Here is a 282159-nt window from a genome sequence, read left to right on the forward strand (position 1 = left end):
ATGATCTTGGGGTCCTGGGATCTAGCCAGTGTCAGGCTCCCTGCTCAACGGAGAGTCTGCTTCTCCCTCTCTCACTGCTCCTCTCCCCCCTGCTGGTGCGTGTACGAGCTCTCTCAAGTAAGTAAATAAAATCTTTTAAAAAATTAAAAAAAAAAAAATCTTGGAACATACTTCAAAACTATATAAACAGCCTGTTTCTCATCGAAATTTTACTCATTAGTTTTAGTATCCATGAATGATTCTCACTGGAATCAATTATTACTGACTGGAGATGGATTTTCTGACTTTATTATTCCTCCTGCTGTAAGAGCTTTCCTTTCATATTTGTTTAGTTAATGTTAGTATGTACTTAACAGATGTTATTTTACCCAGTAAGTAATAATGTGTTACTGTGATTGTTTTGATGCTTAAATCGTCCCTGATTTGGCCAGGGTAAGTCCCTTCAAGCTGGCTCCTTTGTTTGACATTTTTGAGCGATCCTTTATTTTTTGGCACAAGTTGTTCCAGGCTCATCTTACATCTTCCCTTCTACAACCTTGTAACCAGCCATTTTCCTTGTGGGCCTGGTTCCTTTTAGCGGAGAATGAAATTTAGAACCGAAGACCAGGCTGCTGGCTGGGCTTGTTGCTACCATGGTGTCAGTGCTCAATAATTCAATTTCTAAAACTACTGATTCAACAATTTGATTCTTGTACGTGTGAACAAAGATGCATATTCAAGGACATTCTTTTTCTCGTCATCCTCATTACTTCCAAATAAGACCAGGCCACCATCTGATTTTGCCTATATTAGTTTAAAAGCCTCCCACCCTGTCTCCCTATTTACACATGACCCCTCTACAGTCTCTTTTCTGCACAGCATCCAGAATAATAAAAAAAAAGGGGCACAGTGGCTCAGTCAGTTAAGTGTCTGCCTTTGGCTCAGGTCATGATTTTCAGGTCCTGGGATTGAGACTCACATGGGGCTCCCTACTCACTGGGGAACCTGCTTCTCTCTCTACCTCTGCCTGTGCCCCCCACCACTTGTGTCCTCTCTCTAATAAATTAATAAAATCTTTTAAATAAAGATTTTATTTATTTGACAGAGAGAAAGAGATCACAAGTAGGCAGAGAGGCAGGCAGGGTGGGGGGTGGGGAAGCAGGCTCCCCACTGAGCAGAGAGCCCGATGTGGGGCTCAATCCCAGGACCCTGAGATCATGACCCAAGCCAAAGGCAGAGGCTTTAACCCACTAAGTCACCCAGGTACCCCAAATAAATAAAATCCTTTTAAAAAAAGAATAATTTTTAAAAGTCCAGGGGCGCCTGGGTGGCTCAGTGGGTTAAAGCCTCTGCCTACAGCTCAGGTCATGGTCTCGGGGTCCTGGGATGGGGCCCCACGTAGGGCTGATTGGCGGGGAGCCTGTTTCCCCCTCTCTCTCTGCCTGCCTCTCTGCCTGCTTGTGGTCTCTCTCTCTCTGCGTTAAAAAAACAAACAAACAAAAAAAAAATTAAAGAAGTCCAATCACATTCTTGCCTGCTTATAACACTCTGCCCACTAAGAATAAAATCCAAAATTCTCAACGTGGCTTCAAGATGCCACAGGATCTGGCTTCATCCCCAACCTCATTAATGGCCACTTTCTTGCTCACTTGCTCACTCACAGGACAAGGATGCTCCAGCCACGGGTTGTTGTACTTTTCTCCTCCAGGTATTCAAATGGCTTGTGAATGTCTTCAGTAGGTCTCAATCCAAGAATCACCTCTCCAGAGATGGCCTGGCTATCGTCTTGAAGACTGCATCCCATCACTTAATCACTATCTGACATTACATCCTATGTTCACCCATTTGGTTGCTGTCAGTCTGTTTCTCTGGGTTCCGCCTGAGGTCAGGGACTTGTCTGGCTCTCCCCTATAACCCCAGTCCCTAGCGTACTTACTGCCTGGCGTATTGTGGGTTCTTCAATGGCTGAAGGAATGAAAGTAACTGTCATTCCTTGGGGATTTTGTACCCACCATGTCCTCTGCCTAGCTTCTTCCTCACCCTTCTTTTTGCGGCTGGCTTTGTCAGATCCTTTAGACCTCAATTTAAATGTCACCTCCTCAGAAAGCCTCCCTCTTTACCCTGTTCTAAGTTCCACTGCTGCACTTGCCTTTCCCATCTCAGCCTCTCACTCCTGCTGTAGTACTTATAACAATTTGCCTTTATCTATTTGCCTGTTGTCCCATCCCCATCTCCCCCTAAAATGCGAGCTCCATAAGGGCAGGAACTTCCATGGTTGTCTCATTCACTACTGTATCCCCAGGGCCTAGAACAGTTCCTGGCAAATAGGCCCTCAAGAAATTTGTTGGATGGACTTTCAATAGCTAAAAACTGGAAAGAATCCACATGCTACAGAATGTTGGGTGGCTGCTGAAGAATGAGGTAGCTCCATGTACACAGGCATGGAATGATGTCCGAAATACACTTACAGTAAAATGGAACAGGTAAAACAGTGTAATTTCTTTTATATAATTAATATTATGTGCACAGAAAAAAAATAGGAAAAATAAAAGCTTAGACACTACTAATCATTTGGGGATAAGGATATTAAAAAGATTTTAACTTCCTATTTTATGTATTTCTGTATAGCAAGCTATATTTTTTATTTTTTTAAAGACTTATTTATGTATTTGAGAGAGAGCAGTGCACAAATGCAGGGAGGGCCAAGGGAAGGGAGAGAAGCAGACTCCCCGCTGAGCGTGGAGAGATCTCAGGACCACCCTCACCCCGAGACCGTGACCTGAGCTGAAATCAAGAGTAGGATCTCAACCAAATGTTGGGGTGCCTCAACGCAGGCACCCAACAATTTTTTAATTTTTTAAAGATTTATTTATTTATTTATTTGTCAGACAGAGATCACAAGTAGGCAGAGTCAGGCAGAGAGAAAGGAAGGGAAGCAGGCTCCCTGCTGAGCAGAGAGCCGGATGCGGGGGCTCAATCCCAGGACCCTGGGATCATGACCTGAGCTGAAGGCAGAGGCTTTAATCCACTGAGCCACCCAGGTGCCCCCCAACAATTTTTTTTTAAAACAAACACTAACATTTGATCATTTAGTACATGCTAGGCACCGTAGTAAACATTTTGTAGGCAGCATCTCATGGCATCTTCTCAGTAACCTCATGAGCTAAAGGAGGCCTGGGTGGCTCAGACTGTTAAGCGTGTGCCTGTGGCTCAGGTCATGAATCCAGGGTCCTGGGATCGAGTCCAACATCAGTCTCCTTGCTCAGAGAGGAGACTGCTTCTCCCTCTGCCACAGCTCCCCCTGCTTGTGCTCTCTGACAAATAAAGCTTTAAAAAAACAAACAAACAAAAAAACCTCATGAGATAGAGGTCCTAATACTATCACCCCATTTGCAATTCAAGGACATTAAGCAATTTACCTAAGGTCACATGGCAGACCCATTATACCACACCAACTCCCTGTGTTTTTATAATTAAAAAAAAAAAAAAAAAAGGAATATAAGATGAAACTAGGGGTGACTGATGAGGATCCAGGCTGTTCACAAAAGATGTTAAGCAAACTTGGCTCTGAGCTCCCTAGAAGCCAAGGCAAAAAGAAAAATATGAGTTATGAGATTCCTGGTATTTCCAAAATAAAAGTAAATCACTCATCAGGAGAAACAGTCTTCCCAAATGGTGAGGCTTAAGAACCCTTCCATGAGGTTCATAAATACAGCAGTATTCAGTTGAGTGGTGTACGGCTTCAATAACATCCCTGCATATTCAGGCAGCGGTTGGCTATCCAACAAATGGAAATTCAGTAAAAGCAATTCCACAAGGAGCCACATTTGTACAGCCTGGGCATCAGATTTGGAGTTCTGCCAGACCCAACCTTAAAACTGGATGAGTGGCCTAACCCTCCAGCAAACTCCTGGAATACTGCAAATTCAGCCTGTTAAAGACTGTTATTAAGAATTAGGAGACAAGGGACACATGGGTGGCTCAGTTGGTTAAGCAGCTGCCTTCAGCTCAGGTCATGATCCCAGGGTTCTGGGTTCAAGTCCCACATGAGGGTCCTTGCTGAGTGGGGAGCCTGCTTCTCTCTCTCTGTTTCTGCCTGCCACTCTGCCTGCTTGTGCACGTTCTCTCTCTCTCTCTCTGACAAATAAGTAAATAAAATCTTAAAAAAAAAAAAAAAAGAATTAGGAGACAAGAAGTGACATTCATCTTAAATTTCAAACCCCAGTGAATTTTCCGGGTAGAGTGAGTTGATTTTATGTTTCTTTTACAGATAAGAAACTGAGGCTCAGAAAGCCCAGTTACAAGACTAGAAAATGTCAGTGGCAGCCCTAAGTCTATGTCTTAGCCATTCCTTCCCTAGCCACGTCTACCACCAAGCTTCAACAAAAGAGCTTATGCCCTCAGAATCTCTCCCAGGGTGGTGGGCCAGGGCAAGTAATGGGCCGCAGGGCCTAGGAAGCCTATGGTCCTGCACTCTAGAGAAGAGCTGCCGAAGCAGGGAGCTCTTCCCGACCTGTAGGGAGGCACACGGGCTCGGGGAGTAAGCCTCACATTAGGGAAATGAGGAACACACCCACCCACCCCAAACAGAAAAGTGATCTCGCAGCATGCACTTAACTTCATTCATTTATTTACTTTTCACTACAACCTGCGGATAGGTGGGCCCTCAGCTTGGGCAGGAACTTGGGCAATTCGGGGAGCTGTGTCAGGCTGAGGAGGGGGAAAAGGGAAAGTGGAGGCCTGGCGCAGGGCAGGATTCTAAGACAGGGAGGAGGAGGTAGAGACGACACAAAGGGTCCACGCCCTTCTTCCATCCCACACCCAGGTTTCCCAAGTCCGGGTGGAAGGGAAGAGAAACAGGACATCCACCCCGAGATGTTCTTGATCTCTTCTCGCCCTTCCCCCGCTATCCAGCAATATCGTGAGAGAAATCAGGGAAGTGCAGCAGGTGGGCGGCGTGCAGGCTTGGTTTAAAAAAAAAAGAAGGAAAAAAAGGCAAAAAGCGGGGTGACAGGTGCACCCAGCGCCAGCGCACCGCGGAGGTGTCCCTCGCAGCGGACCGGGGGCGGCGGGCGCAGGGGAGGAGAGCCGCGCGCGTGCTCACCGGGCCGGCCGCCGGGCCCCGCGGCGTCTTCAGCTCCGGCCTTTCCTCTTCCTCCCGCGTCCACGCTCTGCCACTTCCGCGGCGGGGCTGCTGTCAGCGCTGTCGCTGCTGGCGGGCGGCCGCAGCACGCGCCTCTGCACACGGTACTCGGGCTCGGGGACGCGCGGCGTGGCCTGAAGCAGGAACTGGCCGCCGCGGTAGGTAACGCGCACGTCGGTGCGCGGGTACGTGCCGTACACGCGCCGGAGTTCCCGGCGCACCACATCCGGCAACTCTAGGCGCGGGCCCAGCGCGCGCTCCACGCGGCCCCAACGCAGTTCGGCCTGCAGGCTGCCGCCTTCGGGCCACCGCGCCCAGCGCTGAGCATCCGCCGTCTCCTCCCCCGCGGGCCCTTGTAGAGATGGCCCCAGGTAGCCGGGCGCCGGGAAAGGCGGGAGCAGGGCTGCGGCGTAGGCCTGCTGGAAGGCCCACGAGGGCAGCGCGGCCGCCAGGGGCGCGCCTGGGCCGTGGAAGCAGTGGTATTCCCGCGGAGCCGGCCACTCGCCTGCGCTCAGGCTTTGGGGCCGGCTGTAGAAGCTATGGGCGTGGATGGGGGGCAGCAGCAGAGGGCTGGGCAGGTAGGTGTAGGTGAGGGGCTGCAGCGGAGGCCAGACGCCCTCCTTGGATGCCAGGCAGCTGTACGAATACATGGTCTGAAGTTCACGCGGCGGGCATTTTTACTGCGGCCTTGTCCACACCTACAGTGGGGGTGTGTATGGATACTCTTTGTTTTGTCTCCACCACCCATCCCTGGGGCTTGGTAACCCAGGGCTCTGGTTCACAGCAGGAGCCCATGTGCAGCACCTGATGGTTTGGGGGAAACTCTTCCTAAGGCATTCAGCTTCCATCTCACCTCTTGTCCCAGGGTTGGGCCAGAACCCAGGCTCTCAGTAGGCGGTAGGACCCAAGGCCTTTTCAAGACTTCAGTCCTGAAGTGTTCTTCCCAGGTGGTTCCTCACTCGTTTCCTTCAGCCCAGGGGTAGCTGGTCCCAAATGCTGGTGCTCAGCATTTGGGGCAGCCGGAGAAGTCCAGAGCAGGCTCCACTACACCACTGTTTAGTGGCTCTGTTCCCCTCCATGCCCTCCCTCAGCCACACCTCCTGGTTTCCAGGCAAAGGGAAACACATTTTGCTGGCCAGAAGCCAGCCAGCCTGTATCTACACTGGGTCACTGCCTGACCCAGAAGGTGAGGCTTGTGCTCAGGGATGCCCCCACTCCTACATCACTGAGGCTATCTTGGTGCCCTTTCCAATCAGTTAGCCACCTGTTCCCCACACCCCATGCTCCCAGCCCTTCCAAATGGGTTGAATTATCCTAACATTTTTTTTTTTAATTTATTTATTTGACAGAGATCAGAAGTAGGCAGAGAGGCAGGCAGAGAGAGAGGAAGGGAAGCAGGCTCCCCGCTGAGCAGAAAGCCTGATGTGGGGCTCGATCCCAGGACCCTGAGATCATGACCTGAGCCGAAGGCAGAGGCTTTAACCCGCTGAGCCACCCAGGCGCCCCTTATCCTAACATTTGAGTGAAGCTCCTACACCAGGCACTGAATGATGTTGGTTTTTTTTTTTTTTTAAAGATTTATTTATTTATTTATTTAACAGACAGAGATCACAAGTAGGCAGAGAGGCAGGCAGAGAGAGAGAGAGGAGGAAGCAGGCTCCCTGCTGTGCAGAGAGCCCCGAAGCTCGATCCCAAGACCCTGAGATCATGACCTGAGCCGAAGGCAGAGGCTTAACCCACTGAATGATGTTGTTTATGAGCATCTAACTTTAGGTTTACATCAGCCCTAGGAAGGAGTTACTAATATTTCTCCCACTTAATGTAGGAGAAAGCTGCTTGCCTCAGATTTGGTACACAGTAAATGTATTATGTGACTAGGAAACACTCGCAGTGTTGTAGGTTATGTGGGTTAAGTATCTAGCCAAAACTCACACAGCTAGTTATGGTAAGAACAAAATTCAACCTTGTCTCAAGATTCGTGATTGGTAATTAACTTAATAGCCAATCCATGCTGGGACTTCTTTCACTCTGTGTCCAATTCTCCCCTCTAGAATGTTACATAAGGACTAATTATATTTAATTAATTAATTAAGCTATAAATTATTATACATAACTAATTAAATTATTTGACAGACAGCTAGAGAGGGAAACAGACAAGGGGGGGTGGGAGAGGGAGAAGCGGAGCAGGGAGCCCAATGCAGGGCTTGATCCCTGGACCCCAGGATCATGACCTGAGCGAAAGGCATACGCCTAACAGCTGAGCCACCCAGGTGCCCCAAGAACTGATTATTAAGAGCCATGTGATGAACATGGTGACATCATTTTCATCTAATTGATAAGGAACTAGAGGCTCAGAAAAGTCAGGCCACTTTCCCAGGTTTACACAGTCTAGGTAGCACAATGGGATTTGAACCCAGTCCAACTAAGGCCTAAGCCCACCCTACTTGGGTGAAGCCAGAAAGATTGCTTCATCCAGATGGTGTGAAGCCCTGTCTAAGCCCCAGCCCGCTCTGGCTGCAAGCCACAATCCTTCACCTCTCTCTTCCCTAGTGGAGTGGGTGGTAGTTGCTGGATACTTAAAACTGATACCGTTTCCCAGCTGCGGGGCTGCTGGACCATCATACTTTCCTTCTTCCTCTTATTTTGACTCAAGCAGCACCACCAGTAAGCCCTACAGGTTCTCCTCTAAGTTCTCAGTGCCCCTCAAAGGCCAGCTACCCTCTGGGAAGTTCTGCACTCACCTTGATGATGTCACACTTTTATATTCCTGGCTGAGCTGCTCTCCCAAGTCTTGGGCCATTGGCCTGGTGAAGATAGATACTGGAATTAGGTATCTACCTGACACTTCCTACCCCAGAGCTCCAAGAAGGGAGCCTCACCCTCTGTGCACTCTAGGAACTAGTCTCAGGACAAAGTGGTCTTTGTTGGGAGAGACCTCCACCCCCAAGGTGTCCACAACCTAATCCCTGCCAACCTGCGAATATGTTACCTTACATGGCAAGGGGGAATTGAGGTTGTAGATAGTATTAAGGTTGTGAATTAGCTGTCCAAAATGAGATTATCTTGGATTATCTGGATAGATCCAGTGTAATTACAGGTGTTCTTAAATGTGGAAGAGGGAGGCAGAAGAGTCAGAGTGATGTTATATGAGAGTGAACCAGCTGGCTCCGAAGATGAAAGGGGGTCATGAGCTAAGGAGTGCTGGCAGCCTTTGGAAGCTGAAAAATGCAAGGAAATGGATTCTTCCCTAGAACCTCCGGAAAGGAACGCAGTTCTGTCAGCACCCTGATTTTAGTTAATGAGGCAGACTTCTAACCTCCAAAACTGTAAGATAATTTGTCTTGTTTAAGTAACTAGGATTTTGGTAATTTGTTACAGTGCCAATAGAAAATTAATATACCTCCCCCTTCCTGTTTATATAACTTTGTCTTCTCCAAATCTCAGCACTTGAGGAATGTCCAAGACTGCCTATAGACTCACCTCACCCAGGCCTGGAGCTCAATCGTGGGTCCTGTGGAACTGGCCCCTTTCTCCTCCTCCTCCCACACGGGGATCTGGTCACAGATCCCTGGGTGAGAGGTGGGGAGCGTGTGACAGCAAGCTCAAGTTGGAGGCTGGGAGGGTGAGAAGCCTATGTTTTGGGTTTTTTTTTTAAAGATTTTATTTATTTATTTGTCAGAGAGAGAGAGAGTGAGCACAGGCAGAGTGGCAGGCAGAGGCAGAGGGAGAAGCAGGCTCCCTGCTGAGCAAGGAGCCCGACCTGGGACTCCATCCCAGGATGCTGGGATTATGACCTGAGCCGAAGGCAGCCACTTAACCAACTGAGCCACCCAGGCGACCCAAGAAGCCTGTATTTTAATAATCGGTCCCTATATGCTTGCTGAAGACCTCTGCTGATCAAGGGTTGGTTCAGGTAAAACCGGAAAAATGAGGACCAAACTGTGAGTTTCTCAACATTCATCCAGACTCTAGTAACAGCTTCTAGATTTGTGGGGGTCCCATACCTTATGTACTCGATGAAGCGGTTCTGGGGGAGTTGGCCATATTCTATCCTTAAAGTTATGGGTGATTTATGGCTAGATCAATTGCACTGCCATCCTCTGGCCATAAGGATTGGTTGGGAGTAGCCAGGTGACTCAACTGGTCAGTGGGAGCCAGGCCCAGGACTTTGTTTTCTTGGGATGGAGGGAAGTGCTCTCTTTCCCCTGGACAGAAGTCTGAAAGAATAACAGTCTAGATGGAGAGGTGAAGGCCTATTGGAGCATGGAGCCACCGAAGAAGTGGAACCAAGGGACAGAAAGAGAAATTAAGTCCCGATGACATTATTTAAATGTCCAGTTTTATTGAGATATAATTGACATACATGATTGTATAGGTCTAAGGTATACAGCACATGATTTTACTTAGGTATATGATGAAATGATTAACACATTAAGTTTTGTTAATATCCATTATCTTACAGGTAAAAAATTTTCCCATGTGATGAGAACTCTTAGGATCTACTTAACAACTTTCAGATATTCATAGTCATCATGTGCATTACATACCTAGTAGTTCTGGAACTTTACCTTCTGACTACCTTCCTCCAATGCTTCCTCCCCACTCCACCCCATAAATTCCTTTCTTCCTTAATCTGGTTTGAATGGAGTCTTCACACTAGTTGTGTTTACTTCATATAAATTTAACTACAGAAGACAATGAAATAGACTTTTGTTTTTAATTACAAAGCACCATCACCTACGTCCTCAGAAAATTAAAAAGTTTGGGTTATCACACTGTGGGGTGGAGTCTTCTGTTGTTTGCATCCCCACTACACCCTGAGTGTTTTCCCCAGCATTTCATGAAAAATTTCAAAATGCAGTAACCTGCGTAGTTTTTGATCCGTGAACCCCATGATCAGAGGCTCTCCTGTTGGCAAAGTAGAGGATAGATTGGTGAGAGAGACTGGAAGCTAGTCTTGGAGGAGGTTCTCACACGAGCCCAGGAAAACTGACAACCAAAGCAGGAACTGGGAATGGAAAAGAGATGGGAGCAGATTCACCTAGAATTGACCCCATATAACTGCCTGGGTGGAGAGGGTAGAATAGAGGAGGATGCACATGTTTTTGGCTTAGTTGCCTGGGTGGGTGGTCAAGGCAAGCCTGGAGAATAAACAAAACAAAACAAAACAAAAACCTCTTGCGGGTGATTGGAAGTTGAGGAAATGGTGCAGTCAGGGAGTTCATTTGGGGAGCAGGCGGTTTTATATTCAGGCTGGAGATGGGAGGTGGGGTAGTCATGAAGGGAAAAGTAGTAGTTGAAGGACTGAAACAGCTGCTACCTGACCTGACCCACACATGGTTGTCATGGCTGCCAATTTGTTGGGTTCCACTTAACACCTTTTAAAGGCAGCAGTCTTGTCTTGGAAGTCCCTTTTACCCCAGATAGCCTATGACCTGACAAGTTTGAGTGAATTAATGAGAAGAGTTTTGAAAATGGAAACTTGCGGGGGGTGGTACCTGGGTGGCTCAGTCGATAGCATCTGCCCTCAGCTCAGGTCATAATACTGGAGTCCCAGGATCAAGCCCCACATCCATCCATCCATCTGTTCATCCAGCTCCCTGCTCAGTGGGGAGTCTGCTTCTCCCTAACCCTCTGCTTCACCCCCAACTTTGCGCTTTCTCTTTCTCTCTCTCTCTCAAATAAAATATATTTTTAAAAAGATTTTATTTATTTATTTGACTGAGAGGGACACAGTGAGAGAGTGAACACAAGCAGGGGGAGTAGGAGAGGGAGAAGCAGGCCTCCCACCGAGCAGGGAGCCCAATGCTCCAATCACAGGACTCCGGGATCATGACACCGAAGGACTGAGCCACCCCTCAAATAAATAAAATATTAAAAAATGGAAACTTGGGGGACCTGCCCTCCGATTTTAGAAAGCCCCTGGGAAAAAACGTTCTCTGGGAACTGGGAGGAGTTGTTTGATAGGAGGAGAACATGATGGAACCTAGATCAGAGAGGTCAGAAGCCGAGGGAGGAGAGAATTTCGAGGAGAAAGACTGTTTATGTAACTATTTGTCCCACAATCTAGGGACTCTGATATGACTCAAGAAGTCAGGCAGATGATATGCCCCAGTTGCATCTTAGGTCCCTTCCCAGTTAGCTCTGTGGTTGGCAACCAGGAAGGAAGATTGGACATAATCACAAGGCCCAGTCCTGGTGCTGACACAAGCACCATTACATTGTTACATTGTCTATAAAACTAGAGGGATGAGGGGGTGCCTGGGTGGCTTAGTTGGTTGAGTGTTTGCCTTGGCCTCAGGTCATGATCCCAGGGTCCTTGGGATTGAGCCCCTCTTTGGACTCCTTGTTTGGAAGAGAGCTGCTTCTCTCTCTTCCTCTGCGGTTCCCATTTGTGCTCTCTCATGCTTTCTCTCTATCAAATAGATAGAAATAGATAAATAAAATCTTTAATTTTTTAAAATGTTTTTTTTTTTTTTAATTTATTTGATAGAAATCACAACCAGGCAGAGAGGCAGGCAGAGAGAGAGAGGAAGGGAAGCAGGCTCCCCGCTGAGCAGAAAGCCTGATGCGGAGCTGGATCCCAGGACCCTGAGCTCATGACCTGAGCCGAAGGCAGAGGCTTTAACCCACTGAGCCACCCAGGCGCCCCGATAAATAAAATCTTTAAAAAAGAAAAAATGAGGGGGGTTGAGGAGCCTCAGTGTAACCACGAGACGTTAAGTGCAACATAGGGGCCAGAGTTTTTCAATGGGTTACCTTCATTTCTGGCCCCTTCACAGCCCTTTCCATTCCCCTGTTTTCCCACTGGACTGGAGGCCTAAGTAAAGAGTCAGGGTTGTTTTGCAACAAAGGCACATGCTGGTCAGAAATGGAAAGGCAGGGGAACTCCTTTAATCAATTTATGGAGTGTACCAGACACCATGTTGAATGCTGGGTTTCCAGCCTTATATTCTCAGCCAGGAAAACATAGATGGGAACGAGGGGTTGGGATGGGGGAATAGTGGTCAACTTCCTTTTAGTCATGAGGGCTTTCTGGAGCAGGAGGGGTTCCAGAAATTGCTTGAAGTCCAGAAGAGAAATGATGTGGCTTCAGGGGGATTATAGGAGGTAAGAAGAGGAGGGTCTAAAGGGGTAGGGTCTGAATGTGGCTTCAGGGGGACATAGGAGGTAAGAAGGGGGTCTGAGGGGGCAGGATTGGGGAGAAATGAGATTGGTGAGTGGTGGATGCTGGGATCAAAGTTCACAGGACTGCTGGGGCACCACAGGAACTGGTTGGACAGACTCTAACCCCTGCATATGAGGGCTCTAGTGTTGGACCATTTGCTGTAGGTGGGCCCTTTGCCAGGTTGTCAGGCAGGAGGAAGAGGATTTTCCTGTTGACAACCATCAACAAAAGCATAACGACCAAAAGCTGGCAAAATTCTTAACACTCCCATTTCTTAACTAATGCCTACAAAATCCTTCTAAGGCATAAAACAGAGGCTCACAAAAGGAAGGTCCCTTAACAAAGAAGTGGAGCTAGGGGACCAGGCCCCAGGTCCCCCAGAAGCTAAAGCCCATGCTCATTGCCCCATAACCCAGGGGAAGAAAACAGGAGGTCTAAAGTCTGTGCTGTTTGGTTGCCTGGAAAACTAACCAGGCTCACATGCTATTGTGAAAAGACATGGGATATCCTCACCAGACTGGATTAAGCAAAACAAAACTTGACTTTGAGGCCCTTGGCAGGGGTAGGAAGAAGAAAGCCTCCTGTTCTGAGAGTCAGGAGAGCTTGGTTCCAGCTGGGCCTCTTGCTTGTAGGAAAGTCATTGAATCTCTCTGAACCTGTTCCCTCCTCTGTAAAATAGGGATAATAGCACCTGCAGGGATGATGTGAGGACTACAAGTTAATGGATGCAGAGTGCTTAACACAGTACAGGGCACATAGCGAGAGCTCGGTACTCCTTTTACTTTATTATTCTTATTTTTAACTTGAGGAGGTTGGGTTGCATGGTAGCTCTCTCCGGACCCCGCGCCTGTGGCCTGAGCCCCAGCACCCCACCTCCACATTAAGCTGGGGCTGTCCACTCTTGAGGGGCTCACATTCCAGCATCAGGGAGTCCCAGGTTGTGCCACTGTCATCCTTTCATCCGCCTAGCTGTGCATCTAGTCAGACCACATGGCTCTTAAGAAGGTGCTGTGCTGGGGTGCCTGGGGTGCCTCAGTGGGTTAAGGTCTCTACTTTCGGCTCAGGTCATGATCCCAGGGTGCTGGGATCAAGCCCCGCATCGGGCTCTCTGCTCAGCAGGGAGCCTGCTTCCACCCCTCTCTCTGCCTACTCTGTCAAATAAATAAAATCTTAAAAAAAAAAAAAAAGGTGCTGTGCTCTCTTCACTCTGCGAATTAATACTAAGGAAGGACCGGGAGAGAGAGGAGAGCACTCAGAAAAGCCTTATTGAGGGGCGCCTGGGTGGCTCAGTGGGTTAAAGCCTCTGCCTTCTGCCTAGGTCATGATCCCAGCGTCCTGGGATCAGGATCGAGCGCCGCATCGGGCTCTCTGCTCGGCAGGGAGCCTGCTTCCCTTTCTCTCTCTCTCTGCCTGCCTCTCTGCCTACTTGTGATCTCTGTCAAATAAAAAAATAAAATCTTGAAAAGAAAAGAAAAAAGCCTTATTGATTTCAACTGAAATGGACTTTAAGCAACTATAGAGCTGAAGGGGGGGTGGTGAACCGTCAGGAATCCAGGCCGTCTGCTCTCTCCTTGCCAGCATTTTCTTCTCGGTCCCCACGGTCATGCGCCCGTGGCAAATATGGCTGCGGCAGCCTTGGGCGCGGGCACCTGCCGGGGCGCGGTCCCGGGAGCCGCGCGGAGCCAATCGCTGGCTGGGGGCGGGGGGAGAGGCTGGGAAGCTGCCGGCCGGGCGCGCGCAGGCGCACTGACTCGCACCTGGCTCCAGGCAGCCGCAGGATTAGGCTTCGCCTGCCGCGATATTGGTGAGGGGCTGGTACGCCGCTCGGGCGCGGGGGCAGGAGCGGGCCGGACTGGGGGCCAGTCAGACGCAAAGGACGGACCCGAGGGGGACAGGAATGCTGTCTGCTCTGGCAGTCCGCCGAGGCACGGGAGGGGGGGTTGTCCCTGAGGTGATCAGGTTGTGGGTTGGGAGAGCCCTTGGGCTCGATTGGAGAAACTTGGGCTCAAGGGTGGAATCCTTGCAGAAGGGCTCTCCAGGGGTCTGAGGTCGCGGGATGCCTCGGGCCAGGATCCATTTCATGAACACAATGGCCCTTACCCCTGGTGGCCTAGTAGAACCACTTGGGGAGATTTAAAAGAACACTGACGCTGGGCCCCATCCCTGAAAATTCCGAGTAACTGGTCAGGGGTGAGGCCCGGGCCTTGGTATTGAGCAACTCCTCAGGTGATTTTAACGTACAGAGAGGCTGGAGAACCACATGTTTCAGCGCCAGTTGTTGCGTAAAGTGCCCCTCCCTGGGTTAGCCCCAGACTCCTTGGTGGCTTGGGAGGGGCTGGTGGTCCCAGGGTGAAGTCGCTGACCCTCCAGTGCCCTGGGAGAGGAGGAGGGTCCCACCCCCAGTAAGGTGAAATTTCATTTCCAGTGTGAAGATAGACCTATTATTATTTGGAATGGAGGGCGCCACCCCCACCCCGCACCCCCTCACCAGGGGAGGCCTTCCTGCCAGGACTGGACGCTGCTGTGGGGAGGGAGGCTGGGCAGGGGGACAGGCTAGGCGGGTGTGAAACAGGAGAGGCAGCAGACAATTCAGAGGTCAGCCGCTTGTTGAGAAAAGGACACACCTAATCTTTGTGCAGGGTGTTATACCTTTCAATTTCATTTGATACTCCTGAGGACAGGTAGAGAATGGAATTATTTTCTCCTGCCTCATAGATGTAGGAATAAACTCAGATGGCTAGTTAGTAGTGATGATGTTCAGACTTGACTCAGGGCTCGCAACTCCAAATTATGCTTATTAGTAGTTTCCCCCCTTTACACTATACTGCTTCACATACAGTCATTAGTCCTTTTGAAGGGAATCAACACTCACCCTCCTGGTGCCCCTCACTCTAGGGGCCCAGTCTGGCATTCTTGGTTTCCTCCACCAAATCCACCAGCTCCCAGCCACTATCGCTTGGTTCAGAAATCAGGGAGATGCTACTGTTCCCATCCTTTCTAGTTCTTTATCTTCAAGAACCTGATGGGTCAAGAGACAGCTTTTATGCCAGGGGATTCCTTCCAAACAGATCTGGTTCTGTCATCTCAGCAGCTGCCCAGTGCCCCCCCCCCCCCCATGCCATTGTCCTCAGGACAGAATCTTGTGTGTGATTTACAAAACCCTTTCTGATCTAGTGTCTCTCTACCTCCTTGCCCTGAGCTCTCTTTCCATACTGTATCTGCTTTCCTTAGCACATGGTACAAGGTTAATAAATGTGACTTTTTGTCATCACTCTTCCTTTTTGTGCACCTGTTGTCTCGCTGTATGTGTTGTATTCAGCAGGGCACATCAAGGTTCTCCTGGTTGCCTCTTTCTGACTCCCACAGCCAAGCAGAGCTGAGGGGCACAGTGGGATTTAGGGGTGGCAATCCTAGGGCTGCTGCTTTTCCCTAGTTCTGGGGATACCCATATTGGCCTTTTAGGGGCACATTGACTCAGCAGGCATTAGCTGAGCACCTACTGTTTGCTGAAGGAGCCTGGTGGAAGCAGGGAGTAGAAAACTGGGGTCTGACCTGGTGCTGCTCTTACAGAGCTTGGGTGCTGGAGGAGGGTAAGGGAGGCATTTGGATCCTGATCAAGGAACCAAGGGACCTGAAGTGGGAGAGAACACATGCCTGGGTGTACTCAGGAAGTCTTGTGCCACTGAAATGGGCCTTGAATCAGCAGGATTTGATAAGATGGTGGTGGGGTTGGGCATAGTGACTTGTGAAATGCTGAGATTTTTTAGTCAAAAACACCAGTTTTGAATCTTTGCCTCAGGCCCTAATAGCTCTGTGATTTATTTAACCTTTAGAGCCTTGGTTTCTTCGCTTATAAAATGAGATGGAAATAGTAACAAGAGTTGTAAGGATTCTTGATGATGGAGGTAAAAGCCAGGCATACCCAGATGCCTAAGAAATGATATGTAGTTACATCTAGGGTATTTTAGATGGAAGGAACAGCATGAACAAAGGTGTGGAGGTGGCATTTAAAAGAGAATATGAGGGATGGCAGGAGGTACCAGGCAGCGAGAGGCGTCCGTCCATGTTGGGTGCTGGAGAGACCACTTCAGTCGTGGATTTGACAGAGGGGGACACTGACTGAAACCCTTTAAAGATCATGAAACCAAACTCCAGAGACAGGAAAAAGAATAACAGTAGCTACTGCTTATCGAGGATCTCCTATGTGCCAGGCACTGTGCTGGGTGCTTTATGTACCTTTTGTGTTTCAGCCCCACAGCAATCCAAGAGGTTGGTATCACCCCCTCTTTATAGATGAGGAGACCAAGGGCCAGGGGAAAGGAAACGCTGGCTCAAAGCCACATAACTGGAACCATCCCAGCCCGAGGGCGGCGTGGGCTCTGGGGACCTCCAGCAGGCTCTTCTGCCAGGTGCCAAGGTGGGGGTGGAGTTGGCTGGCTTACAGGGTATTTCACCCAGGTTATGCAACTAAGTTGGTGTGGGTTTCAAGCTGTTCCTCCCCTGGAGAGGCAGGGTTGCTATTTTCTGCTGGGGCTTATTAAGGGTAGGAGGGTGGGTAGGGGAAGGCATTTCCTGAGGGAGGAGCAGAATGTAGAAGAGAAATGGCTGCAGTGACCCTGCACACTCCTCCCCCAGCTCCCTCTTCTGGGCAGAGGCTTACCTGGACAGGTCGCTCCCCCCCGCACCCAACCCCGCCTCTGGCTTGTTGTGGGGTCCTGTATCTAGTTCTCCTGAACTGTGCATGTGTTCTTGCTACTTGTAGACTCTCCTCTTTTTTTTTTGAATTTAATTAATTTATTTTTTTTTCAGCGTAACAGTATTCATTGTTTTTGCACAACACCCAGTGCTCCATGCAAAACGTGCCCTCCCTATTACCCACCACCTGTTCCCCCAACCTCCCACCCCTGACCTTTCAAAACCCTCAGGTTGTTTTTCAGAGTCCATAGTCTCTTATGGTTCGCCTCCCCTTCCAATTTTTTTTTTATAAACATATAATGTATTTTTATCCCCAGGGGTACAGGTCTGTGAATCGCCAGGTTTACACACTTCACAGCACTCACAATAGCACATACCTTCCCCAATGTCCATAACCCCCTCCCCCTCTCCCAACCCCATCTCCCCCCAGCAACCCCCAGTTTGTTTTGTGAGATTAAGAGTCATTTATGGTTTGTCTCCCTCCCAATCCCAGACTCTCCTCTTTTGATTTAGCCTTGTGTGCCCTGTCTTGTCTCTCAAATTCCCTTACCTTGGGAAGGGGCCGGATTAGCAGGCTATTCCCCTGCTCTTACTCCGATCTTTTATGAGTGAGCCCAAGAAAAAGCCAGTTTCTGAACATCTTCTGTGTAACAGTGCTCTGGGTTCTTGGGCATTAGTTTAGTCCTCCCTGCTTTCCTTTAAAGGATGGGCATTTTTATTTCCATTCTACAGGTGAGAAAACCAAGGCTCAGACAGGTTAAGTGACTTGCCTGAGATTACATTCTTATTAGGAAGTGCAGGTGAAATTTAAGCCCAGCCTCTCCTGATGGCAAAAGTAACACCCTTCCCACGTCACCACCTCTGAGGTTTTCTGCTGTTACCCCAGCATGGGTGCAGGGAGCCAGCTGGTGGAGGCTGAGGACTTGCCTCCAGGGCTCACTTTCTCCAGCCTCCAGGGTAGGACACTGGACATCCAGCTGGGGGCCTGGGAGGCTTTATTCCCTTTGGACAAAGGCTTTGGAGGTGAGGCAGGGGTGGGGGTCTGAAAGGCCCTGGGGAGTCTGAGAAAGTGAGCTACGTTAAGGATAACAACAGCCCCCCAAACACCTTTAGATTAATACTCACCCCACCCTTGTGTGGTGGGTTTGGAAGGTCTGAGAGGCTCCATAGCAGTAATCTCTGAAGTTTGAGTGTCCACTGCACTCATGTGCTAAGTGTTTGAGAGTACTTTCCTCTTGATTGTTAACAATAGTCCTAGAAAGGTTGGTGCCATATTGCAGATCAAGAAACAGACAGAGAGAGGTTAAGCAAATTCCTCCAGGTCACACAGGTAGTAAATGGTGCAGTCAGGACTTAGGAAGCCCCCAACTGTGTTTTCTTTCCACTACGTTCCTTAGAAAGTTCCAGGGAAACTTATAGGGTGATGGGTATGTTCATGGTCTCCACTGTTGCGATGATTTTCCAGGTACATATATGTGTTAAAACTGATCAGACGATACACTTTGCATATGTGCTGATCCTTGTGTGTCAGCTCTACCTCTATAAAGCTATGGGGGGAAAAGTACTTCCCACCAAATGTTCCTTCAGGGGCTCAAGGGTTCCAGGAAGAGGCATAGCTGGCCATCGTCCTGCTTTGGGGCAAGGTAGATCACTGTAGCTTGGGAGAGTCTCTCACAGACTTAGTGAGACTGGTTTCTGGTTTCAGGTTGCTCCAGCTGCTTCTCCTTCCCTCATTCCCCAGCACTAGCATAGACGGGCACTAGGTTGGATCTCTTGAGTGAATTGCCCTCATTTTCCTTTGAGCCTGAGAGACCCTGAGATTCCCTTCTTTTCCTCCCACTCAGGGCCTGTTTTTCTATCAGAGAGTGGTCGTATCCAGTCCACCCTCCCCGAAGGAGATGGAGGGCAGAGAGACAGGCTCTGACCTGAGAAACCCCACAGTCAGGTTGTTGTGGGGGCAGGCGGGAGAGTCTGTGGTACGGCGGCAGGAGGCATCTGTAAGGGGCTGGAGAGAGTCTGGACACAGTGCTGGCTCTTGAAGGGTGGGGAGATGGGAGGTGCTTCCAGCAGGGGCACTACCAAGGACAAAGGCCTGGCTAGAGGAGAGGGTGGCTTGAAGACCCAGGGAAGGCTGGGCTGGGCAGAGGCCCTGGAAGGGTGGGCACAGAGTGGGAGCCTTCGTGGGTCATGGGGCAAGGACAGGTCCTGGGAGTCACTGCTGTTAGACTGGGGCTGAAATTGGCTCTCCAGGGCCTGACCGTGATGGGAAGCAGAAGTTTCAGCTGTGTGTATCTGTGTGTGCGTGTGCATGCGTGCACACACTAACATGTAGATTGCACACATGGTCAGGCATGGTGTCACAAGGACTCAGAGAGGAACAGCCCCCATGGGTATGTGGGAGTTTCCTAGGGCTGCTGGAACAGATTACCGCAAACTGGGTGGCTTAAAACAACCAAAATATATTGTCTCATGGTCCGAAACAACTCTAGCTGGTCACGCTCCCTCTGGAGGCTCTAGGGAAGAATCCTTCCTTGCTTCCTCCTAGCTTCTGGTGGTTGCCTGCAGTCCTTGCATTCCTTGGCTTCTAGCTACATCATTCCACTTTCTGCCTCTGTCCTCACATAGCCACCTTCCTTCTGGATGTGTCTGTCTCTGTGTCTAAATTTCCATGTCCCTGTAAGGGCCTACCCGAATTCACTATGATCTCATCTTAACTTGGTTACATCTGCCCAGATCCTGGTTCCAAATAAACTCACACAGGTGCTAGGGGCTAGGGCTTGAGTATATCTCTTTTGGGGGACACGATTTAACTCACAATGGGGAACTGGAGAGAAGGAAATCCTCTTAGCTTCCCTCTGGGGGTCAGACACAGGGTTATTTTTCTGAAAAGAGGATGAAAGCTTTGAATCTAAAAAAAGAGACAGGCAGACTTAATGCCTCGCTGCCTAAACTGCGGTCATGGCCCTGTGGTCGCCACCTGGCACCCCTTTCGAAGTGCAGAAGCTGATTCCTCCCCAGACCTCCTGAGTTAAAATCTGCATTCTGATGAATTGCCCACATAACTTGAAAGCACTTTCCAGTTTAAGAAGGCCTGCTCTAATAAAGATCTGACTTATTTCCTTCCCTCTCATGCTCTGTTTGTCCGTCCAGCCTCTGTGTACAAGTCAGACCAGTTGGAAGCCAGGCACCTCCACTGTGCTTTGTTCACTCTTTTCCCATAACAGGTTCTTGAATTTCATCTATGTGTTGAGGTAGCCCATAGGCTTGCCTTCTCTGGGGAGCATTTGCCTTGCTGAGCCATTCCCTTTGTTGCATTCTTGGGCTGTGTCCAACTTTTTGCTATTTATTACCATTGCTGCCTTGAATGTCTTTGTACATGTTTCTTTGGGGTTCATTTCTTGAGGTGGGATTTCTAGAATCAAAGTGTGTGAGTGGTTGTGGGTTCTATCACTCTTATATACCTATGGAACCTGACATCACAGCAGCTCTCTCTGTTCTACCCAGCAGTGCATAGGAACTGATTTAGAAGGTCAAGTGGCAGAAAAGACTTTAAATGTTTTTTATTTTTTTAAGATTATTTATTTGACAGATGGAGATCACAAGTAGGCAGAGAAGCAGGCAGAGAGAGAGGAGGAAGCAGGCTCTCCACTGAGCAGAGAGCCCGATTCGGGTCTCGATCCCAGGACCCTGGGATCATGACCTGAGCCGAAGGCAGAGGCTTTAACCCACTGAGCCACCCAGGTGCCCCTGCAGAAAAGACTTTAGAACCAGACAAATCTCCTACTTTTTTGCTGTATGACATTGGGCAAATTACTTAACATCTCTGAGCTTGGCATTGCTCTCTTTTCACATGTAACAGTGCTATAAATTTTGTAGAGATTTTATACAGATAATCATGACACCACCACCATCCATTTATCGAGCACTTTCCCTGAGTTACCTCCCTCGATCTTTACATTCCTCTGCAGAGTAGGCATGATCATCCCTCTTTCCCTTTTACAGAAGAGGAAACTGAAGCCCAGGTTAAGTAGCTTGCCTGAGGTTATAGGGGCATTGTGTGCCCAGACTCACAGCTGTCGTGTCCATATTGTTAAGGTTTTTGTGATAAGATAGTGTAGATGAAAGAAAATACTGAGCACAGTGCCCTAGCCCATGACCTGGCTTCAAACTTGTTGGACGCCTGCCTTCTTTTCCCACGATTTTTTCTGTTTTCTTGGGTTAACTCGGATAGTGGTATCCAGCCCAGCACTGTTTCAGTTGTATGTTATTGATGAATCTCTTTGTTTTGTGTAAAAACTTTCTCACAGTGGAAATGAGGTTGTAGGCTTTTTTTTCTTCTTTAAGATTTATTACTTTATTTATTAGCATGAGCTGGGGCAGGGGCAGCAGTGGTGGTAGAAGGTAGGGGGAGGGAAAAACAGCAGACTTCCCACTGAACAGGGAGCTAAACGTGAGTCTCAATCCCAACACCCTGAGATCGTAACCCAAGCCGAAGGCAGATGCTCAACCGACTGAGCCACATGGCCACCCCCGGAAATGAGTTTTTAAATGATTCAGAGGTCTGGGGTTAGGAGCAGAGCTGGCTCTGATCCTTGCAGCTAACTGGCTCCTTTTTCCCCAGGGACAAGGATGGCCAGACTGCTCTTGGAGGATGTGAGCGCTCCTCAGTGTTGCTGGGGCTGACGCCAAGCTGGCAGCCATGGGGCTGGGCATGCTCCAGGCCTGGACGCTAGGCCTTCCTACGGCTGTGGTCTATGGCTCCCTGGCCCTCTTCATCTCTATCCTGCACAATGTGTTCCTGCTTTACTATGTGGACACCTTTGTCTCAGTGTACAAGATCAACAAAGCTGCCTTCTGGGTTGGAGAGGTAGGCCAGCACTGGGCGGGGGGAGTTGGCAGATCGCAGGGCTAGGTCCCACCCAGTCCAGAGCATGGGGCAGGCCAGGTTGCCCACCGCGATTCAGTAAGAAAAGCTGGAGCTGGAGGTGTTGACTGCTTCTCCTGGCCCCTGTCCTCTGAGCCTGGCATGGTTCTAAATATTCACATATATGATAAAATATATTCACATAGGTTAACTTGTCAGCTGGATAAATTTGCCCTGGATGGGTGAGAGTCTGATGGGGCAGTGGCTGGTGGAGTGGATTTTAGCAGAGGGACTGCCCTGAGTAAAGGTTTGCAGGCAGGAAAACTGGGCTCACCTTTGAGGGGTGGCGAACAGGCTGGGTAGGGAAAACTCTGGAGAAGAGGCTGCCTAGAGCCCACCTGCCCCGTCTCTCCTCTGCCCGCAGACGGTGTTTCTCCTCTGGAACAGCCTCAACGACCCCCTCTTCGGCTGGCTGAGTGACCGTCACTTCCTCAGCTCTCAGCCCCGGTTTGTGTCCTGGGGATGGCTCACAACGGGTCCTGTCCCACCCGACCCCTCCCCAAGGGTGCCTTTGTTTGGGGTGGGGAGAGAAAGGGAGAGCATTTTCAGCTTTGGGCCAACTCCCTCCCTTCCCAAGGTCAGGCAGGTAGGAGAAGTGGCCTTGACTGTTGCCTTGCTCACCTGGGGAGAGATTTGCCCCAGCTTGGCTTGTCAGGTCCTTAGAACTGGGAGCTGTATAGCAGATGCTCTCTGCTGCTTCTGGCAATTATCTTGACTCCATCCCTGCTTGGGCCAAACCCTGAGAAATAGGTATCCCACCACCCCTTGGCCTCAAAGACAGGCTCACAAGGGAGCAGATGAGAAAGTATACCTCCTTTGCTTCCTAAGTCAGAGGCTGAGGACGCGGGGCTCAGTGGGCTCACTCTGGTGTGAGTTTCATACTCTGGGCCTCTGTCCTTCCTTAGGGGCCTGGGCAGAGGGGGCACTGGGGCTAGCCAAATTGGTAAGAGCCACTCCCACCTTTCCTCCTCTCCTTGGCAGGTCGGGCACTGGGCTCTCCTCAAGGGCCGTGGTGCTGGCACGGGTGCGGGCCCTGGGCTGGCATGGGCCACTGCTGGCACTATCGTTCCTGGCATTCTGGGTGCCCTGGGCCCCAGCTGGCCTGCAGTTCTTGCTGTGCCTATGCCTCTATGATGGCTTCCTGACGCTCGTGGACCTGCACCATCATGCCTTGCTGGCTGACCTGGCCCTCTCTGCGCACGACCGTACCCACCTCAACTTCTACTGCTCCCTCTTCAGTGCGGCTGGCTCCCTCTCTGTCTTTGCCTCCTATGCCTTCTGGAACAAGGAAGACTTCTCTTCCTTCCGCGCCTTCTGTGTGGCACTGGCCACCGGCTCTGGGCTGGGCTTTGTGGGGGCCACACGGCTGCTTAGGCGGCAGGTTGAGGCAGCTGGCAGGCAGCCAGAGTACCCAGTCCTGGCTGCGGATGGCGGGTGAGTGGCCTGGCCCAGCGCCCTGGGTTCCCCTGGGGGATGGGCAGCTGCCTGGGGGTGGCGGATGGCTCTGGCCCAGCCCTAGGCCATGGGTGACTCCCCTGTGCCCCATAGCCTGTGCGGAGAGGAGCTGCTCACAGGCTGCCAGGATGCAGGCAGCATCAGTCTGGGCCAGTACCTCCAGCAGCTGGCACGTCACCGGAACTTCCTATGGTTCGTGGGCATGGACCTGGTGCAGGTATGGGAGCAGCAACCCCCCCAAGCCCCCACTGACAGCCAGGATATGCCTCACTCAGGGGAGCAGGCTCCTTAAAAGCTGGGCCTCATGTGAGCACTGCTGGGTGATTTGCTAGCTGGAACACAGGTCTGTTCATTGGGAGGCCTGGATTCTAGCACCATCAGAAGTCCTCACTCCCTGTGTGACCTTAGGCAGGTCTGTCTCTCCGGGCAGCTGCGTCTTCACCTGCCAAAGGAGGCTGTGAGAAAGAGGGGCCCCTGGGGAACTCTGTGACAATCTTTTTAAAACACTAAATGCCATGCCTGAAACACCTGTAGCATGTAAGCTAGCTAAATTCAGGAATAGATGGTGTTTATACCAACAACTTGTTTTATGAAAGTGTTATTGATTAAAGAGAAAAAAACTTAATCATTCAATCTGACAGTTTTAACCATTCCTTCTACCTTTTAGCAAAATTAGATGAGCAACAGGAATCTGGTGTTGGGTTTTATTCTGGCATGTTCCGTGGGGAGGGACATGGGGTTAAAGTCGGCTCTTGCTCTGGGCGCTCCCGGGTCGGCTTCCGGCCTGCTCCCAGCTCCCCAGCAGCCTCCTCACGGGCCCGGGGCCGTTGGGTTGCAGGTCTTTCACTGCCACTTCAACAGCAACTTCTTCCCCCTCTTCCTGGAGCATCTGTTGTCAGACCACATCTCCCTCTCCACGGGCTCCTTCCTGTTGGGTGAGTGGATGCCGCAGGCAGGCTGGAAGGACCGAAGCTTGCCGCCCAGCTGCAGGCGCGGGTGCAGGGGCGGGGGACGGGGTCCATGCTGCTGTGGGCGCCCGTGACCTGCCTCCCGCTCTGCTGTGGGAGAAGGGGGTGGGAGCCCGTTGCGGTGCGAGGCGGGTATGGCCGCTCTCTGGTGGTCTCCGTGATGGCGCCCCCTAGAGGGGAGGCAGCACGGCGGCCTCTCACAGCGCGGCTGACCCGCTTGGGGGCGCGTCTTGACTGCTTGTTTACTGTGCGTCCTTGGGTGCGTTTTCTTTAGTCTCTTTGGGCCTCCACTTACCATCTGTGAGGCAGGGGCAATCACAGGACTGAGCCTGAAGGGTGGAGAGGATTAAATAAGCGGACGTGAAGCTCGTGGCGCAGAGCCCAGCACGTCGGGAGGGTTCCGTCCGTGCCCGCTCTGATGCCGGCGGCGGGCATGTGCGCTGGCCGCGCCCCCTGACTAGGTGAGCCCTTCTGTCCAGGCATCTCCTACGTGGCCCCCCACCTCAACAACCTCTACTTCCTGCCCTTGTGCCGGCGCTGGGGCGTCTACGCCGTGGTGCGGGGGCTCTTCCTGCTCAAGCTGGGCCTGAGCCTGCTCATGCTGTTGGCCGGTCCCGACCGCCCCGGCCTCCTCTGCCTCTTCATTGCCAGGTATGCGCTGCCCTCCCTCACCCCCTCCACCTCCGTTCCACCCAGTCATCCTTGCCACCCCCCTTTCCTCGCTGGCAGCAACCGCGTCTTCACCGAGGGCACCTGTAAGCTGCTGACCCTGGTGGTCACTGACCTGGTGGACGAGGACCTGGTGCTGAACCGCCGCAAGCAGGCGGCCTCAGCTCTTCTCTTTGGCATGGTGGCCCTGGTGACCAAGCCGGGCCAGACCTTCGCCCCGCTGCTGGGCACCTGGCTGCTGTGCTTCTACACAGGTGAGGGCCCTGGGGCTGGCAAGGGGCTCTTAAGGTTCCAGGGCTTACTGGGCACAGCAGCTGACAAGCTGGGTCCAGTCAGGGGGAGAGAATGACCAACAAGCTGTGCCTGGTCCACACCTCCTCTGCCTCTGCCCAGTTGTGGAGAGAAACTGAGTGTCCGGTACTTCCCATCTTTCAATAGTTCATTCATTCATTCATTCATTCATTCATTTGACAAGCATGTATAGAATACTTTCTCTGCCAGGAGTGGCTCCAAGTCCCTTTAGGGCCGTAACAGTGGTCTTTGCCATCATGGAACTTACATTCTGGTTAGAAGGATGGGTGGGGTTGGCGATAAAGAGCCAAACAAGAAAAGAGCGATGGTATTGGGAAAAGTGATGGCAACATAGGCAGTGTGACTGAGAAGTACTTAGTGTGTGGTCCAGGAAGGCCTCTTTGCGGAGATGACACCCAGGATGTGGACCGTGTGGCAAGAATTGGGTCTAGAAAGATCTCAGTGAATCCCGGACAGGGATGGGGGCAAGTACTGAGGACCGAGGTATCAGGAGTGGCTGGAGACGAGGCTGGGCAGCAGGGGACTCTGTCCATCAACACAGGGTTTGGATTTGATTCTCAGTGTAAAGAGAAACGGTTGCCAGGACCGTAGTGACATGGTCTAGCAGGGCAGTGACATGGTCTGGTCTGTTTTTTAAAGTTCGCCCTGACTGCAGTTTAGAGAATGGGCTGTGGGGAGGCGGTGGCAGAGGCCATGGAAGCTTGGAGCTGGCAGTGCCAGGGGCACTGGAAGAAAGTGTCCGGGTGTGGGGTGTGTTTTGGAATTGGGGGGAGGGGAAGGACTGGCTCCTGGGGAGTGGTGAGGTTACCCGAAGAATCGAGGAAGGCTTTGTGCTTATGGGGTGGATGGTGGTGCCAGTCACCCAGAAGGGAAGCACAGGGTGAGGCAAGATTGGGGGAAGAAGTGAGTTGTGGTTTAGACATGCGTGTATGTCACTTGAGATGTGGCACTGGGGACCTTGGAGGAGACCAGGGCTGATCCTGTTCTTTCTGCATGCTCTCTCACCCTAGGTCATGATCTCTTCCAGCAGCCCCCACTGACCCCTGTGGGGAGTGCCCAGCCCTGGCCAGAGCCCCCGGCCCCGGCCCCAGCCCAGGCCCCGACACTCCGCCAGGGCTGCTTCTACCTGCTGGTGCTGGTGCCCATCACCTGTGCCCTCCTGCAGCTGTTCACTTGGTCCCAGTTCACACTGCACGGGAGACGCCTGCACATGGTCAAAGCCCAGCGCCAGAACCTATCACGGGCTCAGACCCTGGATGTTAAGATGGTGTGAGAGGCAGGCACAGGAAGGCCACCCTGCTGAGGATGCTGTCATAGCCCTGGGCAGGAGCCACTTTTGCCAGGCCCTCGTCCTGCTCCTCTGCCTCCCTGGGGCATAGCCTGGAGGACAGATGGCAGAATGGGAGCCTTTGAGGCTGAGCCAGGAGCATCACTGAGGTCTAAGTTCCGGCTTGGCTGTCTGGCCCAGCTTGGGCACGAGCTGGGCTGTAAGTGCTCAGGGACCTGCCTCCCTGCCGTGGGGCAGGAGGAAGAGGAGGACCAAGAAGGGAAGGGGCTGCCTGTGATCACATGGGGTTGCTGCAGGGCATGGAGGCCTGTCCAACCACCTGGCTGGGGCTGGTGCTGCATAGGCTCCGAAGCCACTTTCACCACTCAGGGGACGCTGTGAGTCCCACTGTCCCCTCCCTCCACCTTTCCAGTGGTTTCTCTGGCCTCTCCGCGTCAGTTGTGCCTGAAGTATTGTGCCCCAGCTGCTGCAGGGCTTCCCCACCCCTATCTAACCTCTCAAAGAGGTTCATGTCATCACAAACTGATTAAAGTCAGTTATTTCTGTTGCTGAGGTCTGTGCTATGTGCAGGAATGGTGGGTTGGTGGGGCTGGGAACAGAATTCCTCTTAATAGGAAAAGCACCCTGAAAACATTTTTCTGTAGATGAGTTGGTGGAGGGGGCACCCTTATCAGAGTCACTGAGGTAGCAGGGAGGGTGTGCAGACCAGTAGCTGCATGAGCATCTGGGGACAGAATGACTTGCAGGCCTTTGGTCATGCCCTGGTGCATTTCCCATACACCACTGTCAGACATGGGGAGTGCAGAAAAGCAGCTGCTTTCAAAACTGAGGTCTTCAACCCTGGAGTCACTGGGAGCTTTCAAAAATGCTGATGTCTTGGATTCTGTTCGCCAAGATTCTGATGTCATGGGTTCTGGGCTATGGCCTAGGCAAGGTTTTGGAAAGCTCCGTGGCTTTACTTTGCAGCTGAGATTGAAGAGCCTGTGCTCTAGGCCAGTGTTTCTCAAACTAGGGACATTCGGAGCCAGATAGTTCTTTGTTATGAATATTTGAAGGGGCATCCTTGGCCTCTGCCTGGATGCCAGTAGCGTTTCCTGACCAGTTGTGACAACCCAGTGTCTCCAGACATTGCCAGGCATGTCCCACTTGATTAGGACCTACTGCTCAAGGCCAGTGGTTTTTGAGAATCTGTATAGTGGCTAAAAATTTAGGCTCTAGGGCTATATCGCCTGGGTTCAAATCCTAGCTGATAAAGGGCAGAGCTTTGGGAAATTACATAATCTTTGTGGCTCTAATTCATCTGCAAAGTGGATAATAAAAATATCTACTTTGCAGGGTTGTTGGGAGGATCAGATAAGTTAATATTTGCAAAGGGCCTGGAAATCCCCCCCACCAAGTATACAGGTTTAAAATGGAGAGCTGAATAGTCAGAATATCTGAGTGTGGGCCCCAGAAACTACATTTTAAGCTCCTGAGCTTCTTATCCATCTGGAAGTTCTGACTTCAGGGATGTCAAAAGGTGCTCCCCTCATTTGAGGTAGTTTCAGTCATGGGTTTTAGTGTATGTGCGGGGCTGGGACCTTCAGTTCCTGAAGTGGGGCTTTGGCATGAACAACATCCTGTATCCATTTGACAGGCTGCGACCTGGGTGAAGGGCTGGCCAAGTCTGGCTGGTACAAGAGTGCCCTCTAGAGGACACACAAGGCTCAATCACCGCCTCAGATTCAGAGACCACAGCTCCTCTTCCCACCCAGCACCAGAGAAAGAGGCCCAGCTGATGCGTCTATTGGAACGACTTTATTTAAGTACATTGGGCCCCACCAGGCAACGTGGTCTGTGCAAGGGACAGGCTTGGGCTAGGAGAAGGGAGGTGAGCTGGTTGGTTAAGCACACTGCAGTCCGTGGGTCGCCACATCGCTTTCACACACACCTGCTGCTGCGGCCCATACCTGGCAGGGCCTTTGGTCGTTGGACGGCATGGGGGAGAAGGCTGTCTGGAGTCTGGGATTGGGGCAGGTCTTGGTGTCACAGGTGAGGGTGCCGGTGAAGATCTGCTGACCCCAGCTTTGCACCATCTGGGCTAAAGAGCCTTTGGACACTGCTAGGCCAGCCCAGTCCAGGGTAGGCACCTGGCCCCACTGGATCAGGGGAGATGAGCCTGTCAGCCCCTGGCACTCTGGTCTGGCCCCACCCTCCTTTAACACGTTAAGTCCGAAGTTAAGAATGGCACAAATCAGCCCAGTTGGGGCTTTGTCACCTCTATAACCTAGAGCCCCCTGTGCCCTCCCCGGGGAGGGGAGTGGGAAAAGGCAACCCGGTTAATGGTGGCTCTTTCTCCAGTCCTAAGGGGGCTAGATCCCCAATACCCCTCCTTTGCTAGAGGCCTCTGCCAAAGAGTGATTCTACCTCCTGTTTCAAAAAACTCCAACTGGCAACCAGCCTGTTGATCCCAGGGCAGTGAGCAAATGGAAGAGGAAGAAAGAGGCTGGTGGTAGTGACTTTGAATGTAGCCTCTGATCCTAAATAGGCCTGAGGCCTGGGGATACTGTCAGTTCACCGTTAGCAGGGAGTGGCGGGGCCCCAGACTATGCTAAACCGAGGTGCTGTAAACATGAGTGTGAACAGGGTGACTGGTGGGCAGGAGGCGGTGAGCTCCCTCTCCAGTCCCATACTGAACAAACACGTCAATAAATAAAACTGCTTAAAGATGGCATTGCCCAAGGATGGATGAGAAGCAAGTAACAGGGCCTGGGGCCAATAGGCTCCTGACACTCTCCGGAGACCCCCTGGACAGGGGCTAGGGGTTGGAGCATTCACTCTGCCACCCATCAGAAGTACAGTACTACTCCTGCCTCTTCAAATGCCCAGTGTGGTCCTGGTCCCCAGGTGAGGTGGAGGGCCCCCTGCCATCTCCTGACCCCAGAGTCTCAGTAATAGCTTTTGGAGTGCTTTCCCAGCCTTCCCCAACCCAAACTGCAACAAAACCAGACAGAACTCAACTTCAGCCCCAGTCCTCAGTCCATGAAAACTGGCATCGAGAGCAGAAGGACGAGCAAGGGAGGCAGAGCAAGGGAGGCAGCGGCTGCCTTGGGCCTCGGGGCACCCTGGGGGTAGGACGGGGTGGTGGGGCTAGCCCAGCCTAGGATGGGCAGCAGCAAGGTCTCCCGGGTTTTACCCTCTCTGTCTCCCTATGGTAGTAAACATAGTCCCACACAGCCAGACGAAGGCCCAGCTGACAAAGGAGTGGAGCCCTCTACCAGCACTCTTCCCTGTCGGGGGCCAGTTAGTGGTCAAGCCCAGGCCTCAGGCCGTTGCCATCATGGGTAGTTCATCGTCCTTTCTGGGCCCTGGGATCCCTGGGCCACATGGCTCTCGCATATGCACACACATTCGTACCCACACACCCACACACACACTCACACACACAGGCAGTTCCTTGCAAACACTCCCGACTCAAGAAAGCGAGTTTTAAAGTGGAGTTAACTTCAGAGAGAGGTGAAGATGATGTCCCAACATTAGAAGGTTTTCCTGTGGATAGATCGGGCACCGTCTTCCTCATATTCCTTCTTGGAGACCCACATCTTCTTAAAGGTGTCCAGGGAGGCGAGGATGGAGCCCCTGGAGTGGAGGGAATCCCAAGGAATGTTGTGAGAGGGAGAAAGTAGATATTTGCGGAGCTGGCCAGTCCCCATGGGGCCAAAGCAGACAAGGCTTTGCTTTAAAGGGATGGGGTGGTGAGGGGTAATGATGCCCTCGTTTCCTGTTCCGCTCTTATTCCCAGGAGAACTACTCACCCAATCCATGTGGAATACAGCCTCTCCTGAGGTGCGGATATCTGAAAGGGTAGGTGGAAAGAGGACTCTCAGACTTTCACCCTCCTTGTCCCTTTCCCATCCAAAGCTCATCTTTATGGCCAATTCTAATGCCTAAGGCAGTGGATGTATTTCACACAATGTCCCTGCTGGACCCCATGGCTTCTTTGTGGTGGAGGTACTGTGGCCAGCCTGACACTCATCTAGAGGAGATTTCCGCAGCCCTACGTATCTATAGCTGTCAGGGAAGCTGGGGCTGTCAGGGGACAAGACTCTGCTGGGGCCAATCGGAAGCAGACTCCATGGCAGGAATCACACCCCTTCAGTTAGCCTCCCTCAGGAGGCACTAAGATGGTGGGCTGGTCACGAGGGAGCACCAGGAGTCAATCTGTCAATGTTACGGTTTTTCTGAAAGCCTGTATGTGGGGCCCTCAAGCCTAGGGGCCTGCGCCATCAGGGTATCAGAGCTGCCCCCTTTTGTTGGGAGGGAGAAGGAAAATGGGTTCTCTCCTCTGACAGATGTCAAGTTCAGTGTGGAAGCTGGGAGCTGTCTAGCCTCAGAAGGGAGGCCCGGTTCCATGCAGCCCCAGCCCCCACTATGCTCCTACCCTGATCTTCACGTCTTTCGGAGCCAGTTTCTTCACTTCACTCAGTAGTCTGTCACCGAAACCTGAATGGGCAGGACAGGAGAATCTCAAGTAAATTCTCTGGGCATCTGGAAACTTCCTTGGCAATGGGCCCTGAGAGCAAAGACCAACCTTTGAACAGGGTGGAGCCTCCTGAGAGGACAATGTTCGAGAAAAGCGTGCGTCGCAGGTCCATGTCTGACTTCTGGATGGCAAACACCAGCACCTCGTGAATGCCCTCACTTTCCTCTCCGATCAGGTCTGGCCTGAATAGCAGCTCAGGTGCTCGGAATCGGGAAGGACCAATCTGCAGGGTGGGGGGCACACTCAGAGGCTGGGCCCAGGGCTGAGGTCCCTTTGGGAGTGAGAGTGGAAGAGGCCCCTCTGCCCATTTGTTAGTGACCAGGCGGCTAGAAAGGCCAGGCTCAGGGACGACCTGGTATGTCAAGAGCCTCACAACACCAAGACAAAACTCTGGGGAACAAACGGGAAACAAAAAGGGACAAGGAGAGGGTGCCTGGGTGGCTTAGTGGGTTAAAGCCTCTGCCTTCGGCTCAGGTCATGATCCCAGGGTTCTGGGATCGAGCCCCACATCGGGCTCTCTGCTCCGCGGGGAGCCTGCTTCCTCCTCTCTCTCTGCCTGCCTCTCTGCCTAGTTGTGATCTCTCTCTGTCAAAAAAAAAAAAAAAAAAAAAAAAAAAAAGGGACAAGGAGAGCTCTTGGGCTCTTGGGAAACCAGAGAGAGGAAGCTCTTATGTTTAATCCTAGCTCTGGGACTTTCCAGCCAAGAGACCTTATAATAAATTCATGGGTTTATTCATTCATGGAAATTTCTCCCTACTAATGCAGGTCCAGGAAGAGGCAGCTCACCCTATACTGTGCCAAAGTGATAAGTGATAAACAGCACTAACCACCTTCTTCCAAACCCCCTGACGCCTCGCTCTGCAGGAGACAGTGCCATCCAAGAGCTCCAGGGCTCCAGGCAGAGGGTGTAGAAGGGTTGGTGCATGTGAGTCCAGCCTCCCCCTGGGGAGTTCTGTTGGGGCCCTGAGCTTCTGCAGGCCTGCGGGGACTGAAGGGAGATCCAGACCTACCTCAATGGTGCTGCCGTCGGGCAGGTAGTACTGAGCTTTCTCCGTCTCTAGAGTCTCATCCTTCTGTGGGTTTATGGACAGGTAGCAGGCTCTCTGCAGGACCGAGCATGAGTCAGGCAGGTGGGAAACCTAGGCCTACCTGGTCAAAGTCCCAGTGTTGCTGCAGACATCTGCCAACCACGGTGATTGCCCTAAAGGGTCCCAGAGCTCCTGCCCTGGAGCATGGCAGGGTGGCCTCTGTCGGCCTTCACTGGGTGGCACTTAGGATTCAAGTTCCTACCTGCTCATCTTCCTCATGGGCATGTGTGGAAACTGGCTCTTTGGAGCTGGGTCTGAGACCACAACCTAATTTCAGTACAGACTTGGGCTTCTTTTTCCCTTCTACTACTCATGGTTCTGGGTCCCATCTACCCAGTTCAGGTTTCCATAGAGCCATGGGTGGCAGGAGAATCTAGTTTACTTAAAAGGAAACTACTACCCACTGCCTGGGTGGCTCAGTCAGTTAAGCGTCTGCCTTAGGCTCAGGTCATGATCCCAGGGTCCTGGTACCGAGCCCCACATCAGGCTCCTTGCTCAGTGGGGAGCCAGCTTCTCCCTCTACCTGCCACTCTCCCTGTTTGTACTCTCTCTTGCTTGTTCACTAGCAAATAAATAAATAAAATCTTAAAACAAAAACAAAAATGTTCATTTAAAAAAAAAACTGGGGGCTCCTGGGTGGCTCAGTGGGTTAAAGCCTCTGCCTTCGGCTCGGATCATGGTCCCAGGGTCCTGGGATCGAGCCCCGCATTCGGCTCTCCACTCAGCAGGGAGCCTCTGCTTCCTCCTCTCTCTGCCTGCCTCTCTGCCTACTTGTGATCTCTGTGTGTCAAATAAATAAATCTTTAAAAAAAAAAAAGGAAACTGTATTCTGACTTCTTTAAGGATATAAAAGAACATATGTTCTTTTACAAAAGAACATATAGTGCTCGCTTCGGCAGCACATATACAAAAGAACATATAACGTAAGTTATAAAAACATAATGAACACTGGTATACCCATCACCTAGCTTAAGAAATAACAGCATCTCTCTTTCCCCCACAAGATGGCAGCACTTGGGGACAGTGACAATCAGTGTGAACCCCCCTCACCCCCCCATCATAACGCAGTCAGGAGGCCTGGGTGGGGAGAACAGAGCTTGACCAGAGACACCCCCCCCCCCCCAGGACTGGAGCTTCACCGCTCTTTACTCCAGGTCACAGAGGTCCTGGCTGCCCCGTTCCCATTCCCCATCCCATCCCTGGGCATGTGGGGAAGCACTCACTTCTTTTATGGCCTTGACAATCTCAAACTCAGACGATGAGTGGAAATCATAGCCCTCCTTCCGCAGGTAGAGGCGAAGGAAGCGAGAGACATCTCGGCCAGCGATGTCGATGCGCATAATTGAGTGGGGCATGGCAAAGCCCTCATAAATGGGCACGGCATGCGTGACACCATCCCCAGAATCCAGCACCACGCCTGTGGTCCGGCCTGTGGCGTAACTGAAGCACAGGGGGCAAATCGTCACTAACCCCTGCTTCCTCATCTGGGGAAGAAACTCATTTTGTTTTAGAGTTCAAAGTCAGCTAAACTAAAGCGGAGGCCTGCCTTTCTCTAGGGACTTTAGACTGGACGCAGACTGAGCATAAGCAAGCCTGAAAAACCTGGAAAGGAGCTGAGCCTCCTTCAATCGCAGGGGATGGCTTGCCTTTGACTACTTCAGGAACCCAGCCTATGGAGCAGTTTCCACTTTCCAGACAAGAGGAAAAACCTCGAATGTCTATAGGGGCCATGAAGGAAAGGTAAATGAGTAAAGGAAAAAAAAGAATATTTTCACTTGCACAAAAAACTCGCTTTTTCCTTACATGGCCTCCTAGATCCTCAGGTGGTGGTGGTCAAGAGTATAGACATATTTCTGTGATACGACGGGGAGAAACCCGTGATGTTTGAGAAGCAGCAACGGACAGTCCCTCGTGTTGGGAAGACAACAGGGAATAGAGCCAGCTGCAGCAGTCAGGCGTGCAAACTCAACTGGAAGTGGCAGCGGCTACTTTGGTTCCAGCTGACTTTTGTCCTATAGGAATGCGCCAGCACTACTAGATCATCCCAGTTTTTTCAGAAAAGCCAAAAGTTTGGATTTTGATAGAAACCCCCCCCCTTTTTTTTAAAGTAGACTCTATGCCTCACGTGGGGCTTGAATTTACAATCCTGAGATCAAGGGTCACATGTTCTACCAACTGAGCCAGCCAGGTGCCCCAGAAATCTAGTTAAAATGCTGGCTCACAATTTTTTAATGGGATCAAACACATCCTGCCTGCGGGTCACCAGTGTACACCCTCGGCCCTACACCTAACCCTGGATGAGGCGGGCTGGGAGCATGACAGGAATGATAGGGGTGTGAGAACAGGGACCCTGTGGTGGTGTTTCCATCACAACTCTGTCAGCAGCTTAGCATAACGTCTATACGAGCAGGCACCGGATAAACATCTGGACACATTAGGGGGCCCTTGGGAAGAACTGTAGCAGTGTGTGGCCCTTCCTAGCAGGCAGAGTGGAGAGCCCTGGGCACCCAGCCGCCAAGACAAAGAACAAGAGAAGAAAGAATGGGACATGGTCTCAATATTCCCTTTTCCCACCTATAGGAGACGCATCTCCATTCTGCCCTCAAGAGGCCGGGCTAGCCAGCCAGGCAGCTACTCACAGGCTGAGCACAGCTTGCATGGAGATGAAAAGGGCTGGTACATTGAAGGTCTCGAAGAAAACTTCAGCCGCTCGTTCACGATTTTTCCGTGGGTTTAAAGGTGCCTCCGTCAGGAGCACAGGATGCTGGTGAAAGATGCCCAGAGGGCAATCAGGGCAAGTCAAGATTTCTACCCTTCATTAGCACTGGGGCAGAAGCCATCGTGTGCTGGGCTAGAAAGCTGAGGGGACCTTTGTGAGTTCTCCCACCAAAAAAAGGCAAGCTGGGCCCGCCAACTACCCCTGCACAAGCCAATGTGTCAACCTTCCAAATTCATGCCCTCTTTAAAGTCTCATTCTGTCCTCGCCTCTACCCCCTTTCTCCCCTCCTTGTCCCCAAGATTCTTACAGAGGCTCCTGTATCTACTGTATACACTAATTGTCCAGATTTTGCTAAAATCTAAATTTGGAATTCTTACGTTAAAAATAATTGTTTACGCTTTTTTTCAAAATTAAATTTAAATATTGAAGGTATTTTTGAAAACCAAACATATCCCTCCCCTGGAAATGCTGATATGTCTAGTATTCACCTTCCTTTGTTATTGTGCACTGAGAATTACTTCCTTAGAAGTTAGAGTATAAGCTCCGAAGTCTGAAAGACATGGATTTGAGTCCCAGCTTTCCCACTCTATGCCCTAGGTGATCTTGGAAAGACTCCTTGGCTTCCCTGAACTTCTCTTTCCTTGTTTGTAAAATGGAGATAATATTCTCCGTCTGTCATAGGACTGGTGTGTAGACCCGTCTGAGGAGCACAAGGCCTGGTGGCCCAGGAAGAGTCCAACACTCTGGCAGCGATCTCCCTGCTCCTCCTCTCTGGGGCAGTGGCTCTGCATAGCTCCGCACACCCCGCTCCCAGGACCCTCACCTCTTCAGAGAAAGTCTGCAGCTGGTCCTTGGAATAGACATACTGCCAGATGCGCTCCATGTCGTTCCAGTCCTTGACGATGCCATGTTCCATGGGGTAGCGGATGGACAGCAGCCCTCGGTGTTCCTGCGGGCAGAGAGCAAGACTTCCAGCGGCAGCCAGCTTCTCAGCCAGGTGGCCCAGGGGGCCCCCACTCCTCTAGGACGAGGAGTGGCCACTGCATGGTCCTCACCCAGGGCTAAAGTTAGGCTCCCGTTTGCCTCCTGTCTAAACTGTATGCTGCAAACTGTTCTCACTGCCCAATTAGCCAGCAGGGCTTCTGCATTTCCATGGCCCCTCAGTGCCCTTATGGCAAGTGACAGGAGGCACCCTCCTCATGGCCTGACCCCAGGATACAAATCTCCTGGCTCTCACCCCTGGGCCTCAGCACTTGCCCCCAAGGTTGGCAACAATGATTCTGTTGGTCTGCTTCTAGAAGCTGCCCAGGGTTCCTCCAAGCGGTGCTAATGAACTCATCCCCAGGGTATCCCAGCCAGGATCTCCCCCTGAATCCCTTTTGCCAAAAAATAATGAAGGTAGCCAATTTGGTCATTGGCAAGGTAGTGACAGAATACGGAAGAAAGCAAAACCCCTTTTTTCTAGACTGGTCTCTCTTTTCCCAAGTGGGGTTCCAGATATCTCCTCTCTAAAACCAGAGGCTTCTCCTGGGAGACATGAAGCAACTAGACCTAGGATGAGGGGACCAAAGGGGATATTTTAAGAGGAAACTGCTCCTTTTACTCATGGCTTTCCCACTGCCCTTTTGGGGAATAATGAAGGTCCTCTGCTGGCTTGAGGCTTCTTCAGTAGAACTGGGAGTTACCTCGGCTTTGGGGCCAATGAATATGTCACCTTCAAGGGCTCCGGCCATGACGCGAACGTGTTTGGGTCTGCCCACACTAAAAAATAGAGTAGGAGGACCATTACTTATCATTTCACGACAGAACACGGAGGGCTGTACAGATGTGCATGCTTAGACGGGAAGAAACAGACCCAGTTCTACTGTCATTATCTCTGAGGAGTGAGGTTAAAGTTGATTTTGATTTTCATCTACTTTTTTGCATTGTCCATGATTTCTACAATGAACATGTATTATTTTAAGTTATTTGTGTATTTCTGACCCAAATCAGAGATCCTTCTCTGTAAAAGGTGGAGAGCTAACCCCAAAACAAAGCTGACAAGCCTCCCCAGCTTCCTACTATGCTACAGAATTACTTACTAGTTTGGAAAGCAGTATTTGGGAATCTGATCACCAGCAAAACCAGCTTTAATCACACCAGATCCCTGAGGAGAGAGGGGAAAGAAAGAGAAGTCAGAAGTATGACAAAAACAAGAGATCTATATCATACCGTATGTATAATATGGTTTCACTTTTATTTAAAAGAGACCTTATATCTGGGTATAATATGTCCATTTGCATGAGCATCTGTAGAGGGTACGCGTGCCTCCAGGAGGGAAGTGGGACTGTGGATGGTGAGGGGAACTTTCACTGTATACTCAAAGTATTACTTGATTTTTTGGCATTCTTTGACCTTTCTTTTCTTTTCTTTATTTTTAAGATTTTATTTATTTATTTGACAGAGAGAGACACAGCGAGATTGGGAACACAAGTAGGGGGAGTGGGAGAGAGAGAAGCAGGCTTCCAGAATAGCAGGGAGACAGATGCAGGGCTCGATCCCAGGACACTGGGATCATGACCTGAGCTGAAGGTAGACGCTTAACTGAGGAGCCACCCAGGTGCCCCTTCTTTGACTTTTCTACATTGATCATGCTTTACTTCTGGAATCAAAAATAATATTAATAAAGAGAAGAAAAAGAGAAAACCTGAGGGGAGAGAAAAGTACTTAGAAGCACCAAAGCAGCCAAGTTCAGGAACATAACCATGGTGGGAAGAATGTGATTCTTTCTGTTAAACCACATGGGAGGGGTGCCTGGGTGGCTCAGTGGGTTAAAGCCTCTGCCTTCGGCTCAGGTCCTGATCTCAGGATCCTGGGATCGAGCCCCGCATCAGGCTCTCTGCTTGGCAGGGAGCCTGCTTCCTCCTCTCACTCTCTCTGCCTGCCTCTCTGCCTACTTGTGATCTCTCTCTGTCAAATAAAATAAATAAAATCTTAAAAAAAAAAAAAAAAACCACATGGGACACTGTTAACCTACTTTCCCAGCTCAGGCCTGAACTCTCTCTGCCCTCCAGGGTGTCTAGGACAGACACCACTGTGAACACCACCAGGCTTGAAGCTGATTCTGATGGAACATACATTGTCTGTTTCGTACTGCAGGGGCAAAGCTCTATGGTCTGTGGGAGGAGGGTTGTGGTGGTTTTATTTTTTATTTTATTTTATTTTTTTTACTGTGCTTTCTTTTGCTCACAGGTCTCCTGATGGTAAAGAGCAGGGAAGTTCTAAAGCATCACCCAACAAGAGACCCAACATTACAACCCTGATTGCTCCAATCCTTGGTAAACTGGGTGGATGTCAGAAGAGAATGTGACTTCTTTGTCAACATCACTGGTACCACCTAGGGCCCAACCGAAGTAAATGGTGTCTCTAGCCATGATGTCAAGGCTTGCTACTGCTTGTGGAGAGAGCCTTTCTCTTCTGAACTCTCCTACCACCACATCTGATAAGCTCACCCTTCCACCCTACATGGTTTGCGGCTGCACATATAATAGGGGCAAGCCTTTTCCTGCTGCCTATTGACCACTTCTCTTGGGGTGGAGAGTGATATTTCCAGTACCCACGCAGCAAGCGGTAAACACCTTAGGAGATGCTAAATAGACAAGGTTATCTTTGCACCAAAGGCTTCCCTGCAAACTCCCCTGGTTTCCTCTCTCTTATTCCTGCTCTTCTACAGGAGAAGTGTGCGTATGTGCGCTGGGGTGGGTGGGTGGGCAGGGGAGGTGCTTAGATAGGCCATCCTAGTGCCCGACTCTGGCAAGACAGAGGGAGGAAGAAGTAGCTAAAGGATAGGGAATGGCAGTTCTCTAAGATAGCAGGAATCTCTGCCAACAGAAAAGAGAGAAAACAGGAGACAATGTGCAAACTCATCGGCCTGGGCAGAACAGCAAGGAGCCTGGAAAAGGTGCAGCTGTAAACTGAGCTGAGGGCCTGGGCAGGAGGGAGGACCATCGCTGCAGCCCCAGGGCTCCGGGACAGGGGCATGAGGAGTGAGAACAGCACTGCACAGGAGAACTGCGGGAACTTGTTGGCTCAAGCTTCCAATAATTGCTCACAGCCTTCATCTGGGCGTGGTGATGCCAACAGACTAATTGGACCTCCTGGCAGAGGTTGAAAACAAGTAAAGATGAGACCTGCATTTCAGAGTCTAGATACTTTGAAAAGATGATTTTCCTGGATATTTAATTTTGAGTTTACTAGCAAAATCAGACTAGAGTCTGAGTGACAAGTCAAATTAAGATGTTAGGTTCATTTCTTCGTCTCTGTCCTTCCCGGTAAGAGTATAAAGACCCAGTTCTTTTTTTTTTTTTTTAAAGATTATTTATTTATTTACTTGAGAGAGAGATCACAAGCAGGGGGAAGGGCACAGGGAGAAGCAGACTCCCTGCTGGGCAGGGAGGCTGATGTGGCACCTGATCCCAGGACCCTGGGATCATGACCCGAGCCAAAGGCAGATGCTTAACCGACTGAGCCACCCAGGCGTCCTAAAGACCCAGTTCTAATATTATTGCCTTCCTCCGGAAGGATAATTCCCTGTTGGAATTAATTATCCCCTTCCTATTATTTCACAAAATCACTATTACCTGTACCTTCATTTCCTTCTGCTGTTTGAATTTATCGTTTTGATTTTTGTCCATTTTCAGCCCAAGTGCCTCAAACTCAGAGACTTTATTCATCAGCAGTATCTGGCATTTGAGGGTACTCAAATAGATGCTGGCTGCCTAAAATGAAAGCCAAGCTCAAATGATTGGTAGGTGAAGCCTCAAGTATGGAGCCTGAACAGGCGGCTGGAATGGCAGCAGCCTCGGGCAGAGGTGGTGCAAGAAAGGTGAAGGCAGAATCGGGAATGAGGCACGAGGTGGAACCAGACCCAGCTTGTCTTTGCAGTCTTACCCAGCCAGCAACTGGGTGAAGAGTGAGCGGGGATGGGGGAGGCTGCTGAGCTGCTTCTGTTCTGCTAAAACCTCGCCACCACAGATTATAGAAGGACCCTGTCCATTTCTTTAATAGTATTTGTAACTAGGAACTATGTACCTGGCAAATGAGCTTCCACTCTCTTTGTTATTCACTCTGGCAAAGCCAAGTAAGTGAGTGCCTTGTAGAGAGCCTTCTTGAAAAAGTAGTTCCGCAATAAATATTTGAGATCTGACGACTCAAGTCTGTTGCCAACCACCAATGGCCAACCATTCTCTTTCTAAAGTTTTTTTTTTTTTTTTTTTTAAGATAATTTATTTATTGGGGCGCCTGAGTGGCTCAGTGGGTTAAAGCCTCTGCCTTCGGCTCAGGTCATGATCCCAAGGTCCTGGGATCGAGCCCCGCATCCAGCTCTCTGCTCTGCAGGGAGCCTGCTTCCTCCTCCCTCTCTGCCTGCCTCTCTGCCTAGTTGTGATTTCTCTCTGTCAAATAAATTAAAAAAAAAAAAGATTATTTATTTATTTGACAGAGAGAGAGAGAGAGAGATCATAAGTAGGCAGAGAGGCAGGCAGACAGAGAGGGGGAAGCTCCCTGCTCAGCAGGGAGCCCCATGCAGGGCTCAATCCCAGGACCCTGAGACCATGACCAAAGGCAGAGGCTTAACCCACTGAGCCATCCAGCACCCCTCTGAAGCAGGCAAACAGCAAACCCCTCAGCCAGGCTCTCCCAGGACCTGCTGAGCATGTGGCTTGGGCAACCTTTCACCTAAGCACCACTGCTTATTCTTGATATGCTGGGAAGGAGCCTCCCCGTCTCCCATTTTACAAGTGGGAAAAGGATGCTGAGAGGTGGAGTCTCAGGTTCCAGGGCACTGATGGCCTATTTTGGCACCAAGACATATTTTGTTTGGCCCACGAACCACTTTTTAAAAAAGCTTTATTGAAATAAAATTCACTACCATATAATTTACCCACTTAAGGTGTATAACTCAGTGGTTCTTAGTATAGTCACAGTCATATAATCCTTACTGCAATGAAATGTCAGAACTTCTTCCTCGTCCCAGAAACTGTATCCTTTCACAGGCACTCTCCATCCTACCTGCCCTCTCCCACCAAGCAGTCCTAGACAACCATGAATCTATTTTCTGTCTCTGAAACTACAAACTACTTTTAAATTAACTTCCAATAATTAAAAATTAGACTGCAGGGGCCCCGGGGTGGCTCAGTCATCAAGCGTCTGCCTTTGGCTCGGGTTATGATCCCAGGGTCCTCGGATCGAGCCCCGTATCCGGCTCCCAGCTCGGTGGGAAGCCTGCTTCTCCCTCTTCCACACCCCTGCTTGTGTTTCCTCCCCGCCTTCCACTCCCCCTGCTTGTGTTTCCTCTCTTGCTGTGTCTTTCTCTGTCAAATAAATAAATAAATAAATAAAATCTTAAAAAAAATTTTTTTTTAAAAATTAGACTACATATACAATCTATCGATTTTCTGATTTCTCTCGAAACAGCAGAAAATCTGGCAACACTGGGTCTGTGTTCCTGCATGGGGGCAACTGGCTGGAAGTGAAAAGCAGTTGGCCTTTGGTCAGGCACACTCAAGGCACTTTCTAGAGTCCTCATGCCTTCTTTGAGGCTACCCTCCTCCTCCCCTTTTTTATTTTCCTCCTTGGCCTCTGCAAGTACTAGGTTCGAGACTCCTACTCAAGGCATTCCCAGCGACTAATTCATGATGTTTCTCCTTCCACATGGTACCTGTTTTTTTTTCTTACCCTCAGAGCACCTAGCCTGGTGTGAAGCACATCCGGGGCTCTCAAAATACACACAATTAAACAGGGAACTCTGTAAGTCCTCTCCCCTTCATCCTTTCCAGCAAGCTAGGGATGGATTCTTTTTTTTTTTTTTTTTTAATTTAATTTTATTTTTTTGACAGATAGAGATCACAAGTAGGGAGAGAGGTAGGCAGAGAGAGAGAGAGGAGGAAGCAGGCTCCCCGCCAAGCAGAGAGCCCGATGCGGGGCTCGATCCCAGGACCCTGGGATCATGACCTGAGCGAAAGGCAGAGGCTTTAACCCACTGAGCCACCCAGGTGCCCCTAGGGATGGATTCTTGCTGAAGTTAGACAACCAACAGGTTGAATATCACATGACAAGTGACAATTTAAAATAAATATACTGACTTCATTTCCTCAACTAATTCTAGTGTCTCTTAAAATTAAATGAATAAGGGACGCCTGGGTGGCTTAGTTGGTTGAGTGTCCAACTCTTGATTTCAACAGGTTCTAATCTCAGGGTCGTAAGACTGAGCCCCACTTCAGGCTCTGAGCTCAGCATGGAGTCTGCTTGAGATTCTCTCGCTCCTTCTGCTGCTTCTGCCCCTCCCCCTGCTAACACTAACGTGTGCTCTCTCTCTCTCAAAATTAATAAATAATAAAATATTTTTTTTAAAGATTTTATTTATTTATTTGACAGAAAGAGATCACAAGTAGGCAGAGAAGCAGGCAGAGAGAGAGAGGGGGAAGCAGGCTCCCCGATAAGCAGAAAGCCTGATGTGGGGCTCGATCCCAGGACCCTGAGACCACGACCCGAGCCGAAGGCAGAGGCTTTAACCCACTGAGCCACATTAAACAAATTAAACAAATAAAGTCTTAAAAAATAAACAAGACTTAAATGAATCAGCAAATCTCAAGAGCTGATGACAAATTATAAAAAAAATAATAATAATAAAATTAAGACCATTTGTGAAATTTGAACATTGACTGGGCATTTGATGACATTAAGGAATTATTCTTAATTTTTTTAGCTTTGATAATAGTATATTGATTATGTTTGTTTTTTTTTTAAGATTTTATTTATTTATTTGACAGACAGAGATCACAAGTAGACAGACAGGCAAGCAGAGAGAGAGGAGGAGGCAGGCTCCCTGCCGAGCAGAGAGCCCTATGTGGGGCTCGATCCCAGGACCCTGGGATCATGACCTGAGCCGAAGGTAGAGGCTTTAACCCACTGAGCCACCCGGGTGCCCCGGGTTTTTTTTTTTAAGATTTTATTTATTTATTTGAGAGAGAGAGCACGTGTCCAGAGAGAGAGCATTAGCTGGGGAAAGAGGCAGACGGAGAGGGAGAAGCAGATACCTTAAGCAGGGAGCCAGACATGGGGCTCCATCCCAGGACCCCAGGTTCATGACCTGAGCTGAAGACAGATGCTTAACCGACTGAGCCACCCAGGTACCTCTGATTATATTTTGAAAACAGTGTGGGAGAGGGTAAGTGGCTGGCTCTGTCAGTAGAGCATGTGACTCTTGATCTCAGAGTTGTGAGTTCAAGCCCCACATTGGGCAAAGAGCTTACTTAAAAAAAGAAATTAAAGGGGTGCCTGGGTGGGCCAGTCGGCTAAGTAACCCACTCTTGATTTCAGCTCAGGTCAGGATCTCAGGGTGGCGAGATTGAGCGCCATGTTGGGCTCCACGCTGAGGGTGGAGTCTGCTTGAGATTCTCTCTCTCCCTTTGCCCTTCCCCCTGCCTACATGTTCTCTCTTTCAAATAAATCTTTAAAAAAATAAATAAATTTTTAAAAAGTTAAAAAAAACCCACAGTGTGAGAGAGGGAAGTAGGTGGGAATACAGTTAAAAAAAGATTAGCCAGGAGTTGATAAATGTCACAACCAGGTGATGAGTATGTGGATGTTTGTTATATTCTTCCTCTCCTTTCGTTTATATTTGACATTTTCTATAATAAAAGGAAGAAGTTGGGGTGCTTGGGTGGGGCAGTTGGTTAAGCATCCGACTCTTGGTTTTGGCTCAGGTTGTGATCTCAGGGTCGTGAGATTGAGCCCTATGTCAGGCTCTGGGCTCAACACAGTCTGCTTGGGTTTCTCTCTTCCTCTCCTTCTTCCCCTCCACCTGTGCATGCTTGCTCTCTCTCAAATAAGTAAATCTTAAAAAAAAAAAAAAGAGTTGGCAAACAAGATGACAGCACTTAACTAAAAATTCAAAACGCAAATACTGTACATGCACACTATAAAATACCTATGTCTGCAAAATCATGGATGGAAAGGAGCACATCAATTTATGATGATAGTTTGCTTCTGAGGTTACTTCTGGGACGAAAAGGACAGGATCGTGGAGGGGTACACAAAGAGACTTCAATTATATCTGTAATGTTTATTTCCTAAAAAAAGATCCTGAAGCAGGGACGCCTGGGTGGTTCAGTCAGTTAAGCATCTGCCTTTGGCTCAGGTCATGATCCCAGGGTCCTGGGATCAAGCCCCGAATCAGGTACCTGCTCAGCTAGGAGCTGAGCTAGCCATCTTTCACTCTGAAACAAAACAAAATCTCTAAATGTCAAACAGCAAGAACTACCTGAGATCCCAGATCTAAACATGTGGCAGATGTTCAGTAAATCCTAATGGGAGAATTTCTCTCACTTCACCTTTTGGCATAATTATTGGGATGTAAAAGAAATGTTTTCCCAGGGGCACATGGGTGGCTTAGTTGGTTAAGTGACTGCCTTCAGCTCAGGTCATGATCTCTGGGTCCTGGGAATGAGCCCCACATCAGACTCCCTGTTCAGTGGGGAGTCTGCTTCTCCCTCTCCCTCTGCCCTTCCCCACTGCTCCTGCTCTCTCTCTCTCTCTCTCCCACTTCTTAAATTTTTTTTTTTTAAGATTTTATTTATTTATTTATTTGACAGAGAGAGAGATCACAAGTAGGCAGAGAGGCAGGCAGAGAGAGAGGAGGAAGCAGGCTCCCTGCGGAGCAGAGAGCCCGACGCCGGGCTCGATCTCAGGACCCTGAGATCATGACCTGAGCCGAAGGCAGTGGCTTAATCCACTGAGCCACCCAGGCGTCCCCTCTCTCCCACTTCTATTCTCTCATAAATAAAATCTTTAAGAAAATGTTTCTCAGAGAAAATAAACAAATCAATTCTTTAAATCTTAAAACTGAAAATAAACCTCAGCTTTGATGCATTTCAAATACACTATGGAGAAAGAGAAAGGAGAAACTACAAAGCATTAGCTTAAGTGACATTAAAGAAAATGGCTGGAGATGGAACTCCTGCCCCCACATTCCAAAATCAAAGGATCTAATGGGATGGACAGACAGCTCCTTCTGCCTTGCTGATGGAAACAGGAACTAGTTAATTTCTATTTTTTTCTTTTTAAAATTAAGAAAAACACAGATGAAGTACATACAAACCGGATGAAGTATTCTCTGAAAATCCAATCAAGAACAAGAAGCCCTAGTTAACCCTCTAGGGTTAACTAGGATCCCTCCCCACTTCAATCCTTTCCTTATTTAGGGATATCTTTGTTACTGTGATATTTGGTCACCCATCCACCCACCCATCAGTCCAATGAAAAAACAATTACTGAGCACATAGTGGTGCCAGGCCGTAGGTGCTATGTGTGTGATGGAAGGTGGGAAGGGGAGAGTAATAAAAAATGAAAGAATGCCATCTTTCCCCCCAAGCATTTAACAGTCCAGTGAGGGAGACCAAACAAACAAATAAACAAACAAAAACAACCAAACAACAAAACAAAACAAAAATCCTCCCTCACTGAGGTATCTCATTGAGCTCATCCTCCTGTTTTCAAGGCAGAAGCTATACCTCTGCAGAGAAGGAAAGCTAACAACAACAAAAAAGCACTTTTCCTTGGAAAAAATGAGAAACTTGGAACCCAATCTTAATTTGAGTCTTGGCTCCTCAACTTCTAAGACAGGTGACTTGCATACTGACTGTTACTTAACCTCTCTCGGGTTCACTTTCCTGCATAAACAGGGGACAGTGATTCCTATCCACCTACCAGAGCTGACGCTTAAACGAGATGATGCAAACGAAGGCACCTTGTAACATGCCCAAGGTCCCAAGGGCTGATCAACAACGAATCTGACAGCTTAGGACGGATAGAACTGACAGTTTTCCCTCAACAGTTTTCCCTCTGGTACCAACCAATCTCGGCAGGACGAGCCCTTTCAGTGGAAGACAGAAATGCAGCTGTTTTACAACAGTCACCGTCCGCCCAAAATAAGTGCAGTTATTTAGATTCTTTCCATTTATCACTATTGATGCATTTGCGTGGGCTACTTGCAAGAAGAATAGCGGATAAATCACTGGTTTTAGGTCACCTCTACTGTGTGACCTTGGGCTCACTTTACCTCTTAGTGCTTCGGGATTTTTTTTTGGTTTTGTTTTTTTTCCTTTGTGAAACGAGGATCAAATTTCCTGCCTTAACTATCCCCTCAGTTTTTGTGAGGACTCCATTCGAATGTACGTGAAACCCTCCAGCAAGCACTTGAGCGCCTGGCAAATATGTTTAGTAATTTTTTTCCCCAGCTGCTAGGCGTTCCAGAGATGGTACCTCCCTGCTTGCTTGGTCACTCTCTTTTCTTCTGGATCTTTATTAACGTTGTAATCTATAATCATAGAAATAACTGAAATCGTAGAGCCGTTTCTGGCACCAGCTTCCTAAGCCCCACCCATATACACCCCCAAGACCCCGCCCGGCTGGGGACCAAAGGAAACTTAGGCCCTCTCCGCCCGAGGGCGGGCCCGAGCCCGTCAGGCTGCTCCACTGTTAAGTTCCCGAAGCCAATCTCCACAGCTCTTGTGCACTCGCCCGCCCCTTACAGAGAGGAAACACTATGGCTGCCCGGAAGAATGGCGGGGGCGCAAGCCAATCACTGCGGAGGGCTGCTCTCATCCGGCAAGGCCCAGAGGCGGGTCATCGGTCAAGATGGACAGCCAAGAGAGCCAATAGAGTTATTGGAAACTGGGGAGGGGGCGGACGCCCGGCGCTCACAGAACGGTTAAGGCCCCTCGAGTCAAGGGCCCAAAGACCCGGCTCGGACTACACCCCTTCCCTTTATCCATCCCAAAGTTCTCTATCACATGGTTGCTGGCGAGTCGCCCCGTCTGCGGACTACGGGTGAGGGGAGGACAGAGGCGGCGGCTGCTGAACCCGCCTGACAGGCTGGGCCAGTGACAAAGAGCCGGTGGCCCAGGCCGAAACCCGGGAAGCGATCCCTTTGGGGAACAGAGAATAAATCCATTTAGAGATAGGAAAAACGCAACTCACGTTGTCGATCACGACAGGCTGATTGGCGATCACATCGTAGGACTCCATGGCAGAAGAGTCTCTCCTTCCAAGGAAGGAACTGCCAGCCGGGTCCGCTGCTAACGCCACTGACACGCATGCGCAGTCTAGACGCCGGTCCGGGGCGTTCAGGGAGCGGCCAGACCTAGCCTACAAAGAACTACAACCCCCAGCATGCCTTGCACCGGAGTCACCACGCTTGGCTGCTTCGGAGCCCCGCCTAATTTAAGAGCAGGGCATCACTTTCCACTCAGTACCCTGGGATTTGTAGTCTCCTTAGATGAGCCGACTGGGACGCAGATTGATGGCTGCATTGCGTGCCTGGATCTGGTTCCTTTGAAGGGATTCGCACTGCATGCTGAAGTATGTAGTCTTCTTGAGCACTTGTCTGTAGTTGGGTTTGGATTGGCCAGTATTGCGTGGATGTTTAGATTTTCCAGATGAGTCCTGCCACTACTTCTCCTGGGTAGTGTAAGGTTGCTATGTTTTTATTTGGGTCAGTAAGACATTAATAAACATTTATCAGCATCGAACTCTAATGAAGGAAAATTTAATGCCACCCCCACCACACGCACATGGGGAAGGAGGACGTACTCCCAGAACAAAAGAAAACAACTTAAATTTTATAAAATTTGCTTTTTGAGAAAAACCAGCACATTTTGGTTCTTTTCACATTTTTTCCTGGGTGGGTGTAAACTTTGCAACAGGCTAACATTGGTCTGAGGACTGACATTTGGAACTACAGGTACAGATGATCTTTTGGTCATTAAAAACATTGTTCATTTAATAGCTTCAGGAGCTGCCTTAGTATCTCTGATTTTCATGAAGAGTCAGAATTGATATTGATGAATAAGAAAATGGTAGTGAAGAGAAGTTACATGTCGCTATTTTCAAATGAGCATATTTTCAAATGAGTGCATTTTTCTCCAGATTATGCAATCCCAACCCCTTCAAGTTGCGGGGAATCTTTAGTCAATAGCATTGGTAATCAGGACTTCTTTTATTCCTTTCGCTTGGAATTCCTTATTGTACACAGGGAAATAATTCTCAGCCAGGTGCCTTGTGAATTAAAAATTCTCCCAGGGGCACCTGGCTGGCTCAATCAGTAGAGCATAGGACTCTTGATCTGGGGGTTGTAAATTTGAGCCCCACATTGGGTGTAAAGATTACTTACAATTAAAAATTCTCCCAGTTACAGAGAGTGAACGTTAATGGAAAAGAGCAGATCCATAGCAGATAATGAATATTGGTGTTCCTCAAGGCAATTTGCATATATCTGCCTAAAACAAAAATTAGAGATTGTCATAACTAAAAGCATTTATTAAAAAATTACCAAGTCTTGGGGCATCTGGGTGGCTCAGATGGTTAAGCATCCTCCTTTAGGGGTGCCTGGGTGGCTCAGTGGGTTAAAGCCTCTGCCTTCGGCTTGGGTCATGATCCCAGGGTCCTGAGATTGAGTCCCACATTGGGGCTCTCTGCTCGGCAGGGAGCCTGCTTCCTCCTTTCTCTCTGCCTGCCCGTCTGCCTACTTGTGATCTCTATCTGTCAAATAAATAAATAAATAAATAAATCTTTAAAAAAAAAAAAAAAAGGCGTCCTCCTTTGGCTCAGGTCAGGATCCCAGGGTCCTGGTATCCAGCCCCACATAGGGCTCCCTGCTCAGTGGGGAGCCTGCTTCTCCTTTGCCTTCTACTTCTCCCCCTGCTTGTGCTCTCTCACTCTTTCAGTCAAATAAATAAAATCTTAAAAAAAAAAAATACTAAGTCTTTGGGTGCCTGAGTGGCTCAGTAGGTTAAATGTCTGCCTTGGGCCCTGGTCATGATCACAGGGTCCTGGGATAGAGTAGCAGGGAGTCGGCTTCTCCCTCTCCCTCTGCCCCCACCCCACTCGTGCACGCTTTCTCTAAAATATACAAAACCTTTTAAAAAAATAGAAACAAAAAAATCACCAAGTCTTTTAAATTAGTCCTAGTTGACTTCACATTTGCTACTTTTTTAAAAAAATATTTATTTATTTGACAGACAGAGATCACAAGTAGGCAGAGAGGCAGACAGAGAGAGAGGAGGGGAAACAGGCTCCCCGCTGAGCAGAGAGCCCGATGCGGGGCTCAATCTCAGGACCCTGGGATCATGATCTGAGATGAAGGCAGAGGCTTTAACCCACTGAGCCACCCAGGCGCCCCACATTTGCTACTTTTTAACAGGACTCCAAAATAAGTATTTCAACCTACAACCCCTGAATTAGGCGGTGTTAGTGGCAGTAAATATGGTAAATGGACATTCAATGACAGTAAGAAACATTCAGATTTATAATTTTTAAAAAGATTTTATTTATTTATTTATTTTATTTATTTGACAGAGAGAAATCACAACTAGGCAGAGAGGCAGGCAGAGAGAGAGGGAGAAGCAGGCTCCCCGCCGAGCAGAGAGCCAGATGCGGGGCTGGATCCCAGGACTCGGGGACCATGACCTGAGCCAAAGGCAGAGGCTAAACCCTCTGAGCCACTCAGGCGCCTCCAGATTTATAATCTTTTTTTTTTTTTTTTTAAGATTTTATTTATTTACTTGACAGACAGAGATCACAAGCAAGCAGAGAAGCAGGCAGAGAGAGAGGAGGAAGCAGGCTCCCCGCTGAGCAGAGAGCCCGATGCGGGGCTCGATCCCAGGACCCTGAGATCATGACCTGAGCGGAAGGCAGACGCTTAACCCACTGAGCCACCCAGGTGCCCCCAGATTTATAATCTTTGGAAACGAAAATCACACTAATGGATGAATGAACCAATCCATTATTGTCAGATTTATGCTTTAATTCTTCTTACCAGCGCGTCAGCAGAACAGTGGCAAGCCCTTTGTCGAACTTCCCACTGCTTTCCTGGGACCCTAGCACCTTAGAAGTCTCAATATCTCTGTTTAAACCTGGGTTCCTCCTAACACTAGGGGGAGACCAAGAGCCTTGGGACATCCCCAACACCAGTAGAGGGAGGCGGGACCTATTGTCAAGTCACGCCTTCCCCACCTGTGACTGGCACTGATACTATCCAATGGATAACGGCATAGGGCGCGCCGACGCCCCGCCCCCTTGAGCGCCCCGCGGCCCCCGAGGCAGCCTCTGGCTGTCTCTGCGGCTGCGACGGCCTGGGTAGACGGTGCGCCGTGCGCAGGCGCGGAGCCTAGACCTCGCTGCAGCCCCCATCGCTTCGGGGAGTCGCATCCACCGAGTCCGCCTGCTGGCGCGTCAGTGCTTTCCCCCTCGTCCACCTTCCCCGGTCCCCCCAGCGCCCTACGCGCCCGGATGGCGGAGCTGCGGCCTAGCGGCGCCCCCGGCCCCGCCGCGCCCCCGGCCCCTGGCCCTAGTGCGCCCCCGGCCTTCGCCTCGCTCTTCCCCCCGGGACTGCACGCCATCTACGGAGAGTGCCGTCGCCTTTACCCTGACCAACCGAACCCGCTCCAGGTTACCGCTATCGTCAAGTACTGGTATGCCCTGGGCCGCGGGGAGACGGACAGGGGCGGGCTGGGAAGCGTTAGAACCCCGGGGGCGAAGTCATTTGCGGAGGAGGGGGAGGTGGAGAAGAATGGTTAAAGCACTGAGAAGGAGGGCGTCCTGCTGCGAGGGAAGGAGTTAAGGCTGAAGTTGGGAATGGGGACAAAGGGGTTAACGGAGCCTGTGGGTAGCGAAGGGTTAACAAGGGAGGGAAGAAGAAGGGTTAACTGGGATTAGGAGAATAGAGTGAATTGGGGGTGTGTGTAGGAGCGGGGGAGTGCGATAGGAGGGGGGAACTGTAAACGTGGTGAAAGGAGGGGGCGCCTGTAGGGGGTCATTAGTGGGCAAGGGGAAGCCGGGGGCGGGGGGCGGCTGAAGTGGGATGGGGGAGGCGAGGCGGGGCCTGGGGAGCATATGAGAGGGCTTTGGAGGAGTGCGGCTGGCGGAGCTCAGCGGGCTCGAGACTGCACAGGGTAGGGGTGGATTTGGGGATCCCCGCTTTCCCGTAGGTTAGGAGGGGAGCAAGTTACGAGAGTTGTGCCTGTGAAGAAAGGAGAAGGAAGTCTCCTTTTGATACCTTTCCCATGAGATCAGACGTCAGTCATATCGGTGCAGAGCTTTTGGTTTGAAGTTTCACGGAGCAACTTTTCTTGATAGATAAACTTTCTGCTTACTCGGCACAGTTCTCCTTCTCCAAGCAGAGTTTCCTCTGGCTTTGCAGCTGCTTTGCTTTAGGACATTGGCTACAACAGAGGCAGGGGCAGGGAGATCCATGTTTTGGCTAAGGACTGAAGGGGACCACAGTAAATAATGAAGACCTGGGACTTCGCTACGGAGTAAAGAAGTAAGACATGTTAAGAGGAGCTCCCTGACCACAAGCTTAGGATTTAGGCAACAGTCTCACAGGGACGCTGACAGTAACCCTCAAGCGGCTCTGTTAAGGATCAGAATCAGACCTGTTTACAGAAGGGCTGCCCTTGGGGTAGGAATGGTCCTTTTTTGTTTTTCATTCGTGTTTGCAGGGTGTCTCTCTCTATAGCCTCTGGGCAAAACAGGTGTTCGAGGGACTCTGACAAAGAGCCTGTCTTTCTGGATCAAATTGAGGAGTTGGTTGAATCTGTCCAGAATGGCATTTGTGTAGGCACTGTGTTAGATGATCCCCTTCACTGAGCTCTGAAAGACTGTTCAGGAAGCAGCATGGGATGTGGCCAAAGGGGCAGGTAGACCCAAAGAGGGAAGTTGATAGAGTGAATGTCTTTGCTGGTTACCTCTCCATTTAGGGCTGAATCTTCTCCAAGATAACCTCTTAACTTCATCCTGAGATGGCAGAAACTAGACTGTCTAGGGTTGAGGCTCGCTCCTTGGGTCATTGGGAGGATGTGAAGAGACTGACATCATGGAGGGCCTGGGGACCAGCCTCCTCCTATGGGAGGGCCATGTCTGATAGCCAGGAGGAGATGTGGCCAGCAGTATAGTTCTCTTCAGCAGGCAAACTGTTCTCTGGTTGAGAGGAGTATTTGAAGAGAGCTTCTGAGTGAAAAGCAACTCTTGATAACTTAATGACCCATTCTCATTGCACATCTGTATTTAAATATGTATTGTGATGAGCTGTGTTGGATTGTGTCATGAGAACAGAGGACCAGTTTCTGCGATGCCATTTGTTCAGGCCCCATGTGAGTGTGCGGAGAAATCACTACACAGACTTAGACAACAGTTTTTCTGTCACTCAACTGGCCATGAAGGATAGAGTTGTGTGTGGAGATGTTAAAGCACATGCAAAGGACTGAGACTGATTTGGGCATCTTTTTTTTTTTTCTTCCCTGCAGAACTTACCTTTAGAGATGGGCCAACATGTAATGACTAATAAAGAGCACTTTGTGAAATTAGAAATGCTGTCTAGATGCAGAAAAATATGAGAAGGAGCGGCTGAGCAGCTGGTTCTTTGTAAGATTTGGAAGGGTTTGCATAATTAAGATTCTGAAATCAGTTCATTGACAGAGCTCACATTTGGGTTCCCACAAGGCCTTGTTCAAAATTTGACTAAGGCTACCCAGGTCTGGCTGTGGCCCAGGGTCCCTTGAGATTCCTCTTCTTGTGACAGAAGATTGGCTCTTTGGCCAGTGGACCCTGGCCAGCAGGGACATCCTGGCTGAAAGCTGAGACTTTAGTGATCAGGGAGCAGAAACATGGAGGCAGAGCTTGCACCCTGGAGTTGCTGCACGCCTGCCTCTGGCTTGTGGAGTGAGGTTAGGTGTTCAAAGAAGTAGGTTCAAGGAAGAGCATCAAGGGGTGCTCTGGGTCCTTGGATAATATCTTTTCCAAGTGCAAAATGTGATTATTTTCTATATACTCATCTGTTTCCCCATCAGGTTTCTGAGTAAGTAGAACAACACTGTGCTTGGGGACAAGGCTAATTTTGCCTGACTCTTGGTTATTCCTTACAGTTGTAGTTTTAAGGTAAAGCAGCACTCCTTGGTGCAGTATATCCTGAGAGAGGGCTGCAGAGGGTATGGCAGATGGAGCATGGAACCGTGGATACAGTTTTGCTGCTTTTTGCTGGATGGACCTTGGTTGAAGGAAGGGCAAGATTGGGAATTTGGAGCAGGAAACCAGAGCAGATATGGAACCTGTAGTCACTCCCATGTATTATGGGGTTCTGCAGCTATCGTGTGGTTGTTCCAGGGATAGCTACCCTTTTGTTTCCTTCTTCCCCCAGCAAACTTTCTTATATTCAACTGGTTGTGGAAGTATTCAAATGATTTGGCCAAAGCAGAGTTAAGGAAAGACATGGGGATTTGTCCCTTTTCCTAATCCACTCAGTTGAGATTCTTAGCTATCTGTAGCAACTTTTTTAAAGTTCTATAAATAACTTAGCATTTCCTAGTAGAGAATAAGGATTTCTGTAAAGGCAAGTAATGCCCTGGCAAAAGAGGATGAAACCAGACCTACTGGTTTTAAATAGTACTTAAATTGCATGATACTGGCACTGTTGCTGGGATCACATGTAACATGTCTTTTATTTGGTTATTAGTGTTCCTTCAGCATATGATTCCAGTTGCAAAGTGCAGTCCGTCAATGTCCCAGGGGCAGGCAAAGTTTTTCCAGTCTGTGGGACAGTCAGATATCCGAGGCAGCTCAAATGCACAGTGTTTGTGAGCTAAAATGCAGACTTCCTTCCGCTGATGGTTTCCATTTAGGCTGTTTCTCAAGTGTACCAAGTTTCCCTATCTATTCTGAAGAAAAGCGGGAGCTTTTTTCTTCTTTTTCTTCTTCTTCTTCTTCTTTTTTTTTAAGAGCTCTAATTGCTTTACTAAAGGAAACCCTTAAGGAATTAAATCCTTAGAGTGAGCTAATGACTGACTCTCTTCCTCAGCTGCTTCTCAGTTGGAGTTATGGGGGATGTTTAATGTGGTCCTCGGAGGCCCCAAATCATTTAATATTCCAGCTCTACCTTTGCGGCGACAGTCTCCTGGGATCATCTTCTGGATGCAGGAACTCCCAAGGCTCATTCTGGCCTGCTGCAGTTCTCTGTGCAGGGCTGAGCTAGCCTAAGTGTGGCCTTTGTCACTTGCATGAGAAAAGACCAGTTTTGGTCTGTGGGGTGTAGGCCGGGGTCTGAAGGCATTGGATTTGTTTAGAGCAAACTGTAATTAACATAGGGCACAATATAGTCTTTCAGGAATTAGCTGTCTAAGAGGCAGGAGTGGAGCTGAGCCTCTGCTTCCAGGAACAATGCCCATTAGGGATGCCCAGGATGGTCTTTCAACCAAAGCCAGTTGATTGAGTAATGCACCTCTTGCCTTGAAGCTTGGCATGATTACAGGCTTCATGGAAGAGAGGTAATCCCTGTCAATCCTGTTTGGGATTGGTAATTTGAAATTGGAGGAAGTAAAAGGGGTAACCACCTAGTCTGTTTATTTCTAAAAGAGGTCCTGCATCTGGGCGATTGAAGGGAGCCTCTTCTGCTTCTGGAATTGGGCAACTTCTAGTTGATAAGACCATCCCTTGGTCTTATCCTGGAGGTGTGGCTTCCTTTTAGTCGTCCCACGTTCCTCTAGGATGGGGTCTTTAGATTGGTAAGGCATGACCTCTTAGCTTCACATTGTCTGCTTTCAGGCTCACACTGACTCCACTGTGTTTTGTCTTTTGCAGGTTGGGCGGCCCAGATCCCCTGGACTATGTTAGCATGTACAGGAACATGGGGAGCCCTTCTGCCAATATCCCTGAACACTGGCACTACATCAGCTTCGGCCTGAGTGATCTCTATGGTGACAGCAGAGTCCACGAGTGAGTATAGGGCACTTGCCCACCCTCCACCTGTCTCTTCCTTAGCCTTGAGCCTTATTTCTGGGTTTTCCCTGAGCAGAGGTGATAATGTCATAATTCTGTGTGGTTGGCACTGCTCAGGTTGAACCTTTGGGTTTCTGCCCTCTGCTTGTATCTGCTTGTGCCAGAGTGATCCAGGTCAGCACCTGAACTCTGCTCATCTGGTGTAGGACAGTGTTGATGATGAGCAAGTGTTCCAAAACCAACAGGTTTTTCCAAATTGCTCTGGTGTTTGAGCTCAGAGGACAGGCAGCCTAGCTATGATCCAGAATTTGAATTGATGCCTCTAAGTCTCCTTGTTTTTTTTTCCCTCCTCTAGCTTGTTGTGAAAAAATTTAAACATAAAGCATAGTTGAAAGAATTTTATAGCCAACACACAAATACCTACTACCTAGATTCTGCATTTAACATTTTACTCCTCTTGCTGTATCATGAATATATCCATCTCTTTCCCTCTGTTGATCTTACTTACTTCCTTGTAACCTGCAGTTGTCTGTGCTCAGCCTATACATAGTACATTTTTTATTCTAGTCTCTCTCCCGTTTTCTGCCCTGTATACTTCCAAATCCTGTCTCCCCTATGTACCCCCATAACCACTGAATTTAAATAAATTTTAATATTAAGTTAAACATCAACTTAGTATTAAGTCAGCTAAAACCATAACAGCAACACTAATAATAATGAAAGCTAACATTTATTATGTTATAGCATTGATTATGAACCAAGTGGTCTCCTAGTCACTTTGCATGTATAAACTAATTTTATTTTTACCACAACCATATAATACTGGTAGATACTCATATTTGTCCCATTTTACAGATGAGGAAACTGAGCTACAAAGAGAGTCTATAACTTGTTTAAGGTCACACAGCTTGGAGGTAGTGGAGCCAGGATTCTAATGCAGGCATTCTGGCTCTAGAGTTCATGTTCTTAATGACTGTGTTCTACTGTCTCTTAAACAATGATATCATGTCCTTGAGTAAGTTACTATCTATAATTTAAAAAAAACACAAATATTTTGTTCCATCTATACTCTTTCGTGAGAGGGGTTCTTTTCTTCAATTTATGTGTTGTCTTCCTTCCCTCTCATCAGCACAGTTAATCAAGAGCTGATTGTATTTCTGTTATCATATCCTCTCCTGCTTTTAGCTTTTGTCGTATCTTTTCTGCCTCTTACACTATCTTTTTGGTATCTTGGTGATGACTACTTAGCATGTATAGGTTGAAAGACTAAGGGGCTCGGGGCGCCTGGGTGGCTCAGTGGGTTAAAGCCTCTGCTTTTGGCTCAGGTCATGATCTCAGGGTCCTGGGATCGAGCCCCACATCAGGCTCTCTGCTCAGCAGGGACCCTGCTTCCTCCTCTCTCTCTGCCTGCCTCTCTGCCTACTTGTGATCTCTGTCAAATAAATAAATAAAATCTTGAAAAAAAAATAAATTAAAAAAAAAAAAAAAAGAAAGAAAGACTAAGGGGCTCTTCCTGTCCTGCATCAGCATAAGAGGTTGATTCTGGGATGATGAAAATCATCAGGGGGTGTGTGTGTGTGGTTTTTTGTTTGTTTGTTTTTATTTTTGTTTTTTTGCTTTGTTTTAGTTCTTAGTATCTTCCTTATGATCACATCAGATACTTTACAATCTTACCAGGTTCTTTTGTTATCTCTATTTTATAGATGAGAAAATCGAATCACTTGAGGGGTAAATGAATTGCCTAAAGGAAAAGAACTAGGATTCAGTTGAACTGTCTTGAGTCCAAAGTCTGAGTTTTTAACCACTAGAGTGTTCTACCTCTCTGATCACAGGTCCAACCTAACTTCCTCTTCTCTCTCATTAAGCTGGGGGCCCAGGCCTCATCTCCTTACTGATCACATGTCAAGAGCAATGCCTGGGCCTGCCTTTATAGCCTTCCAGACAGATCCATTGCAATGTCAGCAGAAGGCTTTGGGAACAGTGAATTAATCTTGCCTGAATGGGGACCCTGCATTACAGTATTAATAATGGAGATAGAATAGCAAACAGATGTGGGCAGTAAAGGCAGTATGCTGGACTTTAATGTATATTTTTAATAAGAACCTGCAGAGGGTGTGTAGTGCAGTTAGCCTGTACCTTTTTGTTGACAGATTTATTCCAGTCAGAAGAATACCATTTCCTATGTAGCTTAAAGATTCTTGCAGTATACCTGCTTATCAGTGATGGGTCCAGAGCCCAAAGTGACGTGAAGAACGTAATTGAGAAAGCCCAATATTTCAGAGGGGGCAACCTCTGAATTTTAAAGAGGGCCTTCCTGGGGCACCTGGGTGGCTCAGTGGATTAAGCCGCTGCCTTCGGCTCGGGTCATGATCTCAGGGTCCTGGGATCGAGCCCCGCGTCGGGCTCTCTGCTCCGCAGGGAGACTGCTTCCTCCTCTCTCTCTGCCTGCCTCTCTGCCTGCTTGTGATCTCTCTCTCTGTCAAATAAATAAATAAAATCTTTAAAAAAAAAAAATAAAGAGGGCCTTCCTTACTGTTTTTCCACGTTTGAAAGTACCCCATTATATGTGTGTCATTTCTGTATGATAAAGCACTGTGATATTCATATGTCATTTATGACAATAGTGAGACCTCAAGTTAGGCTGTACCTCACCACTGGAACCTAGTATTTTCTGGTATTATGTCCTGCCACAAGAAGGACATGGAAGGAGTGTTCTTGGAAGGAAAAGATAGTGTAAGAGACAAAAAAGATACGACAAGTTCTGGTCTATGTTGCAGAAGTCAAAAGTACGTTTGTAATTGGCCTTGTGCTGGTGTGACTGGTCTCTTCTCAATCTTGGTAAGTTTCTTGAAGAAAAGTTTGCTTTTCCAAACATTTCATGTGGCAAGGCCTCTTTGAAATGGATTTAAAGATTCTTATTTAATTAGTGCTTACTTGAAGCTGGGGTCAAAAAGGTGAGTGTTCTACCATCCAGTTTATTTATTTATTTTAAAAGATTTTATTTATTTGTCAGAGAGAGAGAGTGCGTGCAAGCAGGGGGTGTGGCAGGCAGAGGGAGAAACAGATTCCATGCTGAGCAAGGAGCCTCATGTGGGACTTGATTTCAGGACCCCGGGATCATGAACTGAGCCAAAGGCAGATGCTTATCCGACTGAACCACCTGAGCATCCCTACCATCCAGTGTGTTTATTTTTAAAAGATTTTACTTACTTATTTGACAGAGAGAGAGAGAGAGAGAGAGCGCGCGCACGCACAAGCAGGGGGACCAGCAGAGGGAGAGGGAGAAGCAGACTCTCCGCTGAGCAGGGAGCCTGACTCCGGGCTTGATCCCAGGACCCTGGGATCATGACCTGAGCCAAAGCCAGACACTCAATAACTGAGCCACCCAGGCATCCCTGTCACAAAAGATTCTAAATCTGAGGCCAGCTTTCTCTTTGTTCAACAGATTAGCAAGTATGAGAGAGGTGTTGAAAAGATGCACTAACACCAAATCAAATCTGACCCTAGACGTGTTTAGAACAATTGAAAACAAATTATAAAGGGAACTTTTTTTTTTTTTTTTAAAGTAAGATTCAAGGGCACTTGGGTGGCTCAGTTGACTAAGTGTCTGACTCTTGTTTTTGGCTTAGGTCATGATCTCAAGGTCATAGTTGGAGCCCTGCATCCCACTCCACTCTGGGCATGGAGCCTGCTTAGGATTCTCTCTGTCAGGGCACCTGGGTGGCACAGCACTGAAGTCTGACTCTTGGTTTTGGCTTAGGTCGTGATCTCAGGGTCATTGAGATGGAGCCTGGTGTCAGGCTTTGCGCTCAGTGGGGAGTCTGCTTGTATCCCTCCCCCATCCCCCACTCGTGCTCCAGTGCACACTCTCTCTCTCTCAAATAAATAAATAAGTAAAATAAAAATAAAAAGTATGATTCAGTACTGTTATTGTCACAGATAAATAGGAAACACTGATCTAGTTCATGTCCCTTAATTGTAAATGGAGGAAAGTAAAGAAGCCTGCTGAAGGCAGTGCAGCAAGCTGATGAGAGTGGCAGGGTGTCCCAGCGTCCCCACTGTCCTACCCTCGCTTTCATGACTGGGGAGAAATGACTGTATGGACGTTGTTTGTCTTTAGCATAATTATATAGGCAAACTTCTTTTTTATTTTTTACTGTATTCCAGGTTAGTGCTAAATTGTTTTCATAAAGGTATCCTTTTATGCTATCCCCATAGTAATTCTGTGACACAAGGAATTCTTACTATGTCTTGCTTATAGATACAGAAATGTAGGCTAACGAGCTTACTGCATAGCTGGTGAACCAGAGGCCAGGTCCAGTGATCCCACAGCCTGTATTCTGAACCACTGTGCTGTACTGCCTTTCCATTTTGATCAGTCACCAGCATTTATTAAATGCCTACTGTATGCCTCCTCCCTTTAAGATCTGTCCTTTTCACAGCTTGTTGAGGATAGGGACAAGCTGCAGTCCAGGGGTCCCCTAGCAGGCTTACTGTGGGAGTAGGCAGGAACCCCCCAGCCTGGAAGCCCTGAAGGAAGTGAAGAGCAGGCTGGTTGCCTGAGCCCCGGAATGGCCAGTTCCATCCAGGTTCTTTCCCTATTCACGGTCACCAAAGGAAACTGGACAAGAGAGCGCTTGTTTGGATTAAAAGGCTCTTAAGAGGCTCTTTCTGAAGTTGGAGAGATGGACCAAGTTCCAGCCCCAGGTAGCCACAGGGGAGAATGGAGTGCTTTTCTAGGAACCCTAAGGCTCCCCTCGCTGACTTCAGTGGCGGAGATTGTCCTGTTGCTCTTGCCCCGGACTTGGGACAAGTGAGACAGATGATCTTCAGCTGCCAAGCGCCTGTCGGAAGCCTCCGGCTCCAGCCGTTCCCTTTGTGGCCAGCAGCTGTGGCCTGGAATGTGGAGGTCTGCAGGGCTGTGGAAGGGTGGCTTCAGCCCTGCTCTCTGTGAGGATTTCTGGCTGGCCCTGGTCCTGCCAGCAGCTCTCCCAAACAGACTCCCAAACAGAGTGTGTTTGTAATCTCAGGCAGACTTCCCTGGTGGGATTCCACTGGGTAGGTCATCTTCTGGACACGTCGGCTCGTTCCAAAGACAGCCTTTGTGTGCCGTTGACCCACAGCCTGGCAGCTCCTCAGGGAAGAGCCTGTGCCTCACGTCTGCCGCCCATGGTCCATCGGGGCTCTGCCCCACAAGTGCTGGGCTTCTTGGTGGGTAGGTGTGTGGAATCTGGAGTTGTTCTTGCCCCCTTGGGGCTGGAACTGCCACTGACTGGCTTTCTGAGGCTGTCTCTGCTGGGTTGGTAGAGAACCTCCTTTTCCCTTCAGGTTCCTCTGAGTTGGGCTCTGTACCGAATGAGTTATTTATTAAAACACTGGATACAGATTAACTTTTCCACATGTTGTTTTGTGTGGCCTTCATCCCCTGCAGTTGGGAAATGATAATTTTCCCTTCTCAAAGCTGGGTTTGCAGGAACTTTTTAATATGTCGTTTCATCCTCTGTGGTTTCCAGTGGACATCCTGCCTTTGCCTTACCACACCTGTCCTGGGAACACGGTCCCTCCTCTGGTTGGGCCTTTGCTTTCTTCCCAGAGCTCTGGTGAAGCTGACAACCAGAATCCCTGTGTGAACCACCCACAGATGGCAGCCCAACTCTCCCCGTGGCTGGCACAGCAGGCTGAGGAAGTGCTCTGCAGGCTCCCGGCTGGGCAGGCCTCCCTGAAGCTCTGGTCCCTCAGCCGTTCATCTCCGAGGTGTTGAGTTTTGGGAAGACTGTGTGAAATGGTGGTGCTCTCTGCTCAGAGGAGGGTCCCTGGGCTACCTAGAAAGAGTGGGGTGGCCGTGGCCCTTGCCCAGGGAGTAATGGCCAGCAGCAGGGCTAGAGCTCTTCTTTTTAATTTTTTTTTAAATTTTATTTTTATTATTATTATTTTTAAATTTTTTTATAAACATATAATGTATTATTAGCCCCCGGTGTACAGGTCTGTGAATCGCCAGGTTTACACACTTTACAGCGCTCACCATATCACATTCCCTCCCTGATGTCCATAATCCCACCACCCTCTCCCTACCCCCCTCCCCCCCGCCACCCTCAGTTTGTTTTGTGACATTAAGAGTCTCTTATGGTTTGTCTCCCTCCCGATCCCATCTTGTTTCATTTATTCTTTTCCTACCCCCCAAGCCCCCCATGTTGCATCTCCACTTCCTCATATCAGGGAGATCATATGATAGTTGTCTTTCTCTGATTGACTTATTTCTCTAAGCATAATACCCTCTAGTTCCATCCACATCGTCGCAAATGGCAAGATTTCATTTCTTTTGATGGCTGCATAGTATTCCATTGTGTACACACACACACCACATCTTCTTTATCCATTCATCTGTTGGTGGACATCTAGGTTCTTTCCATAGTTTGGCTATTGTGGACATTGCTGCTATAAACATTTGGGTGCACGTGTGGGCTGGAGCTCTTCTTGAAGCCGAAAGCACCACTTTGGGCTGGATTTCAGGCCCCAGATCTCTGAGTTGTGAAATGTTGAGAATTCCATTTCTTTTGTAACCACAGGAAGACCTAAGGCACTGTGGGGCTCCCGGTAGATCTGTGTGGGTATGTGGCTTCATCCTTTGAAAAGCATTTCATTTGCAGCGTGGATTATCTCTTTCTTCATGGGGTAAGGAATCCAGATTTTCCAATTCAGAGAATCCCTCAGCAATAAGGAGACAGTTGGGAAGGGATTCCTTGAGATAACCCAGTCAAACTCACTTTATTATTATTATTTTTTAAGATTTTATTTATGTATTTGACAGAGAGAAAGCGTGCACACAAGCAGGGGGAGAGGGAGAGGGAGAATCAGGCTCTGCGCTGAGCAGCAAGCCCGATGCGGGACTCCATCCCAGGACCCTGAGATCATGACCTGAGCTGAAGGCAGAGGCTTAACCCACTGAGCCACCCAGGCCCCCCACCTCCCGCCCACTTTAAAAAGTTCAAGCAGTCTAATTATGGGGAGTGACTGACGATCACTGGGCTGGTCAGCTCTGGGAGATTTCATTCTTTTCCTACAGAGGCAAAGACTTGGAAGCCTTTATTGGTTTGACATGATTGGGTCTCTCAGTCCCAGGAATCTTCCCTGTTCAGACCGCCTTTCTAGGTTCCCATCTTCCACACCTGAAGGCTTTTTCCTTTTTGAATGCTGGTCTTCATGCCTGCCGTGTGTGGTTCTCAGTTTGCCAGCCTTTCCCTGGCCCAGATTTCTGACTCAGAGCTCCTGACTCGACTTTGGCCTCTGGCTCCTCAATTCATTCTTCCATCCTGCCTCTGAGGTATCCCACTGAGCCTTGTTTCCTGTTTCAGTAGTGTAGTTCTGATGTTGGGCCCTAGGGTGCATGTGCAGTGACCTTTCCTTCTCTGACCTGAGCCCCACAGGAATGGTCTCCTCACTCCAGCACGTGCCTTTGCAGAGATCTCTGCCCTCCCTGCCTGCGGAGCTCTCTGACACAGAGCCTGGGGCTGCAGAGCACGTCCCTCCAGCAAAGCTCTGTTGAGTGCCTGGTACAGAACATTTGGGAAGATGACGTGTTCAGGTGGAGGTGGGGGACCATGAGAAATTATATCTAACTTCTGTCCTTGAAACACCCAACATCTGCTTGGTAAAAGAGGCAGAGACCCTGGGAAAGAAGAATACAATGGGGTTTGGGGCTGGGAGGATGTTTTTGGCTTTGCCCAACTTCTGTGTCTTTGAGGCCGCCTCCCCTGACCCTGTGATCTACAGTATTTCGAGAAACTCAAAATAGGTAATAATTGTAAGCCCTTATAGCTTCCACTGTGTGCAAGGCACTGTTCTAAGTGCTTTAAATAAACTCATCTCATTCTCATAGCAGATTTGTGGGGTAAGTATCGATATCTTTTTTGTGAGGAAACTGAGGCACTAAGACATTAAGGAACTTACCCACCCGGCCAGTGAATGCCCGAGCTGGGTTGTAAATGCAGGCAGTCTGGCTCCAGAAGTGCCCAACCCTCCCTTCCTCTACCCACATAGAAGGGGGCCGGGGGCAGGGGGTGGGGGCGGGCTGGCCTGAGGCCTCTGTTACAAATCATGAACCCAAGTTCAAAAGTATCTTGGCTTAATGGAGTGTGAATAGCTAAGCAGGACGTGCTTGGTAGGAGAAATGTGGAGCTGGACATTGAAGCAACTTTGTAGAGAAGGAAGAGTCCTGCTGGGTAATGGCAGGAGGGTGGGTGACAGGATCCTGTTTCATCTCTGCAGTTAGGGCTTCTGCTGCCTTACTATAGTCATGTTTAGAAGTTGTCAGGAAATCCCGCAACTCTCAAAGACACAGAGGTGATGCTCCTGGCTTGGGTGTCACGGTCCCACGGTGGTGCTTCTTCAGCAGTCAGGGATGTGTCCGGCATGCCAGCAGCCCAGGGTACGCCCTGACCAGGATGTGTGGGACTTCTGTTCATTCTCTCGGCGGGGGGGGGGGGGGGGGAGGGGGGTGCGGAAATGAGGGTCATTTCCAAGGACCCACACCATCTAGCTGAGGTGTGTACAGTGCTAATCTGGGAGGGATATTTGTTTTGATAGAAGGTATCTTGTCCATGACATTTTTTTCTTCTGTCTTCATATTAATGTTCATTGTCATATCACTTTTTTTTAGGATTTTATTAGAGAGAGAGAGAGCGTGAGCACAAGCAGGGGAAATGGCATGCAGAGGGAGAGGGAGAAGCAGACCCCCTACTGAGCAGGAAGCCTGACGAGGTGGGGCTGGATCCCAGGACCCAGAGATCATGCCTGAGCCCAAGGCAGAGGCTTAATAGACTGAGCCACCCATGGCCTCTGTCATACCACTTTTTAAAAAAACATTTTAATTCCTGGGGTGCCTGGATGGCTCAGTCATCCCATCAGTGGGGAGTCTCCCACTCCCCCACTTGTGTTCCCTCTCTAGCTGTGTCTGTCTGTCAAATAAATAAATAAAATCTTAAAAATTAAAAAAAAAAATTGTAACACATAGTACAGAGTTCCCATATACACTTTTACTTTACTTTGTTATAGTTTCCCTTGTTACTAACATCTTGCATTAGTGTGCTGTATTTGTTACAATTGATGAACCAATGCTGATACATTATTTCTAATCTATGTCTACAGTTTTCTCTTTGTGTTATGTAGTTTTCTCTTTGTGTTATATAGTTTTATGAGTTTTGATAAATACATGTCCTAAAATACCATTACGGTATCATGCAGAGTACTTTCACTGCCCTAAAAATGTGCTGTTCTTCGCGTATTGATCCCTCCCTCCCCCCCCAAGCCTCTTGCACCCACTGATTGTCTTACTGTATTGCCTTTTCCAAAATGTCATGCAGTTGGAATCATACAATACATAGCCTTTTCAGACTGACTTCTTTCACTGAGCACTATGCATTTAAGGTTCCTCCATGTCTTTTTGTGGTTTGCTCAGTTCCTTTTATCACTGAGTAATACTCCATTGTGAGTATGTACTACTGTTTATTCATTTATTATTGAAGAACATCTTATTTCCAGTGTTCGGCAATTTTGGATAAAGCTTCCATAAACATTCATAGGCAGGTTTTGGTGTGGACTTAAGTTTCAACTCATTTGGGTAAAGTTGCTGGATCATATGGTAAGAGTATGTTTAATTTTGTAAGAAATAGCCAAACCTTTCCAAACTTTTCCAAAGTGACTGTACTATTTTGCATTCCCAGCAGTGAATAGGAGGTCCTCTTATTCTGTGTCCTCACCAGCATTTGGTATTGTCAGTTTTTGGATTTTAGCCATTCTAATAGGGATGGCGTGGTATCTCATTGTTTTATTAATTTGCAGTCCCCTGATGCCATATGATGTTGAACATCTTGTCATATGCTTCTTTCCACCTATATCTCTTCTTTGGTGACACATCTTGGTTTTTGTTCTAACCTCATCCCACTTCCCACTTCACCTCCAACCACACATACCCTTTTTCTCATTATGGGTTCAGACATAATTATGGGGCTGATTATGTTTTTGGCATGTTTGCCTTTTGGTCACTTCTCAGGCAATTAAGTGAGTCAGTTCCACTGATCCTTATTGGGTCCACATCTGAATTCCTTTGTTGGTTTTAACTGGGGCTGGCTCATGAGTTCTATATGTTTTCCCCAGTGATGTTGTTGTCTATAAAGTCTGTAGCTGGTACTGGGACGTGTAGTCTTTTTTTTTTTTTTTTTTTTTTTAAAGATTTTTTTATTTATTTATTTGACAGAGAGAGAGATCACAAGTAGGCAGAGAGGAAGGCAGAGAGAGAGAGAGGAGGAAGCAGGCTCCCCGCGGAGCAGAGAGCCCGATGCGGGGCTCGATCCCAGGACCCCGAGATCATGACCTGAGCCGAAGGCAGCAGCTTAATCCACTGAGCCACCCAGGCGCCCCGGGACCTGTAGTCTTAATCTCAAGGTTCAAGATTGATTGTGCTTTCCAGTACAGATGATAGAAGGACTTGTGTGCAAACTTGTCCTCTTCAGACCCTGGTGAGTTTCACATTGCTTTAGACAAAAAATGAGTACACCAGGTTCCTTGAGATCCCAGCTGGACCTCAAACTTTCTGTCTTAATTGAACCTGCTTTGAGAAGACTTTTCCAAAATCCAAAACTTTCCTGGCCTCTCCTTTTCTTGTTCCATCCATCCGTGCTGTTACTTTTTAGTTATAAATTTGCTTTTTTTTTTTTTTTTAAGATTTTATTTATTTATTTGACAGAGAGAGAGATCACAAGTAGGCAGAGAGAGAGGAGGAAGCAGGCTCCCTGCGGAGCAGAGAGCCCGATGCGGGGCTCGATCCCAGGACCCTGAGATCATGACCTGAGCCGAAGGCAGCGGCTTAATCCACTGAGCCACCCAGGTGCCCCATAAATTTGCTTTTTTAATTTATGAATACAGTTGAACCACTTTATGCAAATGTTGAAAATTAGAGAAGGGAGTAAAAAAATTCTTCCTAATCCTATCACCTTTTGTTTGTGATCTTATGTCCGTCTTCACGATGATTTCTGAGTGTTGTTGGCCTGGGTGTGTATTAGGCTTTTGTCTTGTGTGAGTCCCCTCACTTTGGGAAGTAACATCTTCTCCAAAGCTTTCTGCCTGGCTAGTGCTTTTCTCCTAAATTCAGTTGGCCCAGGGCTGGTAGGGCTTCCAAATTATGAAAACAGCACATTTGCTGGGGAAGATGGTTCCTACCCATTGCCAGGTTGCATTAATTACATCTTTTCTTTTAAGATTTTATTAATTTATTTGACAGAGAGCACAAGCAGGGGGAGCAGCAGGCAGAGAGAGAGGGAGAAGCAAGCTCCCTGCTGAGTAGAGAGCCCAACATGGGGCTCGATCCCAGGACCTTGGGATCATGTCCTGAGCCAAGGCAGTCGTTTAACCAACTGAGCCACTCAGGTGCCCCTACACATTTTTTTCCTTATAATTTTCTAAAAAGATTTATTTATCATATTATTTTTTTTTTAAAGATTTTATTTATGTATTTGACAGAGATCACAAGTAGGCAGAGAGGTAGGCAGAGAGGCAGGCAAAGAGAGAGTGAGAGGGAAGCAGGCTCCCTGCGGAGCAGAGAGCCCGACGCGGGACTCGATCCCAGGCCCCTGAGATCATGACCCGAGCCGAAGGCAACGGCCCAAACCACTGAGCCACCCAGGCGCCCCTATCATATTATTTATTCATTCATTTAGAGAGAGAGAGAATGTGAGTTAGGGGGCCAGAGGGAGAGAGAGAATCCTCTCTCTCACTCACTCACTGAAGCAAACTCACTGCTGAGTGCGGAGCCTGATGCAGGGCTCTATCCCAGGACCCTGAGATCATGACCTGAGCCAAAATCAAGTCAGCCACCTAACCAACTGAGACACCCACGTGCCCCAACTACATCTTTTTATTTATTTGTTTATTTATTTATTTATTTTTCCTTTGCTGCTTGACTTCTCATAGGAATGAAGAGCAGTTTAGGTAGTAAATGTCCTGTGCAGGGTGCTGGCCACCCATCTCTCAGTTAATACCTCAGGGTCTTACATACAAATCACCACGCATGGTGGTAGTCCTGAGGGGGTGTTGTTCCTGCTGTTGTTTTCCCATGTATATAAGTATGTATGTGTGTGTGTGTATGTGTGTATTTATAAAAATATTTATTCATTTGGGCAGGGAGGGGCAGAGGTAGAAGGAGAGAAAGTCTCTAAGCAGACTCCACGCTGAGTGCGGAGGCTGATGCGGGACTGGATCTAACGACCCTGGGTTTATGACCTGAGCCAAACCAAGAGTTGGACACTTACCCAACTATGCTGCCCATGCACCTCTGTTTTCCTGTTAGAAAGGTGATCAGTGGTTAGATTTGGTGGTCATTGTCACCTGGGAATAAACGCCACGAGCCTCCTTCTTTCTCCCTTTCTTTGCTGTGTGGTTACAGAAGACCGAGACTCGCCTTAAAGAGTGCCCTAGGCTTCTTGTACCCAGTGTACACAGAAGTTTCACAAGTATAAGCACGGGTGCCAAGGGATAGATGAGATCCTTTTCAGGTGATTTCCTGAAGTACGTAGGCTACCATTTGGGGCTTTTGAGGCTTTCTGCCATATATAGGAATCAAATAATTTAATAATAGCATTAGGTTTCCTGGGTGATGGGTGGGTACACTTGGTTCCCATCCAGCATTAATCACTGGCCTGTTTGGAGGCCGGCCATTCATTTACTACAGAGATAGTCATTGCTGGGGCAGTTCTGGGCATGAGGAGTATATTAATGAGCAGCGTACTCTTGGTGTGCTCTTCATGGAGCCTCCAGTCTTTTTGGCTGAAGAGTCCTTGAACTGGAAAACATTAGGGGGCAGACGGGCCGGATACAGCCTTGGAATCTTAAGTGATCACATGTAACCTCCTTGTCTTCTTTTCTACAGTCCATGCCTTGAGGCCTGGTGGATGGTTTTCTTTAAGTAGGAGTCCCGATGCTCAGAAACATGGCCAGGCCTATGCTTGGGGCTAGATTAGCTGCCCGTATGTTAGGGAAAATATGGGTTCATAGTAGCTTCTCAGAGGGACGTGTTCCACTAGACTCCAGGCCCTTTATGAGTGTGTTAGTAAAAGATAGTGGCTTTCAAAGATCCCTTTCCTTCCGGCTCCCTTCCATATTATTCAGGCTTCTTGAGTTCTAGTCATAGAACCGGCTTTGCCACAAGAAGACCAATCAAGGAAAATATTTTGTGTTTCCAGTGCTGACTTCCATGTGATACCTGCGGGCACTTGAAGCCCTGCCTCTGACCACCAGTCTCCCTTACTCTGGTCTCATGCCTTTCAACACGAGGGTAGGAGTTCAGGAGCCAGGCCTGAGGGGAGGGGTAACTACTAGAGAATGGGGCCTGGCCCAGGCTTTCCATCCCATCCCAGGGGGTCAAGCTGGCTGGCTGCACTTTCTGCTGATGATGGATTTTGACTCCTGAAGGCTTCTGAATCGCTTGGTTGGTTAGAGGAGAAAGGGTAGTGGCTATCTCCTCTTAGTGGTGACAGACGACGACACCGAGGCTTGCCCTAACCCCTTCTCCTTCCTGCTCCAGCTTTTCCAGTGTATCGAGTTGCAGACATGCTGGATTCCTGCCCTTCTGGAGCCAGTCTCGCAATTTTTCATTCCCATGGCCAGGGTTTTGTGCAGAGGAGAGGCCCAGGGTGAAGGCAGTGGCAGCACAGGGAGCCTTTGGGATTGGAGCTTTCTTTGCAGGAACACTGCTGACACGGATCCCTTGGTTCTGTGCTAGCTCTGTGGCCGGGGGCAGTCAACCACAGCATCTCACGCTTGTCCCCCCTCTGCTTAGCACCATCCAGTGGCTTCCCACTGATAGCCCTCACTTTGGGCTTTCTCTGGCAGGTGAGAAAGCATTCTCACACCAGTAGTGAAGAATTCTCTCAGCCCAGCACCAAGTCTGAGCATTTAGCTCTTTCAGGGGGAGTACTTCAGTCTGGACAGACCCTTACTCACCTAAGAGGGGAGATAATCCAAGTGCACTGCGTTTTCATAGGACTCAGAGCCTTCCTTTTGGGAGGTGGTGTGTGATTTTGGTAAAAGTGTCTGAACTTTGCTTTATCAGGGTGGTGGTGTACTTCTAGCACCTGGCACAGTGCTTGGTACATGATAACGCCTTAGTTGAGTTCCATAACTATTTAGTGCACGTTATCTAAATCTCTGGTGCTCTGCTACGTGCTGGGAGTACCATGGGAGCAAGAAGGCAAAGTTTTTGCTCTCATGGATCTTACATTTTTACAGGAGAAACATGGAAAAATATTTATAGTTTTAGATAGTGCAGGTGCTGTGTTGAAAATAAAGCAGGGGTGATGTGCTGGGGCATACCTGGGTAAGAGTAGGAGTCGAGGGGGCTGGAGAGAGTACATTTAGGAGGAACCAATGATGGTTTCCTTGAAGATGTAACATTTGAACTCAGTGACAAAGTGGCAGCCAGGGCTGTCACATTATACAGCTCCAGGGACACCACCCATGTTATTCTGTGCAGTTTGTGTTCCCTGGAGTTGTATGTAGAGTGCTCCGGCCACTCAGTCATGTGAAGATCGTAGGCAGTGAAAACAGCTAGAGCAAAGGCCCTGAGTCAGGAGGGACCTTGAGGTGTTCAAGGAACAGAAAGAAGGCCAGTGTGTGTGGCACTTAGAAGAGAGGAGGACAGTGGAGCAAGATGAGGCAGGAGAGTTTGAAGGCAGTATAAAGAATGTGACATTCAACAGATTATCTGTTGACTCATGAGGGAAGCCAAGGGATGATGTGATGGGGGGAGGCAAGAGTGTGGTTTTAGGAAACTTTTCCAGTGGTGTGGGACCTTAGCACCAGTATGAAGGCATGGGAACCAAGCTGAGTGATGTGTTTTGTTTCCCTAAAAAGGAAACAGCAGCAAAAGTGGCTCAAAGGAAATGCCATTAAGATATTTGAGTCTGACTTTGGTAGTGATGGAGAGGAAGGCTCATTGCTTTTTTAATGCTGTCTTATCTTGCTTGTTGTTGAATGTCTCAGCCTTATTATCTCTTTGGATGGCAGTGGGAATATGATTACCATTTAGCATTTGCTCAGCTGTGACATGATGTACCCATGTACAGAACACACAAAAAGTACAATCCTTGCCCTTGGGGAACTGAGATGCTAGAAAGATTTGTTTCTTCCCATTATCCTCTTTAAGATATCTTGATCTTCTGAGGCACCTGGCTTCCCAGTGCCCAGGAGGATAGTGGGTGAACAAAAGGCCCTTGGGCAGAATGCTCTGGCCCTTGGGTCTTTAAGAAGCCCCAAGCTGTACACCTGTATGCAGAGGGCACCTTGCTTCCCACATCAGACTGTGATCTTGCTGCTGTTGGCCTGCCTGTCTTTTCTTCTCCTTCTCTTCCTCCTTCTTTTTAAAAGATTTTATTTATTTATTCATGAGAGATAGGTAGAGAGAGAGAGACAGAGGGAGAAGCAGGCTCCCCATGGAGCAGGGAGCCTGATGCAGGACTCAATCCCAGGACCCAGGATCATGACCCGAGCCAAAGGCAGATGCTTAACTGACTGAGCCACCTAGGCTCCCACTTATTATTATTTTTAAAGTTTATTTATTTAAGCAATCTTTATACCCAATGTGGGGCTCAAACTGAGGACCTAGAAATTAAGAGCCACTTGCTCTACTGACTGAGCCAAACAGGTGCCCCTCTCTTTTCTTTTCTTTTTTTTTTTTTTAAGATTTTATTTATTTATTTGACAGAGAGAGATCACAAGTAGGCAGAGAGGCAGACAGAGAGAGAGAGAGGTGGAAGCAGGCTCCCTGCTGAGCAGAGAGCCCGATGTGGGGCTTGATCCCAGGACCCTGAGATCATGACCTGAGCTGAAGGCAGAGGCTTAAAACCCCCTGAGCCACCCAGGCACCCCTCTCTTTTCTTATTTTTAAAGAGATTTTGTATAGATATTATTTAAGTCAAAGCCAAGAGTGGGAGCTGTTGTAATGATGCCAAGAAACCCAAGCACCAGGGTCTTCTTTGGTCTAGAATTTTTATACAGTGCCAGGCTGCCTTGGAATCAGCCTGGGGGACTGACCTTTTGGTTCTTTGCTGTTGGTTGGGAGTAGAGGGGAGAAAGTGAACTGTGAGCTTTCACCAGACTGTAGAAAAAGGGTCTGCTGCTCTTGGCTTGGTGTTTTTCCTTTTTAAAATAATTATCATATTTTATTCAAAAAAATTTTTCAGTTTGTTTTTTTTTTTTAAGATTTTACTTATTTATTTGAGAGAGACAGAGAGAGAAAGAGAGAACACGAGTGAGGTGTGGGGGAAAGGGAGAAGCAGACTCCCTACTGAGAAGGGAGCCCAACGTGGGGCTTGATCCCAGAACTCCAGGATCATGACCTGAGCTGAGGACAGACACTTAACTGACTCTGCCACCCAGATGCCCTTTTTTTTTTTCCAGTTTTATGGAGATATAATTGACATATAAGAGCTGTATAAGTTCAACATGTACAGTATAATGACCACATATTTTGTGAAATGATTTTCACAGTAAATTTAGGTAACATCCATCATCTCATATGGATACAAAAAGTAGAAAAAAAAATGCGTGTATTTGTGTGTGTGTGTGTGTGTGTGTATGTGTGTGTGATGAGATCATTTAGGATTTACTCCTTTAGCAACTTTAAATCTGCTGGCTCAGTTTGTAGAACATGCAACTCTTGATCGTAGGGTTTTGAGTTCAAGCTCCATACTGGGTGTGGGACCTACTTATAAACACTTTTTTTTACTGTCCCATACAGCGGTGTTAACTAGAGTCACTGTGTTATACTTTACATCCCCCTGGACTGAGCTTATAACGGGACGCTTGTACCTTTTGACCACCTGGTCTTTTTCTTAGACTCAGTGTCTCAGGCTGGGGAAGCTCTTTGCTCACGGAAAACCTGGGGTAGAGTTAAATGCCCTAAATGTTGGGAGCCAGGTGAGTTCAGCTGGATCAGTCCTGGGAGCTACTGTTTTGAACCTTGAAGAATGCTTTGGGAATGTGATCCTTGGCTCCCAGCAAGAGATCTCAGGAAACATCTACTTGAGTGAGGCAGATGCAGTCTGTGAATCATATTGTATGCTGTAGAGTGGAAAGAGCATCTAGTACTCAGAGTTAAAACCCAGAGGGGGCTGCCCTGCGCTGTAGCCTCATCAGACTCCCAGCTCAGTGTGCGGATATAGTCCCAGTGGGTGTCATTTTCTCTTCCTTCCTTCCTACCTCTTCCCTCCCCCTCTTCCACCCTCCCTTTCTTTTCTTATGATTATACAAAATTAATATCATGTAGCTGAGTGTTTTTTAAAAATCCTAGCTATGACAAAATGTTACCATATATACATATTTCAAAAGAATTTTACAAAGTTTCTCTACTTAGTATAGTATTTGTGTAGTCACCAAATACCATTTCAGAACAGCTAATGAAGTATCTGTAAATGTGAACTGTTTAAAAATTAAAACATCACCTTTACAAGTGTTTATTTGTTTATTTTTGAGGATTTTTATTTATCCATTTGAGAGAGCACAAGTGGGGAGCAGGGCTGGTGGGAGAAGCAAACTCCCCACTGATCAGGGAGCCTGATGTGGGGCTCGATCCCAGGATTCTGGGATCACGGCCTGAGGTGAAGGCAGATGCTTAACCGACTGAGTCATCCAGGTGCCCCTCTGCAAATGTTTAGATCCAGGACTGGGAGTTGGGCAAAGCAGGAAGACATGGGCAGCTCTTGAAGGATGGGCTGATTAAACTTCAGAGTCCAGAGATTGGGAACCTAGAATCATCTGCTGATGTTTTTTTAAAAAGATTTATTTATGGGGCGCCTGGGTGGCTCAGTGGGTTAAGCCGCTGCCTTCGGCTCAGGTCATGGTCTCAGGGTCCTGGGATTGAGCCCCACATCGGGCTCTCTGCTCCACGGGGAGCCTGCTTCCCCCCTCTCTCTGCCTGCTGCTCTACTTGTGATCTCTCTCTCTACGTGTCAAATAAGTAAATAAAAATATTTAAAAAAAAAGATTGATTTATTTATTAGAAAGGGAGAGAGAAAGCACACATGCATGCAAGTGGAGGGAGGGGCAGAGGGAGAGAATCTTTTTTTTTTTTTTAATTAACATATAATGTATTATTAGCCCCAGGGGTACAGGTCTGTGAATCGTCAGGTTTACACACTTCACAGCACTCACCATATCACATACCTTCCCCGATGTCCATAATCCAACCACCCTCTCCCTACCCCCTCCCCTGGCAACCCTCAGTTTGTTTTGTGCTCAGCGGGGAGCCTGCTTGCTCCTTTCTCTCTGCCTGCCTCTCTGCCTACTTGTGATCTCTGCCTGTCAAATAAATAAATAAAATCTTTAAAAAAAATTATAATGCCATGTGAACATCTTCACGAAAACATCCTTTAAAAAAAAAAAGAGTCTCTTATGATTTGTCTCCCTCCTGATCCCATCTTGCTTCATTTATTCCTTTCCTACCCACCAAGTCCCCCACGTTGCCTCTCAACTTCCTCATATCAGGGAGATCATATGATAACTGTCTTTCTCTGACTGACTTATTTCGCTAAGCATAATACCCTCTAGTTCTATCCATGTCATCGTAAATGGCAAGATTTCATTTCTTTTGATGGCTGCATAGTATTCCATAGTATGTATGTATGTATGTATGTATGTGTGTGTGTGTATGTATGTATATATATATATATACATATATATATATATATATACCACATCTTCTTTATTCATTCATCTGTTGATGGACACCTAGGTTCTTTCCATAGTTTGGCTATTGTGGACATTGCTGCTATAAACCTTTGGGTGTGTGTGCCCCTTCAGATCACTACGTTTGTATCTTTAGGGTAAATACCCAGTAGTGTGATTGCTGGGTCATAGGGTAGCTAGGCTGTACTGTATTCCTATTAGAGACATAAATGGAGGTTGTAGGTGCCCTTGGAGGGAAGCCACCAAGGGAAAAGGTCCTCAAGTCTGTTCCCCAGGCACAGGACCAATAAGCTCCATTCTTCTGGGAGAGAATGTCCAACCCAATAAGGCCAGGAACTAAGCGTAATTTCCAAGAAGGGTGATTAGAGGGCAAGACCCACCAAGAAGTAGAGAAAGAGGAATGGGGAAGAAGAGACAACAGGCGCCTTTATAGGGAATGAAGTTACATCACTTCTGGTTCTGGAATTGGACTGGCCTGGCCTCCTCTGCCATATATTTCCTGAGGCAAATAGTGTACCCTTCCTTTTCTTTTGACAACAATATTGAGCTTGAGACTGAGCCACAATCCCTAGACCTGACTGTAGAGGTACCGCCCCCACAAGGTGGAGCCTTAACAGCCGCCTTAGTTGACCTAGCATTCCTTGCTTCAGATACCAATGGTAGTATCCAAGCCGCCCCTGGGGGGAAAGGGTGCTGACCACAGGCCTCTCCTGACATTCCCAGAGTGTCCAATATGTACCTTGAGCCAACAGATTCTTTGAGATGTCTGGTAGGTACAGTTGTGAATAAGACACAGGCCTGTCCTTGTGGGGGTTTACAGTCTAGACCAGAGATTATGAACAGTAGAGAATTTGGAAGATATAAAGAAGTTTGAAAAAGAAAAATTGTACTGCGGTAGCCACTATAATAATTTTATTGCATTTTCTTCCTGTCTTTTCCTCATATACATTTTTTTCAAGTATTTCTACATCGTGTTTATGCACAAATTTTTTTTTTTTTTTTTTTTTTTGGACAGAGAGAAATCACAACTAGGCAGAGAGGCAGGCAGAGAGAGAGGCAGAGAGAGAGGAGGAAGCAGGCTCCCTGCCGAGCAGAGGGCTTGGTCCCAGGACCCTGGGATCATGACCTGAGCCGAAGGTAGAGGCTTTAACCCACTGAGCCACCCAGGCGCCCCCACAAATTTTTTCTTTAAAGATTTTAACAGAGATCACAAGTAGGCAGAGAGGCAGGCAGAGAGAGAGAGGAGGAAGCAGGCTCCCTGCTGAGCAGAAAGCCTGATGCAGGGCCTGATCCCAGGACCCTGGGTTCATGACCTGAGCCGAAGGCAGGGGCTTTAATCCACTGAGCCACCCAGGCACCCCTATGCACAAATTTTTTTTAAAAAAATATTTTATTTATTTGACAGAAATCACAACTAGGCAGAGAGGCAGGCAGAGAGAGAGGAGGAAGCAGGCTCTCTGCCGAGCAGAGAGCCCGATGTGGGGCTCGATCCCAGGACCCTGGGATCATGACCTGAGCCGAAGGCAGAGGCTTTAACCCACTGAGCCACCCAGGCGCCCCTATGCACAAATTTTTAAAAAAGATTTTATTTATTTATTTTAGAAAGAAAGGAGCACAAGTGGTCGGGGCGTGATAGGCGAGGAGCAGAGGGAGAGGGACAAGCAGATTCCTCACTGAGTATGGAGCCAGATGTGGGGCTTGATCCTACAACCCTGAGATCATGACCTGAGCTGAAATCAGGAATCGGTCACTCAACTGATTGAGCCACCCAGGTGCCCCTGCACAGATATTTTGAATCACACTTTTTTTTTTTTTAAAGATTTTTATTTATTTATTTGACAGAGAGAGAGATCACAAGTAGGCAGAGAGGCAGGCAGAGAGAGAGGAGGAAGCAGGCTCCCTGCAGAGCAGAGAGCCTGATGCGGGGCTCGATCCCAGGACCCTGAGATCATGACCTGAGCCGAAGGCAGCGGCTTAATCCACTGAGCCACCCAGGCGCCCCTGAATCACACTTTGTATGAGATTTAGTTTCATGCTTTTTCATGACTGTTTGTAGTAAAATCTACATTTACCATTTAAACCATTTTTAGGTGTATAGTTCAGTGAAATTAAGTACATTCACATTGTTATGCAGCCGTCACCACCATCCATTTCCAGAACTTTTTCATCTTCCCAGCTGAAGCTCTGTACTCATTTTTTTTTTTTTTTTTTTAAGATTGTATGTATTGGGACACCTGGGTGATTCAGTGGGTTAAGCCTCTGCCTTTCAGGTCATGATTTCAGGGTTCTGGGATCGAGGCCCGCATCAGGCTCTCTGCACAGCGGGGAGCCTGCTTCCCCCTCTCTCTCTGCCTGCCTCTCTGCCTACTTGTGATCTCTGTCTGTCGAATAAATAAAGAAAAATCTTTAAAAAAAAAAGACTTTATGTATTAATTTGACAGAGAGAGACACAGCGAGAGAAGGAACACAAGCAGGGGGATGGGGAGAAGCAGGCTTCCCGCTGAGCAGGGAGCTTGATGTGGGACTCAATCCCAGGACCCTGGGATCATGACCTGAGCTGAAGGCAGCTACTTAATGGCTGAGCCACCCAGGCACTCCTGAAGCTCTGTATTCACTAAACAGTAACTCCCCATCCCCCTTTCCCCACTCCATTCTAGCTACTTATATCTGCATTTTTTTTATGGAGATCTGGCAACCACATTTTGTTTTCTGTGTCTATGAATTTGACTACTCTAGGGACCTCTTATGAGTGGAATCATACATTTGCCCTTTTGTGTCTGGGTTATATCACTTGGTGTAATGTTTTCAAGGTTCATCCATGTTGTAGCATGTGTCAGAGTTTCCTCCCTTTTGAAGGTAGAATAATATTCCATTGTGTGGACATACCACATTTTGTTTATCCATTCACCGATCAATAGACATGTGGGTTGTTTTCAGCTTTTGGCTACTGTAAACAATGCTGCTGTGAACATGGGTGTGCGAGTATCTGTCTGATCCCCTGTTTTCATTTCTGTTGGGTTATACCCAGAAATGAAGTTGTTGAATCATACGATAAAGCTATGTTTATTTATTTATTTATTTTTGAGGAACCACCATATTATTCTCTCACTGCGCTACTTTACGTTCCCACTAGCAATGCACAAGGCTTCCAATTTCATGAACACTTGAAGAAGAGCTATTTGTATTTTTATCCTGTAGTTGAGAACAGGTGAATAACAAGCAATAGAGGCTTCAGAGTGGGGTTCTGACGTCCCTGTCCCCTTTCTCTCACCGGTTAGATAGGGGTGCAGAGCACTTCACTTCTCAAAACTCAGAGATTAGTCCTCCTGTTTTCAGAACTCTCATTTTTAATGACTGTGATGTCCCACCACTCCATGCACCAGAACTCAGAATACCTCAGCTTGTGGAACATTTAGACTGCCTCCAAATTCTTTACTGTTATAAATACCATGGAATATATATGCAATGGACTTTTTCCAAATATAAGATTATGCTGTTAGGGTGAAATTCCAGAACTGGGAACAACTACAGATAATAGCGGACACTGAGACAGTACCTACTGTGTCCCAGGCTCTGCTCTGAGGTGTTCATATACATTAACTCATTTAAATAGTTCCATGTGATGGCTACTCATCTCTCTATTTTGAAAAACAGACTAGGGGCACCTGAGTGGCTCAAATGGTTAAACATCTGACTTTTGATCTTGGCTCAGGTCTTGACCTCAGGGTCATGAGTTCAGGCTGGTGTTGGGCTCCACAATGGGTGTGGAGACTACTTTAACAAACAAACAAAACAAATAAATAAAAATAGACTTTTAAATATTTTTTAAAATAGAGGTCTTATTTTTGCTTTATTTTTTATGGCAGTTTTAGGTTCACAGTGAAATTGAGGGGCTGTAGGGTTCCCATATATACCTCCCACCCCCCACACACACCGCCTCCCCCACTGTCAGCATCCAGGACCAGAATGGCATGTTTGTTACAATCATTGGACCTACATTAACATTTACCTTAGGGTTTGTTCTTCATATCTCCATTAAGATGAAGAAACTGAGGCCCTGAGGGGCACCTGGGTGGCTCAGTGGGTTAAAGCCTCTTCAGCTCAGGTCATGATCCCAGGGTCCTGGGATCGAGCCCTACATCGGGCTCTCTGCTCAGGGGGGGAGCCTGCTTCCCCCTCTCTCTCTGCCTACTTGTGATCTCTGTCTGTCAAATAAATAAATAAAATCTTTAAACAACAACAACAACAAAAAACTGAGGCCCTGAGAGGAAAGGTGATTTACCCCCCTGTCAGGAAGTAGCAGGACCAGACCTCAAGCAGAAGCAGCCTGGCTCCAGAGTCTTGGCTGACATTTTAGTGGCTCTTGATGTATATTTGATGCTTTTGGATTTGGTGGCATTTTGCTTTGTGTGGGTCAGGTAGTGACACTTCAGTGTTGGGTGATTGTTCCAATTTGCCTGAGAGTAACAGCTTTCCCGGGACGGAAGGCTTCCAATTCTAAAGCCAGGAAAGTCCGGCGAAAACAAGGACAATTTGGTCGCTCTATTCCAGCAACACCAGGCCCATGATGAAGTGTTTTTAGGAACTAGGTCAAGAGCTGGAGACTCCCCATATCATGGGAGGTTGGAGATGGCCAGAAGGATGAGGGGAAGGGCCAGATCCACTTCCTGTTTCCTGGCCTCTCCACATTTGTTTGTAGGCACACCGACCAGAGCTCCTGCTTGTAGTTCTGGAATTTAAACTGCCCAGATAGAGCAGTAGATCCAATTATGTGTTGACTTCCTGACTGATGGTTGATGGGTGTTTGCTGCTTCTTGGACAGGAGAGTCAAAGAGCCTTGGCTGCTTGGGCTGGCTCTCACCCACCCTTCCCCTGCAGCACACTTCTTCAACCCAGAGGCCAGTGGAGTGTAATTATACAATGCGAAGAGTGTTTGCCTTGCAGCTCAGGTATGTCGCAACATCCTGAGCTGTGGGCTTACAGTAGGCAAACACATAAATATTGGGTGGGTGGTCACATCTATGATGTGAGAGGGGCAAGGCTTGTTGCCAGCTGTACTGTAGGGTTGCCAGGGTTTCCATAGGGTATCAGAGGATCTGGAGACCAGCAGGGGCCACTTCCTCTGGGGCCAGGCTGGATCTTGATGGATATGTTGCTGCCTGAGCCTATTAGTTCATTCTTATCATCTTTATTGAGCACCTATTATACACCAGGATATATATTCAGAGAAATGAGCCCTACCTCTTGCCCTGCAGCCCTTTCCACCTCCTTCCTACCTACTGCCTGCAGGTAGCTAATCTTAGTAGTTTCTGATTTATTCTTCCTGTGTTGCTTTTTGCACAAATGAGCAGATGTATGTGTATTTTCCTCTCTCCCCGTCTTTCTTCCTTAACAGGTAGTATACTGTAGTATTTTTTCCTTGTACTCAACAGTATCCATATCAGTTTGTCAGCTCTCCCTCATAGCTGTATAATACTCTTTGAGCCACTCTTCTATGAATGGGCATTTATGTTGTCTTCAGTATTTTGCAGTTACATAATCTTAGAAGTGGGATTTCTGGACCAAAAGGTTTTTTAAAATATATGTAATTTTGTTAGGTATTGCTAATTTACCCTCCAAAATGGTTGTACTACTTGTATCCCCACCGGCAGTGTATGAAAATACTTCTTTCCGCACAGCTTCACCAATAGAATAATAGCCTACCTTTTAATTTTTGCCAGTCTGATAGGTGAGAATCATGTCTCTTGTTGCTTTATTTTTTTTTTTAAAGAGATGTTTAAAAAAATACTTTATTTATTTGTCAGAGAAAGAGAGAGAGCACATGCAGGGGGTGCGGCAGGCAGAGGGAGAAGCAGGTTCCTCGCTGAGCAGGGAGCCCGATGCAAGACTTGACTCCAAGACCCTGGGATCATGATCTGAGCCGAAGGCAGATGCTTAACCAACTAAGCAACCCAGGCGCCCCTCTTGTTGCTTTAATTTGTATTTAAGTTGCATTTCTTCTATCATGAGTGAGGTTGAACATTTCTTTGTATGTTTGTACCTATATCTATATTTCTATAGTTTGAATTTTTTTACTGTCATCTTTTATTTTTCCCCATTAACTTTTTTTTTTAAAGATTTTATTTATTTTTTGACAGAGAAAGAGATCACAACCAGGCAGGTTGTTGGGGGACAGCAGGCTCCCCGCTGAGCAGAGAGCCCGACATGGGGCTCGATCCCAGGACTCTGAGATCATGACCTGAGCTGAAGGCAGAGGCTCAACCCTCTGACCCACTCAGGCGCCCCTCCCCATTAACTTTTAAGAACAGCTTTATTGAGATATAATTCACATACTATATAGTTATATATATAATTTAGTGGTTTTAGTACATTCACAGAGTTATGTAACCATCATCATGATCTAATTTTATCTTTTTTTTTTAAAGATTTATTTATTTATTTGACAGACAGAGATCACAAGCAGGCAGAGAGGCAGGCAGAGAGAGAGGAGGAAGCAGGCCTCCTGCTGAACAGAGAGCCCGATGTGGGGCTCGATCCCAGGACCCTGGGATCATGACCTGAGCTGAAGGCAGAGGCTTTTTTTTTTTTTTTTAAAGATTTTATTTATTTATTTGACAGAGAGAGATCACAAGTAGACAGAGAGGTAGGCAGAGAGAGAGAGAGGGAAGCAGGCTCCCTGCTGAGCAGAGAGCCCGATGCGGGACCCGATCCCAGGACCCTGAAATCATGACCTGAGCCGAAGGCAGTGGCTTAACCCACTGAGCCACCCAGGCGCCCCTGAAGGCAGAGGCTTTAACCCACTGAGCCACCCAGGCGCCCCATGATCTAATTTTAAAACTTCTTCATCACCCTAAAAAGAATCCCCATACGCATTAGCAGTCACTCCACCTTTGTCCTCAGTCCCCCAGCCCTACATAGTCACCAGTCTGCTTTTTGTTTCTACAGATTTGCCTATTGTGGATATTTTATATAATATATACATAATTTGTATTATATATTACAAGTTATATGGGGCACCTGGGTGGCTCAGCCGGTTAAAGATCTGCCTTCTGCTCGGGTCATGATCCTTGGGGTCCTGGGATCGAGCCACTGTTGGGCTCCCTGCTCAGCGGGGAGTCTGCTTCTCCTTCTCCTTCGACCCCTCCCAGCCCCCACTCATGCTCTCTCTTTCTCAAATGGATAAATAAAATCTTTAAAAAAAAGTTATATTATTTATCATGTCATATCAGTGGAATCATACGATATATGGTCTTTTGTGACTGGCTCCTTTTACTTAGCATAAGTGATAGAATGCTTGTAGGGTTCCAGGCAGTTTCTAACATTTAATCCTCACAACTCTTAAATGGTTACCATTTTGTTATTTTCCCCTTTTTATGGATGAGGAAACTGAGGCACAGAGAGGTTAAAGGTTTTGCGTGAGGTCATATGGCAGTAAGAAGATGGCCTTCAGAGTCAGGCAGCCTTCAACTCCAAGCTCTATCTCTTGCTTGCTGTTTGACATAGGGAATATTACTTAAACTCTCTTTAGTGTCTTTTTTTCATGTAGTTAAATGAAGATAACTAAATGAGGAAAACTAAATCTGGCTAAATCTTGTTGGAGAATTAAATGTTGTGACATAGTGCTTAGTCCAAGGCCTAAAACTTAATAGAAATTTAGTTAATCATCACAGTTATTAGTAGGTAGAGTCAGGCAAAGATCTGGTTTATGTGGTGTGGTTGGCCTTGCCCCCCCAGCACTGAGGTGTACCTAAGATACCAGCTTTTTAAAAATATATATATAATTTGCATACCATGAAATTTACCTTTTTAAAGTATACAGTTCAGTGCTTTTCAGTATATTCACAAGGTTGTGCAACTATCATCACTAATTTAATTCTAGAACATTTCTATTACCCCAAAATAAATTGTGCCCATTAGCAGTCACTCCCCATTCTCTACTCCCCTAACCCCTGGCAACCACTAATCGATTTTCTGTCTCTGGATTTGTTTATTCCAGCCATGTTGTATAAATGTATTATGTGGCCTTTTGTATCTGGCTTTATTCACTGAGCACAATGTTTTCAGGGTTCATCCATGTTGTATGAGTGCACCATTCTTCTTTATTCTGTTGTATGAATGTACTACATTTTGTTTGTCCACTCATCCATTGATGACATTGGGTTGCTTCCACTTTGGGCTATTAAGAATAATGCTACTATGAATATTAATGTACAAGGTTTTTTGTTTGGTTTTTGGTGGATTTAAAAAATTTTTTTAAGATTTTATTGATTTATTTGACAGAGAGAGATCACAAGTAGGCAGAGAGGCAGGCAGAGAGAGATGGGGGGGGGGAAGCAGGCCCCCTGCTGAGCAGAGGGCCCAATGTGGGGCTTGATCCCAGGACCCTGAGATTGTGACCTGAGCTGAAAGCAGAGGCTTAACCCACTGAGCCACCCAGGCACCCTTGGTGGGTTTTTAAAAAGATTTTATTTCTTTATTTGAGAGAGAGAAAGAGAGAGAGCACGAGCAGGGGGAGGAGCAGAGGGACAAGCAGACTCCCCTGCTGAGCGTGGAGCCCGACTTGGGGCCTGATCCCAGGACCCTGAGATCATGACCTGAGCTGAAGTTAGATGCTTAACTGGCTGAGCCACCCAGATGCCCCAATGTGCAAGTTTTTGTGTAAACATAATATTTTTAGTCCTTTTGGGTGTACACCTAAGAGAGGAACTGTTGGGTCATGTGGTAACTTTGTTTAACTTTTTAAGGAACTGCAAAGGGTTTTACAAAGCAGCCCTGCCATTGACATTCAGCCCTGCCATTGACATTCCCACCTGCTGTGTGTGAGAGCGGCAAGTTCTCCATGTACTCCTCAACACTTGTTATTATTGTCTTCTATTTTAGCCATCCCAGAGGGGATGAAGTGGTTTGGATTTGAACTTCCGTATTAAGTAGTGGTGTAGAGCTCGAGATGCCAGCTTTTAGGTCAGCTCTTTTCTGCCTACTCCAGCTGTTGTGTTTCCTCCAGAAAGTCTCTCCTGGCTTCCCATTCATCTCAGCCTGGTCTTAGTGGGCATTTTGGCCTCTTGGGTGCTGATTGATACCTTCTTAGTCCAGGTGCTTGGGGCAGGCTTTGGGCAGGTTCCAGTGGTTGGGCAGCTATGTCTGGGATTAAAGCACACGTTCTTTCTGTGTGCAGGTTTGATATTACTCTGTATGCCGCCACATCCATCCCTAGGCTCGCCAAACGGCTGGGACAAAGCCAGCTTCTCTCCTGGGTACCTCAGTGAGCAGGATCAGAAGTTCTTGAGCTGGAAGCAGTCTCACCCATCCTCCTGCAACAAGTCAAGACAAGAACCCCTCCCTCACCCCGTCCGTGCCAGACTGGGGAGAACCTGTAAGGTGTTCCTTTAAAATCTCCATAGGAAGAAATTCCACTGGCCCCCTTTTACCACTGGCGAGTGTTTTAGCAGCCTTCTGTGTTAGAAGACTGCTTTGCTCTGACCCATGTCCCTCCTTCTGCAGCACGTGCCAATTTCCCCTCGTGCTTTTCTTCTCAGAGGGTGTGGGACACAGCTGCCCCAGGGAGGGCCTTCCTCCTCTGGTCCCACAAACCGTTGCGGCTGGAGAAGCCTCACGTGAGGAAGTGCAGACCAGGCCTCTCCAGGGGGCCAGAAAGACTGAAGGACCTTGTCACTTGGCTGTTGCCTGGGCAGTCTGCTTTGAAAAAGAGCCCTCCTGACGGGCTCCAGGTTGTGTGTTTATCCCGAGGCTGGCTATTCCAAATGCGTGTTTCAGAGCTTAGAGGGTGCGTCCAGCCCGCTTGGTGGGTGGTAATCGAGTGCAGGTGGACACCATCTGGCCGGGCCTGTGCCTCCCAGCCAGCCCAGTGAGGGCCAGCCTGCCCACCACAGAGCTGGCCCAGAAAGCACCCCGCATGGAGGCAGATGGTGGGCATGTGCGCGTGCGCGTGCTCTGACACGCGTGTGTGTGCGTGCGTGTGCAGTTTCCTCACAGTCGCGGGGCTGCTCGGACGCAGATGGTTTCTCCCCGCGTTTGACGGTTCTCCCCATCGTGCAGTCTGAGGAACATGTTCTTTTTGTCTGTTTCTCAAATGTTTGCGGTTAGAGATCCTGTATTTTTCTTGGCCCAAGATGAAAGCCCTGGAATAATGGTCTAATACGTTTCACAAAGCTGCTTCTAATTGGAGGCTGCTTTAAATCTTCCCTTTGGCCTAGTGACCCATCTCCCTCGATGGAGTTTTAAGTCTGAGTCAGTGTTGCATTACCTTGGATTTTCACACTCCTCTCCAGCCTGCAGCCCCAGGGAGGTGGCTCTTCTGGCCTCAGCTGGCTTAGCTATTCCCTGAGCCCCCCTGCACTGAATTGCTCCCAAATATGACAGTTCAGTAAAGGGAAGAAAATAGCTTACCCTGTGTCCTGCCAAACAACTTCTCATCTGGTCTGTGAAATCCTGGTCATGTACTCTCGGACTGGTTTCTGTCTCCCACTCTGCTGGATACCCAGAGGAAATGCAAACCATAGACACCTCCTTTAAATACAATTAGGCACCAGCATGACACCTTTAAGGACAGATTCCTTTTCAGTCCTTTGGAGAACTCAGCTTCTCAGAGGTTATCTTCCCGCTACAGCAAGTGTGGGAGGGCTGAGCTCTCTCAGGCACACAGGCAAGGTTAGGGCTGGTGTCTGAGATTCAAGCTCTGCTTTGGAGCCTTTGGAATCTGTTTCTGTCCAGTCTCCTGGCCTGGCCTCTTGAGGGTGCTGAGGAGCATGATAGAGGAAAGATGCATGTGGAATTCCAGGGTTGGGCATCGTCATCCTTTAGAAACTCTCGCCTCTGACTCCCTGTTCCAGTAGCTTGGCTAGCAAGGAGGTGTTGGTTGTCATCTTAGTTTATGGTTTGTATTTGTATGCTGAGGAGTTTACATGTGTATAATCATTGTGGCTCATGTTTGTACAAGATATAATTACTGAAAATTATATCATGAACATATTTTAATTTTTAACCCTTCTCTTGCTGGCAAACCTCCTGAGATGTCAAGAAGTCCTCCGTGAATGCTGCCCTCCCAAACGGGGGTGTGTCACCCCCCGCCCCCCCACCAGGACTTGCTTTCTCATCCACATCGTTTTCCTCTCTGGCAGAAGTCCATTTCAGGGACTTCCCCGAAGACTCCTGATTGATTGTTTCCTAGAGGTCAGAGGCGGGCGTTCCTCCCTCGCCTCATCTTCACCGTGATGAGTGTGGCCATAGAGAGAGTAACTGTCATCATTCTGGGGTGAGAAGGGGGCCCAAATCATACTTCCCCAGGTTCCAGTGATTGAAGAGTACACTCGGGACACCAGGTTTCAGGAAGAGCATGTGCTGATTGATGAGCATGTGTCGGGTGCTGGGTGTCAGGAAGAATACAGGCCCTCCCAGTATTTGGAATCTGCCTTGGGACCTGTCCACAAATGCCGAGTTTGGAGACCAGCCCGCCCAGCCCAGGGATTGTACCCTGGTGGGCAGGGTGAAGGTGGGAGTGGAGAAAGGGTCTTGTCCTCACAGAGCATACAACAGGACTTGTGTCCTTAGCAAACTAAGTAGGTGCTTATTAACAGCTTGAAGGAATAAAGAGTGTGAATAAGGAAGATTTTCGGTAATAGAGCCTTAATCACTCAAAGGAATGTTCCAGAGCCACAAAATGTGGAACTCATAATTTAGAGTGCCACCAGGGGAATTTGATTGCCTGGGCCGAGGTCATACCCATGTAACCATGGGTGGCAAGAGTGTGAGACTAGTATTGTGACTCCTTTTGGGCTACTGAGGGAGATTCCTCTGATTAAGGGGTTTGGATGCTGAGGCCACCAAAAAATAGGGGAGAACTTTAATTAGACTTTAAAACCAGTTTTCCTAAGGTAGTTGAACTAAAAACATTTGCTTTTTATTCCTTCCAGATTTACAGGAACAGATGGGCCTAGTGGTTTTGGCTTTGAATTGACATTTCGTCTGAAGAGAGAAACAGGGGAGTCTGCCCCCCCAACATGGCCAGCAGAGCTAATGCAGGGCTTGGCCAGATATGTGTTCCAGTCAGGTAAGAATGCCAAGAGCCGGCTGGTGTGGGGATCCTTTTGCCATGAGCCTGGTTGGCTTTGGGGACTCATAGACATTATTTTGATATCTGTAGAGTGACCTTTCCTGTGAGTACTGTACCCCATTTGTACCACAAAGGTGGCTTGTTCTGCCTGGTGTTTCCCGGGTGGGAAGCTACCTGAGGCGGGGAAGAGAAGGCTATGCCACTATGACCTCCAATAGCCACTGTTACGATACCCTGAGCCCGTGTTGCAGACTGCCAGCCATACCTCAGATTCCCAGTGAGCCAAATGCCAACTCAGCATGGAGCTGATCAGCATTCTTTGTCTATCCCATTTCCCATAATTAGTATGGTCCTTGCTCCCTGCTGCCAGTGGCCTAGCCATCTCTATTTTTGGGGTCCCGAGAGCATGTGTTAATCTTAGTTAAGCCTTGGGTTAACAAAAGAATTCTATGATCTAAAATTTAAAAAATAAATAAAACAGAAAAAAAAAAGAATTCTATGATCTAAAATTTAAAAAATAAATAAATAAAACAGAAAAAAAATTCTATGATCTAAAATTTAAAAAATAAATAAAACAGGGGGAAAAAAGCGTTGGGTTAACAGTAGAGGGTGTGGCAAAGAGAAAGAATTGCTGGGAGTTTGATCACTCACAGTGTGAGGGGGAAGCTGGAATCAGGTGGGAACTTGACAATCAGAAAAATTTGACTCACGTGATTCAAGTGGCCTCCAGGGGATGGTCCATGCTTCTGGTGCCCCTCTGGAGACTGCCAACATGGCACCCAAAGTGGAGACTTTATGTTGGGACCTTGGTCTCCTGCCCTTAGCTCATCCTGCCTGTAGTCCTCCAGTAGGATAAAATGCTAGAGCAAAATTTAATACCATTTGTGAAAGGTTTCATATCATCTGGGTGTTTCTTTGTGGCTAATTAATTACTCAAACATTCCCCACATAGTCTCAAGATTTTGGTTTGTTTTTTTTTGTTTTTGTTTTTTTTTGGTTTGGTAAGTAACCTTCAGATGAAGGCCAAGACAGTTTTATCCAACTCTTTTGCTCTCTGACTGCCATGGATGAGCAGCATCTAGGGCAGAGACCCTCAGAGTGTGGTCCTTGGGTCCCTTGCCTTAGAAGCACCTGGAGAGCTTGTTGTAACCACGTGTTCCTGGGCCCCACAGGAGACCTCTGGCTCAGAACCTCTTCGGAGTGTTGTTCCCAGATGCTTCTGGTAGAGACTAAATTTAGAGAGCCATAGATGTGACAGTGACCTTTTTTCCCAGCTTCATGTAGGTTGTAAATTGAGGGTGCAATAGATCCTCTAGGTTGAACTCATCTGCCCTCTGTCTGGACCCCTGGGGTCAGTTGTTGGCAGGGTGGCTATCACATTATGGGACTGATCTTTAACTACTATCTTCCCTTTTGTGTCCTATGGAATAGTCCCCTTTGGGGGACTACAGTGGGTCCTTTCTAAGCAAGGGTTCCCAAACCTGGCTGCTCATGAGATTCTCTGGCAAGTTTGTCCCCAACCCTCTGTGTGGCTGTGATTCAGTTGGTCAGAGGGGAGACCGAGGCATCTGTTTCTTACTCAGCTTCCCTGGGATTCTAAGGCAGTTGGTCTGGGGATGATGTTTGGGTTCTAAAGGATTGTTGACCAGGAAGAAGTCCTCTTTCACAGGGCCAGGGGAAGCAGGCCTGAAGCAGTGGCCCATGGGATTTGGTACTGTCCTAATGTCGTTGGCAGAAACTTTTAAAATTATACCAGGAGTCTCTTGATTGAACCCTTTTGTCTTCTGCCTTTTCCTTCTTTGGATGCCTGAAGCTGACTGATAAAGAACTGTCTTTGGAAAAACAGACTTTTCTTGATAGGAAATTTAATCTGCTGTAGGAAAGGGGGCTCTAAAGACTAGGCAACCTCTTGCTTGTATAGACAGGTAACTCCTTGCCCACTGCTTAAGCCAGTGCATTTATATGTTTGTTTCTACTTACTGTACTTGCTCAGGTGGATAGAAATCAGAGAAATGTAAAAACTGTCAGGAGGAGTCAAGCAGATGAACTTCTGAAATAGTTTTGATATTAAAGTTCTGAATTAATAGTGCAAGTAAGTAGAGAAATAAGATCTAACTTGTGGAAGTTCATTTCAGCCACACAATAAACATCATCAGGGACCGTTTGGCACCACTAGTGTGATCGTCGATTCAGACAGATGATGAGCAGATGCTAAAACCATTGGATAAAAGGATTCGGGGGACAAGATATTCACAGGGACTCAAACCCTCCACAGATTACTTATTTGTTACCGAGAAAACTACCTTTACAGTGACAGGATTGACCACATGATCAAACATAGCAACACCAGTAATGGACAGCTTATTACTGGGTATCACTTCTTATGAGTGGCAGAGCACAGTAGAAGACATCAGCTGGGTAGCACTGTTCCAAAAAAGGTTTCACCTGCATTGAATCATGAGCAAACAATCAGACAAATCTAGATGGTAGGACATTTTATAAGAAAACTTTATGGACTCTTCAAAAATGTCAATCCCATGAAAGATCTGCAAGGATAAGGCGCAGGGCTGTACTAGATTACAGAACACACGACGGTTTAAATGCACTTGTGATCCTTAATTGGATCCTGAATTGGGGGGGGGTCACTTTTAGGGCCACTGGAAAAAATATAGACTGTATATTAGATAATAGGACCCGACAACTGAAATTCCTTGGGTGCCATATGATGTAATGGTTATTTGGCTAATGTGCTTGTTCTTAGGAGATAAAAGCTGAAGTGCTTATGAACAAAACGATATGATTTCTGCAACTTAATTTTCAAATGAGTATACAAAAAGTAAAGTGTGTGTAGAGAGAGAAGGGAAAGCAAATGGGGCAAAATGTCAACAATTCTGGCGAATCTAGGTGAAGGGCATATGGGTATTTGCTGTACTGACTTTCTGACTTTCCTATGTAATTGAATTTTTTAAATAAAAAAGTCTTGGCTGTTTCTTGAATGTAGCCTGCCCAGTGTGTACCCCATGGTCCCTTCTGCATCAAGGCCCCTTTTCTGGTGTCTTTAGTGTGACTTCAGATCATGTCAGGCAATGCACAGCCTCGGCAGGATGGCTACCCTTCCGAAAGCATACCACTTGGTTTTCTGTTTTCCAGATTCTCTGTAATATGATCATACTACTTAAATAGTAGCTAAAACAAACCTACCTGAAATGCTTTTTGGAACATGGCAAGGAATAATAATAAATTATTTAAATAATGGAAAAATGATTTTTAAAAGTATGTGGTAAGTGATGCAAGGGAGGAGGCCATGGCTATGGGCCTAAGTGGTGAAGACAAAGGCTCACATTTAATAGTGTGTTCCGTGCACCAGCCACTGTTGCAAGGGCTCGTTTAATATGCAGTAAAACACTAGGAGTTAGAAACCGTCTTATCCTATGGAGAGTGTAGCAGGGAGCAAGACAGTATGGAAAGGTGAAGTATAACATGTCCAAGATCACACATAGAGGATATGCAAAGCAAGATTTGAACCAGGAAGTTGGTTCTTCATGCCGTTCTCCTAACTATGATGCTATGTTGCCTATCGCTTAACCGATGTCTGGGCTGTTGGATGTCTCAGGCTGGACAGTGGGATTGGAGAATCCTCCATATGGATGACTCCACTGGTTTGCATGGCCTGTGTGTGAGCTCCATCACATCTCACTCAGTCACTCTGGAACATCTGGAAAATAGAGAGGGCAGAAGCCATTCATTATATTACCCAAATCCTCTTAAATCCATCCTTCTGTCCTTTAGCTTTTTTTTTTTTTTGCAAGGGAGAGAGAGAGATAGCAAGAGCGTGCAGGTGAGTGAGAGTGCAAGAGCGAGGGAGGGAGAAGCAGCCAGAGGGGGAGGGGGAAGCAGACTCCCCATGGAGCCGGAAGCCCAATGCAGAGCTCAGTCCCAGGACCCTGGGATCATGACCTGAGCTGAAGCGGATGCTTAACTGACTGAGCCACCCAGGCATCCCTGGTCCTTTAACTTTCATAGTTATGAAAAAATATATATAAAAAGTACAGCTTGATAACTATTCACAAACTAAACACACCCATATTACTAGCATCCAAATCAAGAAAAAGGCTAGTTCTCAGGGCACCTGGGTGGCTCAGTGGATTAAACCTCTGCCTTCAGCTCAGGTCATGGTCTCAGGGTCCTGGGATTGAGCCCCGCATCGGACTCTCTGCTCAGCAGGGAGCCTGCTTCCCCCCCACCCTGCCTGCCTCTGCCTACTTGTGATCTTTCTCTCTCTCTGTCAAATAAATAAATTAAATCTTAAAAAAAAAAAAAGAGGGGTGCCTGGGTGGCTGGGGCGCCTGGGTGGCTCAGTGGGTTAAAGCCTCTGCCTTCGGCTCGGGTCATGATCCCAGGGTCCTGGGATCGAGCTCCGCATCGGGCTCTCTGCTCTGCAGGGAGCCTGCTTCCTCCTCTCTCTCTGCCTGCCTCTCTGCCTACTTGTGATCTCTCACTGTCAAATAAATAAAATCTTAAAAAAAAAAAAAAAAGAAACCACAGGCTAGTTCTATAGAAACTTCCCTTGTGCCCACTTGTAATCACCATCCCTTGTTCTTTCCTTTTCTTTCTTTTTTTTTTTTTTTTCTCACTTCACTGCATTGTACAGGTCCTGAGCACCATAAGCCTGAACTTGTTGGTACTAAGCTAAGTAGCCCCCATTTCTGCTCCTCTCCCCGTACTGTTCACCATCCTGTGCACAACTATCAGGTCCAGGGGGCAGCCTAGTATGACTGTGAAGAGCATGGCTCCTGGACCCAGACTGCCTTCACTCTTAGCCCTGCCTCCTGACTTTGGGCAGTGTAACTCATTTACTCATCTAGAAAACAGAGATAATAATGGTAACTACACATAAAGTTACTGAGAAGATGAAATGAGCTTATACTTCTAAACAGTGCCTGATGGGGTGCCTGGGTGGCCCAGTTGTTAAGCATGTACCTTTGGCTCAGGTCATGATCCCAGGGTCCTGGGATCAAGCCCCGTATCAGGCTTCCCGCTCTGTGGGAAGCCTGCTTCTCCCTGCTTCTCCCTCTCCCACTCCCTGTGCTAGTATTCTCTCTCTTGCTGTCTCTGTCAAGTAAAGAAAATCTTTAAAAAAAAAAAAAAGTGCTTGATATATAGGAAGAACTACATATTACCTGCAGTTATTATTATTATTATTCTTTAAAAACTTTAAATGGACAGAGAAGGTGGGTACCTTGGTCCTTTTTTGCAATGACAATAAAGATGTTATTTAACAGCAAGGCCCTGTTAGAAAGGAAATGCCTTGCTTGTCCCTGAATCAGATGCTTGTCTCAGCTGATATGATGCCTATTTGGTGCCATTATCTTTCTCTACACAGAAAATCAATAATAATAGTGATACAAATAAAATCACCTCGTCGTGTTTGTCGCATTATACAACCAGAAAAACAAATTCAGTTCAACTGTGGCTCTTCGATTTATGTAGCTGATAGTCCCTGCAAAATCTTACACAAATCATCTTATATTTGAAACACAATAGGGCCCATGCCGTTTATTGCGGGTTTTGTAGTCATTCCTTTTATTAGGTGAAGAACCTTTTTCAAGTGTGAATAATTGCCCCTATTGTAACTGTTTTTTAAGACGAAGTTTAGGCCTTTCAGGACTTCTCAGAGTGTGGCACACTTTGCTGATGCTGCAGAGAACCTCCCTTGTGACGTGTAGGCCTTGCTCTGGCCCGAGTGGCCATCCTCTGCAAGGGCTACACGTATGCTGTCCTGCAGAACACATACTTTACGTCTGATGTGCACACAGATGCACCTGCGCATGTTGCTAGCACTCTAACCTGTCTGATGGTCTTGCCTCACCTGTGCTAGCTCCTTACACTCGGTGACTGTGTGTGCAGCACCCCGCCTGTCTGCCTGTGTGCACATGCTGAGCAGTGCCATCCAGTACGTGGAATGCTGAAACCTGCTTTTCCAGGTCCAAGTAGCATCCACAGCCTTGGGAAGAGCATCAAGACAGTGGTAGGCAAGGGGAAGAGGGACAAGGCTCTGGGGAGGATGGCGGTGGGTGGCAGTGCACACACCCAATTGTGGGGCCGTGTGAGGCTGCCTCTGAAGCCTGCTCTGAAGAATGACTCAGAAGATTCCTGTAACTTAGCCAGATGACAGCTGGTTCATTTGCTCAGAGGTGGGAAGTTGAGCTGCAGAGAAAAGGAAGTAGAAATGAGAGAGGCCTGGGAAAGGAGGCTATCCAGAGAAGGTAAAGGATTCAAGATGTGGGGGTGGGGCAGGCTTGTGTTTATTTTAGTCAGGTTGCCTCTAGTTATAAGAAAGTGACAGAGACCCAAATCAAACTCCCTTAATGACTTTATGGCTCAGGTTAGTGGGTCATCCAAGGTTTCAGGCATGGCTTGATCTTTATGTTCAAACAGCATCCTCAGGGCTCTGATTCATGTGTTGGTCTCGTACTATAGACTGACTCTCCCTACACATCAGGAAAGATGAGCATCACCAGTCAGTTCCTGGTTCTCTCGGTTTGTAGTCCCAGCAGGCAGGAGGCTGTTTTCTTCCCACTTTCCTACATCAGTCTTGGGGAAGGACTCAGGTTTCTGCCTCGGTCATGTGACCACCCTGATTGATGGTGGTGATGGTTGAGATGGAACACCAGAATTTATGTTTAAAGTTTCTCCCCTCTCCTCGTTTCTAATCACATGGAGTGGGAAAGAGTCCTCTAAAGCAGGAAAGTCCTCTAAAGCAGGAAAAGATGAGGTATAGTTCTGGGTAGGCAAAATCTCTTATGAGACCACGGGGGCATCTGTCACCTAGTAATTCTGATGCACAGTTATGCTCAGAAGTCCGTTAGGGTCCGCAGATGGAGTGGGCACCTTTCGTTCTGCCTTGTTGTGTCTGTTGGGAGGTTTTGACTACAAATCGTAGTATATACATCCTGACTGAAACGGCTTAACAATAATGGCACTTGTCTTACATAGCAAGTCATCTGGAGGCAGGCAAGTTCTAGGGTTGGTTTTCTTCTGTTCAGTGAAGTTGTTTAGGACCTGAGTTCTTTCTGACTTCCTGCTCTGCCTTCCTCAGCACTTCGGCTCGCTTTTTAACACGGGTTCCCTTATAGTCCAAAGATGGCTGCCACGATCCCTAGCATCCTGGAATCACACTTGACAGAGTCTACAGGCAGTAAAAGAGATACTGCTGTCCTGTGTCTCTTTTAAAGACCAGTCAACACCTTCATGGAACTGCCCTCATTGATCTCCCCTGGCATCTCACTGGTCAGAGTTATGTCAGGAAGTTGGGACAATCGTGTTGGTTTACTGATCAGCTGGGACAGGCCCTGGTTCCCTGAGGAGCACAGGCAAGGAAAGGCAGAGGTAGGAAATTGAGATTGTGTTGGTGAGGAGGGGAATGGCTCCAGGTGGGCAAAATAGTGTCTGTGCTTCCACCCAAGAAGCCCTCGCCCTGCCTGGAATCAGAGGACCCTTGCATATTGACCCGGACACAGGGCCAGTGCAATAGTGTCAAGTGGGAAGAGAAGAGTCCAGTCCTGAGGACAGGGGAGCTGTCGTTTCACCTGCTACAGGAGATTGAGGATCAAATCCAGCCTCTGGTGTGAATCATTTGGGAAGTCCTGTAGTACAGACACCAGTAACTACCAACAGACACTTCAACTTCTTTCCTTCCCGCTCTGCAGCCAGTTTCTCTTACTTCCCATTCTCTTTTAATTTTGTGATCAGCTTATTCCTTCTTCTCAGATTGCCAGTGACTGCTCCCCTGCCCCCCACTCTCTGGGTTTCATTAAAAAGAAACCATTCCCCAACTCAGCAGGGCTTGATTTCCGAGCTGTGCTTTAGAATTCTGCTGGAGAGGCTGTCTGCTCCCCGTTCTGCCATTGGTAGGCCTTAACCACAAATTCCAAGGCAATTTCACTTGAGTTTGAGGAGAAACATGGCCCCCCAACCTTGTAACTGACACTGTGGAAATTCAAGTGCCTTGGCTGGCTGCTGTTTAATGGCAACCTCATGACATGTGCTGAGTCTGCTCAATTTGTGATTCAGGCCCAAGTAGGGAGACAGGGCAGCACCGTGGAGCTTCCTGAGCCATCAAAGCTTGCAGCTGACTGAACGCTGTGGTATTGACAGATGAAGGCCAACAGAGATTTTTTTTTTTACATTTTCTTTCCTTTTCCCACTTCTAAAAGAAATACTTGCTCATTATAAAAACCAAAACTTAGAAATTTATGGCCCAGAAAGTGAAAATCCTTCCTAAGGCATCCTCCCACTGAGAAAACGTTGGTGTTCCTATTTCCAGACTTTCTTTTCAATGCATAGATCTGTATAGAATAATCGTTACTTTATAAAAATGGGCCATGCCAGGGCGCCTGGGTGGCTCGGTGGGTTAAAGTCTCTGCCTTCGGCTCGGGTCATGATCTCGGGGTCCTGGATCGAGCCCCGCGTTGGGCTCTCTGCTCGGCAGGGGGCCTGCTTCCTCCTCTCTCTCTGCCTGCCTCTGTACCTACTTGTGATCTCCGTCAAATGAATAAATAAAATCTTTTAAAAAAAAAATTAAAAAAGAAATCTTTAAAAAAAAATGGACCATGCCTTTTCATACTGTTGTTCAACTTGCTTTTTTAACTTAATATCCTTTGGACATCTTCCCATGTTAGGATGTTCTTTCTAACTGGGCTTTTTTATTGTCTAGATATACTGTACTTTATTTAACTAGTCTCCCATTGTTGGGCGTTTGGATGATTTGCAATTTTTCCTTACCACAAACCTGAAGTGAGCATCCTTGTGTGTGTGTGTATCTTTGTACTCTTGCCTAAGAATTTCTGTGGGATGAATTCCTAGAAGTATAATTACTAGGTTAGGTGAAATGAACATTTTGCATGTCAATACCCCTGAGACAAATAGTTATATTATTAGAGTAATACTGTTGTGTGATCGGCCAGGAGATACTATCATTGTTTTCAACAAACAACAGAATGATTGTTATATAAAATTGTTTTTATAATGACAAAGTGCTCTTTTGAGTCCTTGCGAATTGGTCCCCTTTCTTAGGTTTTTGGCCTGAGAGACCTCTTTAATACATGTTAAATGGCATACATTTGGGGTTAGGAAGAAACCAGGCCCTTACACAGTGCCTCATGAAGTTTATAGTTAGCATAGGAACCCATCCATCATGCTTCCTGGCTCTGAAGTTGGAAGTGGTGAGGGACACAGCCTGCCAATTGAAGTTGGAGAGACTTACCAGATATCGACAGCAGGTCAAGTTTTATATAAGGAATGTCTTGTTTCTTTTCTTTCTTTCCTTTTTTTTTTTTTTTTTAAGAGAGGAGGAGGGGCAGAGGAAGACGGGGAGAGAGAATCTTAAGTGGGCTCAATGCCCAGCTGTGAAGCCTGGTGGGGGGCTTGATCTCACAACCCTGAGATTAGGACCTCCGCTGAAATCAAGAGTCAAACACTCAACTGATAGTTGAGCCACCCAGGCACCCCTATATAAGGAATGTCAAGGAATTGTGTCCTTTTCTTGAGTTTTGCCTCCTCCTACCTTTTCTTTTCTTTTTCTTTTTTTTTTTTAAGATTTTATTTATTTATTTGACACAGAGAGAAAGAGAGAGAGATCACAAGTAGGCGGTGGGGGTGAGGGAGCAGGCTCCCTGCTAAGCTGAGAGCCCGATGTGGGGCTCGATCCCAGGACTCTGAGATCATGACCTGAGCCGAAGGTAGAGGCTTAACCCACTGAGCCACCCAGGCGCCTCTCCTCCTACCTTTTCTAAAGTTAAAATTATACTTGTAATTCAGTCTTTTCCTATTGAGGCTCTTTTTTTAAAAATTTTTATTCTTTTTAAAGCTTTTATTTATTTATGGCAGAGAGAGCGAGAGAGGGAGCACAGGTATGGGGGTGGAGCTGGAGAGGGAAAAGCAGGCTCCCTGCCGAGAAGGGAGCCTGATACGGGGCTTGATCCCAGGACCCTGGGACCATGACCTAAGCCAAAGGCTGAGTCTTAACAACTGAGCCACCCAAGTGCCTGTTTTTTTTTATAATTAAAAGTAAGTGAATAGAGCAGTAGCTGTTAAGATCTAAGCTATCCTAGGCACTTGCATTCTCTTATTTAACCTCCACAGTAGGTGGCCTGAGGAATGATTTTTTTTTTTTTTTTTTTTTTTTTTTTTGGCCACTTTTCAGATGGGGAAATGGAGTCAGAGAGGTGGTGGGCCTGGCAGAATTTCCTGCAACTGGTGAGGAGCCAGAGCACGCCTCCAGGGACACCCTAACCAGCATAGGTTTGGATGCTGTAGCCTCTTGAGCCTCAAGGATCCATTTTAAAGAAGACTAGGAGGAAAGGAACTATTTTTCATTAGTTGTATTTTTTTTTTAAAGATTAAAGATTAACCTTTTATTTATTTTTTTTTTTTAAGATTTCTTATTTATTCATTTGACAGAGAGAGATCACAAGTAGGCAGAGAGGCAGGCAGAGAGAGAGAAGCAGGCTCCCTGCTGAGCAGAAAGCCAGATGTGGGACTCGATCCCAGGACCCTGAGATCATGACCCGAGCCGAAGGCAGCGGCCCAACCCACTGAGCCACCCAGGCGCCCTAGTTGTATTTTTTATTTAAGGGCCTGCTACATGCCAAGGAGTGTGCCAGATGCTAAGGAAGCCACCTGGAACAAACAGATAGGGTCTCTGCCTTTAGGCATTGGAGAGAGACCCTGAAAACACAGGTGCAGAAATATTTGATTCCATCAGGTCGCTGAAAGGGAAAGGTCAAGGTGCTCCAAAGAATAGGGTGGTTTTAGATTGTAGAGTCAGGCAAGGACGGGACTGAAGGCAAAAAAGTGGGGAGAAGCGTTCTTTGCAGGGAGAGCATCGTATGTAGGCCCCGAGGAGGGGAGGAGCTGGAGGAATGTGAGGAGCTGGAAGAATGCTCCGGTGCCTGGAGGAGCCAGGAGGCTGAGCAGGTCCAGGGAAGTGCTGAGCCACATCTGCACGCGCTCAAAGTCGTGATGATGAGTGACTTTGATTCCAAGGGCTGTGGAAAGCATTTGAAGGAGGAAGGTGAAACGACCATTCTGGGGCGTGAAACACACCTCCCCCCACCTTTTTTTTTTTTTTTTTTTAATTAAGATGTGATTGGATTTGAAGTGTTGGAGACTTTCTGTTTGATTCTGAGAGTGGCTCTTTCTCAGGAAGGTGCTAGGGCCCCTGCAGCACTTGGGAGTCCCAGATCCTTCTCAGTCCTGCCATGCTAACCCTAGGGACCTTAACTTAGTATAATCCTCCCCCCAAAACCACCCTATTCTTTGGTGCACCTTGACCTTTCCCTTTTAGCCTGTGTCTTATAAGGCTCTCCAGCCTAGGGAGGGGCCCCTCATCTCTGCTGGGGGCGTAAGCAGCTTCTGCGGTACTGATGCCCCGCAGCATACCACAGGGCTCTCTTTCCAGACCCAGGAGGCAGATCAGGCTGTGCTTCCTCACCCCTGCTCTGCAGGTGAGTGAAGGAAGTCAGGAAGATGGAGCGAGGAGCTTAGAGTGTGTCCCCAGGTGTGAGAAACTGCTACACTGCAGTTCAGCTTCTCAGCAGCAGCTTACCTGGCTTTTTTTCTAGAGGTCCCAAGTGGATGTGATCTTAATAGCTTTGCCTCGAGTAAAACTTTCTGAAAGGAGACGCTCCATCATTGCCACTGAGAGCTGCCGAGGTCTCTCGTTTCCTGATTTGGATAAGCTACCCATTGCCCCAGTCAGCTAACTGAAGCCAAATGGAACTGCCTGGTTATATTAATATCATTTTTCTTCCTCATATTCGTTTTAATTTTCTTGACGTTTTCTTTCCCTCAGCCTGATTTATCCTCTTTTCTGGTTGCTATGGGTCTGTAAAATATTTTCCCTTTCATCTGTTAGTAATACTGACCAACTGAAAGGCAAAACAATCCTTGATTTTTCTGCAATTTCCCAAGATTAGATTAATAGTTGAAAGATACTCCACTGGGGGAAAAAAACCGGCCAGCCCCTGAGAAATGATCTTATGCCCTAAAATTTAAGTGGTTTGCATGTAAATTATAGTCTACCCAATATTAAATTTAGGTGTTTTTAGGGAAGACTCAAACCCTAAAAGCAGAGGTTGGCAAAATACAGCTTGCAGGCCAAATGCTGATGGCCACCTGTTTTTGTAAATAAAAGCTTTTTGGACCACAGCTATGCCCATTACGTATTATCTATGGCATATCATCTGCTACAACAGTAGAATTGAATAGTTCATAACAGATACTATGTGACCCTCAAAGCATAAAATATTTGATATCTGGCCTTGTACTGAGAAAGTCTGCTGACCTCTGACTTAGTATTTTCCACTTCTGAATAACTACCCAAGTGGAGCGGTGGCCATTTTTAAATCTCAGCAGTGTAGCCAGATGCCCTGTGAAATGAATGCCTTTGCTGGGGCCCATGCCGGGCCCCTGGCTGAAGGATCGCAGTATGCAGACGTTTGTTGGGGAGGGGTGAATGGAAATCATGCTGAGCTGTTGCATGATTTGAGGCATATTCCCTTAGCTTACATGGGTCTATATCTTACTTGGAGAACCACATGAAATGCTTGGAGGTTCTTAGTAGAAAAGGGTTATTGGAGGGACGCCTGGCTGGCTCAGTCCATAGAGCATGTGACTCCTGATCTTGGGGTTCACATTGAGTTTAGAGATTACTTAAAAATAAAAATTTCTAAAAACTACAAAAAAAGGGTTATTCAATACAGGCATTAAGCTAGGATACTTCACCCTCAGACTCGTTCCTACATCCCTGGCCCCCTTAATTGGTTGGCTCTGAGCAGAATGTGACTCCTTTGTCTCTAGCACCTGCATTTCAGGGGCGCTCCCTGCAGGGGGCAGTGCCGGGCTCTGACAGGTTGAGCCCAGCAGCTGGAGAGTTAGGCGCAGACTCAGCACCTCTGCAGGAGGTGGAATTCTTTGGCACTCTAATGGCTCCCAATGGACTGTTCAATGAAGGATGCTGGACAATAGTGTGGAAGGGAGCAGGAGCTCAGGACTCAGGCTGAATATCTCTAAGACTTGGTTATTTCATCTATGAGATGAGGTAATAGTACTATCTACTTCCTAATATATTTAATGCCCCTAGTATAGTATCTGACATAATACATGAAAGTGATTAATATTATTTATGTTATCATTTAAGAAGTATGTTGTAAGAAAAAAGGAAACAGACTTAAAAGAAAAGAAAAGAAGCTTGTTACAACAGTGTGTAGAGTTGGGTCCTAATCCTGTTAATAGTCTATATACGTCCATGTCGGTGACGGGAGGACGTAGGTGAGGACATGTCACAGAGGCCATTCTAGGGTGATACAGTCATGAATCATTGACATTTTCCTTTCAGGACATTCCTACCATTTTAGAATTTTCTGTGCAGAGCATGGTTGTTATTATCAGAAAAGAAAAAACCAAAGGATAACCACGAGTGAATTTTTCAAAGGCCTGCCCAGAGGACAGGACAGTGAGCCCCGAGAAGCAGCCCCAGGCCAATACCACAGGATAAGTCACCACCTCAGGGTGTACTCTCTGGTGTGGTTACTGGAACAGTTTTGACTACCACGCAGTGATCTGCCAATGCAAAGGCTTCTGCTTTCTTGCCCAGTTTCTTCATAGTGCTCTCAGTGGGAAATAAATGATTTCCCTAAGCCAGACACAGCTCTGCTCTGGCTTCTGGGGCCCTGGATCTCCACAGCCAGGCCTATAGTCTTGCCTTGCAGGGTGGACAGGCTTGTTGTTTGATTTCTTTCCAGCACTCAGGGGCCAGGAGACTGGCCTGCCCCCTCCCCGCAGAGTTCTGATGAGGTTCCAGCAGCATTTCTGACCCCTCATAGAGCCACTTCTCCAGGAATATGACGATTGAAATTAGAACCAGGAGAGGAAAAGAGAGAGGAACTCGAGTGTTTTTCAAGAGGGATCGTAGCAAGTGGTGGTCTGCCAGCATGCAGCAGGGTGCCTCTGAGATGGCAGTGGGTAGCCTTCCTCTGCCTTGTCCTGCTTGGGTCCATGATACTGCATCTAGGGGCCTGGCTTAGGGGAGGGAGGCATCTCTGGGACAGATTGTAGCCCAGTGTCTTGGCCTTCCTGAGCCCCAGCCCTAGCTCTAACAGTCCTTCTCTGGGTTCAGAGATGCAGGGAGAATAGGACACTTATCAGTGTCCTGGGCTGACTGGGCATGTCACTGTCCCCACCCATATTGGCTAGCGTGGTGACCTGAACACAGGAAGCCTTTGTCCTGTGCCTCTCTTCACTAGGCCACTCAGATCACACATGCATTGTGTTCTGTCCCGGCTGATGCGCTTTTATTCCCCCAAACAAAAATAACTATTGTTTTTCCAGTTTAAAAAATGATGTTAAAAGAAATCCAAACAGTGTTGAAAACTTGAAAAAAGCCAGTCACAGGACAGTGGGTAGAATGTATTTTTATTTTTAAAAAAGTAAGAAAAAAGGATGAGTTTGATTATATAGACTTGAAATACAATCTTGAAGAATGCATGCCAAACATGAACAGTGGTTATATCTGAGAAGTGGACTGATGGGAAAGAATTTCATGTTTTACTTTATACACTTGTCTGTTTGAATTTTGTATAATAAGCCTGTATTACTTTGTAATTTAAACAGGCAGATAGGGGCACCTGGGTGGCTCAGTCAGCTGGGCATTTGCCTTAGGCTCGGGTCATGAGCCTGGAGCCCTGGGCTGGAGCTCTGCATCGGGCTCCCTGCTCAGTGGGGAGCCTGCTTCTTCCTCTCCTCCCAGCTCAAGTGCTCTCTCTCTCTCTCTCTCTAATAAATAAGTTAAATATATTTAAAAAATAAACAGGCATATAATTGAAAACAAAAAGTAAACATCATCTAAATTCCAGCCCTTAAGATAGTTACTTGTAACCTTGGTTACCATCCTTCTAGACATGTTTCTACACACAAAAATAGACAGTTTTATTAAGTTAATACTGTATATGTTAGCATGCTTTCTTCACCCAATGTCACATCACAGAAATCTGTCCAGCTAAGTGAATACAGATCAGTGGCAGTGTTTGTCATGGTTGTACATTGCTCCACTGGATGGTAGTGAAAGGAAAAGGCACTGTTTTTCTCCACTGCTGTACTCACTTACGTGACCAGATGTGTGGTTTGTCCACACCACTCTAATCTCCAGTTCTCTGGGAACACCGACTGGGTGTTCTACAATTCAGCTCATTTGTGACACTATTTCCTTGAGTGAGTGTCTGACCCCACGAGTAAGGACTCAGTCTCACAAGGCTGCTTCTACTGCAAATGCCGATCACAAGCCCCAGGTTGTCACTTGTGCTTCCAACCAAATGGCTATAAATCAGAGTTCCCATGACTCCCTCCTTGGCTTCAGTAATTTGCTAGAAGAGCTCACAGAACTTGGAAAACAGTTTATTACTAGATTACCGGTTTCTTATAAAAGGATACAACTCAATTGTGACATTATTTACCATAGCCTAGACAAGGAAGTAACCTAACTGTCAGTGAATAAAGAAAATGGGATGTATACATACAATGGAGTAATATTCAGCCATAAAAAAAGAAGGAAATCTTGCCATTTATGACCACATGGATGGACCTTAAGGATGTTACACTAAAGGAAATAGGCAGAGAAAAACAAATACCGTGTGATCTCACTTATGTGTGAAACCAAACACATAAGTCCCCGTCCCCCCGAAATAAAAAACCTGACAGATATGGAGAACAGATTAAATGAGTGAAAGTGGTCAAATTTCCAGTTATAAAATAAGTCATGAGGTATATAATGTATAGCATAGAGACTACAGGTAATAATTCTGTATTATATATTTGAAAGTTGCTAGAGTAAATCTTAAGACTTCTCATCACAAGAAAAAAACTTGTGACTACGTGTGGTGAGGAATGTTAATTAGACTCCTTGTGGTGATCGTTTTGCGATATAGGCAAATATGAATCATTGTATTGTATACCTGAAACTAATATAATGTCTTATGCCAATTATAGCTCACTAAGAAAGAAGAGAAAAAATACTGCTCAGGAACAGCCAGATGGAAGTGATGTATTGCATGGGGCAAGGGATGTGGAAATGAGCACAGAGCTTCCATGCCCTGTCCAAGTATACCCCCTCTTCAGCACCTTCACATGTTTTCCAGGCTGGAAGGTCTCTGAACCCCATAATTTCGGGATCTTTTTGGAGACTTCATCATGTAGGCATGATCAATTATTAACTCAATCTCCAGCCCCTCTCCCCTTCCTGGAGAAGGGGGGGTGGAGACCGAATATTCCAAGCTTCTAATCATGGCTTGGTCTTTTAGGTGACTAGCCCCCATACTAGAGCTATCCAGGAGTCATTAGTGTTGCCCCATTACAACAAAAGACACTCCTGTTATCTAGGAATTTCAAGGGATTGGAGAACTCTGTTTCATGAATTAGGGTCAAAGACCAAGAACAAAAGAAGCTCCTTACACCTTTATTGCTTAGAAAATGATGGATATTTTAAGCGCTCTAGCCAAAAGCTAGGGACAAAGACCAAAATATGTATTTCTTATTATAACATGATATCACAGATAGTAAGATAACAGACCGCTCTAGCGTAAACAGATCCCGAGATAGTTTCCAGCTCTCCTCCCTTTAAACAATACTCTAAGGAACATTTATGTCTGTACATCTTGGCAACCATATTCAATGATCTCAGAATAAATTTTTAGAGGTTTTTGTCTTTATTTGAGAGAGAGCAAGAGAGAGCGAGTTCAGTGGGGAGGGGCGGAGGGAGAGGAAGAGGAGAAGCAGACTCTGCACCAAGCAGGGAGTCCAACGTGGGGCTTGATCCCAGGACCCATGGATCATGACCTGAGCTGAAGGAAGATGCTCAACTGATTGAGCCACCCAGACGCCCCTCAGAAAAAATTTCTCAAGTGGGATTTCTGGGTCACAAGGTTTACACATTTTGCAGTTTGGTGCATATACCCACCTCTACTCCTTGAAGGTGATTCCATGAGGCTGAGTGACCCCTGACCACACAATTGCCACTGTGCCATAACCTGTAGTCATGGGCAGTTGGCAGCCCAACCACTGAGAAAGCACTGTGTAGCCTTTGAAGTCCACAGAATGAGTCACAAGAGTCTTCCAGTTTTTGGTGACATCAAGGTTGGTTTTACTCTAATGTTAAGGAAGTTCTTTGAGGCTGGGGGTCTTTAGGCCTAGCAAACTCTGTGGCTCTTGGAAAACCCAGCTAAACTTCTAAGTTTACGCTCATGTTCACTCCCTATTCCATCCTCCAAGCAAGAAGAAATGTCCCAGCAATGAGTATGGCCCAAGAACCAAAATGTGATCACTCATAATTTACGGATGCCTCTTTCTATAACCAAATCACCCAAAATTGGTTGTTTTCAATACCCTTCCTATGTCTGATTGGTAGGGAACTTTGGACGTATGTGGGCAGACACATAGACAGCTGGGTGAGGGAGGGTGTCTAGTCTTTACCCGTGTACTCAAATAAGTGCCTGCTTCATGTTCCATCTCCAACCCAACAGTGCCTTGGATGCCACATTCTACAAGGGACATTGACAATCAGAATGTATTCCCAGAAGAATGACTTTCAGAATGGCAAAAGCTTTCTTACACTGTGATCTGTGAGGAATGGCTTTAAAAGTAAGGAGACTGGAAACATTTAGTCTGGAGAAGAAAACACTTTGGGATGAGGTGTGGGGAGTGGTGAACTATGACCTACAACAGGTGTTTTAAAAATATTGAGGTCTAGCCATATGGAAGAGGGATTGGACTTTTTCTTTGTTAACCAGAGGAGAGAACTAGAAAGCTGTTACCTATTCTTTTGGATGTGGGAGCATTTTCTTTCTCCCCCCTTTCTCTCCCTCCCTCCTTCCTTCCCTCCCTCTTTCTTTTTTTTTCTTTTTTCTTTTCTCTTCCTTTTATTTCCCTTCCTTCCTTTCTTCCTTTCTTTCTTTTCCTCCCTCCCTTCCTCCCTCCCTCCCTTCCTTCCTTCGTTTCTTTCCTTCCTTCCTTTCTTGATTCATTCATTTATTACAGAGGAAGAAAGCACACACACAGGGTGAGGAGTAGAGGAAGAAAAGAGGCTGTTGAGCAGACTCCCCACTGAGCAATGGAGCCTGTTTTGGTGCTGGGTCCCATGACCCTGAGATCATGACCTGAGCCAAAATCAAGAGCCAGATGCTTAACTGACTGAGCCACCCAGGCACCCCATGGAAGCATTTTCTAACATGGATAGACCTTGGGAGGCAGTAAACTTGCCATTTCTGAAGTTGTCCCAGTAAAGTCTGGGCAGCTGCTGGCCAAGGCTTTTGTAGGGGCTTTAAGTGCTGAGTGTGGGGTTGGTGATCTGGAAGCTCAGACCACTGAACCCAGATGCCACTTAATACATACTTGTCTTTCTTCTAATCCAGCATGCTTACGACTGCTTCTGCCATGCGCCTGTCTCGCTTTCTGCACACTGGCTGCCTCCCCCTTCTTGGTGCTTTCTGTCCCACAGCCCTCCAGGTCTGATCCAGCTGGATGATCTCTGAGAACACCCATAAATACTGTAACCGCATTTCTTGATGTAAACTACAGAAAGAGGGGGTTAGTTTTCTGAGCCAAAAAGTAAAATCCTGCTCCCTGTGGAAGGGTCTGCTCTGCCACAGTGGGTGGACTCTGTCTCATTTCCTGCCAAGTCCTTCTGCCTCCAGTGTTTCTTCTAAACAGTGGCTGTGTTTTCCAGTGGTAGAATCTTTCAAATGAATCACGATTGCTTCATTTGTATAGTACATTCAGCACAAAAGGCAATTTTCACGTATTTTAATTCTTTTTTCCCCTAAGATTTTATTTATTTTTTTGACAGACAGAGACAGGGTGAGCGGGAGCAAAAGCAAGGAGAATGCGAGAGGAAGAAGCAGGCTTCCCACTGAGCAGGGAGTCTGTTGCTGGGCTCGATCCCAGGACCCTGGGATCATGACCTGAGCTGAAGGCAGACACTTAATGACTGAGCTACCCAGACACCCCCATATTTTAATTCTTTTATTTGATTCTAAAAACTACCCTGCAAGGTAGATAGTATCATCGTGTTTTGATACATAAAGAAATAAATGCAGAGAAGTTAAATGGCTTGTTTAAGGTTATACAGCAAGGAAAAATGCATCAAAGAATAAGACAAAGGGAAGTACCATTACATGGAGACTCTTGAGGATCTGTTTTTGCCTTTTTTTTTTTTTTTTAAGATTTTATTTATTGGAGAGAGAGAGTACAAGCAGGGTGATCAACAGAGGGAGAGGGAGAAGCAGGGTCCCCACTGAGCAGGGACCCCAACATGGGACTTGATCCCAGGATCCGGAGATCATGATGTGAGCTGAAGGCAGAGGCCCCAACTGACTGAGCCACCCAGGTGCCCCCGTTTTTTCCTTTTGCCTGAGGGCAAATTTAATACATTTAGGGTACATGTTTGCCGCCCCCCGCACGATCCTGTAGAAGAAAGCCAATCAGTGCTGAGCGATGCTTTTACTTCACACTGTAGTGGCCGGTGACAGAGCTAAGAGAAGTCAGTCTTTTATTAATTTCTTTTTTTCTGAGGTTCCTGGAGATGATGCCAGCCAAAAAGCTCTGTGGGTTAAATGTTGATGTTTCAAGCAAATGACCCATAAACACATGAAAAAAAGGTATTCATCTGGGGCGCCTGGGTGGCTCAGTAGGTTAAGCCTCTGCCTTCAGCTCAGGTCATGATCTCAGGGTCCTGGGATCAAGCCCCGCATGGGGCTCTCTGCTCAGCGGGGAGCCCGCTTCCCCTTCTCTCTCTGCCTGCCTCTCTGCCCACTTGTGATCTCTCTCTCTGTCAAATAAATAAATAAAATCTTTAAAAAAAAAAAGGTATTCATCTCACTCAAAATAAGAGAAATGCAAGTTAAACTACCCTCAGATACCACTTCTCCCTTGTCAGATTAGTAGATTACAAGTTTGATAGCATATCCTGTTGTGAAGGCCCTTACATGTGTTCACAGTGGGATGTACAATGGTGCTCTCTCCGTGGAAGAGAACATATCAGTATCCAGCAAAACAGATCCACTTACCCTTTGATGCAGCAATTCCACTTCTAGGAATCCCAGAGATAGACAAAACCATGAAAACACGTTCACAAATGGCTATTAATTGAAGTAGTGTTTGTGGTAACTAGCGCCAAGTGTCTTCTTGTGACAGCGAAGGGTCCATGGGAGGAAGTGGAAATGTACTCATGCTTTGTCAAGCCTCTGCTTGGGTTTGATAAACTGTCCTATTGGCCAAAGTAACTCCCATGGCCAAGTGCTTAGAGTCAGAAAGGGAGGGGACTACAAAGTTACAAAGTCAATACCCTCAGAGAGGGTATTGCCTTGGGGCCCTAGTGCAATCAGTTTACCATAGGGAACTTAACAGTGTTTCTTGTAATTCATACAGCATGGTTTATAGATTTATGATCTTGATCGTATAAATAGAATACACTCTAAGTTAACGAGATGGCTCTTAAAATGCATAAATCAAACCACTCTATTTCAGATATTTCAGTATACATTTGTTACATTTGGGAGTAACAAATCCTCGCCATTCTGGGCAGTAAAAGATCTGATGGTGATAGCAGTAAGAGCGATGAGGAGGACGGGTGCAGCTGCCTCCTTGAGAATGTCTGTGAGTGTCCTCAGAGTTGTTACTTAAAATGTCCAGCACATTAATCAAGCAAAAAATTCCCTTTTTCATATAGCCTAAAAAGCTGTTGAAGAGGCGCCTGGGTGGCTCAGTGGATTAAGCCGCTGCCTTTGGCTCAGGTCATGATCTCAGGGTCCTGGGATTGAGCCCTGCATCAGGGAGCCCGCTTCCTCCTGCCTCTCTGCCTACCTGTGATCTCTCTTTCTGTCAAATAAATAAATAAAATCTTAAAAAAAAAAAAAAAAAGCTGTTGAATATTCAGGGATATAAAATCAAGTATGGTGGTGTTGGAATCAAAATAAAACTATGGCCATTGCACCTTAAAAAAGAAAAAAAAAGCAAAATGTGGAAAAAGTATCTATAGTAAGTTTCACTTACATAAGAAAACATGTTTTTCTTTATATTTTTAAATGGAAGGGTAAACCATAATATTTTTTAAATGACAATCTATGGGAGAAGGAGGAAACAGATGGAAAGGACAGGAAGCCAACTTCTCTGAATATATCTTGCTCTTAGATTTATGACTTTGGAATCATGTAAAAGTTTACATAATTATAAGACAAATTAAAATGAATATTTTTCCTCTGTTAGTTTTTTTGTTCTATAAAGCAGATTATCACAAAGTCAGTGGTGTAAAAGAACACACATTTATTATTACCTCTTTGGGTCAGTAGTCTGGGTACAGCTTAGACCTCACCAGGGTCTCCCAGGGTCTCCGAAGTCTGAAATCAAAGTGTTTGCTAGGTTGTATTCTTATTTAGAGGCTCTACTGGGGATGAATCTGCTTCCAAGGTCCCTCAGGTTGTTGGCAGAATTTCCTTGTAGCTGTAGGATTCAAGGCAGCTTGCTTCTTCAAAGCAAGCAACGCAGAAAAGTGTGTGTGTGTGTGTGTGTGTGTGTGTGTGTGTTGGGGGAGGGGGATGTACAGTCCTTTGTTTTAAGGCTTTTCACCTAATTCAGTCAAGCCCATCAGAGATAATTTCCCTTTTAATAACTCAAAATTATTTGATTTGGCCTCATATCCCTTAGGAAGGATGCTATTTCTTTTTTTTTTTTTAAGATTTTGTTTATTTGACAATGAGAGACGCAGCAGGAGGGAATACAAGCAGCGTGGTGGTGGGGGGGAGGAAGAAGCAGGCTTCCTGCCGAGCAGGGAGCCAGATGGGGGGCTCAAACCCCAAGACCCTGAGATGATGACCTGAGCTGAAGGCAGAGGCCTAAGGACTGAGCCACCCAGGTGCCCCAGGAAGGATGCTATTTAAAAAACAAAAAAGGTGCCTGGTTGGCTCAGTCAGTGGAACATGTGACTCTTGATCTCGGGGTTGTAAGTTCGAGCCCCACATGAGGTGTAGAGATGACTTAAAAAATAAAATCTTAAAAACAAAAACACACACCAGGAAATAACAAGTGTTGACAAGGATGTGGAGAAAGTGGAACCCTTGTGCTTTGCTGGGAGGGATGTAAAATGGTGCAGCCATTGTGGAAAATAGTATAGTGGTCCTCAAAAAAGTTAAACATAGAATTACCATATGATGTCGCAATTCCACTTCTGAGTATATATGCAAAAGAATTGAAGGCAGGGTCTCAAAGAGATATTTGTATACCCATGTTCGTAGGAGCATTATTCACAATAGCCAGAAGGTGGAAGCAGCCCACGGGTCCATCTACAGATGAATGGATTGACAAAATGTGGTACATGCATACAATACAAAATTATTCAGCCTTAAAAGGGAAGCACATTCTGACACATGCTACAACATGGATGAACCTTGAGGACATTATGCTAAAGCAAAAAAAGTCACAAAAAGGCAAATATTGTCTGATTCCACTTATATGTGTACCGGGAATAGTTTAATTCATAGAGACAGAAAATAGAATGTTGGTTGCCAGGGTCCGAAGGGAGGGGAATGGGGAGTTAGTGTTTAATGGGTACAGAATTTCAGTTTTGTAAGAAAAGAAGTCTAGAGATTGGTTTTACAACAATGTGGGTGAACTTAACACTATTTAACTATAAATTTAGAGATGGTTAAGATAGTAAATGTTATATGTATTTTACTACAATTAAATATTAAAATTTTTTTTAGAATCAGGTGATTTGGGGGCACCTGTCAGTTGAGCGTCCAACTCTTGGTTTCAGCTCAGGTCCTGGGATTGAGCCCCGTGGTGGACTCTGCTCTCACCAGGGAGTCTGCTTGTCTCTCTCCTGCTCTGCCCTGTCCCCTGCTCTCTTTCTTCCTCTCTGAAGTAAATAAATTTTAAAAAGAACAGTTGATTTGGGATCCTAATGACATCTGTGATATCCCTTCACTTTTGCCATGTTCTTTTGGCAAGAAGCAAGTTGCAGGTGTTGCTCACACTTAAGGTGTGAACATGGGAGGTGAGGAGGAATCGTAGGGGCCCACTTTAAAGCTGGCCTGCCAGTATTTCCTAAAAATTAAAAGCAAAATGAAACAAAATTCACAGCCTATCTCATTGATGTCATAACAATGCACATAGATTTTAAAACACAGTAATGTGACTGTATATCTCTAATGGATATATCACAAAGACAACCCCCCCTATTTTCAGTGTTCATATTGTTAATAATATTGGTATTATTCTGAAACTATATATATATAAGATAGGATAAAGCAAATAAATATATTAGAACCTAAGATTTTGAGTAAGAGAAAGAGAAACACAAATGTAAAATTAAATTAAAATTCTGTATTCTTAAAACTTTTTAAAGATTTATTTATTTATTAGAAAGAGCGGGGAGGGGCAAACGGAGAGAACCTTAAGCGGACTCCACACCCAGCATGGAGTTGATACGGGGCTGGATCTCACGACCCTGAGATCCTGACCTGAGCTGAAACCAAGAGTTGAACACTTAACTGACTGAGCCACACAGGCACCCCTGTATTCTTAAATATTAACTGGAAATATCAGGATGAACTTGAGATTATTTTCTCTTTTAAAGACAGTATTTTTATCTTTGTTTACTGAAAAAGTATTTTTTAAAAAGATTTTATTTATTTATTTATTTGAGAAAAAGAGAACACGAGTTGAAGAGGGGCAGAGGGAGAGGGAGAAGCAGACTCCCCTCCCCAACTCAATAGGGAGCTGGATATGGGGCCCGATCCCAGAACCCTGAGATCACAAGCCCAAGTCAGGTGCTTAACCGATGGAGCCACCCAGGCTCCCCTGAAAAAGTCTTGAAACAATAATCTAGTAGCCGTAGTAGGTGCTTCTAGGTCCAGATTATGGTTACCATGTACCATTTCTCATTAAAAGAAACTAAGGCCAGGGCCTGGGTGGCTCAGTCAGTTAAACATGGCACTCTCGATTTCAACTCAGATCATGATACTGGGTGATGGTATTGAGCTCTGTGTGAGGCTTTGTGCTGGTGGGCGTGGATCCTGTAGCATTCTCTCTCTCTCCCCCCGTCTGCCCCTCCTCCCCTGCTCCCGTGCTGGTGCTCTCTCTCTCAAGAAAGAAGGACAGAAAAGAAAAGAGAAGAAACAAAAAGGAAAGGAAAAGAGAGAGAAAGAAGGAAAGAAGAAAAAGAAAGGAAGGAAGGGGGGAAAAAAGGAAAGGAAATAAGTTAAGGCTTTTTGGAGAAATGGCTGATTCCAGTTCTGAGACAGGAAAATATACACAATGAGCCCATAACTTCTTTTTTTTTTTTTTTTTGAGATTTTATTTTATTTATTTGACAGAGAGATCACAAGTAGGCAGAGAGGCAGGCAGAGAGAGAGAGGAGGAAGCAAGCTCCCTGCTGAGCAGAGAGCCTGACTCGGGACTTGATCCCAGGACCCTGAGATCATGACCTGAGCTGAAGGCAGAGGCTTTAATACACTGAGCCACCCAGGCACCCTATGACATCTTTTTTTTTTAAATGGTTTATTTATTTGAGGGAGAATGGGAGAGGGAGAGAAAGAATATGTGCCCGAGTGGAGGGAGGGACAGAGGGAGAGGGAGACAAGCAAACTCCCCACTGAGCTAGGAGGCAGACATGGGGCTTGATCCCAGGACCCTGAGATCATGACCTAAGCTGAAATCCAGAGTCTGACACTTAACCAACTGAGCCACCCAGGCACCCCAAGCCTGTAACATCTTTTTATACCAGAAAACAAGGAATGGTAAGGGTCATATCAACAGACCCAGGAGAGTCTCTATTTTAGAGACTTCTACCAGCCAAAGATGGGATTATATAAGTATTAAAAATAACAACTGCAATGGATTGAAACACATAAAATGTATTAAAATCCATGTGTGCCAAATAATACTTTAAAAGGCAGACAACAAACTGATCGTTTTTAGAAGATTTGATGATTTATTTTTCTTGAAAAATAGCGAATAAAGGAAAAGAACCACACATTTAATCTGCCTTTCCTATATAAACTAAGGATTTCTAGCTAAACAATGATAAGGGACGATAGAATAGTTTTTGGACCCTCATTATGAGATAATGGATCTAGCAGTCGTCACCGTGGCGCAGCCAGCCATGAGCTTACAACCTCTAGCTCTAACCTTTGGCATTTACAGGAAACGTCAAGGACAGAGGGACATGCTAAAGGATGGCATGGGGACGCAATCAACAAAATTCAGACTTTGGGGAATTTTACTGGAAAAACAACCTGGTTCCTTCAATAAGAAAAAAAAAGAGGAAGAGGGAAAAACTTTTAGATTAAAAAGGCTTAAGAATAAATCAGTGAGGGGCGCCTGGGTGGCTCAGTGGGTTAAGGCCTCTGCCTTCAGCTCGGGTCATGATCCCGAGGTCCTGGGATCGAGCCCTGCGTCGGGCTCTCTGCTCGGCGGAGAGCCTGCTTCCCTTCCTCTCTCTCTGCCTGCCTCTCTGCCTACTTGTGATCTCTGTCTGTCAAATAAATAAATAATAAATTAAAAAAAAAAAAAGAATAAACCAGTGAAATATACTATGTGACCCTTATTTGGATAATAATTTGAACTGTAGAAGACATTTATAGAAAGTCAGTTTGGGGGTGCCTGAGTGGGTCCATTGGTTAAGCATCTGACTCTTGATTTCTGCTTGGGTGATGATTCCAGGGTCATGAGGTCAAGCAACACATTGGGCTCTGTGCTCAGTGGGAAATCTCCATGAGATTCTCTCCTTCTCTCTCTGCCCCCGACCCGGTGCATGCTCTCCCTCTAAAATCAATCAATGAATCAATCAATCAATCTATCTTTTTTTTTTTTTAAGGAAATCAATTGGGACAATAACTTTAATATTTGATGACACTAAGGATCTGCTGCCAAATTTTTTAGGTATAAATGCTTCTAATCATAGTTTTTAAAAAGAATACCATTTAGAGATCTGTACTAAAATACTCCTAGATGAAATGATACGATGTTTGAAATTTGCTACAAAATAATCCTGTGGGAATAGGGTGGGAATTTGGGGTGGGGTTGAATTATATATGGTTTGGAATTGCTCATGAGTTGATAATTATTGAGGCCAAGTGGTGGGTATATGGGAGTTCACTGCATTTTTTCCTCTATTTTGGTTGAAAATTCACCTTGACAGGTTATTTGTTGTTTGTTTCTAAAGCTTAAGTTTCAGACCGGATGTGGGGGAAAAATTCTTTTACTGCGCTTTGGAGACATCTGAAGCTCAAAGCTGTAGGGTAGATTGGCCAAGCCCTAGTAGATTAAGTGAGAAAGAATTCCTCAGAAACCATCTTCCCCAGTACTCAGGTCACCTCTGTACCACATGCTTTCCTTTCTCTGCAGACTGTTTGGTATGGTTGGTGGATGGGAAGAAGGGTTGAGGTTTATTTGGTTTGGTTTGATTGATTCATCCAGTTTTCTCTGCCATCAGACCGAATTTAATGACTCACTCAGCAGTGGCTTCTTCCTGAAAGTGTTAGGGTAAAACCCTGAGCTCTACAATAGACCTGCCCTTGAAGAGTTCCATACTTGGTTACACTTGAACTTGGAGTCTGGATAGGGGTAGACTTTTTTTCCTGTAATAAGGGTAGCACTCAAGATAAGAATTTCTGTTTTCATCTACTTAACTTCTTCCCGGGCTCCAGAAGGTTTCTCTCTTTGTAAATTGGAAACCAAATGCTTTATGTACGTTGGGCCAGGGTAGAACCAGATTCTTCTTTTGAAAGGTGCCAGAGCCACATTCTGTCCTCATGATCTTCCTTCCTGAAGGAAAAACAAAGATGCTTGTTTTGTCTGTACCTCCCAAGCCTGTAAATTCCAAGAATACAATTCTCTCCGTTCCCAAAAGCAAACACCAAATAACAAAGCAAAAAAGTTAATCCTAAAGTAGTGTGTCCCTCCAGATTTCTAGACTTCTGCAAAGGGGGCAAAATGCCTTTCCTCTTTGGAATTTAGGCAAAACAAGGCCTGTGCTGAAGTTCTTTGACTTAGGAAGTGTTCATAGATACAGACGGAGCTCTGCTGCGGAGTGTAAGTGCCTCAGCCCTGTGCACCCCCAACAAATGGAAATAGTGGGAATGTGCAGCCATCTTCCCCCTGCCCAGTCTGGTTGTTGATTGGTCAATAGATGTGTCTACCATTTTGATCCTAGATGTTAGATGCTTTCAGTGCTGTGTTAGTACTGAGCTGCACAGCAGTAAGAAGACTGGAAGTGCTAATAGGAAACAATGTACAACGTGCAGAAATAAGACTAAGAACAAAAACAGCAAGGGAGAGAAAGGGGATTGTTTTTATGTAACTGACCATAACCACTAGGAGAAGAAAAAAAGAAAAAAATAGAGAGACAAGAAAAGTTTCAAGTCTGTGGCAAGAATACCAGCATCATTAATCTGGTTAATATAGGAGAAGGTGGGGTGTTTGTTCAAGAACTTAACTGCTGGGGCACTTGGGTGCCTCATTTGGTTTAAGCAACTGCCTGCAGCTCAGATCACGATCCCAGGGTTCTGGATCGAGCCCCGCATCAGGCTCCTGCTTCTCTCTCTCTCTCTCTGCCACTCTCCTGCTTATGGGCTCCTGCTCTCTCTCTCTCTCTCTCTGTCAAATAAATAAATAAATAAAATATTAAAAAAAAAAAAAAAAGAACTTAAATGCTTAGCTGGTGAAAGTGCCACTGGTAACTTCTTAGAGACAAGCCAAAGTTAGTCCCCTCAATTCCCGGACCGTCCAAGTCTGCCCTGCCGCCCTCAGAGCAGGTGGTTCGGTGGCTGATGTGATGGCCGCAGGGGCAGTTGGAGGAGCTCCCACTGCATGTCAGAGGTAGGAAGGAGGAGTTCTTCTTTCTCATTGTATTTTTTTAAGCATACAAATAATATAGAAATCCATTTTGGAAGTTAATGATTCAGACTCTATGAATAAAGTCAAAGGCCTCCGTGACCACACGACCCAACCTCAGTCCCCTCCCCATACCATTATCTGGTCGGTGTGCTTCCTGGCACCCAAACAGACTCTTTCCATGCATTCACCTTCTTTTGGGGACCTCTGGAAGTGGTTTGGGTTTGTATATTACCCCCCCTTTTTTTTCTGAAGTAAACTCTATCCCCAATGCAGGGCTTGAACTCACGACCCCAAGATCAGGAGTCCCATGCTCTGGCAAATGAGCCAGCCAGACACCCCATATTTTTTACTTCTTGAATGTGAGTGACACTGTACTGTCATTCACAACTGGACTTCTTAATTACCTGTGCATCTTGGAGATCTTTCCATGTCAAAATATAAAGATTTATCTAATTCCTTTTTCATGCTGCCTATGATTTTATAGTATGCGTAAGCCGTATTTTAACCATTCTCTGATGCACATTTAGGTTTCTATTTTTTTCACTATCACAAACAGCACACAGATGTTGGGGGCGTTCATTTTCGTTCCTCCTTGTGAACATGTTTTGCTCTAGGGCAGATTCGTACTATGAGGTGGAATGATTTGGTCACAGAGAAAGTACCGGTTATATTAATAGATTCTGCCAGGTGGCCCTCCATAGTGACTGTGCCGCTTTACGGATGCTTGGCAGCTAAATGGATTTTCATTATAGACCTGCCTAATCTCTTCAGGAAAAAGATGGAAAGAGTAGAAGCATGTGCTTGATTTTAAAGCTTCAAAGCATCTTCTGGCACTGTTTGGGGGTGGGGGTAGGGAGTTGAAATGCTCATAGGGAGTGCAAATTTAAGACCCTCTGTAGTTATTTTAGCTTTAAGAACAAAGGGGCCTGCCTGCAGGTGGTGGACCCCGAGTGCTGGCTCAGGAGAGTGAGAGGGGCAGGGGTGGGGTTTGCCTAGTTTTAAGCCTCAGGGCAAAAGACTTTTCCTTCCCATACTGACAGGTGTCTAAACAGATGGAGCTACTTTAAGGGAAAAGTAAAAGCATCTGCCAGCTTAGGACTCAGGGCTCTCTGGAAATGGAGAGCAAGGACTTGTATGCCCCAGAGGAGAGCACAGCACAGGGTGAGTGGACAGGATTTGACTAGTGACAGCTACACGCTGTGGCAGGTAATCCGTGCTGAGCTCTGTTTGCACTGAGGCATTCACGCTCCTGCAGGAAGAGTGAGTCCCGCCATGGCCCTCTGAATGTGGACACAAGGTGAGTGTCAGGGACCCACACTCTGCCTCTGGGGGAGCCCCACTGCAGGCAGGTCGTGAGCCACTCCTCAAAGCTCTGCCACCCCCAGAGACACAGAGCCACCAGCGGCCCCAGTAGCCCTCCAGCCTCCTCCTTCCCCTGCCGCAACCCCTCCTTCAGGCTGCTGAACTTCTCTGCTTATAAAAGGGATTTTCCTTACACTTCACTATTTGTCTTTATGATAGTGGCTTTGAAGGAGAAGGAGAGCTGGGGAGCCAGAGGTTTGAGAAAATACATAGGGAAACAATTTTGATTCTTTTTCGACTGGCTTTGTAATCCTTGGCTATTCCTTTGATTCTCTGCAAAACCTAGAAGGAATATCCTTTATGGTTCCTCTCAGTTTTGTAAGAACAAACATGTCTCCTCTCTCTTCATTTCATTAAGTGGTTCAGCACGTTCATTTCCCTTTGTCTTGCAGCCACATTTAGCCAAATTAATATCAGACAGAACCAGTTGAGGGAGGTTCTCTAACCAAACATACAAATTAACTTTTCAAGTCGTGAAACTGCACTCAGAACTTTAAAAAGGTGTGTGTTGGGGGGCGGGGTACAATTCATTCTTGCTTCCACCATGTGACTGGCTTGAACAAACTTGACAGCCAGCCACCATCCACACCATCCAGCAATGAAGAACTCTGCCTGCTAGCCCCCAGAGCTCATAAACACACGGCCAGACACTCTATTTCCCTCCCTCCCCACCACCACACTATGTTTGTTCTCTTGTTGTTTTTTCTTTCTTAAAAGAAAATAGCCTTTCTTTGGAGGAGAGTTGAAACCCTGCGATGGGGATATGGTGCAGTCGTGCTCCTTAGACCTGTTTCTCTGCAAGCGTCTGGTCTGCTGTGCACGTGTGTGGAGAAAGGCAGGGGTACCAGATTCTGTCGTTTTGTACCAGTTGAAGCCTCTAAGCTGTAGAATAACCATTCTTTCCTCTCCTTGTGTTGCTCGAGTGTTAGACGGGAATAACCCAGGACGTACCTATTTTTGGCTCCTATGTGATATGTGTGCATCACTACCCTCCATTGCTCTCCAGAATTCCTGCGCTAGGCCTTGCCTCACCACTGCTGCAAGGCTTTGAACTGAACCCTTACTTGGCTTGGAGGTGGGGAGCAGGGGCCAGCAGCAGGGAAGTGCTCACTCACAACTTTGCTTGGACTCTTGGAGGAAAGGAGAGTTGCTGATCTTTCCCCCCAAGAAGAAGGTCTGTGCCACTCAGCCTTTCGTAGGTGCTGTCAGGTGAGAGTAGTGGAGACCTGGAGGAAGCCCTGGGTCTTAGGGTGCTAGGCCAGTATCCTCTGTACAGTGCCTGGGCTCATACTCTCCCCAGAATGAGCATAGCGTCTCATGGGTGTGTTACGGGCTCCAGAAATGTAATCTGTGGCAGTGACATTAGGTCCTACATCCTGTGACCTCCTCAAATTTTGTAGGCTCAAGGTACAAATAGACTAAGCACACACATCCCCACCCCCTCCCCCCAGCTTGGCTTAGAGCAAGGAGAAGGCACCTGGGCTTTAGAAATTAGGATAGGATTACATGAGAGATCCAGCAGGGGCAATGGGCCAACTCAGTGGCCCCAGTTAGGAGCATCTGGGCATAGGCCAACGGAACTGACTTCGAACTTTACCTCCTCCACTGCCCCAGCCAGAGCGGGTTCGTTCAGCAAAACCTCCAGGTTGTCTCCTCTCACTTGGCGGGGGGGGGGGGGGGGGGGGGGGGGGGCAGTAGGGGTCATGAGGCTGCCTGGGCTTGTACAAACTTGGGTTTCAGCCCCCATAAGGATATTTCAGTTTGTGGGCCTTCAGTTGACTTTGAAGGGGCGGTCTTCTAATCTCAAAGGAAGCCTTTGGAGCCAGCTCTGCCAAGCAGACCACAGTGGCTGCAGTAGCTGCTTGGGCCTTCTCAGGAAGGAGGGTGGGGTCAGGCGGTTGCCAGATGCTCTCCATGTGTCTTGCTTTCATGTTGGGACTCTCCCGAGACAGGGGGACAAGCTACTTGACTCTTCCCTATCAGCTGTCTGTGTTGCTGGGGGCATGTCTGGCACATCTGGCATTTTAGGGAAAAACTGCTAAGCCCTCCTAGCAACCAGCTCTGTGTCTTCATATAGAACATTTAAGCATTCATACAGGACGTTGTCAAACCAGCTGTGATCATTGATGTGATCTGTGAGCACCAAGAAGGCAAGAAAACTGGAGAGAGGTTCTTTAGAGACTGTGATGGCTACCCCATTGTTCAAAAGTTTGATCTGGTCGGGGGCACCTGGGTGGCTCTGTGAGTTAAGCATCCAACTCTTGATTTCAGCTCAGGGCTTGATCTCAGGGTTGTGGGATTGAGCCCCCTATGGGGCTCAGACTCAGCATGGAGTCTGCTTAGGATTCTCTCTCCCTCTCCCTCTGCCCCTTCTGCTTCTCCTGCTCACGTGCTTGCTCTCTCTCTCGCTCTCCCTTTCTCCCTCTAAAATAAATAAATCTTTATGAAGATTTATTTATTTTAGATTGTATTTATTTATTTGACACAGAGAGAGAGAACAGCAAGGGGAGCAGCAAAGGGAGAGGGGGAAGCAGGCTTTCCATTGACCAGGGAGCCCTGTGTGGGGCTTGATCCCAGGACCTGAGCTGAAGGCAGATGCTTTACCAACTGAACCACCCAGGCACCCCTAAATAAATCTTAAAAAAATAAAAAGTTTGACCTCAGAGTTGACAGACTCCAGTCTGCCAGCCAGCTTTGGGCCACCTCCCGTTTTCCTGCTCTCTAGAATGCCTCTTGCCAGACCAGCTACTCATTTGACATCTGGCAAATTCAGCCGTGTTTCCTGACCTTGCCCTTCTTCCTCTCCGTGCACTCACTCAAGAGTGTGTTTGACTTCAGAGGTCCAAGCTTCAGCCATGAGAAACCCACTCTTTTGGGCTCTGGAAGACAACATTAACCCTTTCCCTTCCGACCAGCCAGATTAATTCCGGGATAGGGTGTGGAGGGTGGAGCGTTACTTTCTGAACTCTTACGCAGAAACATCATGGGGACTATACTTTCACACAGAATCGTAGACTGACAGTCATTTTCCAGAGTTGGGATGAATTAAGAACTCCGGAAGAATGTATTTGTTCCTCAGTGTTTCAAAGGCAGCGCTAATTAATTTACAAACAATGGCTGTTTTCTTCTGCAACCTATTTCCCTAGATTTTGCTAACTTCTTATATCCGGCACAGTCCAACTTCAAACGACCAAGACTAAGGCTGGGTGTTTAGGAAGTGGGGGTAGGGTGAGAACCAGTCTGAAGGGCCAGTTAGAAGCTGCACTCCCAGGATGCCTTACTGGTTCAGTCGGTGAAGCATGTGAGTTCGAGACCCACACTGGGTGTAGAGATTACTTAAAAATTAAAATCTTTAAAGAAAGAATAAAAATAAAAGTATCTTTTAAAAAAGCATTTCTTTGGGGCACCTGGGTGGCTCAGTGGGTTGAGCCTCTGCCTTCAGCTCCGGTCATGATCTTAGGACCCTGGGATCCGGTCCTGATCTGACTCTCTGCTCAGCAGGGGGCCTGCTTCCCCCTCCCGCTCTGTCTACTTCTCTGCCTACTTGTGATCTCTGTGTGTCAAATAAATATATGTAAAACCTAAAAAAAAAATTTTTATTTATCTAACAGAAAGAGAACGTGCACAAGCAGGGGGAGTGGGAGAGTGAGAAGCCCCATGCGGGGGCTCAGTCCCAGGACCCTGAGATGATGACCCGAGCCAAAGGCAGATGCTTAACTGACTGAACCACCCAGGCACCCTAAAAATAAAACTCTTAAAACAAAACCCTATACTCCCATATAGCTCTCCTCTTGCCACGGAGTTGTTAGTGGGGAAGGAGACCTAGAGTAGTGAAACCTTTCTCTCAGCTAAGCAAGGCGCAGACCTATACCTGGCAGTTTTTTGGGCTCTTTTTGCCAGCTGGAGTGGTATTCCCCTCGGTGGCTTTGACAAATAGGCAGCAGCTGAGGGAGGTTTCTTGGTGGCAGAGCTCAGAGGAAGAGGGAGAGGAATGAAATGTGAGCATCCAGGCCTCACCTGGAATGACCTGCCTTCAGACTTCCGGAGGCCCCTCTGCTCTGTGGTTTGGGTGGAGGGCCCACGGATTTGCATCCTAATGTCGTGGTTAGGACACTTCAGGGAGCCAGAGAGAGGGAGCGCGTCCCTCTAACCACTGGACTGAACAGCTGGGCCTCCGACAGAGGCATTATTAGCATTTGAAAACCCCTCTGAAGGGGCTGAGAACTTCCTGGGGTGGGCGCTGGGGCCTGAGTGCTGAGACCCGCGGTGGCTCCACACAGAATGGGGCCGAGCATCCAGGGCATAAAGACCAGACTGGACTCAAGAATGAGCCCATTGTGGCTTTGTCCCAGGCTTGAAAACTGTGACCAAGGCTCTTTCATTGTTAAGAAAGACTGTTTCTTGGCCACAGCAGAGCTAATAAGTCTAGTTCCCCCACCAGGCAGGGCTGGGGAAGAAAACCATGTCCTAGTCCGGAAAGTTGTTAGCATCATGTGCTCTAAACCTTTCTGTGCGTAGTTGTGCGTTCTCCTCCCCCTTCCCTCCTTTTAATTCACTCCTGGTCCCAGAGCAGTGAATGGATCTGTCTCATTTTTCTGCCTTAGGGTCTCCCCTTCTAGCTGCCTAAATTTAGCCCCTTCCTAAATGAAGTCTGTACAAAGTATTTTTTGGTCATTCTTACTTCATGTAAACAGTTTGGGTTTGTACGACGTTATTTTTAAGCCAAGGTCAGTTCTGGTTAATAAAAGGTCATGGCTCCAAACCCTTTCAGCCTTTTTCCTGTTTCCAGCTTATGTTCCTGTCAGGTTTGGGGTAGATTTCTACAGACCAGACAGCTAGATGTGGGGCAGGGGTTGAGAACTGGACCAACTCTTTCTTAAACCAGGAGCGATGGTGCCACCTACTGGCTTATGCTGTGAGCTACAGGCTCTGTGGCGCGTTCTGGATTTCTGTTGGGGGACTAGGATCTGAGCAGGAAGAGCTGTATTGTATTCCAGTACGGGAGTTACATGCAACAGGGGAAAGCAAACTGAGCAGACACACTATTTTCTGCTCATAGATAAGGAAGCAGGCTTGGAAATTGTGGTTGGGCAAGTTGCCGAGGGTTATAACTAGTACAGGACAGAGGCAAAGTGAACTTCTTTGGCAAGCACCAAGGTTGGCAAGAACCGGTGGCAGGCACGGGGGTTTGCCAGAGCCAGCTGGAGACATTAGGTCATAACTGGACAGGGCATTCAGTGACCTGAATAGTGAGGACTGTCTTCCCTCTTCAGGTTTCTGATACAGTCCTGCTGATTTGTCAGTTTGATAGGACTCTCTGAACCTCTAACAGCTCCTTAACCCTGGTTCATTTGTGTTTTTAACAATGTTAGATAGACAACGGTAGCTGTTAAAAATGAAATTTGTTTTCATCAAATTGCTTTGAAGTTATTGTAGGCAACACTGCTTTTCCTCTTATTTTCCTCATTTAGTAGTAGTATGAAATTTCCTTTTTTGTGTGTTCTTAAATATTTTATTTATTTATTTATTTATTTATTTGAGAGAGAGCATGTGAGTCAGGAGAGGAGCAGAGGGAGAGGGAGAAGCAGACTCTGCACTCGGCATGGAGCCTGACCTGGGGCTCGATTCCACATCCCCTAAGATCGTGACCTGAGCCGAAATCAAGAGTCAGATAGTTAACCAACTGAGCCATCCAGGTGCCACTATGAAATTTCCTTTAAACTAAGTTTGTCTAGGTTTTTTTTTTTTTAAAGCGAGTCAATCTTTTTTTTTTTTTTTAAGATTTTATTTCTTTTTTTGACAGAGACACAGGGAGAAAGGGAACACAAGCAGAGAGAGTGAGAGGGAGAAGCAGGCTTCCTGCCAAGCAGGGAACTCAAGGCAGGGCAAGATCCCAGAACCCTGGGATCGTGACCTGAGCCGAAGGTAGGTGCCTAACGACTGAGCCACCCAGGCACCTCTAATCTTTGTTTATTTTTAAAGATTTTATTTATCTGAGAGAGAGAATGAGAAGGTGGCAGAGGAAGAGGGAGAAACAGACTCCCCACTGAGCAGGGAGCCCGGTGTGGGACTTGATCCCAGGACCCTGAGATCATGACTTGAGCTGAAGGCAGATGTTTAACTGATTGTGTCACCCAGGAGCCCCTAAAAGTGAGTCAATCTTAGGGAGAAAATACAGGTAGGTTATGATACAAATGGTAAACAGACATGTTACAATGACTCAAAAGTTTGGGAAATGTGGCACTGTGCCCACCATTACTGACTTGTCCCATTCCCATGTCTGTGGGCAGTCTCTCTCAATGATCCTTTCCTCATTATTTTCTACTAATGTCGGTCGTTCAGGTCATATAGACCTATAACATGCTGTGATGTGTGGGCATTTTAAGTCCGGTTTCTCCCAGGCCACCCCTTACCCTGAGAAGGTTGTAACCAAGAATCTGGGACCTTGGCCTTGCTTTGCCCACTTTGCCTTTCCCCCAAGATTTCTCCCTGTCACCTACTATATTCTTTCTTTTTAACATCTCTTTGAGTTATAATTCACATACCATGTAATTCACAGTTGTGAAGCCATCACCACAGTGAACCCCAGAGCATTTTCATCACTCTCAAAAGCAATGTCATACAAGTCACTCCCTGTCCCCCCCTAACCATTCTAGCCCTAGGAACCCACTACTCTCTATCTCCATAGATTTGCCTGTTCTGGACATTCCATACAAGTAGAATCACATATGTCCTTTTGTGATTGGCTTCTTTCACTTAGTATGATGTTTTTAAGGTTCATGTTGTACCATGTATCAATACTTTATTTCTGTTGCCAAATAATACTCCATTGTGTGCATATACCACATTTTATTTACTCATTCATTGGCTGATGGACAATGCAATTTTTCTGCCTTTGGGCTATTGTGAATAACACGGCTATTGTTAGCATTCATGTACATCTGTTTGTGTGGACATGTGTTCATTTCTCTTGGGTAATTACATAGGATTGGAATTGCTAGGTCATATGGCAACTCCATTTTAATCATTTGAGGACTCGCCAGACTGTTTGCCAAAGTAGCTCCACTATTTTACGTTCCCACCAACAGTGCATGAGGTTTCCAGTTTCTATCCTTACCAACATTTGTTATTGCCATTGCAGTTGTAGCCACCCTAGTGAGTGTGAAATGATGGTATCTCTGTGGTTCTGATATGCATTTCCCTGACAGCTAATCATGCTGAGCATCTTTTCATGTGCTTAGTGGCTATTTTTGTATCTTTTTTGGAGAAAGGTCTGCTCATATCCTTCACCCATTTTTAAAGTTGGATTATTTATCTTTTTATTATTGAGCTGTAAGTCTCTATATATTCTGGATACCTATCAGATGTATGACTTGTAAATATTTTCTTGCATTCTGTAGGTTGCCTTTTCAATTTCTTTTCTTAAAAATTGTGGTTAAGGGCGCCTGGGTGGCTCAGTGGGTTAAAGCCTCTGCCTTCGGCTCAGGTCATGATCTCAGGGTCCTGGGATTGAGCCCCACATCGGGCTCTCTGCTCGGCGGGGAGCCTGCTTCCTCCTCTCTCTCTCTGCCTGCCTCTCTGCCTATTTGTGATCTCTCTGTCAAACAAACAAATAAATTCTTGAAAAAAAATTGTGGTTAAATATACATAACACAAAACTTGCCATTTTAACCATTTTTTAAAGATTTTATTTATTTATTTGACACAGAGATAGAGAAATAGTGAGAGAGAGAGCGCAAGCAGGGGGAGGAGCTGCAGAGGGAGAGGAAGAGCAGGCTCCCCACTGAGCAAGGAGCCCAATGCGGCACTTGATCTTAGGACCCCGGGAGCACAACCCCAGACAAACGCAGACACTTAACCTACTGAGCCACAATGTGTCCCATTTTAACCATTTTTAAGTGTACAGTTAGGTGGCATTAAGTACATTTACATTGTTGTATACCTTCGCCACCATCCATCTCTAGAACTTTATCTTCCCCAACTGAAACTCTATACCAATTAAGTGCTGACCGGAGCTAATTTTTTTCTTTAGGTTTGTATTTATTGGGATGCCTGGGTGAGTCAATCATTAAGTGTCTGCCTTTGGCTCAGGTCAGGGAGCCTGATGTGGGGCTCAGTCCCAGGCCCCTGAGATCATGACCTGAGCCAAAGGTAGATGCTTAATCGACTGAGCCACCCAGGTACCCCAAGTGCTAACTTTCCATCTCCCCCCTCCCCTAGCCCCCAGTAACCATCCATCTACTTTCTGTCTCTGCAAATTTGACTACTCTGGTACCCCATATAAGTGGAGTCATTCTTTAGGGAATTAGCTTACTTGGCATAATGTTTTCAAGGTTCATCCATCTTGTAGCATGTATTAGAATGTCCTTTAAAAAAAAAAAAAGATTTTTATTTATTTGACAGAGAAAGACACCAGCGAGAGAGGGAACACAAGCAGGGGGTGTGAGAGAGGGAGAAGCAGGCTTCCCCCCAAGCAGGGAGCCCAATTCAGGGCTCAATCCTAGGACCCTGGGATCATGACCTGAGCCGAAAGCAGACGCTTAATGACTGAGCCACCTAGGCACCCATAGCGTATCCTTTTTTAAGGATGAAAAATAAATACCATGTTTTGTTAATCCATTCATCCATTGATGGGGCCTTGGCTTGCTTCCTTTCTCTGGCCTTTGTGAATAATTCTGCTGTGAACATGGGTGTACATGTACATGTTTGAGTCTCTGTAATTCTTTTGGGTATATACCCAGGTGACAAGTCTATGTTTAGCCTCTGGAGGCTCCATAACCCTGTTTTCCGCAGTGACTATACCATCCCACACTCCCAGGAGCAGTGCACCCAAGTTGAAAGTTTTCCCACAGCCTCACCAGTGCTTGTCATTTTCGGGGGGGGGTTTTGTTTTGTTTTATTTTACAGAACCCATCCTAATGGTTGTGATATGGTATCTCATTGTGGCTTGGATTTGCATTTCTTTTTCCTTTCTCAGTGGCACTGTTTGCAGCACAAAAGGTTTTCATTAATGAAGTCCCGTTTTTGGACCAGTCTTTGTTGCTGGTGCTTTTGGTGTCTGTCTAAGAAACCATTGCCTAATTAAGGTCAGAATGTTTATTCGTATGTTTCTTCTAAGAGTTTTACAGTTTGGGCTGTTACAGTTAGGCCTATGATCTATTTTAGGTTAATTTTTATTTATGGTCTAAGGAAGAGAGCCAACTTGATTCTTTCATATGTGGATTTCCAGTTGTTCCAGTACCACTTGCTGAAAAGACTGTATTTCCTATATTGAATTATCTTGGCAGTGTTGTTGAAAATTAATTGGCTCTAAGTGTGAAGGTTTATGTCCGGACTCTAAATTCTGTTACATTGATCAAATGCCTATCCTTAGGCTAGTACTACACTGTCTTTTTTTTTTTTTTTTTAAAGACTTTAATTTTAAGCAATCTCTACACCAAACGTGGAGCTTGAACTCACAACCCTGAGATCAAGAGTTGTGTGCTCCACTGACTGAGCCAGCAGGCGCCCCAGTACCCCACTGTTTGGATAACTGTAGCTTTGTAGCAAGTTTGGAAATCAGGAAAATTAAGTCTTCCAACTTTGTCTTTTTCAAGCTTGTTTCGAGCTCTTCTGGGTCCCCAGCATTTTCATATGAATTTTAGGGTCATCATTTAAATTTCTGCAAAAAAGACATTTGGCTTTTTTTTTTTTAAGATTTTATTTATTTATTTGACAGAGAGATCACAAGAGTAGGCAGAGAGGCAGGGGGAAGCAGGCTCCCCATCGAGCAAGGAGTCCAATGCAGGACTCGTTCCCAGAACCCTGGGATCACAACCTGAGTGGAAGGCAGCAGCTCAACCTACTGAGACACCCAGGCATCCCAACATTTGGCATTTTGATAGGGATTGCATTGAATCTATAGATCAACTTGGGGAATGTTAATGTCAACAATATTAAGTCTTTCTGTCCATGAATATTGTATATTTTTTTATTTATATAAGTCTTCTCTAATTCCTTTCAACAGTGTTTTATAGTTTTCAGAGTACAAGTTTTACATTTTTGGGGTCAAATTTATGCCTGAGCACTGTTTTCTTTTTTACACTATTGTAAATGAAAATTTTCTTAATTTTATTTTCAGATTGTTCATAGCAAGTGCACAGAAATGCAAGTGATTTTTCTACATTGCTGTTGTACCCTGCAACCTTGCTGAACTTGTTTATCCTGGTAGTTTTTCAGTGGATTCCTTAAGGTTTTCTTTGTACAAGATCATGTCATCAGCAAATGTAGTTTTATTTCCTGTCCAGTTTACCTGGATTTTGTTTATTTTTTCTTGCATAACTGCCCATAACTTGCACAACTGTATTAGGGTTAGAACCCCTAATACAGGGGCGCCTGGGTGGCTCAGTGGGTTGGGCTTCTGCCTTCGGCTCAGGTCATGGTCTCAGGGTCCTGGGATCGAGCCCCGCATCGGGCTCTCTGCTCAGCGGGGAGCCTGCTTCCCCCTCTCTCTCTCTGCCTGCCTCTCTGCCTACTTGTGATCTCTGTCTGTCAAATAAATAAATAAAATCTTAAAAAAAAAAAAAGAACCCCTAATACAATGTTAAATAGAAGTGATAAGAACAGGCATCTGTTATGTTCCTGATCTTAGAGGAAAATAATTCAGTCTTAACTATCAAGTGTGCTCTTAGCTGTAGGATTTTTGTAGATGCCCTTTTATAGATTGAGGAAGTTCATATCTCTTCCTAGTTTGAGTGTTTTTATCATAAAAAAGAGTATTAGATTTTGCAAATACTTTCCTATGTCTATTGAGATGATCATGTGGGGGTTTTTTTATCTTCATTCTATTGATATATTACATTGGTTTTCTTAGGTTACATCAACCTTGTATTTCTTAAATCCCACTTGGTCATTATGTATAACCTCTTTTTATATGTTGTTGTGTTCAGTTTGCTACTGTTTACTCAGGATTTTTGTGTCTATGAATAAGGGATAATGGTCTCTGGCTTTCTTGTAATGCCTTTGTTTGGCTTTGGTATCAGGGTAATATTGGTTTTATAGAAAGAATCAACAAGTGTTTCATCTTTTTTTTTTTTTTGAAAAATTTGTGATGAATTGGTATTAATTCTTTAAATGTTTGATAGAATTTACCAGTGAAGCCATCGGGCTTCATGGTAAATGAAGCTTATTATGGGGTAAGCTTATTATGGGGTAAGCTTTTGAACTACTAATTCAGTCATTTTACTTGTTGCTTTGTTTCTAACTTGTAGATCATGCAAGCTACTTGTAAACACATATTTCTGTAAAAGGAGAAGGAATCTGGGAAGAGTGGGCATAGCAGGAATTGGGAAATTTGAAGGTTTCTAATTGGCTCTGGCTAGAGCTGTGCCTTCTCTCCCTTTATCTCCCATGTCTCCTAGAGGAAGTAGTCTTCCTTCACCCTCATGAATGAATGCTTTTGAAGTTAGGACCAAAAAGATGGAAAAAGTAGTTGGTCTACCCACACCTGACCCGGAAGGAGTTAGTATTCAGACCAAGACAAGGGAGAGCACAAGCTCTCTCAGGGCTGGTGTGTGTGGATGCGTGTATGTTTGCATGTGCGTGTGTGTGTGTTTCATGTTCTGCCTTGCCTTAAATATTGATCAAAAGTGAAGAGTCCCCAGGTGTTGAGAATCCCAGATCATAAGTGATAGACCACAGTGAACCACCATACAGCTGTTTAAAGAATGAGGTAGCAGGTGCTTGGGAGGTGCAGTCAGTTGAGCGTCCAGCTCTTGGTTTTGGCTCAGGTCATGATCTCAGGGTCCTGGGACCGAATCCTGCATCTGGCCCCATGCTCAGTGGGGAGCCTGCTTCTCCCTCTGCCACCCCCCACCCCACCCCAAACCAAACGCGTTCCTGCTTGCCAATTCTGCCAGCCTCCGATAGAAAAGGACAGGCTGCTACTGTGGCTGCTCACTCGGCCTGGCACGTCCAAAGACTTAATATTTGGGGTTGGGGAGCCAGCTTGTGTACCGCGCCACAGCTTGTGTATGCCCTCTTTATCTCTCTGACAAATAAAATCTTAAAAAAAAAAATAAAAAATATAGAGACACCTGGGTGGCTCAGTGGGTTAAAGCCTCTGCCTTCCGCCCAGGTTATGATCCCAGGGTCCTGGGATCAAGCCCTGCATTGGGCTTTCTGCTCAGCAGGGAGCCTGCTTCCTCCTCTCTCTCTGCCTGTCTCTCTGCCTACTTGTGATCTCTGTCTGTCAAATAAATAAATAAAAATCTTAAAAAAAATTAAAAATGTGCAAAGCAGTGTGCTGCCATTTTGTTAGGAAAACAAGGAGGAGGGACCCTGTAGACGCACACAGGCTGGTAAATGCAGAGTACCTTTGGAAGGGTACCTAACAGGAGAGTCAGGGGTAGGGGGACTTCATACCCCGTGGGTGTTTTCTTCCTTGTGACTGTGCTGTCCTCAGCAGTGTTTTTGAAGTGCTGAGCCTCTGTGAAGCACGGTGGTGAGGCTCTGAGTTGGCTGTGTTTGCATGTTTCCCTTGGTCAGCCCAGGCACTGTGTCTGTGATTTCATGGAAACGCCTGCCCCTCCAGACTGTCCATCTGGGCAGAGGTGTGGGGGGCACTGTCCAGACCTCCATGTACTTGAAGCCTCCAGTGTTCCTCAGGAATCCCTCCATCTGTCTACCTGTGGGAAACCAGTGGCCAAGCTCAAGAGCCCTCCACAGGTGATTCCTTTCAGAAACACTTCCACCAGCACAGGAAAGGACTGGGACCAGGGCTGTGCTTTCCCAGGTGAAGTGCTTTCACTGACCCCCAGCCTCCCTGAGGATTTCTGGCCGCGTGGCCCCACATGGAAGCACCTTGTTCTTTCCTGGCAGACCTGATCATGGCTCTCCAACCCAAACACCCAATCCAAACCAAACACGTTTGGTTTGGGGGAAATAGCCACAATCTTTCCTCCTGTATGAGCAAATGCTTTCTCTGGAAGATGGGGGATCTTCCCAGCCTGGGCTTTGGAAGCAAGGTCTCCAACTCTCATGTCTGTCCCACAGAGAACACCTTTTGCAGCGGGGACCACGTGTCTTGGCACAGCCCTTTGGATAACAGCGAGTCGAGGATTCAGCACATGCTGCTGACTGAGGACCCACAGATGCAACCTGTGCAGACACCCTTTGGGGTAGTTACGTTCCTCCAGGTGAGGCTGGGGTTGGACAGGGGCTCGAGCCTTCTCTGGGGGAAAAGCCTTTGTAGTACAGGAGGGCTTGGGTAGGGAGTATGAAGGCAACAGATTTCCTTGTCTTCTTGCATTTTCTCTTCCCTCTGCTGGCTCATTCCCTCTGTTGGTCTTGTTTAGCCTGCTGCAATGGAGGAAGGAGGACAGGGAAAGGGCCACGGTTGGGGGGGGGGGTGTGGGAGGCCGTAGTTGAGTGGCTAAGGCTAACAAGGCAGGTATTTTGGTGAGCTGGTGAAGACCCAGACAGCCACAGGCACGGGACCACCCAGGAGGAAGACAGCTTTGGGCCCGCCTTGCCCTCGCCCAGGGGGAGAGTGCGCGGCCACCCTCACTGCAGCTGGATTTGTGATCACGCCGGGTCTGTGTGAAGGTTCGCTTGTTTCCCTTGAGGTTTACACAAAGGCCCCGCCTCTGAGGAGGAAAGAGCTTTTCTGCAAACCTCTGGGGCCCTTTGGTTGTGTTTCAGAGCTTGAAGGGCCTCAGAATCTCCTGTGTTTACATTCCCTGTGATCCTAACCTAGGCTGGAACATCTCCGTAAACCTCCCCTGGCTCCAGAGATGGGGGCTGAGGACCCATTCTGACGTTCACCTCTGCAGTACGGGGCTAGTTGTTGTGTCACCCAGACACCTGACCCACTGTAGCAGGACAAGGGTCAGCCCTCAGTGCCCTGTCTGTGGACTCTTCCACCTCCTAAGGAAACCATCCCATTTTGGACAGACAAACCCCTGACCCTAGATCCTGCCTGTGGTCCTCCGACTTGAGTTGACCCTAAAAGAGCCTAGGTAGTGGTCCTCCTCAATGGGTGGAAGGAATGGCCGTTAACACGCAATGGCATCTTGTCCCTGGGTCTCAGATTGTTGGCGTCTGCACCGAGGAGCTCCACGCAGCCCAGCAGTGGAACGGGCAGGGCATCTTGGAGCTGCTGCGGACGGTGCCCGTGTGAGTACATGCCCGCCCTGTGAGGTGGGGCCTAGCTTCCTGGGCCTGGGGGTGGGAGTTCCTCCTTAGCCCCACACGTGGGCTTCCCTTTACATTGTTTTTCAGGCACTGGTTTTTCACATCAGGGACTCCTGATGATTCACTCCCTGACAGCCCCTGACTTCGAACTGCTCCCCTGTGTTCTGGGCCTGCACAGGGAAGTCTGAAGGCCCAGCCCATCAGGCCCAGACCCTCAGTTACCATCCTGTCCCCTTTCCTTATCCACAGCGCTGGCGGCCCCTGGCTGATAACTGACATGCGGAGGGGAGAGACCATATTTGAGATCGATCCACACCTGCAAGTATGTCTTGAGTGAGGAAAACCTTTCTAGCACACTATGCCTAGGCCTCTTTGAAATAATACTGGCTTTCATGCTGGGAGAATGGAGGAGCTTTATTTGTGAATGAGTAGAACTCTGGCATGATTTGGAACTTATCTCCTGAATTCTGCAGAGCACGTAGGGAGCAGAGAGCTCAGACCAGGAAAGCTTGCCTCAGACACATGGTTTTTGGGACTTAAAAGGGGTGGGATTAAATTGACTTTGATATTACAAAGAGATGGAAATGTATAATACTGAGATTGTTTGGGATGATACTACAGTCATAGCTTTGTTGGAATCATAAAAAAATGAGGATCCGTGCTTACTCTGACACTTTAAAATATAAGAGCAGTTCTCGAGATACTGGAACTACATCAAAGACACAAACTGGAAATTGTTTGTACCAAAAAAAAAAAAAACAACTAAAAAAAGGTTGGGGGAAAAAGGATGAATTTTACTGTATGCGAGTCATCAATAAACCCGACTTTAAAAAAAAGTAAGATCACCAGCTTTTCACTATAGAACATCGATATGGCTTGTCCAGTATTCATCCTCCCATTTCCCCCTTCTTCAGAAAACATAGACCTTCCTTCAGGGAGCCACCTCCCTACTGCCAGCACCCTGTAACACCCAGGATGGGTGTTAATACACCAGGATGTAACACCGATGACCCCATGCCCCAGCTGCAGTGGGTTGTGATTGGCCAAGTGATCACACACCCCTTTTAGATACAGCTTCAGCTTGGGCCATCAGAACTCCTGGCTCCCCTCCTGGGCAGGATGGCATTCCTAGATATATAAAGGAAGTCTTTATACAGACAGGCCTGCAGTCGCCCACTCACTGTGGCCCAGCTGTGCAGGGACATCTTTGATTTCTTAGAAGAAACACACTGCGTGCAAGTTAATTTTGAAAACCACTAGAGCATATCTTCCTTCCTAATGGACCACTCATGAAAGAGGGCAGAAGACGGCTAAGAATGTTCCTGGGATGTATGCACTTCCTTCTACTTTCCCCGACCAGTTGTAGGCCATTGCCATCTCTGAACTTTTCATGTCTCTCGAAATCCGGCAGGCTGGGGGCAGCCACCAAGAGCTCCATGTCCTCCAGGAGGGACGCGAGGTGGCAAGGGAAAGGTAGCAGGCAGACATACAGCCAGCAGTCCCTGGGGGTTCTTTACTATAGACCTGTGAGTTTTGGGGCAGACGCCCTACTCATTCACACATGATGCTCCTCTATTTTCCTAGTGCCTTTAACACTGAAGTTTTCAAATTGCTGCCAGGATCCTCTGTTACCTCTACGTTAAAGTTGGTTTCCCTATAGCTTCTGCTTATGCAAAAACCAGGAACCATGAAGGCTACGTTTCCCCATGTCCGTGTTCTGCAGCTACACTGGGATCCAGCATGGGGCACCGTGGGCTGTTGGTTAGCCCTGGTCATAAGTGCCAAGCACTAAGAAAGAACTTGGTCATTTGAACTGGTAGGGTAAGCAGCCCATCCTTTGCATGCCAAGAACAGTTCTCCATCCTAGTCTTTGGGCTCTGGTAGGACCAGCCAGCAGGATCCAGAACACCCAGTGATCTTTAAAAGCAAGTGGGGGGGGGGGGCTGGCTCAGTAGGTGGGGCATTCGACTCTTGATCTCAGGGATCATAAGTTCACGTGCCATGTTGGGCCTAGAGTTTACTTAAAAATAAAAACATTAAAATTTTAAAAAAAGTAAGCAAGGGGACATTGGTGAGAAAGCCCAGTTGTTTTTTTGTTTTGTTTTGTTTTTTTCCTGGTGGCCCTGTGCACCAAGTGGGGACTCTTCAGTGCTCATCTGTAGCTCTCTGGAGCCTGCTTGCAGGCGGTTCATTGTAGAGCTGTCTTCTATTCCTTTGCTCTGAGCTCCACTGCTAGCCAGCTATGTGCTTTAAAAAGTCCCTTAACATCTCTGGGGCCTGACTCTTTTTTACTTATAAAATAAATGGGCTCAACTAGTTGAGTCAAGAAGCATCCTCAGCTCTTTGCTTAGGTGAGGGGCCTCAGGGCAGCCAGTGGAAAGGGTAAAGCTCAGACTCTACCCTGAGCAGAGCAGGGCCCGCCCACTCCTGCCTGGAGCACAGAGCTGCTCCTGTCCAGTCAGCCTCTCCCTGTCTCTGCTCAGGAGTCCCAGCTTTGGGGCACTTGGCTGGCTCAGTCAGTAGAGCATGGACTCTTGATCTTGGAGTTTTAAGTTAGAGCCCCACATTGGGTGTAGAGATTATTTAAAAATAAAATTAAAAAAAAAAAAAAAAAAAAAAAGGATCCCATTTTTGCCCAGGCTGATTATAGCTCTGGAAAGGAGGAAAGTATGACTCTTGGAAAGGAGGCATCAGGGCAGGGCCATCTGCTGACTGGTCTCAAGAAATAAGGACCTTCCCTCTTGTTCCCACAGATAGACTTCGTGGCCTAGCCGCAGGCCCGTGTGGTGCCTGTGGAGGCCCCGGCGGGAGGGTCAGGCGGAGAGGGAGCTGCAGATTCTCACTGAGGTGCTTTCACTCACGAGCTTTATTTGGCCCACATGGCTGTTTATAAGCAGCGTTGCTAGAGCCTTCCAGATGACCTTTAATCCAACGCCCAGCATCATAGAACTGTGTTTTACCAGAAATCCCAGGGATGTTTGGGTACAGCTCTTCCTTGAGGCCATTTGGAGAGTGTTGGGACTCCACAGTGCCAAGGCCTACACAAAGGCAGGGCCTCTGATGGGGTCTGCAGATGGCCACTGCCCTCCAGGCCCCCATCTCAGTCTAAGAAATGGAAAAGAAACTCCATCCAGAGTCCTTTGCCAAACAAATGAGTGATGCAGCTAGGGGAAGTCCTGCCCTTCTGCTGCAATCTGGCGGTGCTTTTCTGGGTGACCACACCCTCTGCTGTTAGAAGAGGGAACTGCAGGTGTGAGGTCTGAGGAGTTGGGCCCAGTCCTGGCCTCTGCTGCCTGTGGCTGGCTTCCACCCTGTCCTCTGTGGCAGTAACTGGGGGGTTCTTCCTGAATGACAGGGGGTAGAGGAAGGACTGTGCCTTTCTTCAGGGCCGTAGTGCCACATCAGCTCCACAGGCCAGCATGGGGTGGCCAAAGTTAGGGCCCTGAAACAGGTATGCAGGTGGTTTTACTGGAAGGTCCAGGTAGAAGATGAGCTTTCCTTGGGATTTTCATGCTTCCTGGCTTCCCCTGATCCCTGGCTCCCCCGGAGGAGTCAGTGGCTGGCAGAGACCATCATGGGTTAGCAACCAGAGCAGAACAGGATCAGACATCCTGCTCTTCCAGCACCTGTTCCACGCTCAGCACCTACAAGAATTCGGTGAATACCGGAAAGGTGGTGGTGACCTTGGGCCACCGGTTCGCTGAGGGAACTCTGGCTCTTTGGTTCTTTCCAAGCAGGAGAGAGTTGACAAAGGCATCGAGACGGATGGCTCCAACCTGAGCGGTGTCAGCGCCAAGTGTGCCTGGGATGACCTGAGCCGGCCCCCTGAGGACGACGAGGACAGCCGGAGCATCTGTATCGGCACGCAGCCACGGCGGCTCTCTGGCAAGGGTAGCTGCGACCACCCAGCCCTCCCTTCCCCTGTCCCCAGGCCCGGTTTTCAGGCTCTCTGCGATGGGGCTATAGCATCGGCAGCCCATTCAGTAGTTCCTTTCCTGGCAGGACTGAAACAGCGGGAGAGATCTTCCAGCGGCGTGGCACGAAGGGAGCTCTATTGGCCCATTTCTCTTGTGTTTTCTGTGTGTATTTCAGATGCACCGCCAGCAGTGAGCATTGTATTTTAGATTTGTCCCCTTGTAATCTGAGGTCATGGAGGTGAGTGGAAGCCATAGAACAGTTACAGGAAAAGGCCATAGTCCACCCAAGTCTGAAAGAACAAGCATCGGCCACCCACAGAATTGAAACAGGGCCCAGCTCTGGCCTGAAAGCCATGCCAGACCCGAGAATCACTGGTCTCAGGCCCTCCCAGGCCTTAGCTGAGAGAGGCCTGAGTGTGGGGCCAGCACACAAACTTCCCTGCCTCCCTGTCCTACAGATACATTGTGAGGGGCCATGTGCAGGGCACCCTATACCCACTGCCTTCTGCACAGGGCCTTGTGGAAGAAGAATGTGGCTCTCCTGCCGGAAGCTCACCAAGGTGGTCTTGGTTGTAGAAACAGCTATGATTCTTAGCAAAGGGCATCCCTACCCAACTCCAAAAGGAATGCAGCCATTTACCTATATGTGTGTTGACAGCTTGTTTTTCTTTCTTTGTCTAGTTCCTCCCACCTGCCTACAGTCCTGAACAAAATGCCTGCACATGTGATAGCACTTATGGGAGCTATACTCTTTGCCTAAAGGACAACTAAAGCTCCTAGTGCAAATATCAACCCCCTTTTGCCTTCCTGCTTGTTCTGATAGTGTGCTAATAAGCCCATGGGAGGTTCTGAGAGAAAGCATACAGTCATTAAAATCATTCAGTTGCTTTTGACGAGGAAGATAATTTAAGGAAAGACTCATAGTCTTACCCAAACTTTTGGCCATTATTGGCTAATTTTTTCAAAAATTAAAGAAGTAACCCGTATCACTATAACAAGTTAGTTAGAAAAGTTAGTATTATCGCCTCTGTAGTCCACTCTAAGCCCATCCTTTGAGCAGCCAGCATTAATCTGCTTTTTTGGATGTTTTTGCTGTTTGTATAGGTAAATCTTGGACCAAAAATCTCTATAATAGACCAGAACAGTGACCTTCACCCCAAAGTTCAACAAAGCACCTTGCAAAAGTCCCACCTAAAGATTCCTCTCTCACCCTCTTGGCCCTTGGCTGACCCATGGACAAGCAGGGTTCCCTGGGACCAAAATGGGAGGATGACCTCAGCATCCCACTGGCCCACCCAAGGAGAAGGGTGGCAGGGTATCATCCGACCACCCGGAGTCCAAAAAATACATAAGAGTTCATTCATGGCAGAGCACTTACAGCCTTAGTGGCATCCATCGCAGTGGGCAGAATCCCCAGATGGGCTTGGGCGGTGGCAAAGACCTTGTTAGTCACTGTCTGGAGCTATGTTAAGGGTCATTCTGGGGCCTGTGTAACAGGAAGGGGAAGGACAGTGAAGAGCCCTATCTTGGAAGGTGCCCTTCTGAAGTCCAGAGGCCACCCCCTTGTCTTCTGCAAGAGTGGCGCTCTTCAAACCAGAAATACCTTGAGAGCACGGTTACCTCATCTGGCCTGTGTCCTCATGCTGCTCTCACTCAGCTCTCAAGGCTGACGTCTATAGTGGGTTCGCGGGTTTCCTAGGACCTTTTCCTAGCATGACTGCAGAGCCCGGTTCCAAGCACAGAGTTGAGAGATGTTAGGAGCCCAAAGGGCCATCGGGCAACTTAGTGGTGTTGTTGCAGACACGGAGCAGATCCGGGAGACCCTGAGGAGAGGACTTGAGATCAACAGCAAACCCGTCCTTCCGCCAATCAACCCTCAGCGGCAGAATGGCTTCACCCACGACCGGGCCCCGTAAGTTCCTGGTCCACAGAGGGGATTCTTAGAGCTTCCTGAGAGCAGCATTCCTGGGCTGGTACAGCGGGCCAGTTTTGTCCTGAAGATTCTGTTCCTGGAGCTCGCATGAAAGAGAACAATGCCAGTAGCCCTTGCTGGATGGACCCAGGGTCTCTGGGGCACACAGACCTGTGGGTCATAGGAAAGGGCCTCAGAGGGGATCCAGCGGCCCAGGAATATAAACATTAGTAAATATTTACACGGGCTGTGTGAGCAGACAGGAGGCCAAGTTGGGGCAAAATCCCAGCCTTGAGGGAGCCCATTGTGCTGAGCACGACTCCCCTCCTTATCTTGGCCTCGGCCAGAGTTGCCCTTCCTTCCTTCCTGGAGCCTGGTCTCCGGCTGATAGCTGCGGCCCCAGGGGCCTCCCTGTCTGGCCAGCCCCATAGTGGATGCCTGCTGCTGAGGCCCTTTTTCCTGCCTTCCTTCCATGGGGCCCAGAGAAGGGAAGGGAAGTCCTTTGCAGGCCTCTGCTGCCCGTCTAGGGGCCCCTGTAGCCCTTTGGGAGAAACTGTGGCTACCTCCAGCGGTCAGGGCCTCTTCCTGCTGACCTCTCTTCCTCTGATAGGGGATGAATGGTAGGCAGGGCTGGAGCTGGGCAACCCCTTCTGCCCTTTGAATCAGGGAAGCTGTAGGGAATAGCTGCTGGCAGGGGGTGCCTGGGAGCTGGCAGCCCAGAGCAGAAACCTTGCCTGCCAGGGAGGAAGTTGCTGTGCCCTGGGCTCAAGAGGAAGCACAACACTCCTGCAAGAGCAGGGTGATGTGTCCTTCTTCTGAGAAGTCTTTATTACACGCCTGCTGTGTGGCAAGCTCCGGGCCCAGGGGGCCATCCAGGATACAGGCTCTTCCTTTGGAGGTGCAGGAACTGACATTGGTGTGAGTGGAGCTGTAGATGCATTTCGTTGGAAATAGCCACGTCTTTGAATTCTAGCTTCAGCTGCTCCTCCACAACCCCCAGAAGTGGTCGTGATCTAACAGTCTGCAGAAAAGACAAGTCAGGATGATCTGGAATAGTTAGGGAGGGCTTCTTGGAGGAGGAAGAACATGAGATGGAGATGGACCTTAAAGTTGCCCTAGAATTTTCAAGCAGGAGAAGGAGCTGATAGGGCTGGAACAAGGGAGGCCTGGCTAGCTAAAGTCAAGGCTACAACCTGGGAGCAGACTGTGGGGAGGGAGAGTTACTCTGGATGCCCAAGATGGCTCCCCTAGAGTCTGCCGTCCAGAAGTCATGCAAGTCGAGCTTCTTGGCAAGAGTCCGGAGAAGCCTCCACTGCCCTGTCTGAGCGCTTCCAACTCCAGCCAGTGGGTTTCTCCAGCCATCTGCTTTGAAGTAGCTGGCGTGAGGCACCATGATCTTCCTCTGGCAGCAGCAGATGGCCAGGCTGAGGTGTGGAGCATCTGGAAGCTCTCCACCTGGGACTCTGGACCCTGTCCTGGGGCCAGGCTCCTTCCCATGCCCTGAGCTTGGCTTCACCCTCTAGGCCCCGCTGCCACTGGTGGGAGGCTGGGAGATACTTGAAGGCTTAAAGGCTCCAGTCCATCGCCTATGACTTATAGGCGCCTATGACTATGACTGAGACTTAAGGTCTCAGTTCAGATGGCCCTGTCACCTCTGGGAAGTCCAGGTTTCCGGGCAGAAGGGCAGGGGCTCCTGCAGAGAGACACACCCCACTGGCCGCTCCTGTATATGTGGAGCAGGCTTGAGATCTCACTCGCCATCCCAGGCAGGCGTTCAGCTGTTGCACTTGAGGGGGAAGGGGACACAGGGCTCAGGCTTCTGGATGCACAGGTACAGCCCAGACTCAGCCCAGTCCTGACAGTGAGAGGGGCGCTAGGCCTGTTCGAGGGCTATCTGTAGACACCAGGTAAGAGCTACAGTCTCCACCTTTGGCTTGAGGTGACTGAGCTACAAATAGATGAGGGGGGCCAGCCCTGTTGGGTGCTCTCCCCTTCCTGCAACTCCAGTGACCGGTCAGGTACCCATAGTGCTGAATCTGCAGTCTGGAGGGAATCAGAATGTCTCTCTGAGGTTCTCAGAGCTAGTTATCAATTTGTTAGCCATTGGTTGAGAAGTGGTTCTTCTTGCTTTGCCAAGATCCTTTCCCAGCACACCCCACAAAGTGTCTCACGGCTCTGGCTCGAGGTTATCTCATGATCGATGAGGACAGACTCCGTTTAGATCAGCAAGCACGATTGTAATATCTGTGCTGCCCACTCTGGGACCTGACCCCGTTTCAGATAAACCACATGGACTGCGACTGAGAAAGCCGACCCCAAATGTGCTGGCACCAGTGTTTGTTCCTCTCCCCGTGGGGGAGCAGCCAGCCCGGGCCTTCCTGTGTGCGCGTCTGAGCTTCCTTCAGTCAGGCTTTCTCGGCTGGGGCACGCTGGTTCCACGTGGCTCTGGGAATGGTCTAAGGAAGCTGCGGTTCAGAAGGGCTGATGGGGCCAGGGCATTAGCAGCTGGGCTGTGGCCTACTTGCCGGGGGCAGGGGCAGGGGTCAAGCACTTGCTGTTTTCATAGCCCGCTAGCAGCTAACACTTACATGGTGACGACCATGTGCCAAGTAACATTCCAAGTGCTTTACACCGCATGACCTTCATTCATTCTCACAGTCACTCTGGGAAGTAGATAATCTTACCGTCCCCATTTACAGATGAGGAGACTGAGGTATAGAGAGTCCAGTCTTCCCTAGTGTGACCTTCCTTACCCCATTTTCAGGGACCCCATGAGGGACACACAAGGCTATGTCTCTGAGGTGGTAGTCATCTCATTGGTGGACCTCATCCCTCCAGTTGGCGTAGGAATAGGAACCTTTCACGTGACACTGAAAACAAGGCTAAGCCCCATGGTAGAAGCTTACGATGTGGACAACTCTAGGGAACACATGGGGCCAGCGTTGGTGCTTCCAAATCCCAGAGATAACAAGCTGTATCATAATTGGCTCATTTATACCAGAATTCCTTTCTGACACAAAGCTTTATTTTCTTCCTGTTCAGAAACAAAACCAACCCTATCTCTGTCCCCAGTCAGGACTAGGGGATTTCTTTCTTTCTTTCTTGAGGCCTTATTTCCTGCTTCCCAGAAAGGCAGGCCCCTCTGGGTAACCTGCTTCTCTCCCACTTGCCCTCGCTAGCCCTCCTCCCACTGCCTTCCCAGAAGGAGAGTCCTTGGCCCTTTTTGGGGTTTCTGTCAGGGTTTCACAACCCTTGCATTCCAGCCATGAAATTTGTATCTGGCTTTTCCCAAGATGATCCGTTGAGAAAAGCCTCCTTCGGCTTGCTGGCGCCTCCCTTCCCACTGCCTGCCCGGGTGAGTTTGGGAAGCATGGGAAGCCACTCCTTTCTGTCACTGAGGACATCCTGGCTTGAGGACTGTGCCTGCCAACATCGGTAGGGACCTGAGGAGGGAAAGGCCCCGGACATCTTCTCTGTCTGAGGTCGACTGGACTGTTCTACAGACTTTGGCTTTGGGGCTTGGGGGATGCCTGTGGTCAGGTGTATTGGGTGGGAGCTTTTGCATTTCCATCAGCTTCTGCTCCGATGCAGGGGACCTGAGGCAGTGATCCAGGTCCTCCTTCTCACTCTGCCAGGGTCTCCCTGCCTGAGGCTGGAGGACCTTTATGAAGTTCTCTGGGCCATACAGCCTCCCAGAGAGGAGCAGCGCTTATGCGCAGGCGCGTTGGCAGGGGAAGGTCCCCAACTGTGAGAAAAGCGCTTTGTAGTTGAGGTACCTTTAAAAAGCAAACTAACCATCATTTCTGAGCCAAGTTTCTCAGTCTTCATGGGAATCATGCCAGCAGCTTTTAAGGCGGTTTTTTTTTTTTTTTTAAGGCGGTTTTTTTGTTGTTGTTGTTTTGTTTTGTTTTTTGCCTTTTTGCCTTAATTTCCGGAAGAATTAAGGTTTTGTAGTACGAATTCCCTGGTTGTGACTTTCTCCACTGCACTGACTTTCTCCACTGTTGTGACTTTTCTCCACTCCACTGCATACCTACCCCCCCCCAACACACACACATGCTTGCACATATATTTCTCTCCACTTTTAGGAGTGTCTCTGCTCTCGTCTGTTTGCCTTTTGGATGGGGTGACTTTGCTACCTCTGCCCCATCTTGAATAGCTTATAACCTGGCCAGGGAGTCATCCTTTAGAGAAACCTATGTTTTCTTTCACTCACCCTATGAGGCCCTTCTTAATTAGAGGAAGAAGATATATAGTTTGCACCCAATGAACTGAGTAAAGGGAGGTGAGTTTCCATCTGGGAAGACAGCTGGGCCACTGGCACTCACGGCTCGCACACAGGGCAGTCAGGGGTGACCCTACTCCAAGTTTCTAGCGCATCAGGGCCATGGCCAACCCAGAGCCTGCACCTGTCACACCAGCTTCCCTCAGCACTCCCACGCTGGGGAAGTACATTGTTTTCATGAAGAGAAGATCCAGAAGGAGACAGTCCTGCTCTCAGGGCCCCGGCCGGGTCCAGCAGGGCTAACAGGAGGAGGGGCCCAGGCCTCCAGGATTCACACGTGTCCCGCTGAGCGCCTGCCTTTGGGTGCCTTTCTCACAGAGAACATGATGGAGAGGGCGGAATGCGGCGCGCCACAGCAAACCAGGCACAGGTACATTTCTGCTTGAACTCCTTTCTCTGCTCCACTTTCCCAGAGAGATGGAGATGGCCACTGTTTACACCATAGCCTTGGAGTTCATGGCCAGCGTGTTGAATCCTCAGTCCACAGGGCAGCCCTCTTCTTCAGAGTTGCACAGTCAAAAGCGTTTTTATCGCCCATCTTTGATCCCCAGTGTCACCTAACACTTCAGCAGTGAGTCACTTCTCCAGGGAAGGGAAAAGGAAGACTCAAAGGTGAGAGCTGGAGAAAGGAAATGACTCAGTGTCTCAGAAAACGGAAAGCCAAGTGCTCTGGGGAGAGTGGGCTCACTCAGGAAAGCCGGCCTCCTCATCTCCCACCCAAGTCAGAGGGCTGGGCTGGGGCCGGAGGTCCCTGGTGCCCCAAGTTAACTCCTCTGGTTGATGAAGGCGCCCTCTCATCATCACGCCAGTTTCACTCCTTCTCTTGTCCTTGGCCACGTGCTGCCTCACTGTCCATCCTCACAGCCCGTCTTCAGGGCGCTCTCCACTCTCAACAGAATTACCGTATTTATTCTTCGCTTGTGGGTGTTTACCAGGTAACAACCTTCTGTTTAGGAGTCGTTGTGGACCTGGGGCTTTACCCCTATCCCACACCTCTACCCCATCCCAATCCTGCCCCAGAGAGGGACCTTCAAGTGGTTCTTTCTCCGCAAAGTTCAGAGCTTTTGTCAGCAATCTGAAAGCAAAAGGAATAATCTCCCAGCCAAGAGGCAGAAGCCAGAGGTTGGGCTGGCTCAGCAGGTCAAACCCAGGTCACTGTTGAACAGTTGCCAACCCTGGTGCCCTGGTTCCTGCTCCCGGGCATCCCCGAGGAGGAGGCCCCAAGTCGCGTGGTCAGTGCAGATGTCACCCCCGTCACAGGACTGGGACTGTGGCTAAAAGGAGTCTTGGTGGTCCAGCTCCTTTCCTTTCCACGCCTGCTGCCGTTGATAGAACATGAGCAATAAATAACCTTGGGCTAAGATGGAAAAATGAAGGCTTTTCAACCTAAAGAGACCCAGGTGGTGAGGAAACATGCACACAGTTCTGTCAGTCTGTAAAATGTGGGCAGAGCGAACAGGGCTGTGTGCCGTAAACCATGCAGTGCTAGAAAATCAGGAATCTATCTTGACACTGGAAGGAGAGAGTGTTTTAGGATATGTAAAAAGTCACCTTATGCAGTGGGAAGTGTAAATATAGAATGTGTTACATAGACAGGTGGTAAAGAAGAAATAAAGGGAAAGATTCAGATCGATTCCTGAATTACCGAGGTGTGCATCTAAGCCATCCCATAATCCACCCCTCTCTGTTCCCACTTGAGGAAGAATCCTGGGCCAGACAGGGTCTCACGGCTGAGCAGGCTGTTTTTATTGAGGATTGCAGCATGCCGGGCCCTGTGGTGTGAGCTGCTGTTGCCCCCATTTTACAAATTAGAACACAGAGGCTTAGACAGATGATACGACTTACCTCGGGTCAGGAAGCCGGGAATAAGTGTCAGGGTCAGGATTCGAACCTTGGACTGTTTGATCCAGCCCTCTCCACCACTGGCAACTGCCTGTGAAAGAGGATACGTGTGGAGGGGCTTCGTGCCAATCCGTAGGAAAAGATAACTGGAAAGTAGGCCCTGGAAGTTTGCACACCACTGTACAGAGGAGAGCTGGTGTTTCAGTTTGCCTTGAAACCCATGCGGGTGGCAGATCCATGGGCACCGTTTGGCTCAGAAAAGCATGTCCCCAAATACGGTGAAATCTGTTGGAGGATATACTGCAGCAGAATGAGTGAGGAAGATATGCAGGGGACAGGAAATGAGGTCCAGCATGGGAAAGGGGGCAGGGGAATCACCAGGTGATGGCAAGCAGCAAGAAGAAGGCAGCCAGTTTGGACGGGTCTCTGAAGGGAGGGCTTGGAAAAAGATAAAATTGATAAATCCCTGATGTATTTGAGTATCTTGGGGAAATCTGTAGACCATTGGTAGTTAGTTTAGGATTGAATTAGGGACAAACACGTAGAAAACCAAGACTGTTATTAAATCCAAGGAAAATAGAAAACTGTGCCAGAAAAGTAAAGTATAATTTTCTGAAAGTATGCATGATAGTATAGTACATGCCTCAGTTGTAGATAGCACTGGTTTCATACAATAGTGTAGACACTTGATGCTGATCCAAACAAACTTGGGGTGCCGTTCTCCTGGGAAGAGGAGGGTGGGAGGGTGGGATGGACTAGAGTGAAGACCCAATTCCTCTGTAGGAAGTCAGTAGGTGAATCCGGAGAGGGGGAAATGGGGAAGTCGAAGTGAAGCATGTTAGAAGTCTAGAGGGGCGCCTGGGTGGCTCAGTGGGTTAAGCGTCTGCCTTCAGCTCAGGTCATGATCCCAAGGTCCCAGGATTGAGCCCCGCATTGGGCCCACTGCTCAATGGGGAGCCTGCTTCTCCCTCTGCCTGCCACTCCCCCTGCTTGTGCTCGTTCACTCTCTGACAATTAAAATCTTAGGAAGGAAGGAAGGAAGTCAGTCGGTCTGGAGAAAATACCAAAAGAGTCCACTAACAGAGATGAGAGTGGTTGTCTCTGAAGACCAGGGTCAGAAGACCCTGTGACTCTTTAAACTTTAAAAAGAATTGTAAATAAAAGTCCGAGAAGTCATGTTGTAGGAGCTGTTACAGCTCGGCCCACCCAGTGAAAGGAGAAACTAACCCGCTCTGACTGGAAATCACAGAATTAGCAACAAGGCTGCCCAGGTCATGCAGAGACGCTTCCCCTGCCCCGGCACGGAGCGAGGAGCTGAGGATTAGCAGCTGTAACCACCTGACAGGCCTCCTGAGAGCTTCTGTTTTGGTGTAAAGGGGCCAACAAGGGGCACTTATCCAGCCATGGAGGCAGACTGGACGTGCTGGGAAGTGGCAGTGTGCTGGAAGAAAGCACCTTGGGCAGAGTGAGATCAGGAAGGAAAACCCTGTGCCCTGTCATCCCCAGACGGAGGGTCCCCACAGGCTTTAAGGGGGTTTCATTGGGTGTTAAGGGAAAAGGTGGTTCTGTGGCTAAGATTGGAAGATGCTGGCTCACATAGAATGAAACTGGCTAGTTTGGCCTCTCCTGTCCTCAGTCCTCAAAATGCCAACATTTTAGTCTTTCATCTGAGACATAGTGTGTTGCATCTAGCCCTTGCCGCATCTGCTTTTCTAGAAGCTTCCCTTAAATTAAAATTCCATCAAATACCCTTTGGGAAATCCTGCCTTGACTTCTAGGAAGCCGTTGTTTTGTTTTTAAGAATTCAGGGGGGGAAAAATCAATGTGTCTTCATGGCCTTGAAACCCCAGAAGGAAAGCCCACTCAGTGCTCGCTTCGGCAGCACATATACTAAAATTGGAAAGCCCACTCAGAGGGTTGGGAGGTTCTTAAGGAGAAACATTGTGATTGTTTTAGTTGGCCTCAGGAAGACCTGGGGATTTCGTCTCAGTCCTTTATTCGTTCATTGTGTAACCTTGGGCTGGTTATTTAAGTCTCTGAGTTTCAGTTTCTTCATCTGTAAAATGGGGAAAGTAATACCTCATGATAGAGTCGCCATGAAAATGAAAGAAAGGAAGTAAAGTACTGAAAGGGTTTAGCCAAGAAGCTGGGCCCAGACTCTGCATTCAGTAAAAGGCATCTCTTAACAACATATTGTGACCAGTCCCCTGGAAACTAGAACGATGTGTTATACCTCCATGGACCAGGATAGGTATGTAGAGAATCCTTTACATAACTCAGATTTCTTGAAGAATTAGAACAAAATATGGAAGGAGAAGTATGTATTACCAGCACAGATTATTAAGGAACAGCGTCAAGAAAAGCTGAAACTCAAGAAGAACTTTGTCTTTTGCAAAAAACTGCTATGACCAGCAAAAAGGACTTTATTTTTTATACTTCTGTTTGAAACAACCAGAAGAAAGTGTAGGACCTATTGTTTGGACAGAGTAACTTTAATCGATGGCAGAGAGAAAGCAGGATTTACCCAAGTTCTGTTATGCTTCCATCTCAAAAAGAATGGTTATCAGAGTAGTTAGAGTCACCTAGGCATCCATGAGAAGACTGAAGCCGTGATTTCAGGCTTCCTGGCCCACATGTCTTGTGCCCCAGAACACTGGGCGAATTGGCAAATGAGATTTATGAAGCCAGTGTCCGTAATCTTCGAGGGAGTAAGAGAGAGGTGTTGGCAGACTGAAAGCACTCCGAAGTTTCAAAATGCAAAAAACGTCTTGCACTCTCCAAACTAGTGCACGTAGTGTCAACTCGCAGGGAAAATTCTAGACTAGACTATTCAGTAGACAGGCTGTGAATGCTCTTTGAAGAGGAACAGCGAGCCCTGAGAGTCAGTGTGGATTCATGAAGAGTCAGACCTGCCAGACCATTCTCATCTGTTTTTAGAAATAGTTACCAGGTCGCCTAGCTGGCTTAGTTGGAAGGGCATGGGACTCTTAATCTCGGACCGCGAGTTGAGTCGCACATTGGGCGTAGAGATTATGTAAATGAATAAATGAAAACTTTTTAAAAAAGTTCACCTTAGGGGCGCCTGGGTGGCTCAGTGGGTTAAAGCCTCTGCCTTAAGCTCGGGTCATGATCCCAGGATCCTGGAATCGAGCCCCACATCAGGCTCTCTGCTCGGCAGGGAGCCTGCTTCCTCCTCTCTCTGCCTGCCTCTCTGCCTACTTGTGATCTCTCTCTCTGTCTGTCAAATAAATAAATAAAATTAAAAAAAAAAAAGTTCACCTTAAAAAACAGAAGAAACAGTTACCTATTTCAACCTGGTAGACAAAGGAAGTGCTATAGACCTTCTTTAGGGTTTAGCAAGATATTTTCAGAACGTCTTCTGACATCACTCTTGGCAAGACAGAAATGTCCACAGAGCATCCAGGAAGGCGAAGGGCTTGGTGATGGGATGCTTGGGTTGATTTATAATTGGTTGGATGAGCTTACTCAAAGAGCAATGATGTCAGTCTGTCAGCCTGTCTGCTTGGCCCTACCCTGTTCACAGTTTAATCAAAGCCTGGGATGAGGACATTGATGGTGAGCTTAACACTTCCATCAGGGATATGAAGTCAGGGGGGAACGCCAGTATGAAGGATGCCAGAGTCAGGTTTCAGAAATACCTGGAGTGCCTGAAACAGTAGCCAGAAAATGCAGAGTTGGCCTCTTAGCTCCAGCTAATCCCCAGTACATACAAGATGGGCAGAAGAGGTCCAAGCGCAGGCCGCGGGAGAGAGCCTGAGGGAGCTGCGGTTGGCAGAGGGTGTGCCGTAAGAGCTGGTAGTATGACGGGGTTTCAAAGAATAGACAATTTGATGACAGTTCTAATAGAAATAAAGTTTCCCAAATAAGAAAGCTCATAGTCTGTCTTTGATCTACACTGGTTAGACCACATGCTGGATTTATTTCCACACGCGACATTGACTTCTGGACATGACACTCTGGCTTTGACAAGCTAGAGTAAATGCAAGTGCACGTGACTTGGATGACTAGAAGATTTCAGAACCGTGTCTCAAGAATATAGTTGAAATTTGGGGCCACAAATACTGGAAACGAGAAACTGATGGTGGTCTCTGAGAGCAGCCTCAGGGATTTGAAAGGCTGTCACGGGAGGAGGGATTAAACCACTTCTGGGCAGCCTGAGGTTTGGGAGATGAGAATTGCAGGAAGACCATTGTGCTCTGAAGAGGGAAGACAGCCCTGCAGCACCTCCCTCAGCAGAACAAAAGCCTCACAGGTTTTTGTTGGCCGATAGTGGTGCCTTCCCAGAGGCCCAGTGGTTCACCAGGGCCAGTAGGATCTGTTCAGGGAGTCAGGAGCCCTTCAAGCCCCATCTCAGAAGTCCTGTCTCCCAAGCTCAGGGCAAAGACCTTCGCTCAGAAGTGGGGACTGACTTGGCCAGAGGCAGTTGGTAAAGGCAGATAATTCCCTATTAAGCTATCAGCATTATTTTATTTTATTTTATTTATTTATTTGACAGAGGTCACAAATAGGCAGAGAAGCAGGCAGAGAGAGAGGAGGAAGCAGGCTCCCTGCTGAGCAGAAAGACCAATGCGGGGCTCGATCCCAGGACACTGGGACCATGACCTGAGCCAGGGTCAGAGGCTTTAACCCACTGAGCCCACGAAGGTGCCCCTAAGCTATCAACATTCCTGTAGGAAGAGCAGACAGATTCCTAGAGACGGTCACCTAACATCCTGTTAATGCATTCCAGATGTATTTTGAACACCTACTACATCCCCAGGCACCGTTAAATGCTTCCTGTGGGTCATCTTGTTTAATCCTTATAACGAAAGGGTATTATTATCTATTCCCATCAAGAGGATACTGACGCTTAGAGAGTGGGTAAGTCATTTGCCTGAGCTCCTGTGAAGAGTCGAACCCAGAACCTATGTGTTAGCCATTCTGCCACCTGGAGCAGTGACTCATCCTCCCTCCCCTGGGCCCATATCCCTAGCAGTCCCCAGGGGGTGTAGGGTGTGCTTCCCTGGGAGCCCTTCTCCCTTCCAGCCCCCTGAAGCTCTGCCTTCTCCTCCACTGGGAACTCAGAGAGAAAACAGCCCAACTGAAAAATTAGGCCATGCTGGCGAGCACAGTACTTATTTTTTTATGACTAAGATTAAGCTGACAACCATGCAAAACATTGCAAACCTGTGTCGGCTGCAGATTTAATACCTCGCCCAGCCCACACAAATAATTCATGCTTCTGCATCGATGTCCAGAACAAACAAATCAGCAGAAAGCTGGGGCTCGTGTGTGTGTGTGTGTGTGTGTGTGTGTGTAACGGCTGCGTTTCCATTGAAGCAGCATGCCGGAAATACCCAAGCTCCAGGATTGCAGATCTAGCATTTTGCAATTTTTTTTTCTCTTAAAAGATTAAAGTACGTTTTCAAATGATTGAAGGTTGGTGGGAGGTGTAAATGTGGGCACTTGTCACATTAATTCTTCAGATGATTAAGTTCTTTTCCATTTCTTTAAAGCTGTTTGCAGTTGGGTTTGATGTCCTCGTTCTGGGTGAGTGTGTTGTAGCAGTTACCAAGGTGACTTTAGCTGACTTTCAACAATTTATTTTTCCCTCCAGCATGAGATGTCTCTAGCCCTGTGTGCTGTTGATTCTTCTCTCCCAGCCCCCCGCCCCCACCCCAGTTGCTATTCATCAGCATTTTTGCTTGTGCCAGAGAAGCAGCGATCCTGATCCTCCTGTGGGCCCCACGGGTTCCAAGGCCCCGCCCGGCAGCCAGGCGCCCCTTTCGGGAACATGGTGGTAGGTCTGTGTGCAGGGCCGGTGGTCAGAGATGGCACGGGGAGGCAACTGTGAGAATCACACCCTGGCTCTTCCCCTTAAACTCCCTCTGAGCTCAGTCTTGTCACCTCACCTCTCGGAGCCTCCATTTTCTCATCTGTGAGAGAAGGACTGATCATAGAACAGGCGCGGGGTGCTCGCTGTGAGGACTCAGCCAGGGACTGAGTCACACAAGGAGTGTGGACTCCTTGCTCTGGAGCAGAGAAGAACTCAGAACTCTTCTGAGTTCTGCTCTTGTCTGGGTCCTGAGGGCCCCCACGGAGAGATGATGGTGGGCGTTGTCCTCCTCAGAAGGGAGACATAGCAGCCGGCGTGTGAGGGAAAGAGGTCTAGTCCGAGGTCCCAGGGCTCCCATGCTGGCCTGCCACGAACCGGCTCTGTGGCCTTGGACTCATTAAGGCCTCTCTTTTGCAAAAGGAAGAAGTAGACTAAACCACCTCAGAGTTGCCTTGCAGTCTTGAACTTCCATGACCATCTGCGCCATAGCATTGGTCTCCTCCGCAGGTCTTGTGAAAGGGTTTGTCAAAGGAGAAGCCAGAGCCGAGGGCAGTTTCCGAATTCGCTTTGGCAAACCAGAGGAAGAGACTACTTTGTGAAAGAGCCATTATATCTGGGGGTAGATCTGCACAGCTGTGGGAATGGCCCCCATTAGCTCAGGGGCTTTTATAAACCACTGCCTTGGCAGGGCCCTAGGCTGTCTGATGCCACCCACCACCCTTTTGCCTCCTGATCTCACACCCTCCCTCCGGGGAGGTTCTCTGCCTGATGGGGTGCCTCCTTGGCCCAGTGCTCAGCCCCCCAGCATGTGAGGGGGTTGGGCCTGCCCCTCATTGGCTGGCTGACTGTGGGCCTAGACATTCTGGATGGCTCCTGCCCCTTGAATGATAAATAACTAGAGCTTCTCGTCCAGTATTTTGATGGACACTTGGGGAATTGTTCTGAGATTCACAGCCCAAACCAGGATCCGGCCTTTTGAATAGGATCAGTGGGTAACACTCCATTTCCGGCTGAGGCTGATTTGAGAGGCTGTCAGTGGGGGCAGCTGAATTTGAAAGAGCCTATCTTAAATTGCAAAGAGACCCCGTGGTCCAGTTGTGGGATGAGCTGTTGGTGTGAAGCAGGACAGGAGGGAGCATGAGGCAGCAGTGACAGCACACTGTGGCCAAGGCCATAGTCGGGAGGAATCTGGTACATAGCTCCTGGGGCCTCAAAATCCAGCAGGATGGTGGCCTGGTTCTGCCGCCTAGCCGGGCCCACTAGTCTGACTCCTGAGAGTCTGGTTTCCACCCCCTCCCTGAGGATTGTATCATTTCCTGGTCAGATGGAGGCTGTGTATGTCACTGAAGCTCCTGGCCATTAGCGGGAGCGTGCCTGCTCGGAGCCTGCGGAAAGTCACAGCCTTTTCAGGGTCAGCTGGAAGGAAGCTCTTGGAGCTGCGCCTCCTGCTACTCTAGCACTCCAGCTTTGGGGAACTTGGGAACCAGGTCTCCTGGGCAAGGGGAGAAAGGCTCCAAGATGCTCTTGCTGTTGTGTAGGGAAGACCAAGCCACTGTGACATAAGCTTTCATGTAGTGTGTTGGCCAAAGATGAGGCTTTAGCACCCGATCTAACTGCAACCAGATCCCAGCTCCATACTCCCCACAGGGTGACCTGGACAAGTCACTTAACCTCTCTGATCCCCAATTCCTATCCAGAAAAGGGATGTAACAGTAGTACCCACCTCATGGGGATGTTGAGAGGAGTGGTCCATGAGAAGAACTTTGCACAGCGGCTGGCGTTTGGCAAGCACACAGCAGACGGTGGCTGCTGTTGTCACTATCCTCCATCACCATCGGTGTTGTTATTCAGGAGCTCAGCCTGACAGACTCCCATCTTGCTCCTCCCCGTGCTGTTGACCTTGTGCCGAACCTCTTCCCCTGCTTGCCTTGCAGGAGCCGCAAAGACAGCCTGGAAAGCGACAGCTCCACGGCCATCGTTCCCCACGAGCTGATCCGCACACGACAGCTTGAGAGTGTGCATCTGAAATTCAACCAGGAGTCAGGGGCTCTCATTCCCCTCTGCCTAAGGTGAGCCCCACAGCACACAGCTTGTCCTCAGGGAGCCGCAGGCCTCTGCTTACCTTCTCCGCCACACCTGGGTGGAGTCTGCCCCCCACCCCCAGAGGAGAGCCTGTCAGGCAGTTCTGTCTTGGGCCTGTGGGGGGATCCTGTAGACTCTGAGCCAGCCTATAGCTCCCACTGGGCTGAAGAACACTCGTGTGTCCAGAGAGATGACCTCGGTGCCGCTCCCTTAGGAGGGTTCAGCCGCCGGGCAAACTCAGATGCCCCCGCCACCCCACAAGGCTGGAGTCGGTCACACTGGGGGGCAGGGCGGCAGCTCTGGTGGGTTGGACTCTTATTTTCTTCACTCGTTACTTTTCCCATGCAAAACACTCCATTCTCCAAACTCCATGGCCAGCACAACAGACTCCTGGAGGGACTGAGAAGCCCAGCTGTGTCCTTTCTGCTGCTGGCTGCAGTGCCAGAATCCCAGCCCTGTGGCCAGAATTCCCACTCCGCTTGGGGACGCTGCCCTGGGCCGGGTCTGCTCCGCTGGCTTCTTGCAGAGCCCTTGGGGTTTCCACCCTCACTTTTATAGCAGGGAGGTGACCAGAATAACTCTAAACTGAGATGACAGTGACAAGGAAGAAGGGGGTTGCCCTGGTTCGGTCCCTCCCCATGGTCCCCAGAGCCTGAGGAAGGAGTTTGGATGCTAACCAGCACTGGCCAGCCACCCTGGGCAGCAGGGCAAAGATAGCAAGTGGTCAGAATGAACGGAGGCAGGGAAGGCCCCCCCCACCAGGACCCCAGCCATCTCCTCCCCAGCTCCCTCTCTGGCTCAAGCTCAGGACCGTTTGACTGGTGAAGGATTAATCTGAGGCAGCCTGGGAAAGCCAAGGGCAGGCTGGGCTTCCTTTGCTGACTGGCATCTCTGCCTCACTGGTTGTCCCTGCCTGCCCTTCCCCCAGGTGTATTTCCAGACAGGGGATTAACAGTCACTTCTTTTGGCTCCCTCAGAGTGTCCCCATTTGGCGGCAGCCTTTATTACTATTACTATTATTATTATTACTGCTACTGCTATTATTTTTATTTATTTGTCTATCTTGAGGTGGGCTTGTGGCCTTGGGGCTAGCCGTTTTGACCTTGTGAGAGAGCCCATGAGCAGGTAGAAGACTGGTGCGGACCCAAGGGTTGTGCTGGGAAGGCACTATGCCATCTTCCCAGGGGCTTGGCGAATTTGTTTAGATGCTACTTCACCGCTGCCCTCAAAACAGAGGGGACATGACCCCACTTTTAGTTGTGAGTGTGACCTTGTGCCCATTGCTAACTGCCCACTCTGGCCTCAGTTTCCTCACCGGGACACAGAAGGTGTCCTCCACTCCTCCCGCAGGGCCCCTGAATGCTGATCTGATGTCTCTGCTGGCCTTGAGCACTTCGGAGCAGGGGCAGTAGGGAACTCGGGAGAGGCTTCTCTGGGAAGGTGCTGAAGTGAGCATGTCCGGTTACAGGCCTCTGTTGGTGGGCAGGTGGGCAGGCAGGAGGGCATTTGCCAGGCACCCTGTCCCTCGGCCAGGCCTGCTGCTCACAGTCTCTGTGTTCCCACCCCCAGGGGCAGGCTCCTGCACGGACGGCACTTTACATATAAAAGTATCACAGGTGACATGGCCATCACATTCGTTTCCACGGGAGTGGAAGGCGCCTTTGCCACTGAGGAGCACCCTTACGCAGCCCATGGACCCTGGTTACAAGTGAGAAGGCTCATTTTCTTCTCCCTACCTTCTTTCCGTGGGCTCTTCCTGCACCCACCTCCTCCCTCTCCTCCTTGGCAGCTCTCGGTGGCTCCCTTCCAGAGGGGCTGGTAGTGGGAAGCCGTGTGGAGTGTGGCTGCTGCTGCCTGTCCCATCGGCTCTAGGAGCACTTCCTGGCCAATCCCCACCCCATCACCTAAGACACCAGGGATAACTGTCTAGGCTCTGGTCATTGGTTTGCCAGGGAAATCCAGATTTGAAAGATGTGAGACTTTCCACACCCTGGGTGAACCAAAGGCCAGGACACCCGACGGTGAAATGGGATAGGAGGAAGGATAGAAGCCAGTCTCAAGTGGCTCTCTGGAAATCCCACCAGAATTCCTAGAAAATGGGTGTGTGAGCCCAGACTGGGGCTGGGATGGACAGGCCTCAGCAGACAGAGCCTCCCCACTCCCTGCATCTAATGGCTCTCCTATTCCTCCTAATGGAAACCAAGCTTTTCGGCACAGAAACCTGCTGGCTTGTCCAGAACACTTTGTCCTTCCTTGGCTCTTCTGGCTGGAGCACAGCTCCAGAGCTGCTGCCAGGCAGGGTGCTGGGACCTGAGAGCCATGGGCCTCCTCCCCAGCCCCCACACTGTCCCAGAGCTCTAACGGGGACTTGGCTGGTCCGGCATGCTCCCAGATGTATTAGGGGAACGACATCCTTTCTTCTTTGTTTGTTGGGAGTATGAGAGGAAAGCACTCTACCTTCTCTCTCTCAGGAGTTATCAAGAAAGGGGATCTGACCCTAATCCAGAAATTGGCTGTGCTTGTTTGTGGTGTGGTGGAGGGGAGGTTATAGTAGAGGGGAAGGGAATTCTGCTGGTTTTGTGGGTTTAGCCCGGTGTGGGGGGTCTGTGAAACTACTTACTGGTAATGTGGGCGTGTGTGTATGTGTGTTTGTATGTGTGTGTGTGTGTGTGTGAGAGAGAGAGAGAGAGAGAGCTTGCAGCTGAATTTCTCCTCCTTCAGGCCTCTTCCTCCCTCCCCCCCAAAATACTAACCCTTAATTAAAACAAACAGCAAACAAAGGACACCAACCACACTCCTCAGACTAAGCGAGGTAGAAAGCTAGTGCTTTAGCAATATTGTGTTCCATAAATTATCTTGCCTTTTCCCACTGTTATTACATTGTTTCATAACAAAATTACTTTGAACCATAAAGTTATAAATACATTTTAAAAGTCCCACTTGGTAACATTAGATTTCTGTCCACATGGGCTTGGTAGTTACTGTAGCAAAAGCTCTGAAGCATACCGTTCGAAACTAGCCCCGTGCAAGTAGGAAAGGCCTCCCCACGCACCCCAGCCATGTCCCGGGAAGGCCAGGCTGCTTCTGCAGAGAGGAGGAGGGCTGCCTCTTACCTGGGGAGAGCTGGTAAGGAAGCAGGAAGTGGGGACCCAGCGGGAGAACCCAGCATCCCCCCAGAGTCAAGCGTTCCCAGGTCATCATTTCTAGTACGTGACTGTGCTCACAGGTCTCAGAAGTGTTCTCAGATAGCATGTCCTCAGATACACAGAAATACACAGAAATGTGTACTGAAGATTCCAGCCCATGATCCTGGGAAAGTAGGGACCAGGGTCTCCCCAAACTCAATAAGAAATTCCCCCCTCCCCCATTACATCTTACATCTTCACCTCTGAGCCTGTCCCTGGAGTCTTGCCATCCTTGGAATCCCTTCCTGCCCTGAGGCAGGGATGGTCACCATCTCCATTCTCAGAAGCCCAGGAGCCCTGGCCCCCAGAAGACTCGGCAGATGTCATGTTGTCCCTCCGTGCCCCCAGAGTTCTGAATCCAGCCCCAGTCCCAGAGCCCCTTATCCCAGGCCACTGACGTTGTGCTCCCAGGCCCACTCCTGTCACCCTTGGGCAGCCCCTCGGGCTCCTGAAGCCCTGGGCAGGGCCCCTCCCATGCGCTGTTGCCCAGGGAACCAGAGCGGTGGGAACCAGCCTCGGGCCTCAGCCTCGGGCCTCGGCTGTTTCAATAAAGTTGCTATGCTGGGAGCTGCTTAATCAAAGGCCTGTGTTATGGGCTCATTAGTGTGGTCCACCACGGGCCAGCTCACAGGGGAGCTCCCAGGAAGGCTGGCTGGGGCCCCGCTTCCCCAAGCATGCACCCTCACTCACTGAGGGGTTTCTCAGGCCCTTTCCAAGGAGCCCTGGGAAACCCTCTGTCTCTGCCCCCAGCCAGTCCTCAGCCAACACTCACAGCAGCCCTCATCCCCGCCCCCAAAGCAGTCAGCACTTTCTGCTTCTGACTGCCAGCCCGCCTTCCCCTTTAGGGTCTTGCCACTGTGGTCATAGGCAGCTCCCTATAGCTTGTGGGAACCTGGGCTTGTAATTACTTGTGGGTCTCTAAGGCTCCCTCTGGGGCTGCTTGTCTCTCAGGAGTCTGCAGGACATCTTGGAGGCCTGGACATACCAAGGAGGGGCCACTCCACTAGACCAACTAGGGCCCCAGGCCCCTGTGGAGGGAGTCCCCCAACATGGAGGGGACTGACCTCTCCTCCACCCCCTCAGAAATCTCTTGCTCATACTCCCAGGATCAGGGGTGTCTCCCTGGGCCCTGGGTACCAGGCCTGTGGGGAACAGAGGAGTAGGAAGGGGCTGAATACAGCAAGCCCAAGAACGTGAAGAGCTCCAGACTTCTGTTTTCTTGGCTGCTACTTGAACGCTCCCTGTTGATCCCAGCTGAATGGGGAGGGGCTGGGATGACTTTCTTACATCAGCCTCAACAGCTTTGGAAGCCCTCGCTCCCAGCCTTGGCACCTTATTCTGGCTACCAGCCTGGGCCTGTTATCTCTTGGGGAAAAGGCACGGCAGAGACTCCCTGCATGAGAGAAGAGTGACAAAGGAGAGGCTGAGAGAAAACGGCAGAAGGTGAGGGCATCTGGGACCTCACTGGAGCGTGTGGTGTGGCCCCACACAGGCCTCCACACCCGCCTTCTCTTGGTCCTGCTCCTCCCCTCCCCCCTTCTCTCCAGCCCCAGGGAAACCCAGGCCCCAGCACACAGAAAGGCAGGGAGGACTGCAATCCCAGGGCAAGCTCAGTGGACACTCCCTGCTTCCTGGAGGAGCTGGAGAGGCAGGAATCCTGCTCTAATTCTATAGGCTTCGCAGTTTCCGGAGGTCAACACCTTGACTCCATCTGCCCTCCCATCTGCTATTTTCATCCTCGTGGAGATTGTAAAGCCTGCCAGCCAACTCCAGAACTTTACACGATGGTATTCAGCTCCTGGGGGAGGCCTGCCAGCATCCTCTCTTGCACACCTTCCCCCAGCATTCCACATCCCAGTAGCTTTAACAAGCCTCTCTCCCTTGAGTCTGTCAACACTGAGCTGTTAGTCTTCTGAGCAGGAGCCCGGCCCAGAGCTGAGTCTTTCATCCATCCCCAGCCAGGGTTGACCTGAAGTGGGAGAAATCGGCCCCAGAGGTCACGTGGGGGTCACGTCGCCCGAATATGAGACTATTTTTCTAAGCCCTGCAATGCTTTCTCAGCTGTGTGGTGTCTGACAGCTCGCCCAGGTGGCGCCCTCCACCCCCAGCCGATCCCCACCCAGCCCTGATGGGAGGCTTCAGGCTTGGGAGAAGATGCCCAGCTGCTGTTCCGAGTGGACTCACCACTCCAGGCCAAGTTTCGGAATCACTTCTGGGCTCTCGTCCTAGCCTAGTGGCTGACTCACCACTGTCCTCTGGACACATCCCCGCCTTCTCCTGTCCCTGTCCACCCATTTGGATGTTGTGTGCAAGACACTTGGCAGGCCCAGGCCCAGGCCCTGGGCAGTTCCTCTTCAGTGCTCTCCTGCTTCTCCTTCTGGCCACAACCTGTTCTCCCTGGAGACCTTTGCTTAGGCTGTCATGGGACCTCATTGTCCGAGGGTACCCCCAGTTAGGGTTTAAAAGCCCCCGCTGTGTCTGGGGAGAAGACTGTGATGGCCCGCTGTGCCCTCGCCAGCCACAGCCAGCAACCAGAGCAGGAGGAGTCTGAGCCTGCTTCTAGCCACCAAAGCTGACTTCTCACCACCCACCAAGAACAGGAAATGAGTGTGTGCCCCACACACCTCTGCCCCCAAGCCTGGGGGGGGGGGGCTCTAAACTGTTTTCTGGCTTTCATTTGGCCAGTTGGAGTCAGGGGGACACAGATCCAGACTGCATCCTTGTCCTGCCTCCTCCTCGGCCATCATGGGTGCTGGAGCAGCTCCTTGGAAGGCCCTACCTTGTAAACAACACATTTCCGCCTCTGAAAGAAGGAAAGAGAAGGAAAAGGAAAGACAGACTTGTCAGGAAGCAAGAACAACATGTCAACACGAAGAGCAAACAGGGCCCTGGACAAAGTGTGGATTGTCATGTGGGGGGAAGGAGTGGGCATTGTCAGTGCTGTTTGAAGACTCAGAAATAGCAGCAGCCACAGATGCTGGAATCAGATCTGCAGCAGCTGGGCTCCTGCCCACTGCACAGCAGGGCCTGCCCAGGGCAGGCACCACTAAAGATCACTTTTTGGGTTCCTTCTGGAACTTGCTGGGGCCTGGGGAATTGGGAGCTTGTTGCCAACACTCCCTCATCACCAACTAACCAGGCTGTCCCTGAGACACCGGGTATGACCACCTTGGAGAAGGCTGCTGGTCTGGATTCCAAGCCTTCTCTCTGACCAAGAGTAGAGGTTGGGGGTGGAAAGCAGGGGTCCACTGTACCCCTGCTTGGCCAAGTAGATGATGGCGAAGCTGTTGCCACCAACTCACCCCTGTTGGTTACACCTGTGCCCAAACCCCCTCCCACTGTGTGAGCCTGAGTATTCCCCATCCCATGATCTGCTGGGTGCCTCAGAAATGCAGATGACTTGGCCTCACTGGGTATTCCAATTCGGAAAGTCTGGATGGCGTCTCCATAGTGTCAGAAGCTTCCCAGCGGAGTTTGCTGCTCACTGGAGAGCCTCGACCCTCCAAGGACTGTTTGTGCACAAACAGAAGTATTTTATGCCCAGCTCTTGGTAAATACAGACATTACTGAGTGCTCTTGTCATTTTCCATATTATTACTGTTATTTCTATTGCTGTTTTCTGGGCTGGAGTAACTGTTGCCTTATGTATGCATTCACTAAGCTGGCCCGGAAATTTGCCTCACTGTTCCCACTTGGACACCATCTTTGGGCATGGTTTGCCTTCCTTTCCAACTGGCCACCTTGGTTTTTGAGCAGCTGGGCGTCTGTGATGCTCAGGGTTCCAGCGCTCTTAAGCTGAGCGGCGTTGTTCGTCTTGAGGAGTTGGGTGGCTGGTTGGAGTTGGGATGGCTGATCTTCCAGGCCATTGGTAGAAGCCAAAGTCACCTCCACCTCCCCCATCAGAGGAGAGAGAAGGGTTAGCCCTGAGTATACGAGGCTTCTAGAATTGGGGCATTTACCCCAGACCCCAGGAAAAACGTATCCTCTACCGCAGTGAGGTCAGATCACTGTTTTAAAGTCCAGGAGCCTTGTCTCCTCTCACCACCTGCTCGTCTGCAAAACGGGAGTGATAGCTACCTCCTCGGCAGGCCCGCCGGGAGGGCTCAGTGAAATGGTATGGCTCGAGCCCTTAGCCCAGTGCCCAGCGCGTGGGGGAGGCTCCTGCTGCTTCTGTTGGAAGTAGTGTCACCGTTACTACTGGCATCGTAGCCATCCTGTTATTATTTGTGGCAGAGCCAGGCAGCCCCCTGGGGACCCAGTGAGCTTCCAGCGCCTCAAGCCCCAGACTGCCCCGGCTTTTCCCACAGTTGCATCACAACGGCGCGTCTGTTGCACGGAGAGCGCCCAGGAGCTGCTCCGTCCCAGTTGTCTATCTCCAGTGTCCTGTTGATAAGATCTGTTAACATTCTCAGCTCCAGGTCTGAAACATACAAAGAACAGGGCCTGTTTGTTCAATCCAAGCTTCTAAGGTTTAACTCCCAAAGGAAATTAAATTAGATGCCTGGAGCTATGACAGTCTGTCGTGTTTCTTTGCAGGGAATGTCACCCTTAATATCATGCAGATCTTGTGTATAATTTTCTCTGTTTAATTCTTTTAAAATGTGAAGTTTCCAGAGGGAACCAGCAAGTCACCAAAAGTGAAAATTGAGGAGCAACCAGGGTTTGTCCCCTTTCTGGGTCTTGCCATCCCCTCCCCCAGCTGAGGATAAAACAAGTCCACACACAGATGGTACGTGCTGGTGGCAGTTCTGCTCACAGCCACCATAAGGCACCCTCTCTCTGCCACCTAGTGCAGACCTCCTTCGGAGGAACTGGCTTGGGACTGAGCTCTGCCTTGGTGGGGTCACCTTGCCCCTTGCTGGGAAACAGCACTCGGAAAACAGCACTCAGGGGTCTCACGGGGTGGTCGTGGTCCCTGTGAACCCTCCCCTCCACCTCAGCCCCAGCACTCCAGTCCCAGGCTATTTACCTTCGTGGCAGAAAGTTCCTCCCTCCAAATTATTTGTGGGTTAGAAATCAGCGCGGCCTGGCCCCGACTGGAGCCGTTGTCATCTCATTGGGTTTTAGGTATGCTTGTGTTTGTGCTAGTGTCTGCAGAGATGGCAACAAGCCCCGGAAATGCCAAAAATATGAATGTGACTTTTGTACTGCTCAAGCAGACTGGTGATAACTGGTACGGAAACGGGATGGGGGGGTTGGGGGGGACCCTGGGGTAAGAGGAGGAGCCAGGGCTCTGGTAGTGGGAAGACTGGGGTGTGATGGGGCAAGAGTCACTGGGGTCCGGGAGAAGGGGCACCCAATGCCACCTTGGGGCACTTGGAGGAAGAATGGGGGTGGGAGGGGCCACCTCAGGTTGGCATTCCCTGGACTGACTTTGCCTGTCTAAATCTTGTCTCTGTCCTCACTGGAGGCCTGAGCTCCTGAAACAGAAAAAAAAAAAAAAAAAAAAAAAAACTGTGGTGAGATGGGGGCCAGTAGTCAGAGCTATTTTGCTGCTGACTGAGGGCTTACAGCCTGGAAAGGAGATGTCCTTTGGCTCCCTGTCAACCGAGAGAGGGTACGTGTCCAGGTAGAGCATGGACGGCTTTCATGCCTGTGTCCCTAGGGGCCCTATGCAGGGCCGGGCCCAGCTGAGGCGCCTGGGGAGTGCCACGGAATTGGGTAGATCAGTGGGCAGATGAGCAGAGAGTGAATAAAGGCATCAGGGCTGTGGGGAGAAGAGCCCCGGATGTGGAAGCTACACGCGAGGTGCTACTTTAGAGTCTAGATAGGACTGGGATATGGTCTTATCTCAGTCCCTCACAAGCCGCATGACACTGGGCACATTATACAACCTGTCTGCACCTCAGTTTCCTCATCTGGAAGGAGACTAAAGGAGACAAGATACATGAGCGCTCAGGTTGGCTCACTCAGGCTTCTTATTCCTTGCTCCCACCTCCACCCCTTCGACTTCCTTCCGAGTGCTCCACCCTGTGTGGTCCCCAGCAACCCCACTTGCTGCTCTTCTGCTCTCCCGGGCCATTCCACTTCCTCTCACAAGCTGGCTATATTCCAGATATATGTAGACTCCACTTACGAGAGGGAACAACTCCCAGGGGAAACCTAAGGAGTATTTTCTCGGTCCCCACCCTTCTAGAGGAGTTTCCCTCAGAGGAGTCACTCACCTTGGTCTTCACTTCATTGTCCATCTTCCTCTGTGTCTCACCCAGGGCAGTCAAAGTTTGCTGGAGGAGGCAAAGCAGAGGCAGCTGGGGCACAGCCTGGGGCTCTGGAAGGGTCTGGTGCCGAGGCCAGGAGGCCCCGTGGGCCAGCACAGGGAGGAGAGTGGAGGGAAGGGTCAGATTGGGAAGAGGAGAGACATCCTCATCCTGGGTCCAGTGTGGTGCAGGCCTGTTGTGAGCTTGGCCTGCCTCTGCAGAGCCAGCCTGAGCAGAGGAGCCAGCTGGGAAGATGGCCCATCAGGTTGAGGAAGGCCTGTGAGGGTGGGGCTTGTGCCCACTGAACGGTGGGGTCAGACCATCCCGGGACTCAAAGCAGGAAGTGACAAGGCATCAGACTAGAACAGCGAAACGGGACAACTGAGAGGTGACCCGGAGAAGAGGTTTCTCAAAGGAAGTTGTGAAGAACTCAGTGGCTGAATGGGGTCAGCAGGACAGGGGTTTGGGAGCTTCCGGCTTGAGAAACTGTGGAGACTGCAGATGGAAACGGGACCTGAGAGCCCCTTTTCTGCTGTAAAATGAGAGAGGGCAGTGCACAGTCTCCAAATCCTCCAGCTCAGACATTCTTGGATGTACCTTCAGGGGCACTTCCAGATTCCAGACAAGGCTTGTATTCCAAATCCAAACAGATTCCTTTTGTCCTACCAAGTTGGGAATGAGGGGGAACATGGAAGGGGCCCAGAGGACATTGGTGACTGCTCTTGCCTAGCCACCTGCCTCTCCATTGCCCCTTTCCTACACTGCAGCACGCGGGAGGCCCACACTGCCTGGCCCGTAACCCTGCAGGGGACCAGCACTGCTCTCTTTCCAGATATCCCCACCTTGCTTCCCCATCATCCTCTGACCCCCTTCCTTCCCTGCCCTGGTCCCTGCGGGATTGCAGGCAGGTGGGGTGGGGGCATGGAGAACACTGGTCTGGGATAGGCTCCCAGCGCTGCCCTCTGTCCCTAGAACAGGCTCACTGCTTCTCCATCGCTGGAAGAAAAATTTCTGGTTTGGCAGTTGGCAAAAAGACCATATATTAAAAAGTAATAATAAATGCTTGTCTTATGCCTTCTTCCCAGATTCTGTTGACTGAAGAGTTTGTAGAGAAAATGCTGGAGGACTTGGAAGATTTGACTTCTCCAGAGGAAGTAAGCCTGTTTCATTCTAACAGTGGCCTCCAGTCTCCAGGAGCCTGTGTGTGTCTTTCGGTCTGTCAGTCTCCAAGGTTGGGGAAGGGCTGGAAAGGAGACCCTGTAGGTGTTAAACAGCTTTGTTTCCGGTTCCCCAGTCGCCACCACTCCCCGCACCTCCTAGTCCAGCTGTCATAAGGACACCTGGCCAGTTGTCTGAGCTAGCGGCTCCTGAGAACCTCACTGAAGAGGCAGCCAGGGCCTATGGGCTGGTAGTTCTTCCCCAGCCCCTGCTGTTGCCTGGCAGGTTCTGAACAGAAAACCCACGCCCGCTGCCAGAGAACATTCCACTGGGGAGTTCTGGTGGGCAGTAAGGGACTCCTGCTCTCGCCTCAGGCCACCCAGGAGCCGGCCTCCTTTCTCAAGTCTCTAGCCATGAGCTCTCCCCTCTTGGTTCGCCCCTTCCAGCCAGAGGAGCTGGCCGGCCAGGTGGGAGCTTGTGCCTTCCTTGGCTACCCATGTGGGGTACAGGAATGGAGCCCATAATCCCCTTTGTTTTTCTTCCTTGTTCCTGGCATCCTCATTTGCAGGGACTTACCTCATCCTGGAAAGTCCCTTCCCCTCCCCCCGGCCTCCTCCTAAGCAGCACCCCAGTGGGATCTGAGCCTTCCTGGCCTCAATGCCCCATAGGTTAGTGGAACATTAGCAACCTCGCCAGGCCTCTGGAAAGCTCTTCTGGGCCCTCCCCTGCCTGTGGCAGAGACAGACCCTTCCATAGCCCTTTCTGCCAGGAAGCGTGTTTGGGGAAGAGCTCCTTCACCTCCCAGGGGCCAGCCTTTCAAGCCAGAGGGAGGCCACGTAGGAGCTAGCTTTCAGCCAGGCATGGAGCGTCCAGCTGCCAGGGCTCCCTGGGCCGCATCAGCCGGGACACGGTGGCCTCCGACACCCACCAGGTGAAGGAGAGGATGCAGGGTGAGCCTGTCCTGTCCGCATCTTCAGGTAGACGGCAGCTCCTCAGAGCCTGAGGTCACCTCTGTCCTCTGGGATGTGGCTTGAGAAGTTAACTCACTGATACGTATTCCAGAGCCACCAAGTCCTTGGTCTGTGCCGGCCAATCAACCCCGAGAGTCACTGGTCCCTGAGGCCTGGCTTCTATTCAGTCAGCCCAGAGCCAGCTGCCCAGAAGTGCTTCTGGAGAGGCCGGCTGCGTCGCACTGGGACGGTAGCGCCAGGCCGCTGCTTTGAGCTTGGGTGTTGAGGAGGTAGGAGGGGGACAGTCCAGGCAGGAGGGACAGGAGCCAGGGGGAGCTTAGGAAAGTAGGTCACTAAAAATGACTTTTTTCTTCTTCTTCTTCTTCTTCTCTGTCCAGAGGCTGTCCCCACACCCAACCCCACTCTCCACTTTGGTCTTGGCTTGGATAAGTCCCCCATCAGAGGGAGGGAGTGGGGGCCAGCTAGGAAGTATCAGTCCTGTCCACTTCCAGCCCCCGCTCTAGGCAGGCCTAGGGCCCCATCCTTCCTTTCTTTCTAGCCCAGTCTGACTTCTCACCTAGCCCTGGGACAGTAGGAATAGTAAAGGGCAGACCCTGTTTTCAAGGCGGTGAGCATCTAGTGCGCACACCAGCTGTGTGCCAGAGCAAGTCGAATCTACCAGCCTCTGTCCCACACCCCAGACAGAAGCCTGAGACACAGGACTCTCAGCAGATCGGTGATCCCTGGCAGGGGCAGGAACAACCTGCACTCTCCTTAGGAAACAGATGAGCTTGAACAAAGGGGAGTGTGATGAGGAGGCACCAGGCCCAAGAAATCACCTCTGGCCAGCCTTGTTCTGCTCCTCTCCTCCCACTGACGCCAAGCCAGGGCCTCCTTCCCTTTGGACCCTTTGGCAAAGGCCACAGAGGGCAGGTTCTGGGGTCCTTCTGCATCTGCCCCTGCAAGCAAAGCCATGACCGGGACAGGACCACAGAGTTCCAGACCTCAAGCCACTTCCCTGTAGCATCTGCACCCTCCCCGCCCCCCACCCCTCAGCCCCAGGGCCTCAGGGAGCAGATTCCTCAAATGCTTGTGGCTGGAGGCAGAACCAAGGAAGTGAGCTGGAGGGAGGTCAGCACAGTCAAGAAAGAGTTAGAAAACATACCTCCTCCAACCCCAGTTAATTATTGGCAGGGCAAGGGGAGAGAAGGGGTCACCGAGCTCACGCAGCTTAACCCCAGCCCCCCACCTGGGACTAGCCATTTGTGCCCCCAGCACCTGGGGGACAGGGCACAGGCCCAGGCTCTCTTAGGGCGGTTGGGACAGAAGGCAGGGAGTGGTGCTAACCGCATGCGCTCTGGCTCTGTGCTTGCTCCCTCCACAGTTCAAACTTCCCAAAGAGTACAGCTGGCCTGAGAAGAAGCTGAAAGTCTCCATTCTGCCCGACGTGGTGTTCGACAGCCCGCTGCACTAGCCTGGGCTGGGCCCTGCAGGGGCCAAGGGCGAGCCCAGCGGCTCCCCGGTGACTTCCGCTGTAACAGCTGCGCAAACGCAAACGCGGTTCCCACAGATAAAAGGACACGTGTGAGGAGGACTGCGCAGCCCCCCACCCCACCCAGCCTCACCTGCAGCTCAGGGGCCTCACCCCCCAGCCGGCCAAGCCTCCTTGGGCTGGGAGGGGGCAAACGCAAACCTTCCCCTCCTGCTGCTGCCACGGGTCGTTGTGGTTTAATTTGACTCTGGACCTTGAATGTGCCCTTCGGTGGAGACCGGCCTCGTTCTCACCTCTCCGCTGCCACGCAAGCCAGCAGGAGGGAGTGGAGTGGCCGCTGCGTGCAGGGCCCAGCTCTCCTGTGGGAAGCCTGTGCTAGGCCTGGTCCTCTGGCCACAGAACAATTCCTCTGATAGTGTTTGGTTTTCTTCCTCCGTATTTTCTTTTGTCGAAACCGGATGGTATTTTATTAGTCTTCAGAGATGTCCAGAAGCCGTGTATATAATGTTTTTTTAAACAGAACTTTATTCCCAGATAAACTTTCTCATTCTCTCAGACAAGGGCCTGGGCCGGTCTCCCCCTGAGCCACCACCAGAGAAGGTGCCAGGGTTCCATTCACCTTCCAGCCCAGGGCCCCAGAGAGCCAGCTTCACAGAAAGGTGGATTTCTTCCCAGCCAGGCCTGGTAGAGCCTGGGGCAGGGGGAGTGCCGAGCTGCGCCCTCATGCTGCCTTCAGCCTGGTTTAGCCAAATGGGGCCAGGAGGAAGTACCGCTGCTTCTCAGGCAGACTCAGCCCCTGGCAAAGTTCAAGGACCACCAGGGTCCCAGAGACTTGGCAGCCCAGCCTCATCTTCCAGGCCTTGTCCACCCAACCAGGCCTGCCTGAGAGAGGGTGAGGCCCAGCACCTCGTAGACCATCGCCACCTGCCACTCAGGGCCTAGGTCTCCAGCTCTTTGGCCACTCCTGTTCCATTTCCTCCTCCCCTGGGCCTCCCAGCCTCCAGGCTGCAGGACTCTGGCATATTAAAAATGGAAAAATCAACCTCTCACCATGTCCTTCACTTTGATTTTGCAAGCACTGCACTCTGCCACACTCAGCCTCCCAGCGTCCATTCGTTTCTTATCTTCCATTCCCCATTCTCCATGTCATTCCCCATGCCTCTTTCTCCGCATCCTGGTCTCTCCCAGTCTCTTGCCCCACTACTGCAGATCTCGTGGTTTTCCTCCCAGAAATAGACCTATCTCTGGCCCATGGGTTTGGGGTTCCTCTGGGGTTGTCTACCACTTCTGACCTGGAATCAACAAGCCCCCTTCGTGCCCTCTCACCCCTGACTCTAGGAACTGCTGTTTCAAGATCTCTTTTCAGGCCTTTCCAAAGCTAAGTCCTTTGGACTGTCAGGGCCTTCCTGACTGCACCCCACCCCCAACACACACACGGGCGCCACAGCAGTGCCACAGGTGGCCCGTGGGGTGCAGGACCCCTTGATGAGAAGGTCATGAGGGCAGAGACTGGGCACTCCGGGGAGCAAGATTTGGACTTCCAAGGGGCCACGAGGCTCCGGCCGCTTCTCCACACACACCCCCTCAGGGTTGCCCATTCACACCATCAAACTCAGAGCTTCCAGGTGGATCATACTGGGAGAGCAAGGCTCTGGGCCTCCACCAACTAAGATCGAAGCTCTTCTGGACCTGGTGTTGGTAGCAGCTGTGCCTTTTGCTCCAAGGACTTTTCCAAAAGGACATGTTCTGGCCACTGCCCACCACGGCATCTCCCTGCCTTGGCAGCGCTTGTCATCTAATGTTTCGTGGCCAGAGAGGTGCCGTTAGCTTGTCTCCCTTCCGCACCACCCTCACCACAGATTCTTTGTTTCTGGGGACCTGCCTCTGCCTGCCTGGTTTGGCTGATGGGAAGGAGGGTACCTTCTGAGCTAAGCTTAGTCATCAGTATGGGAGACAGGCGGAAGGCAGGTGAGCTCTGAGACTGCGAGCCCATGAAGCCTGTGGCCCCTTCCTGCCCTGTGATGTCAGGAACCTCCTAGGTCTGGCCGGGGCCAGGCCTTCCTCTCCTTTCCCTATGGTGCATTGACTCTGGATGAGTCACAGAGCACCCACCATCTCTGACCAGGCCTTCCAGAGGTTTCTCTGGGAGGGGGCTCTCTACTGAGCTTCTGGCTGGTGAGGGGGACCCTTACTGAGGACCAAGTGAGGCCAACCCCATAGTGTGCCTGGCACAGCACTTGGCACAGAGTGGGTACTCGCTAAATGTACCACTTCCCTCCCTGCAGTGCTCCGGGAGCCCTGACATAGTGAGCTGGGGAGGCACATCTCCCTCCTAAATCTGCCTCTTCCTCGTGGCTTCTCTTTGGCTTGCCCAATCCTCCCCCCTTCCCTCTAGGTCCCTGTGGCTCAGGCTCTGGGAGGAAGGGGCTTCCCCTGTGCATACACATGGCAGACTCTTGGACTCCTCAGGTCAAGTGTGGGCTGCAGGAAGACTGCAGACCCAGCTGTCATTCTGAGGGGCAGAGCGGCTCGTGCAAGGTCTCAGGTCTGGCCAGGGAACTGGTACCTCTTCCTGCCTTTCCCTTCCTCTTGCAAAGGCAAGGCTTCGGGCAGGAACTTGGAAGCCTTGGGGAAAGTCTAAAGGGCTAGAGCATTTTAAAAAATGTACACAGGGTCTTGGGACTGGGTTTTGAGATTGAGATGAGAGCAGGGAAAGAAACCCCGAAGGTTGGTGCCCCTATGGGGCAGACCAGTAGAGAACTCCCTTGACTGTATTTTTTTATGCAGCGTCTTTCCTCTCTGGCTTCTGGGTCCCCCACACCAGGTGAGGTGCCTGGGTCCCTGTTACAAGTTGGGAGCCCTGTGGAGAGAGCTCTCCTTTTGTACAAGTAACTGAATGCTGCAATGAGCAGTCTTTTGTAAAATTTTATATTAGTTTCTAATGTCGACGGCGACTCGGTTCCTAGGGGTTGCAGCCAGCCTGGGACTTTTATAAGAATTTTTGGGTGACTCACTTAGATGTTGTTTCCTTCTTACTCCCTCTTCCCCTGTGTAATCTAAGTGCATTAAACATATTTGCAGAAGTGCCTGGATCTTGTGCTCCTTTTTGGATGCCTGGAGTAGGGGAGAGGCCAGTCTGGGGCCCTGGCAGAGGGGTGGGTTGGACTCAGCCACTGAGAAGGAGGCGGGATGGGGGAAGGCCCCCGAAGACTGTCGTTGGGCACGGAGGAGGTGTCCAAGAGCAGGATCATGCAGCTGGTGAGTCTAGAGTCATGCAGAAATGACTTTGCAGGCTCCCTTTCACTGGTCTTGAATTTCTCTAAGGTTATGGGGGTTGGGGGGGGGGGAGTAGGAGCAAGAAACAGGTCTGGGAAGATGAGTGGCTGGGTCGAGACCCTCTTTCTTCCTCTTCTGCTCTCCTCTCACTAAGCCCTTTCCCCTCAGGAGGGTGGCCCTTCCATCCCTCCAGCTTTAGAGTGCTTGTATCCCTTCCAGCTCGGGTCAAGAGGTGACCATTCCCCTCACCATCTCAATTCAACCTCCTGGGATGGATGGGCAGCCTCAGAACCATCACACCCATTGGGTGACCCAGAAGGCAGCCCTCCCTTCCTGTGAGCCCCTCTGGGCCTGGCCTTGGTGAGGAGGTGGTGGATCTCCCTTCTCTGAACTGCCCAGCTCCTATCTCTCCAGGACATGGCAAGGCACAACAGAGCCCAATCCCTGTGGGGAGAAGGCAACAGCCTGGGACCTTAGAGGCAGGCAGGAGGGGGTCCACACCCAGACAGGCTTTCCAGAACCTACAGGGCTGCTCTAAACCTTTCCGTGTTCTTCCCTTTCCTGCTAGGCCCGGTTGTCTGTCTCAGAGGATAGTGGGGCCGTGTTTCCTGGTGCTCGGATTGGGGCTGTAGCACCCAGGGGGCTTTGCTGGGCTCATGGCAGAAGTCCTGGGGGGATCACAAGAAGGGAGGGGAGAGCGGGTGTCAGCTCTTGGGAAGGGACTCTGTCCTCTGAGAACCAGCTTTATCTGGGGGACTTTCCCCAGGCTGAGGTCAGTACTCCTTCCCTTGTGACCGCCTACTGAACTGTGTGGCTGGCCCCTGGAGCAGTGGGGCAGGTCCTGTCTGGGGCCCTCAGTCAGTCTGGCAGTCAGAGCAAGGGAGCTGGGAAGGCCCGCAGCTGGACTGACAATGGCAGGGTGGCCCAGGCCACACCCATTCCCCTTTTCTTTTCTCCTTGGAGATTGGGGAGCGGGTGGAGGGAAGGGCTGATTATCTAATCCTCCTCATCTGACCAGCCTAGAAGGACCTGGGGTCAGAGTGCAGCTCCAGTCCCAGAGAGTGCAGAACGGCAAGATCCTGCATTTAGGTGGTTCCAGGAGATAGGACGAGGCTGGGATTCTTTCTGCAAAGAGGCTCCTGGGCCTAGAGCAGAGACCCCCACCCTAGATTTAGGGAGTGGAGAAATCTGCCATGTGATCTGTACTGTCACCTCCAAAAGGCCTGTACTTCCCTCCAGGCATCTGCTTTGCCCTGTGTGGGGTGGGAGGATGTCAGGGGCCTTGGGTGAGGGGCACCCACAGGCTCCAGAGCCATCGGTAAGAGATTTACCAAACTGGCCTGCCAGCCAGTGAGGTAGCTACCTGGCTACAGCCCCCGGAGGAGGTGGAGAGGTCAGGGCGGGGGGCTAGGGAGTGCTGTGCTGGGCAGGAGAAGGGAGAGGTTTGTCCCAGGGCTGCAGGGGGGTCAGGTCAGGATGTGGTCTGGGAGGGCAACCATCTCCAGGCCTCTTCTGTGGGGGCTCTATGGGACTGACCCAGTCCCCTCCTCTTCTCCTTACTGCTGGGAAGTCTTTGGGAGAGATCTAAGGCCAGGGTGGGGGGAAGGGGCAAGATGCCTGGTGGATGTCCACGGTCTGTGTTCATTCACTCCTTCTTTCAACAAATGCATGCCAGGCCCTCTGCTATATGCTGGGAGACTGGACCCAGGCCTGGCTTTAAGAAGTGTGTCATGTGGGGAAAACAGACAAGGAAACAACTGCAAGGAAGAGCCATGAAGGAGGAAGACCTTCTGTCAGCTGCTTTCTGTCCTACCCTAACTCCACCGCTGGTCAGTGTGACTTTGGACAGGTTTTCTTCTTCTGCAAATGGATACTTGCTTCACAGAGTTTTCGCCAGGATTATATGAAATAATACACATAAGATGTCTGCCACATAGCAATTGCTCAATTAGCATTAACCCTTTATTAAAGGGCTAGGCTAAGGTACCGACATAGAAAAGGTACCCAATCCAGTCTGGGAGATTGAAAAAGGCTTCCAGGAAGAAGTGACATCCAAGTCAAAACTGAAGGATGCTTAAGGACGAAGAACAAAAGAAGAGATTTATTTTCAGAAGCCCTCCAGGCAGACAGAACAACAAGGGGAAAAGCCCCAAAACTCTTCTTGGGATTTGGAATGCTTGAGGTTTATGGCATCAAGCTTTCATTTGAGGACCATTCCCTTGCCTTTTTGTTGAAGAACATTCTGAGAGAGAACAAGATTGGAGGCAAGGACCAGGCAGGCCTGGATTAAGGTAGAAGCAGTAGGGATGAAGAGAATGGAACTCATTCATTGATTCAACAAATATTTATCGAACACCTACTATGCGATAGGTCCTGTTCTAGGCTCCGGAGATACATTATTTTTAAAAAATTATTCCTTTCACAGATCTTATATTTTAGTGATGGGAGATAGATAGTATTTGTTTAGAATAGAATATGTAGTACATGGATGTATGTGCTATGGAGAAAAAATAAAGCAGAAGAGGAGAGAGAGGGCTGGGGTGGGGGATGTGTTTGTAAATACGGACGTCAGGGAAGGCCTCGATGCATAGATGATGTTTGAGCAAAGGAATTCAGTGACAGGAAGAAGTATGCAATAGGGACATCTGGAGGAAGAATGGTCCAGGCAAAGTGAAGAGCGCTGCAGAGACCCTGGGGTTAGGGGAAACACACTAGGTATATCTGAGGAACAAGAGGAAGCCGGTGTGGCTGGAGCAGAATGAGAGAAAGGAAATAACAGGAGATTGCTTATACAGAGGGCAGCTCGTGTAGGACCTGGCAGGCAGTAATGAAACTTGGACTTTTTATTCTCAAGTGGGAAGCCTTCAGGAGATTTTGAGCAGAAAAGTGACACAGGCTGACATATATATTTTTTTAAGTCTAATTTATTTTAGGAGGAGAGTGAATGGGGGGGGGAGCAGAAGGAGAGAATCTCAAGCAGATTCTCTGCTGAGCAGGGAGCCCCACGGGGGTGGGGGGTGGGGGCTTGTTCCCATGACCCTGAGACCATGACCTGAGCCGAAATCAAGAGTCGGATACTTGCCCAACTGAGCCACCCAGGCGCCCCACAGTCTACACATTTTAAAAAGATTTCTCTGGCTACTGTGTTGAGAATTGACCTGGGAGGTAAGAGCAGAAGCAGAGAAACTGCCTCAAATCTACGGAAATAACCCAGGCTAGAGATTATGGTGAAGTAATGGAGATGTGAAGAAGTGGCAAGATTTGCCAAAGGGTTGGCTATGGGATGTTCACCGAGAAGTGGACAAGTTCAAAGGAATAGGGGCAGGAGTGTGTACAGAAATTACAATAGTTTTGGACATGCTGACTTTGATATTCATTGTACCTCCAGGTGATGAGGTTAAGCGAGCAACTAGTATACAAACGGGTGACCTGAGAGATATATATTTTTTTTCAGAATCATTTTTTAAAAAGATTTTATTTATTTATTTGACAGAAAGAAATCACAAGTAGGCAGAGAGAGAGAGAGAGAGAGAAGAGGAAGCAGGCTCCCCGTGGAGCAGAGAGCCCGATTCGGGGCTCAATCCTAGGACCCTGGGATCATGACCTGAGCTGAAGGCAGAGGCTTAACCCACTGAGCCACCCAGGTGCCCCTCTTTTTTTCTTTTTTTTAAAAGATTTTATTTATTTACTTGACAGAGATCACAAGTAGGCAGAGAGGCAGGCAGAGAGAGAAGGGGAGGCAGGCTCCCCGCTGAGCAGGGAGCCCGACACAGGGCTCAATCCCAGGACCCCAAGATCATGACCCAAGCTGAAGGCAGAGGCTTCAACCCACTGAGCCACCCAGGTACCCCGACCTGAGAGATATTTAAGAGAAGGATCTATAGGGGCGCCTGGGTGGCTCAATTGGTTGAATGTCCGATTCTTGGTTTCAGCTCAGGTCATCATCTTGGGGTCCTGAGATGGAATCGAATCTCGGTGATGAATGGGGAGTCTGGAGTCTGCTGTAAAATTCTCTCCCTCTGCCTCTCCCCTGGCTTGCGCTTGCAGGCATGTTCTCTCTCTCTCTCTTTCTCATAAATAAATAAACCCTTAATTAAAAAGAGAGAGAGGGATGCCTGGGTGGCTCAGTTGGTTAAGCCACTGCCTTTGGCTCAGGTCATGATCCTAGGATCCTGGTTGGGCTCCTTGCTCAGCGGGAAGCCTGCTTCTCTCTCTGCCTCTGTCTGCCACTCTGCCTTCTCGTGTGCTCTCTCTCTCTCTCTCTCTCTGACAAATAAATAAAATCTTAAAGAGAGAGAGAGAGAAGCATCTATAACACCTGATTGGATGGCTAAGCGAGGTGAAAGGGAGATATTAATGTCGCTTCCCTGATCCTTGGCTTGGTCACTAAGCTGCTGACAGGTCCCACTGACTGAGATGGGGGACACAGTGGAGGAAAATGGGCTGGAATATGAAGAGGATGACGAGTTTAGTTTCCGATACATTGAATTCAACGTGCCTGTGAGACATCCAGGGGGATGGCAGGGTTGGCTACACCTGCAGCCAGGAAGGTGAACTTCTGGACTGGAGATGGTGAGTGGGAAGCCACCAGGTTACAGACAGTAGTAAAGCTTTAGGAGTGAGGGGCTTCAGGGAGCAGGTATAGATTAGTAAGAGGATAGGATGGAGGGCAGGGCTCTGAGGACTGTCAACATTTATGAGATGGAAATTGGAGAAGTCTGTGGTTAGAAAGATAAGAAAAAACCCAGAAGAGTATCGTATCTTACAAATTAAGGGGAGCGGTCTAGAAAGGTGAGGAATGTGAGGAATCCTTTAGATTATCCCGGAGGGCATTGGTGAGGAAGCCAGAGAAGGACCCTCCAACAACTCCAAACTAGACTTTGTTGTTTCTCTGTACCATCTTTAGAGCATGTGATTAAGGATTAGGCTTGGAAGCTGTTTTATCCTTGTTTGTTAATTCAGACATGCAGGCATTCATTTATTCATGCATTCAACAAAAGATCTCCCATGCGGGGTGGGGAGAATGCAAAGGGCTGAAGACACAGGGGCTCTGTCATTGAAGGACCCACATTAGCCCCCCAGTCAGGAATAAGGAGACAGAATTCCTAGAGCAGCGAGGCCCTCTGATTTTATGGAAGGATCAGGGACCCACTGGTTGGTTACTCTGAATTGGATTTGAATCTCAGTTGTACCATTCAGAATGTAATTGCTGATGACTCCAAAATCTATAATCGCAGTACAAACCTTCCCCCAACTTTGTATATACGATTGTCTTTGCAACATCGCCACTGGGATATCGGAGCCAACTCAAATTTAACTTAGAGCTACTGAAAAATCTCCCCACCCAAGCTCATTCTCTTCAATTCTCTCCTTCTTGATGTGTGCCACCACCATGCAGACTTGCTGAGGGCCAACTCCTAAGAATCACTTAAACATTTTGGAGAGATAAAAAATTTTATACACCTGGTAACATTTTGGAAATTCAAAAGGACATACTATATACAGTGATAAGCACATCTTGATCCCGTTGCTATCCCATTCCTGTTAACATGTGATTCCTCACCACCCCATATCTAATCCTTATCTATTCCTGTTGGCACTACTTCCAGAATTTATCCCAAATCTGAGGACTTCTCATAACCATCTTCAAGTCTAAACTCCTTACCATGACCTAGAAGACCCTGTGTGTTCTGGCCCCCTACTTGTCTTCTCCCTTGGAGGGCCTCTTTCTGCCCTGGAGCATGCCTAATCTGTTGCTTTCCCATTTGTTTCTTCTTCTGACTGAAGCACTATTTCCCAGGGTTGTTAATGACCTGATGACTCCTGAATGTTCAGGTCTTGGCTCAGATGTCACTTTTCTGAGGAGCCCTGTGAGCCCCTTACTCTCTATCATAGAAATTATCCTGTATATGTAACACTAATATTTATATATATTATAAAATAACAATATTTATGATATGATTATATTAGTATTAATCATTATTATCCTTATTTTTAGGCACATGTTCTCCAGGGAATCCCAGGGCCCAGAAAAATGCCTGGCACTTCCAGGCTTTTGTTAAAATATTTGTTAACTGACCCATCGACCTCCAGCAGACTACTCCACTTCTTTAAGTCTTCATTCCCTTATTAATAGAAAAGGGATTACAACGCCTTTTTTGCTTGGTAGTTTTAAGTGTCAGATATGTGGGAGAAAGTATTAAGGACATGGAGAAAGAGCCACAGTGAACCTTTGCAGTTCCCTGTTCACTTACATCAGACAGAAGGAGCAGACTGATAAACCCTCCCTTTCCTCCCAGGTAAAGAGAGCTACCGATGAAAAAGCCCAGGAAGAGGTGGTCCCACTACGCAGCGGCATCATCGCCCTTTTAAGTAGCGCGGAACTCTCCTCCCACCCTAGTGTTTAGTGTACCGAAGTAAGTGCAAGTCACGTGAGGCTCTCGCGTCTGCCCCGCCCTAGAGAGGCGGAGCCTTAGCTTGGGGACCAATAGCGGGAGCAGCCTCCGGAACAGCCCCAACTCCAGACAGGAAAAAGGGGAGGAGCCGGGAGCTTCAGCAGCTGTAACAGCACTTCCGGACAATACGCCCCGCCCTTATCCTCCCCTCCCCTCCCTGTCCGGGTCTCCAGTGCCGGGTGGGCCGAACTAGCGGGTGCTGATTAAAGGCGCCGCAGTTGCGCTGCCGCTTTCTCCACCCGTCCCCCTCCCCGTCTCCCCGCCCCCTTCCCGTGTAGCGGGACCGGCCTTGATGTAGGGACACCACCCTCCGCCTGTCTCCGCTCTACCTCGAGAGTCCGGCTCACCGCAGACCCCTACCCACCCGCATCTCCACCCTGCCGGACGCACTCTGCTCGGAGCCCATTGTATCCCCTCGCCCCCGGCTGCAGACTCCGAGGCCAGACTGTGGCGGGAAGATCGGGGACCCCTGTGCGCCCCTCCAGCCGGTCCCAAGAGCCGGGGCCCCTCCCCCGCCCGCCCTCCTTCCAAAGGCGAGGTAGCGGCGAGGGCGCCCTTCCCTCGCTGTTGAGGCGGAGGGGGCCGACTGACGGGCAGCAGGGACTCACCCCCGCCCCAGCCCCAGCCGCGCCCCCCCGGCGCCCCCTTCCTGGGGGGACAGCCGGGGCCGTAGCGAGCAGAGGCAGGAAAAGAACTGCCCAGCGCGCAGATCATTTTTATTATCGAGATTATTATTAAAAGGGGGCGGGGAGCCCAGAATGCGGGGGAGGGGGCCAGAGACGCAGCTATTTTTATTAAACAGATTATTTCTGAAATAATAATACGCGCAAGATGGCTGAAGGTGGCCCTGATGAGAGTGTTGGGTGTTTTTTTTTTTTCTTTCTTTCTTTTTTTTTGATCTGAGGATAAAGCTCTGAGGCGACTGCCGCTGCGGAGACCCTGCCCGAAGTGCCCTCCCCTCAGTTGTGAAGCTTCGGGCGGACAAACGGACCCACAGACAGAGCGACTGGCGTGGGCCCGCCCCGGACGCGTCGCCTGGGCAGCAGCCGGGGGCCGCCGGAGCTCGCCTTTCTGCCGACTTCTTCCAATTCTAATCTTTTTTTATTTTTTGGAAAGGACCGGGGTGGGTGGAGCAGAGGTGGAGAGAAATCGGGACTTGGCATTTTCTCCTCGCTCTCTCTCCTAATTTAAGGGAGGCCGCCAGCCCTCCCCTTAAAAAAAAAAAAACCCACCGAGAGAGAGAGAGAGAGAGAGAGAGAAAGCCCGCTGCAGGACCCTCGAGCGAGCGCGCCCGGACCCCTGGCCACCGCGGCCGCTGCCAGGAGCCCAAGATGGCTGGGCTCTGAGGGAGGCAGCCTGGCCCGGCTGGCTCGGCCCGGCCCCACCGCCGCAGGCTGGCTCCGACCGCAGCCCCAAGCCTTCCAGGCGGGAGCAGAGGCCGAGAAGAAAAGAAAGTGGGGGGGAGGGGGGCCGGGGTGGCGAAGGGGGAGGGCCGGGGCGGGGGGGGAGGGGAGGGCCGGGAGCCGAACCTCCTGTTCATTAGCAGTTGAGAAAAATTCCTTTCTAGTTTGATCAATCCTTGTTTTCCTCGGCAGAGCCGAGGCGCCCGCCCAGCGCGGAAACCAAGAGCGGGGTCTCTCTGCGGCGGGGGCGGCGGGCGCCCGGCCTCGGGGAAGCGCAGAAGTCGCGAAGAGGGGGTCAGGCCGGAGGACCGCCGGGGCTTCTCCCTCCCTTTCTGGTTGGTTTTTTTTTTTTTTTTTTTTTTTTTTTTCCACTTCTCTCCCTCCCCCTTCCGTTTCTATTTGTGAAGGGAGGAGGAAGGCAGAGGCGGGCTGGTGTCTCTGGCCGGGGACTGGAATTTCATCTGAATGACTGCCCCTGCGCGCACGCAGCGCCCCGGAGTCGGCCCGCCTGCGCCCCGCAGCCCGCACCCGCACCCGGCCGGCCAGCCGGGGGGCGCCTGCGCTGCGGCCCGGGGACCGCCAGCTCGCCTCGCCCGCCCGCTCCCGATCTAGCTGCCCTCGGCTTGGCCGCTCCCGCTTCCCCGGCTTCTCGGACCCCGGACGCGGCGAGTGAGGTGCTGCGCGGGCGAGCCGGGAAGGAGCCCTATCGCCGCCGCCGCCGCTGGAGGAAGTGTGCGGCTCCCGGGCTCTGTCCGCTGCGGGGCGCGCCCCAATGTCAGCCGCGAAGCCGGGCGCAGGCCGCGGGCCGCCGCTGGCCTAGCCGGGCGGACCGGGGCGGGGGCGGCCTCTTATATGGAATTTGGACCCCGGCGCTCCTCTCCAGGGCTGGTGTCCCGGCCGCGGCCCTGGCGCAGTCCGCCGCCTCCCGCTAGGCGCTCGGGAGGAGGAGGAGACGCAGCCGGCTGCGCGCGCGGCGGGAGGACCGAAGCTCCCTCCTCTGGGGGGCAGGCGCGCGGAAGGCGCTGGTGACTGAGCGACTGTCGGGACTGCCTGGGGCCGGAGCTCGGGGCTCGGTGGGCCTGCAGCTGCACGGGACGGACCCGCAGAGTTGGGCAGTGGGGGAGGCCCGCCCGGGCCCCCTGCCCGCGGCCGCCATGGCGGAGAATTGGAAGAACTGCTTCGAGGAGGAGCTCATCTGCCCCATCTGCTTGCATGTCTTCGTGGAGCCGGTGCAATTGCCTTGCAAGCACAACTTCTGCCGGGGCTGCATTGGCGAGGCGTGGGCCAAGGACAGCGGCTTGGTGCGCTGCCCGGAGTGCAACCAGGCCTACAACCAGAAGCCGGGCCTGGAGAAGAACCTGAAGCTCACCAACATCGTGGAGAAGTTCAACGCCCTGCACGTGGAGAAGCCGCCTGCGGCGCTGCACTGCGTGTTCTGCCGCCGCGGCCCCCCGCTGCCCGCGCAGAAGGTCTGCCTGCGCTGCGAGGCGCCCTGCTGCCAGTCCCACGTGCAGACGCACCTGCAGCAGCCCTCCACCGCCCGCGGGCACCTCCTGGTGGAGGCGGACGACGTGCGGGCTTGGAGCTGCCCCCAGCACAACGCCTACCGCCTCTACCACTGTGAGGCCGAGCAGGTGGCCGTGTGCCAGTACTGCTGCTACTACAGCGGTGCGCATCAGGGACACTCGGTGTGCGACGTGGAGATCCGGAGGAATGAGATCCGGGCAAGTACCCGCACGCAAACACACGCGCGCGCTCCCTACCGCCCGGGACCACCCCTCCAGACAGGCCAACTCTGGTAACATCAGTCCAGAGGCCCCCTTCCAAACTCTGCTATCCTGAAAGTTTAGGGGCAGTGTCCTGGGAAGAAGCCCCCCCCCCCCCTTGATGCGTTCCTGCACCTGCACTCCTAGGGTCCATCTTTTGAGTTATTTCTAGAATTGAGGTGAGGAGTAGAGTTTGGGTGTTGCTTGTCTGTTGTGCGCACAGCTCCCTTCCCCAGCCTTGTTTCTGTGGGCCCTATAGGAAGTCACCAAGGCAGTGACCCAGGTCCTGCTTCTCCAGCTGCTGTTTATGTAATGAGTGTCCTGGAGCCGCGGCTGTGGCTGACACGATCCATGATGCTGGCATACCAATGAGGAAGTAAACAAAAGCAGCCATGTTCCTTTCAAGCCCTATTGGAAACACACTGGGGGGGTGGGGTGGAGGGGAGCTTCCGGAGGGAGAACAGAACTCTGGTATCTATCTGGAGGAGGCCTGGACTGGCCAGCGGCCCCACTGAACAGTGTCTCAGCCATTCTGATTATTCCCAGTAGCCTGCTCTTCATGTGTGAGAAACAGTGCCCTCGGTGAGCCTGTGTGTGTTGCCTGCGTCCGATGAACAAACCTTGAAGTATGTGTCTTCACCACCCTGAGCCCTTTTCTCCCAGCCCAGCCCTCTATCACAGCCCTCCCACATTTGGGGAGGGGAAGTGGAAGACGGAAAAAGAATCCTGTGGGTTTAAGGTTGAGCTGCCTTGCAATCTGGTTTCAGGCAGCTGGCTCCCCTGGGCTGCCGGCTGGGTGATTACGGAACCGCATCCCCTCCCATTGTATACACCCGGCGGCAGCAGCCAATGTCAAAACCGCCTTCCCCCTCAGGCCTCTGGGCCTGGCTTTGGAGCTGGACTGAGGCAATACTTCCGTCCCCTTCAGTGGAGGGGGGCTCCTCCTAGGTCCCTCCCTGGTCCCCTGGCTTTCAGGGTTGAGTCATACCAGAAGGAAAGGGTTGGCCTGAGACTGAGCCATCTCGAAGCCCCAGCTTGGAGCCTGGGTGTGATATCATGGGGGTGAGGTTGGGCTTTGGTTGGACCAGGAGTGTTTGCTGGGTGGGGACCCCCCCAGAGGCTGGTGGAGGCCAGTGGGGAGCTTGGGTATGAGGAAGCTCTGAGCAGGGGACGGTTCTGGACGGGGGCTGTTTCCTGTTGGGGGGGGGGGGCCAGTCAGAATGAGTCACTGTTTAGCAATTAAAAAACATACACATACAACTAACAAAAGGCAGGAGGGCCACCAGAGACTGAGGGCAGGGATAACAAATAAAATTTACTGTATAATTAGTTTCCAATCAGATGGGCTAGCTCTGGGTTTTTGTACCAGGACAGGACCTCTGGTTTCTTAAAGGAAGTGGAGGGGATGGAAAGAGGAGCTATTCTCCTCTTTCCAGCCCAGGGGAAGCTGATGAGCCCCTGGTGTCCACCCCCAACTCAGGGCAGGCAGAGCCCAGACTTTTCTCAGTATTGGGAAGCTGCTGCTATTAATAAAGATGGAAAGGCCAGGAGAGGAGGAGAGAGCGCAGAGGCAGGAGGAAGGAGCGCTGTCCAGTTCTCTGTCCTGGGATTGGCAGCAGAAAAAGTGACAGGAAGGGAAAATCAGAGATGTGGCTGAAAGGAACCGGGGAGGGGGCAGCAGCCGGGGTGATAAGTGAGTGTGTCCCTGCACCCACGCTTTTGCTCTTAACTCTGTCTGAGTGCTAGGGGTGTTTTTCATTTGGGTGCGGAGAAAACATAATTGTGCCTGATTCGGTAGTAGGAGGGTATCTTTAGATGTGTGTCTGTGTTTGCAGGCGTCTGAGACTGCTTTGCCCTTAAATGCACCTGTCTCTCATCTGTACAGTTGGGGGCCGGGGAGGAGGGGGAGGTGGTTTGCCCCTGCGTGCAGAGTGTACTCTGGGGTTCCCACCAGCAGGTCCCTGATCCTGGCTCAGGGGAGGAACTGGATGGGAAGGAAGTGCTGAACTTTTGTCAGCAGCTGTGTGCGTGCATGTGTGTGCCTGTGTGTGTGTGTGTGTGTGTGTGTGTGTGCTCGTGTTCATTTTTGCTCCTGGAGCGGGCAGGCTCACAAATAGTGGGGTTGCTTCAGGGCCAGATGTGCAATTCTGTGCGCTCAGCATCTGTGCCCAGCAGTCTGAGTCTCATCCCCCTCCTGGAGCCCCCTCCCTAGCCCTCCAGATTCTCTCCGGTGACCCAGGGCACTGGAGTTGGAAACCCTTCAATAGGCCAGGGCCACTCACTGTGAGTTGGACTTTTTTATTGAATATGGAGGAAGAGGGGCCTCACCCTCAGGGGCGGGGAAGGGCTGTGGGGGAACCTGAATGGACGAACCTGGTGTGCCTTGTCTGTCCTCCAGCTAGGGGGCGGGGCCTTTCCTTGGGCCTCTTTTTCCCTTGCCTGGGGGCCTCTGCTGACGCCGCGGAGGGAGAGAGCAACAGAATGCTCTGGGATGTAGGAGCAGATGTATGGAGACCTGGCGCATGCCTTCAAGTACAGCCCCTCTTCTTGTGCTTCCGCTTCTGTCCTCCCTGGGAGGGAGGTGGTGGTGGGGGAGCCCGCTGACATGCCCTATTGGCTACAAATAGGAAACAGATCAACCTCTCCCTGGTGGCCCCAGTCCCATACTCAGAAACACCCATAGGAGCGTGGGCCAGTCGTCCGGAGCAGGGGCCCAGTGGGAAAGCAGGCCGGGCTTCTCTCCAGCCTGGAGGGTACCAGGGGACCCAGAGTCAGGCCTGCCAACTCTTGCTCCACTCTGTCCTTGGGAGGCCAGTGTAGGCCCCATTGCCCTGAAGCCTTGGTATACACTGGGTGGGCCCCAAAGACCCCTCTGGGATGGACCTAGACCCCTTTGGGGCCCTGAGAGGCTAAATTCCCATAATTGGGATATCCAGATAGGTTTGAGCCTGGCAGTGGTAGGTGGTAAAACCCTCTTCCAGCCCCCTGGTTTAAGGGTTCATCTGAGCATTAGGGAACTGGGGTAAGCTGGGAGCATCCCTACCTCATAACCATCTTCAGCCTGGAAAGAAAACCCAAGATAAGGCCTATGTACATGCTGAGGAGCTATTCAGGGTGTTTGGTGTGTGTGTGTGTATGCGCATGTGTGTGGTCAGGTCATAGTGTGCCTCTGTGGCATTTCTAGGACCCCAGATCAAGGCTAGAAATGTTGTCAGAACCCTTTTCCTTGCTTCTTGTAGGTTTAGTGTCGAGAGGAGATGTTCTCTGGGGAGGGCCTGGGGATCCCACTGCTCAGGCCAACTTGGGGTTTGTAGCTGCTAGAGGTGAGCTTACGCCGCTTGCATGGCCCCCAGGCTGGAGGGCTTGCACTGGTACCCTGGAGCGGATCTGATGGCTTGGCCCCACGTGTTTATCTCTGGGTAGGCTGTGGGAGCGAGGGGCTGCCCCAGCCCGGCCCAACTGAGGCAGCACCAGGCTCTGCTGCTCCCTCCTCCCCCAATCCTATTCCTGACCTCCCAGGTCTGAGGGTAGCTGGGGTGTGTGTGGGGTGCCCCTTCCTTGATGAGCCTGAGTCCGCAAGGAAGGTGGGCCGTGGGTCCCAGGCAGAGGCCCAGGCCCCACCTCCACCCCATGGTCCTGCTGACACAGCCCGGTGCCTGTCCCACATGCCCTGTGGATTGTTCTGCCTCCCGCGGCCCTGGGTGGCTGTGCAGGCATTCCGTCTGCAGGTGTGTGTGCGCGCGTGCGTGTGTAACCAGCGTGTCTGGTTGTGTCTCTCACCATGTGACTGATTTGCTGTATCTCCCACGTGTCTCTCCGAGGAAGTACCGTGTGCGTGACTGACTTGGCTGCGTGGTGGTCTTGTGTGTGGCTGCGGGGTCAGGAAGGCGTGTGGGCGCACGTCCCTGAGCGAGGCGGGTGGCCGCATGTCCGGCCTACCGGGTACCTGGGGCTGGGAGTTGAGTGGCTCCGCAGGACCGTCCGCCCCGTGCTGCTGGCACACGGCTGCTGCTCCGGCTCTGAGTCCTGTGTGACTTTCTCAGCTGGTGGGGGTGTTGCGGAGGGGCTGGAAAGAGGGAATTCACCAAAGGGGGAGCTTGCTGCCTGAGGCAGGCATTGGAGGCCGAGGTCCGGGCCGGTCCTGCCAGGCTGTGTTGAAGGCCTTGTGGGTGGGCAGAGGCAGAAGGTGGGCCCAGCCTGGGCCCCTGCCCTGGACAGAGCAGGCAGGCCTGGATGGCCTCATCGCTGGCTCTGGGAAAGCCTTCCTTCCCGGCTGGCCTGGCATTCAAGCCCAGACAAAGGGGGGCTTTCTCTCTCGCCTCTTTGTTCTGCTGCCCCAGAGCGCTGCTCTCTGCATGGCAAAAGCTAATTCCACTCTGCAGCTGGGAAACCTTCTCTGGGGTCTGCCGGGGCTTGTCTCTGAGCTGCTGCTGCTCTCCTCACCCAGCTCCTGCCCTGCAACCTCGCCTCTCTGTGTCTCTGGTTGCCTCTGCACCCCCCCCCCCCCAAGGGGGGTTGTCCACTGGGTAGCCCGAGGCAGGGGCCGAGGCCAGGACAGGGCGTCTAGGGCAGGCAGCAGCTGCTCTGAAACCAGGGGAGAGAGCTCTAGCCCAGGGAGAGTGGAGGCCAGCATACTCCGGGGAAGAGGGCTTCAGGGAGAGAGTCGGGGTAGAGGGTGGTGGGCAGGTGTGGCAGCCTGGGAAGGAGGCTAGGAGAGGGTAGCCCTGAGCAGGGGTTGCAGCCCAAGTGGGAGCTGGGATGAGTGCTCTCCGGACAGGAGCCTGAGCAGAGAAAGGTGTGTAGCTGCCCAGCTCCCTCTTCTTGCTCCCCTGCCTCTCCCTGCCTCCACCACCACCACAGGGGCTGCTGGACCCAGCCCTGGCCCTGTTTGAAAACCACGGTCCTGCCTCTGGCCCAGCCCCTGGGGCCCTGTTCCCTCCTGACCTTGCTTCTCTTCAAGGTTGACTTGAGGGTTTTATTATTATTATTTATTAACTTTTATGCAGCCTAGAGGCCCCCTGGCCTCACCCGTCTGCCCAGTCCAGTCTGGCGTCGGAAATACCAGCTGGGCCTGACCAGTTAGACTCCAGAGGGATGTGAGGCTTTCCGAGCTAGACGTGCCCCCTCTCTGAGTCGGGAGGGGCACCAGAGGGAGCAGCTCAAGGCAGAGCCTGAAACCCTGGGCAGCAGGATGTTCTGGGGCCTGCTTCTCCTCCCTGCCAGGTGTGATGGGATGGGAACGGAGTGCCTCTGGGGCTTTCTGATGCTTCTGCCCTCACAGGCCCAGGAGCAGATCACAAAGGGCCTAAGGGCCAAGGCCAGGAGTGAGCGGGTCCCATCAGGGCGGGGTGGGGGGGCTGCTGAGTAGAGCTGGGCCTGGTATTGTTCCTCCTCCCTCCTGCCAGAGGCCTGGGCCCTCCAGCCCCGCTGCGCCAGCCCTCAGGTCCCCGCTCTGCTCTGCTCCTGTACCTGCGCCCTTGAGGTGTGCCACAGTGCAGGTGACTCACTGCGGGCTGGGAGCAGTTCGTAAAGCCCCCCCCCCCCAACCCCGCCCTGCGTTGGGAGCCCATGCTCTGAATCAAGCTGGAAAATCTGGTCCTATCTCTCAGCTGTGTGTTTTTCCCAGGTGGGAAGTGGGGCCTCAGCCCTCAGCGATTTCCTGGACCTTGGGACTGAAAGAGACTGCTGGTAGTGGGGGGCAGGGGTCAGTCTTGCTTCCTGTCTCCCATCTTCCAGCTTCTCGGTAACCTCATTGAGGTGAGGGCTACGGAAGAGGCAGTGAGTAGATATTCCTGTCCCTTCTCCCAGTTTCCCAGTGCCTGAGGTAACAGTGATCCCCACAACCCCCTGCCTCCCCCAGGTTTTGTCTATAGCAGGATTAAGATCAGCGGGCCTCAAGGGAGGGCAGTTCTGCAAGGGTGAGCTGGCCAGCATGGGGCCCTGGGCCCCCCTCCCAGCCCTCCGTGATGACTGGCAACCCTTGGCCAGTTTCCTTCCCATTTCTGCCCCTGCCCCTACCTACCCCTGTAACAGAGACAGGAGCTCCATGGCCTCTGTGCTGGGGGAGGGTAAATAAAACCCACCACCTGCCCTAGAGTGTGGCCATTGCCTTGCTGGGCATGCAAGATCCAGAGTAGAAGCACTGCCAGGAAAGGCTCTGAGAAAAGCCTAGAAGAGGGACAAGGCTGAGCTCTGCCCCAGGACTGGACGGGAGGTGGCTCCTTTGGCTCTTCCCTGAGGAGTCAGCTAAGAATTCCTTGAAGGGGTTGCTGGTGGGTGGGAGAGGGGCTTCCCACTGCTCTGGAGGGTGGGAGTGTAACAGCCCCCCCTTCCAGGCCTCATGGAGAAATTGGTCTGAGACCCTACCCGAGGCTGCCTCTTTCCTGCCCCTCATCGGGCTCAGCCCCAGGTCTGTCCCTGATTGGATGCCGATGGGTTTGGTCCTGGGAAGTAGTTATGCAGGGAGACCACGGTGTGCAGGTGTAAGCCTGGGCACGCGGATATCCTGAGCACGGAAAAGACAAGAGCGGCCAGGAATCTGAGACACGTCTGGAGGGGGGTGCCCTGTTCTCTGAATGTGGGTGCAAGGCAGCGAGAGGGCAACAGTTTGGGGCCAGTTCTTATAGACCCTCATGTTCCTGAAGGGGAGTCCTGGTGACCTTGCCTTTATGGCAGGCCTCCCCTAATCGTCTGGGGCCTTCGGGGGCCCAGCCTTCGCTGTGTAGGGGCTGGATGCAAGTATGTGTGTAGCCGTGTGCAGCAGCCGCATGAGGGGGGCCCGGGCCCAGATTGTTCTGAGCAGTGCTGCACAGTTGCTGCCTGCCCTCCTCCTATAGCGGTGGGCAGTTTCCCAGGGAGGATGCGTGACTGCTCTTTCTGCCCCCTGCCCAGCTGTGTTTCCCACAGGTTCTGACTCTGAGGCTCACAGCAGACCCCTCTGCATGTTGGACCCGTGCGGGGGACCTGCTGGAAGGACAAAGCGCTGGGGGCAGGTCACAGTCTCCTGGGGCTGGTTCTTAGAGGTCCTGTCCTAGGTCAGTGGTCAAGTTGTTGGAGTGGGGGCAGGGCAGGTGGACCCCCAGCTTCTCCAGCTTAGAAGCTGAGAGCCTTCCCCCACCACCTCCTCCTGTCCCCCGGGTCCTGGTTTTTGTTTCCAGGGCAGATACCAGCTCACAGCGAGGTCACCAAACACCCTTGCTGGACTTGGTTTCCCCAAATGTAAAATGGGTTGGAGGAGCCAGGAAGGGACAGGTGGCAGCTTGTCTCTAGGAAACCGGCTGAACTTGAGGGTCTCTGAGGCCCACACAGAGGAAGAAAAAAAACCACTGCTCGTAGAGTGGACTGTGCGAGCCCTGTTCTGTGCCGCCTGCTTTGCAAACCTTACATTGTAGCAAAACCACGGCTTAGTTCAGTCAACCTGCTCAGCATCGGTAGGGAGCTGTGGCCCCTGTGTGGCCTGGCCAGGAAGGGAGGTGGGAAAAGAGCAGCAAAACCTTATTTTCAGCAGGCCTGGAGCTCTGCAGGGAGATGGGACCACAATGTGCAAGGCTGACTACGGAATAGTGTTGTCGTATAGGTGTTTCTGTGATCGTGGCCATGTTTGGTGCCTGTAGCGTCCAGTACCCGAGCCCCTGGCTCCGGGTAGCTAGTGAGCACTCGAACCTGAGGCTGGCCCAACTGGAGAACTGATGTTTGACTGAATTTATTTCCATTCACTTCCATTTAACTAGCCACATGTGACTCATAGCTGCCATACCGCACAGCACAGCGACAGAGGGGAGGCACAACGTGACAGCCCACTGCCTGGCAGGGATGGACAGGGAGGGCCCGGCACAAGCATCGAGCATGGGCCATGGGAAGTTCCCTAGGTCGTTGGGCCTTCAGTTGGGCCTGGAAGGATGGACAGAGGGAGGAAGGAGGCCCCATGTCAGCAGCGTGCAGGGAATCCCCATGTGCAGGGAACCTTGGGGACAAGAGAGCCGTCCACCTGGCTGGACAAGTCAAGTTGTCAGAAAGCCTTTGTGGCCAAAGTGCTGGAAGGAGGGCGTCATTGAGGGTTCTTGAGCAGGAGGAGACCATGTTGGAAGAGGCCTGTCTGGTGAGGGAAGAGGACAGGCTGGGTGGAACAGCCAGGTTAGGCTGTTAGGAGATGGAGGGCTGAGAAGAGCAGCTTGGTCTGGCACCTTCTAGTAAACTGGCCTTGTGTTCTTTGGAGATCCAGAGTCTCCCTTCCACCTGGGTCCGGCTGACAGTCTGAGAGAGCTAGCAAGGACTTAGAGGCTTAGCCCTCAGCATCAAGAGCAAAGGAAGGGGTAGCTGCCCTTGACACCCCCAAGTGCAGTAAGGCAGATATAGGGTGAGAGCTGGCCAGAGGGACTGTATGACCTTGGAAGCTTGTTTGTCCCTCTGCATCTTAGGGCTCTCATCTCTAAGATGGAGCTCCCCAGAGAGAGGCGGCCTCCCTTGTATGAGAACAGTCCCTACCGCCAGATCACCTGGGTTTGTATCCCAGCTCCGACATTTACTAGCTGTGTGACTTTGGATGAATTGCTTAATCTCTCTGGTTTCCTCTTCTCTGAAAGGAGGATAATAATAGTACTTAACTCACAGCATTACTGGGATGATTAGATAAGTCTATACAGGAAAAGCACTTAGAACAGGGGCTGGCCTGACCCTGTCCTCAGAAAGCTCATGGTTTAGATATGTGTGGGAAGCTATTCCAGGGAATGGGCTGGCCAGACAGCTGTCACCAGGCCCCTGGGATTGCGTGGGGGCCAGAAAGGGCTAGATGGCAGAGGCCATCCGAGTCAATCTATAGGATGAGTCTGTTCTATAGAGGGAAGGGTGGTGCTCCCCCATCCTTGGTGAGGGATAGAGCTGCAGCCCCCTCTGATGACCATTCCCTACCTGTCCCTGCAGAAGATGCTGATGAAGCAGCAGGACCGTCTGGAGGAGCGAGAGCAGGACATCGAGGACCAACTCTACAAGCTTGAGTCAGACAAGCGTCTGGTGGAGGTAGCTAAGCCCGAGCCGGTGGTATGGTGGGGAGGCCTGGGTGCAGGGCCTCGGGCTGGTTCCTTATTTGGGCTGGGATCTGTTGTGTGGTCGACTCCATGCCAGAACCCCTAGGTCATTTACTCGGTGGATGAGCCCCTCCCGGGGCCAGAGATTGCTGGCCCAGAGCCCTGTGCTACCAGCAGGGACCGAGCGGGTCAGACCTTGCTCTCAGGAGCCTTGGGCAGCCTGGGGGGTGGTGGGCGTCCCAGACTCTGCCGTCCAGGATGTGAGAGCGGCGGGAGCAGCAGCCGGAGGTCCCCCAGACTCACCGCCCACCCACTCGCACCCCCGTGCCTGCAGGAGAAGGTGAGCCAGCTGAAGGAGGAGGTGCGGCTACAGTATGAAAAGCTGCACCAGCTGCTGGACGAGGACCTGCGGCAGACGGTGGAGGTCCTGGACAAGGCCCAGGCCAAGTTCTGCAGTGAGAACGCAGCGCAGGCGCTGCACCTCGGGGAGCGCATGCAGGAGGCCAAGAAGCTGCTGGGCTCCCTGCAGCTGCTCTTCGACAAGACAGAAGACGTCAGCTTCATGAAGGTGGGCTGGGGCCGGGACCCGCTGCTGGGCCTGGGCTCATGCCTCAGTTGGAGTCAGCGGGCCTTGGCTCCCCGGCGAGTGTCTCGCAACAGTATGCTCACAGGGTTTTGGAGCCAGAGCCTGTGTGGCTTCGGAGCCCTCCCACCCCCGCTCTTTCTAGCTTCGTTAGCTGGGGAGTGGGTCATAGATGTGCCCTGTGCCTGGGTTCAGGCACTAATAAAATGGGGTTCATAAGAGAGCGACTTACTATCCTCTATCCACAATTCCAAATTCTAAAAGCCTCTGAACACTAGTAGAAAAAATTCTGACAACTCATTTTACAGAAAAAATTGATCTGAATTCATGTTGGCAATATATGGTCTTTATTGATCTTGCTTGATACAAGGATTCAAACGTTTGGCTGCAGGAACGTTGATGTATTAGACGATGGTATCGTACTGGGGATCATAAGTACTATATAGTACAGGCACCATAGTCCCCTTCTAAAACCCAGCAAATTCCAAATTCCAAGACACATCTGGCCCCAAGGATTTCTGATAAAGGACTGAGTGCCTCTAACGTCTTCCTCCCAGGGGAATTGTGTAGATAAAATGATGGATGTATGGAAACCACTTGCATGTTTATCACATAGTAAGTGCTCAGTAAATGTCTGGTCTTCGTATCTTCTAGAAATGCAGACACTCCCCTCCCCCCCTTAGCAGCACACTTTGGCTGGAATCAGATAGTCAGCCCTGCCTGGGGAGACGGAGGATGGGGTGGTTCTCCCATGTTGCCTTTCCCACCGACTAACTCTTTTCTCTCCCCCTAGAACACCAAGTCTGTGAAAATCCTGATGGACAGGTAAGCAGACGGCCACTGGCCCCCAGGGGAGCACGTCTGGGGGAGGGCAGGGAGGGCCAGGCCCACTGGGGGGAGGTAGGGCAGGCTCACCGGTGATACCTCCTCACAGCAGATGCCCCGTCCACTGCCCCCAGGACCCAGACCTGCACGGGCAGCAGCCTTTCTCCCCCTAAGATCGGCCACCTGAACTCCAAGCTCTTCCTGAATGAGGTGGCCAAGAAGGAGAAGCAGCTGCGGAAGATGCTAGAAGGTGAGGGTGGTATCCTCAATGGAAAAGAGAGCGCCCTTTGGGCAGGGAGGAATGCCAGAGCCTTCTCTCTGAGAGGCAGCATGGCCTAGTCAGATAGACTTTTCTTCCTATCCTGGCTTTGCCACTTCTAGCTATTGGACCTTGGGAAAAGCCATCTTACCTCCCTAAACTTCAGTTTCTTCAGCTGTAAAATGGGCATAATAACAGTATCCACCTGCTAATGGGGTAGGCAGCGTTGACCAAGACAGTGCATGATGTGATGAGCTTGCTTCTATAGATAGAAAGTGGGGAGAGGAGGCCTGGGTTGCTTGGGATGGGAGCTTTGGCGACTTTTGCCCCAAACTCTCCGCAGGCCCCTTCAGCACACCGGTGCCCTTCCTGCAGAGCGTCCCCCTGTACCCTTGTGGCGTGAGCAGCTCTGGGGCGGAAAAGCGCAAGCACTCAACGGCCTTCCCTGAGGCCAGTTTCCTAGAGACGTCGTCAGGCCCCGTGAGCAGCCAGTATGGGGCAGCAGGCACAGCCAGCGGCGAGGGCCAGTCAGGGCAGCCCCTGGGGCCCTGCAGCTCCACGCAGCACTTGGTGGCTCTGCCGGGCGGCGCCCAACCAGTGCATTCAAGTCCTGTGTTCCCCCCATCACAGTATCCCAATGGCTCCGCCACCCAGCAGCCCATGCTCCCCCAGTATGGCGGCCGCAAGATTCTCGTCTGTTCTGTGGACAACTGTTACTGTTCTTCCGTGGCCAACCACGGTGGCCACCAGCCCTACCCCCGCTCCGGCCACTTTCCCTGGACAGTGCCCTCGCAGGAGTACTCACACCCGCTCCCACCCACACCCTCCGTCCCCCAGTCCCTTCCTGGCCTGGCGGTCAGAGACTGGCTCGACGCCTCCCAGCAGCCTGGCCACCAGGATTTCTACAGGGTGTATGGGCAGCCGTCCACCAAACACTACGTGACGAGCTAACGCCACGCAGGCAGTGGGGTGCTGGGGAATCTTCCCCCCCAGGCCCCCAGTGGCTCGGGAATTACGCATCCAGAGACCTGCCCTTCTACCTTCCTGTCTTCCCTCCCTTCCTCCTTCGTCCCCCCAAATCTTTTCCTTTTGGATTTTGTTTTGTTTGGGGTTTTGTTTTTGATTTTTTTTTTTTTTTTAAATGAATCTCCTGGACGCAGAGGTGACAGTGAGAGCTGGCCTGGGCTGGGCTGCAGGTGGCCCAGGAGTTGGGAAAACGTCTATTTCAAGGCATTGAGCTCTCTGTCTCTCCTTTTTTCTCCTACTCCTTTCCCTTCCTACCCTTGTGGCTGGAAGGAGCCTCAGTTTCCCCTGAAGCCTTGGGGGATCCAACCCTCCTCACCCAGCCCTGGGAGGAAGGACCAGTGATGCCCACTGGCCCGCTTCTCCTCTCATTTTTCTTTTGGGCAATTTGATCACGGACTGAGTAAGAAATGACCTGTAGATTGTGGGGTTTTTTTTTTTTTTTTTAATTTTTTTTAAAAACCAAGAATGATTTCTCCTGCTTCCTTCTTCTCAACATCCTCCCAGATGGAGTTCAAAGGCCACTTCTCAAGCAGCTTTTGGCACCTTCAGCCTCAGAGTGGAATCTTAAAGACAGGAACCCCATGTCCAGGAAAGGGGGAAAGGAACTTTGCCAATGATAGTGACCACAGCAAAAGCAAATAATAATAATATTAATAATAATAAAGAGAAATAAAAGAAATAATAAAATAAAAAACCATAGCACAGCCCTTGTTGAGGTCAGTGGGGGAGGAGCGGCTGCCCCGAGTTGGGTCCTTGCCTGGATTTTGACACAGCAACTTCCTGTAGTGAGCACTTTGTATGAATCGTGGACTTCCTGTTCTCAAGGCGCAGGTATTTATTCTGTAATCTGTCTAGAGCACACACCGAAAGCCAACCTTCTAATAAACATAATGGCGCAGTCCCACTCCCTGCCTCGCCTCTTAACCCCTCACTCCGAGCCCAGACCTAGGGTCTTCAGGTGTTGGTTCAAGAAAGGGCACCGAGGGATGGAAGCCCCTAACTTCCTCGCCTTGGTTCTGTGCTCCATCTAGACAGTTCCAGGCCTGTGAATATCAATTCATCAGGCACTAACTACATCTCCTGTCAGTCTTGGGTTCATTTGACAAATACTTGCTGAGCGAGGGCCTCCCAGGCCCAGCCCCCGGCTTCATAGGTCCTGGCATCTCTTTGAGGTTCTGCCAGCATGTTTGTAGCTAGAACAGACAAAGGAAGAAATACCTTTCTGTGAGTCTTGCAAAATTACCTCCTTCGGTCCACAAATATTTAATGAGCACATGCTAAGTGCCAGGCACTGTGCAGGGCTATGGGCATAAACAGAGCAGACCCTCTTTTTGTAATTTAGTCTTAAGTGGGCATTGGCCCCCATTAGGGGAGTCACTCAGCTCCACACTTCCGGTGGTGACTTGGGCCCGGGCCCTTGCCCCTGCATATGGGCCAAGAGCAGGCAGGAAAATATTTGGCTCTGAGAGGCACGGAGGTAGGGTAGCAAGGTGAAGAAGACATTCTGTCCTCATCCCTTTTGGCAGAGCTGCTCAAACTCTCTAGTGTGTCTTGGGAGCTTGTTAAAAGGGCTGATTCCTAGGGAACCATCAAGGGCCCAGGGACCTGTATTTTTAACTCCTTTGAGTTAAAGAAGAGCTGCCATGAAGGATTGGCTAAGGTCTTGCTTGTCACAGGGACCCCTGGGTAGAAGGAGGGGCTGGAGCATACCTCTGTTGGGGGCAGAGGGAGTGATCTTTGAAAAGGATCTCTGGTTTGTTGCCTAAACTTTGCATGGATCTTATGTCAGAAAGCAGCGTGTGCCCTTCTTCCGTACTAGTGGGAGTTGCAACCTTTGCTGGTGTCTAGTTATCTTTTCCCTTGTCTGGGTAGAGTCAGGGCCTGAATGCCCCCTATCCCAGGAAGCCTAGAGCAAGGCAGGGAGCCATGGGTAAGTCCTGTCCTGTGCCAGGGGTCAGAGCCTCACGAAGCCCTAGTCAGTCCCCCTCTCATAAAAGTAAGTATCCAGGGTGGAGGGCATGGTGAGGCCATGTTCCCGAGGCCAGTAGTCTGGCCAGACCCAAACAGAGTCTTGGTCGTGCTAAGTAGAAGCTGTGTCTTCTCATCCTGTGGGAATAGAAAGCGACTCAGTGTTGAGTGGGTGGGCCCTTGCTCTGCTGCTCCCCCTTCCCCACTTTGGCAGGGAGCCAGAGCCAGGCCAGGATGACAACAGCTGGCCTGCCCCCTTCTCTTCCCCTGCACCTGTTTGGGGCTAAAGGGAGGAGGCAGATGGTTGGAGCACAGCGCCCCTGCAGCCCAGGGTGGAAGGATGCCTGGGGGCAGGTGCTGGTGGACAAATAGACATTTAACTCCATTCACATCTGCTCCGGTCTCACTGTCCCTTTCTCTTGTTGTCAGGGGCCCTAGGACATCTTCTGTGCCAAGGGTTGGGAGCCAAGACAGAAAGCTGCCCAATTTCTTTCCCACTTGGCCTAGTTTTGTTTTAGCTGGGCGGGGGGCGGGGGGGGGTTCCTCTCTCCAGACACATCAGTCAGACTGGGATATGGAGGGAGACTCTGGTGAGGGTAGGGTGGGTTCAAGCCCCCACCAGGTCCCAGTTTTGGAAGCTCACCCCAGACACACGCAGGCAAAGCAGCCAGCTGCCAGTAGTACAGCCTGGGGGTGCCAGGGCAACCAGGAAGCAGGGAGACGCTAACCCCATCCAGCTGTCCCCAGCCACCCAGCTGTCCCTGGCTTCATAGGAGCAGCTGTCACCCACCTCCCCAAAGGGTCAGGGGCAGAGGAGGCCGAGAAAGAGCTGGAGTGCCCCAAGACACAAGGCCTGCCAGAGAAGGTGTGAAGGGGACCTTCCCCTCCCCCCCCCCCCCCCGCCCTGGTGTGCAAACTCCCACACCACTGGGCACCCACAGCCACACCCTGTGCCTCATGCCGCAAACGGCTGAGATAGCGGCTCTCACACCCGGGGCGCTGCCCTCCCGCCTTCCCTGAGAGGCCGTCACTCCTCCCCTTTCCGGGAAGGGCTGGGTGTCAGGAGGGCCTCTTCCCCACCCTACCGATGGGGGTCGGCTGCTGTGGCCCAGATGTGCGCAGCCCCCGGGGAGGCGACCGCCGGGGGGTTTCCTCCGCCCGCCACCCGCGCGCCCGAGCTCTTTCATGTCGCTGCCCTCCGCGTCCCAGCCCGAGCGCAGCAGCTGCGCCCGGCTCCCCGCCCCCAGCCCCCAGCCTCTCTCCCAGCTGTCTTTAGGGTGGGGCCGCGCAGCTGGGGAACAGCTGCAAGGCGTGGGGGAGGGGAGGGTCGACTGCCCCCGCAACTGCCGGAAACAGTCCGGGTGTGGGGGTGGTGGTGGCAGGGAGGTGCAGGGAAGGCGAGGCCGGGGTGGTCGGCTCCCGGGTCCCTCCCCCAGCGCATCTGTCCGGGCCAGCTGAGAGGGGCAGACCCCAGATCAAAGCCCCCTCCCGGCTTCAAAGGGCGCCCTGTGGGCGCGGGCAGGCCGTGGGGCAGTCGGGAGCTGCACCCCGTGGGGCAGCCGCTGAGTCAGCGCCCTGGCCCCTCTCCCAAGGCGAGACCCCACCTTCTAACCTCACTTCTGGGTTCCTCCATTCCTGTTCACACCTACCCACTCAAGGCCCTGTCGTTGTCACCAGGCCACTTCCTCAGACACCTTCAATTTCTCCCATCCGAGGGTGGGGGAGAACCAAGGCACACTTTCAAGATGGAACCTGGCCCCCTGGGGGATTCCCTACCCCACCTCTGCCGCCCTGTAAATTCAGGGTGGGTGGATGGAGGGTCTAGGTTATGTCCTTCCCCAACCTGGTGATCTAGGCCTACAAGGAAAGGGTTTGTGGAAGGGGATGTTGACCTACTGGGGTTGTGAGGTAAAGGGAGGTAGAAAACTGATTCCCAGGTGTCCCTGAACAGACCCCACCACATTTTAGCCCCTTTTTTTACAGTGAGGGGTCTCCCTGTATGATTTTGAAAAACTCTCCCTTGGAGGTGCCTTAGAAACAGTGGTCTCTAGAACCTGGGTTCCTTGTACTGGTTCTAGAACCCTCTGAGTCCTGTTTCTTTGAATTAAGGGGCAAGGAAGGAAATTGAGAACACTCTCGGATTTCCCCTTCCCTATACTCTGGGCAAGGCCCTGGAATTCAGGGCTAAGATTCCCGAAATGTCTGTGGAGACTGAAAGGAAATGACACAGACCAGAGAGTGGGGCAGAGACAGCAGGGCTAGGGGCCCATCAGGTGAGAGGTTATAGATCTGGACCAGGAGGTGGGCCTGCCTCAAAAATACCACCTTCCTCCTGCAGCTTCTCTCTTCCTCCAACACCCTACCCTTTCCAAAGACTCTCTTCCATTCCAGAGCAAGATGTAGTCACCCTCTGCTTGAATTCCCCAAGACACTGCTTCCGCTGGGAAAGCTCATACAGATAACAAATAGAAATCCGGTGGATAGAGCTGTGATCTCTACCATATTCTCTATGATACGTATATGGGAATCACACCCACTGAGTGAGGAAGCCTGCAGGAGGCCAGGGCTTCTTCCCTAAAATCCCCTGTCCCTAGCATTTATGATGCAAGGCCTTGGCAAGAGGCTTACCCCTGATCTCTGCACTGGAAGTCTGCATATTTCCTCCATAGGCAACCTGTTTCCTTTAATTGCTGTGTGGTTAATTCCTCTCAACTGCAGCAAACTGGGATATTTATGACTTCCCCTTGCACTAGATCTTCAATAATTGGGTCTTTCTTGAGAAAGAACCCATCTGCTCAGTGTCATAGATTATCTTTCATTATTGACACGGAGGCAAGAAGGGGAGAAGCTTGGGGGTGGTGTGTGGCAGTTTTCAACAGCTCGTAGAACGGGGTATTAGTGGTGACACAGGCAATATCTCAAAATCGCAGGTAAAGAGGGAAATGCAGGATCAGGTGTCCAAGACCTGAGTGTTAAGGATGGTGCGGACTTCTGGTCCACCGGGGGCTAGGGCATAGGGGGTTTTGGGGAAAGGCAGTGAGTCATGTGACATACGGATGCCAGGCTGCCTGGTTGTGAATTGGATGTTGTCACTAGACACTCTCCACATCTGTGTCTGGGGCAGGTCACTGAGCAGGGCAGGAAGGGGGTTTGGATGCAAAAGGACAACTCAGGGGTGCCTGGGTGGCTCAGTGGGTTAAAGCCTCTGCCTTCAGCTCAGGTCATGATCCCAGGGTCCTGGGATCGAGTCCCACATCGGGCTTTCTGCTCAGCACAGAGCCTGCTTCCTTCTCTCTCTCTGCCTGCCTCTCTGCCTACTTGTGATCGCTCTCTCTCTCAAATAAATAAATAAAATCTTTAAAAAAAAAAAAAAAAGGACCACTCAGAGCCTAACAGAGAGGAACTCTACAGCTACACCAAATGCCATCTCCAGCAGCTGCAACAACCCAAGCTCACCTATCAGGTCTCAGGCTCAGAATCAGTCCTCCAGCAGCCCGGGTGTTTCTATGCCCTGGTGGTTCTGCTGAGCCTGAGCCCTCTGCCTGGATTGTATACCTCAACTCAGAGTTTTGCCTCTGCCGTGTACCCCTCCCTACCCTCTCCAGGAGGGTGCGAGGAGAAATGAAATGGTGCATGCAAAGTGCTAGGTTTGTTGCTGGCACCATCCACTTTGGGGCGTTGATGGCTCTCAGGATGCTTCTGTTCCTGTGCGCCAACCGCCCTCCCGTCCGTGCACTTAGGACTCTCACACGGTATTCCGACTATGTAGTTTACATGTCAGGTTACATGCAGCAGAGCTTACCTGTCCAACTAGCCTGTGAGTCTCTGGAGGACATGAAATATTAGTCATCTTTGATTTTCCAGAGCCTAGGACATCACCTGTTTCGTTCATTTGCTCATTTATTTATTCAACAAAGAATTATTGAGGTTCCTCTAATTCTCGGCACCGTTTCCATGTTGGGGACACATCAGTTAACAAAACAGACAAACTCTCTGCCCACTTGGAGCAGGTAACTGGGTGGGGTAAGGGACAGATGACAATAAATCACTAAATGTGAGTTGGTGATAAGAACTGTGAAGGCAAGTAAAGCAGGGCGACACAGTTAGGACCTACCAGAAGGGTAAAGGGACATGAGAGTTTTATATGGGGAGATAGTTGGGGATGGCTTTACTGAAGGTGATATTAAGCAGAAATTTCAGAATGAGGGCGCCTGGGTGGCTCAGTCAGTTAAATGTCTGCCTTCAGCTCAGGTCATGATCCCAGGGTCCTGGGATCGAGCCCCATGTTGGACTCTCTGCTCAGCGGGGAGTGTGCTTCTCCCTCTCCCTCTGTGTTCTCTCAAATAAATAAAATCTTAAAAAGAAAATATTTCAGAATGTGAGGAGGCAAGGTCTCGGGGTATCATAAACAGCAGTGTTCTAGGCGGGGGAAACAAGTGCAAAGACCAGAGGCAGATGAACAGCAAAGGGTGTGTGTGTGGCTGGAAAGAGTGAGGGGCAGAGCAGTGAGTAATGAAGTCGAAAAGGCAGGAGGGAAGGGGGCAGTGTAAAAGGCATTATAAGTGCTTTGCCTCTGCTCAGGAGATAATTCCCTGAATGAATGAACCAATGAATGAATGGTTGGATGGATGGATGGATGCTGAGGCTTTCAGGGCTCCAGAAATTTCACAGGGGAGCTCTGTGGGCTAGAGGGTACCCGGCCATCTTCCTGGGCGTATGGGACTTGAATTGTGTCCTAAAAGAGGAGTAAGAAAAGCCCAGAAGAGGGGCAGCCACTCCAGAGAGAAGGGGACTATGAGCACAGGTGGGGAAATAAAATTCTGGAGTGGGGGTGGGGGGGCGTGTTTTAGGTTGCAGGACAGTGAGGACAGCTCCTGTGAAACTCAGGGTCCGTGAGAGCGTCCGTGATTGACAGATCCGTAGAAAAGGTTTGGGGTCAGATCAGAGGGCTCTTGAATGACAGAATAAAGAGTTTGGCCTTGAGTCCCATAGCCCCATGGCCCCCCGAAGACATCCGAGCAGGGGAACTGTGTTTTAGAACAATGGCTCTGAGCACCAAGGGGGTGAGGGCGAGGCAGCAGGGAACAAGATGGCCACCCAGGAGGCAGAGGGGGAGTCCGAGTGCAAGCGTAGGCAGGGCTGTGGGGTGCCGGTTGGCCCCCGCCCAAGGACAGGAAGGGCCTCCATGTCCCACCGCTCTGCCAAGGAATGGAAGCCCGGATGAGGCCTTCTCCTCCCCTGCCGGCCGCCCGGGGGCCCTGGAGTCAGCAGAAAACCCCGGGCCCCGGGGAGGAGGCGGCGCCAAGCCAGAAGCTGCTGAGGGAGCACTGGCAGCAAGATGCCATTGTACGTCCGCAATCAGGATACTTCAGAGGAAATCAAAAGCACCAACTGGGGAGATGATGTGCACGCTCTCGCTCTCTCTCACACACACACACACAAACTTCTGCCTCCAAAATGGGTCAAGTGAAGGCTGTGGGCGTGGGCTGGGGAGGGAGGGCTGGAAGGAGAGGAGGCCCAGGGCCCAGGAGCAGCCCGGGCGCTCGTGCCCACTTGCCCTCCTGGCATGGGGGTGTGGCAGCAGCTGCAGAGTGGGGTGGGATGGGAGGCTGAATATCCCCCCACCCATGCATATGGATAATGCTCACAGCTGCCCTGCCTGCTTTGCGTTCATTAGGCCCAACTGTTCCAGGAGTGGTGGCAGGCGGGCAGGAGGGGGTGATGTGCCCATTCACACACTGGGGGTAGGGGGGCTCCCTGCAGCTGGGCAGAAGCCTCCCCCTGCCTGGAGCAGCGTCCTAGCCCCTGAATTCCCCTTCCTCCCTCTCTCTTCCTCCCAACTCGCTGCTTTGGCAGATCTGGAGGTCTCAGGGAGGGAAAGGGGTCCAGGCAGTCAAGGTGAAGCTCCAGGAGCTGGGTGAATTGAAGGGAGAGTTAGGCTGGGTTGTGCCCTGCCCCCCCCCCCCCGCCCCAGCCACAGGATGGGCTGTTGCTTACAAACCACAACTCCTTATCCCTTTCTCTCCCCAAGCCATGTGTGGCACCCAGGCAGGAAAAGTGCTTTGACCCTGTCATCTGGACCCCCCAGAGGAGCCCAGTCATACCGAAAGCCCCAGATCAGGGGCGCTGGATGCCCCTAGACAGAATCCAAGGGGGCATGCGTTTGGGGGTCGTGCCACCAGAATTTTGAACAATTTCTCCTCTCGGAAGTGAGGAAGGCTGAGGAACGGAGGCTGTTGGGCTGCAGGTCGACCAGTTGGGACCTGGGACTGGATTAGGAGGCCAGTGTTGAAAGCCAGGCCCAGGGAGGGGTCTGACTGGTGTGATAGGCCGCGCCACCAAGCTTGGCTGAGCCGCCTCTGCCCTACACAAGGGCATTCAGCCGAGGGACTCACAGCTAGTGCCGAGCCTTGCACCCTGATGTGGGCCATCCTCTCCCATATGAGTCAGCAGGGACCCAGTGACAGGCCTGTCTAGTCTCAGGAACATGCATTCTGCTAAGAAGGCAAAGAGAAACCATGGGAAGACCGGGTCCCAGTGCCTCTGTTGGCAGCCTGCCCTTCCTTCTTCCCGCTGGTGGCCTGAGGAGGGAGAGGTCACTCCCTCTCTTCCATTTCGGGCCAGGGCACTGGCTGGGGGCTGCTGAGCCTGGATGAGAATGGAGCCTGCTGATCCCAGGCCAGGGCCCAAGGAGCAACAGCCTCCCCAGCCTCTTCCTTTGTTGTCAGGGTGGGGCCGGGCCCCCCTGCCCCCTCTGCCGGCCGCCTTCAGAGCAGCAGCCACCTCTGGGACTCCAAGGGGGAAGAGGGGGGTGACTAAGAGGAAGGTAGGCCTCTCACCCACCTCCCAGTTGCGAGCAAGGGCCTCACCCCTTGTGCTCCCAGCAGCTCAGAGCCCCGCGTCTAGTGGAGAGGCCATCCGGAAGAAAAACAGGCTTTCCAGTCTGAGGGAATCCCAGACAAGCCCCTGCTCACTGTGTGACCCTGGGCAAGTGACTCACCATTGAGAGCCTTGGTTTCCCCAACTAGGCAATCGGGATGGGAGTACTTATCGTGTAGGGCTGCTGGAAGGATCTAGGTAGCGGCTGGCTAACCCGGAGGGAGTTTGCTTAGCGAAGCTGCTTCCCAGCCCTTGTAGTTTTCAGCTTTAGGTATTCGAGCAGGTTCTCCCATAAACTCTGCCCCTCCTTGACTTAGCTTGATCTCTGCAATTCTGTCATTAATATTTTATTTCTTTAGCAAAGGCTTTTTGTCCCTGGGACACTGCTGTTCACTCTGGGGAAAGAAACCTCCCCATGTTCCTTTGTGCAGGAAGCTTCCTCAGCTCCTTTTCTGAGCTGGGAAGCCAAAAGGTGAAACGGTACATGCCCCTCTTCCCCCGCTCTCTAAAAGTAGAGCTTTCCTATGAAATCTTTCACAAGCCGAACTGGGGTAAAGCGGTGTAGACCCTGCTTTCCAAAGTTCGCATTACGTCACTTTGCTTTTATGCAAGACCTACGTTCCTATGGTAAGGGCTTTCTCTTCTTTCTTTCTTTTTTTTTTTTTTTTTTTCAAAAGTGAAAATCCTCTTCAGACTTCTTTCGGTTAGCGAAAACAGGTACTGATGTCGGTCTTTCGCAACAGGAAAGTGGCGAAACCAGAACTTTCGGAAAGCGAGGAATACCTGTGTCATGGTACCTGCTCAGGGCCGGCAGCAACACAGGCCTGGGTGCAAATGTGCTTCTGCCCTGCTCTTCTGACATGATCTTGAGCAAGTGACTCCAATTCTGTGAGCCCTGTCCCCAAACCGTGCTCATACCTACAGTTAATAATGATGTTATGAGGATTAAATAGGACGGTAACTGTGAAGTACTCAGTGCCAGTGGGAGGCCCCTAGCCACTTGCCCTGGTCTGATGGTAGGGGCCTCGTGGTTGGCCCTATCTCCACGTGCGCGTGTGTGTGCCTGGTTCTGGGCTTGCACACACACACACACACACACACACAGTCACAGCGCTGGACCAGCAGATTCACTACAGGGAGCAGGAGCTCTCCTCCCCCGCCTCCTTGCCCAACTCCTGGTGCTGCAGCTTCCCTGTGTTCTGCAGTGTTGGAAAAGGAAATTACTGAACAGATTGCAATTAAGAGGGGAGAGAGGGGAGAGAGACAGAGGCCCTAAAATGCAGCTTGACTGAGTGCTAAACTGTGTTTTTGCCTGGAGCCAATCAGGAGCCTCCAACAAGAGCCTGTTTCCACTCACAAATCTAATTGCAAGAGGTGTGGCCGGGGTGGCCCTGGGAGTCCCAAGAGCGGAGGGCGCTGGCAGCACCTTCGGGAGACTGTTGGCCTCTTGCTTGTTGCCTTGAAAGTTCCAGAGCTACACGGGAGGGGAGGAGGGAAGGCAAAGGTCTAAGGGGCCTGGGAAGGTCTGGACTCCAGAATTTCTGCCAGTTGTTCTAATAGCTGCCAATGATTTAGCCCCTCCTGTACACGGGACACACACAGCTTCCTCCAGTCCTCTGGGGAACTGGATGATATTACCTCATTTTACAGATAAGAACTGTGGCACAGAGTGCCTCTAATTTTTTTTTTTAAGATTTTTATTTATTTATTTGACAGAGAGAGAAAGCACAAGCAGGGGGAGTGGCAGGCGGAGGGAGAGGGAGAAGCATACTTTCCTCTGAGCAGGGAGCCCACTGGGGGCTCAACGCCAGGACTCTGGGACCATGACCTGAGCCGAAGGCAGACGCTTAGCTGACTGAGTCACCTGGACACCCTGAGTGTCCCTCCTTTGTGCTAGCTGTTGCCCTAGGTCTAAGTACTTTATTTACATTATATCTCTTTTAAATCTCCCTACCATTTTAGTCCCATTTCATAGATGAAGAAGCAGGACTCCAAGAGAGTAACTTGCCCAAGATCACAGAGCTGATTTATGATGGGCAAGGATTGAACCTTGGGCCTCTCTGACTCCAAAGAACAGACTTTTTAATTGTACCTCACTGTCCCTTTCTTGAGCAGGGTGTTCCAGATGGAGGTGTGAGATTTAGCAAAACAACACAAGTAAAAAACTGAGAAGGTTAGTTTCTGAATTTGAATTTCAGTTAAACAAAAATTTTTTTTTTGAGTATTAGAAGCCAGCCTGTCCCCAATATTGCATGGAATATACTTGTGTTTAAAAAAAATTCTCTGTTTATCTGAAATTCAAGTTTAAGTGAATGTCCTGTCATTTATCTGGCAACCCTAGCCCTCTCTCCTTCTGCCCTACACCCCTCTTTTCTGCCAATAGCTTCCCTTTAAAGGTGGGCCCTTGGTACCAGTCATTCTGGTGTGTAGCTAGGCTGCTCGAATTTGGCTGCCCAAGGAGAATATGTACTTTTCTGCTCCAGAGGCAGAACCCTGAACTTGAAGCCTGCTCTGTCACCTACTGTGTGACTTTGGGCAACTCTGTTTCCCTCTCTGAGCCCTCCCTAAAAAGAAGATGCAGTATTAGGCTGTAGGTAATTGCAAGTATCTTCACCAGGCCCTTCCCGATGTCTTGTCCCTTTTTCTGGTCCGTGCAAAAGATGGTACAAAATCTGTGGTTGCAGTGCAGTGAGGACAGGGAACACCCAACACCTGGCACAAGGAACCCCCAGGGAGCACTGCTGGTGTGGACTCGGAAGGCGAGGGGGGCCATGGAGACGAAGATTGCTGGGAAATGGGCCGTGACTGTCTTTGTCCCGCAGAGGCAACACAGCTTGCTGCAGCATTCAGGCCCAAGGCTCCAGCTCCCTCCCACATTGAAGGTTCTGCGAGGCTGGGCGAACTCCTTAAACCAGGCCAGTGCCTCAGTTTCTCCACTGCGAAGTGGGCCTCATGCTGCTTGGTACCAAGGAGATGTAAACCACCTGCCGCGTAGGAGGGGCTTCCTAAAGCCTTGTCTTTATCCTTCTTAGCCGTGTTTGCGTTCGGCCCTCCTGAAAGAAGCACCTTGGGGAATGCTAACCTCTGAAAGGACAAACAGTCGAGGCCCTTTCCGAGCTCTGGCAAAGAACACAGCACATTCCAGGCTGCCTTGGCCTCAGCTACATTTTATTTGTCAGATTTTTGACAGACGTCTAAATTATACATTGAATTTTCCACATGACCAAATACCACGTCCCTTCCTTTGATTATCGTTTTCAAAAGGGACTATAAAAAAAGAACCTTTCGATGGATCAGACTGAACCCTGAAACCACATGGAGCGCAGAGCTAAAAATAAAAGGAAGTAAGAACTGGCCCCTGAGAAGGAAAGAGAAATCAAAGCAAACTCTGACGGGAATCAACAGACGCGTCCTGGCGAGGGTGACATGGTGTCACCCTCCAGGCCAGGCCGGATCAGGAGCGGCCGACAGGGAGGGTGGGGCCCAGAGCGGCACAAAAATAGCCGCCGCTTTCGCCCGGAGGGGAATGAAGACATTTGTCAGAAGCCGGGAGAGAGAGAAGTGGAGTTGGAGGGAGGGAGGGGGCAGGACCGCGTCCTTCCCGCAGTTTCGGGAGCCGCGCACTCCTTCCACGCCGGCACATTTCTACCCGCCGGCACAATCGCTGACTTTCAGCTGTGCGCCGACATGTTCCCGGGCTCAGCCCACATCAATGACACCCTTGTTTCCATAGTAACCAAGGGAGGGTGAAGGGGAGAGGGTGTGCGGCGCTCGGCGCGGGGAGCCGCGAGGGGGGCCTGTCCCGCCGTCGCGGGGCCCCGGCCACGCTCGCGGAGCCCCCGCTGCGGGCGGGAGGACGCCAGACCGGGGGTGCCCGTCTCTGGCTTCCAATTCCATGCTCCGGTCCCGGCCGCAGCGGTGGGGCGGGGCTGGGAGGGCCGCGAGGACTTCAGAAGCGTTTTGTTTTCCACAAACGGGAGCTTTCAAACTCTGCATTTTCCGGGCTTCGCTCATCTACCCCCACGAACCCCTGGAGGGTTCAGTGGGGCTCGGAGGGAAGATGAAAGCCCGTGACATCCGCAATGGCTCTGTCTTTAGCTGCAAAGCCAATCTGAGCCTTCACAGAGGCTGTTATCAGAGGAGGGCGAGTGGCTTCGCGGGCTGGCGGGGGCCTGGGGTCGGCTCTTTCAAACAGTTCCCCCAGCCAGTGGTGGAAGAACAAGCATGTTTCACGGACTGTCCACTGCCAGAGTCAAAGTTCCCTGTCACAGTGTTCCCAGTTGCCGAGCTCAAAGCAAGGATTTTGCCCCTCAGGTAACAACCCCGGTGCGCTGTTTGGAGGGAAAAACCATCTTCAAGCGCTGGAGCCGCGTTGCCAGCCCGACAGAAGAGGGGTTTCGGGCTCCTTGTGGTTCTGTTCGCCTCTGTTCAAAGCCCGAGAGGCACCTGGGTGAGCCGGGGAGGCCAGAGGAGGAGACGGCAGGGAGCAACTAGCTCAGTGGTTTAAAAAAAAAACACACCTCACCCTCTTTTGTTTTGCAAGTCCTTACTGGTCTGTCCATGGCAACCCCAGGGCACCTTTTTGTGTCTGGTGTTGGGAATGGCTTTGAAGCTGGCCATGTTGCCATGCTGCAGCCCCCCCCCCCCAAAAAAAAACTTCTCCGCACAACCCCCTCCCCCACAAATAAGCTGGGGACGGAGGGCCAGGGGCTGGAGTGGCCCCTTGGGTCCGCTCCAATGCCTTGGTGGGTTGGGGAAGGGCCACCTCCCAGGATGAGAAGGCAGCTGGCCTCCTGAGACCCACTAGCCCTGAACAGTCTCTTATTCACACTCGGAAAACCCCTGAGCTCAGGCACTAGAACAGAGTTCAATTCAGGAGCCCAGCGCGGCTCTGGCCTGCTTTCCTGCGCCTGAAGCTGAAGCCGGGGAGTCCTTCCGGCTCAGGGAGACAAGCTCTTTTTGCCCTTCTGCTCCACTCCGCCCTCAGAGGCAGAGGACACCAGCGGCCAGGGAGACGCTCCCTTGGGCATGGCCCCAGAGATCACACACAGTTCTGCTGCATTCTTCCCAGCAGCGAGCCCTCTCCACCCACGAGCATCCCACACCACCAAGTTGCCAGCACTGTAAAAATTGATCTCTTCTAAAAATCGATCTGCCAGCCTTTTCTCGGTGGAGCAGGTTCATGGTAAAGCCGTATTTATTTTTAAAATCTGATAGCAGCGGTCTATTGTGATCATTTAAACAGAATTCTTTGAGCTTTAGAAATCCCTTCTATAGGACGGCCATGGAGAAGCCAGCTAATCTCAGAGTCGGAGGCTCACTGCTTCACTGAACTGGAGAAAGCCTGTTTACGCTAGCCTGAGCCCTCGATGTGAGGGCTTTTTAAGGACCTTGTAATTTTTCTGGAATTAAACCTCCCACCTCTCCTTACATTCCAGATGTCATTACTGTCAAAAGTCATAAGAATTTGCTTCCCTGTGTGGCTGGCCAGGGGGGTAGGGGGGTGGGGACGAGGTATATTTCTGTGGTGATTTGTTTACAAGAAAGGTTCCCCCCCACCAAGGGTGAGGATTACATATACAGTCTCCTACCTGCATGACAAGATGGTTTAATCATCTGCTACCCCTCCCCTCCCCCCACCAGCCACTTCCCAGCCTAGCTTGGTTGGTGATGGTAAAAATCACTGCCCAGCACCAGTAAAAACACCCAGCAAACACGGTCTGTGGTTTCAGAACCATGGCGGCGGGGGAGGGGGGAGTGCGTAGGAAGGGATGTAAGGGACAGGTCAGGAAATAAATGAATGCACCATAAGCTGCTTCTTCCTCTTTTCCTTTCCTTTCTTTCTTTCTTTTTTTTTTTTTTGAAAGAAAAAAGCCCACTGGAATTGTCTAAACTGCAATGCAATCTCTTGCTCATTTAAAAGATCTCATTTTCTAATCATGTGCTTTGAGACATTTAATACTATTTCAATTATGCAGAGGAAATAATATAATTCCTTTATTTGAAAAATGATACTGAACCTCAGAGATCAGTTAAATCTACTGCTGGAATGGGGATTCTTTTTAAACCGTGTTGTTCCCTCTCTTCAAACAGCTGTAGCTGTACACAGATGGAAAAACATTTGGTCAGAAAGCAGCAAATTAGTGTTTTTCAGGACAGAATTCAGCTCCCGCAGCTCCTGCGTCTCTCCGTTCAGCTAGATTTTATTTCTTCTTTGCGTTGACATTTTTGCACACCCAGTTCATGCCGTCCTTAGAGGGAAATGAGCAGAGAAAGGCAGTGTTAGTTGTAAGAAAGGCACCACACACTCAAGCCGGGGCGGGGAGTGGGGGGGCCCTGGGTCCTCTCACCCCAACCCCGAGCTCCAGGGAGTTTGCTTGGCCCAGGGGCCCACCTGGGTGATCAGGGACAGTGGACTCCTGGGGAGGAGAAGGGGGGCCTCTGAGAGCACAGGAAGAAGATGGGAGGGGGAATGCCCAGTGTGTGAACTTGAGATGGGTCCTCAGGAACTCCCTCTGAAAAAATAAACACATCTGCCTGGATCCAAGGCCTGATTGAAGAGCTATCAGAGATTCCAGCCATTTTTGGCTTTTTCTAAAAGCTGACCTTTGCCAGGGCATTAAATTCAATAAGCCACCCTTCTGGTGCCCCAGTGTGTTTACAGTGTGACAGTGTATACTTGGGTTAAATTAAATTTTTTCGGAAAAACAAACCAACTGCAGTGTGTGTTACTAGACACACACTGGGGCAATGTGCCTTATTTCTCTTCGTGCAGCACTACACACAGGTTTCAAAGGGCTGGCCTGATTCTTGCAGCTTTAAGCACTACCAAGCTGAGGGACTGGGGAGAAGGTTCCCTTAAAGGCACAGTGACCTTGAAAGTGTCCTCTCTTAGAAGGCTGGAGAGGGACGGGGGTAAAAAATCACACAATGCCTACAGCCACCTGGCAGGCAGCATGCTTTCTCATGGATGCCAGGCCTGCCAGCGATAACCTCCTTTTCAACCCCCTCTGGAGGCATCCCTGAATGCTCTCCCTTTCCCCAGAGCCTCTCCGACCTTCAGGGATGTGCGGAGCTCCCTTGGAAGCCCAGAACAAAATCAAAGGAGGCTCCTGCAGCGAATCCCTTTCCTCTGCATCTGTGACACCTACTCGCTGAGGTCCCGGCTGCATCTGCCCATCTCAGGGCATACACGACATGCAGAGCCCGCATTTCCTGTGACCATGGAGCTAGGAGTTGAACCTGAACAGCTGAGACAGCTTAAAGTAATAAATATCAGCTGACACCCTTGGCCATTCGGAGCATTAATCCCGTAAACAATACATCACTGCAAAACAACCAGCAGGCATCCTATCTCCTGGCTAATCTGACCATAACCTGAATTTACAGTGATTAAAACTCTGCCAGTTGCCATCAGAGCACTTGGGCAGGAGAACCAGATAATCCATTGGCTGTCCCAGGGCAGACCTTAGGGCGTTTGGCAAGATGTGGCTGGCCACCGCCCAAAGCCCCAAGGTGGACAGCACCTGGCAACAGTGGGGGCAAGGGTAGGAGGATGCCGAGGTGGGAGAAAGGTGGACTCCCAATGCGTCTGCAGTTACAACTGGGTCAGCTACTTACTGTGAAAAGCGGAGGCCAATTTTAAGACCATTTTATGAAAAGGATTATGAAAAGAGAAGCATGTTTAATTTTAGTAGCTAATTGGTTTCCAGGAAAAAAAAAAGATCACCTGCCAGGAGACAAAAAAGATTTTACAAATAAAAGAGGATGAAGGAGATAACCATCTTCCCTTTGCCTTCCAAGCTGAACAGCTCAGCACTTGGGCAGTCCTTTCCACCTTCAGGAACCCAGACAAACACTATCCAAGGTGTGCACCTCGGTATTTTCTCCTCTAAAGAGACTTGCAGATTTTATCAAATCGTCCACTCAGAGAAATCGAGACTGTGTTCCCACACTACACGAATGGCAATTTTTCCTCTTGGTTTGTGGCTGATTATGGGGGGGGTTCTTTTATTATATGTGACTGAACATGAATGCGGCCAAAGAGATAGGAAAAATATTTACTCAGCTGCAGGAACCCAAAGCAGCATGTGGAGGGTGAGGGGCAGCTTCTTCCTGGGTCTGTGATGGGGGTGGAGGGGATTTAAACCACCGAGCCCTGCTGCGAGGCAGTGCCTTCCAGATGTGAGCAACGGGGGTGGGGTGGGGGGGTTGTTGTGGCGTGGGGGGGGGGGGTGGCAAAGCCCTTCCATCCACAGTCTGGCCAACAGAGGGCGCTCAGAGGTCAATCCCCACCGGCGGACCTGCCGGGCCCTGGGTCTCCACAGCTGCTGCCTGTAACCTGAAGGAGTGTGGGAGGCCCGGGGAGATTAACAGGGCCCGAGGCCTGGGGCTGCCCTGGTCCGAAGTGTCTGGAGGTTGGGGAGTGGTCCCTTTCCTGTCGTTACCCCGAGAACCCGAGCTGGAGGTAAGAGGTGTCGGGGAGGCCGTGGTTACCGGGCATGAGGCCTCTTCAGTCAAAGCAGGGACAAGCTGGGCCATGATGCCCCCTGGGAAGGAAGGACAGTGGTGGTGTCCGGGAGCCCTGCGACGGGGGCCGGGTCTGATTGGCCTGAGGTTGTGTTTACAGAATCTAGCGTGGTATCCGGGTGCCAGGCCTAGAGCAGACACTGAACTTGTATCTTTGAAATGAATCCTTGTAACAACGCTGTGGAGTAGGTACTGTTATAACATCCACAGTCCGGAGGAGAAAGTGGGGACACAGAATCGTGGGAGGCAGAGGCAGGCCATGAACGTGGCCACAGCTCCCGCACCCGCGCTCTTCAGCCAGCGCCCAGGCTTGGTGAACGCGGCGGCCCAAGACAAGGCGGGCACTGCCCTGCGGCTGGGAAAGGGAGCAATCCTGCTCTGTCCTCACGGCTTCATGCTGATATGGGGCCAGAATCCCCAGCCAGGTACCCTGCACCGCTGTGCCGCCGCTCGGAAGGTCTCAAGGGCTGTTTTGGTCACTTAGCTCTCAAGAAATCCGGGCTGCAGGTGGAAGCCTGCACGTGTCCCTTGCTGCGAGATCCCCGCAGATAACTGCCTGCCAGACCACAGCTTGCAGGGGCCCCGCCCCTCCGAGAAACGGGACGAGGGACCCTCCACTCCGCAAGTTCACCGGTGTGTCCCATAGCCCTTGCCTCAATTTGGCAAGGCCTTGTTTTTTTGAAAACAGATGACTGAGGAAAGGTGACTGTCTACCTGAAGTGGGTTATGCTCTCTCTGCCTCCAGAGAAGGAAATGAACTCATAGGTTTGTTTAGTGGTTGAACCTTTATTGTTAAAAACTCGTTTGACCAAATTTCCGCACATTTGATCTTTGTTCTGGGATGACCGTCTTAGGGCAGGGGCAGGCCTCCCCTGCATCTCCTCCTGACCAACCTTGCTGAAACCTAATTTGAATTGATTAGCTTCAATTCAATAATAGAGACTAAAGAGAGTCCTTGAACTTAAACTACTGAGCTTTGTTTAGCATCATGGCAAAAGGAAAAAAATCTTACATTTTACTATGTCCTGATATTATTCCCTATGATAAACACTGGGAAAAATACAAGGCTGCCCCTAACCATCTGGCTGGAAATGTAGGAGTCCCATCCAAGACTGAAGGTGTGATGCCCTTTTTTTTAATTGTAATTGTGAGAAAGTGAGCATGCGCACGCACAAGCGGGGGCAGCAAAGGGAGAGGGAGAAGCAGGCTCCCCACTGAGCAAGGAGCCCAATGCAGGGCTCCATCCCGGATGGATCCTGACCTGAGCTGAAGGCAGACGCCACCCAGGTGGCCCTCGATGCCCCTTTCTATGGGAAGAGCGGTTTCTGACTGCATTGCTCCTTTGAATTGGTTTTTCTACCATGCATCCATCACTGTGGATGGCTGGAAGGAAGAAGCAGTAGCCACGGTTGGGTAGGCCTGGTTTTTAATGCCATGAGGACCACACGGTCACATGAGTAATTGCTTTAAGATGACGAGGTGCTCAGATCCCTGCTGAGCATCGCAGCCTATCCCCTCATGCCACAGGGCTTCCAGAGTCAAGGAGCAGCTGGAGGCAGTGGACGTAAAATACTGCTCACTATTAATACTTTTTTTCTGGTGACAAAGGTACTGCACCAGAGAGGTAGCAAAATCACATGTTCTGAGTTTGCTTTCTTAGTCTACAGATAGGTTTGAAAATTTAAAAATAACCCTGAGGTCTGACTTGTAGATAAGCAGTTCCATGTACACTGGAGTCAAAAATAACTGACGTCAGGCCTTAGAAAGAAGTGGTGAATGTCATTTTTTAAAATATTGAAACCCTGTTGGCTTATTAAGGGCAAAGTCCCCTAGATCAAGGTTAAAAGAAACAAAACCCAAAAACTTGGCTAGTGGCTGTTTAGTGGCCATGTGCAAAGCGCTCATGGGGCTCAGGTTACTGGGGGTCCTTTCTGTGTCGGTGAGATGACTGAGCCGGCTAACTCCTGTTTGGAGCAGGAAGATGGCAAATGTGGGAGAGATGTGGGAGAGAAGGTGAGCATCGGGTAGAGGGTACAGAGAGCAATCCACAGGGAAACCTGTGAGCTCAGAGCTACTGGTGTGGGCAGGCCTCTGTGATGACTGAGGCTAGAAGCCAGGCCGAAACTGCCGATCTCTGCTTTGAAGGGAAATTCTAATCCAGTGTAATTTTAATTAAACACACGGGCATTGTAGAGAGGGAATATCTTCAGCCACCTGAAACTGCGAGAGCAGAGGGGAGCCGTGCTAAGGGGTTCCAGTTCGGGTTTGTAAGTGGAAGAGGAATCGATTCCTCTATCTTTCTCTGGCTCTGAGCCAGATGCTTTGTTCATCATTTTCTCTACACGAAGGGGAAAGAAGAGCGTCCTGGAGTTACATGCTATGCACTGGGGCAGGGCCGAGCCCCAAGAGGCCAGAGGGTGGCTGCCCCTGTGTCTGGAAGGCAGTCTAGCCACAAGGGGGCTGCAGGTTTCCCCAGATGTATTTCAGTTTCTCCTCTCTGCATTCAACTACTTGACATAATTCAGTCTCTTCTGATCACTCCTCTGGACTATGGGCCTCTCAGCAGGACAGAGTTTTCAAGACTGGTGTCTCCTCTAGCTTTTAGTGCCATTTACCTGTGTTCAGCTCTTGACAGTTTCCTATGAAAACCTGCTTCAATCACATATGGCTGGCCTCCTCTTCACCATCAATCAGCCAAACAAAGACCTGTTCTGAACTCTCCCAAAGCCCATTTCCACACCCAGAGCAGGGGCTATGGAACCACATGGACCGCACATACTTATTTGCCTTCAGAAGAGCCGAGAGAACAAGAACCTCAGATCATTGCCCAGAATCACAAACTTCCATAATCTGAAATCCTGTGTTGCAGCTACTCCGCTAAGGAGAAGCGATGCATATGCCCTCTCAGTCCAGAGGGTCTGGCCCACCATCGCGCGGGCCCGTGGCCGCTGCTCCACTCACCCACCCGACGGTGCCACTTTTCGGTTTGAGACACGTCTCACAAATGCATTTAGATGGAACACATATGCCCAAACACAATGCAACCAGGGACACTGTCTCTGAACACCTGAAACTGTAACAGAAATCCCAGGTCTTAAAAAAAAAACAAAACCTTGGTACATTTTCTTTCAGCCTCATTAGAGCTGTGGGGCCAGATGTTACCTGACCCATTTAATGTCTGATCATCTTGGGAGGGTCTCCCATTACTGACCAGCATTCAGGGGGCGGTGGGTGGGAGTGGGAGGGTAGAGTGGGAGGATGAAATAGGGATAAGGGAATTCTAGTAATTATTACACAGTATCCATGCCTGAAAGTAATCTTACGGACATTTTTCGAGTGACGTCTTTCATTCTGAGGCATAGTTAAAGCCTTAATTAATCCGAGTCATTAAAGACCTACACCTGAACTAAGCAATGCAGGAAAAGAATTCCAAGTAAGTGACTCTTTTTAAAGTGAAAAGTAAGAAACTGGCTGAGTGGACAGGACCTGAGGTCAGAGGCATTACCTGAGGGATGGACATGGTCAATCAGTGCCTCACAGTGAAAAAAGCATTTCCACAGAAAACTCGCCGACCTTTCTCCAGTCCCCAAAGGTTACCATTAAAGGACAATAGACGGCAGATTCCCTTCTTAATTAACATTTTTATTAAATAACCCATTTCAAATAATGGTTAAATTCTCTAAATTTATATCATTCTATTAACCATAATCTAATCTCATTAACCTTGAAATCCCAGTCTTAACTACCCAATTCTATACACCATGGTACTATCTACTAAACTAATTAAGTGACCTTCAAACTATTTCTCCTCCATATAAAATCATTATTTTTCTTGTTCACAGTACTTTGTTGTATCTCTCTTGATATCATTTCCTGTGAACCCGGTTGCTGAAGGCCCTGATCTGAGAAGAACTTTCTGCACAAAATCAAACCACACATGACATCTCACTTGATTCAAACTGGTTGATTTTAAAGCCCTCCCTTGCCAACCCCCACCCTCAGTCTGAGAGCTCATTGCCTCTTTTTTGGCATAAAGGTCCTGTGACTTAAAGGGAACTCCACTCATGGTGGGTGACACAGCCAAGAACACAGATCTCTCCACCCCCCTACTCTCTGCCAGACTGGAGTGGGGCAGTGGGGCCCGCACTCAGGGCAGACAATGAGGCGTACTCCCTCCTAACCTCCAGGCTCCTCTGAAGAAGCACCCTTGACTTGAATGCCAACACTGTAAATGCTGATTCTAGATAACTCTAGCCCTCCTTTTGACAACCCTAAGGCTGGCTGAAGAAAACAAGAGCATCACTGTTAATTTCAGCTTTGCTTTTTCTTCCTTTCAACACTCTGGCCCAGTGAAGAAGATTACAGAGCTGTCAAGTCCCTTTTTCTCAGGAGTATGCACAAAACATATTTTCTCTAGTACTACCTTTGGAGTCTGCAACTCAAGACATTTTCTACTTTGCTTTTTAAAAAATTTTTAAGTTATCTACACCCAACATGGGGCTCAAACTCACAACCCCAAGATCAAGAGTCCCACACGCTACCAACTGAGCCACTCAGGCACCCCTGTTCTCTACTTTCTATGTTTGTGTTCTAAACCATTTAGAGAGGCAGAATCCTCTTCCTCAAGTAGTTCGTACGAACACAAGAAAGCTATTATCCTTTCTGGGCCCGCCTCCTCACGAAAATAACCTCAGGACTCATGAATACCATTTTATGCACAATCCAGGGAGCTGCCTTAGGCAAAACTTGGGCTTCTTTTTTTAAGTGAGAAGCTAAATAAAAAGATGAGAGTTTACCTATCAAAAACATGCTGGGCTGTAGTATACTCGTTGGACCAGCTTGTAAATTAAGCTGAAAAATGCAGCTAATTTGAAACCTGGTAGAAATATAATCACATATGTGACTGCAATTTTAGAGAGGAGACTTGAGAAGAAAAAAACTACTCGTGTGATCAGCTCCTTTGTGGAGTGGGATTAGGGGAGAGAGGAAAGAACTTTTCAGTTTTTAGTTTTATATACTTGTACATGATTCACAATGAGAGTACATTACTTTTATAACCAGAGTCTAGGACGAAGGAAATACGAAGGCTGAATGCCTGACCCTTCCCGAACCTAAACCTCACAGAGACCCACAGAGCTCCGGCATCTGTTCTGGGTACGCAGCCGAGCGCCTCTCTGGCTACCTGAGAGCCCCCCGCAATGCGCACACATGCACGGAGAGCTTCTGAGGGCGTAGGTACTGAGGAGCCTGGAGGAGGAGGCGCGCGGCCAGTGTGGACTGCGGGGCCCTTGGATCTAGAGGCCAAGCACAGAAGCAGGCTCCAGCTGTTTGTGTAACAAGAAGAAAAAAGCCAAAGCAGCAAACAGATGGAACAACTGAGATAATTCTTGGAAGTGACTATTTGATTGAGATAAAAGCAGTCAGGCAGTTTTAAGACCAATCAATGTCAAATGTCTTAGGAGAGGGGGATGAAGAGCATTAGAAGGGAAATGGAAAGAGGCTGCAGGACAAAAATGGAGAAGCAAATCGCCCGAACCAAGTTGAGAGACAAGCAAACTGGCCATGTGGTTCTGACACCCGCCATATGGCAGTGGGGGAAGACTCCGTTCCTTCAGATGTTGCTAATCCCCCACCCCCCAGCACCCTGGAGCAGGACTGTCTGCTTCTTGAAGCACTGGGCCACTTCCCTGGCAGGTACACCAGATGTTTAAATTGAGGCATGTCAGCATGCTGGGGCTCCAGAATAAAGAAGTAGCCCTACGTGTCAGCTGGTTCAAGGCTGCTTGGTGGGAAGCATCAGAGCTGAAACGGTTTCTCATTCTTTGAGGATGCAGGCTCTCAGGTAGCTGGGATACAATCATTTTCTGCCCTAAATTAATATCAAATGAGGGGGGAGACTGTTCCTCTGGTTTATAGTTCCTTGGTATAAAGCATGGGGCTTTCTGTCAGCAGAAGCCTCCCGGTGGGAAACCAACGTGAAGAAGTAGGAAAAAGACACCAGCCCTGAGGGCAGGGGAGTTAGCCAAGAGAAAAATCAAAACACTTCTAGGATAACTGGTGTGCACGACTGTTGACGGCTGTTACCTTGGGAGCACAAGCACTTAGCATCCATAATATTAGATACAACACAAAACCCCCAACCCAGTCATCAAAGAATCCTAGTTAGAAAGCATCTTCGAGGGTCTTCTGTTCTGACCTCCTAGCCAGTGGGGTAGTTTGTCCCTCACGTGGGGTGGTTCATCAGTGGCTTTCCTGGAATAGTTAATGATTATCAGATTGGTTGCTAAGTAAAAAAGAACCAAACTCCTCCATGCCTTTCACATCCTGGAGTGGTTCATCTGCCAATCAAAGGCTATTGGTTTCATATCTTTTTCTATCTAGCTCAGCTCAACCACGGAGACAGACTACATTGGTTGGGTGCCATGTTGCCAGGTAACCAAGCCTTCTGGTAATCTCACCTGAACGCCCTCTCCCGTGAGGGCTGAGCAGGACTGGATCTGCCAGACACGGTCGCGGATGGTGTGCAGGTTTAGTCCTTCTGCAATTTCAGAGGCAGGGGCTGCCGTGAGCAAATCCTGCTTGTTAGCAAAGATGAGCACTGGCACACAACTTAGCTTTTCTTCCTCCAGTAATTCAGCTAGTTCCTGGATCATTTCGGGAATGGATGGGAAGGGAAGGATGAAATCTATGATATTTAACCATGTACTTCCAACTAGAAAAACACAGAAGTGTTAAGCTCATCAACTAGCAACTTCTAAGGGCAATGGTTCTCAAACTTGAGCCTGGGGAAGAATTCCCTGGCAGATTCCTGGGCCTACCCCAGAGATGCTGACTTTGGAAAGTCTGAGGTAGGGCCAAGGAATCTGCGTTTCAACAAACTCTGCAAATGGCACTGCCATGGATGCAGAGACAATATCCTCAGAAACACCGTTCAAAGGAGAGCAAACGTTGTGGATAGAGACTTAAAACCTACTCAAGGTTGTGATCTGCAAATGACTTTCAACGCATGCGCGCACACGCAAACAGGACACACACATTTTACACTGAAAATAACAATGACTCTGGAGATGATAACGCTGCTTCATCCGTCTGAACCTTCAAAGCATGCATGCAAGCGCACTGCATGTCATCACACTCACGCCCTAAAATAACCATCTTTAGTCCGTCTGGCCAAGTGTCTGATGTTGGGTTATTGCTTGGGGTCCTAGCTGTATGTTGATTCCGTCTGCAATCAGCAGAGGAGATGGCGTGTATTAACTTATGGGGACCCACCTCTTCCCTATTCAACTCACATTTCTGCAGCTTGGGACACTTGAGCTGTCAAAGGGAACTGGGGGTTCAAGAGGCATACCATCCCATTAACACCCCTTACCTCTGAACTCGTGTTTGGCATTGCTTCACCTGAGTGATGATACAGAAGTCATCAAGGTATGGAAAGGAGTTCTCAAACTAATTTTCAGGGAAAGGGGACATAAACATGGGGAATGCTACCTTTGGAAGCCCATCTGTGGCAGTTGAGGACACAGGCCTCAAAAGAGGTCATTCTAAAGAGGTCATTCTACTCTTTGCTTCTTATCAGTATACTCTATCTGGGTAAAATGGTGATGTCCACTGCTTCTCTCTTTAAAACGGTGTACACAACTCTCACCGTGTAATCATGTTGACATGTACTGTGCATGTGAAGCCATATTTGGGTTCAAAGTCTATCTCTTGGCTTGGGAACAAGGGCGGCTTAGTCTTGGCTTGCATGTTTCCTCCCATCCCTTCAAATTTGTCAGAGGCACCCTCGGATCAATTAAGCTGCTGTTGAAACTGTACATAGAAATGACAAGTGAATTGTTCCTCTGGGTTCATTTCTAAGTGGCCTGGGAAGAAACCTGAACTTTTGAGCATGGTGGTAAGTTCCAACTGCTTATATCTTGTTTATCTGACTAAAACTAAAAGGCTGTAATCAAAAAATAGTTTAAAGAACTCTCAACTAATTTCCTTGCAGGCAACCTTTTTTTAAAAATTTTTTGCAACTTTTTTTTTGGCAACTGGTATTTTTGCTTGCTTGCCAGAATGATTTTTTTGTTTAAACTGCAAAGGTTAAACAAAAAATGCCTCCCTTGCTCTCATGCATTTACAGGGTAGATTAATGAATACCTAGTTATTTGGAAAACATCTCAACAGAAGAATTATTTACCTGACCCGTCTCTTCAAATCTTTTTCTGTCTGCACTGTCAATTACATAGATCTGTAAAGTAAAAGGAGAAGGTTACTTTAATAAACAGAGAAGACAGGGCAGCTTCTGCAGGAGCAGAGGATCCACAAGCAGATTTCTCATTAGCACAACAAACGGAAACTGAGCTGAAAACCCTTACCTCATCTATGGATGCAAAATACTCTAATTGATTGATTGATGGATTGATTAAAGGGGGCTACCCAGAAAATATTTCCAGCAAAGCTCCAAAGTAGATGTCAGGAGAGCCAAGAAGCATACAAATAGGAACATTTATTGTGTATTCACTGAACATTCTTGCTCAGATTTACTCTATTAATTCTCGTTATGACTTTATGAGATAGATTTCATTATTTTCCCATTTTATACATAGATAAACATAAGCCAAAGAAATTAAGTATTATGCCCAAGTTCTTTTTAAAAAAAAATTATTTATTTTTTATTTGATAGAGAGAGACAGTGAAAGAGGGAACACAAGCAGGGGGAGTGCGAGAGGGAGAAGCAGGCTTCCCGCTGAGCAGGGAGCCCAATCCCAGGGATCCTGGGATCATGACCTGAGCTGAAGGCAGAGGCTTAATTACACTAAGCCATGCAGGCGCTCCTCTGCCCAAGTTCTAACAAGACTGGGATTCACCCAGGCATCTGCGTGGGATTCAAACTCAGGCCTACCTGGGAGTAAAGTCCACAGGTGCTCTTGAGCACTCTGCTGTTCTGCTTCCCAAATTGTCGGGAAGGGATGGTGTCTCGAGGCACTTACAAATACCGTTGTCCTGGAGCATCATGGCTCTGAAAGTACATTCTGCAGTATTAACTGTACACTGACTTCAGGGGCCAACGTAGGAGACTCCCTGATCTCCCTTCCATTCCCATCTTCTCAGGCTTCCTGGGAGGTTAAGATCAAGTACTGGAAATAGCAAGGGCATAGGCTTTGCCAGAAGTAAGAGAAGTCTCAAGAGTCACTGTAAATTATAAATCCTAAGCTTTCTTTCCCATCCCTGAATTTTATTAATTGCATAAATAACATCCTATAATAACAATAAGGGAAATGAAGTAAGACCAAAGGAGAAAAATCGTCTATAGTTATAGAACTCAAACACATTATTTTAATTTCGTGTGAAAGCTCCCTTCTAATTCTTCTTCATAATTAAAAAAGAAAATTATAGATATAATTTTGTCAGCCTTTTAAAAAATATTATTTATTTAAGTAATCTCTACCCCCATGTGGGACTCAAACTCATGACCCTGAGCCAGCCAGGTGCCCCTTGTAGGCCCCTGCCTTTTTTTTCCCATTAAACAACATATTAAATGTTTTCCCAGTTGCTACTCTTAAAAATTATCAAATTCGCAAACTTTCTTTAAAGAATTTAAAATTGCTATTAAACTAATGGTATTATGAAAATACTCTTTTAAAAGAGCCTATTCACCTAAAAACAACACAAAACAGGATGCGTGGGAGGCCCAGGGGTTAAGCATCTGCCTTTGGCTCAGGTTGTGATCCCAGGGTCCTGGGAACAAGTTCCGTATCAGGCTCTTTGCTCAGTGGGGAGTCTTATTCTCCCTCTGCCTACCTCTCCCTCTCTCTCTGACAAATAAAAATAAAAGATCTTTAAAAAAAAAAAAAGAAATTGATGTTTGGTATGACAAAACATAATTAGAGAGAAAGAAGAAATGGAAAGGTGGTTTAATCACAGACGGGAAAGATCACCAAATATGAGAGTCCAAAGGTGAATGAGAAGACATTTTTAACTTAAAATTGCTAAATTACTTGTTACTTATTGCTTTGACAAGAAATTTCATGGTAACATTTTCATTAAAAGTTTCAGACGGAGGAGGCACCTGGCTGGCTCTGTTGGGAGAGCCTGTGACTCTTGATCTCAGGGTCATGATTCTGAGCCCCATGCTGGGGGTAGAATTTACTTTGAAAAAAAAAAAAAAAAAGATTCAAAAAGAGGATCTTCCTAAACTGCACATAAATTCTATCATTTAGTATGTTTCTCATATAATTTGTATAATATTTGAAAATCACTACACAATAATTCTAGGAGAGAGTCTGTAAAACAACAGCCCCATTTATTATAAGGGCCAAGTGAAAAAGTCAAGACAGAGACAAGCCAGTCTCTGGTGATCCCACAAGTTTGTTTTTCTGCAGTGGCATTCTCTTCTTCCTGTCACCTGCCAAGCCAGTGCTGTCTACTGTCTTCACGTTTTCACCCAAGGATCTCTTTTCTTCTGGTTAATAGCTGAGAATAAGGTTAACCTATCTTTTTTTTTTCTTAATAGCTACTAATCTAGTGAAGTAAAAAAAATTTTTTTAGAAACTTTATCTAAAAACAAAGTATTAAAAAACAAACAAACAAACTCTGGGGCACCTGGGTGGCTTAGTTGGTTAAGCATCTGCCTTCAGCTCAGGTCAGGATCCCACGTCCTGGGATTGAGCCTCACATTTGGCTCCCTGTTCAGCAGGGAGTCTGCTTCTCCCTCCCCCTGCTCTTGTGCTCTTGCTCGATCATTCTCTCTCTCCTTCCCTCCCTCTCATTAAATAAATTAAATCTTAAAAAAAAAAAAAAAAGCCACTCTGAAACTATCAGGGAAAGTTAAACATTTCTAGTGTTTCTGAACTGATCCTAAAACATGGACTGGGCACCTGGCTGGCTCAGTCGGTGGAGCCTGTGACTCTTGATCTCGGGGTTGTGAGTTCAAGTCCCAAGATGGGGTGGAGATTACTTAAATCATAAAATATTTTTTAAAAATTATGGACTTTTGGGGCACCTGGGTGGCTCAGTGGGTTAAAGCCTCTGCTTTTGGCTCGGGTCATGATCCCAGGGTCCTGGGATCGAGTCCCACATTGGGCTCTCTGCTCATCAGGGAGCCTGCTTCCCTCCCTCTCTCTCTGCCTGCCTCTCTGCCTACTTGTGATCTCTGTCTGTCAAATAAATAAATAAAATCTTAAAAAAAAAATTATGGACTTTTGGGACACTTGGGTGGCTCAGAGGGTTAAGCCTCTGCCTTCGGCTCAGGTCATGATCTCAGGGTCCTGGGATCGAGCCCCGCATCAGGCTCTCTGCTCAGCGGGGAGCCTGCTCCCCCCACCCACCTCCACCTGCCTCTCTACCTACTTGTGATCTCTCTCTCTCTGTCAAATAAATAAATAAAATTTTTTAAAAAAATTATGGACTTTCAAAAATCAAGTTTCATAAAGCTATTCTAAAATGAAGTTATAATCCATGGTACTCAGAATGATGCTTTACCTAAGCAAAGCCAATTCATATCTTTCGTGGCAGTTGCTTTGAAATTTTTATTTGGTTGGGGGAGGAAGAGCTAGACAAGAGTATTTTTTCTTTTTCTTTTTTTTTTTTTAAAGATTTTATTTATTTATTTGACAGAGAGAGATCACAAGTAGATAGAGAGGCAGGCAGAGAGAGAGAGGGAAGCAGGCCTCTGCTGAGCAGAGAGCCCGATGCAGGACTCGATCCCAGGACCCTGAGATCATGAACTGAGCCGAAGGCAGCAGCTTAATCCACTGAGCCACCCAGGCGCCCCAAGAGTATTTTTTCTTGATGAAAGTTCAATCAACTGTAGATTATCCAGAGACTAGTTAGTTATCCAACCATATGAGTGGAGGGCTCTTTGTTTCGCCTCTTGATTCTGGTCCTCCTCCCTCCTGCTGCCACCTTTTGGCCATTTTACTGCTCCCCAAGTATTTCTCCCCAAGAGGGGTAGGCAGAGATCAAGAAGGATGACACTTACAAGTGGGCTTGATATGGCAGCTCCAGCAAAAGTCTAAGAGGAAGCTGAAACTGACAAATGAGGTGTCTGGGTAACGTGGTTTTCAATATTTGTGCTCTAGAAGTACTGAGACTCAAGTGTGAGTGACATCATGGAAATAATACAAGAGATGACTTTGAGATCTATCTCACTTGGTGTCCTACACTTTGGACATGGAAACGATGACATAGTTAATTTGTTTATATTATGTTGCATCTGAGCACAAAACTGATAATAAAGTAAACAGAGTTTAGAAGTAATATGACCATATCTTGAAACACTTTGTATTTTTAATCTATCAAAAAGCTGTTATCTCCTGGTCTAAGAGAAATGGAAGACATTCTATCCCCTCCCTTCTATGACCCCTCAAGTTTTATTTCTTAGTCATTTCCCCCAAATTATTAAAGCTGAAGTCAGCTGTCCTCAGTATCGTCTTCCCTGAGAATGACTGGCACTTTTAGGAGTTGCCTTGACTCTTTCAAAACTCTAGAGAACATTTAATGCTCAAAAGTGGGGTTTGTCAATCTTTTTCTGTAAGGGGTCAGGTGGTAAATATTTTAAGCTCTGTGGCCTATACCATCTCTTTCCTAACTATTGAACTTTGCTGTTGCAGTCCAAAAGCAACCATAGAAAATCCATAAACAAGTGGACATGGCTGTGTTCCAACATTCTTTATTTATGAATGTCTGAACTTTAAATTTCATATTATTTTCATGTGTCATGAAATCTTATTCTTTTGATTCCCCCCCCACCCCCCACCCCAACCACTTAAAAATGTGAAAGCCATTCTTAGCTCACAGGCTACATTAATAATAGGAGGCAGGCTGGATCAGTTTGTCAACACCTGTTCTAAAGTGAGAATTTCTTGGGATTATTTTTTTCTGCCCGTGGGTGCCGCCAAGTAAGGATTTTTAAAGTCTCCCCTCCCACCGCCGTTATGTCCAAGTCAGAAGCTCCCAAAGAGCCTGGAGCGCTGTGGAGGCTCTTCATCACAGGGCTGAGCTTTGAAACAACTGATGAGAGTCTGAGGAGCCATTCTGAGCCATGGGGAACCCTTACAGACTATGTGGTAATGAGAGATCCAAAGGCTCCAGAGGCTTTGGGTTTGTCATGGAAGCCAACGTGGGGGAGATGGAAGCAGCCATGAACTTGAGGCCACATAAGGTGATGGAAGAGTTGTAGAACCAAACAGTGCTGTCTCAAGAGAAGATTCTCAAAGGCTTGGTGCCCACTTAAGTGTGAAAAATATTTTTGTTGGTGGCATGAAATAAGACACTGGAGAACATCACCCAAGAGATTATTCTGAACAGTATGGGAAAGTAGAAGTGACGGAAATCATGATTGACTGAGGCAGTGGCAAGAAGAGAGGCTTTGCTTTTGTAATATTCGATGACCATGACTCTGTAGACAAGACTGTCATTCAAAAACATCATAATGTGAATGGCCATGACTGTGAAGTAAGGAAAGCCCTGTCTAAGCAAGAGATGGTTAGTGCTTCATCCAGCCGAAGAGGCTGAAATGGTTCTGGAAACTTCGGTGATGGTGATGGAGGTGGTTTTGGTGGGAATGACAACTGGAATGACAACTTTGGTCGTGGAGGGAACGTCTGTGGGTGAGGTGGCTTTGGTAGCAGTCGAGGTGGTAGTGCTCTGGTGGCAGTGGGGATGGCGCTAACAGATTTGGTAATAATTCCCTGACAGTACAACAATCAGTCCTCACATTGTAGACTCATGAAAGGAGGAAATTTTGGAGGCAGAAGCTCTGGCCCCTACAGTGGTGGAGGTCAATACTTTGCCAAACCAGGAAACCAAGGTGGCTGTGGCGGTTCCAGCAGCAGCAGAGGCTACGGCAGAGGCAGTGGCTTGTCACGACTGCCAGGAAACAAAGCTGAGCCGGAGAGGAGAGCCAGAGAAGTGACAGGGAAGCTACAGGTTACAACAGATTCGTGACCTCAGCCAAGCACAGTGGTGGCAGGGCCTCGCTGCTCCAAAGAAGACAGGCTTTATCTATTTATTTTATTTTTATTTCTTCGAGATTTTATTTATTTATTTGACAGAGAGAGAGCACAAGTGGGGGAATGGCAGGAAGAGGGGGAGGGAGAAGCCTCTGCAATGCAGAAGGGCTCGATCCCAGGACCCTGGGATCATGACCCGAGCCGAAGGCAGACGCTTCACTGTCTGAGCCACCCAGGCATTCCTGAAGACACGTTTTAGACAATACTCCTGTGCCTGGGCAAAAAACCGAGGACTGTATCTGTGACTAATTGTATAACAGGTTATTTCAGTTTCTGTTCCACGGAAAGTGTAAAGCATTCCAACAGAGGGTTTTAATGTAGATTTATTTTTTTGCCCCCATGCTGTTGACTGCTCAATGTAATAGTCTGATCAGGAGGCTCAATGTGTCTTTCAAAAAAAAAAAAAAGAATTTCTTGTTACACTCTAGAGATAAATGGAAAGAGTTAACCAGGTAACTAAATGTATCGAGCTTCAACCCTGCTCTTCTAGGCAGTGTGGTGGCTAGGGTAATAGGTCTTTTCAACCAACAATGAAAGACTATTAAATACAGACAAACTAATATAATGCATCAACCACTGCCACTCCAAGCTGCTTCTAAAACTGGCAGACAGGGCTGAGCCACAAGGCTTTAGAATCTAACCCTGGGGATTCAGCTGCGCCCCCAGACTTGTTTAATCTCAAACGGCTCCAGAAAATAATGAAAGGGTAACTTGGAATCCAAAACACTGTCTGGAACTGGCAGCCTAAGGTAGTGGGAAGAAATTCCTCTCAGGTAGCTCTGACCGACTTTTACTGGAGTGTCTGAAAATTCCCGGGCACTCTCAGCTAGTAAGAAATGTGGAGTCTGGGTCACACTACAACTACCTTGCATTCTCCCCTCAAGGTGTTAGAGCCTGTGATTTAAAAGTAGACCAGAAATGTTGAGGTCTCCTTATTGAGCCTCATGGTCATTAATGTCCTTCTATATTCCTCTTATTTGGGTATTTCTTTCAAAGTACCTTAATCCAGCAGATGAACAGAATGAACTGTTACTTCTCTCAGCCACCTACTTTTCCCTAACTCTTGATTCAGAAAGCACGAGAAATCTATAGCCCAGCCCCACCAGTTTTATTGAGGTATGATCGGCATACAGCACCGTAGAAGTTTAAGGCGTATAGCGTAATGATTTGACATCAATCTATAGTTTAATTAACTCACTTTAATTTTTGAAAAGATTTTATTTAATTATTTGTCAGAGAGAGAGAGAGCAAGAGAGTGCAAGCAGGGGAAGAGGCAGGCAGAGGGAGAAGCATGCTCCCCGCTGAACAGGGAGCCTGATGCGGGGCTCCAGGAACCTGGGTCATGACATGAATCAATATTTTTAATATTTTATTTATTTATCTGAATGAGAGTGAGAGAGATCATGAGCAGGGGGTAAGGTTAGAGGGAGAAGCAGACTCCCCATGAGCCAGGAGCCTGATGTGGGAAGAGATCCCAGGACCCCGGGATCATGACCTGAGCTGAAGGCATATGCTTAACCAAGGCGCCCAAGTGTTTCCCCCTTCACTTCAATTTTTAAGCAGTTTTTTATTTACAGAGTAACTGGATAGACAGCACAGAGAGTTCTATACACCTACCCCATCTCCATGCCCTCCCCCAGTAACCTCTCGCTTTAGTGTGGTGCACTTCTCACAATTCATGAACCAATAGTGATACATCTGGTTCATTCTTTGTATTTTAAACTATGGATTTTTTTTAAAAAAGCTTTAATTTATTTGACAGATCACAAGTAGGCAGAGAGGCAGGAAGAGAGACAGAGGGGAAAGCAGGCTCCCCACCGAGCAGAGAGCCTGATGTGGGGCTTGATCCCAGGACCATGATATCATGACCTGAGCTGAAGGCAGAGGCTTCACCCACTGAGCCATCAAGGTGCCCCTAAACTTTGGATTTTGACTGATCTATACTAACACGTATGCACCTTACGGTTTTATTTGGAATAGTTTCGTCACTCTAAAAACCCTCTGTATGTCACCTATTCATCCATCCCTCCAGTCTCCCCTGGAGTTCCGGCAACCACTAACTTTTTACTTGTAGAGATTTTTAAAAAAAGATTTTATTTTTATTTGTTTATTTGACAGAGAGAGTGAGAGAACACAAGCAGGGGGGAGCAGAGGGGGAGTGAGAAGCAGACCCCCCACTGAGCAGGGACCCTGATGCAGGACTCGATCCCAAGACCCTGGGATCATGACCTGAGCAGAAGGCAGAGGCTTAACCATCTGAGCCACCCAGGTGCCCACGATTTTTACCAATATCTATAGTTTGCCTTTTTAAAAATGGCATATAGTTGGAAACAGAGAGGATGTATCCTTTTTCAGACTGACTTTCACTTAGTAATATGCATTTAAGTTTCCTCCATGTCTTTTTGTGACTTGAGATCCCCTTAAATTTTTTTTTTCATTTCTTTTTATCAAGAAACAATATGCTATTATATAGATGTACTATAGTTTGTTTGTTTATTCACCTACTGTAAGACATCTCAGTCGCTTCCAATTTTCGGTAATTCTGAATAAAGCTGCTATAAGCATTCACACGCAGGATTTTGTGTGGATGTAAGTTTTCATCTAATTGGGTAGATTAGAGTGACTGCTGGATCACACAGTTTAGTAAGATTATAGTTAGCTTTGTTTTCCAGAGTAGTTGTACCGTTCTGCATTTCCACAGGCAATGAATAGAAGTTCCTGTTGCTTTTCCTCCTTGTCAGCATTTGGTATTATCAGTTTTTTTGGATTTTAGCCATTCTGGTATGTATGTAGTGGCATTTCATTCCCTAAGATGTTGATTATCTTTAAATAAGCTTATCTGTGTATCGTCATTGGTGAGGTGTCTTTTGTCCCCTTTTTAATTTTTTTTTTTAATTTTCTCACTATTGAGTTTTAAGAGGGGTGTGTGTGTGTGTGTGTGTGTTTGTGTGTGTGTGTGTGTATTTTAGGGGAAGAGGGGCAAAAGGAGAGGGAGAGAGACTCTTAAGTAGGCTCCATGTTCAGTGTGGAGACTGACAAGGGGCTTGATCTCACAACCCTGAGATCATGACCTGAGCCAAAATCAAGAGTCAGATGCTTAACCAACTGAGCCACCCAGGTGCCCCTCTTTGTATATTTTAGATACAAGTACTTTATCCCATGTGTGTTTTGCAAATATTTTCTTATTTGCAAATATTTCTTATTCAAATATTGGCTTATCTCTTAATTTTCTTAATAGTGTTTTTCTCAGAGCAGAAGTTTTAAATTCTAATACAGTATATCATACACATTTTGTCCATTTCATTTGGCACGTTTTTAAGCACTGGAGATACAAAAGTTGAAACAAAACAAAGACAACAAAGTCCCTGTCTTTGTAGACATTACATTCTGGGGGAGGAGGGTAATAAATAAAAACGTTTCTGATGGTGATGAGTCCCAATAGGTCTGATCAAAGAAAAGAAAAAAGAAGCAGAGAAAAATTACAGTGCCAGAAGGGTAGGGATAGGAGTCACAATTTTAAATATAGTAATCAGAGAAGGTCTCAGTGGTAAAGTGACATGTGAGCAGAGCCTTGAAGGAGGTGAGGGAATAAGCCATGAGGATATCTAAGGGAAAAGAATCCTAGCACTGCAAATAGCAATGACCAAGGCCCTGAGGTGGGACTATGCCAGTGTTGTAGGAACAGCAAGCAGGTCAGTGTGGCTGGCACCAAGTTAAAGAGGGGGAATGAGAAGACAGGTGAGACAAGCCAGAAGGCAGGGGGCCAGTGTAAGAACTTTGGCTTTATTCTGAGATGGGAAACTTCTGTGTTAATGGGATCACTATAGATATAGCACTGAGAAGAGACGTTAGGGAGCAAAGGCAAAAGCAAGGAGACTAGAGGGGATGACACTGCAAAAATCAATGCACAGTAACAGTGGGCTGGAAAGAAGTGGTCAGATTCTAGAAGTACTCTAAAGATAGAACTGACAAGATTGGCTGATAGGTCAGAGATGGGGAGCGAGAAGAAAAGGATGACTCCAATACTTTTGGATGAATGCAACTGTTGTTTACTGAGAAGAAGGTAGAAGAAGCAGGTCTGGGGAAGGGTGGATGGAGATAGGAATTTGGTTCTGGACATGCTGAGGATGACGGGACTTACTAGCTACTGAAGTGGAGATGTCAAATAGGCAGCTAGCTATATATGAAACTGAGGTTCAGGGGAGAGTTTCCAGTTGGAGATAATGGAGTGGGATTCACCAGCGTGTAGGTGGTAATAAATGCCTTGAAATTGGCTGAGGTCACTTAAGCCACAACTTAGAGAAGAAAAGCATGGGCCTGAACTCTGGAGCACTCCAACATCTGGAGGGAAACAAGGCGGGAAATAGCAATGGAAACTGAGAAAGAGTAGCCAGTGAGATAAGAGGAAAATCCAAGATAGAATTGTATTCTGGAAAACAGTGGAAGATAATGTGTCAATGACCCCAACACTGACTTCCTTAACTGCATGGCTAGGTCAAGTAAGAGGACGATGGAAAACCTTAGCAATCTGGAATTCTTGGTGAGTCTGAATGGACGGTTCAAGAGAGAACAGGAGGAGGAAGTGAAGACAGAGAGCTCAGAAAATTCACAGTTTTGTTTTAAAAAGAAACTGAGGAGGATGGCCAGTTAGCTCAGCTGGTTAGAGCATGGTGCTGATAAAAAGAAATTGAAGAATAGGACTGTATCTGGATGGGATATACAGCCAGGGCAAGAGTTTCTTGTTTTTAAACAAGAAAAGCCACAGGCTATGTGCATGCCCATAGAATGATCCAGTAGAAAGACACATAGGAAGCAAAAGCACGGAGTGAAGTTATTTGAGATGCAAGATGGTTTCTATTGGTAATGAAGGCACTAATATGGCTGACTTTACGGCAGTTCCTTGTCTATGGGCAGAATTGTAGTAAATGCAAACTTTCCAGTAGAGTTTAATGAAAATAACATGCAGTGCTTTTTTTTTTTTTTTCCTGTCTAAGTTTATGAGACCCCCTGGTTTTAGGCCATGATCATGACACAAAATACATAAGGTAGGGCGGATGAACTGAGAGGCTTACATATTGGAGAAATGGAGTACGTGGATAGTGAAATCTCCAAGAATTCCGAAACAGTAGTCGTCCAGAAAGTGACAGTGAGCTGGGAGCTAAGGTCTCGGCCCCTTCCTGAACGAAAGCTGCCTGAACCAGTGAATCAATCCCCAATGCACAGGGCAGCTGCTTCTACTTCTGGACAGTGACAGTGATAGGAGACGTCTTATGCTGAGTTAAACTGCCACCTAATGCTCCCCAGACTGCTCCTCATCCAGTCCTCTAGAACTATTCATGGCGAGGCACAACTCTCTGACTTAACATAGCTGAAGCAACTGAAAACAGTTCCAAGTTTCTTTTCTGGGAAGAACATCTGTCTTTCAACCATTCCTTATGCATCATTATCTCCAGAACCTCCACCCTCTTGCTTGCCTCTTCCGGATACTCTTACTGATTTCCTTGGGATGGTGGAGTCAGTGGCATTATCTTCTGATTTCCCTTCTGATGTTCAAGTCACTGTGGTAATTAATACTTTATTTTGTCAAGGGGAGGGGAGTGTGGGCACAAGGCTGTACGGAGCAAAAGCAAAACTCATATACGAACTATACAAAGATGATTCTCTCTCATAATCCATAGTCTCCTGCTTGCCCTAAATTCATAGTGACTCAAGTTACAGCAGTGGAATTACTGACAAGAAAGAACATTACAGTGTCAATATTCCTCACACACTGTAGAAAAGACTATGAATTAGTACATCAGAAGGAGTACTTACGAGAATATCAGTATTTTCAAAATAATTTCTCCAGTATGGTCTGATTTTTCTCTGTCCACCAATGTCCCATACATTCAGTTTAAAACCTTGTGATTGTACACTTTTGATGTTAAATCCCTGAAACAGAGGCAAAAACACCAAGCTTTATTAAGCTTTGAGATCATAATTTTTTAAAAAGATTTTATTTATTTATTTGACAGAGATCAAAAGTAGGCAGAGAGACAGGCAGGGGTTGGGGGAAGCAGGCTCCCTGCTGAGCAGAGAGCCTGATGTGTACCCTGACATCATGACCTGAGCCGAAGGCAGAGGCTTAACCCTTTAAGCCCCTCAGGTGCCCCCTGAGATCACAATTCTGACAAAGTTATATTTTACAGCTATGTTATTTATTAGTTGTGAGATACTCTCCAAATGTGATACTGGTAATATTGAAAATAGTCTGTTATGATAGGAAAGAAAGAAATGTGTTTCTACATGCTTACTACATTTGGGTTTGGAGTCAATATTAATGTCATGGCTAACATGACGCCTTCTGTAATAAGTGTTCACACATGCACACACACGCACCCGAGGACAACTTGGAATGAGAACAGTTCTGATAATCAACACTAACAGATTATTACATTTAACTAACACAAAAACAGAAGCTGAATCTGAAGACTCAATAGAACAGAATAAATTACAAATTTAAAAAGAAGCCAGAGCTACAGTCTGGAAGACAGGATTCTTTAAGAAACTTGTTTGTATGGGTTAATCAGGAAAAGGAGAGAGCTGAAGTCACGATGCTATGGGAGAAGCGGATTTGTAACTGGGCTCTTAGCCCCATGAGGAAGGGATGGCCTGCGGGAACAGCATGTTCAAACTCTGAAGTGGGGCCCTCACTTATAGGAAGTGATGCAAATAAACAAGCAGGCACTGGCCACTGTTCTTTCATAAGCATTTCTGATGAACTTGAAAGTGTTCATTTTCAGGACAGTGACTCAAGGTGGAACTTGGAGGAAGGTGAGCAAATCAGGGGCAGGTGGAACTGTGAGCTGGGAGTTGGTGTGGAGAGAAACAAATTAACAAGACCTCTGGGGTTTGGAGAGAAGACATTTCACGAGCCATAATTAAAAAATAAATCTTTTACTGAGAAGGATATAGTGAAATCAGGACTTGAAAAATCCAATCAACAGCTTGCTACCACACAAGTGACATTCCATCCAGGATAACTGGAGTGAAGTGGGCCTAGGGCTGCCTTGTCTGGTGGCCTGCCAGTACTACTTGCCTCGCGCAGGATAAGGCACCGTGTGACGGCGCAGGAACACTGCCACCCAATTGCCACTGAGGATAAACAGACTGTAGGGGACACCTGGGGACGATGCTGACTCCAGCTCCTGTAAGATGCCGACGACTGAACAAATTAGAAGTTGAAGAACTCTAACGGGAAGTGGCTTAAGCTTATTTTGTAAAAGGCAGCTTCATTCTGACTCGTTGACAAAACCACTTTTGTGTGCTTAAAAATTCTACACTTAACTACAATATTAAATGTCAAAGCCAATAATGTCAAATCTAGAATGAAGGAGGAGATAAGTAAGAGTAACTCCTGGAATTTGAACAAATGTGTCAACTGCCTTAAAATTCTTGCAGTCATCCAAAAAAATTCTGTAAGTCATCAAAAGAAAAAAAATTCTATTAAGTCATCGGACCAACAAATCTAAGAAATTATTCGAAGGAAGTAATAATGGGTGCGAGCACTTAAAGATGGGTATTACATAAGTATTTACATACATTAACAATGTAGAAAGATGTTCAGGATATATTAGTGAAAATGAAGATACGGTATTCTTTATGAGTCATTTTTATTTTACTTTTTTTTTTTTTAAGATTTTATTTATTGACTTGACAGAGAGAGACACATTGAGAGAGGGAACACAAGCAGGGGGAGTGGGAGAGGGAGAGCAGGCTTACCGCAGAGAAGGGAGCCTGCTGCAGGGCTCGATCCCAGGACCCCAGGATCGTGACCTGAGCTGAAGGCAGACGCTTGATTACTGAGCCACCCAAGTGCCCCTATTTTACTTTTTTAAAAAAAGATTTTATTTATTTATTTTTTTTAAAAAAGGATTTATTTATTTATTTGACAGGCAGAGATCACAAGTAGGCAGAGGCAGCCGGCGGGGAGTGGTGGGGGGAGCAGTCTCCCACAGAGCAGAGAGCCTGATGCGGGGCTCAATCTCAGGACCCTGGGATCATGACCTGAGCCGAAGGCAGAGGCTTTAACCCACTGAGCCACCCAGGTGCCCCAACATTTTATTTATTTGAGAGAGAGAGAGAGAGCGAGCAGAGTGAGTGAGGGAGAGCATGGGGGAGAGGGGCAAGGGGAGAGGGAGAAGCAGGCTCCCCACTGAGCAGGGAGCTGGAAGTTGGGCTTGATCCCAGCACCCTGGGATCATGCCCTGAGCTGAAGGCAGACTATTAACACACTAAGCCACCCAGGTACCGGTCATTTTTATTTTTTATTTTAAATATACCCATCATATGGGCGCCTGGCTGAGTCAGTCAGTAGAGTATGCGACTCTTGATCTCAGGGTTGTAAGTTCGAGCCCCATGTCAGGTGTAGAGATTAAATGAAAATAAAGTCTTTTAGGGGCACCTGGGTGGCTCAGTTGGCTGGGCATCTGACTCTTGGTTTTGGCTGGGGTCATGATCTCAGGCGCTTGAGATCCACCCACTTGGGGCTCCATGCTCAATGCAGAGTCTGCTTAAGATTCTTTCTCCTCCCTCTCCCTCTGCTCCTACCTCGGCTCATGCTCTCTGTAAAATAAATAAAATCTTTAAAAAATGAAAAATCTTTAAATATACCCATCACATACATGCATAGAAAAAAAGGATACTTTTTTTTTTTTTTAAGATTTTATTTATTTATTTGAGACAGAGAGTGCGAGAGCTAGACAGAGAGGGCATATATACACAGAGGGAGAGGGAGAGCAAGGAACAGACTCCTCACTGATCAGGGAGCCTGATGGGGGGCTCAATTCCAGGACCCTGGGATCATGACCTGAGCCAAAGGCAGAAACCCAACCAACTGAGCCACCCAGGTGCTCCTACTTCTTCTAATATAAAACAAAACACAAACGAAAGCTTGTTTTTCTAAAATGTTTTTAAAGATTTTATTTTTAAGTAATCTGTACACCTAATGTAGGGTTCAAACTCACAACCCTAAGATCAAGAGTCACATGTTTTTCCGACTGAGTCAGCCAGGCACCCTGAAGGCTTGTTTTTACAGAATAAATATGGGGGCACCTGAGTGGCTTAGTTGGTTAAGCAGCTATTTATCTCTTGATCTCAGCTCAGGTCTTGACCTCAGGGTCATGAGTTTAAGCCCCATGTAGGGTTCACACTGAGTGTAGAGCCTACTTAAAAATAACAAGAAAAAGGGGTGCCTGGGTGGCTCAGTCAATGGTTAAGCGTTGGACTCTTGATTTTGGCTCAGGTCATGAAGTCAGGGTTATGAGATCCAGCCTCCTGTTGGACTCTGTGCTCAGTGGGGAGTTTGAGCTTCTCGCCCTCTCCCCTCACCCACCCTGCACACATGCTTGCTCTCTCTCTCTCTCAAATAAATTAAAAAAAAAAAAAAAAAAAAAAAAAAAAAAGAGGCGCCAGGGCATTCTGCTCAGGTCATGATCTCAGCGTCCTGGGATCGAGCCCCGCATCGGGCTCTCTGCTCAGCAGGGAGCCTGCTTACTACCCCCCTCTGCCTACTTGTGATCTCTTTTTCTCTATCGAATAAATAAATAAAATCTTTTAAAAAAAAGAATAAATATGAAAACTTGACACCATATAATAACAAAGTCACCTATAACATACCAAATAATGCCTGAAAGTTAGAATTGGAACTTTGAGTCCATTACCTAAGAGTTCATTTCTATGTTCACAGTGCTGGATGCCCTCATTTTACTGGTACTCTTAAGAGATACAGCCTACTGCTAATACTCAATTAAAAAGAAAAAAACCCTAGACTTTTCTTTTTCTGGCAGAAATCCTGACACAGTAATATGTGTTTTTAGCCCTTCTAGGCTAGACTACTGTAATTTGCTCCTCCTTAGGCTATACATTAAATTTGCTCAGAAGCTGTAAAATTGCTCATTTGGCAGCAATTGAAATGACTTTTCTGCAAAAAGTTGCAGATCAGTAAGACTCACAAGCTGTGAAGTACACACACCAGCACAGCCATTCAAACCTGACACCAAACTCATATCACAGTACAGTGGTGGGAAATGCTTTAAAAAACTCTGCTTTTGCTAAAACCTCTAATGCTCGAACGCTTTAAAGTGACTAAGACCAACCCGGCTGTCCTCTAGTTAGGAAACCCGATGGGTTGGTCAAAGGTCAAGTTTCCTCAGGCTTTCCTACTGGGAAGGAGGTCTAAAGAAGGAGGGTTGTTCCACTTAGGATTTACCTTTCAACTTCCACACTGCCAGCACCACTGTTGCCTTCTCCTTTGTATTTTGCTGATTAGCCCTAGCCAAGAGGCTGGATTAAAAAATATATGTGATTTTCAAATTAAAAAGTAATATATAGTTGTATTTATTAAGTCTGAAAAATATACACTAAAATATTAACAGTTTTTCTCATAGTACCTGGTTTTTTCTTTTATATTCTCTCTGTATTTTCTTTTTTAAGATTTTATTTACTTATTTGAGAGAGCGAGTACACACAAGCAAGGGGCATGGGGGTGGGCAGTGGGGGAGGAAGAAGCAGGCTCCCCACTGAGCAGGGAGCCCAACGTGGGGCTTGATCCCAGGACACTGAGATGATGACCTGAGTCAAAGGCAGTTGCTTAACGGACTGAGCCACCCAGACGCCCCCTCTCTGTATTTTCTGCACATATTAATTTCATTATGAGAAGATTAAGCTATTTTTTTTTCAAAGCAATCACTTAGAGCTGAGGGAATTAATTGTCTTGAATATATATACGCTTATTTATTTATTTATATATTTTTAAAGATTTTATTTATTTGACAGAGGGAGATATCACAAGTAGGCAGAGAGGCAGGCAGAGAGAGAGGGGAGGAAGCAGGCTCCCTGCTGAGCAGAGAGCCCGATGCGGGGCTCGATCCCAGGACCCCAGGATCATGACCTGAGCCGAAGGCAGAGGCTTAACCCACTGAGCCACCCAGGCGCCCCTTATTTATTTTTTTTTAAAGATTCTATTTGAGTTGGGAGGGAGAGAGAGAGAGCACGAGTGGGGTGAAGGGCAGAGGGAGAAGCAGAGTCCCTGCTGAGCAGGGAGCCCGATGTGGGGCTTGATGCTGGGAGTCCAGGATCATGATCGGAGCCCAAGCCAGACGCTTAACCAGCTAAGCCACCCAGGCGCCTCTATACATGCTTATTTAAATGATTTATTTAAGAATTGGTAAAATATACATAACATAAAATTTACCATTTTAACCATTTTTAAGTGTAGGGTTCAGTAGTACTAAGTGCATTTACGCTGCTGTGCAACCGTCCAGTAGCCATCCACAGAAACTTTTCCATCTTACAACTGACTCTCTGTGCCCATTAAGCACAGACCCCTCCAATCTCCTCTGTCTCCAGCCCCCTTTTCTACTTTCTGTCTCTATGAATTTGACTACTCTAAGTACTTCATACCTATGGAATCTCTTGATATGTTTTTGAAATCTTAGATGATTTTTAAATTGTATAGAATTTTCTCAGTAGCAAAACTTGAGGGTGGACAAAACTATATTTCCCATTTTGCCTTCCATATTGCTATGATCACTTTCCATATGTCACACAAGCAGCTGGGGCCAGGGCAACACTCACCTGTGTAGGTGTAATGTGGCTGATGTCTTCAGATGCAAGCTGCTTCAGAAGAGTGGTCTTGCCAGCATTATCCAAGCCCAGGAGAAGGATCCTCACCTCCTGGTCTGGTGCACTTTTCAATTTGCGCAAAATTGAGAGCAAGCCCTTAAACAACCGTGAAGAAGAGAGATTACTTTTGGGGCACTGACTTTGATATTAGTAGATACCAGATTATCTTCTTGAGAATATCTCCTTGAAAAAGGTTCTTGGTTGTGGAGAGCTCACAGTATTATTTTCCAGCTCAATGTCATTTATTCCATTTGCTTCCTCCTCCTAAGTTTTGGCAGAAGTACTTTAGCAAATTTAGCAACTCAATAAATAGCATGGCTTATTCCTGTTCCTCCTATTAATCTAGTTTAGCAGTCACCCCCAATCTTCTGGGAGTGTGAACTACAATTCACATTCCTAAAGCCCTTTATACACACTTAGAGTAGAGCACGTATCCTATCAGACTACAGGTAATTGATTTTTGTATTTTTCTCCTAGAGTGTATTCACTCCTAGAGTGAAGTTATAGCTTTGGTCTCTCACCATGCCTGGCACTTATTAGATGGACATTAGATAATAACTGTTGAATTTAATACAGTTATCACCCAAGTAAGCACAAGATTTTACAGTGCTACACACATACACACACAAAATACCAAAAAAAAGTCGTAAAAAATTGTTTGATTTTATTTCAGTTTACATTTAGGATTTCAGCATTAAAAATACTCTATCATGATCTAAAAAAAATCCCAATGCATGGTATAAATTATGTTTTTCAGATGAAGAATCTGATACAACAGAGAGGTTAGAACATTGCCAAAGTCAGTCATGAAGAATAAAAACAATCACAATTTAACCAGGGTATTTTTGACTAGTAATTTAATATAATATTTGTTTCTTGTTTTTATTATTTTTTAAATGGCTAGAAATAAACCATTTTGCTTTTTAGCTAAAAACATAAGAAAAATTGTGTAAGATAGTTATTTGTTCTGTCCTGCAGCTGATAGTCTTGTTCCAATGAGTTACAACAAGAATCAAAGAATTCCAGAGTTTAAAGGGCATATAATCTAATCTCCCAGCCCAAGCAGAAATTCCTTCAAGCTGAGTCTTAGAATTATATAAAATGGTTATATTTTTTTATCGTTATTGCACCAGGCAATAATTCAAACCAGCCTGTTCACTAAGATCAAATAGCCATTCTGTGAAATAATTCTCAACAACCAAGTCTTTGGACAATGATATGCAAATATGCATAATTATTAAGAATTCCTTTCTGCCTCAGAGATTCTTTGTTTACCACTCCTAGTATTCCGTATTTGCACCGACTTGCAAAGAATTACATTAACCTCTCTGTGCCTCAATTTTTTCCATAATAAGGTGGAAGATTTAGCTTAAGACAGAAAGACAAATTCTATACCAAAAGATTTAGGCAAGAGTGATTGATTTCAAACAAACCAAAAGATAGGCAGTTCTTTTTTTTTATTTTTATATTTTTTTGGCATGACATTTTTCTCTTGTTTTTATCTTATCTGGCCTTGAATACTCTGACACCATTCCTTTTTTAAACTGTATTTATGAGAAGTCTCCCTGGCTTCTATTAGCTACATTGCAATCACTCATTTATAATACCACCTTTCAGAGCAGTTAAAATTAGAATTCTGAGATCCTCAGGGGACTGGTAATATAAAAAGGCTAGAACAGGGAAAACACATTGTACTACTCATCCTGAGTTCTTGATTAGATGTCCTCATTACCTCTTCCAATAAAATTCTAAAAGAACCAAAATTTATTACATCAGTACATGAAACGACAGTACAGGTAAAATTCTCATGTATTATCTACAAGTGCAGAAATCAGGAAAGCTGTTTTTATAAAACCTTTTCAAGGTTCAAATGAACGTTTTAGATTTTTCCTCACACGTCTCCTCTTTTAAAACAAATCTGTAAATAAAAATACTGCTTTCTGCAGACTGAGACTTTTTATACACTCATTATATTTGAAAATTGAACAACGAAGAGAAAGCAATTTCTATTCATCTTGAAAGGAGAGAAGCAAAGCACAGAAGAGAAAACCATTCTAGCTATACCTGAACTTTATTAACCTAAAGGTATCAAAAAATGATACTTATATTGGGGCGCCTGGGTGGCTCAGTGGGTTAAATCCTCTGCCTTTGGCTCAGGTCATGATCTTATGGTCCTGGGATCTCATGGTCCTGGGATGGAGCCCCATCCCTATCGGGCTCTCTGCTCAGCAGGGAGCCTGCTTCCCTTCCTCTCTCTCTCTGCCTGCTTGTGATCTCTGTCTGTTAAATAAATATTTAAATCTTTTGAAAAAATGATACTTATACATTTCTAATGAGTGATTTTCCTTATCAGGAAACAATGACTTGATATGCTTTACCTTTAAGTGAAATTACAGAGAAATGAAAAGTTCAGCTACTATTTTCTTCTATCAAAATGATAAATGGCATGTGAAGCATGGTCTAGGGAAGACAGATGCAAATACAGTACAGCATCATATTAACCCAACTACCGAGGACAGGGGATCACAGGATTATCGGGGTTTGCTAAATAGGGAAGAGGATATTTATAGATATCAGAGTTCTGCCTGAAAGGTACAAAGTAAGCTGATTTAAGAGGCTGGAAGAAAGAGAACAGAGCAAGTCTATGTTGCTAAACATAAGAGTCCATACTTTATTTTAAATGTCAAATGAAGGGAGATAGCCATTAGAAGTTAATTTTATTATGGGGCTGAGTTTTGCAGTATAAATACAAGGAAACAAATTTTTAAAGTGCATTTTTGGTTCAAATACCCATTCATTCATTCCCCGCATTCACATTAAATATCCACAATGTGCCCCATGTACAACAGTGAGCAAAACAGACATGATTTCTGTGTGGGACTTGCACTCCTTTGACATTAAAGGCCATTTAAGAAATCAGAGCTTTAGTTCATTGTAGAAAGTCTATCATCAGCATGTGTGCAGCTAAGTTATCTGCACCCTGGTGGACAGAAGTGGTCTGACTCAGTCATAAAATATCTAAACAAACTTTCTACAGGCAGATTATGAATAGATGTGCTATTGACTACAGATATTTTCTCTGCCCTCAAATCAGCTTCAACTCAACTACTGGCAGAGGCAAGGTACCTTGACCTGAAATGATACAAACTAGGTCATTAAGAGAAACTGGGGTGGTGGAGGGTGAGAGAGGAATGTGATGGTGGATGGAAAGTGTACGTGGCCTTGAGGAGCAGTTAGAATTTAAATATTAAGTAATCCGACTGTCAAGAACATGCACTCCCCATAACTAGCTTAAATGGAACTGACTTCCATGTATCTTTACCTCTTTTTTTTTTTTTTTTTGGTATCTTTACCTCTTTAATAAAAAAATTATGCTGCTAAGGGAGCCCTTATTAACTTCAGGAACTCCTATAGTTTTGATAGGGAGAATCTCACCCCAGGTTCTTTTCTCTCCTCATCTCTCTACTGAATAAATACAATGTTTCCTGAGGGGGGCAACACATGGGCATTTCCTCAGGAAGAGTGGGGCTCCCACCTCACCAGAGTCCTAATTAAAAACACTGGGGGTTGGGAGGTGCCTGGCTGGCTGAGTGACTCTTGATCTCTGGGTCATGAGTTCAAGCCCCACATTGTGGGTAGAGATTACTTAAAAAACAAAAACAAAACCAAAAAAAACCCATTATAGGTTTTGGAATTTCATACACTTAAATTCATCTTTCTTACATGCATCACCCCTGGCACCTAGAAAACGGGAACCAGGAACAATATATCTTAAGAAAAAATGCTATGAAGATTAAGTGAGACGGGGTATGTAAAGCATAGTGCATAGTACACACTCAAAGCCATAGTTGTGTTTTAATTTTTCACTGACCATTTTCTGACCCCAAAACACAATTTTAGAAACAATCTTCAAATTCTGAACATGCTTGCTAACTACCGCTAGGTTCATATATGTAGAAAGTACTCCATAAATAATTTCTGAATGAAGGAGTCATCTGTTAAATAGTAATGATTTAATGCACTAACATTACCGTTATCCAAGTATTTCACTGAAGACTTGAGATCAAAAGGCAGGGCTAAAATAGCTGACCAAAAGTTCAGAGAAAACATCTGGGTTTTTAAATAAGAAATAAGATATATTAGTCATAGCTGAAGTTGTTTAAAAAGCAGAAGCAAAAACCTGGGACTCCGTCTCCAGTTGTACAGTTATCACAGGGATGGGTGGGATACCAGATGTGACACACTTAATCACACCACTGATGGTTTAAATTCTATGTTCCACTTTCAGTTCTAAGAATAGCTCACACTTTGGGAGATTAAAAAAAAAAAAAGATGTATTTGGGAAACCAGATAAAGAATCCAGAATGATTTGCCCTAATTTCATATTGTTCATTTTAGGAAAAAAGAAAAAGCAAAAAACAACAAAATCTGTCTTGATCAATGAACACAACAGTTGTATACAATAGTGCTGTAGCACTGTCAACTTGCTATCTACAGTGTCAATTTGCACTGGCCACATGAGCAGTGGTTAATTTATTGTGGCCTGTAATTATAAATTAAGCAATCATGAAATTACACAGTCCACTTAATTGATAACAAACTGGGAAAAGTTAGCTAACTCTCATGCGTTTCTCATTTATGATGACATCTCATTCTCTGCTGGTTTGGCATGCCTTTTTCATTCCAATTCTAGTTATTTTCTGTGTCAATATTTATGTTTGTACTCATTTGTTGAGAAAAACTTAGCCTTTAAATGGGCAGCTCATGTATAAATGATTAATAAAAAGAAAACATGTAAAAATCTGTTTAGCCTGAGGTTAATAAAACTGCAATGTAGTAAGTGTGAAATGTGATTGGCAACTTCAGATCAAATAATTCTACTTCTTTAACAATCTGACAATGTAAAATCAATTCTTTTCCTATCAAAATTTACTCACTGGATAATTTGACCAAAGATGCATGCATTCCCCGCCCCCCCCCCCCCCCCCCTTGCAGACATCTAGTCTTTTCTTCACAAATGAATGGAGGTTGGACATTTCTAAAAGTCAAAAAGGACCGCGGGGTGGGGAAGTGACTAAGTTTGAGTGCCTGGCTCTGTGTAGTTGGTAAGCCAACTAACCTATTCTAAACGCTTCAAAGTCAATTTTGCTTTGACTTGCTCTAAAACTACTTAATTCCATGCCAATACCCTCCAACTAACTGCACAGAAATCAACAAGAAACAGCGTGTCAACGGTCAAATATTTCACACATCGTAATTCACAATTTGGGGAAGCTTTAAGTCTGACAGAGAAAACCCAATCGATAGCCACTCCAGCATTAATGTCCCATTCTTTTTAGTTTGGAGATCCCAAGGTGAGATTAAGATCTTTGTTTCTGGTGTGGTCATATGTAAAAGGTTGCAACAGGTTTGAAATCAAATACTAAGGACCGGGCAGCAAATTTGCCTCCTTCAATATGGATTAAGTATTGAAGGGAAAACAGGTCATCACCATCAACCAGAGTTTACAGAACTCTCAGCAAATAACTCGTTGCTGCAGAAGTGAGCCTGCCACGCAGACACCAAGACGGCGTAAAATCCACCAGGCACCCAGTGCCAGCGGTACCTCTTTGTGTCCTGGGATTTACACCCCTCCCCCCAGAGGCAGGCACATCTCGAGGAAGAGGAGAGCTAGGCTACCATCTCCCCTGCATGCACCTCTCCCATGCATGCAACCTTTGGTCAAATTATCCAAAGACAGTAGCCCTGACCCTTCGCCCCGCTTCTGGCGGGACCCCGGTGGACCCACTTTCCAGCGGTACGGGAAGGCCGATTCCCTAGGACGATCTAAGCCTGCATGCGGAGGCTGCTTTTCGCAGCTACTCGGATCCGCCCTCGCCTCAGTCCCTAATAATGATGGAGCCTCAGCTCTGTACCGGGATAGCCACTCAACCTTCCAGCCCCTTTCCCTAGCTTCGGACCCGCTGCAAGCCCCGCCTTCATCCCCAGGCCCAGGTCTCCTTCCAAGGGCCCACCTTCCGGGCTCCCCGCTGCCCCCCGAAACCAATCCAGAACCCAGACAGCAGGCTGAGCGCCGTCCCATTCCCTCCTTGGCTTCAAGCGCAGTGCCCCGCCCTGGGCCTAAGGACGGGACGGGGGTGACCGGCCATCTCCAGAGGGGCCCGGGCCCCCACACTCACCATCCTCCCGCCGAGTCCCTCCTCCTCCTCCTCCTGCCTCCCGGTTACCAGGGGCAACTGCTGCGGCACCGCCCCCGACGTCCCTCGCACGCTCAGCGGAGGAGCAAAGCGGCCGTACGGGGCGGGGTCCAGCTCTGCTTTTCCCAAAGTGCGCAAGCGCACCAAAGTGCCCGCCCACGCGCAGGGGGACTGCTGGAACGACTGGAGCCTGCTGCCTGCTGATTGGAGACCCGGCTATGGTTAAAGCTCGCCCACGTGGCTGGTGGGCACCGCCCAGCCTGTGATTGGTTGGGAAGGAGCAGGGCGGAGGCGGGGCGAGGGGCGGTTCCCGGCCGAGGCCGGGCTTAGTACTGCCTTGGCTTCCAACGCAGTGTACTTCTTTTGGCAGTTGTCTCAGTGCGTTCTTCCCGGGACCAGGTAAGGGGTCTTGGGAGGAGGCCGCCTGCCACACCTTCCTGTAGACCGCACACCCCGGGGAGGAGCTTGGATTTCTGTCCTGACTGCCCAGGCAGGGCTGCTGCGGGGGCTGGGCTTCCACCTGCTGTATCCACGTGGCGCGAATGGTGGCCTGGGGCTGCTCAGTGACAGCTCCCACATGGTCCCGGCGCTGAGGTGTTGGGGGCGTTATGGGCTGTGCATCTATCTCCACATCTCTGTGTTAGGATAGAGGAGTCCCGCAGGTGGGGGGCTGCCTGTGGAGGGCAAGAAGCAGCCTGGGACTGGCCCAGAACACTGAGGTGAGCAGACAGCAGGGGTGAAAGGCGTTTTGGAAAGTCCAAGTTTTGCTAAGCAGCGTTGGACCGGATGGTGCGCTGTCTGCAGCCCCGGAGGAGGCAAAACCGGGCCGCTTTTACAGGCAAGCGAGAGCGAAAGGGACTCTGGGTGGGTTGAGAGGCGCCACCTCCCAGCCCTCCCCCATGCTGAGCGCGGGTAGAAGAGTTAATCCCATAATGTGCCAGGTCCTGTTCTAGACTACGGAGAAACAGCAGGGGACAAAAATCTGCCCTCATGGAAATTACTTACTTTTTAGTGGAATGCTTTTCACACAAGATTTCATTTCATTCTCACAGCCCTAGAAATTGGTTGTTCTAAGCAATATAGAGTCGGGACTTGAACCTGGTTCTGCCCCTGGAGGAAGTGATTTTAACACTCACGTGTTGTCTAGGTAGGAGGAACAGAACGGCTTATATTTGTGTTGTAAGCTCAACTTTTTAAGAGTTGGTAGAGTGTTGGGGCGCCTGGGTGGCTCAATGGGTTAAAGCCTCTGCCTTTGGCTCGTGTCATGGTCCCGGGCTCCCGGGATCGAGCCCCGCATCGGGCTCTCTGCTCGGCGGGGAGCCTGCTTCCTCCTCTCTCTCTCCCCCTGCCTCTCTGCCTACTTGTGATCTCTGTCTATCAGATAAATAAATAAATAAATAAAATCTTTTAAAAAAAAGTTGGTAGAGCGTTGGCACTGGTGATAAACCTGTTTGCAGTCATGTGTGTGCCTCTTACCTCCTCCACTGGGTTCTTGTGCAGATAGGTGAATTATTGTATGTCAGGTACATAAAATATTGCTTGGCACATGGAAAGTGCTACATAGGATTTAGCTATTACTGCTTCGTCTAGGTTTTGGGGCTTTGCCCCTCTTCCTACCAGCAGGCTTTCCAGTCCACTTAACATCACTGGAACGAAGGCGGATTTTCCCTGAGTGGTCCTTAGCTATTTATGCATTCAGCTAAAGTTGTTTTTAAACATCTGCTCGCGGCATACCTTCTTCAGATCCTTGGAGAGAAAACCCAGTACAGAACCGTGAGTAAGTAGATGCAAGATGAGTGGCTAATTCAGAGCATGCACTCCTACAGTCTACTCGTCTCTAGCCTGTTTGTTCTTTTGTGAAAAAGGCAGGGCAGACTTCTCTTTCTGAGTTGTCTGGTGTCTAACATCATGGTTGCCTTGGAGTCACAGGCGTGTATCTGGACCTGCCTGTATAATTATTAGTTTCATTGTCCAACTTTTTCTAGGTGGCTTTGGCACCAACCCTTGCCTATCTCAAGTGGTCTTTGTGTTTGGTCTCCTTGAGTCTGGCTGCCTTGATCTTCCTCTGATCGCAAGTACCAGCGATGATGTTTTGTTTTTCTTCCTACCTGGGGAGCCCAAACAGGGAAATATTGAGTACTTTCCCCTCTTGCAAGAGGATACCCAGAATGAGTTTGGAAGCCTGTTCTCTGAGCTCTGATACTGTTTGTCAGAGAAAATCAACTCTCTCTCTCTCTTTTTAAAAATAAACTGTATCCCCAGCATAGGGCTTGAGCTCAAACCCCAACATCAAGAGTTGCATGCTCTACCAACTGAGCCAGTCAGGTGCCCCAAAACTCAACTCTGTCTGAGAAGGATGACTTCAGGAGAGGTAATAGGTTGTTTCTTTTTTTTTCTCTTTTCTTCCTCCCTGCTTCCCTCCGTCCTTTCCTTCCTTCCTTCCTTTCTTCCTCTCTCTGTCTCTCTCTTTCTTTCTTTTGGCCTGTAGTGGATGGAGGACCCATCTAAGTGACCCCGAGCCTTGTGACCTTGGAAGACTAGGCCCTAGCTATTGTCAGATTGTTGAACGAATGGACAGGACTGGAGCTGTGGTTAGCGCAGAGTTGTGTGTAATGTTCAGCAAGCTGACTCAATTGATGTGAATCTTTCTAAACCTCAGTTTCTTCTTCGGTAAATTGACATCTTGGATCCTCACATCTTTGAGCTGTGATATCCTCCAATCGTATAAGCAAAGGGAATTTGTGGTCAGTCATCTGTTTGATTTCCAGCTCCCCCCTTGTTCCCAGTAGTGAAACCATATTCCTTCAGAACTGAGGCCACCCTGGATATGGTAGTAACCCTCTTTAGGGAATACTAGATGTGGCTCATGTGGGAAGAGGGAGAATAATTGTTCTAGAGAAAACCTGGAGACCAGATAGGACTCAGTATAGGAGGGGTAGACCATTTGCAGCTTCGTGACCCAAAGCCTGCTCTTACTTCTGCAAGACAGATTCTGAGTGACTTGAAAGAGTGACTTCCTTGATGCCCAGGGAGCCCAAGAATAAGTTGAAATGCATTTCAGGCAGGCAGTAAGTATTTTTAGAGGGCCTGGGAGAGTTGCAGTATGAATCTTTCAATCTGCCAGGGGAGGCCAGCTTTATACAAATAACTGTACGTAACGAGAAAGTGATGATTACAAAGCCAAGTGTGTTCCAAATGAGGATAAGATGCTATGAGGGTATATGATGCAAGGGTTTGAGTTTGCCCTGGAGTCATGGAACTGTGCCCACTAGGGGGCAGCAGATGTGGGGAGAATTTTTTTTTTTTTTTTTTTTTTTTAAGATTTTATTTACTGGGGCACCTGGGTGGCTCAGTTGTTGAGAGTCTGCCTTCAACTCAGGGCATGATCCCAGGGTCCTGGGACCGAGCCCCATATCGGACTCCCTGCTTGGCAGGAAGCCTGCTTCTCCATCTCGATCTCTTACTGCTTGTGTTCTCTCTCACTGTGTCTCTCTGTCATATAAATAAATATTAAAAAAAAAGATTTTATTTATTTATTTGACAGACAGAGATCACAAGTAGGCAGAGAGGCAGGTTGGGGTGGGGGGATGCAGGCTCCCTGCTGAGCAGAGAGCCTGATGTGGGGCTTAATCCCAAGACCCTGAGATTGTGACCTGAGCCAAAGGCAGAGGCTTAACCCACTGAGTCACCCAGGCGCCCAGGAGAAATGTTTTAGACATAGAATTTATATTTTTGAGGGGGGCCTTATGTTTTTGTTTTTTTTAAAGATTTTATTTATTTATTTGAGAGTGTGTGTGTGTGTATGCAAGAGAGAGAGAAAGAGAAAGAATGAGCAGGGCAGAAGGAGAGGGAGAAGCAGACTCCCTGCCAACAGGAAACCTGACCTGACATAGGGCTCCATCCCAGGACCCTGGGATCCTGACCCAAGCTGAAGGCGAATGCTTAACCAACGGAGACGCCCAGGTGCCCCTGGCCTTATGATTTTTGTAAGACAGGAACTGGGCAACTCATATGCTGACCTTGGTAATGAGGGGAAAGTTTCTTGAATAGTTTAGCAAATGATTACCCCTTCATGGTAGAAATACTTCCTTTATGAAAGGCAGAGGACACTGCAGTGTTGGGTTTAGGGTGGAAAGAGATATCCAAGGACAGGCTGTGTGTATTAAGAAGGAAGTATAGCATGCTTGGAACACCTGGGTGGCTCAGTCCGTGAAATGTCTGCTTTCAGCTCAGGTCATCATCCCAGGGTTTTACGAGTGAGCCCTGCTTTGGGGCTCCCTGCTCCATGGGGAATCTGATTCTCCCTACGCATCCCCACCCCCGGCGTGTGTGCATGCTCATTCTCTTTCTCTCTCTCTCTCAAATAAATAAAATCTTTTGCTCTTTGCTGGCTTTCTCCAGCAGAGGGGCTGGAGCCCCAGCTTGGGGCTCTGTAATCAAGGCACTGTGTGATCTGCCGGCCAGGCCAACAACTCCTTTTATTTTAGCCCCATGTACAGTCAGGGAAGGTCAATTCTTGTCTCTCTCCCATTCCTGGGTTCAGTTGTGACTGCACGAAATAGCTTTGGTCTTTGAACCAGCCTGTAAGAGGCCTAGTCAGCCTGTCCCCAGAGGACAAAGCCCAGAGCTTTCCCTTGGGCTTTGTGGTGGAGTGAGAGAGGCCTAAGTCTAGCAGTGGACGCTCACTGTCTGGCTTCTGACTTCTTCAGAGGTCGCCACTCAGTGGTGGTCTCGGGGCCAGGGGAGGGTGCCATGAAGACTCCATGGAGGCCTCCCCTTCTCTCCTGGCTCCTTCCTCCTGGGAAATGACCCAACCTCAGCATGTCACTTGCTGAAGTCTCTCCCACCTCAACAACAACAAAAAATCTAAAAATCGACCATCTCTCTCTTTACTGCATTTGTTGGCTTCTGAAGCCTCCTCTGTCTCTGGTGGTTCTTTCTCGTCTATTTGGGCTTCCTTTTTTGGGGGGCTAGCCTCTTAAATGTCACGGTTTTCAGACTATGCCCTCAGCACTTTATTTTTCCCATTCTGTGTGTTCTGGAAAGCTTTCTCTGAAATGGCCTTGATGCCGCTGACTTGTTTTAATTCCAACTCAGATCTCTGTACTTTCTTTTTTTTTTTTTAAGATTTTTATTTATTTATTTGAGAGAGAGAAGCAGACTCCTCACTGAGCAGGGAGCCCGATGTGGGGCTCAATCCCAGGACCCCGAGATCATGACCTGAGCTGAAGACAGATGCCTAACCACTGAGCCACCCAGGTGCCCCTCTGTACTTTTATTTATTTATTTGTCTAGAAGATTTTATTTGTATATTTGACAGAGAGAGAGAGAGAGAGAGAAAGGAGACACAAGCAGGGGGAGTGGGAGAGGGAGAAGCAGGCTCTCCACTGAGCAGGGAGCCTGATGCGGGGCTCGATCTCAGGACCTCTGGATCATGACCCGAGCCTAAGGCAGACGCTCAACGACTGAGCCACCCAGGCACTCCTGTACTTTCTTTTAAGCCTAAATATCCATGTGCTGCCAAACTGGACCTTTCACTCAGCATATACTTGAATTCTTGGGCTAAGCACTGGAGTAGCAGTGGGGAGCAAAATGGACACATTCCCTGGGTCCAAGGAGCTTATGACCTAGAGGGGATGGTCGGTGTTCATTAAAATAAAACTACAGAGTGTTAGGACAAACTGGCACAGCTCTGAGGGCTGTGACCCTGAGAGGGCTTAAGCTGAGCACCTGATCTAGTGGTCGGGGAGAGAGAGGGGCCAAGGGTCCTTCAAAGGATTCCCTCAGGAAAGGGTTAGCCAAGATCTGAAAGATGAATGGGTGCTTCCTTGCAAGTAACTCTAGATTGTTCTAGAGAGCATAAGGCTACTTTTTGAGGGATAGGGTGGAACCCCAATGTTATGTGCTAAAACATATGCTTTTCAGGCTGCTACTTATTCTGAGGCGGCTTTGCTGTGGCTTCCCTTGCAGGTACAGTGGCCCATGGGGCTCTGTTGAGGCAGAAGTCTTGGGTAGAATTCTCCTTTCATTTTACCACTACTTAATATAAATTTTTTTTTTTTACTATTCCTGTGACTTTCATCAGCAATATGTTTCCTTTCTTGCATACTCAAATGCTGGTTTTGTTTGCTCAATTTTGTGAGTGCTTTAGGATTTTGGTAATGGTATAACTCGAGATGGCTTTAAATCTTACTCCAGCTGTGTCTGTGAGCTTGTGATATAATATATATGAAAAATCCTCAGTGTAATATTTTTCAAGGGGAAAAAAAAGGCCTAGTAGTAGGAGATTGAGAGTTAAATTAGAAAATTATTCCTTAAAAAAAGGCTGAGGCGGGGCGGGGATGTGTAGGTGTTAGTGAAGAGGGGGAAGGAACAATATTCCGGACAGGGAAGGGCATTTGTAAAGGACCTGAGACAGGTGCTTCTTGCATTTAAGAAAGTGCCATGGTACTTGAAACTCAACACATGGAAAATCCAGCTCCCTGTTTTCCTTCTTAAAGCCTGTTTTTCTATATTACTTGTCTCTGTACATAATGGCCTCAGTCAGAAACCCTGGGTGTCGCTCTAGATACTTGTGATGTGTCAATTTAGCTAGACCAAACAACTCCCCCACCCCCCTAATTCCCTTTCTGGTGTGCTTCCAGTTGGAGTGGGCAAGGAGGGCCAGCCATTCCATCAAACACAAATTTAGGTGCGGTGGTGAAGGGATTTTGCAAATGTAATTAAAGTCCTAATTGGTTAGCTTTGAGTTAATCTAAGGGGAGATTATCGTGGGTGGCCTGGCTTAATCGGATGGAATCCCCTTAAAAGAGGGCTAGGCATCCCCTGGGGTCACAAACTCCAGCCATGGCTGGGCAGACATCGCTCTCTTTCCCTCCCCAGGATTGTCCCTTGCTAACTGCCTGTCCCTCTGGCTTGCTTAGCCAGCTCCCACAATTACATAAATCAGTTTGCTAATTCCTTGTACTAAATCCATTTTTATAAATTTCTAAATATTATGTGAATATATATAAAGGATGTATATATCCTGTTGATTCTGCATCTGTGCTTGAACGCTGACTTACAGAGTAATCTTCCTATAACCGATCACTTAGTAAATGCCAAGATTGTGCTGCTTTAAAAGTTTGTCTTTTTGGTCCCTCCTCTCTGTTCCTGGTGCATTGGGGTTCACAGGAGCTCCACCTCTTCTTGCCTGGATTACTGAAGTTCCCATCCAGCTGATCTCTCTGCATCCTCTGAGGTCCTACCACACCGAGTTTATTTTCATGTCATTGCCTAGAGTTTTCTTTCTATTTTTTTTTTAAGATTTTTTTTATTTATTTGACAGAAAGAGAGCACAAGCAGGGAGAGTGGCAGGCAGAAGGAGAAGCAGGCTACTGGCCGAACAAGGAGCCAGGTGCAGGACTCGATCCTAGGACCCTGGGATTGTGCCCGGAGCTGAAGGCAGATGCTTGACCAACTGAGCCACCCAGGTGTCTATAGAGTTTTCTTTCTAAACAACACATCTGATCTTGTCACTCTGATTAAAATCTTTTAATGGCTTCCTGAAATTCTCAAGCAAAAATTCAAAAGCCTTAGCTTTTTTTTTTTTTTTTTTTTAAGATTTTATTTATTTGACAGAGATCACAAGTAGGCAGAGAGGCAGGTAGAGAGAGAGGGGGAAACAGGCTCCCCGCTGAGCAGAGAGCCTGATGTGGGGCTCGATGCCAGGATCCTGAGATTATGACCTGAGCCGAAGGCAGAGGCTTAACCCACTGAGCCACCCAAGTGCTCCTAGCTTTTTTTTTTTTTAATTTTTATTTTTTATTCTTTTTGAAAAAGATTTATTTATTTATTTATTTGAGAGACAGGGTATGTGCAAGCGCGGGGGCAGGAGAGGGAGCAGAGGGAGAGGGAGAGAGAGCATCTCAAGCAGACTCCCTGCTGAGCACGGAGTTCCACATGGGGATCAATCTCACAACCCCAAGATCATGACCTGAGCTGAAACCAAGAGTCAGCCACTTAACCTACTAAGCCACCCAGGTGCCTGCTTAAAGATTTTATTTTTAAGTAATCTCTACACCCAACGTGGGTCTTGAACTCATGACCCCAAGATCAAGAGTCACGTGCTCCCCCAGCTGAGCCATCCAGGCACCCGAAAGCTTTAGCTTTTTTATGACTGCATTTTCTCTCCTCTCTTAGCATATCAGTTATACTCCCTCTGGATTTTTTTTTTTTTTAAGATTTTATTTATTTATTTGACAGACAGAGATCACAAGTAGACAGAGAGGCAGGCAGAGAGAGAGAGAGAGAGGAGGAAGCAGGCTCCTTGCCGAGCAGAGAGCCCGATGCGGGGCTCGATCCCAGAACCCTGAGATCATGAGCTGAGCCAAAGGCAGAGGCTTTAACCCACTGAGCCACCCAGGCGCCCCCCCCTCTGGAAATTTTCTAGTGGTTTCCTAGAGCTTGCGGTACCCATTTACTAATCCAAGTCCACTTTCAAATAACACCAAAGCACCTGTCCAGTAGTGCAGGTAACCTACACCAGTATTCCCAGGTCCTCCCTCGCAGCTGGTAGAGCGCTACTGTCACTCATGTCACTGCCTATGGGCTATAATCATCAGATACGTTGTTGCTGCTGTTACTTTGAACAAAAACTCTGTTCAACTGGTAACAATTGGAATAAGAAAAATATTTTATTTTACCTTCACTTATTCCTTCTGACACTCTTTCTTTATGTAGGTCTGACTTTATGACCTCTTATCTCTCTCTCTGAAGAACTCTAACATCTTGCAAGTCAGTTCTGTTGGTGATAAATTCCCTCAGTTTTGTCTGGGAAAGCCTGTATTTCTCCTTCACTGTAAGGCATAATTTAGCTGGTGTAGAAGTCTAGGTATGTGTTGCTTTTATCTTTCAAAGCTTGAAATATTTCACTCTATGCTCTTCTTGCTTGGATGGTGTCTGAGGAGAAAGCCAATGAAGTTCCTATCTTTGTTCCTCTGTAGGTAAGGTGTTTTCTTTTCCCTCCCTCAGATTTCTTCCTTGATTTTCTTTTTCTTTTTTTAAAGATTTTATTTATTTATTTGAGAGAGAGAGAGCAAGTGAGGGGAGAGTCAGAGGAAGAGGGAGAAGGCGGCTCCCCTGCCTAGCAGGATCCGGACTCCCATGACTCTGGTGGGATCATGACCTGAGCCAAAGGGAGATGTCTAACCGACTGAGCCACCAGGTGCCCTGAGTCTGGTTTTTTGTTTGTTATCTTTTTTTCTTTGTTCGTTTGTTTTGTTTATTAAATACCACATATGAGTGGACGCATCTGGTACTTGTCTTTCTCTGACTGTCTTGGTTCACTTAGCATTATACTCTCTAGATCTATGTTGTTGCAAATGGCAAGATCTCATTGTACGTATATGCCACATCCTTCATATCCATTCCCCTATCCGTGGGTACTTGTGCTCCTTCCATATTTTGGCTACTATAAATAATGCTGCAGTAAACATAGGGGTGCATATATCTTCTTGAATTAGTGTTTTCATATTCTTTGGGTGGAACTACTGGATCATATGGTAATTCTATTTTTAATTTTTTGAGAAACCTCCATACTGTTTTCCACAGTAACTATACCAGTTTGCATTCCCATCCAGGTGTTGATTTTTTAGTAGTTGTCCTTGGTGTTTGTTTTCTGAGCTTTCTGGGCTTGTGGTTTGGCGTCTGTCATTAGTTTAGAAAATTCTGTCATTATTGCTTTAAATATTTCTTCTCTTCCCTTCCCTCTTCTTCTTCTGGCATTCCCATTACGTGCATGTTACACCTTATGGAATTGCCCCAAGGTTCTTGGGTTTTCTATTCTGTTTTTCTTTTTTTTTTTCATTTTTTCTTTACTTTTCAGTCTGGGAATTTTTTGCTGACACATATTCAAGCTCATAGAATTTTTTTTTCCCTCTTTAAATATTTTATTTATTTATTCACAAATAGGCAGAGAGGCAGGCACAGAGAGAGAGGGAAGCAGGCTCCCTGCTGAACAGAGAGCCCGATGCGGGGCTCGATCCCAGGACCCTGAGATCACGACCTGAGCCGAAGGCAGAGGCTTAACCTCTTGAGCCACCCAGGCGCCCTGCTCACAGTTTTTCCTTGGCCATGTCCAGTCTACTGATGAGCCCATCAAAGACATTCTTCATTTCTGTTACAGAAATTGTTTTAAAGACTTTTTATTTGAAAGAGCAAGAGAGAATGAGCACAAGCAAGAGGAGGGACAGAGGGAGAGGCCCAAGCAGACTCCCTGCCAAGCGCAGAACCCAGCATGGAGCTTCATCCCAAGGACCCTAAGATCATTACCTGAGCCAAAGTCAGACGCTTAACTGACAGAGCCACACAGGCGCCCCCAGAACTTTTTTTTTTTCTTCTAAATTTCCAGCATTTCCTTTTGATTCTTTCTTAGAGGTTCTGTCTCTCTGCTTACATTATTCATTTCTTCTTCCATGTTGTCCATTTTCCCACTGGAGTCCTTAGCAAATCAATCATAGTTATTTGAATTCCTGTTCTGATAATTCCAACATCTCTGTTGTCTGGTTCTGATACTTGCTCTCTCTTCAGACTATGTTTTTGCCATTTGGTGTGCCTTGTCATCTTTTGTCGGGAGCCAGATGTGTGTGCCGTTTTACCTTTGTCTGGTGAGATGTTGGGTTGTATTTACTGTTCGCTGAAGCTGTAGGTATCAGAGATTAACATTTTCTTTGGGGTCCTTGTTTTTGTCTCTCCTGTTGTCTTTGGGTTTCTAGAGACTTCTTTTTTTTTTTTTTTTAAAGATTTTATTTATTTATTTGATAGAAATCACAAGAGAGGCAGGCAGAGAGAGAGGAAGGGAAGCAGGCTCTCCGCTGAGCAGAGAGCCCGATGTGGGACTCGATCCCAGGATCCTGAGATCATGACCTGAGCTGAAGGCAGCGGCTTAACCCACTGAGCCACCCAGGCGCCCCCTAAGATTTTTTTTATTTATTTGACAGAAAGAGAGCACAAGCAGGGAGAGTGGCAGGCAGAAGGAGAAGCAGGCTACTGGCCGAACAAGGAGCCAGGCACAGGACTCGATCCTAGGACCCTGGGATTGTGCCCCGAGCTGAAGGCAGATGCTTGACCGACTGAGCCACCCAGGTGTCTATAGAGTTTTCTTTCTAAACAACACATCTGATCTTGTCACTCTGATTAAAATCTTTTAATGGCTTCCTGAAATTCTCAAGCAAAAATTCAAAAGCCTTAGCTTTTTTTTTTTTTTTAAGATTTTATTTATTTGACAGAGATCACAAGTAGGCAGAGAGGCAGGTAGAGAGAGAGGGGGAAGCAGGCTCCCCGCTGAGCAGAGAGCCTGATGCGGGGCTCGATGCCAGGATCCTGAGATTATGACCTGAGCCGAAGGCAGAGGCTTAACCCACTGAGCCACCCAAGTGCTCCTAGCTTTTTTTTTTTTTTAATTTTTATTTTTTATTCTTTTTGAAAAAGATTTATTTATTTATTTATTTGAGAGACAGGGTATGTGCAAGCGCGGGGGCAGGAGAGGGAGCAGAGGGAGAGGGAGAGAGAGCATCTCAAGCAGACTCCCTGCTGAGCACGGAGTTCCACATGGGGATCAATCTCACAACCCCAAGATCATGACCTGAGCTGAAACCAAGAGTCAGCCACTTAACCTACTAAGCCACCCAGGTGCCCGCTTAAAGATTTTATTTTTAAGTAATCTCTACACCCAACGTGGGTCTTGAACTCATGACCCCAAGATCAAGAGTCACGTGCTCCCCCAGCTGAGCCATCCAGGCACCCGAAAGCTTTAGCTTTTTTATGACTGCATTTTCTCTCCTCTCTTAGCATATCAGTTATACTCCCTCTGGATTTTTTTTTTTTTAAGATTTTATTTATTTATTTGACAGACAGAGATCACAAGTAGACAGAGAGGCAGGCAGAGAGAGAGAGAGAGAGGAGGAAGCAGGCTCCTTGCCGAGCAGAGAGCCCGATGCGGGGCTCGATCCCAGGACCCTGAGATCATGAGCTGAGCCAAAGGCAGAGGCTTTAACCCACTGAGCCACCCAGGCGTCCCCCCTCTGGAAATTTTCTAGTGGTTTCCTAGAGCTTGCGGTACCCATTTACTAATCCAAGTCCACTTTCAAATAACACCAAAGCACCTGTCCAGTAGTGCAGGTAACCTACACCAGTATTCCCAGGTCCTCCCTCGCAGCTGGTAGAGTGCTACTGTCACTCATGTCACTGCCTATGGGCTATAATCATCACATACGTTGTTGCTGCTGTTACTTTGAACAAAAACTCTGTTCAACTGGTAACAATTGGAATAAGAAAAATATTTTATTTTACCTTCACTTATTCCTTCTGACACTCTTTCTTTATGTAGGTCTGACTTTATGACCTCTTATCTCTCTCTCTGAAGAACTCTAACATCTTGCAAGTCAGTTCTGTTGGTGATAAATTCCCTCAGTTTTGTCTGGGAAAGCCTGTATTTCTCCTTCACTGTAAGGCATAATTTAGCTGGTGTAGAAGTCTAGGTATGTGTTGCTTTTATCTTTCAAAGCTTGAAATATTTCACTCTATGCTCTTCTTGCTTGGATGGTGTCTGAGGAGAAAGCCAATGAAGTTCCTATCTTTGTTCCTCTGTAGGTAAGGTGTTTTCTTTTCCCTCCCTCAGATTTCTTCCTTGATTTTCTTTTTCTTTTTTTAAAGATTTTATTTATTTATTTGAGAGAGAGAGAGCAAGTGAGGGGAGAGTCAGAGGAAGAGGGAGAAGGCGGCTCCCCTGCCTAGCAGGATCCGGACTCCCATGACTCTGGTGGGATCATGACCTGAGCCAAAGGGAGATGTCTAACCGACTGAGCCACCAGGTGCCCTGAGTCTGGTTTTTTGTTTGTTATCTTTTTTTCTTTGTTCGTTTGTTTTGTTTATTAAATACCACATATGAGTGGACGCATCTGGTACTTGTCTTTCTCTGACTGTCTTGGTTCACTTAGCATTATACTCTCTAGATCTATGTTGTTGCAAATGGCAAGATCTCATTGTACGTATATGCCACATCCTTCATATCCATTCCCCTATCCGTGGGTACTTGTGCTCCTTCCATATTTTGGCTACTATAAATAATGCTGCAGTAAACATAGGGGTGCATATATCTTCTTGAATTAGTGTTTTCATATTCTTTGGGTGGAACTACTGGATCATATGGTAATTCTATTTTTAATTTTTTGAGAAACCTCCATACTGTTTTCCACAGTAACTATACCAGTTTGCATTCCCATCCAGGTGTTGATTTTTTAGTAGTTGTCCTTGGTGTTTGTTTTCTGAGCTTTCTGGGCTTGTGGTTTGGCGTCTGTCATTAGTTTAGAAAATTCTGTCATTATTGCTTTAAATATTTCTTCTCTTCCCTTCCCTCTTCTTCTTCTGGCATTCCCATTACGTGCATGTTACACCTTATGGAATTGCCCCAAGGTTCTTGGGTTTTCTATTCTGTTTTTCTTTTTTTTTTTCATTTTTTCTTTACTTTTCAGTCTGGGAATTTTTTGCTGACACATATTCAAGCTCATAGAATTTTTTTTTCCCTCTTTAAATATTTTATTTATTTATTCACAAATAGGCAGAGAGGCAGGCACAGAGAGAGAGGGAAGCAGGCTCCCTGCTGAACAGAGAGCCCGATGCGGGGCTCGATCCCAGGACCCTGAGATCACGACCTGAGCCGAAGGCAGAGGCTTAACCTCTTGAGCCACCCAGGCGCCCTGCTCACAGTTTTTCCTTGGCCATGTCCAGTCTACTGATGAGCCCATCAAAGACATTCTTCATTTCTGTTACAGAAATTGTTTTAAAGACTTTTTATTTGAAAGAGCAAGAGAGAATGAGCACAAGCAAGAGGAGGGACAGAGGGAGAGGCCCAAGCAGACTCCCTGCCAAGCGCAGAACCCAGCATGGAGCTTCATCCCAAGGACCCTAAGATCATTACCTGAGCCAAAGTCAGACGCTTAACTGACAGAGCCACACAGGCGCCCCCAGAACTTTTTTTTTTTCTTCTAAATTTCCAGCATTTCCTTTTGATTCTTTCTTAGAGGTTCTGTCTCTCTGCTTACATTATTCATTTCTTCTTCCATGTTGTCCATTTTCCCACTGGAGTCCTTAGCAAATCAATCATAGTTATTTGAATTCCTGTTCTGATAATTCCAACATCTCTGTTGTCTGGTTCTGATACTTGCTCTCTCTTCAGACTATGTTTTTGCCATTTGGTGTGCCTTGTCATCTTTTGTCGGGAGCCAGATGTGTGTGCCGTTTTACCTTTGTCTGGTGAGATGTTGGGTTGTATTTACTGTTCGCTGAAGCTGTAGGTATCAGAGATTAACATTTTCTTTGGGGTCCTTGTTTTTGTCTCTCCTGTTGTCTTTGGGTTTCTAGAGACTTCTTTTTTTTTTTTTTTTAAAGATTTTATTTATTTATTTGATAGAAATCACAAGAGAGGCAGGCAGAGAGAGAGGAAGGGAAGCAGGCTCTCCGCTGAGCAGAGAGCCCGATGTGGGACTCGATCCCAGGATCCTGAGATCATGACCTGAGCTGAAGGCAGCGGCTTAACCCACTGAGCCACCCAGGCGCCCCCTAAGATTTTTTTTATTTATTTGACAGAAAGAGAGCACAAGCAGGGAGAGTGGCAGGCAGAAGGAGAAGCAGGCTACTGGCCGAACAAGGAGCCAGGCACAGGACTCGATCCTAGGACCCTGGGATTGTGCCCCGAGCTGAAGGCAGATGCTTGACCGACTGAGCCACCCAGGTGTCTATAGAGTTTTCTTTCTAAACAACACATCTGATCTTGTCACTCTGATTAAAATCTTTTAATGGCTTCCTGAAATTCTCAAGCAAAAATTCAAAAGCCTTAGCTTTTTTTTTTTTTTTAAGATTTTATTTATTTGACAGAGATCACAAGTAGGCAGAGAGGCAGGTAGAGAGAGAGGGGGAAGCAGGCTCCCCGCTGAGCAGAGAGCCTGATGCGGGGCTCGATGCCAGGATCCTGAGATTATGACCTGAGCCGAAGGCAGAGGCTTAACCCACTGAGCCACCCAAGTGCTCCTAGCTTTTTTTTTTTTTTAATTTTTATTTTTTATTCTTTTTGAAAAAGATTTATTTATTTATTTATTTGAGAGACAGGGTATGTGCAAGCGCGGGGGCAGGAGAGGGAGCAGAGGGAGAGGGAGAGAGAGCATCTCAAGCAGACTCCCTGCTGAGCACGGAGTTCCACATGGGGATCAATCTCACAACCCCAAGATCATGACCTGAGCTGAAACCAAGAGTCAGCCACTTAACCTACTAAGCCACCCAGGTGCCCGCTTAAAGATTTTATTTTTAAGTAATCTCTACACCCAACGTGGGTCTTGAACTCATGACCCCAAGATCAAGAGTCACGTGCTCCCCCAGCTGAGCCATCCAGGCACCCGAAAGCTTTAGCTTTTTTATGACTGCATTTTCTCTCCTCTCTTAGCATATCAGTTATACTCCCTCTGGATTTTTTTTTTTTTAAGATTTTATTTATTTATTTGACAGACAGAGATCACAAGTAGACAGAGAGGCAGGCAGAGAGAGAGAGAGAGAGGAGGAAGCAGGCTCCTTGCCGAGCAGAGAGCCCGATGCGGGGCTCGATCCCAGGACCCTGAGATCATGAGCTGAGCCAAAGGCAGAGGCTTTAACCCACTGAGCCACCCAGGCGTCCCCCCTCTGGAAATTTTCTAGTGGTTTCCTAGAGCTTGCGGTACCCATTTACTAATCCAAGTCCACTTTCAAATAACACCAAAGCACCTGTCCAGTAGTGCAGGTAACCTACACCAGTATTCCCAGGTCCTCCCTCGCAGCTGGTAGAGTGCTACTGTCACTCATGTCACTGCCTATGGGCTATAATCATCACATACGTTGTTGCTGCTGTTACTTTGAACAAAAACTCTGTTCAACTGGTAACAATTGGAATAAGAAAAATATTTTATTTTACCTTCACTTATTCCTTCTGACACTCTTTCTTTATGTAGGTCTGACTTTATGACCTCTTATCTCTCTCTCTGAAGAACTCTAACATCTTGCAAGTCAGTTCTGTTGGTGATAAATTCCCTCAGTTTTGTCTGGGAAAGCCTGTATTTCTCCTTCACTGTAAGGCATAATTTAGCTGGTGTAGAAGTCTAGGTATGTGTTGCTTTTATCTTTCAAAGCTTGAAATATTTCACTCTATGCTCTTCTTGCTTGGATGGTGTCTGAGGAGAAAGCCAATGAAGTTCCTATCTTTGTTCCTCTGTAGGTAAGGTGTTTTCTTTTCCCTCCCTCAGATTTCTTCCTTGATTTTCTTTTTCTTTTTTTAAAGATTTTATTTATTTATTTGAGAGAGAGAGAGCAAGTGAGGGGAGAGTCAGAGGAAGAGGGAGAAGGCGGCTCCCCTGCCTAGCAGGATCCGGACTCCCATGACTCTGGTGGGATCATGACCTGAGCCAAAGGGAGATGTCTAACCGACTGAGCCACCAGGTGCCCTGAGTCTGGTTTTTTGTTTGTTATCTTTTTTTCTTTGTTCGTTTGTTTTGTTTATTAAATACCACATATGAGTGGACGCATCTGGTACTTGTCTTTCTCTGACTGTCTTGGTTCACTTAGCATTATACTCTCTAGATCTATGTTGTTGCAAATGGCAAGATCTCATTGTACGTATATGCCACATCCTTCATATCCATTCCCCTATCCGTGGGTACTTGTGCTCCTTCCATATTTTGGCTACTATAAATAATGCTGCAGTAAACATAGGGGTGCATATATCTTCTTGAATTAGTGTTTTCATATTCTTTGGGTGGAACTACTGGATCATATGGTAATTCTATTTTTAATTTTTTGAGAAACCTCCATACTGTTTTCCACAGTAACTATACCAGTTTGCATTCCCATCCAGGTGTTGATTTTTTAGTAGTTGTCCTTGGTGTTTGTTTTCTGAGCTTTCTGGGCTTGTGGTTTGGCGTCTGTCATTAGTTTAGAAAATTCTGTCATTATTGCTTTAAATATTTCTTCTCTTCCCTTCCCTCTTCTTCTTCTGGCATTCCCATTACGTGCATGTTACACCTTATGGAATTGCCCCAAGGTTCTTGGGTTTTCTATTCTGTTTTTCTTTTTTTTTTTCATTTTTTCTTTACTTTTTAGTCTGGGAATTTTTTGCTGACACATATTCAAGCTCATAGAATTTTTTTTCCCTCTTTAAATATTTTATTTATTTATTCACAAATAGGCAGAGAGGCAGGCACAGAGAGAGAGGGAAGCAGGCTCCCTGCTGAACAGAGAGCCCGATGCGGGGCTCGATCCCAGGACCCTGAGATCATGACCTGAGCCGAAGGCAGAGGCTTAACCTCTTGAGCCACCCAGGCGCCCTGCTCACAGTTTTTCCTTGGCCATGTCCAGTCTACTGATGAGCCCATCAAAGACATTCTTCATTTCTGTTACAGAAATTGTTTTAAAGACTTTTATTTGAAAGAGCAAGAGAGAATGAGCACAAGCAAGAGGAGGGACAGAGGGAGAGGCCCAAGCAGACTCCCTGCCAAGCGCAGAACCCAGCATGGAGCTTCATCCCAAGGACCCTGAGATCATTACCCGAGCCAAAGTCAGACGCTTAACTGACAGAGCCACACAGGCGCCCCCAGAACTTTTTTTTTCTTCTAAATTTCCAGCATTTCCTTTTGATTCTTTCTTAGAGGTTCTGTCTCTCTGCTTACATTATTCATTTCTTCTTCCATGTTGTCCACTTTCCCACTGGAGTCCTTAGCAAATCAATCATAGTTATTTGAATTCCTGTTCTGATAATTCCAACATCTCTGTTGTCTGGTTCTGATACTTGCTCTCTCTTCAGACTATGTTTTTGCCATTTGGTGTGCCTTGTCATCTTTTGTCGGGAGCCAGATGTGTGTGCCGTTTTACCTTTGTCTGGTGAGATGTTGGGTTGTATTTACTGTTCGCTGAAGCTGTAGGTATCAGAGATTAACATTTTCTTTGGGGTCCTTGTTTTTGTCTCTCCTGTTGTCTTTGGGTTTCTAGAGACTTCTTTTTTTTTTTTTTTTAAAGATTTTATTTATTTATTTGATAGAAATCACAAGAGAGGCAGGCAGAGAGAGAGGAAGGGAAGCAGGCTCTCCGCTGAGCAGAGAGCCCGATGTGGGACTCGATCCCAGGATCCTGAGATCATGACCTGAGCTGAAGGCAGCGGCTTAACCCACTGAGCCACCCAGGCGCCCTTCTAGAGACTTCTTAAATAAAGTCTGAAACTTCCAATTCTTTCTGTGGTCGTTCGGTTCTCCCTGTTAACACATAGCAGCATTGTACTGCCTGCAGTGGTCAAGTGCGTGAGAAGAGAGAGTGTTCTATAGTCCCGTGATTAGTTCTCGGCCTTGGAGTGAACCTGTGTCCCCGGACCTTCAAGAGTGCTCCTTAGGCTCTTCTCGCCCCCTTTAAATGAGATAGGAAGGGTAAAAAGAGCTGGAGTTGGGTATTTACCTTTTCCCAAGTTGGTTAGTTTCTAGGAAAACCCAAAATGGTTAGGCTCTGGTAAAACAGGCTCTTTTGAAGACAGGCTTTATTAGGAAGAACACCTCTGGGTATACTTCAGAATGACTACTTTTCCCATCTCCGTGTCAGAAGTATGAGGGTTTTTCTCTGGTCTTCACCTTGAGAGCCTGGTAAATGCTTGAAGGTGAACTCAAAAGTGAGCCCCCACACTCAAGGTTAAATCCCCTTGGAATTTTGAATTTGCAAGCTTGTTCACACTGAGCAGCAATTGGTTAATTATAGTTTAAGTTTTCCAGTGGTACTTGCCCAGCGGAGGGCTTCTGTTCCCAGTAAGCTGTGGTTCTCTGTGCTTGCCTATTTCTCCAGACTTGGGGGCAGTGGTTTGCCCTGGGACCTCAGTTCACTGAGGCATCTAAGAAGAATTGTTGATGTTTTGTTTTCTTTCAGCTTTCTTTCTTGTTGCAAGGACAGGAGCGACAGTTTCCAAGTTCCTTACATGTCAGGCCTGCCTTAGTTTTTCAAGACATGGATTCCAGAACCCAGTTAGAGACAAGAATTCTAAAGGAAATCAGGTAGAATTAAAATCCTGGCTTCACTGGCTAATGCTTATATGACTTGGTAAAGTTACTTACCTGTGCCTTGGTTTTCTCTTCCATAAAATGGGGTTAGATTAAAGGGTATTTATTTTATAGCATTGCTGTGAAGATGAAGTCAGAAAAATGCACGTCAAGCCCCAAGCAAAATGTCTAGCATAGAGTCGCAGCTCAGTAAGCATTAGCTGTGATCACATTATCTGGTCCCCAGTGTCCTGTGTGCGGTCACCGCTGGCTCTTTTTTTTGCCTGGGACACCTCTCCTCTATCTATCTGATTCTACCCATCCTTCAAAACATTGTTTATTTCTTCTGTTCACAAAGCATGTTCAGGACCCCTTATCCCTTTCAGATAAGGGGACTGTATAATTTATCATCCAAGTCCGGGACACTTAAAAAAATTTTTTTTAAAGATTTTATTTATCCATTTGAGAGAGAGACAGAGAGAGCATAAGAGGGGTGAAGGTCAGAGGGAGAAGCAGACTCCCCATGGAGCTGGGAGCCCGACGTGGGACTTGATCCCGGGACTCCTGAGCCAAAGGCAGCTGCTTAACTAACTAAGCCACCCAGGCACCCCTAGTCTGGGACACTTTTGAGAGTGGAAGGGAGTGCTATTAATAATTAGCCCAGGACAGCAGTCCCAGGGAAACTGGGAGATCTGGTCGTCTCACTTTTAAATGTGTCTTCTCTGGTTTTCCATTGCCCCCAGTGTCTGCTCACATCATTGTTCACACTGCTGTCCTTGTGCTCTCCTTGTCTTTTACCCCCCATCCTGTAAGTCCTTGAGGGCAGGCATGGTGCCTCACTCGTAGCCATGGCATGGGATCTCTCACGGGGTTGTGTGCACCATGCACACGCGTATGCGCACACGCACACTGAAATGATGGGAGTGATTGTGCCATGTTCATTTCCACCTCTCTCTGTAATTGTTTCTACTTTGAATGTGATCCATGCCTTCTGCGTCCTTCAGATAAATCTGTTTTCTACAGCTCACATTCTTTCTCTTCTGGGAAGCCCCCTTTCCTTCCGGCGCCCCACCATCTCTGCTTTCTCTCATTTCCTGTACTTACTGTTGCTGTGTATATTATCTTCTGTTCCTTGGCCGGGCTCTTCTGCTATTGCACTCAGCAACCCAAGGACAGGCACCGTGTTGTCCCTGTTTCCAGGGTCTTCCCCGGCATGAGCAAGCACAAGGCTGACTGCCAGCAGCCGCTCGGGAAACCCATGTTGGTCTCTGGTTGTTCAGTCCGCTGCCCATTCACCGGGACCTTCCCGAGCCTGGTCAAATGCTGTGAGTCGCTGGTGAAAGCAGGCCTTCTGTAACCGAGAGAGGAGCTCAGGGACTCGGGGGCACAACCTCATTTTCCCTCTGTTCTTAAGTCCACAGTTTTGTGTGTGAGTGAGATGGAGGCTGATCTGTCTGGCTTTAACATCGATGAACCCCGCTGGGACCAATGCACTTTCCTGGGACGGGTGAAACACTTCTTCAATATCACAGACCCACGCACTGTCCTGGTACCAGAGCAGGAGTTGGACTGGGCCAAGGTGATGGTGGAGAAGAGCAGGTGAGCAGTGAGCGGAAGGGACTCGAGGCCCTGCAGCCACACGGGTGGATCCCGTGGGGAGGAGGTGGAAACCGAATATGGGGGAATGGACAGAGCTCTCAGGCAGGAGGCGGCAGAGTGACTTGGGGGCAAGGGGCCTGGGCTGTAACTCTGTTGTCCGTGTGGGGCAGAATGGGGGTCGTGCCCCCAGGCACTCAAGTGGAGCAGCTGCTGTACGCCAAGAAGCTGTACGACTCTGCCTTCCACCCTGACACCGGGGAGAAGATGAACGTCATTGGCCGGATGTCCTTCCAGGTCCCCGGCGGCATGATGATCACGGGCTTCATGCTTCAGTTCTACAGGTAGAGAGAGCCTGGGAGTAACGCAGCGGGCAGTGTGGCCACTGGGGTCTGCCAGGCAGGGAGCCCTGTGGTGAGGATAGTAATAGCCATCTCTGCTGACCCCTTACCGAACACCAGGCACTGTGGTCCATTCTTTCCGTGGATTACCTCGTTTAATCTCATCAGCCCCACAGAGAAGTACTACTGTCATCTCAACTTTATAAGTGAAGAACTGAGGGTCCAGAGTGGTTATGTAACCTGTCCCAAGTTCACACAGCCGGGAAACATGGGTGCCTGGATGTTAGCTGAGGCGGTTGTCTCCAGAATGCTCAATGAATAAGCCATCCTAATTCCCTCTTTAGAAAGCACTTATTCAATAATGAAATTTTAATTTATTTTTATTTTTTATTTTTTTAAAAGATTTTATTTATTCATTTGACAGACAGAGATTACAAGTAGGCAGAGAGGAGGAAGCAGGCTCCTCGCTGAGCAGAGAGCCCGATGCGGGGCTCGATCCCAGGACCCTGAGATCATGACCAGAGCCGAAGGCAGAGGCTTTAACCCACTGAGCCACCCAGGCGCCCCTGTATTTTTATTTTTAAATCTATTTATTTTATTTTTTGCAGAGAGAGAGAAAGTACATGAGTGGGTCAGGGGGCCATGGTAGTAGGGAGAGGCAGAGGGAAAGGCAGAGAGAAAATCCCAAGCAGGCTCCATACCCAGTGCAGAGCCCGAGTTGGGGGCTCGATCTCATGACCCTGAGTTAATGACCCGAGCCAAAATCAAGAGTCAGACACTTAACCGACTGAGCTGGTCAGGTGCCTCTAGTGCTTGTTTATTTATTTATTTTTTTACAAGATTTGATTTATTTATTTGACAGAGAGAGACACAGTGAGAGAGGGAACACCAGCAGGGGGAGTGGGAGAGGAAGAAGCAGGCTTCCTGCTGAGCAGGGAGCCCGATGTGGGGCTTGATCACAAGGACTCCAGGATCATGACCTGAGCCAAAGGCAGACGCTTAACGACTGAGCCACCCAGGCACCCCTCTAATGTATTTTTATAATGTAATGTCTCAGTAAAAAATACAGGAAGATGACCCCCGCCCCCCGCCCCCCTAAAATAGGAAGACCCTTTCAGCCCAGTGGGGAGAGAACAAACTTTCTCTGCAGCTGCTGGAAATTTTACTCCTCCCTCTTCCTCTCCACCCTCTGGTCCCCTCCCCCATGCATCCATTTGTCTAGTTAGTGAGCCAGGTCTTGGGCCAGGTGTGGGGAATATTAAGACTCAGCTCCTCCCCTCAAGGAACTTTCAGTTTTGTTGAGCAGACCAACAAGTAAACAGTTATAGTTCAGCTTGCTAAGTGGTAGATCAGAGGGAGAGTATGGGATTGTGAGAGCAGGGAGCATAGAATGACTCACTGTTCCAGGAAGGGCAGGAGAAGGGTCAGGAAGGTTCCCGAAGAAGCAGTGACCTCTCAACAGAGCAGGATTTAGCCATGGATGGAATGGGGGTGTGTGTGTAGATGTTCTAGGCAGAGGGCCCAACCTGTGCAAAGTCCCTGATGCATGAAACAGCATGGGAGCAGTTTGGGGAACAGCAGGCTGTCTGGTTTGCTGGTGTGCACCAAGCCCTCCCTTCCATTGGATTCTTCTTTGCCTCTCTGGGCCTCCCTTACGGCAGGACGATGCCGGCGGTGATCTTCTGGCAGTGGGTGAACCAGTCCTTCAATGCCTTAGTCAACTATACCAACAGGAATGCAGCTTCCCCCACGTCCCTCAGGTAGGAGACCTGAACCCCAGGCTGTCCATGTGGGTCTGGAGCAGGTGGCTGTCCTCTTGTCTTCAGGAGAACAGCCCTTCTAAAGGGTTCTTGGGCTGTCTTCTCTGGGTGAGGCTTGTACGGGGCTGGTGACCAAGTCCCCCATTTTAGGGTTTGCAAGTATTTTCTGAGACTGACTAGGAGAGTATCTTCCTAGACCGATTCAAAGTTTATTCCTTCCTTCATTCTCAAATAGTTCTTTTTTTTCCCCCTAAGATTTTATTTATTTGTGTATTGAGAGAGAAAGAACATGAGCAGAGTGGTGGGCAGAGGGAGAGGGAGAAGCAGGCCCCCTGCTGAGCAGAGAGCCAGATTCAGGACTCAGTCCCAGGACCCTGAGATCAGGACCTGAGCCAAAGGCAGATGCTTAACCCACTGAGCCACCTGGACACCCCCTCATCTATTTCTTGAGTAGGTTTTAAGTGCCAGGCATGGTTCCAGGGTCCTTGTTCTTATGGAATCTAGGGTCTTTTAAGCAAACAAATACAGCAATTTTAGGTTGTGACTGCTGCCCTTAAGGAGACAAACAGGTGACAAGATAGCAAACAGCAGAGGGGCATCTGTATGGATGGGCTGTTTGCGGAAGTCTTTTCTGTGGAGCCCATATTTCGGCTGACTTCTGAAGGATAAGGATTTAGCCTACGGAAGAATTCCCCAGATAGGGAGCAGCAGCAAGCGAAGGTTCTGAAGCAGAAAAGAGTTCGGGGTGTTAAAAGTACCGAAAGGAGGCCCAGGGGACTGGAACAGTGCATGTGTTGAGGATGGGGAAGGTCACAAGATGAGACAGGTCACGTTTCAGGCAAGAAGCCTCATTTCCAGACTTTCTCAGTCACGCCAATGTCTTGCCCTCAGCCGGCAGGGCTCCCCACTCTCAAGCGTGTCTCTCCTCCACTAGGCAGATGGCCCTTTCCTACATCACAGCCACAACCACTGCCGTGGCCACTGCTGTGGGCATGAACATGTTGACCAAGGTACTGTCTGGGGCTGCTGGGGGGCATGGTGGCCGCTAGGGGGCAGCAAAGTCCTAGGGAAAACATCCCCCAGGCCTGGCGCTGTTGCCCTTGTCTGAGTGAGTCCGGTATGGCTAGAACCCAGCCCACTAGGGGGTAATGTAGCAGAGGTATCCCCAGGTTAGTCTTTCTCGGGTCTTTGAGGGAACCTGGGTTCCTAGACCAAGTGTCTGGATCGATGTAGCAGTACAGAGCTCTGATTTATTTTGTAGTCCTTAAGCTCCCTCCCCTCCCATCTTCCGGTATGAGCCCTGTTGCTCCCTTCCCCCAACAGAGAGCTCCACCCCTAGTGGGCCGCTGGGTGCCCTTCGCCGCTGTGGCTGCTGCTAACTGTGTCAACATCCCAATGATGCGACAGCAGTGAGTATGGGGATCCCATTTCCTCCGTACAAACCACAGGGTAGCAGGGCAAGGGCAGGAAACCAAGGCAGTGGGTGGCTTTGGGGGACCGAGGTGGGTATGGGGAGGGCTCCTGGGCTATACCTCTGCAGGGTCCCAAAGGATAGGCTGCTCCGAGGGTGATGGCCGAGGGAGTGACAGCTGACTTAAGTTTAATCTGTGATGAGTGTTGTGGGAGTCATTGTTTGGATGGTGTGGGATGGCGGGGAGTAGGGTAGACCTGTGGGGGTTCATCCGAGATCATGTCCTTTCAACTTCAACTGGATTTCAGTTGTGAACTCTCCCTACTTCCAAAGCCCTGGGGCTGGCTTACAGAAAGAAGTGTAGCAGAGCGAGGTGTCCAAAGATAGAACAAAGCCAAGAAGCTTTGAAAGAAGCCAGAAGAGTAGATAGATGTTTTCCAGGCACCCGGCTCTAAGCTTCGCAGCAAGAAAGGTAAAAGGAGAAACCCGTGTGTCTTGCAAGGCTTGTTTTTTTGGTGAGAGAAAGCATGGCTATTCCTCTGTTGTCCGACTAATGATGTAGTATACTCAGGCTCTCCCTGATAGCGCCTGGAAGGTATCACGTGCCGCCTAAGTGTACGCTGTTAATGCTCTGGTCATCGTTATCGCGGTCATCACCATCACCCATGTATACGAGCCACGTTTTTTGGGACTGCCAGCAAATGGGCACTGTCACAACAGCTGTTGCAGAAAGAGCACAATCCCAGAATAGTCAGGCGTACACGTTCCTCTCCTCTTTCCCTCCCATCCAGGGGCTCCTTCCCAACAAACGAAGGAGCCCCAGCCACCTGCCTGGCCTGGGGATGAGTGCTGTCAGGAGCTGGCCTGAGAATAAGTCAGCACAGCTAGTGTTTGTAGAGCAGTCACTCTGTCAGGTGCTGGACTAGGCACTCTGTAGGCAATGTCCCCTTTAATCCTCACCAGTCCTCTGCAGTGGGTGCCACGATTAGCCCCATTTTGCGGATGAGGATAACTGAGTCTTCAGAAGGATCTGGAAACTTGCTCAAGTTCAGAAACTTACTCTGCTGTTTCAGGATTTGACCTAGGCCATCTGAGCCCAGGCCTACCTCTCTTAGCCACGGCCCTAGGTCACTTCTGAGATACCACTCTCTGGAATGCATATGAAAGATCAAAGGACCAGGCTGCAGGGGCTGGCTTCCCAGAGCTTGAGTGCTTTGGCCTTGGTCCCCTGCTGTGTCCCATTGGTGGCAGGCCTCCAGCACCCTTTTCCCAAGTCCACAACTCCTGTCTGTGTTTAGGGAACTCATCCAGGGGATCTGCGTGAAGGACAGGAATCACAATGAGATCGGTCATTCCCGGGTGAGCAGAGGCATCCCTTTGGGGTGGGAGGAGGGAATTCTGTCTTCTACCCTGTCCTGTTCTCAGTAGTCAGAGCAGGCCTGGGTTCTGTCACAGGATCTCCCTGATTCCATTCTCATTCTCCTTGATTTCCTTATATTTCTTGTTCAGAACAGGCTTGTCATGTCTTTTCTCCATCATTTCTGGTCCTGAAGCCATAAAGGTCTAGCTAGGTGAGAGAGGGTTGGGTCAGGACCCAGCCCCTGGTGGGTCCATCCCTTCCCCTTTACCATTTCAGACTTGACCCTGACCCTTGGCCTCACCCTCTGATACAGCCCATGGCTACAGGATAAGGTCATTCCTGACAACTTACTCTTTTCTGCCCTCAGAGAGCTGCGGCCATAGGCATCACCCAAGTGGTTGTTTCTCGGATCACCATGGCAGCCCCTGGCATGAGTAAGATAGAGAAACCCTACCCTCCTTGGAGGACTGGGGAACACATGATGGAGGCCTCAGCCATGCTTAGCTTTTGTGGCTGGTGGGGCCCCAGCCTCTATGGCCATGCTTCTCAAACTGGCTTTTCCTACTGCAATACAAAAATGATAATTCCGTGATGTGATAGAGATTGGAGCTAATGCTACAGGGGTAGTGCTATTACAATATATAAAGGTACCAGATCCACATGTTACACAGCTTACATCTACGTAGTGCTAAATGCCGAAACCCATGGGAGAACCACACTGCAGTTCTAGGAACATCAGTTAATCAGAGACCTGGCGAAGAACGCTCTTTTCATTCCACAAATACACCTTAAGTCCCTTCACTGTGCTGGACACAGTGCAGGGTACCAGGGAGTGGTAAAGAAATCCTCTGCCGTAGTTTTGCTCCTAGCAGGGGTATGTTACCAAGTAGGGTACGAGATTTGTTTGCATGAGCCTTCAAAGCTTTGAATTTTGAGAAGGACACTTTGGGCCTGCAGCTCATGTCCTATTATAGGTGTGCAGGTGGAAAAGTCTGGAAAGCACCCTTCTGCCAGCACTTGGGGGCTAGCCTGGGGGTGGCCATGTCTACACAGTCTTCCAGTCTTCCATTCCAAAAGTACGTTCTGGAACTTCAGGGGAGGTGGGTCGCTGGTCTGATTTTGGAGAGGGATCTTGGGAAGAGTCTGACAGCCCTTCTGGCTTCTCCCTGGTCTCTTGCAGTCTTGCTGCCGGTCATCATGGAAAGGCTGGAAAAGCTGCATTTCATGAAGGTGAGTGGGGTCCTCTTTTGCATCTGCCTTGCCTGGAGCCCCCCAGCCATACCTACACTTCAGAGCTTCTGATCCTTGTCCTTCCCTCTAGCTACGGGCCTTCATCTCGCTCAAATAGGGCCAGTGCCGGTCCCCACCAGCTGCCTGCTTTAGAGGTCATGGCCGCTTGTGTGGCCTTGTCTGCAGAAAGGAAGAAGAGCCCCCTCCTCCTCTGCTTCACGGCTAGGAGCTTTGTGCCTGTGGGTTTCTAGCTGGCCGATCAGGGGTAGGGCAGGCATGGGGTTCATGTTAAGATCTCTAAGACTCATGTTGTCTTTCCTTCAATTTTGTGCAGAAAGTCAAGGTCCTGCACGCCCCATTGCAAGTTTTGCTGTCTGGCTGCTTGTGAGTAACATGTTTTCTGGGTTTGGGTTCTGTGATAGCTGGGGCACCTAAGACCTATCTTCTTGTGTTGCCTATGTTGGGGAACACGTACTCTTTTCTCTCACTTCCATAGTGCCTGAGCTCGGAACACCCATGGGCCATCCGGAGAGTTCTTGCCCCATCTTTATTGAGGGCATCAGGCTGGCTAGGCGCTATGCCCAGAGCCATGTGGAGAGCAGGGTGCTTGGGTACCCTCCTGTCCCAGTGTGGCCTCTGATCTTCAGACCCAAGAAGAGGTGAAAACCACGATACAGCCCCACCATAAAAATTCTAGGGGCACCCGGCTGCCTCAATCAGGAGGGTGTGTGACTCTTGATCTCAGGGCTGCGAATTTGAGCCCTGCATTGGGTGTAGAGATTACTTAAAAATAAAGAGTTTTTAAAAATAGCAATAAAGAAAGACATGATAACTGTGACAGTGACATTCATGTTAGCCGATGGCCCGATAGTCACATTGATATCAATGTATCAGATCAGTGGGCCAGGCATCTTGCCTGCCCACGATGCTGTCCGGCCACGATATCTCAATATAAATTAAGTAAACAAATAAATACGCCCAGACATAAAAAAAAGAGGGGGCAGCTGGGGCTGTCAAGCATCCCAACCTCGCACAAAAGGAAAACACCACAAGTCACGGCAGCATGCTCCAGCCAGCGGCTGGCCACATCCTAGCATCAGGCACACTTTACAAGGCCACGGGGCTAATTAATGACAAGAGTAACCACCAACACATGTGGAGTGTGTCCTGTGTGTCTCCACTGTGCTCATGCTCCACGTCTATCATTTCACATAAGCCCCTCAGCCTCGGAGGTCTTGGTCCTGTCATCATCTCCTTTTACAAATGAAGAACCTGAGGCTCTGTAGCTCATAATTGCTGGAGTTCGGGTCAAGTCCCCGGCAGTCTCCCGCGCCACGCTACCTTCTGCCAACTGAGTCTCCACTGCGTGAGTGGTTCCCCGGAGCTGAGCACCATCCCCGGGTCATTTCCTCTGAGCTTGGCGACAGCCCTGCAGAGTAGACCCCCCCTGTCCTCCCTCTCCTGGCTCAGGGCTAACTCGCCCGGGATTGCAGAGCGAGTGAGTAGCCAAGCTGGGATCCGAACCCTAGTCGGTCGGAGTCCCACGTGCTGTAAGACAGTGCCCCGGCCCTGAAGCACCCAAGGACCTTAGAAATCCTCTCCAGCCCTTCCTCAGGCCTCCTGCATCAGCGTCGCTTTTTAATAAGCCCCCCGAGTTGCTCGTGTTTGCAGTGAGGTTGGAGAAACTGCCATGTTCTGTTGTCTACCAACCTAGGGCTTGTGGCCGTGGGCACCAGCCCTTGGCTTTCATACCCTTCCTCCTCGGTGCTTGTGGCCTTCAGGGCCGCTGCTTGCACTGCCATTGCCTTCGTTACCTTCACCTGCTTGAAGGACGGGTGGATGGGGGGTGAGGGGTGGGAGGTGGAAGGGAGCCAATTTCATGCCATGCTGGAATGAGTATCCTGCCCTGGAGACCAGGAGGAGAGTAGCAGGGAGGGGAGCCAGGGGGCAGCGGGGAAGGCATCTCCCTGCTTCCTTTGCGGGGCTCAGAGACGGGGTGTGAACAGGCCTGTGGGGAGATGCCCCTCACATTTGTTTCTCCTTCCTTCCAGCCTCATCTTCATGGTGCCAGTGGCTTGTGGGCTCTTCCCACAGAAATGGTAAGAGTTCTCTGTTCCTCACTTTACCGAATGCCCTGTCCCTGCTCTTCCTGACCTGCCTGCTGCAGGAGACAAAGAGGGGCAGGAAGAGCAGCAGTTGTCCAAGGACAGTGCCTATCAGCCTAAACTCTGAGCCTCTTAACCCTGGGGGATGGTAAACCAGAACAGAACTCTAAGGGGCAGAGGGATGAGTTGCTCCCTCCCAGTGGAGTAAGGGCCACCCTGGAGAGAAGTGGGGGAGCAACAAGAGACTTTCTGTCCCAGTTGGTTAGTTACTTATTCTGGCTTGTGTTTGCCTGGGGATGGATGACTTGGACCGCTCTACTTCCCTCGTATGGCCTGGCAGGGAAGGGATGTGCGAAGCGATGGTGGAAAAGGGAAACAAAGCATCAGACTAGGGGAGTGGGGAGGATGAGCTCCGGGAGACTAGGTGTAGCTTGGATGTACACCGAGAAGAGGCCAGGTTCCCCTGCTTTCGTCTTCATGTTTCAGTGTCATCTGCAGACATCTCCTGTGTTCCAAGCACTGTGGCTTACAATCCTACAGAGAAGATGGAAACTTAGCACCAGGGAGAATGAAGTCAGGCCTGAGTAGAAGTAAAAACAACACATTGTGTTGTACAGAAGCCCTTTGTTCTGATGGAAAGATCAGAAAGTGCTTCTTGGAGGTGGGATTTGAGTTGGATTTTATCTGACAGTAATTTGCCGCTTGTCATAATCCCCTTCTTTTCTCTTCTCAGTGAATTGTCAGTTTCTTATCTGGAACCAGAACTCCAAGACACCATCAAGGCCAAGTATGGAGAACTTGTGCCTTACGTCTACTTCAATAAGGGCCTCTAAATGCCCCATCCCAGCAAGGATCAGTCTGTACTGATATTCACCACTCCTTCCTTAGCGGCCTTGTACACCTGTGTCCTCATTGCTCTGCCAACAGGGCCTAAAGGTCAGGGTGGATTTGGGGGTGGGGTGGGGAGCCTCCTGTTTTCACCCAGGCACCTCGGTTATTACTCCAGGGAATAAAAGTGAACAAGGGGAGCAAAGACCAAGTCTTCTCTCTGCTACCCCCCACCCTCAACTACCATCCTCTGGAGACCAGGAGCTGAGATTCCCTGAGGGAGAAGTTGCTGGAACCTGGGGGAGATACTCAAGCAAACCATTTGGAAAAATTTGGGGCATGGGGAGAAACCATTGGGATTCTAGTTCCGGCCAGGACTGGGGAAGAGTCCCTGGGGCAAAGGGAAGCTCCCACCTGTTTCTTCTTCCCTTCCTCCTCATCTTGTCTCACGCTATGGAAACTTTTGCCCCTGTAGTTCTAGCCAACTGAGAAAGGGGGAGGGAAGAAGTCTGTTGTCACCTTGGGGCTCTTCTTCATTCTTCCCCATTCTCCTCCCCAGTGCCCTCTTGTCAGAAAGTGTCTTTGGGAATGCTGCTAAACTTAGGTTGACCAAGTACCCAGGAGTTCTTAGGGCTAAAAAAAAAAAGGCCACTGCACAAGGCAACAAAGTTTCGTAGTTCTCTAAGCCCCATGACACTGACTTTGTTCTCCTGTGCTAAAATCATGTCTGGTTTGGGGGCGCCTGGGTGGCTCAGTGGTTTAAGCCTCTGCCTTCGGCTCAGGTCATGATCTCAGGGTCCTGGGATCGAGCCTCACATCGGGCTCTCTGCTCAGTGGGGAGCCTGTTTCTCCCTCTCTCTCTGCCTGCCTCTCTGCCTACTTGTGACCTCTTTCTCTGTCAAATAAAATAAATAAAATATATAAAAAAAAATCATGTCTGGTTTTACATCTGTTTAAAAGATAAATCCTAACTGTGTTTAAAAACTATGTATGTTGTTATTAATAACACATTTTAATGAGTATATTTCCCCAGCTGCCTCCCTTCCTCAGCCCGTTGGGTTAAACACCAAAGACTGGTGTGTACCGAATAGGAAAGGGGCGTTTTATCTGGATACCTCTGAGAACTAATCAGCCAGGACCAAAGAGCCTTAAAGGACACACAGCAAAGTGTAGCCACTTGCCTTTCCCATCTGGGCTCCTCTAGGTGATTTTTCAGGCTCGGGTAGCGGTGGTCATGGGAGACCACTGTGGCTTACTTGGGATCAATGTTTGTATTGAGTTATGTTTGGTAGAATTTACTGACTATTCAAATGATAACACTGTGAATCAAATTTCTTGAAAGAGCACAGTGAACTGTTTGCAGACTGAGTTAATAAAGCCTGGATGAAAAGCAGGATCTGGTCTTGCTTTGGCCTTGGGATGGAAGAGGTTACCGCAACGATAAGGGGAACCTGTCTGAGGCCTGGAGGCCATTGTCGATTTCCCTTACTACAGAGGAAAAATCCACCTGTCTTTACTGGACACTCCAGAATGGGAACTGTGTTGCTTCAGAGCAGGAGTTGACAAACCATAGCTCAAGGGTCCAAATCCACCTGCTACCCATTTTTGTGTGCCTGGGAACTAAGAATGCTTTATATTGTTAAAGGGTAAAAACAAACAAACAAACAAGAATATGTGATAGAGACTCCCATGTATGTGGCATGCAAAACAAAATATTTGCTTCCTGGCCCTTTACACAAAAAGTTTCCTTTACTTTGGAGCAGTGGTTTTTTAGGATGTGTCAGAGTCATGTGGATGAGTTGTTAAAACACAGATTATGGGTCTAGTTATGTCTCCTGAGGCAAGGGAAACAAAAGCAAAAATAAACTATTGGTACTACATCAAAATAAAAAGCTTCTGCACAGCCAAAGAGACAACAAAGCTAAAAGACAAGCTACTGAATGAGAAGATATTTGCAAATGACATCTGATAAAGGGCTGCTATCCAAAATACATAAAGAACTTATAACTCAACACACAAAAAAGCAAATAATCCAATTGGAAGATGGACAGAAAAAGGGCACTGGCTGGTTCTGTCGGTAGAGCATGTAGATCTTTATCTTGGGGTTGTGAGTTCAAGCCCCACATTGGGTGTGGAGATTCACAAAAAATAAAATTTAAGAAATGGGCAGAAGACATGAACAGACATTTCTCCAAAGAAGACATGCAGATGGCCAACAGACACATGAAAAGTTGCCCAACATCATTTATCATCAGGGAAATGCAAATCAAAACCACAATGAGATCATACCTCAAACCTGTTAGAATGGCTAAAATAAAAAACGCGAGAAAAACGTCTTGGTGAGCATGTACCAAAAAAGGAATCCTCCTGCACTGTTTATGGGAATGCAGTCAGAGAAAGAAATATCATATGATTTCACTCATATGAGGAATTGAAGAACCAAAATCAACAAAGAACAAAAAAAGACAAACCAAAAAAAAAAAAAGTGGGGGGGATGCCTGGATGGCTCAGTCAGTTAGGCGTCTGCCTTCAGCTCAGGTCATGGTCCTGGGATCCTATAATTGAGTCCCACATCAGGCTCTTTGCTCAGCGGGGAGCCTGCTTCTCCCTCTGCCTTCTGCTCCCCATGCTTGTGTTCTCTCTCTGTTCCTCACTCTGACAAATAAATAAATAAAATCTTCAAAAAAACCCCAAACAGATTCTTAACTATGGTTACCGGAGAGGAAGTGGGTGATAGGATAGGTGAATCGGATGAAGGGGATTAAGAGTACACTTACCATGATGAGCACTGAATAATGTATAGGTTTTTTTTTTTAAAGATTTTATTTATTTGACAGAGAAAGAGAGTACAGCAGAAGGAGCAGCAGGCAGAGGAAGAGGGAGAAGCAGGCTCACTGAGCAGGGAGCTTGATATGGGGCTTGATCCCGGGACCCTGGGATCATGTCCTGAGCCCAAGGCAGACGCTTAGGTCTGGGGTGGGGCCTGAGAACGTGCGTTTCTAGTAATTGTCCAGCGATGTGGTTTCTGTTGGTCTGGGGCGCACACTTCAAGGACCACTGCTCTAAAGAAAAAGGGCCTCTTCCCTGAGGCCAAGGTACTGGCTGCAATTTAATTTTTCTCCTTATTTTTTTCAAAATTAGAATAGAGTTCATATAACATAAATTCGTCTTTTTAAAGTCTACAATTCAGGAGCACCTGGGTGACTCAAGTTGGTTTGGTTAAGTGTTTACCTGAGGCTCAGGTCATCATCCCAGGGTCCTGGGATCAGGCTCCCTGCTCAGCGGTGAGCCTGCTTCTCTCTCCCTCTGCCTACCACTCCCCCAGCTTGTGCTCTCTCTCTGTCAAATGAATAAATAAAATCTTAAAAAAAAATAAAGTGTACAATTCAGTGTTTTGTAGTATACTCGCAAAGTTGTAATCATCATCACTAGTTCCAAATTTTTATTTTTTTAATTTTACTGTTTTTTTTTTAAGATTTTATTTTATTATTTGACAGAGAGAGAGAGATCACAAGTAGGCAGAGAGAGAGGATGAAGCAGGCTCCCCGCCGAGCAGAGAGCCCAATGTGGGGCTCGATCCCAGGACCCTGAGATCATGACCCAAGCCGAAGGCAGAGGCTTTAACCCACTGAGCCACCCAGGCGCCCCTACTGTTTTTTTTTAAAAGATTTTATTTATTTATTTGACAGAGAGAGATCATAAGTAGGCAGAGAGGCAGGCAGAGAGAGTGAGAGGGAAGCAGGCTCCCTGCAGAGCAGAGAGCCGACTGTGGGACTCGATCCAGGACCCTGAGATCATGACCTGAGCCGAAGGCAGCGGCTTAAACCACTGAACCACCCAGGCGCCCCTACTGTTTTTTTTTTTTTTTTTTTTTAAAGATTTATTTATCTATTTGTCAGAGAGAGAGAGACAGAGCATAAGCAGGGGGAGTGGCAGGCAGGGGGAGTGGCAGGCAGAGGGAGAAGAAGGGGCCCTGCTGAGCAGGGAGTCTGATGCCAAACTCAGTCCCAGGACCCTGGGATCATGACCTGAGCTGAAGGCAGACGTTTAACCAACTGAGCCATCCAGTGTTCCATCCAGAATATTTTTATTACTCCCAGAAGAAACTCTATACCCAATGGCAGTCTCTCTTCATTCCCTTCATCCCCCACCTCCTCAAAACCCCTAATCTACTTTCTGCCTCTTTAGATTGGCCTATTCTGGACTTTTCATGTAGGTGAAATCATGCAGTCTGTGTCTGGCTTCTTTCATTTTGCATAATATTTTTGAAGTTTATCCATGCTGTGACATGTGCAATTTGATTTGAACTGATTTCTGAGCAGAAAACTCTGTCTTTGAGCTAGCTTGCTTAGGAGAGGAGATCTGGCTTCAGCTTTGCCCATTTCCAAAGACAAATAGGAAAAACATTACCAGAGCTAGCCAGAGCTTGGAAGCAATTCAACACTGATGTTCTTTCAAGAACTGACAAACTTCTCCTTTCCTTCCCAGCTCCTTAAACTTCCTGGCATTCCTCCTCCCTGTATAGTTAGTGGCTCTTTTGGAAAAATCTGAAGTATGTGGTGGCTACAGTTTAGAGACATTTCAAAAAGCACTCATTCAAACTACATCTCAGTTTCATTCCATAAGACCTCTCTACTTTCTTTGAGTTGGCACCTGTGGAATATGGAAAGCGAGGTGGTTAGGGTGAATCAAACGCCTTCATGTGGGAAGTGCTAATCCAGATTGGGCAGGGTTTAGTATTTGTTCCATCCAGTGGCTCAGTTTGAGCTCTCAGGTAAAGAATGAAAGGGAAATTAGGGAAAAATCTCCTGTGTTTGCTGAATTGACATTATTGGGTTTCCTCATGATGATGATGCCTGGCTTTTATAAAGGAGGACTTACAAAACCTTGAGGCCAGGACTGAGACCCTGTGCTGTGAAAATAATTTGGCCCTTGCCTAATACTGAATCTTTGTTTCTTCCCTAGGGAGCTTCATTGTGGTATGGATGAATTTCCAAGGCATTTGAGATCAGCAAAAATACTTGTCACCTTTGGTAACACTTAGGAAAGCAGGATCAAGAAGAGGCAGAACCAATTTCTTCACTCTTACCTGTTTCCCACTTTGCCACCATTTAAGCCAAGAACAAACTCCCTCTGGGCTCAGCTATGGGCTAGACTAAGCCAACCTGCAAAATGTTTTGGCAGGATTTTGAGAGGAAATTGGCATCTACAGGCATCTGGCTTCTCTGGCATGGGTCGTCATTTGTTCATTTATTTTACCAACATTATTGGGCTCATGGTTGGGCCTTGTACAGGATGTTGTAGGGATTTCTCAAAAAAAAAAAAAATCGGGAGAAAGATGGTGTGCTATACAAAAAAGCGCAGATTTAGTGGCAGAGGTCAGCTAGGCAGATAATATAGATCAGCTACAGTGTGTGTTAGTGTTATGAGAATCCGGAAGAAGAAACAAGAGAGGGATGGGAACTAGGAGGTTATAAACAGAAAACTGTATGTGCATTGTGTACTATAGCATAGTACCCTGGAGACCTCTTTAAGTGTTTGGTGTAAGTGGAATGTGTGGGAAGGTGTAGTGGCCAAAGATGAGATTAAGAAGTAGGCAGGGATCAGGGCACAAAAGAGAACCATATTGAGTAGTTCGGATTAAATATTCCATAGGTAGTTCAAGTATTTTAAGAGGGAAAGCTTTAAGACAATGACATTTGGTTTTGGGTCGTAGAGGATCCTTGCTGTGGAGTGCAGCAGTAACTGAGAGGGAAGAATTGGCAACTAGGGCCAGCAGGGAGACCATTTGTATTTAGCAAGAAGATGAGAATTTGGATGGAAACTATGGGAGAGGATTTCAGAGCTGTTTCCGAGGCAGAGTCAATATAATTATGTTTCTGCAACTTGGGCCAGTTGCACCCAGCAACCGTGCCTCAGGTAAAGGTACCCTTTCAGAGAATTCAAATTGACCTAAGCTACCACCCAGGCACTTTGAGACAAGAAGAGGGACCCTGGTACCCAGGGCTGAGCTTCAAATAAAAAACGTCAAAAGAGTTTTAGTAGTTGTTTTTTTCTGAAGGAGCGCCCGGTTACCTTCTAAAACAACTTTTCTTCCAATACTCTTTAGAATCACCATACTCCTTTCCTTTCTTTGCTAAAGTGTAGAAATCTAGAACTTCCGCCACGCTCAAGATGGCTGCTTTCGAATTAGATTTTTCAATGTTGGTGCCAGATGGTCCCGCCCCCCCATCGGACTACTTCCGCCACTCTCTGTGGCGTGGGACGCCTTCACCCCGCCATGCAGCACTCAAGATGGCCCGGCTTCCTCCCACTTTTCATTGGCTGGATCCCTCTGGTCTTCCGTCTTCATGGGGGGGCGGAACTTCCATTTGATCGACAGCTATTTTGGTCAATGGACGAAGGGCAGGGGCCCACGAAGCGCTGGAACTGGAGAACCTGCCCCGTGTGTGGGAGGGTGTTTGGGCTGCGGCGGGGTGGAGCAGAGCCGGAAGCGGGAGGGGAGAGTGAAACAGGAAAAGAAGGGAAGAAGGAAGAAGAGGGAAGAGGAGGAGAGGGAGGAGGAGGAGGGAGGTGGCGGCGCCGTGGCGGAGGAGCAGGAGCAGGAGGGGGATGGAGAGGAGAAGGCTCCTGGGTGGCATGGCGCTCCTGCTCCTCCAGGCGCTGCCCAGCCCCCTGTCAGCCAGGGCTGAACCCCCGCAGGTAAGGGGGAGAGGGCGTCCGGGCCAGCCTGGGGGCCTGGGGGTCGTCGAGGCCTGGCTGGAGGGGGCTGAAGACGGCGTCGCTGCCTGGCTGGAGGGGCTGAAGGAGTGTTGTTGCCAAGAGTTGAGGGGTCCCGAGAGGGGCTCCCATGCCTGGAGTGGACAGAATCTAAGGGGGTGTCGGTGTTTAGCTGAGGGACACCTGTTTTGGTGTCAGGGAAGTGGCAGAGACACGGTGCCCAGCGAGTGTGGGGCCCTTTGAGAGGGCAGTTCGGTCAGGTCGACTGGGATGACTGTGACTGGATAGTGGTGCGAGGCTGAGGCATGGGGGGGCGCATTCGAGTCCCCCCGTGAAGCAGGTCTCCGAGGCAGTGATGCAGGGTGTACGTGTGTGCGGGTAGGGGTACGTGGGTTATTGAGGTGGCCTGAGAGGAAGGAGGGGCTGAGTGGATGTTTATTTCAAGCCGGACAGGGAGAAGTTCGGAGGGCATCTTGGCTCCATTTTTTAAATGTGTTGGAGGCAAGAGGTTGGAGGCCAGACTCTTGGAAGGCCTGCGAGATGAAGTAGATCGGGACCCCTCAGGAGGAGGGCACACGAGCTATAACAAGCTCTTGCTGTTAGACTGGCTGGCTTGGAGAGCCAGCCACTGATGCTGATCTAGGCCAGTTTAGGGCTTTTGAGCAAAGGGTGGTGCTGATGCCAATATGGGCAGCAAATGGAGCACCCCAGCTTTTCTTGCTGGGTGGCTTGCTTTTTATCCAGGCAGAGAAGCTTGCTTGTGCTGATTCCAGCTCCGGCTGGCATTTCGAAACCCTAATGGGAGCGTTACTCCTGGTGCCAGGTTGGGTGGGGTGCAGTAGGGGGAATCACCCCTCCTTCCCTTGCATTTGGCAAGGCTTTACCATTCTATTTTCTTCACTTTCTGTTCTCTTCCCTGTCTTTTCAGAAGGGAATAGACACACACACTCACTTCACGCACGGCGTGATGGCAGAGTCTATACAGCTTAGCACTTGAACTTTGCGTTGTGATCAAGAGTGGAAGCAGAGTGCCAGGAAAAATACTTATCTTTTCCTTAGGAGTTTATGGGCTGCCTTTTCGCATATGCATCTTGTCTTGTCCCCTAGTATCCTTTATTTTAGAAATTAGTTAGTTTTTAAAATGGGATGAAATTCATGTAACAATCCATTTAAAACCCTTTTACCATTTAAAGTGAACAATTGAGTGGTGTTTGGTACATTCACGGTGTTGTGCAACCACTACATCTAGTTCCAAAACATTTTCATCACTTCCAAAGAAACCCCCATGCCCGTTAAGCAGTTCCTCCCTGATTTCCCTTTCCCCCAGCTCCTGGCAGCCACCAATCTGTTTTCTGTCTCTCTGGATTTACCTATTCAGGATAGTGCATATAAATGGAATCCTACAATTTGTGGTATTTTGTGTCTGTCTTCCTTCCCTTAACATAATGTTTTTGAGATTCACCCACATTGTAGCATGTACCACTACTTGGTTCCTTTTTGGTGGCTGAATAAAATTCACTATATGGCTGTACCACAATTTGTTATTTATCTGTTGAGGTATCCCCTGTGCCCCCTCCCCGATCTATTTATGTATATTTGAAATAACATGTGAGTGATAGAGCTCATTTTTCTGGCCCAGTATATTCCCTTTTCTAGGGCTGGGACCCTCCCAGAGTTTGTTGGGGTTCTTCTTTTCCTAGTTAAAATCATAAACTGCCAGGAGAAATAAATTTTATTTATTGGAAAAGTCAGAACCCTTAGGACTGGGGAACTTAAGAAGGATAGATATTGGGGCGCATGGGTGGCTCAGTCAGTTGAGCATCTGGCTCTTGATTTCAGCTCTGGTTGTGGGATCGAACCCTGCGTCCGGCTGCTCACTCAGCGGTGAGTCTGCTGGAGGGTCTCTCTTTCCCTCTCCCCCCTCCCCTGACGCTCAGTCTTACTGTCTCTCTAAAATAAAAAAAAATCAATCTTAACCATAAGAAAAGCATAGATGTTGACAGAACAAAATAGAGAACAAAGTGTTACTTTGCCTTTTGCATCTGTTTCTACATTTAAGAAAGGCCGTTCTCAAGATCCAGTAAATTGCACGGCCTGAGGGTTGACTTGAGAACATTGGAGCCTTAGGAGGTCGGTGCCTTGGGCCTGTGGATACTTTGCCCCAGTGGAAGGGCAGTGGTGGGCCTCCGAATTGACGGTAGGAACCGGATCCACTTCTTTGGCAGAGGAGGGATGGAAAGTGGAGGTTGCCGCCAGGTCACAGAAGCCTGGGAGTTGGCGAGAAATGTGGGAGGGGATCTTCAGTGTCATGTCCTAATTGCAATTTATCGATCACAGGCTGCTTTCTTATCATTTCTCTGGCACTTCCAATACTTATTTTGGGGACAGGGTGGCTTTTGTACTTTGTTCCATTTGGGTGGATGCTAGCACTGACCAGTCTGTGGTTACGGTTCTTGCAGAGAAGAGAAAGTTTGGTAATGAGTGGGCTCCCTCTTCCTGACCACCCCCACACCAAGTACTCTCATCCCCACCTTATACCCTTGTCTGTTTCTGCCCGGGAATACTAGATTCTACAGTGAGATTTGTGTTTTGAATTTTAACCTTTGGCATGGAAGTTACTATATAATTATTAACTCTGAATCTACCACTGTTTAGTCAGTTTGGTTTTTTGTTTTGTTTGGATTTTTGTTGATTTTTGGCTTGTAGAAATCAGGGAAGAACAAAAAATTCAGAGGCCATTTTGACATAGGCTGCCCTTCAGGTACTCACTGTCCTTTTTTCAACAAGGGGCTTCTAGCTAACTCTGAATGAGGGGGACTCGCTGTACTCATTCTGTATTGAACACGTGGGTGATTTACTGTGTTGTTGTTTTTTTCCTCTTGAAATGTCTCTCTCAGATACAATCTTTTTATACATATGCATCTAGTATCAGAAATGTATGGTATCAGGTATTTATATAATACACTAGTGGCTTGCTTTCCCTGTCACCAGCTCTCCTCTGGAACTGTCATTTCTTGCCGTCCTGACCCAGGAAAGTTCTCAGCCTAGCTCACTTCTGAGATTGGGAACTTGGACTTAACTCTCCTATAGGTCACTGTGACTCAGATGTCATTCCTTAAATCCACAAAGAATGAAAAAGTAGTGGATTCACCAGTGAGGCCGTAATAATTGTCTCTTCTATTTAAATAATGAATGAGATACATAGAGTTTCTTTCTGTTGTTTCTTAGATTCAACTAGAACAATCTGACCATGTTATTTAAAATAAAATTTTAGAAGAAATGTCTTTTTCCATCAAGCCACCCAGCCTAATCTCTAGAGACATCATCCGTACCTTTCCTCTGCCATGCTTAAAACTTTGAGAGGGATAGGGGTCTTAATTCCTGATATTTTTTCCTTACCTAGTTCCTCCATACTGTACCCTGTGCCCCCCTCCCCTTATTCACCAACTGTGCCTCGGCTTTCAGTCCAGAAGCTCTACTCCACTCTTCTTTCATTCATTCTTTCTTTCTTTTTTTTTTTTTTTAAGATTTTTATTTATTTATTTGACAGAGAGATCACAAGTAGGCAGAGAGGCAGCCAGAGAGAGAGGGAGAAGCAGGCTCCCAGCTGAGCAGAGAGCCCAGTGCAGGGCTCGATCCCAGGACCCTGAGACCGTGACCTGAGCCAAAAGCAGAAGTTTATCCCACTGAGCCACCCAGGCGCCCGTCCACTCTTCTTCCTTAGAAACAGCATTTCAGTGTGATCACCATCGTTTCTTCTCACAGAATAGTGGGAGATGGAACATCCAGACTCTTAATTCCCTTTCCCTCGTTTTCTTAGTCTGTTTTATATACCAAAGCGAGCAATCGTCTCAACCCACACCTTGAATTTCTGTAAATCCTTTCAGCAGAATTCAGCACACATCTACTGAAATGTCCGCTCCGCTGCAGGTGGTCACGCAGGTGCCCCCTGGGAACCCTCATATGAATAACTGAATCCCTGTCCTCAAGGAGCCAGTAATCTGGTGGCGAAGACAGATCGCACACACAGTGATTTCTAACCCAGAGGCACAGATGTGCAAACGAAGGAGAGTGGGAGCAATTATTTCTGCTCTGGCCAGGGGAAAGTGGGATTTAGGAAAAGCTTCACAGAAGAGGCATTTGGTCCAGGCTTTGAAGGTTGGGAAGGGAAACAAGTCTCTTTTGGCCTGGAAAAGTGAAAATGGAGGGTGTTTGGAGGTGGTACGTAGTCTGTGCTGGAAGCTTCCAATGGGGGTGTGTAGAGGAAGGTGGAAATAGAAGATGTTTGAAAGGTAGACTGTGGCTAGGTGGTAAGGAGGCCTTTTATCCATTCATACAAGCAGTGTGTCCACTAGAACTTTCTGTGGTAGTAAAAATGATCTATATCTGCGCTGTCTGCTTTGGTAGCCACTTCGCCACGTGTGACTCTTGACACTTGGCATATGACTACGATAGATGAGCAACTGAATTTTTACTGACATTTAGTTTTTTATAACAGCTGTATTGAGACATCATTAACATGCCAATGGATTCACGCTTTTAAAGTGTATGTGAAATGGGTTTTTAGTATGTCACAGAATTGTGTACTACCTCCTATCCGATTTTATTTTTTTGTTTCTGCTTTTAAGGTTTAATGAATTTATTTAAGAGAGAGAGCAAGCGGGGGTGAGGGGAGGAGCAGAGGGAGAGGGACAAGCAGACTCCCCGCTGACTGCAGAGCCTGATGTGGGGCTCAATCCCAGGACCCCGAGATCGTGACCTGAGTGGAAATCAAGGGTCAGACGTCTAACCCACTGAGCCACCCAGGCACCCCTACTATCTAATTTTAGTACGTTTTCATTACCCCAGAAAGAAGCCCCATAGACATTAGCAGTCCCTCCTGTTCCATCCCCACTCCCCACAGCCTCTGGCAGCCACTACTCTATTTTCTGTCCCTATGGATTTGCCCATTCTGGGCATTCCTTATAAATGGAATCATACACGAAGTGGTTGTCCGTGACTGGCTTCTCTCACTCAGCATGGTGTTTCCGGGAATCGTCCCTATTGATGTATCTGTACATCAAGGCACAAGTCAGCATTTCATTTCTTTTTGTAGCCAGTTAACATGTCCTGTGAATGTACCACATTTAATTTATCCATTCATCAAATGATGGACATTTGGGCTCTTTCCACTTTGGGGCTACTTTGAATAATGCTGCTATGAATATGCATATACAAGTTTTTTATGTGGACTTAAAGTTTTCATTTCTCCTGGGTGTATACCTAACAGTGGAATTGCTGGGTCATACAGTAACTTTGGAATGGCCAGACCGTTTTCTAAGACTGGTATGATATTTCATTTTAATTAACTTAAACTAAATAGCTACATGTGGCTACTGGCTACTTAATAGTGCAGATCTAAGAGCTCTCCGTGTGGGAATAGTGGGATATGGTCCAACACAGTGGTGAAGTCTTGGGCTCTGGGGGCAGACCACCTGAGATCCAAAGCTGGCTTCTACTTACTATCCCAGAGCAAGTTGTTAACCTCTTTGTGCCTCAGTGTCCTCATCTCCAAAACGGGATCACTAATAGTACCTACCTTATAGGTTTGCTCTGAGGTGAAAAGACATCCTATATGTAAAGCTCTTGGAATATATTTAATGGTTATAAGTATAATAATACTTATCTCTGCTATTATTATACGTGGTCCTCAGCGTGCATTTGGTTGTTGGTAAGTTAGTATCAGCTCTCAGATTAAGTTCAGAAGCTGAGGTTCGGGAGTTTGAAAGTGACTCCTTTGCTTCTGTCCTATATCTGAGTTTAATTTTGTCCTTGGAGGAAATGGTGAACCTATATGCTTAGAGTTGTTCTTGATTGGGGATAATTCTGCCCCTTCCAGAGGACATTTATCAGTGTCTGGAAACATTTTTGCTGGTCACTGCCTGGGACCAGGGATGCTGCTAAACCTCCGATAACAAAGGATGGCCTCCCACAACCAAGAATTGTCTGGTCCCAAATGTCAGTGGTGCCGAGGTGGACAGACGCTGGTTCAGTGGTGCCTGCTCTTCCCATATCAGCTCACACTGATTATCACGGGGTTTGAGGTCAGCCTTCCTATATGAAGAGCATTGTGAAGGGTATGAAATAACCTCTCTGACAACACATTGTAGATGGGACAGTTGAAAGCTTTAATATCCTGAATCTTGAGGACTCTCAGATTTGTCAACATGTTGCCAGTCAGCCTGGCTTTGTCAGCCAACATCAAACATTTTGGAAATAAAAAGACTTTTTTTCTTTCTTCTAGTTTGCAGTTCAATAAGCAGGTGAGCCTCCCTTATTCACCCCGTCTTGAACTTTCTTTCTTCTTGCTTTGGTTCACCCTTGTGGTTTCGTTTTAAGAACATGTTTGTTTTCACACCACTGAAAGCCTGATGGCCAGTTACTTTCTTTTCTCCGTGTCTCCCATGGCCCCATAACTGACCTGAACAGAGTCACATTCCTAGAACATTTTCCTTTCCCCATTTCAAGTCTTGGTTCTACTCTCATTTTTGGCCCCATGAACGTTGGTTTGTTGTCACACACGCAGCCTACAGAGACTGTGAGGTGTTCTCAGGGACACTATGGGTGACTGTCCCAGACCTCAGCGGCTGTGTGACCTCAGGAGAAGTCTCCTGTTTCAAGACCCCAGAAAGCAGCACATCTGTGGGTTTGGGGCATTAGTGGGCAACTCTTTAAGCATACTGTGGGTATCTCAGATGACTTTGGATTAACAATTCCAGTGCTTTTGAATGCCTGGCCATCCGTTCACCTGAGAGCATCTCTTGCTTTCCTGTTGGACCTTGAGGGAGCATCAGGATCCAGGTGGTGCAATGATGTGGGTTCATTCTTTACCCTATAACCCCAATTGTGGGCACTCCTGGGGCCACTAATGCCACCATAACCGCGCAGACAGTAAGAGCAGCCACTGAGTAACAGGCAGCAGTGACAGTGGGTCTTTGCAAGATCTGTGTCCTTGGTAGCATACAACAGACAGGGAGAGGTCTGGCTTATGGGCACCTCCCTTTTGGACCATCCTTTGTATTTCCACTAGGTGGAGCAAAGTCTGGCCAAAAAACTGCATGTAATGTGGAAACCACAAGCAAAGAAATATCAATAAATCCAGAGCATTGCAACCTGGGAGGTAAGAAAAGGGGAACCAGATCTCATCCGTTTGAATTCTGTGACTTGTTGATAGAATTCTGGGCTTTCCCAGTGTGGGAATTAAAGTAGGTCATGGTCTCAGACTTGAAGATCACCAATCTTGCATGGACTGGGTTTTTGGGAGACTCTCGCTTACTCAGCTACAGTCCCATAGCTTGGATTTATTTACTTTTGGCTTTCTTCTTTCCATACTTTCTTCTGTGGGAAAATAGATGAGCGATGGGTCATCCGTTCCTGGTGCCGTTATTGCCCTCAAAGTGCCTTGGCTTGGTTTTGACTCATAATCTTAGGTGATTGAAAGAATTTAATTTAAACTTGTTTTGGAAGAGGTAAAAGTGAATGTGAGATGTTTCAAGAATATTTGTGGCTTGGAAGGGTGGATCCTAGAGTAAGCTAGAAAAACATGTCCTGATTTTTAAATAATAAGCAAGACGGATTTTACGTTGTAACACTGTTTCTACACATCCTTGCAGATCAGAGACATGCGTTCATGGAGAAAATATTCACGTTTTTCCAAATCCTACATGGTGTTTTTTTTTTGTTCTCCATTTCCGAAATACTCTTCCTCATCTGAAATTCCGCCTGGTGGTTCATTCCAGCTATATTAAAATCCGACCAAACACAGAAACAACAGAAAAACCACAACTTAGTTGATTGATCAGATCTAAGTATTTTTCCCTCTTTGTGGTTTATTTGGGAGAGAGGGTTAATATTTGGCTTTTGACACGGAGATAGTGGAGCCTTGTAGTGTTTGGGATTTAAGTGTAGAGTTGAATTGTGTGAGAAGTTCATCCTGTGTACTTCTTTCTTTTTACTTGGGTCCTTTGTTTTTAAATATGCAAATCCCTTTGCTATGCCTGCAGGGAGTTGGGGGAAAGCAGAAAACCTGTACTGATCTGATTTGGCACGAGATCCACTTTGGTTTTCTTTCCTTTTTCCTTCCATACACCTGATGGCTGCTTTTCTTGGAGCTTTAAGGTGCCTTTTACCTTTTCCCGTTAGTTTTTAGTTACACAAAAATAACACATGCTTATAACAGTGATATATAATACAGACAGAAATGCATAGAGTAAAAAGTGAAAGTTTGTGGTTTGGTGTGTGTTTTTGGTGGGTTTTCTGCTTATGCTGAATATTTATAGATATAGTAGTAGTATATATATATGTATATACATATATATATGTAAATCCTATATATAAACATAAAATTGTGGGTATGGATACAGTTCTTTCTTTCCTTTTCGTTTGTTTTTAAAACAAAAATAGGATAATATATATGTAGGACTTTACAACATGCATTGTTTTATACTTCATAGACTTCTTTCCGTATCACATATATACCTTGATTTTTAAAACAATGACTGCATGTTGGGGTGCCTGGATGGCTCAGTCAGTTGAACATCAGACTCTTGATCTTGGCTCAGGTCTTGATCTCAGGGTTGTGAATTCGAGCCCTGCATTTGGGCTCCACCCTGGGCATGGAGCCTACTTATTTAAAGAAAGAGAGAGAGAGAGGAGGAAAGAGGAGGAAGGGAGGAAGGAAAGAAAGAAAAGAAAGGGTAACATTAATCGAAACCCAAAAAAAGCTTGGAAATGAGATTATTAATCAGTAAGAGAATCATAAGTTTAGGAAAGCCTCAAGAAGAGGAAACAAAAGGAAAGGAATGATATTCAGAAGTGAGTATAGGGTCGCCTGGGTGGCTCAGTCATTAAGCGTCTTCCTTCTGCTCAGGTCATGATCCCAGGGTCCTGGGATCGAGCCCCACATCGGGCTCCCTGCTCAGGGGGAAGCCTGCGTCTCCCTCTCCAACTCTCTCTGCTTCTGTTCCCTCTCTCGTGTCTCTCTCTGTCAAATAGATAAATAAAATCTTTAAAGAAAAAAAAAAAGTGAGTATAGAGTTACAAAAACAAACAAAAACCAAACCAAAGCAAAACAACAATAACCAAAAGCCCCACCTGTGTGTTATTGCTTGAGACCGTGATTTATTTAACCATTGCTCTGTAGGTGAATGTCCATTATAGCAAAGTTTTTACCAGTTCTCACTGTTTTATAGTGAACATTGTTCTATGTATTTCTTTCTGCAGTTGTGCTAGATTCCTAGAAGTGGAACCAGGGGTTGTGGGGTTGTGGGTGTGTACATTTGACATTTGGAGTGGATGGTGCTAAATTGCTCTCCCAAAGCGGTTATGTCAGTGGACATCCCCATCAGTAGGGTTTTCGAGGGGCTCAGCCCCCTTCCCCCCAGTGCGTAAGCAATATTTCTTCATCTGTGCCGTTAGCTTATCCTTGAAGATGTGCCTTCTGATTCTACCCAGGCACATGGGGAACATTTCTGTTTCCTTTCTTGAAAGCCGGGTAGGTCTCTGACTTGCTTAGCTTTTGGTCTCCTCCCTGTCTTTGCGACCCCTGTGTTCCCCTTGGTGGGGAGCAGGATTCATGCACAGTGTGCTTGGAGTGGGGAAGCCTGGCTGTGCCTGCTCAGGAGCTGAGGGAGATGGTTTGTAGGCCCCTGGGACATGTCAGGCAGATGGTGTGGAGCTCTTGGCCGGCTGCTGGGTGGCACACAGGTCTAACCAGCCACCCTTCCATGGTGGTCATCCCAGAAGAAGGAGTCCTTGGAAGTGTATCATCACTGAGAGTGCAGACTCTGGAGCCAGACTGTCTCCAGATAGCCTTAGGCTAGTTAATTGGCTCAGTTTCCTCATATGTAAAATGGGATACTAGTTCCCAGCTTATAGGGTTATTGTGTAGGTTAATTGAGTTATTGTAAGGATTAATTGAGTTAGTACTCACAAAGTACTTAGAGCAGTGCCTGCACATAGTAATTACTTGGTTAATGTT

At 48.4% G+C, this 282159-nt stretch overlaps 8 protein-coding genes across 14 annotated transcripts in view; 5 read left to right on the top strand and 3 right to left on the bottom strand.

Moving 5' to 3' along the window:
- Positions 1-5112: 5112 nt before the first annotated feature.
- C13H10orf95 (chromosome 13 C10orf95 homolog) lies at positions 5113-7181 on the bottom strand. Its single transcript, XM_046026133.1, has one exon. It carries the CDS (start codon positions 5770-5772, stop codon positions 5113-5115), a length of 660 nt encoding a protein of 219 aa, XP_045882089.1. The 5' UTR covers positions 5773-7181.
- A 6840-nt stretch (positions 7182-14021) lies between these two features.
- Positions 14022-27148, top strand: MFSD13A (major facilitator superfamily domain containing 13A). 2 transcript variants are annotated; one of them, XM_046026142.1, is made up of 9 exons: positions 14022-14094; positions 21607-21852; positions 22274-22356; positions 22891-23343; positions 23458-23581; positions 24203-24299; positions 24812-24983; positions 25062-25255; positions 26324-27148. In XM_046026142.1, exons 2-9 carry the CDS (start codon positions 21685-21687, stop codon positions 26584-26586), a joined length of 1554 nt encoding a protein of 517 aa, XP_045882098.1. In that variant the 5' UTR covers positions 14022-14094; positions 21607-21684; the 3' UTR covers positions 26587-27148. The 2 variants fall into 2 exon arrangements, with proteins under 2 accessions (XP_045882098.1, XP_045882097.1); XM_046026141.1 differs by having other exon boundaries at positions 14047-14105.
- A 1231-nt stretch (positions 27149-28379) lies between these two features.
- Positions 28380-47078, bottom strand: ACTR1A (actin related protein 1A). Its single transcript, XM_046027736.1, has 11 exons — positions 46949-47078; positions 37012-37076; positions 36616-36691; positions 35754-35879; positions 34851-34975; positions 33435-33651; positions 32134-32226; positions 31172-31346; positions 31022-31083; positions 30396-30436; positions 28380-30219 (listed from the first exon to the last, which is right to left on the bottom strand). The coding sequence occupies exons 1-11, from the start codon at positions 46994-46996 to the stop codon at positions 30117-30119; spliced, it is 1131 nt and encodes a 376-aa protein (XP_045883692.1). The 5' UTR covers positions 46997-47078; the 3' UTR covers positions 28380-30116.
- A 2990-nt stretch (positions 47079-50068) lies between these two features.
- Positions 50069-164953, top strand: SUFU (SUFU negative regulator of hedgehog signaling). 2 transcript variants are annotated; one of them, XM_046026642.1, is made up of 12 exons: positions 50069-50439; positions 54599-54733; positions 85399-85535; positions 127875-128017; positions 128911-128996; positions 129264-129336; positions 132749-132905; positions 134732-134843; positions 148741-148875; positions 150458-150596; positions 159356-159424; positions 161763-164953. In XM_046026642.1, the coding sequence occupies exons 1-12, from the start codon at positions 50258-50260 to the stop codon at positions 161850-161852; spliced, it is 1458 nt and encodes a 485-aa protein (XP_045882598.1). In that variant the 5' UTR covers positions 50069-50257; the 3' UTR covers positions 161853-164953. The 2 variants fall into 2 exon arrangements, with proteins under 2 accessions (XP_045882598.1, XP_045882600.1); XM_046026644.1 differs by having other exon boundaries at positions 132752-132905.
- An 8864-nt stretch (positions 164954-173817) lies between these two features.
- TRIM8 (tripartite motif containing 8) lies at positions 173818-187180 on the top strand. Its single transcript, XM_046027467.1, has 6 exons — positions 173818-174728; positions 183690-183785; positions 184128-184361; positions 185170-185201; positions 185336-185451; positions 185804-187180. Exons 1-6 carry the CDS (start codon positions 174159-174161, stop codon positions 186409-186411), a joined length of 1656 nt encoding a protein of 551 aa, XP_045883423.1. The 5' UTR covers positions 173818-174158; the 3' UTR covers positions 186412-187180.
- Positions 187181-201303: 14123 nt separating this feature from the next.
- ARL3 (ADP ribosylation factor like GTPase 3) lies at positions 201304-235892 on the bottom strand. Its single transcript, XM_046027109.1, has 6 exons — positions 235706-235892; positions 229479-229622; positions 223677-223793; positions 212048-212098; positions 210321-210506; positions 201304-201584 (listed from the first exon to the last, which is right to left on the bottom strand). Exons 1-6 carry the CDS (start codon positions 235706-235708, stop codon positions 201537-201539), a joined length of 549 nt encoding a protein of 182 aa, XP_045883065.1. The 5' UTR covers positions 235709-235892; the 3' UTR covers positions 201304-201536.
- On the top strand, positions 203615-265608 carry SFXN2 (sideroflexin 2). 5 transcript variants are annotated; one of them, XR_006821230.1, is made up of 14 exons: positions 236051-236122; positions 254681-254805; positions 256205-256389; positions 256560-256730; positions 258389-258487; positions 259422-259497; positions 259811-259896; positions 261197-261257; positions 261626-261692; positions 262439-262488; positions 262823-262872; positions 263705-263854; positions 264540-264587; positions 265327-265414. XR_006821230.1 is itself a non-coding variant. In XM_046027107.1 (12 exons), the coding sequence occupies exons 2-12, from the start codon at positions 256229-256231 to the stop codon at positions 265424-265426; spliced, it is 969 nt and encodes a 322-aa protein (XP_045883063.1). In that variant the 5' UTR covers positions 203615-203800; positions 256205-256228; the 3' UTR covers positions 265427-265608. The 5 variants fall into 5 exon arrangements, 4 of the variants coding, with proteins under 4 accessions (XP_045883063.1, XP_045883062.1, XP_045883064.1 ...); XM_046027107.1 differs by lacking the exons at positions 236051-236122; positions 254681-254805; positions 263705-263854 and adding an exon at positions 203615-203800 and having other exon boundaries at positions 265327-265608; XM_046027106.1 differs by lacking the exons at positions 254681-254805; positions 263705-263854 and having other exon boundaries at positions 236036-236122; positions 265327-265608.
- A 6368-nt stretch (positions 265609-271976) lies between these two features.
- The window catches only part of WBP1L (WW domain binding protein 1 like), a 59416-nt gene continuing 49233 nt past the window's right edge, over positions 271977-282159 (top strand). The window contains exon 1 of the mRNA XM_046027016.1: positions 271977-272123. Within this exon, the coding sequence (XP_045882972.1) occupies positions 272034-272123 (90 nt within the window). The 5' untranslated portion in view covers positions 271977-272033. The remainder of the gene's footprint in view (positions 272124-282159) is intronic.

The sequence above is a fragment of the Meles meles genome, chromosome 13, assembly GCF_922984935.1.
Source record: "Meles meles chromosome 13, mMelMel3.1 paternal haplotype, whole genome shotgun sequence".
NCBI classification, from domain to species: domain Eukaryota; kingdom Metazoa; phylum Chordata; class Mammalia; order Carnivora; family Mustelidae; genus Meles; species Meles meles.

Coding starts and splice junctions, on each gene's coding strand:
- C13H10orf95 (XM_046026133.1), bottom strand. CDS start 5,772: ATGTATTCGTACAGCTGCCTGGCATCCAAGGAGGGCGTCTGGCCTCCG.
- MFSD13A (XM_046026142.1), top strand. CDS start 21,685: ATGGGGCTGGGCATGCTCCAGGCCTGGACGCTAGGCCTTCCTACGGCT. Junction 21,853..22,273: donor CTGCCTTCTGGGTTGGAGAG/GTAGGCCAGCAC, acceptor CTCTGCCCGCAG/ACGGTGTTTCTCCTCTGGAA. Junction 22,357..22,890: donor TTCCTCAGCTCTCAGCCCCG/GTTTGTGTCCTG, acceptor TCTCCTTGGCAG/GTCGGGCACTGGGCTCTCCT.
- ACTR1A (XM_046027736.1), bottom strand. CDS start 46,996: ATGGAGTCCTACGATGTGATCGCCAATCAGCCTGTCGTGATCGACAAC. Junction 34,976..35,753: donor TGCAGACTTTCTCTGAAGAG/GTGAGGGTCCTG, acceptor ATCTTTCACCAG/CATCCTGTGCTCCTGACGGA. Junction 32,227..33,434: donor TTGTCAAGGCCATAAAAGAA/GTGAGTGCTTCC, acceptor TCGGTCCTGCAG/AGAGCCTGCTACCTGTCCAT.
- SUFU (XM_046026642.1), top strand. CDS start 50,258: ATGGCGGAGCTGCGGCCTAGCGGCGCCCCCGGCCCCGCCGCGCCCCCG. Junction 129,337..132,748: donor AGATCGATCCACACCTGCAA/GTATGTCTTGAG, acceptor GTTCTTTCCAAG/CAGGAGAGAGTTGACAAAGG. Junction 134,844..148,740: donor TTCACCCACGACCGGGCCCC/GTAAGTTCCTGG, acceptor CTTGCCTTGCAG/GAGCCGCAAAGACAGCCTGG.
- TRIM8 (XM_046027467.1), top strand. CDS start 174,159: ATGGCGGAGAATTGGAAGAACTGCTTCGAGGAGGAGCTCATCTGCCCC. Junction 183,786..184,127: donor CAGACAAGCGTCTGGTGGAG/GTAGCTAAGCCC, acceptor CCGTGCCTGCAG/GAGAAGGTGAGCCAGCTGAA. Junction 185,452..185,803: donor GCTGCGGAAGATGCTAGAAG/GTGAGGGTGGTA, acceptor AACTCTCCGCAG/GCCCCTTCAGCACACCGGTG.
- ARL3 (XM_046027109.1), bottom strand. Junction 223,794..229,478: donor GCCACATTACACCTACACAG/GTGAGTGTTGCC, acceptor CCTCTGTTTCAG/GGATTTAACATCAAAAGTGT. Junction 201,585..210,320: donor TCACGGGAGAGGGCGTTCAG/GTGAGATTACCA, acceptor TTTCCCTCTAAG/GACGGCATGAACTGGGTGTG.
- SFXN2 (XM_046027107.1), top strand. CDS start 256,229: ATGGAGGCTGATCTGTCTGGCTTTAACATCGATGAACCCCGCTGGGAC. Junction 259,498..259,810: donor GCATGAACATGTTGACCAAG/GTACTGTCTGGG, acceptor TTCCCCCAACAG/AGAGCTCCACCCCTAGTGGG. Junction 262,489..262,822: donor AAAAGCTGCATTTCATGAAG/GTGAGTGGGGTC, acceptor AATTTTGTGCAG/AAAGTCAAGGTCCTGCACGC.